The sequence below is a fragment of the Nelusetta ayraudi genome, unplaced genomic scaffold (assembly GCF_046127955.1).
Source record: "Nelusetta ayraudi isolate G7.1 ecotype Tasmania unplaced genomic scaffold, CSIRO-AGI_Nayr_v1 ptg000078l, whole genome shotgun sequence".
NCBI classification, from domain to species: Eukaryota; Metazoa; Chordata; class Actinopteri; order Tetraodontiformes; family Monacanthidae; genus Nelusetta; species Nelusetta ayraudi.
Window position 1 is genome coordinate 65,001 of NW_027466128.1, and position 235,000 is coordinate 300,000.

General features: G+C 47.3%; 2 protein-coding genes across 4 annotated transcripts in view; both read left to right on the forward strand.

Annotated features, from left to right (window-relative positions):
• Window positions 1–75,012, forward strand: part of kiaa0825 (KIAA0825 ortholog) — a 103,903-nt gene extending 28,891 nt beyond the window's left edge. The window contains exons 14-21 of the mRNA XM_076043854.1: window positions 2,314–2,493; window positions 4,966–5,196; window positions 5,294–5,598; window positions 5,835–5,941; window positions 8,656–8,800; window positions 11,011–11,166; window positions 12,731–12,825; window positions 74,138–75,012. Coding sequence (XP_075899969.1) covers window positions 2,314–2,493; window positions 4,966–5,196; window positions 5,294–5,598; window positions 5,835–5,941; window positions 8,656–8,800; window positions 11,011–11,166; window positions 12,731–12,825; window positions 74,138–74,294 — 1,376 coding nt within the window. The 3' untranslated portion in view covers window positions 74,295–75,012. The remainder of the gene's footprint in view (window positions 1–2,313; window positions 2,494–4,965; window positions 5,197–5,293; window positions 5,599–5,834; window positions 5,942–8,655; window positions 8,801–11,010; window positions 11,167–12,730; window positions 12,826–74,137) is intronic.
• A 1,831-nt stretch (window positions 75,013–76,843) lies between these two features.
• arb2a (ARB2 cotranscriptional regulator A) lies at window positions 76,844–215,165 on the forward strand. Of its 3 annotated transcripts, none has more exons than XM_076043864.1 (11): window positions 76,844–76,958; window positions 77,612–77,752; window positions 78,171–78,272; window positions 81,327–81,427; window positions 92,807–92,872; window positions 94,192–94,383; window positions 131,355–131,573; window positions 143,388–143,507; window positions 167,129–167,245; window positions 173,610–173,694; window positions 213,970–215,165. In XM_076043864.1, the coding sequence occupies exons 2-11, from the start codon at window positions 77,647–77,649 to the stop codon at window positions 214,128–214,130; spliced, it is 1,269 nt and encodes a 422-aa protein (XP_075899979.1). In that variant the 5' UTR covers window positions 76,844–76,958; window positions 77,612–77,646; the 3' UTR covers window positions 214,131–215,165. The 3 variants fall into 3 exon arrangements, with proteins under 3 accessions (XP_075899979.1, XP_075899978.1, XP_075899980.1); XM_076043863.1 differs by having other exon boundaries at window positions 76,877–76,971; XM_076043865.1 differs by lacking the exon at window positions 76,844–76,958 and adding an exon at window positions 77,082–77,103.
• The last annotated feature ends 19,835 nt before the right edge of the window (window positions 215,166–235,000 follow it).

Consider the following 235,000-nt stretch of genomic DNA (forward strand, 5'->3'; position numbering starts at 1 on the left):
TTTGAGCCATGTTATCCGCAGCTTAGATCAGCTCCGCCCATTTTATCAACTTACCATCAACATCTTTGCCTTCATCATTGTTTTCACCTTGGCCACCATCATCGCTAAATCAATGCGCAGCCGTAATAAACACTCAACAGACACAGGTGGAGCACACACGCTGACCTTTAAAGGTTTTCCCCCCACTTCCTCTTCACTTCACACTGGCAACTGGCAACAGTCTAACCTTTAAAGACTGTTGTGCACTTGCACATTAATTCACATTATAGCGACCTCATTAATAACAACTCTCAGCGTCTCCCGCTCTCACTCGGTCCAGGGCCTTGCTCATGGGCGACGCTGTGCTTCTGCCTTGCGCGTTACCGTAAATCAACGCTGGAAGCGCTGACTCTCCGGCGTTATCGCCATGATGGGCTAATTAACCGAGCAGCGGAGAGAAAGAGGCGGCACCCACACCGAACGCAGCCATAAGCCCTTCCTTTTTACATGTAAAAATCTATTAGGATGTTGCCATGGAATAAAAAGTGTGTGAGAAATTCACTCCAAATGAATATGTCAAATTGGTTTTACTTTGTAATTCAATTAACTGGTAATTTTAGCTTCACTTTCAAATTGTCGCGACACTTTTTTTCTTTTACATCAAAAAAAAGAAAAATTCCAAAAGCTGCAGTAACAAGGTTGCACATTGCATGAACCTTGTCAAAAGCACCCAGCCATTGCATAGAATTATCCAGCAACTTAATGCTGAAATAAAATATTTAAAATACATTTATCCTTATTTGCTCTTGATTTGAATACCAATACCCTTTTCTGCTTTTTGCACATCTTACCTCCAATCAGAGTGCATCAATTCTTGTAAATGTACTCAGACAATACAGGACACATGCAGAATAGAAAAAAAAACGGTGATGAAAACTGGATAAATCAATGGAGGAAATGCCATGTAAACACAAACACGCATACTGCAGCTGCAGCAGCGTCCATGGAGACGAGCAGGTACATGTCATGTTAGCACTCAAGTCATCTCTTGCTCCATAATGGGACCATTATTAAAAAGGCACCTAGTTAACCTGCCATTGTCTCCGGCAGCCGGAGTGGAAATTAACGTTAGTCAACCCTGTTCCCTTGGATGCTTGAAGCCACAGCGGCGATATCTAGAGCGCACTCTCCTTAAGGACCAATTACCAGACAGGCAGGGAACACGATGCCGGCATAACCCACATAATGCGGCCTAATAGACTGATTGTAGGTCAGGCTGGTTGACCACTATTAAGTTTCTGTGTCAGAAGCGTTACGGCGAGAGAGGAATATCAAGACGGAGACGGCGAGAGGGGAGGAGGACAGACCCGATTACGCATCCGGATGTTAAAAGAGGGCCAGCGAGTGACATCACCGCCGGCCTCGTAATGCAGCAGCTCATTTGGCTTAGGCCGGCATTAGTCAGCGTCACAGCGCCCCCTCATTGGCTGCGGCGCTGCGTGCACCCTCTAATCCAAACAGCCATCATCTCCAGCGTTTGCGGACTGACAGACCGCTGGATGTCTGCCACCTCCGCAGCGATGGGCCTTTCCTCAGTAACCCCTGTCAACCGAGCGTGCACACGCTTACGCACACAGGACTCATTTAGTATAGACATCCATATGGGTTGCACACGCATGCGCACGTACACACACACACACACACACACACACACACACACACACACACACAGAAACAGACGCACACCTCCATCCTCTAGCCCTGTGCTGAGACAGCTACCCCCACAAGGACACCCTGTCAAAACCTCTTCCTTTTCACTTCCTGTCTCCATGTGCTGTGGGGGCTTTGAAATCTGTTTCTTTTTCTGTTTTTTTTTCCCCCGTCCTGTTTTTTCCCCCCTCCATCTAACACAGATGTGGGTTTTTCTTCCATTCCACAATGCCTTTTGTTCACCCTTTCTGTTAACATGTGTCAGGTTGGGCAGCCTTGACATTTTCCTTTTTTTCTCCCCCCCCTTCCCTGTGTGTGCAAAGAAACCAAGATGCTGTTTCATTGGATATGGTTTTTATATCTTTTACTCCCAGCCGTTAATATTTTTGGACTTACAAATTCAAAAAAACAGCTATATTTCACGCTCGGATGTGCACACACCCTCCCTGAATGCATGCTTGCATGGGAGCATGAGGTTTTTATCCTCTCCGTATTTCTTGCTGTATGCATGCGATCGTATCAGGATTTCATAAATAAATGTACTGGCATTTTGAATACCCTCATGTTTTATTTTGCACTGTGCAGAGAACATTCTCACCAACTGAGACAGACTCTATTCCTCAGGCTTTGTCCAGGAGGGCCGCTCGGATATGTCTCCGGAGAGCCGGGAGGCTGGAGACGACTTCATAGTAGCATTGTTCAATCTCCTCAGCTGCCTGAACAATGTTCCTGAGGCCTTGACCCATGTCCTTCAACCGTACCTGGAAAGGGCACAGCTGTGGGGACATCTATACACGCTGGCAGGTGAAGTCGCAAACAGCTACTTTCTAATGTTATAGTTCAGGGGTCACCCCTTCAGACTGACAAAACACGCCACGGCTGAATTAGATTCCATTACGTGAGGCCGCGGTGATATTGTGGGACGCGGTTCTGTCACGGCTGACACTTGGTTTCAAAATGAATTTGTTGTGAAGTGTCGCGCAGTCAAAAGAAAGAGAAAACGGTTCATTCGACGAAAAGTTTGTCAAGACAAAAATGTGTTTTTTGCTGTTTGACACACGTCTGTACAGCACTGGTTTGTTTACACTGGACTACTTTAATATTATCCTGGTCTAGTTTTTTTTTTTTTTTTTTTTAAAGGGCTGTTCAACAGACTACACAGTTTTTCACTTTATGCAAACTGGCAAAAATGCATCTCTTCCGAAGCTACTGAGGTGCAGTGTTTTATACTTGCTACACAGGAATTTTCTCTTAAGAACAGATTTTGAAGGATGAAGACATTTTTTTAAAAGCATGTTGGATGTGTTTTTAAATGGGAAAGACGATTTCACTCCCCTTTGTTTTCGATGGTCAGAGCTGACAGTGCATTCTTACGAGCTAGAGCTTGCCTTTAATATGCTCTCCCAGTCTATTAGCTCCTCTCCAACTCTTTCTGGCCTTCCCTTTCCGCCTCTCTTTGGCTCAAGCTTTGATATGGGGCTTAATCAGAACTCCTGTGGAGTACGGAGCACTTTTTGGTCGTGATATTTATAACCCGGGTGAGTGGTAATTATTGTAGCATAAATTAGGGTGATTGGAAAAGCGTTTTTTGGTTGAAGAAGGGGGAGAGGGAGGGGTGGACGATTGAAAAAAAAAAGAGAAAGTCTCAATGTCATCCAATCATCATTTATCCTCAAAGGGTGATTAGTTTAATTATTGGACTGTGCCAAATTTTGGTTACAGGATACCCCCAGTGCCCCCATTTCTATTTAAAATGTTCACTGAGTTAACTTTCATAGATTAAACTGAGAGTTTCACTATTTCTCTATTTACAGTGATGTTTCATCACACAGTAGCAGGTTGTTTTGAATCAATGCAGCAGTCAATATGGTAGCAGGCGGTATAAACTCTGATATCCAGGTGACTTTGAAGAATTAGACTGGGTTTCACCTGCCACAGAGTGCTTCTCCTTCCAATAGCCCCATATTTTTCCCATTCCCCTCCTCCTCTCAACTCCACAGGTCTGAGGTCAGACATTTGTTAAAAGTCCCTGGGGGTTTCGACACTGCCAGCGCCGCACGCGGTACTTCATCTTTTTGATGCTGCCTTTGTTTTTTCTGGGGTTTTTTTCACAATGGATGCTGATGGAAGTTTATGGTTGCCATGCTGCAACTTTATAATGTACCTTCAATGCATCAGTGTTGGGCTAAGCATAAAAGCGGTGCACCTGGATAAGGAAGTAAGATTTCTTCTGTTCGGACCATCTGGATCTGATCCGGGAACATCTGAGTTTGACTTGACACGACTTGTTTTGAGTGCTGGTATTGCAACAGAATACTTTAGTGTGCTGTGGATGAGGGAGTTTTTCATGTCTTTGTATTTTACTTTGTTTTGTTATTTTTGTTTTTTTTACTCACAGTGGACATTACCTATTTTACCGTCAGGGGAGACTGAGGGCCCAGAAACAGATGCGCAGACAGAAACAGTTTTTTGGAGTTTTATCAGGTTGAGGGTGAAAGATGGGCTGAATGTTGAGCGCCTGAGTAGCCAAACAACATCTGCAATCAGGATCTCCAGAAAACTGAATTTTTCTGAGCTCTCTGTCTGGAGAACTCTGGCAAAAGGGCTGATTTCTAGATCTGTGTTCAGCTTCAATTTTATGAAATTGAAGCGGAGAAAGCAAAAAAAAAAAAAAAACTAAAGAATTCCTTTTCACTGACATGGTAGGGACTCATTATCCTGTTAGAAACCATTGGCAGTATGAATTGTGCAAGGAGATCTTTAACTTGCTGTGAATGGCCAAACTTTCTTACACAATGAAATGATCACATGTGGACAATGTAAGAGCAAGGTAAATGAGCTGTGGCCAATGAAGTCGTCGGCTGGAGGATCAGGTGTAGAGGAGGATGAAACCTTGCCTAGGATGAATCAAAGATATGGAGAAAGGATGGAGGAATGTGGCACAAACACAGAAAGAAAAAGTAACAAAAAGCTCAGATCGATATTGCAACCACGGCCAGCCCCAGGCGTCATTCTCCCCATCCTCATTCATGATGCGTGAGACTGGTGCAGCGGTATATTAAAGGACCACTTTCATGCAGCTTGCAGACTTCTTCTAACACACCAGCAACAAAGCATTTCCTCTTTTTTAAGAATAGAAACAAGTTCAGGATGGGCATGTCTGTGAATTTTCCCACTGTAAGTTAAGATCAGAAATGACTCATGTAATACACAGATACAACTACTCCTCCAAGCTGCACCCTTGTTTACCTGCCTTTCTGTCATTGTCTTTGTCAGAAGTGTCGCAGGCAGTACCCGTGGTCATCAGCTGTTTGCGGGCGACAGTCGCCAAGTCCGCTAACGGCCTCCTGGTCCACCTGGTCTCACTGGTGATCAGCTGGCAGGCCAAGGAAGAGCCCAGCGGTGCCTTGATGAAACGGACTGTGCCAGAGAGCGTCCTGGTGAAAATACCCAGGGAGTGGAACTACAAGCCGCCGGAGGCTCTAGGAAAGGAGGCAGCTGCTAAAGGTATGCAGGCTGATGAGAAGAGTTTTATTTTTATTTTTTTAAATTTTATTATTAAGGTAGATCCACGAGGAGAATTTCTTGTCATCCTCCTTCCCAGCTCTCACCGGCGTAACCGTTCAAGCGCTCTCCTTCATTTTCGCCAACCTGCTGGCGGTCTTGGCGTCCGTGCCTCCCCCCGTCCGCTACCTCTTCCTCGTGGCGGAGAAGCAGCTCTCCCAGCATTCACGGCAGCTTCGCCTCCTGGGTCTGTTGGTCTGGACCCTGCTGGGCTGCCTGATCCAGGGCCTCGAAGACCTGGATGCTCTGGAACAGACCAGCGGTCTGACCCTGGACAGGGGGGCGAGAGAGACCCTGTCCCTGCTGGCTGAGTGCCTCCAAGCTGCTGTTGGCATCCAGCAGAAGGTAATGCCTGAGGCTTAACTGACAAACAGGGTTTACATTTAGAATAGGACGGAGCTAACTGAAGCATGCTGGAGGGACTTGGATTTGCTTGCACATTAATTTACCGTATGTTAAAAAAAAAAAAAGAAAGACCTTTGTGCCATAATTTATGGTTGATTTAATGTGTGCCTTCAAATAAACTGTCAAGTGTATGACTTTTATCCACTCACCTTAATGGCCCGCTCCATGTCTGACAGGGTGTCCCCAAACCCATAATGCACAAGGTGCTGCAGACGTTGGAGGAAAAGCAACCCAAGTGGATCAGCATGCAGCTGCAGAAGGCGCGCAAGCTCTGCTCCGACAGGTCAGGGGTCGTCTCAATCTGTTTGATGTATCATGAGGATAGAATACTGCTAGTATATATATTTTTTTTCACTCCTTCAAAACAGAAAGGCATGGTTGCAGACGGCACTGATTATTCATGTGCACCAGCAGCCAGTGATTAGACGTTATTGTTTTATTCATGTTGTTTTAAACATAAATTCCCTTCTTTTAAAGTTTAATCTGCTAACTCACCGTTTTAGACATATATTGGTCTTGAGACCGAGGTTGAGGGTTAATAGCCGGTTAGACGGGGCAGGTCAGAGAGACTTGAAATCCAATACAGAGGCTGACTGAGAGGATGAAAAAGAACGCGTCCGATACACTTTTTTAGTTTTTAATTGAGCAACGCTGATGTATCGTATCATCAGGAACATTCCTCACATGAGGCCTTTCTGAGTAAGATCAACGACCCTCAGATGTGTTTGTTGTGGTAAGTGATGTGCGCGGCGTTTGACTGAGTGGCCTGATGGGAAAAGCAGCTTTCAATTTGGGCTGATCGGCGACCCCTGAGCTCGGGAGTTCTTGCGGCCTCCTTCCCAGAAATTGCACTTGTGCCCGCTTCACTCCATCATAACAAACTGTGGGAGCATCCATCCTCATGACAAAGGAGGAGGGTTGAGGAGGAGGAGGAGGCGGAGGGGATCCGGTGCAGCAACGCAACATGTCCAATTAAAAGTAAAAGAAACAAAGAAAAATGAATTGAGCAAAAAACAAAAAAACAAAAAACACAAAAACCAACAGTGAGTACATTTCGTCCGCGTCCAGGAAAAGCTGCCTTTTTTATTGTTTTCAGTGACAGGAAGAGTGTGAGTAGATAGACAGGACGGCGGGGCGGGCGGCAGAGGAGGGAGAGAGTGGAAGAAGAGTGATTATGTATCACCTGTCGAAGGCAGTCAGTGAGATCATTACTATTCATTAAACTAACCTTCACAGGGAAGTGACGCCTGGCTTGTAAACAATCAGAATACAGTGTCGGAAAGGAAGGAAGGGATAGAGAGAAAACAGAGCCGGGGAAAGAAGGGAGGTGGGGTGAAGGGAGGGTGCATGCCATAACTCCAAAAAGCCTGCCACTCCTCTCGCTGGCACCACACACACACACACACACACACACACACCGACCAACACAAAACAGCACTTGCCCCCTTCGATCCCCCTCCGCCTCTCCTTCCTTCCTCCCTTCCCTCCCTTCACCCCACAAACTGTAACCCTCCTCCCAACGCCACCAACCTTGTCTTTGCAAAGTAATTTGTAGAGGAGAAGATTATTGTTCTCCATCATGGTGACCCTGGCTGGGCTGACGGGATGCATACACAGATGAAGATGAATGCAGTTATTCCTTGGCGGAGGTCTGCCTCTTTCAGGGCACATTGGCCCTAATGACATGATTGATAGGCTGTCCCAAATCCGGAGGGGCCCTCATTAATCACCCCGCTGACTGAATCCAATCATCTGCTTCACCTGCACAGTGATGGACAGGAAAGGATACAGCGCAGGTGCTGACACGGGTGCATGGGCGCCGCCGCCGCCACCGACACCGCCGTCGGGCCGCCAGGCAAAAGAATTGAGGGGACGTTGCGAGGAGGAGGAGAGGGGACTCCTCTTCCTTTGCCACTCTCAATGTCAAGCGGCCAATCGTGGGCTGACAGGCGACGGAGCCTCGATGCCACCTTATAATTACAAAGGGGAAGCGAGCGAGAGGGAGAACAATGACAGGGAGTGTATGTGAAGGAGAGGGCTTGATGGACGGCGGCGTGATATCCATCCTCACAGAGAGGGCAGGGGAACGATGCAGGCTTCTGTCCAGGTTGCGAACTGTACACGTGGGAGGACCTTGACACACAATTACACACACACACACACACACATACATGCACATGCGGAGGCAACGGAACACGCGCACACCAATCATTTTTACAGCACAGGCATCCTTGGGTCAGAATCCTTGCAGGTATCTCATGAATTGTAATGGAAAGTGTTCAAAATTATTTCATGATCAAACCATTGATATTTTTTTGTTTTTTTCTTCTTGGTAAGCTGCAAGCTGCTGCACATTTTTAAGTCACTTTTGCTAAAAATTAATTTTAATCTCTGGTTAATTTTCCAAGTCCAACAAATTCTGTCATAGGCCCAGTTTGCAAGCTTTAGTTGCATGTTGTTGTGAAAAAAAGCAATATTGCTAACAGTCCATCCATCCATCCATCCATCCATCCATCCATTTGCGATCCCTTCCATTCTTGGGCTTGAGGTTGTGGAACCTATCTTTGGGTGGAGGTGGTGTACACCATGAATAAATCACTTGTTTTTTTGTTTTTTTGGACTCACACACAGAACTTCAGTGCATGTAAGAGTTCCATTGATGTTTAATGTTATTGGTAATGCCTGTTTTCCAATGTCCCCCTTGATCGAACAGCTGCCTTACCAGCTGTGTATGCATGGTGCTGCATGGTGATGCTTCTTCCTTATGTTCACACACATTTTACCGAATAGAATGACAACAGACACTATCATTATATCCATTTAAATGTCACTTACAGTGTCTTTAAAAAAAAAAATCGCAAATACCTTCTTAGCTGGAGTTTGTGTGAATGTAAGGTAGCAGCTTCCCACTCATCCTCTGTCTTTCTCTCTGCCTCACTGTACATTTTTATTCCCCCTCTACACCTCCACCTTCTCCCTTTTCTGTTCCTCTCTCAGTGCTTTTGAGCGAGGAGGGGAGAGCGCAGTGGCTGCGGCTGAACTGACTGAGCAGAAAATAGGCCTGATGCTGCTGGAGGTCTGCCACAGAGCAGGTGGCAGCGACTACCTGAGGCAGATCTATCACATCATCCAGGGCAATGAGGTAGGGAAGCACTCCCTCTCCCCAGCAATTAGGTGGCTGCTGGCCTGAGGCCGCAGGCTGTTCACCAGGAAGGGTGGGTGGCTGGGTGGGTGGGTGGGGAGGAGTGGGGGCTGCCGCTCCTGCGCAGTCTGTCTGCTCTGATCTGCCCGTCGCTCAGGTGACCTCAAGGGTGCGAGTCTACAGTGGTTTCCTGTGTTGTGCGCTCGCCTCACGCCGAGCAGAGGGGCACCACACAGAGTAAGCGCCGTCTATATCGGGGGTGGATGTATACAGTACATATCAGTTTTGAAAGGGCTAAAGGGAAATACTTTATGTGCTGCTATTGTAACTCCTCGTGTCAATTTTCTTCTTAAAGTCAAACCGAGACATCCTCCAGACACGGCTTCGCTGCCAGACACTAACATATGCTTCTCTATACACTGCGCCGCTGTGGACCCCAGCAGGATGAAATCTACCCACCATGGCTCATTCAGTACAAGAGATTAATATAATAGGATGATGCTGCCAATATGAGCATTGTGTTAATCTACTTCCCGGTACTTTTTGACTTACAAATATTCTCTGAAAACAATTAGATATTGCTGAGCTCATCAGTCCTATGAATAAGAAAAAAGAGGATTATCATATCAAAACTCACAATTTCATTGAAAAAAAACTGATAATTAATTTTGACTTGTGCCGGTGTAAATTAAGCATTTAGTAATGCGAGACAGTAAAAGCTCTCAGATTGATGCTCCTCCAAGAACATAGAAGAGAAGTAAGTACACTTATACTTATAAGTTTAAGTCTTGCATGAGTATAACATTGCACAAACTATTGGACCAGGAGGAGCTTCAGAACAACAGAGGAGAAACCAATGTCACCATTCTCCCCCTCTGGTGTCATTCAAAGGTCCTGCAGACACAGCTGTCCCACTTTGTCTCAGTGTGGTCACACTAACTCCAAAATAAGACTTGGTGACAAATTTGTGACTGTTCAGCTTGAGTTGTAGACTTGATTTTGATTCTTGTTACAGCTGCCTATGCTTACATGCTCCCCGTGAGTTTGCTGTGAGTGACTTAGGTGCTTGTGTCAAGTTATTTCAAACGCCATATATTATGGAGGAAATAAAAAAGAAATATGATTTCAGCGTAGAGGGGGAGCGCTCGCTAAGTCACCCATCCCTGGTAAACAAAGTGCACACAGCTCTGGCCAGCTGCCTTTTTTTTTATTTTGCTATTCCTCCCCTCTAAAACAACTTTATATAACTCCAGAATAGTTACGTGGATTGCCTGAAGTGGCAAGTAATGAGTGGGTGAAGTTATGTGCTGTCACTGCTTTTGCCAAAGCCAAGGGAAGCTACATGCGACTGTTGTTTGCAGCACCATTCTGGCTACCGACTCTGCACACGGCACAGTCCACACAAACAGACACAAGACATTACACGAAATAATGGGTTGTACTGCAGCCGTGCTTTGTGCTGAGGGATGAAGTTCATACAAAGCTATAAATCTGCATCACAGTTGGATAGAATGTGAGTGGGGTTTCCAGCAGGGACGTTCGGTGTTGCCGTCTTGGCAGCTCGAGTATCTCAAGCCCGCTGAGGTCGAGGCAAGAAAAAACATGCAGGTCAGGGACAGACTGAGCTGCCGGATTGGAGGTTCGGAGGCCATGTCAAGCTGACGGATGGCAATATACTCTCCTCTCGCCAGCGTGCCCACGTCTCCACACACCGACCCTATACCGACACTTCCTTAATACTGTACGTCGGGCAAAAGTGGAAGGCGATGGAAGGAAAAGTATGACGTGACTGTCCTTAATGCACTTATTCTGTGTTTTTCCTCTTGCGTTTCTGAGCAGCTCTGATACAGTTCACCCGTATGAGGCTAATCGGACGTGAATACGTGGACATTTAGTCCGCTCAATATACTCAGTTGAAATAAATGAATAAATAATCATCAGGCTTATTTGAAAGGGATTCGTTTGGCTTTTTGTCGAGCTAATCAAATTGGCTGTCAGCGTCAAACCCGTCTCTGTCACCCTCCTCTGCTGCTGTTCAAGGTCGGCCGATTCGCGAGCAACTCTGCGGCCTCTCCTTTTCATGTTAGCCGAACTTTCTCCCTGCGTGGCATTTTCCTTGTCAGCCCGCCAGAATATTGAGTTTCTCTCTGTGTCACTCTTGTGTTTTCAACACGCTCTCTCTCCCCACCCCGCTTCCATCTTGGCCACAGGAAGTATTGATGGTTAAACTCGGAGACAGCGCAGAACCGTCCACCGCTCCTGCCCCCTCAGCAAACTTTGACCTCTGGTCAAAGAAGCGTGTGGACGCCGTCGGCTTCAACCCACTCCTTCAGTTCGACCACGTCGGCAAGAGGAAGCTGGATCAGGTTTGTCCCATCAGCGTATGATTGAATTTTGGAAATCTCTGTTTACAACCCAGACGAGATGGCTTCTAGTTTTTAGCAATAACACGAAGCTTGTCTTTATCACATCACCGCAAAGTGTTCCGCGGGTGTTAACCTTGCAGGGGGGGGGGGGGGGGTTGGGGGGGGGGTGTCGTTCCTTAACTTTCTCCCAGGGCCAAAAGTTTCAGACTGAAGGTGAGGAATACTTTGATCTCCAAGTGAACGGGACACCGTGGCATCTCCAAAGTTCTAAAGGTCTTTCGAGGGCTCGGCTTTCCTATTCTCAATAGGTCACTGCCTTTTCCTAGCAGGAGTTAGGCTGGCGGGAAGAAAGGAACACCGAAAAGGTGAAAAGATAAGAGAAGTTTTCCGTTTCACAAAGGGGAATAAAAAAAAAAGAAGAGCCTGATGTCAACGGGGAGCGCAGTTCTTCGGGGGCTTTGAACCACATACCCTCTTACCCCTGAACCCATCCTCAAGGGTGCCACCCTGATGTGGAGCTAATTGTCAGATTTTCTTTTTCTTTCCCTTCCTGAAGGTGAAATCTTGAGTCACTGCCTGCCTGCAGTTTTACTGATTTACCATACAAACACTCAAGAAATCAAATGAAACTATTTTTATTTCAGCTCAAGGCTCAGGCTCATCTTTGACTTTTTACTTCTTGAAATAAACGGGAAAAGACACTTTTGGATTTGTGGACGTGCTTTGTAATGTGACTGCGAAGCTTTTGTTTTGTTTTGTTTTTTGTTTTTTTGTCGCACGTTTTTAATCCTAGGACCTGTTTCTCGGCTTATCGCACAAAGTCTGCATAGCTTTGCATAGAAACACCCTATTAAGGAAATGATTAAAATGCCTGCTCCGCTTTAGGTGCTTGTGTTGTTTGTCAAATAAAATGGAGGGAGGAGGAGGGATTGGTGGTGGGGGGTTTGGGGGGGTCCTTCCATCAATCACCTACGAGGGCAGAGCAGAGAGGGCAGAGTGGATGGATGGAGGGAATGAGTAGAGTTCTCCTCTTTTTTTGTCAATAAAACTCAGCCTGGAGTGAAGAGTGACATTTTGGCAATCAAAGCAATTGTTTTTGTTTGTTGTTTTTTTTTTTTCTTTCTCACTATGGCGCCGTGCGTTTTTTAATTTTTTTTTTGTGTATGCATATGTGCGTGTGTGTTTTGGGGCAAAAAAAGAATGGTTTGGGTGGTTGGGGGGTGGGGGTGGGGGGTTGGCGGATTGCCACCGAAGATGGTTTACAAAAAAGAGAAAAGGAAGAAAAGCTCTGCAGTCAGAAGAGTAACGACTCCCTCCCCAAAATTGATTTATCTTTCTATAAATGATGGCTACATCCCCCCCAAATGGATTTATAAATTAATTGCTGTCTTATTGGAATAAAAACCTTCTTGTGCGGACATGATTGATCGCCTGGTGTCGGCAACCCGTACAGGGGACCCCCCCCCCTCCTCCTTTGTTGGTGGGTCCCAGCTGGAGCGGTAATGCACTGATGATATTAACCCTGATTAATAACTAACAATACCCTCTCCTCGTACATCAACAGAGTGCCGTGGTCGAGTGGGCGTGGGACTGGCCGAGGCTGCTGCCAGCATACCAGGGCATGAGCCAGGTCACCTTCAAAACTCTGCTGGCCAACAGGTAGAACAGTCGTTTTTCGGTGTGCCGTCACGCTGGCAGCGGTGTGTACATGTGCGCATGCAGGCAAGCACAAGTGTGAGCGTATGTTTGTGTATTTGTACGTTTATTTGCTCATTTCATTGCCTTAATACTCAAAAGGTCCCATTTTGTGCATTTTCAGGTCCTATATTTTTGTGTATAATTCAAGATTGGGGTGCAATCTTACATCGTCAATTTTCGAATTGAAAAGGAAACTGTTACGTTAGCTGCGTTTCCATTACCCCTAGAATCGCAATGGAAACCTAAACTTTGAAAACCTCTCAAATATCGGTGAAAGGTTTTGACGCTCTCATGAAGTGGTTTTTCAGAGGTATCGATATAGAGGTATATTGCAATAGTGTCATGGAAACACTTTGTTGAAATTTTAGAAATATCGCTCTTATTTTTTTGCGAAAAACTGTAATGTAAACACAGCTAGTTCCCAGCCTCCTGCGTGGTTTTCAAACTGATCTGTATTTTTTGCCTACCACATATTCAGAAGGGGAACAAGAGAAAGTGGCCTCTGAGAGGCAGGTGTCTTGTCACACCTAGCAGGTAGGTGGCAGTGCTCTTTGTGACATCACAAAGCGACAGTTCCCAGAAACTCCTTGTTTTAGCAAAGTGGATCAAGGTACCAAGGACGCACTCTAATCCTTAAATCATTGTAATTTAATTAGTAGGCTGAAGATACAAATTGCATACATATATTACAAACATACATTGAGACCAATTATTACTTATTCTATTTGTTTGTGTTTTTGTTTGTTGTTTTTGTCACCACTTTTAAGGCCTGCACATAAATACTAAATTAGTTGTTTTACTTTTTCACCATCAGTACAAGGTAAGGAGGGAGCAGATACATATTTCCCTTTGACTGGGGCTCCAGCTGGGTCTCCATGCTGGGATCATATAGCATTTCTGTGGTTAATCAGAGGATCAGTCTTCTACGCTGTTCAAGAGCCACCGGCTCCCGCGGCTTTCACAGCAGTTGCCAAAGCTGTGAGAAGAACTCTGTGGCCAGTGCTACACCCCAGCAAACTGAAATAATAAATATCTGTATCTGACATATTTTTTTTCTGCCTCGCGCTCGTTCATTAGCAACTTCCGAGGCCTTGGAACGACTAGAGAGCCACCGGATGGACAAACGCGACGCTTGTTCCGATCCCGGTGCCATCTGATACATTTTTTTTTTATCACCTTAGCCCGCCACTCCCATCCCATCTCCTTGCCCCTCCTCTCCTGTTCTGCTCTTCAACAGGCATAAATATTTATGCAGGTATGTGACACATATTAGATGGCAATACTTCAGGCTGTTCCCTGCTCTCCATTCACAGCTGTCACGCTGCCAGCTATCAGGGAGCCATGGGGCTACTGCACCTTGTCTCCACGCCTACGCCCAATCCATTCTAAATCACCGCCATTGTAGCGTGCGCGCGCACGCACGGACACACACAGACACACAGACACACACACCTTTCTAACAAAGGGCAAGCTCTGCATCTGCCAAGGACACAGGTCTAATAAGGGTGAAGTGCGCGGCTCTGTGACAAGCTTTGTCGCCTTCATTCCTCTGCCCCCCCCACCCCCCACTTCACACACACACACACACACACACACATGCAGCATTCTTCCTCCCCTTATATGCCGCTTTGTTGCATGTTAATACAGATACTGTCATTGCTTGACTGAGGCAAATTAATGTTGGAGCGTTTATGAGTAGGAAGTGAACGAAGGGGATATGAAGCCAGATAGTAGGGGAGATCGGGGGGGGTTTCGGTCGAAGTTTGAAATTGGGAGTGACATGGAGACAGAGGCGAGTCAATAACTGACATGGCTCCAGCAAAGCAGGGGAGAGAGGGTGGGGAGCTGCGAGGGTTAAGGTTATATAATTCACCCTAATCTCTCGGTATCAAAGTGTCTGAGATGCTGCCATTTGCTTCATTAGCCTCTCTTTGTCGGGCCAGAGGAGCAGATTTCATGGAGGATTTGGAGAAGGGCTTTGGCTCCGCCGGAGACGCTTGCACAGAGCGGGAAGTTAGTTTCACGGCTAGCTACATGTAAGCTGTCAACGTTTTTTTTTTTCTGCCCCTTTCTCAGATCCGTCGCCGACTCAGAAATATCTCTCAAGCTGTAGAGGAGCGCGCGCGGGCGAGCACGCTGATCAGATCTTAAAATCCATTTGTTAGCGGAGATAAGGAAATGCAGAATGAAATGCCCTCGGCTGTTTTTTTTGTTTCTTTGTTTGTTTTTTTGTTTGTTTTTTCCCTCTCCCTACTTCAGTTTCCCAACAATTACTCTCCGGCTGCCTACAGTTTGTGGACAAAGCACATGATCGAATCTCACCCACTTGACAATATTAATAGCAATGACGCTGTGTCACACCTTATAAAAACAGGGATCGCTGTGACCTTGGAGGTGTTTTTGGTTTTGGTGAAGTTTTAGTGTCCTTGAATGACTTCCTCTCTATGTGTGCTCAGACCATATTTTATTCTCCCTGCACGGTCAGTGTGGGCTTGTTGCGTAGCCTGCTGGCCTTCTATATATTGTTGCAGTGGCAGGACGGTTATTGTGCCCGGGGTTTATATCACATTCTAATGGAGCAAGGCTATGAGTTAAGGGCGCTAGGCATTTACACCGCGGCTATTAAATCACTGTTCGAGATGACTTCATTAGCAGAGTAGGACACATGCAGAGATACTCGCACATAAATACACACATATACATATGCTTTCACCCTGTTACCTTGACGGTGTGGCATGGATTTATAAAGGCGCGCGTGTGTGTGTGTGTGTGTGTGTGTGTGTGTGTGTGTGTGTGTGTGTGTGTGTGTGTGCGTGTGTCCTTTTTTTGTCACCTGTCATTTGACTTCCCTGTGCAAGATGGCTCATCCATCATCCGCAGATTGAGCTTTTCAGCAGAACCCAGAGATTAATGCTGCCCCAGAACCTCCAGGGTTGACTGGCTGACCTGGTGGAGTGGCGCCTTTAAATAAGCAGATGGATCAATTTCAGGACAGAGGAACGTTTCAGCCCACCTGTTTTCCCGGGGCCGAATTCTGAACAAAGTGTCTCCCTGGGTTTATCGCGGACAAGTTAGTGCAGTGGAGGTAGGAATGAGCGAGTAGTGCGTTGGTTAAAGACTATTTGGTTGGTATTGACTGAAGGCCTGGGAAGCTACTCTGCCAGCTTGTTTGGCCTTGGTGATGAATGGAGGTTGCTTGAAATTAGATTATGCTGAAGAAAAGATGCGTTGACTGACTTGGGTGCGGAGTGGCCGACTGTTTTATATCATTCAGACTAAGACTTAGGTAGACATGGTTTCATCCATGTTTGCAACATTTGCTTACCATCTTTTATTCCTTGTAAATCTTTTATTGTCCACCTGATTTCCTCACTGTAACTATGACAGAACTATATGGCCATACAAGCATATTGCGTAATGAAATTGAAATGTGAGTGCAATGGTTATGTGCATGTTACACAATGCTATAACATGTTTTATATTACATACGTATATATCATATATATACATTATCATCATCTTAATGGAACGCATGACACACGTTCGGTTTTTACTTGCTTCCTTTTGCGCAATTCTTTACCAGGTCCCCATTTAATTGTAAAACCATCAACACTGGTTCAATACATACTTGACACGTCACCTTGAGAAAGTTGCGCTAAAAGTCTGCGTTGAAACTATGTTGGCGTGTTGATTGGAACGTCTCCACAGCTTTCTCATGTCTTTCACCTCAACCTGCGAGCCTCTCATTGTGGGCGACGAGTCAGAGTAGTAAAGGGTTCCGCTGATTGTTTTCCCTCAACAGCAGTGAATGATTCGCCGAGTTGTCCTTGGTCCATTGCCTTTTCTAATTCACCTCACTCAACAACCCCGTCGCAGCACACAATGGCGACACAATCTTTACGTAGCTTGGAATTCGCGGAGGCAATGGCAGCCCATCTATTCTTCTTCTTTTTTTTTTTTTATTCAGTCTTGCATTGTGTCACAAGGCCTGCGTGTTCCGCGGTCTTTCATTATTTTCTTTTGAAGAAAAAATAAAACAAATCTCCGACAAAAAAAAGAGGCGCTTCGCGCGCTCGAGAGCAAAGTCGCAGCTTTACTATCAGCCGCCAAGGTGACTTTTTGCGACACTTTACTTTTGCGTGTGGGTGTCGGGGAAGGTCCTGTGACCCGGATGATAAGGGCTCTTCGGCTATGAGAGATGGAGCTCGACGTGTCACAGGGCAGCGCCTTCACTCCATCACGAGGACCTCATATCACCCAAGGACATTCATGCCCGTCTGTGCTGAAGTGGTCGGCCTCGCTGCTCCCTTCGCCCTACGGCGGATCGTATACGCTTGTTTGTTCTTTGCGCTTGTTTGTTTGTCGCGACGCGGCGCTCGCTCCGACGTTCACTTCGCACAGCGGCAGGCAGTGAGCACTCGCAGCGGTGACCCACATCTTTGCGAGTCGCTTAATACGCCGATCTTGCACGGTAACTACTGAACACTAACGCATTTCTTTCCGCGTCGTCTCCGTGTTTTTCCGTCACCCCCAACCCCCACCGCCACCGCCGCCCCCCCCACCTCCCTCAAGTCCATAACAATAGCAGTTTGTGGAAAAATGCCTGTCTGTGGCATTCTCCTGCTTGAGTGGCTCCTTAAATTGCGGGGATAGACGCTTGTGCTTTCAGGAAGTGGGCAATCGCCATCTGTTCCCGGGCGCTGCCATATGGCGGGCCTTTTTCTCAGGGAATAAAATAAAAACAAATATGTCAGAATGTTCGTCTTACTCCACGGACGCTAATCAACCTGGGGAGAAGCTGGATCTCCGTGTTTCTGGATTAATGGTCTTACTTTATGCTTGAGGGAACGGGGAGGAGGGGGAGGGGGGTTTAATAGCGATTGGCAGGGCACAGTGTGTTCGTGTGCACGTGTGCGCGCGTGTGTGTGTCTTCGGAAGTGCACGCCTATGTAAGTAGTTTACGTACATTTACGGACCTGGAAGTATCTGTGGAATCATTTATCCACTCATTGGCTGACCCATCTACCCACCCAGCCAGCTCTGAGCAGTCTGTCCTCCCGTGTCTTGGAAGCATGAAAATGGCACCGCGGACGAGAGATTCAAGGTCAGTCCTAGTGCCCACCAGTGGTTGGAGGACTCGTCGTCAGACTATCATTTTTTTTATTTTATTTTTTTTGGTCGAGGCCAGATATTCAAAAGGCTTGACAGCTTGAGGGGAAAAAAAAAAACAAAAGAAAGAAAAATCAGGATAGTGTGATGTGTCATTGAGGAAGGGCTCCTTTCTTCTATCGTCGATCCCCTTGCGTACGAGTGTGTGTGTGTGTGTGTGTGTGTGTGTGTGTGTGTGTGTGTGTGTGTGTGTATGTGTGTGTGTGTGTCCGGCCGCTGACTGACAGCTCGGAATGGGAGATTGTGTTAGTGGAGACAGAACACATCTTTTTTTCTTCTTTTTTTTTTTTTGTCTTCGCTACCCCTTCACACCGCTGACACTGAGGTTTTCATTAGCTGTAAGCAGGTGGCGGAGGAGAAGGGGACGGGTCCCGCCCACTCGCCCGCCTGCCTGCCCGGTCTTTGCGCTCGGGCGGCGGTTACGTCGTGCCGCGGAGGGCGTTCACACGTCCGCCTGTGGTGCATGCGTGCGAGCGTTGGTTCGCTCCCACGTTTTAGGCGGCGCGCGTGATATTTGGAAGGTTCGCTCGGAAGGCGAATAAATCAGCGATGCCTGAGATAAGGCCGTGGCCTCTTCCTTCGAACTGCGCAGACAAGCTGAGAGGCTCATTAATCAAACGGCCAGTCACAGATGTGATGGCTTCCACACACAAACCGCCAGCAGACTGTGAAAGTCACATCCAACAGAGTCAACTGTCAGCCGGGGAGGCAGGGAGGCAGACGGGAAGGCAGGCCGCTCCTTCACTCTCGGTCCACCTTGCTACCCCCCCCCCCCTCCCCCCCTTGCATTTATCTCTACGTCTCCTTTTACTTTGTCTCACCTCCAGCGCGAGACCCCGGTGTGACACGTGCAGAATATTTGTCTGGCCTCTCTAAAAATGATCTGGAGGGTCGAGGCCAATCTATCTTCTCAGACAGCGGCTGTGCTCTAACCATCCAGGGGACACGAGGCTCCGGTCGTCACTGCACACTGCTCTGCACGAGCATTTTTTTTTTCCCCTGCAAGGACACTCTTGAAACTAATATATTTACTTTTGTTTTGAGTATTATGGGAGACACTTTGATAGGCCATTAAGTTGAGCCAGAGCTTTGGTGAATTGTTGTGTAAGAGTTAAACCTTGATACTTTTCTTCTAAATGATGCTTTAACTTTAATTTTTCATGGTGAACGTGATGCGATGCTCCATTAAAGATTTGTCAAGTCTTGTTGCTGGTTACCCCCCCTTACAGTTCATGCTTGTTACTCTGAAGTGCGACAGTCAGGTCGAGTGTCCCCTTGAGACTGGGGCTCCGTGGTTCCATCCCCAGCCAGCCGCAGTGTTGAGGAGGACGCCAGTGCAGTGGGAGCCTCACAAAGCTGCTTGCACGATCACTTTTTCTTTTTTTCTTTTTTTTTTTTTTTTTGGTCTACCCAGACCTTTAGAGTTATTTAAAGCAAGTGATTCAGCAACCCAGTGGCCTACTTAACTCTTTTTTTCACCAAACAGCATTAATACCGTTTTCAGTGTGGAAGGCAAACGCAAAATCCTGATGACAGCAGAGGGAGAAGAATGTGTAAAAGGCATTGATGTCACAGTAAAGTGAATTTGGATCTTTTTCTACCGTCTCTTTTATAGTCTCGATAAAAATTTTGCCTCGCCACTCTGCCGTTGAGTGTGGGCCACCATTGTAAAGCTGGCACAACCCTGATTGTATGACTCTTAGGCGTCGTGTTGACACACTGCCTTGAGGGATTTAAGGAATTTGTAGAAGTTTTGCCTCAAACACTGGGTATTTTTCCTGCTCTGTCGGGAAAAAAATACTCCAATATTTTGCCCCTGGAACCACTTTTCATGGACTGCAGCACAATTAAAGCCGCAATTGACTGTTTGTCGTGATTGCCCCCATTTTACGAGGTTGACTTGTTTTGGGCTGACTGCAGAAGTCCTTTGTCAAGAGCCAGATTTCAACTGACTTTCTACACAACTGTCTTACTATCGCGAATGATTCAACTTAACTGTGACTTGCATGCACTGAAGGTTTCACCGGTAAAGCTGAGCAAACGTATGATGAGAGGACAGAACAATGCGACAGTCAAGAAAGGTTGTACCCCACAGTCTGTTGTTTAGTAGATCCGTGGACGATTGTTAATGTATTTGACCTTGTACCTGAACATGAGTTGCAGCTCCTTAAATATCCCCTCAAAGTATTTCCTCCACACTATTTGCCTGAATATAACTCCTCTTTGTGTGTTTGGGGCTGCGTGACAGAGAGGGTTTGTTTTGGTGGAGGAATCACGAGGTTGCATCCTCTTGCCAGGCTCATTAGCCCGGCGGCGGCACCCAGGCAGCCCCAGCCAATCCCGGCTCTCCACACCGCTTTGCCATTTGCATGTGGTCCAGGAAGAGATAATTAGAGGGATCTCTGCCTGTCACTGTTAATCTGGGACTTAGTGAAGGGCTGTGACGCCGACGCGCTGATGGACTGACGCGCGTCTGCGCGCGCGGCCACGTTGGCAACGGATTCGGGCGTGCACGAATGCGACGAGAGCGCGGGAGCAGCCTACCTGCGCACGCATGCTAACACACGTGCACGCACGCCGTCAACACTTTTCAGCTGCTCGTGCCGCAGAGCTGAAATCTTCATTAACTCTTTGACCTCTGGCTAATGCTGGTGTCTGTTTGTCATGTCTTTATCCCTGACGCCTCCGAGTATCACACCGAAAATATATCAAATGCTCTTCTTCACGGGGATGCGAACGATAGCATGTTGACTCGGGGGCTGTTTACACCAGTTGTACTCTGCTGTTGACACTGGTTTTAGATCCCTGTTCAGATAGACTCTGTGCTTGTTGCTTCCCAAGCAGGCAGAATGCTCAGTAAGCCTTTTGAACGAACCCAGCTGTCAGCCTTGTATACTTTCTCTCACACACACACACGCACACACGCACCCGCACACGCACACACATCCTTCGACACGCACACATCTCAACAAACATGTACACGTGTTCAAGCGCTGGCACGTCCCCAGCCACACACACACACACACACACACACACACACACACACACACACACACACATGCTCGCCATAGAAAAATAAAATATTGAACTAAAAACACACAAACTCAGTCCCACACCGCTGATTGGCAGCCCTCCTGTTTTCGCATAATTTCGACTGATTTAATCCAATCAATCTCACTTGGAGAGCTGCTAAAGCGTCGACTAATATTAAGAGCAGAACATGCGACAATTAAAACATCCTTCAGGTAATTACAGAGCTGGTTTAGCAGCAAACAACTGAGGCATTTTATATATTCCGCTTGTTGCCCGCGCGTTTTATTTGTACCTGTTTGATAGTTAATCGGAGCAAATGAGTTACATCTGCGAGTGTTGCCGCGTCAGGCTGCGCGTGTCACACATTATGTAAAATACCGTTTCATTAGGCGAGCGTGCCCATGCAAATACCGACTCTTCCTTTGCCTAATGGAATACCGCGGGCAGGATTTCTTTTGTTAAAAGCCGCAGGGCTGTTCCTGTCGGCGCCGGGGTCCTTTCTCTGCCCAAATGACAGCTTGTCCTTTCTGGACACTGTGGGACTGTTTAATGGTGCATGTTGAGAGCGGGTGAGCACCGTCGCTGACCTCATCCCTCCCGCTCGGTGACCCTGTGTCACCGCTGATGACACATAATATTTGACACCTGACTTTAGGGGCCCTTTAAGTGACAAGAGTGCCCGTGGCCCTGGACTCTTATTCTAATGCGCTCATCTTTTGTCCTCTGCGCCTCCACCTTTTGTCCAGGAGTTCTCTCAACACTTGTTTCCGTTTTTTTTTTTTTGTTATATGCATTTTTCCAACAACGCCCATGGCTCAGTCTCTCCTGATACATGGCTCCACGCGTACAGTCGCACACGTTTAAACCCACTCAGTCAAACTTCTTCTGAGGGCTCCCTGCTCCTCTGCCATGGCAGGATGGTAGATTTTAAAGTTGTTTCAGAAAATATTGGCAAAACTCCCCATCAGAACTCCTCTCCTATCTCCTCCACCCTGGTCACCCTCAGATTTGAACGCGGATAATTAAACGACCTCTTGTCATTATGCATTTAAAAAAAAAAAAAATTCTACATTCTAACTTGGCCAACCCTTTGAAAGCAAGAGCAACATCACTCTCAGAGTGCTGAGCAGGTACTCTCCATCTGGCTCATGGTAAGTGTGCGCTTGCACTTTTCACTCCCCCTGCCTTCCCGCTCTCGGGTTTGCACCATATTTGTGGATTTCCTTTCAACTCCGTCCCCTTTTACCTGCTCTTGCTCCCTCCCCTCGCTCCTATCTTCTCCGAGAAACCATCACGGGTCATGTTTTTCTCGGTCTTTGATCACTGAGTAGTCTTTCAGTGTGTTGACTACAAGGCCTCTCACCTCCCCAGTGGTTGTTGCAAAAGAGAGGGCACACTTATCTGGCTTCTATGATGTTAATGGTTGAAAGCCTTCGCTGATGTTGAAAGAAATGCATGCGCGCGGGCACGTGTGTGTGTGCGCGTGTGTAAGTGTCTGTGCCGGCGCACGCACTCTGACACGATGAAAGACTTATGGCACTGGGTTGTGATCATGTTGCAGCTACATAATCACTACATCCAGAGGTTGCTTGTAAAAAAAAAAAGACATTCTCGTGCACTGTCCTATATGTCAGTGTATCTTCTTGGTTAAATCCCTGGTTAGACAGCCTTCAGGCTGATTATTTTTGTGTACTTTTTTTTTTTAAATTCTCGGACTCTTCAGGGAAGGGGTCAGATGTGGAAAAAAGTCTTTTACATGTGACAATTGATGGGATTTTAACCTCAGACCTTAAGACACAAACTATGGTAACCATATCTGTTGTCCTCAGTCTTAACACTCCTTGAGAGAGAGTAAATGCTAGTTGGACTATCCAGCTGCAAAATGTCCCCAGTTGTAAGATGCAATGGATGGCCTTGATGTGACAGCTTGCAATGTTAGCCCGAGTTGTTTTTGACAGAAGGCAAAGGAAAGAGGGAAAAGGGATGAGGGAGTGGTGGGGGGTGGGGAGGTGTATTGCGACGGTAAACTTTTGATTTTTTTGATTTTTTTCCCCTCTGAGAGGAAATGCCTTTGTGAAAATCAGTTCTTTATCTTGTTTCTCATATTCCAAAAGAAAAATCTAGCTTCCCCCCATGATCCTTAGCTTCTGTCAGGTCTGTTAAAAAAACGCCTGTTGGATTGAATTTGCCACCGGAGACATTTAGTGATCTTGATGGATCCTTTGGATGCAGGACCTCCGCCGGCTGGAAGCATCTTCTTTAGATGTTTCTCCGCCTTATGATATTATGGAACCGTGCCTACCCTTTACTGCAAGACTGAAGACTGAGCGGTACTCCTTGACATATTGCTCTGCCTCATGCCAGTCTATAAGAATGCCAATGACAATCATAGGGGAGGACATTTAGATTACTCTTGAGTCTCCCCGTCTTGTCTCTTCCTATTCGGCCTCCTATCACTCCATCTATTTCCTAATCCCTCCTCTCTTCATCTTGAGTTTTATCCTTAATGATGAAGGGCTGGTCAGAGGGGTGCGGAGCGTCCAAACACGTGCGCGGGCGTGTGCGGGCGAAGGCAAAGTTGGAATACCTTTGTGTGTGTGTGTCCAACGTTTCTGCCCTCGCTGAGTCTGAGTGTGACCCTTGGGCTGTACCTTGCAATCAGTCATCCTGCCCGGCCCTCCTGTCTGAGCGTTGCTCCTCCAGCCTTTTCAAAGAGCTCTTCTCATCGCAGTGTGCTAGACCTTCCCACTGCCCCTCACTGTTCTCAAGGTGAGCGTCCCTCCGCAGCCTTTATGTTTCCGCCGTCCTTCATGTGCGCCTTACTAGTATCTGTCCAGGCCCTCCTTCTCACATGGCCTCATGAAAGAGTTTGAATGTTATAGGCTTTACCGTCCCTTCAGCTCTCGCTCTCAAGGTGAGCCTCTCCCAGGGCTCTTCACGTAGCCTTCCACCAGCTCTCCAACAAGTACTTGGATACATCGGACAAAGGAGTGAAAATGTAAGGATGGCTGGGCCCCTTACTCACGCTCACCCCCACTTTTTTCCTTCAAGGTGAGTCACTTACTCCCTGTGTATTTTCAGACTGTCCTCCAAGATATTCCTGGATCCTTAAGAAAACAAAAACACACTTTGAGTGGAAGTGGGGCTTTGCTACTGTCTTGTTTCTTTCGCTGATGTGTTGTTCTGCCCTGGAAGGCCTTCCCACCTCATCTGTACGGTCTGTGGTTTTTGATGCCCACATGCCTGGTGGAGAGGTCAAGATGCCTGCGGTAATCGAAGAGTCTGCCAACAGGAAAGACATTTCAAGGAGGTCCGCCCTTATGTGCACCATATATCTGTGCATATGATAGATTCCGAGCATGAGGGAGAAAAAAAAAGATGCCAAAGAAAAATACAACTGTTGGAAAAATGAGTTGTTCTTTATGGATTCATGAAGTAAAGTTTAGCTGTGAGCTTGTGTGCCTTTCTTTAGCGTTGTTGCTATACTACTGCTACTACTATTCCTTTTCGTCTCCGATGGGACGTAAGGCTTCAATGTGTGATCTCCATTGCATTCGGTCCCTGGCAGCATGTTGCGCCTCTCCCAAAGACAGATGGAGGTTTTGGGCCTCCTACCTGGTGGTGTCCATCTTAAGGTCACCTTTGGGATTTAGTCCTATTGTTACAGAAACTACAATGAGTTAAATATAAAATAAATTTTGGTACTATTAAATGATCAAGGAAACAATATTGCTTTGAAAGCAAAAACCTGAGCACCGGAATGTAAATGCCACAGTGCATTTCATGCCGTGGTGAACATACAGGTTACAACTTTTTAGAGTTGTTATGTGTTTTGAGGGAATGAGACCTGTACACCTCACCTTTACCTTCAAAAATTGCACTTCTAATCTCATCTCTGATCTGAAACAATAAGCATCGATATTAGCGAAACATCTTCAAGTCACCAAAAACGAGCCCAGTCATCTTAACTTAACCTTCAAGACTGTGATGACCCACGGTAACGGTCTCAGACAGCCGGCCTTGATAATTCAAAGGAATGTACCTACTCATACCCTGCCTTCGCCCTATGACAGCTGGGATGGGTTCCAGCAGGCCCCTCGTGACCCTGAGCTCAGGAATAAGTGGATATTCAGAATGGATGGATGGATGGTACCTACTATCTCTTTAAGCACTGCAGTTGTGGCTCATCAATAACTGATTTATAAGATTTAAAAGATTTTTCATTTGTTCCCATGCCCAGTCACTTCATGATGCCTGCGAAAAGCCATTATTCTTTTATGTTTGTTACGTTTTCACTTTGCATTTCAAGTTTTGAAACCTCTTTTTCACAGCGTTGACATAGTTGTCACAGTTAAATCCAGGAGATGGAAATAATAAAAAAAAATACTTTTTTTCCCCCCACCTTGAAAAACTGGCTTTCTAATCAAGGCACACTGGCATGTCGGTTGACTTACTGCGCCGGAAAACTGTTGGCTCATCACTTTCTCTTGAGGTGGTAGCGTCCATGCAGTGGGAGGCCAGTGTGGGATGATATCTGTCTATCTGTATCTGTATCACGGAGAGCAGATATGGCTGATATCTGTCATCTCAGCATCTCAGGCTTGACAGCGCCGATCATAATCAGTCCCCCTCCGGCTCTCCCTCCCGCGATCTGTTTGTCTCCGCATCGGAACCTAACCCTCGCATTATGGCAGGTGTATCCGTCTGCTTGTTCAGTGTTGCGGCTCATTCTGTCTCCTTAACAACACATTTCGATCTTACTCCCTTTCATGCCGTAATGGTGCACTTTGGGAATATACACCATGAGCAAAGGGAGATACCGCAGGGAGTGATTCTGCTTTTATTTCCGCGCGGCGTTTCTGCTGTGTGTCTTTCTGTGTGCGCGCCCAGCATGTTTGTGTATATTTGTAGGTGTGCGCGGATGTGTCAGAGAGCATTTACAAAGGGATCAGCCCTGGGGGTGCTGATGCATCTCTGCAGTCGAGAAAGAGCAAAGGGGATGGAAGTGATTTAGCTCACAGCACATGTAGAAAACAGCCGGCTGGCTGCGAACGCCTCGCCTGGATCGTCTCCGCAGTGCACAGCTCCGTACTTATTTATTTATTTTGGTTGGGGGGCAAATGTATGTTCAGTGGCGTTGGATATCAGTGACAGGGAGGATCAAAGAGCGACACCACAAATGAAGCTGTCAAAGTGGCCCGACAGCTGGGTCCCGAGGCGAACATCCCTCGCTCGCACATTTTATTATGATCGCAGTGAAACCTCACAGCAAGAAAGGGAGAGAGGAAGGGGTGGGGAAAAAAATAGGAAACCATCATCCGCTTCGACCAGAGTGAAAGAAAAAGAGACAAAACGAGCGCCGCTGTATCATCGCCGTCCATGATGGAATGAATTATGAATGTGTGGAGGGGATTAGGAAACAATGGATCAAGTCACAAGGATCCTCGCCTAGTTTCCTCACCCTCAGCCCAGCAACTAATTAGCATTTTCAACACCAGCCTATGATCTCATTAGTGTGATTTCTGCTTATGTAACGTGCATACAGTCGCGCACGCTCGCATTCGAACACACACACACACAGACACACACATGCACGCGCGCATTCGGTCATAAGTTACAAACATGGCAAATGAAGTTGTGGGAAAAAATGTATTGTTTATTGCCCAATTAATGCAGCTAAGGTGATGATTCTGCAACACCCCCCCCTCCCCCCAACCCCCGTGTTTCTCCGATGTCGGGGGTTTTAGTCGACGCCGACGTTCAGCGTTTAGGGTGTTTTTACCAGCTTCCCCCATACTTCTAGCAATTATGCCAGCAATTTGATAATGTGTGATGAATATCATCAGTCATGGTATCATAGTGTTGATGGCTCCGCAACCAAGGCAGCCACAATTGAATGGAGCAGAATCGAGACAAAGCTCTTTTTCAGGTGTCCAGCTGCGTGGATGACGCGTGTATTATAAAGGCGTGCGCACAGAGACCAAATGACCTAAAATAAAATGTAAAAAAAAATGCAAAAAACTATAAACTATATTTAAATGAATGCACGTGGCCTAACAGGAGTTGGTTGGTTCCACATTGCTTCAGTGGGTTTTAGAAACAGTAAAGTTAGCACCACGGCCACAAATGTGTAATTTTGGAAGCCTGTAATATCGTTCCCCCCACTACACATACACACACACACACACACATAATGGCTCGGTCTATTTGTATGGTAGATATAATTCACATCAGCTAATTAGTATCCAGAACTGAGATATAGAGAGGGGGGAGAAAAAAAAAAAGAGGGGGAGGAAGCCGGGAGAGGGTGAGGGCAGATAATTAGACAGAATTAAGCCATCTCTTTTAATCTAGCTCCTGAAAGAAAGAGGGAGAGAAAGAAAGAGAGACAGGGGGTTGGCGGGAGGATGGGAGGGTGAGGACTCCACATTCAACCCCCCCACCCCCCCCACCTCTCGCTCCTCGCTCTTCCCTTCCCTCTCTCTCTCTGCCTCTCTGCCTCTCTCGCTCCCTCTCGCCCTGTCTGACAGAGAGTGTGAATGTGTGGGAAAAGTGGGGCCTGGTGCCTGAGCCTCAGCAGAATGCGTCAGCGAGTGTTCCCGAGGCTCTCGAAGTGTCCCATTGTCATGATGTCACTGCCACTGAAGACGGCTGACCTCTCACCCCTATGGATTCATGGCGGCCCACCTCAGCGCCACTTCAGCCAACCCCCCCCCCCAAAAAAAAAAAAAAAACCCTAAACCAACTCCCCCGCCTCCCCCCAAACAATCCCAGATGTCCACTGGGTGCCCACTAGGGGGTAGCCAAGCCTGTGTCTGTGGAATGTGGAGGTGCTGGCCGCCGCGTCTTTCGCCAAACGGAGCCGTTTGTCCACGAGCCCCGATTTTGGGGGTCCCCTATGCTTTACTCAGCCCCCCCTTCCTCTCCCCTTCTTTTTTTATGCCCTCTTTCCTAAAATCTCTCCACCGTCTCAGCCCCTGCTCACCGTCTCGTTCTAGCCCGCCCTCCCTCCGTCCCTCCCTCTCTCCCACCCGCCGGCGTTGCGCCTCTCTGTATCCATGAATATAGCGAGCGCCGCCAGATGTCGCAAATACATCATCTGAGGGATTGGCTGTGATGGGAGAAAGTCAGGGCACGTACAAGTGGGGGGATGTGAGCCGACTCCAGCTCTCCGAGCGTTTGTGTGTGTGTGTGTGTGTGTGTGTGTGTGTGTGTGTGTGTGTGTGTGTGTGTGTGTGTGTGTGACTGTATGCCAGCATTCGTCAGTGCACGAGCACGCGTCCCTGTTGTTTTTCACGGCGCGTGAGTGTGTGTGTGTGTGCGCGCGCTTGTGCATATATGTGTGTGTGTGTGTGTGTGTGTGTGTGTGTTTGGATGCGTCGGCGGGCAGCCGCCGGTCCCTTTTGTGTGCGTTGCGCATGTGTGGAGGTCACAGCAGGTCAGCATATTGTCCCTCAGATGTTTGATATTCCGCGTGTGAGAGGACGGCGAGAGCGAGAGGATGAGCACGTTTTCCCTTCCGACGGAGGCGCCGCAATCCGCCACCTCAGCAGCGCGGCGCCCCTGGAGAACCGATCAGCATCGGGGGAGGAGGAGGGGTGAGGCGCCCTCGCGCACCCCAAAAAAGAGGTTCTGGTGGAAAGGAGGGAACAAGGGATGGAAAAGAGGAAGTCGGAGCCCCTTGAAAACCAGCTGATGCCGTGGAAGCGCTAAACGCGCAAATGTTGTGTTTACACGTGCGTCGAGGACGGTTGCAAACACGCCTCGCTTGGGTGTGTGCGCGTGTGTGTGAGCGCGCGCGCTAGTCCGTGTTTGTCCGGGGCCAGCAGGGGCAGACCACCGAGCCGTGGCTCCTCTCTCAGATCAGCCCATCTCAGTTTGACGGAGGAGCTTCCCCCCAGAGCGGCGCTCTCCCAAACAGCGCTCCTCTCTTTCTCCTTCAGGGGGAAAAGTTTACCGCCGGCTGGCTTTTGTAGTTGGCCTCAAAAGAATTGCGGCAGTCAGCGTTTAAGAAGGCACAGATCTGAGGAGGCGCCTCCGACTGAAATACCTACAGAGAAAGGAGAGGAGAAGGGAAGGAGAAGGAGAAGAGCGAGGGAGGCGCTGGGGGTGGGTTGATGGGAACGTTAAAAGACGGACGTTAAGCGCTCCACTTCGTATTAGCTCTGCAGCCCAACAGCGGCAATAGCAGCGCCGTTCCACGCCGCCATCGCCTGCTCTCTCCGTTCCCCGTGTGCTTTTCTTTCAGCTTCGCGCTCTCCTTCTCCCCCTCTTGTTTGTTTTCAGTTTGTCGAAAGGTTGCTTCCTTTATTCCCGTCTGCCCTCAAACATGCGCACGTAGGCTGGTTACCAAGGCGATGATGTGGCAGATGACATCATGCCCCGACTGCCTTGTATAGCGGGTCGCGCTCTGGCAGGGTTCGCTGGATGGCGGCCGGGGGGCTGGCGCAGCTTCCCTCGCCGTGCTCCCCTCCATCTTTGCCTCTCTTTCTCCTCTCCCACTTCTCCACCGCCGCTCCCAGCGCCGGCTTGTCCGGGTTTTGCGCCGAGCGTTCCCTGGGAAAAAGATTAATTATTCAACACACAGCCTCAATTAAATTTAAATTCGGCAGTTCAAGTAACCTTTTAGCATGACACATTTATTATTAAGTCTGATGCTTTGGCCCTGTTTAGATTTAGAGCTTATCGGATTCTTCCAGCGCCTTATCAAATAGGCAATTTGCTTGTGATGACTGCGAGCCTCAGCCTTGGCTCGGCTGGAAATGCGGTGGGATGTATTTTCTCAAAACACCTCCTGGTAAACATCTCTCAGTGTAAATTTGTCCGTGCGGCAAAATGCGCTTGAAAGACGAGCGTGGTGATTTTACACGTAACTCAGGCGAGGGATGAAGAGAGGCTTTCATTTAATGCCGTCTCTGGCAAAGGCTCCGACGGTTGAAGTGACTATCAAATAAAACCAAATCCACAATAGGATGTCGATTGGACTCACAATTTCTTGAAAAAAAAGAAAAAGAAAAAATGAATATGTTGAAGCTTATCATTATATTATATTAATATCATTTCACCATTTTTCAATCCGTTTGCTTAATAGAGGGGTGACATAAGTTAAAAGGGGACATTGTCGTAAAGGGAAGATAGTAAGACTGGCAAACCATACATTTGGAATAAAAAGGATTAGGTTCCACCATAGATCAGACACGTTCAGTCTCACCCGATACATTGCGCGTGCTTAATCAGAAACAGCTGCACGTCAACGTCCGCATATGCACACAGAACCACTGTGGAACACAATGCAACCACCCCCCCCCCCCGCCGCCGCCAAACGAGACACGTCCCCTAACCCCTTTCCAATGCTCCTCCCTCGCCCCCTACTTCCTGTCTCCTCGCTTCTCTTTTCCTCCCTCCAAGAAGGTGGCGCCTTTGTCAGGAGAGAGCACAAAGAGCTCACAGACCAGGGGACGATGTCACAACAAACAAAAACAGCACAGTAGCCCTCCCGAAAATCTAATCAGGAGCCATTGATTCACGCTCTGAATGGAGGCTGAGTACCCCAAGATGGGCTCATCCAATAAGGCCACAGACAGCGAGACATGAGCCTTCACAATTAAGCCGTATACTTCCCTATCATTCTGTTGTCACCTTGAGACGGGGCTCCATCCACTCCAGGATGATACAGTTCATCATTGCACTTCAGCATTTAAGGGCTTTTTTTTTTTCACGTGGCTAATTCATTCGCGCGGCTCCCCAGTCAATGATTTTCGGCGGGGTTCGCACAATGCACTTGCATGGCGAGCACATGAATGACGTTTGAGTGCTCACCGTGTCGCTCGTTCAAACTGCACCTATATAAGGCCGCTTCCATTGAGCTCCATTCGAGGTGCATACAAGGTGAACAGCTGTTACCAAATTCAATTTAGATTTCTTTTTTTTTTTTTATCATGCAAAATGTCGATGTAAAAGGTCTGGTTTGTGCGCATCGACAAAGCTCTTCATTGTGATTGTGATTATATGTAATTGTCTATATATGTATATAAAGTTATATATGTACATATTATATATACATATGTGTATGTGTGTGTGTGTGTGTGTACATATATATATATATATATTTATATATTTATATATGTATATATATATATATATATATATATATATACATATATATATATATATATATATATATATATATACATACACACACACACACACACACACACACACACATATACATATATATATATATATATATATATATATATATACACATATATATACATATATATATATATATATATATATATACATATATTTATATATGCATATAAACTCACAATGTCCATAGTTTCAATGTGATTCTTACAGTTTTTAGACTTAGAAGGAAATTGTGCCACTGACACAGTGCACCTGGTAAACCAGATTATGTAACTATTCTATCCAGTCTGAATAAACCATACTGTTATGTATCCTGTACTAGGTCAAGTAGGCACTCTTTGTCGGCTACTTTCTCTTCTTTGCAAGTCTCTGAATCATACAAAATGTTTTTAATGCTATTATTTTGCTGTTGATAAACAACATCGCACTAGCCTGCCACTGCTTTACGCATTAGGCAAATTTACTTTGCAAATACTTTCGCTTTGCATTTGGGTCCGGTGTGGATCGCATTCACAGCGTGGTTTGCATGACTAAATGGACATGTATCTCTTGCAGGGCAGGCTTTAGGCATTGAGGCATAGGCTGCCAACCTCACCTGCTTCATTTCTCTGATTGCTTGTCTGTCCATCCAGTTGCGCGCAGAGGAGGTTTTCTCTGCATCTATCAGCAGCGGCTGCTGAAATGAAATGCCCACGCAGAGTCACCTGACCAATTCTCCATTCTGAATTGTGAATTAGTTTTGCTGTGTCGGGCGAACGCAGTATTGCGGCAATACAGATTTACCTTCACCATTTATTGACAACAAACACTGCCGGGGAAAAAAAAAAGTAACAATCAAATAACTCTATTAACTCTAATGGGAATCTGTGACATTTCCAATGAAATTATTTAATCTATAATGCTTGCATGCCCTTCTCAGCTTTTCCTTTTTTTAATGCTCAATGTAATGCAACAACTTTGTTCTTATTATTTGCAATGATACTTTGGCATTAGATGTGGGTAAGTATTGATTTTGAGACCCAAAGCATTTATTGTGGAGGTAAATGTTATTATTTCAATATTAGGCTCATGCTAATTTAATAGAGCGTAACGTGCACGTCAAGGTGTGAGCCGGGGGGGTCTCCCTCTGCCACCAAGTACTGTACAAAATGCAATCATCCGAGGTGACGACGAAGACCAGCCGTGGCCGATCGTGCGTAAGCTCAAGAGATGACTTTGAGTTTAACAACCTGTTGTGAGGTTTGTGGTTCTCCTCAATTTAGACAGTTTGAAATTCTGCCCCATCGCAGTTTTTTTTTTTTTTTTTTTTTTTTTTTGACAGCTTTTAATTCAAACATATTATTGTCAATCGATCTACCTGATACACCATACACGGCCTTTTTCTCCCCTGAAATCGCAGAGAAGCTTAGTTTATTTTTGGGATGCTATTCTCATGTAATCATGACAGAATTAGTTCTCCCAACAAGATTTTTTGTCTGAAAAGTGTGTCAGGTATCTTTTAAATGTCCCATGTGTGAAATCTGGCTTGATTAACGTTAAAAAGTGTATACTCATAGTCTAATAGAAGTACTTTTGATTTCCTACCCTTAGAACGGTTCTCATATATCGTTAGCCTCATAGCATAGTTGCCTCAGTCATATTTGAATGTTTTCAGAAAACAAGAAAAAACACATTTTTTAGCAAGCGCGTTGGTATTTTTTTTCAGATATCACAATTTGGCCATAAAATTTGCATTATGCTATGAGGCTAACGATATATAAGAATATACACTGAGCAAGGGTCTTGCTCCTAGTTAGCTGCCATCTTGCCCTACCATTTTTTAAGCAGGTAGCCCGGTGTTTAAGGAAGCCAACCTGACAGTGCCCTCAATACGAAACTCGCTTTTCCTTCAAAATTTTACACACTGGACCTTTAAAAGTGAATTTCAAATTGCATTTCTGAGACACTGAGACAGGGTAGGCGAGCCGTCCTCACTGATATACGCCTGTGTATATTTACCTCGCCGTGCGACCTGCCCGCCCTGCCTCCCCTTTGCATTCCAACTCGGCACGCCAGCCAGTCAAATGAGTGCTTGCGGGTGCAGAACCCCCCCCCCCCCTCAAACGGCGAACACACAAGAAGACTCTCGGGCGATCTATGGTTGCCATGGCAACTGACCTATTTGCCTGCCGCGTGAGGCGACGAGGTGCCAAGTGTGAGACGGGGTCAGACGGGCTGATAGAGGGACAGGTAGGGCTGCCGGAACAGAAGAAGGTCCTTGCGCCGGCCTCTCGGCTCTCCATCAGCACCTCTGTCTCCGTCTGTCTCTCTTTCAGCCGGCTGATCAGCTGTATTAACACGGGGGTACTTGCTGAGCGGGGTTAAAAAGGGCACCCATTCACTCGGCACAGACACCCTCCGGTGCTTACTCTCTCTCTCTCTCTCGCTCTCCCCCTCTCTCTATCTCTCTCTCTCTCTCTCAATCTCGCCGCATGTGTCTGCATGTGTGCGCACATTGTCGAGTGGGTGTGTAAAAACTTATTAGAGCAGCACGTAGGTGTGTGTGCGTGCGTCTCTCTCCCTCTATATATATGTGAATGTGTGCGCTTTGCCATGCTTGGACAAAGAGGTGGGGCCTTTTTTTTTTTAACACCCTGTCAAAGGCATAACCAGCAGGGTGGGGGATTTTGGGGTGCCCCCCACCACCTCCCCACACACACAAACACACCCTCAGTGCAACCCCCCACCCCCCAATCCTCCTCTTCCCCACCCAGCTCACAGATATGAAGCTGTCAAGGGAAGAATAGCGGCATTCACTGAATGACACTTATTTTCTCCCACTTTACACAAGTGCAGCGAACAAAACAGACAGGGGAGCAGCTGAGGAAGACATTTTCTCTGCCTTCGCCCGCGCTGACAGACATGCGGCAATTACTTTAAGTCTAAGCAGACACCAAGAAAACTAGCTCAGCTTTGTTACTCCATTCTATCAAGCTGCCTCGGGGTTTGTTTTTTGTGTGTTTTTGTGTGTGTTTTTTTTTTTTTTTTTTTTTTTGAAATGTTTACCGGATGCGATGCGGCCGCACTCTCCCGGTCGCTCGTCAGCACCGACGCCTCGTTCCTCTGGCTGCACTTGGATCTCGCCCCGAGCTCCGCATGTCACCGTTGTCCACAGCCTTGACGCATCAGCGATACGGACCCGACCTCTGGAGGTGGTCCCTCAGCGGACTAACAATCCCGACGGCCGGCTAATGACCAGGCTGCTAGCAGCGAGCCACCGGCTGCAGCTGCTTTCACAAAGGCCCTAATGTCGGTCAATTACATCTCGGGGAAGCAGGCGCCGGTTCTGCTCGCCGTTTCTTCATTCCTCGTTTGAATTCGGTGCCTCCGCATTGAAAAACAACAGCGCTATGTTTGTATCCCGAAGCGCAAAAGGGCGAACTTGGGTTGTTGTGTTGTGAACGCTGTGCACAGACAAAAAAAAAAAAATGCAAGCATTGGAATTGATTTGTATAATTTACTTCATGAAATGCGATTGACGGCTAAATTAATAATGACATATTTACAAAAATCCATAAGATGTACATAAACATGTATACTAAATAATGTATACAGTATTGATTGTTCCAGCTACCTAGAATTCAACATGATGGTTAACATGTACTTTACCGACTGATTGCCTTGCACACCCACAAGACTGTGTATTTATATCCAGGTGGTGTTCAGGGTTTATTAGCTTTATTATTGTCTACATTATATTTGTTCTTTTTGTCGGTTTGCCCACTTAAGCGTTGCACCTTGATGTGTGCCATGCTCCCCTGGTCCAGTGTATTTATAAACAAAATGAAAGGTCCTTTCAGGGTGCAGAAGTGGATGGCAGTGTCTCCCTGCATGCCTCCCCACCCCCCCATCCCCCCACCCCCCCACCCCAACGCCTGCTTGTCCCCGCCTCCCCTCACCTACTTGTCCTAGTGGCCCGCGGCCCACTTTCCCGCCATGACCAGGTGTCCCAGCACACTGACGAGGAGTGTGTCTTAATCAGCGCCGCAGACATGCACAGACACATACACACCGTAAGGGGCGCCCCGCTGTCACCCTGCCTTATGTCTGGGAGTGACACTTGGATGACACCGGCAGCAGGATTATAAGAGCATATTTATCATCCCTGGTGCTGGCCCCTTTGCAAGACCGCGTCGGAAAAATTGCATTCGCAGATACAAACATATCACAACGACTTGCCAAAATATATTCTTATGTGTCTGAAATTGCTGAAATACTCTCTATGATGATTTTTTTCTTCTTTTTTTTTGACAACAGGATCATTTTCTGCCTTCTTCAGTTTTTTAGGCGTCAAATTGGAATTTATCTGACAAAGAAGATATTCCCTTCTTGCGTCCCACACAAATATTATAGAAGTAAAGATTGTAAACTTTCAACTGAGGGAAGAAAAACAAACCCTTGTGTTAAAGGTTATGGAGGGCCTGTGTTTGGTTCCAAGCAATATCTGCGAACACCACATTGGATATTTAGAAAGTGGGAAATTACTGTTTTTGTCTTTTAGATTATAAGTTCTGCACTGCAACAAAACATTATGCGATTGTAGCGCAGAAGCGACCACTCACTTAAATAAAACAAATCACCTTTTTTTCTGCTTCCTCCAGATGAGACAGGTTTACCCTGCACAAACCTTGACACCCGCGGAACACCCTGCTATTGAGACGAGCCAGAGATAAGGATGAAAAGATTCCGGTATTTAAAGGAGAGAATCGTTAGCGATAGAAGAAACAAAGACGTGACTCACTGTTGCCGCTTCCCTCCTCCCTTGTCCCTATTATCCTGTTTTGATGCTTTAGGGAGACAAATGAACTTCAGGTGCCTCGAAATCCCGTAATGAACTCTCTCTTACCCCTCACTCTGTCCTGCTTCCACTAAGCTGGCACAGCAGCGGTTGCTTTATGTCCCTTTGGTGTGTGAGTGGTAACGCCGATCCAGGCAGACTCAGCCACTTAAGTGGAGGCCACACACTGTGTCGCTCTGCTCCACAGGGTGCAAAGGCATAGACACCCGCGCCTGCATTATAGCGCAGGTGTAAATAAGAAGCTGTCGAGTGTGAATAATCGCTCTTTCATTCACTCTGTCAATCTTTTGTCTCAGTCAAGCACCAAATAACATCAAAGAAAAGTCTGGGCATCCTTGAAAAATCTGTTAAGTCAAAGCTCTTCAGTTTTTAAGGCAATTGTGTGTCATTTACGCCATCTCTCTGCTGTGGACTCTGAACTTTGAAAGAGTAACTGCACTAAAAACTAAACAACAAAATCACTTTAGATCCTGCTTACAAATTAGCCTTTGGTGCACTTTAATGTGTCTGAGTTCTGTCAAAGTGCCGATGCGGAGACGTGGACAGGAAACTTTTATATCGGAGCAGATAGAATGAAAGTGCGACAAAAACCAGTGCAGATGCACGTGCGCACACACAGATTGCACAGGAACATATGTTAGGCACAGGGAGCACGGCTGTCCTCTCTGATTGCTCAAGCTCTTTACGCAGGCCATGGATGTATGCATAGAACTGGCTGGCTGGCTGGCTGGCTACGTGCCCCCTGGCACTGCGGGCCAATCAGTGGCCCTAAACCAAACCTATTTGAAAATTGTGGTGTGTTTTATTTAGGCTCGCTCGCCACTGCCGTTTACAGCCAGTGCCGAAGTGCTGTAAGAGCCAACTCCAATCTGCAGGGAGACCTTATGGGGAAAGGCACAAGCGTTCCCCTGACTCGTCTACAGCGGAACATTACTTCAGTAAGCAATCCGCAGTTCATCTGGAGAAGTGAAGGAACGGATTTGATTAAGACTGCGGCAGGACATTGAAACCTTTCTGTAATCAGAGTCGGAGTTCATATATTTAAAAAAAAAAACACGCAGAGAGAGATTTTTTTCTCATGTCTCACTATTTTATCTTTGTGTGCTTTGCATGTCGGTGTCATATCCCCTTATATGAACATTTCTGATTAACTAACCAGAAGTAAGTAGTAAGTTGATCAAGTAATTGGTTACATTTACCATTTTACTTGCACCACATTTGCCAAAAATCATACTCAGTTTTAAAATTCCTTTCCAATGATTAGATATGAACACATTTACCTCTGATTGGCACTCATACATGTTAAAACAAAGTACTACCTCTCCAATTCACTCACTCTGACATTCCCTCGCCCCCAGTGGAAAAGTAAAACTGTGATTTTACAATCGCTTCGAATCATCTCCTTTACGTTGCGAGTGTTGAGATTGTGTTTTTTTTTTCCCTGCTCACCGGCTTTTCGTGTCCCTTCAGTGCATGTTAGCGCGTTTCCGAGGAGGAGTGGTACGTGTTACGATGTAACAACGTTGCACGCGCGCACGCTCTGCATGTGTGTAGTCCACACTAGCAGATTGCCTGCGAGAGCGAAGATCCACAGTGTGTCTCTGAGGTTAGGTAGGGATCTGCGCAGTGTGTGCTGGAGGGGGAGGGGGAGCGGTGAGCGGGGGAGGGTGGGGCAGAGAGCAACTGAGCAAGGCAGGGCCCTTCTGTCTCCGTGTCACCGCTTAGTGCCATTGGGGGTTGAAGGTGCCAGAGTGTACGTGTGTGTGTGTGTGTGTGTGTGTGTGTGTGTGAGCGACGCGGTGATGCGGGTGGGCGCGCAGCCGAAAGCGGCACTTGACTGGCGCTGCGGCACTTAGCTAGTGCCTAGCTGCTGGCTTGGCGGCGCTCCAGGTAAAACTCGGCATGCTGTGAGGTTTTTTGTATCCGCGTGCGTCGGGCGATGTGGCACCAGATGCCACTCCATGTGCCCAAAATTCTGTTGACATTTGGAGCGTGGGCAAGCAAAGACACACAGGAAGAAGGAAGCGGAAAAGAGGAGGGAAATTTAATTAAGATGAAACGGCGGCCGCGGCCGGCGTTACGCTGCTCCGTGCTTTTGCGGAGACACAAAAAACAGGACCAAAAAAAAGCCACGCTACTATATATGTGTTGTGACAAAAAGTGTGGGTGGCTGGCAGCAGGAGGAATAGGTCCAAGGTTTTAAAGAGCGGGTGAAGAGGAAAAAAAGGGCAGGGGGCGGGCAAGAGTGGTAGAGAGAATTGATTGAGAAATGGGTTTTGCGTGTGCATGGTTGGTGGGTAGGGGATGGGGGGCGGCGGCGGTGGTGGTGGTGTAATTTGATTAAGCAGGCTGACAGAAGGAGGAAGCAAGAGTGGTGGGGTGACAGGTTGATGCCAACTCCTCCTGGCATGGCCCTCCTCCTCCTCCTCCTCCTCCTCCTCCTCCTCCTCCTCCTCTTTCTCCTCCTCCTCCTCCCTGACTGAGAGAAGATGGAGATGCACGGGTGCCTTATGGCATTTAGGGGCCAGATTGTGTCGAGGCTGAAGTGGGACGTGCCCCGATTCAGGTTACGGAGGGCAAGTAGGGGAGGTCAAGGTGTGGTCAAGGGGAAGGGTTGGCGGGACGATCCAACACTTGAGTGGGGGGGGGGGGGTGAAAGGGAGCAGTGGAAGATCGAAAGGTGGTGAGTAGGAGGTGACATGAGCAAATGGCAGAAGGTGAATGAGGGGGAGGTGTCGGGGGCAAACCTATGGCTCCGTGCTGGAAAAGTGCCACCTCAAGACGGCCATTTCTGTCTTTGCCGAGTGAAAAAAAAATGAAATGAATGAATGAATGAATAAAATGAAGAGCTTGGAAAGTCTTCATTGGACTAATAGCTACTGCAAATAAAGGAAACCCTCAAAATTCCTTTTAGACGTTCCCTTGTTACCACAGTGAATTGTCTTGTATGTTAAGTTTGACATTGGCTTTTACATCTGATGCCCTCCCTGACGTACTGTAGCCCTTAGCATTTGACTCTTTCCGCTTTGGGGTTGCATTTTTGGTGTGACCTGGCTGGGGATCACACCCAGGACCTCAGTCGCAAGGTGGACGTTCTACCAGTAGGCCAAATCAATCAATCAATCAACCAACCAACCAATCAATCAATCGATCAATCAATCAACCAGGCTTTGTATGATCAAAAAAATCCAGCAGTGCCAAGTCGTAGTATCGGTCTTTCCGGCATTCATTCTACAGGGGGAATTTGTTTTTGAATTGCCTGCCCCTCTCTCGGCGGTATACACGTCTGCTTATTATTATTATATTACTGTTGTTTGCTTGTGTTCGAGCGTTAATTATTTCTTTTATTTGTTGTTTAAATATCATTCATCTTTGACATAACAGCTGCACGAGATGTTCAGGAGACTTTAAGGGGCCATTCTGGGCTGTCCCCAGTTGCTAGCACTAACGCACAGGTGCACGCACGCGCACACACACACACACACACACACACACACACACACACACGCACACACACACACAGAGAGAGAGAGAGAGAGAGAGAGAGAGAGAGAGAGAGAGAGAGAGAGAGACAGCCTCATTTAGATGCAGTAGGCTGGGCTGAAGTCTAGCATCAGGTCTCACAATAATTATTTTAAATTGCTACGAGGAACACGGGTCCTGGTGGGATATATTACCTCTACTCTAACCAGAGATGAATTTCACCCCACACATACATTTACTACATGCTTCTGGCACCATATATATATTAATAAAAATATATATTAGCGCATGCACACAACTTGGCGTTACAAGCACACACCTTGTGTGCGTGTGTGTGTGTGTGTGTGTTCGAAGGCAGGCATGGCCAGTGGGTGGTCTTTCTCTCGGTGTCAGCGTAATGTATATATTTCAGGAGAGTCAAGCATTAATTTTTAACTTGTTGGGACAAGGTCGTATGGCTGCAGCTGCGTGTTTATTTATGTATGTATGTATGTACAAGCGGTGGAGATGCTGTGCTGAGTGGTTGCGCTGTGACTGCTCATCTATACAAGTTGTTATTGTGATCATGTGTCTTGAGTGTGGATCACACTTACTCCCCGTGGACTAGTGAACCCCCTCCCACGCAAACACACAGGAATACATTTTCAGAATGTTCACTATGAAGTGAGTGTTCTTGTGGCGAGGAGTGCGGAATGATGGAAACTCACAGGGATTTATCCATGTGCTTGACCATATCACAAGTTAAGTTAGTGGAATATTTAATATGCACATGTGCGACTGCGCAATTAAATTTTCCTCCGCCCTCCTCTTTGCCAATGTCACAGAAAAGCATTTATTTGCTATGTGTGTGTATTTGCAACTTCCTTAGCAGTCCACTGCAAAACAGTGTTGTATTAGAAAGTTTTTTTGTTTGTTTGTTTAGTTTTTTTTTTTTAATGTCTGAAGCCAAAGCAAGATGGGCAGTTTTAAGCTGGAGCTCTCGTGGTTACAGCAGGTTGTTTGCCGCCATGACATGTTGACAGGCGTTCAATTGCATCTTGCCGAAAAAAAGAGTTGCTGCTTTATTTAGTAGGCTGCAGTAAGTTGTAACATCCAACCAAATAAAAAAAAGTATGTGCTTTGTTTATCTTTACCACCTGTAAGAGTCATCGGCCTCTAATCAGTCATGCATTTTTCTTTTTTTTTTTTGCTTAAACAGGTACATCACGTCCAGTGACGCATAAATGGGTTTAAGTGTTTCCGTGACACTTTTGCGATATACCTCGATATCAATACGTCTGAAAAACCACCTCATGAGAGCGTAAAAAACCTTTTAGCGATATCTGAGAGGTTTTTCTGAAGTTTAGGGCGTTTCCATTACCAGTGTTCTATTGCGATATTTAGGTTTTGCGCAATTCTAGGGGTAATGGAAACGCAGCTAATGTGACCGTCATGGCCAACTTGAGACGAGACGCACGGCCTCGCTCAACTCAAAGGGGTGGCGGAGTTGGGCAGGGGGACAGCGGCGTGAGAGAAACCGGGGTGCGTCCCTTTTCCTCACCCTTTGGTCCGTCCCCTCTCTCTCTCTCTCTCTCTCTCTCTCTCTCTCTCTCTCTCTCTCTCTCTCTCTCTCTCTCTCTCTCTCTGCTGCTCTCCCTTCTTTAACCCAAGCCTGAACCTGTCAGCCTCCCTCGCGCTGTGGAGAATTTTCCAGCAGCTCTCCGACATCTCACTCTCACCCTGCCTGTCAAAGAGGGCAGAGGGAGAGAGAGAGAGAGAGGGAGAGAGAGAGGGTGGTGGTGGTGGTGGTGGTGGTGGGGGGGGGGGTTTAGGGGAGGGGGGGCACTGATGAATCCTCTCACAGAGCACAGAGTTCACCTCTCAGGTAATCCTATAAAAAGCCAAGGTGAGATGCTCCTCTGCCTCCTGCTCATTATAGCATCTTTACCCTGCACCACAGCCACTGCTCTCTCTCTCTCTCTCTCTCTCTCTCTCTCTCCCTCTCTCTCTCTCCCTCTCCCTCTCTCTCTCTCTCTCTCTCTCTCCCTCTCCCTATATATTGGGATAGCGGTGCGCAGGGGAGCAGGGAGAGAGTTAGGCAGGGCAGGTGGTGGGTGGGGGGGTTTGGTGTGTGGCAAAGAGTGAAGGGAGAGGGAGACCTTCTCACTGTGCACACAGTGCTCGCACGTTGTACCGCATGCGCCACATCTGTTAGACTTTTTTTTGTACCTCCCTCCCCTCTCTCCCTCTCTCCCTCTCTCTCTCTCTCTCTCTCTCTCGACGTCCCTCTCTCCCTCCCTCTCGCTCTCTCTCTCTCTCTCTCTCTCTCTCTCTCTCTCGACGTCCCTCTCTCCCTCTTCTTCTCCGCTCCCCTCTCAGTTCCTTTTTTTAATCTTTTATTCATAGCTTAGCAGGTGATGAAAAATTTATGCCCCGAGTCTGGCATTGAAATAAATGCAAAACGAAAACAGAAGCAGTTTATACTGACAGTCTGAATATCTCTATCTAGAACAAGGCCGCCCCGCCGCAAATCAGGAAGCCCGGCGCTCTCCCCGTTAGCTCCGCTGTGTAAATGATGCTCTGTGGCTTTCCCGGCGAAAGCCAGAAGATTAGTGTGTTTTGTTTTTCCCTCTCCTCCTCTCCTCTTTGTCATCTCACCGGAGGGGAGGGAAGGGAAGTGGGCACTCTTTTTTTTTTCCCCCCTTTCTTCTTTTCCTTCCTTCCCGGGCAGCACATCCCCAAATCTTTTCAGCAACTCTCCTCCCAGATCCACTGGAGCGCCGCTCCGCCGGCCCGGCCCCTTCCCGCCGATCAAAGTGGGCGAAAGTGTCGGATTTGTTGTTCTACACGGCGATTGTGTGTATTCTCAGGTGCATTCTGCAGAGTGCGCGCCGCGTGTTTGTTTGTGTGTGCGCGCGTGCATATGTTGCAGCTCGCTTTAGCGGGGGGGGGGGGCTCCAAAGTCCCAAGCGTTGCTTAAAAATATCCACCCACACTCTCGTGCACATGCGGATACACACACACACACACACGCACGCGCACACACACACACACACACCAGCCGGCCCTTAAGGCTTGTAAGAGGGACTATCCCTCTCTCTGGAAGTGCTACACGGAGGCTAACTCCTCCCGCCAGCCCTGGCATATTGCTGCATGTTGGTTTTGGAAGTGGTATCCCCCACCCCCCCTCCCACTCCCCAGCCCCGCCCCTCCCCTGGCTTCCACCATGTCTCTGTTTTATAAAAACCCATCAGACCATCCCGAATTAAAAAAAAAAAAAAGAAGGAAAAAAAACAAAAAAAAACAGCGCGTGCTGTAAAAGCAGGCGTATTAGTGAACATGCCAAACAAAAAAGTTGTGCAGTCTTTACTGCGGGACAAACTTTGCAATGACTGGCTGTTTTCTTTGCGGGCATCCGCCAGGGTGTGAGAGCGGCAGAGCTGATGGAGGCGCAACAGCGTTTGTGCACGCTCCTGCATGCCCGCGTGCGCGTACGGTGCATTTTGAAGCCCTGCTGTCAGCTGTAATGATGTGTTGTGGTGGAGTGCTGAGAGTAGCGCGGCCGGCTCGGCCTCGGCCATGGATCTAACTACTGATCTGATACTCCCTGACAGCCCGGGAGAGGGAGGAGGGGGGAGGGGGGAGATAAAGGAGGGAGATTGAGCCGGAGAAGGAGAAGGAGAAGGGGAGAGACCAGAGAGGAGGGATGGATGAAAGTTTTTAGGGCTTGGACAGAGCGGGAAAGTTTTCATTGGGAGGAGGAGGAGGAGGAGGAGGACGAGAGGATGAAGGATAAAGGACGAGTTGAGAGAGGAGGAAAGTGGCACCTCTGCGCGCCGCAAGTTCCTCGCGGTCGCATCTTTCGATTCGGGGTTAATGTATGTTGTCGCTGATATCAAAGCAAGAGAAAGGAACATACATCTTCCCCGCTGTGGCTCTTAAAAATAGTCCGGCTTACTCGCGAGTCCTGCGTCTCTCTGCGGGAATCGTCCCGCGTGTGCGCCTGAGCGGGTGTAAGTGTGCGTGTCGCCTCGCCGGCCTTGCCAGTCGCTGGCAGAGCGTGGCGGCGTGCAACCAGCGCGAGTCGCCCGGCAATTAAATAAAGATCTCTAATTGGCTGCTTCATATTAGGGTCAGCAGCTGGAAAAGAGAGACGAGAGGGTTTGTCGCGATGGCGCGCTCGCGGATGTGCTCACAAACGCACGCACGCACGCACGCTAACACACACACACACACACACACACACACACACACACACACACAATAAAAAATAGAAGAAAAAAAAACGTGCGCAGCTCCCGAACAAAATTCAATTATTAATGGACTGATTGCTCGAGTGGAGCTTCTCTGGGAATCTGAACCTGCCACACTGAATAAAATAAAACCACTGCTTTACATTTTCATTATACCAAACCGTGTTTTAAATTGCAAATGTGTCTCAGACACCCACCGTCGCTCCTCCCCCTCCCTCCCCCCTCTTCCCCCGCCCCTCCGTTCCCCCTGCGCCGACTCTCGGCGGCAGCCCCTCCCCCCCACCCCCTCCCTCCGCCCTCCCCTGCTTGTCCCCTCCCTCGCCAGTTACACGTGCGCGCACGCGCACGGACACTTCCCTGTTGTGGCATGTATGTACGGCCACCATTAGGCAGCCTTATTAAAGGGAGAGGTCGTGTGCGTGCCTGCGTGTGTGTGTGTGTGTATGCATGTGTGTGTGTGTGTGTTTGCAGTGGAGGAGTTGTGTGCATGAGGAAGTGCTTCTGGGCCGCGGCGCAGCTCCTTTGCTTATTTGCAATCAGGTCAGACAGACAGCTCAGCCACATCCACCACTGTCACCTCCCTCCAGACTCCCTCCTCCTCCCCCTCTTCCTCCTCCTCCTCTTCTCTGTCCTTCTCCTCATCCCTCCTTTCCTCCTCTCCTCCCATTCCCTGCTCCATGTGTTTGTGTTTTTTTTCCCCCTTCCCTTCCCTTTCCTTCCCTTGCCGGCTCCATTGAAATAGCATATTTTGTCAGGAGTTGGATATCTCAATTATCGCCTCCGTAATACGGAGGAAGCTCCTCTTTGTTTTCGCCTGCTCGCCGCCTCCACGCCCCCCTCCCCCCATGTATCCCCCTCCTCTCGCCGTTTTTTTTTATTTTTTTATTTCCATTCCGAATTTACCCGTGTATGCATCAGCCTCACCTTGGTTGCCCTCATTCTGTCGCAGGTTAACTCGGAGCCAAAACACTGAGGCCACTTGTGTCCTTGGCTTTTTCAATCCACATCCAAAAGCTTCCCTTCAACTTCTGTCCTGCGGAAGTTTTTATTTCTCTCAAACTTTTACACGAAAAATTGATTTTTTTTTTATCTCGGAATTTATTTTGGAAATCCACATAAAGCAAACCTGATGGTTGGATTACATCATGTTGCACTGTTTTTTTTTTTTTGTTTGTTTGTTTGTTTGTGTCAGTGGCAGTCAAATTTCTCCCGCTGCCGCAAGAAATGGGATCCCTCTAACGAAAGAGCCTTCTGACAGTCAATGTTTACCACGACCCAAAGTCAGCCCCATGCCGAATCGCCATTATGTTATGTTATGTTTGCAGTGAATTGTGGCTCGTGTGAAGCGGACTCGCTCTCGCTGCTTATAATGGCGGCAGGTCAGCACGGGAGGCAAAATAGCTTTAGTACACTTACAATGTGCGCGTCGAGCTGGCGAGCTTTATTATCCACCTGTGACCTCAAAAGCCGGAGTTCATGGTCTTCCTGCGCTGCGGAACGTCGTTTGTGAGGCTTTTTATTTCACTTTTATCACAGAATTTTGTCAATTCTGCCAGTCTGTTTGCATGCGTGTGTGTGTGTGTGGGGGAGAGAGAGAGAGAGAGAGAGAGAAAAGATGGAGGGGAAGAGTCTGATTTGGAGACTGATCGCAGTCATGGAGGGGCAGCGAGGCTCATGGGAGTTGTGCTAAGGGCCATAGTATCACTCCACTGTCTCTAAGGGCACATTGTTTATGCATGGGGCCACATATGCAGCAGGCACCGGCACTTACTGCATGCTCCCAGAGACACAGCGAGGCTGTTAGAGAGAGAGAGAGAGAGAGAATCGTTGTGGCTGCGTGCATATTGAAGCATGCATGCAAGTGCATACGGCAGCATGCATCGCGCTTTAGTATTTTTAACGTTGAGTGTGTGTGTGTGTGTGTGAGTGTGTGTGTGTGTGTGTGTGTGTGTCGGCAGGTCGTGGCGGGACAGCGACGGCGTCCTCCGGCCGTGATGTTCACCTTCACACCTTGTCACCGCTCCTCAGGAAGCTGTTCCGCGCCCTCTCTCGCGCATGTTGTCGTACTGTATAAGTGTGCGTGCGTGCGTGCGTGCGTGCGTGCGTGCGTGCGTGCGTGCGTGCGTGCGTGCGTGCGTGCGTGCTTGGTTTTTGGGTGTGAGTGAGTTTGCCACTCAGATAAGCGGAAGGTCAAGTGCTCATGGATGCAGTCGCACTCCCCACAGCCCCTCCCCCACCCGCCGCACCCCTCCCCACCCCGGCTCGTGCCAGATGTCCTGTTAACAATCATCCCTCGCTCCTTCCTGACACTCGCGCTCTCTTTCTCTGTCTCTTCATCCGGCGTTACGCGCGTTTAATTAACTCCCGCGTCCAGTGAAAACGCCGTGACAGGGACTCCGCCGCCCGCGTTCGGGCTTTTCACACATTAATGAACACATTACGGATCCGCCGCGCGCCCCCTTCCCTTCCCCCCCCCACCCTCTCCTATATGGAAGCATTTGCTTTGGTGTTTTTATTCTTAATGGACATGTTTGCACATTAACACGCTTTTCACCTTTATCATCCTGGACCGCTGTCCGTTTTTCACTGTGACAGCGCTTCACTGCAGCGACGCTGAGCCCCCTTCAATGTGGCTGCCCACAGCTGGATTTAACCAGAGTTGCACTCTATCAACTCTATTGACGGCAATGAATGGTATTTGAATTTTAACTGTAATTGATTTCCTCTTCTTTTTTTCCGTCCCCAGGCTTTGTTTTCCCTTCATTGATACATACATACTACATTTTAATTCCATTGTATCAGTTAGGTCATTGTTTTGTAAAAAAAAAAATAATAATAAGGTGTATTTTGAATCATACACAATCGTACAAAGAAATTACACCAATCTCACCTGATCGTGCACACACTTCCGTCATGCAAACAACAGGCATGTTCACTGGTTATTTGATGAAGTGAATTCAATCAATTTAAACCTTTCTAAAAACGAATTAATCAGGAAAATGTATTCACGCCTAAACAAACCCTTTTTAAAATCCAGCACGGCAACGGGAAATAAAAGATATTGGAGGGGAAGAGTCATTACAAGCCAGTTGTATGGCGACAGAAACAAGAAATGCCCTCACGAAACGATCAAGCTTTATTCATTCTTACTGATTCCTCATCAGAACACCTTGCTCACAGAGTGAACTTCATAGTGCAGTATTGAAAGAAAAAAAAAGAAGAAGAACAAACAAAACCAGGCTAAGAGGTTGGAGCTACACATGTCAGTGGTGCAGCGAGTGACACGAGAGGTCACGAGGTTGAACGCCGCCGCTCTCACCCGCCGCCTCCGTCCCTTTCGTGTTAATAGATGGAGACTCGCCGCGCGCTCCATCTGTGTCGCCTAGCCTTATGAAATGACATTTTCTCCTCTGTGAGGCTTGCGAGTGGCTTTAAAAGAAATGTGTCATTGCAGCCTTGGCAACAAGGTGGCACTCTGCGCTAAGACAAATCCCCCGAGGCCATTCAATCCCCTAGAGGACACCTTCACCCAGTGAGAGAGAGAGGGAGAGAGAGAGAGAGAGACGGAGGGGAACAAGGGAGAGGGAAAGGCACTTACACACACACACACACACACACACACACACACACACACACACACACACACACACACACTGAGAGAAAGAGACCTGTGCTCTCCACGTGTGTGTGTACTTTGTGGCGCAATAAAAATGTTGCTTTTCTAAAATGTTCCAGTTGGGATTCAGGTTGCTGACTTCTGTGCCATAATGTGCACATGTGCATGTAAAGAAGGAGGCTGCCATAAAATTGAGAACATCCACTTGCAATGGATGATGCGCGGCAGTAGCTTGCTTATTTATTAAAGACGTTTAGAAAAAAAAAAATAGTTTGAAAAAAAAAAAAAAAGGAAAGCTGGCGCCGTGCTGGATTCTCGCCTTAGCTATAAGTCTGTGCTTCAAGAGCTAGCGGTGTTAACTCCGCTGCTGCTGTGACATTGACTGAAAAACTGTGCGGTGTGAAATACGTAAAGAGGAAGAAGGAGATTTAAAAAGTGAAGGGTGAAACAAAAATAAAACAACCCAGCTTTTCTGTCTAGATGTCAAAGAAAACGCTTGATTATGTGTGTGTGTGTGTGTGTGTAGGGGAGGGGGGTGGGGGGTATGTAGAGGTGAATCTGTGTTAGCACTCGGTGTTAGCGCGTGTCCCTGATGGCGTGTGTGTGCGCGCTCGCGCAGCATGTCACTTCTGATCCTCTAAAGGGAGTCCAGGTAGCGATGTGTGATGGTGCCGTTCTCACTGGAAAGAGATCACTGGCAAGTACGCCCCGAGCCATCTGCACCAGACCTCCGACTGCAACATCTGTGATACAAACACAGCACGCGCGCACACACACACACACACACACACACACACACACACACACACACACACACACACACACACGGCATCCCAAGAGGAGTATTCACTTCTGTCACACTGCTGTCATATACCGAGCATATGGCAGCAGCAGCACCACCACCACCAACACCCCACCACCACCCCCACCCCCCACCCCCCCCCCCGCCAAAACCTTAAGGTCCAGCGTCAGATGTGACAAGCTATGTAGAATTAGTCTCAATTCTACTTCGTAATAAAGGCTAGTTACACACATTATGCCGAGGTCACTCTCATAACAACTGTCAAATTAGGGAGCATTTTCATTTGATTGCCCGGCTACGTGCGCGGAGAGTCAATGACGAGTGATTTTTCAGCCGGCGGTTCAATAAAGGCTGATTTGTAATGGCCACGTTGCGCTCGAGTCAATGCTCGAGGTCATCCGCGTCGTCGCCGCCGCCGCACGTCGGCGCGCGTCCGCCGATTTGCAGCGCTCGCTGCAATTTCTGTTTTTGTTTTGGCAGCCGCCGGGAGACGTGGCTTCACTCCAGAACCCAGCCGTCATACCTGGACCGCCTGTGAGGACAAAACGAAGGGAAATAAGAAGCAGACAATTCGTCTTCTCACATTGCTGCAGTTTAAAGGGTTTGTCTAATATTTCAAATGAAAAAAACATAATATTTGCATTAGTTGCCTTTACTGCATACCCACTAGGGTGTTACATTGCCTATTACTGTATAATCTGTTTACCCAATCATAACAACTCTCGGCCATTGTCGTCTGCATACATTTACGGCTGCCCCTCCCACTTCGACTCATTTCATACTAATATCTGCAAAGTCTCCAAATGACATTTAGAGTTTACGTAATCAAACTTTATGTTGCTCATTTAATCTTAAGTGGGGCTTGTATAGCGGACACGGTAAAAAATAGATCACTTTTGACAGCTGAGTGGGCTGACATTAGGAAAGTACAGGCGGCATCACAGCTTTTATTTTAATGGCAGCCTTCAGTGTTGCAGGACACCCATCCTCCTCGGAAGACGTTGCATAATGGCGTGACTCACTTTTGGCTTCACGTGATGGAACTTGGTCGTCGAGTGATCGGCGATGGGCTGTCGCTTTTTTTTGTGCTTAGGTGCAGCTTTTTTCATTGGCGCCGGGGGGGTAAAGGAATTAAAATGGCTTGATCCCGCCTCTGGTCTTAATGTATTAAGAACAAATTTGCACGCTCACCTTTTTTGAGAGGAAAATAAGACATCGGCTCATGTCGTCTTCTGCCAACACCTGTTTGCTGTTTGTGTGGAGGTAAAGGTCAGGGCTAGCTCCGCTTGTACAGTCGAACCAGACTTTTTGCAGGGCTGTGAAAGCAGAACACCTTGTCGGGTATTTTCCTCCTTCGTGTTTTTTGGTGCAGAGCCAGGGGCAATCGCCGCGTTGACACTCACTCCTGAGTCAAACTCGCCGTAGGCACTACCGGATTTGCTTCGACTCACATGACAGAGTGTTGTTCCCCCCCGCCCCCATTTCTGGCAATCTGCTGTCAATGCTCTTCATCATCCAGTTGAGCACAGGTGAGTTGGAGGTGTGGCTGAGGTGACTGACAGTACCTGTTGCCACTCATCTTCTTTTACTTTGTCACCTGAGAAGGGTGTACGCTCACAAAAACAATTGCTGGATGAATGAATGAATGAATGAATGAATGCTCATAGAACGTAACAAAAATATGATTATGTGCACACTGAACCATGTGTTTGTACAACAAACACATGTACAACAAACAAATACAACAACATTTTGGAGAAAGCTGCAACTCTACTTCGTCATCAGTCAGATTGCCAGCTAGCTTTAAGGCCATAAAATCCCTGTTGTTTAGACTTTATCAATTCTGTTTTAATCAGATTACATATCCCACTATATAATCCCAGTCTCACTCTACTGTTAACCAACCATTAAATCCCCCTCCAATGCTGAAGAAGGACAGTAGAGGGCCCAACTCACTTAAAGTCACCTCACTGGTTAACAGTTAAATTGGTGTTATGTTTTAATTTTTTTCCGTCTCACTATTATTCACGTTTGCTAACTTGAAAGCCCTCCAGTGGAGTTCCCTCTGGAGATGAAGACTTAGCATTCAGTGTGATATCTTCAGTTGAACTTTTGGTTTTTCATTCAGCGCCGACTGCCTCCAGAGGTCTGACTGTATTTCCTAGTTAAGCCAAGTTTTCATTATGGGCTCCCGATGGCTTTGCTAGTCTTCATAATTTTTATAATTTTCATAAGTGAAAATGTTTAACTATAATAGGATCAGGCCTGAACATTTCCTTCATTTGAAAGTTCACCACCCACACTGTCTGCTTTGAATAATTCTGGCCCGTGGACAAATATAGTTGATGACCCCTGCTCTGTGGCGTACCAGAGTGATTTATATATCTATTTATTTTCCCTTTTGCTGCAAATCTGTTGTTGCCGTGCGAAAGTTGGAATGTTTTCCAGAGGCTTGTCTCCGTCTTTAGCATAAATAAAATATTAAGGTGAATGTTTGGCGCCAACAGCAACAGCACAGAGATAAAGGCAAACTCAATAATTGGTTTAATTATATGTATAAATTATTTCACTCCTTTTTGTTTTAAGCAGAAGACAATTATGCATTTTGACAGCCGGTGCACCTGGCAATAAAGGTTTACAAAGCGGCCTTTCTGTGAAGACGGCACCAATCAATTGAAAACACAATCCCTAATTGGCCTCGTTACAAACCCTTCACATTAAACTGCGGGAATCGCTTGTCTCCGGTCCAATTTTTATTTTTTTTTATTTTTTTATTTTTTTTTAAACTTTTGCTGCTGCCCTACCTTCGGCTAGGGAGCGTCCAATCCTGACTCACTGTTTACCACTTCATCTCCCCCTTTTCCCTCCTTCTCCTTCTGCTCTTCGCCCTCCCTCTTCTTCGCACCCCGCCCGCCCGCCTGCCCGCCCGTCCCTTCCCCCGCCGCCGCCGCCGCAGCCCAACCCCGGCTCCTCCAAGAGTGAAAGCGCTGATTGCGATAAAAGACCATGCAGACACGTTTGCTGCCATTATCTGTAGTTAGAGAGGACCAAGTAGAGTGCCAGGCCTTTTATCCCGATGCCTCCCCCCCAGCCACACATACAAGGCACACACACACACACACATAGAGAGCACCACCCCACCCCTGCTGGTTTGTGTATGTCAATGCTGCGTAATTTGGTCCAACGTATGGCCCAGCGAGCTGCAGTTAATGAGGGGCTGTTTGAGAGTTAAACGCACATGAATAATCATCAGGGAGCTGCAGCCACGGAGAAAAAGCGAGAGGGGTGTCGGGGGGAGGATTTAGATATCAACACATGCAGAGCAGCCTGAGCGATCACAGGGAGGGGTGGGGAGGCACATGTGATGGTCAGAATGTTTAGTGGGCATCTTAATTACCGGCGATGATTAGCATGCTTCTTGATGTTCCAGTTCGCCGTGCGATTTTGTGTTTCGCTTTTGGAAATTTTTGAACCCCGGCCGCGCAAACGTTCAAAAAATCTGATGCGCACGGGACGTGTAACGCGGGGCCTCGAGACGATGCCGTTCCCAACTGAAAATATTAAAATAGGTTTGCACTCAACGGCGGTAGAATTTTTTTTTTTGTATCTTCCCCATGAGCTCAAAGTGGGCTGGAAGAAGCGGAAAACTAAATGAATGATATAAAGCCGATTTTTCGAGTGGCTCCCAGACGATACAAGAGTCCTCAGTGATGCTGCTAGCACCACTGAATATCAAGCAGTGCCGCTCTGCCCAGTGGCTTGCCGTGTGTTTTTTGCACTTGTCAGGTGTTTCATGTATGAAGCCATCGCTAAGATTCTGGTTGTTGTTTTTTTTTTTTATAATGTAACTGTAATTCTGACAGGTTTTGTTTCCAAACATGCCAGGTGAGCCACGAGCTAAAACATCAAGAGCCCCGACGTATTATCTCGCCGCCGCCGATTCAGCACGCTAATTAGACGGCGGTTTGGGGGCGGGGGCGAGGGGTGCGGGGGTGGACGAGGGCGGTGGGAGGGGTTAGGGAAGGGGGGCCGTTTGCACGCGCAGGCTTCCCTTTGTTTCCGCCGAGGTCTGGCTCCGGCTCTGCCCTGCGCCGACTACCGGGGGGGAGAAAAGGAGTGTAATGGTAAAAGTCAAAACAGGGCCATTCATTTGCGCTCGTTGAGCTGAGTGCATTCTTGGCTCGCAGTCGGGGGGCATCGCACCAGACTGCGCCCGCTAAGCCAGAGAGCCCATTTGTGGCGGCGAATGTCACCCGTGTCACACCACCCGGCGGCGTCTCCGTGTCTCCCCGGCCTCCGCCGCTAACCTGCGCTGCCCTTCAGCTCCGACTCTCTCCCCCTGTGTTTTTAACCGCTTTCCCACCCCACCTCTTCTTTTTTCTCCTCCTTTGAGGCCACGTCTCACTTATCATGTCCATCTAGCTGCCTCTCAAATCACACATACTGTACGGACTAGTCAAGGGCCCCCACAGCGCTGACTGGCGCGTTCTGTTTACTTCTTTCAGGTTCCTTTCACAGCGTTATTCCAGTTGTTTGTCAGCATTTGCCAAAACAAAAATATATATATATATAAATTATTTTCCCTCTTTGTGCCATTTGGTCCGTCTTCTCCTCAATTTGTTCCCAGTTCGGTTGCGTTTTCAGGCTGAAATTGACCAACGGCCAGTCATCTGGACAGAGATGGAAAATTGTTTTTGCCCCCCACCCCACCCGCCCCGTTAGCGTGTCGCAGAACACTGTTTCATCTTTGCCCGCTCGCCTGTTTGCATTGCAACCGGATCGCGGCCCGCCGTTTGCACGTTGCCACTCCATCACAAAACCAAACAGCGAGTGTGTGTGTGTGTGTGTGTGTGTGTGTGTGTGTGTGTGCGCGCGCGTTCCCAGCCCCGGCGAAATGTTTTATAAGGCAGTAACCGCGTGTGCTGAGCTGCCAAGATAATGAATAGGCGACGCAGCTCATGCATGCTAATGTTATGTTGTAAGCAGTTTTGTTGACAAGTGCTAATACTTCTTTCATACTATCATCAAAAGCAGCTAATACAACAGCCATTACTCCGCAGCACCCCATGCAAGACATGATGGATTGTGACCTTAATATAGGTTAGCTGAGTTTTGAAAGTTAAACAACCTGCAATAAATCACGGAATTATTACAATGCACTTTAATTGGTTAAGGACTGTTTATTTCCTAAAGAGGTAGGAAAAATTGGGTTTCTGCACTTTTTAATTTGCAAAGTGCATTTTCATTACAAATGGCAGTTTAATATTACCCTCCTTTGTCATGCAAAACACACAACACAGTGGCAATCTATTAATTGGACAAAAAACGCGGTGCCAGCGTAAATCCTCCTCCTCTCACTCTGTCTCTCTCTCCAGCTCTTGGGCGTTAAGAGCCGCTAACATCTATCAGAACCAGCGAGACAGAAGTCAAACAGGCACTCCCACTCTGTGCCACCTCCTATCTGCTGATAAAAATACCACCAAGCAAACAGAACATAAATACCAGCATTAAAAAAAAAGGACATTGTCATTGTCTGTGCAGTGCTGGTGGCTTATTAGAAGCTGTGGTAGATTTCTAGGGCAGTCCTGCTAATTAGCCTGCCCCCCTGTTGGTTCTGCTTTTCAGCTCCACTTCAAACCAGCCGCACATGATGCGTAGAGTGGAGGAGGAAGGTGTTGCCTATTCCCATCATGTAGGAATAATTGTCAATGCATATGCAGATAATTCACAATCATTTGGATTGTGTATTTGGAGCATCACAGCAGGAAGCCAACATAGAACTCAACTTGAAAAACAGCCTCACGTTTTCAGCGATGACACAACATGCTTGATGAACCAACCTAGCCAACAGCCTTTAAAATGAGAATTTAAATTATAATTGTGCGTCTTAACTTATTCAAGTCACGTGCAACTGATTTAAATAGTAATGGAGTTAAAATGCTTTCTTGTGTTTTTAATTCTTATCACAACGCTAAAATTTCCTTCGCCGATATTTTCTAACAGCATCCAGCATGCGTCTCCATCCTGTCAACAGAAATGTGAAAAGTCCTTTTACCTTTTGCTTGCAACACTTTATGGAAAGTGCAGGCTGAAATACACATTTCTAGAAAGCAGCCCCTTGTGACATTGCTAAAAGCACTGCTAGCTCAGGGAGTGTGATAACACTTGCCAGTCTGTCTCGCTGCTGCTCTTTTATTGTCCTACTTCTAAACACGTGGAAGATCCAGCAAAACTCTTTGTCACAAACATCAAATGTTTTTCAGGACTGTAACTAAGAGCTGAATGCGCTATTTTAATGTAGATTCAATGGACTTTGTTGGATTCGTCGTGCGAGGCTGCTACACTGTCAGAGAGTCTGAATCTGTGTATAATACGGGGCCTTTAAAATCCCATCACCACAAAGAAAGTGTTCTCTATTAAGTTAGAAATTGCGTTTGTGCTTTGCTTGAGGCGACAGAAACATTTAGCAACATTGAAATGAGGCCGCGAAACACTTGGAGAGTGAGACCGTAAGGTAAAATTCTGTCAAGCCAGGCTGAGGTCGGTGTCGTTGACAGTGTGGCATTGAGATGATGTTCGTGACTTCATTCATCTGCACACCGGTAGTTCTTCCGTCAGTGCTGTGATGCACGGAGGAGTTTCAGGGATGTCTTGCTCATCGATGCAAGCAGTTGAGTAATGTGGGCTGGGAAAACGGCTGTTTGGAAAGGGCCCTTCACGAAGCCAGTGGTTTTCATATTGTGGGCTGCCAGGGGGCGCTAGTGGGGCCACAGAAAATTGGAGAGAAGATAAGAAAAAAATGCCAATAAATACATAAATAATATAATTTAATAATATTTTTTAAATGTAATGTACTTACTGTTGAATCACTATTATTAAATATAATCTGAAATAATATATCATACGATTTCCTGCCAGTCAATAACATTGCTCATGGTGTCGAGTGTGCGAGTGTTGTTCCTCAAGTTAGCCCAGCTTGAATGGTTTGTGACAAAGATACAACATGTTAGTTGATAGTATCCTTATTCTAAACAAATGTAACGATTATTGAATAGCAAATAAAAGTGCAAAAAAAAAAACACTCTAAAAGTTGATCTTTCTTGACATATTTTGTAGCACTGTCTGTCGGTTTGCACTGGGGGTCCCCGGCCGGCCAGAACCTAATCATTCCTAATCAACCAAATCATTCAATCTAACAACAAGTAATTGTTGGAATATGAACATTGTTCTCCTTGCACCGCAGTGTGTGAAACAGATCCGCAACTGTTTACATTCTCTGTCTTTTTCTTTCTTTGTTTTGCAACGTCTCCAGTGCCTTCGCGTGGGATATTTCACCAAACACCTGCTCCTCAATTTGATCTGACACGCCTTCATTAGGCTGCGACTCCGCTCCAACAAATCGCAGCGTAAACAGTCGTTTGTCTTTTGAACCTGATTGACTTTTCCCTCTCTCACTCCGTCTCCTCCCTTTAATGGAGTTCACATATGGGACAAAACAATGTGAATGTTTAATAAAAAAAAAAAAGAAAAGAAAAGAAAAAAAAAAGCTGAGAGCGGAGCGGCGTACGACTCCCTGATGGCGGCTTTTTTACGACACGTTGCCAGCTGGCTCTGACAGGGTGCCACCCAGACATGTCACTGTGCTGTCCTGTGTCTCTAACCCCGTCCGGCACGCACACACACACACACACACACACACACACACACACACACACACACACACACACACACGTGTCTGCGCACCGCGCACACGCGCCACTCACACATATGCGCGGCCGTATCCCCCGGAGGCCGTCACTCACCTGTCATTCTCCGATGCCGGGTAGACCAATCAGGCGTCGTCTCATGAGACACAGTGTCACGCATTTAAGGATGCATGACAAAGTGCTTCTTGATTTCCCAGTGGCCACTATCTACCAGCCTGCTCTCGCCTCCAAACAGGCGCGGAAGGGTTTGCGAGCGCGCGCTCACGAGCGCGTCGCCACCCGGCGACACGCTTCCAACGTGTGATAGAGGAGCCGTGTCAAAGGCAATTAAGTCTTTGACACGGCTCTCACCTGCAGCAGCAGCAGCAGGTGAGAGTCTTGAGAGTTTTTAGCTTCAGGAGGCGTCGCCAGCCCGCCTGAAGACGTTTAACATGTTATTTGGCTAATTTTCAGTGGTAACGGCGCCAGTCACCAGGACAGAAAGGATGCAGAATCAATCTATTAGCTTCTTTCCGTGAAGTGTCTGACACACATCAAGGATGAAATTGCATTTTATTGATAGTTCGTAATTAGGAAAGAACTTCTTCTTGGTTTGCAACAAAGTTTTTGCACCAGCTTGACGGGAGTTTTTGGGATCAAAGCGAATGCTTCTTTCAGTAGCCACTTAGCGGCTACGTGGCTACTGTACACGTTGGAAACTCAGTGTTTAACTTTTCTTTTCACTTTAATAACACGTTTTCAACAGTTCGCCTTAAATTCGCTAGTTTATAAAATCGATATCTTTTATAGTATGGTAATCAGGGATCACCATGGTTGCTGCTTTTGCTTTAACTATAAATCCTGATCCCTTGCAATGCAAAGACACCATCCAGCACCCACTAGCAGGACATTGGTGACAACGAGAAGCTGCTTCTGGAATTGAACATTTTCGAAGAGGAAAATAAATCTGTGTTTGACCTTCTTGTGCTCTCCCACAGCAAGAGCCTCACTGCATGTGTTTTCTTTTTCTCTTCTGTGTACATTTTCTATCGAGCAAGATAAAAGGAAGGTGCTCCGGAATATATTTTCAAGAGTGGGTTTTAAAGAGCCAAACAGTAGGAGAGAAATCAGAGGTATTGCTAGTCTGGCAAAGTTGCTCAGGTCTCAAAGTTACTTCTACCTGAGACAAAAAAGCAGTCATTTTTGTTACGGTGGAAAAGGCATTTTTGAGTCCAATTACCCGAGCGGCGCTACGGTTGTGCACTCTTATGAAACAAGGTGCCGAGGTGAAAGGTGGGCGCCGAGGGAAGGCACAGCGCCGAGGGAAGGTACATCGCCGAAGCTCAGTTGCCGATTGTTGCTTTTATGCCGGATGAAAGCAGAACTTCAATTGGTGAGAGCTTTTAGGGTCGCGCGCACGGGCTGAGGAGAAGAAAAGCCGCGCGGCGACGGTACAAAGCCATTTGTGCCACACTCCCCACAATTACAGCCTCTCCTCTAAAAACACGTTGTTTATAATAAGTGACTGGCACAACAATTGCGGCGGAGTAGCTTTGAAGCCGGAGGCTCTGTCAAGAGTCGATACAATGCACAGGCATATGCGACAATGAAGAGCATAATCTTTCTAAACCTGCAAATCGCCGTTCAACTGCCGCCGTGCGCGCTGGAGTATCTCTGGGAAAAATAACGTATGTCTTCTTCATGCTTTGTGCTCACGGCAACCTCAGCATTCGACTTTTTTTTTCTCTCTCTCCTTCCAATTTAAGCACAAAAGTGCAGACAGACAAGTGGCCATCCTCCTGTAGATCAATTCCAACCTCTTCCTTTCCTTCCCTTTTTTTTTTCCAAAGTGACAGGAGCCAAAGTGTTCTGACACCAGCCGCGGCAAATCCACCATCTTTTTTTTCTTTTCTTCTTCTTCTTTCCAGCCTGCTTAGAAAATAACAGTGGCTGTTTGTGACACAGTGTCTGCGCTCATCCAAAAAAGCAACACTGTCTGGGGCTTATGTCAGATAAATCAGTCATAAATCAATTTGCCAAACCTTATATTCTAAGCTGGCTTTTCAAACCCAATCTGTTTTGGTAATGGAGTAATCCTTTTTAATAGAATATACACACACCCACCGTGTTCCTTTTTACGGAGTTTGATGGATTAGCTTTTCGGGCTGAATTCCATGGATGATATCCTGGAGTGAAAATCCAGGTGTGGCGGTCCTGTTTGGAGGCAGCTGGAAATTGAAAACATTTGTGTGTGTGTGTGTGTGTGTGTGTGTGTGTGTGTGTGTGTGTGTGTGTGTGTGTGTGTGTGTGTGTGTGTTCGTGTGTGTCTACACTCGCAATCAAATGATTAGACAGAAGGAAAGAACGGCTGGCCTGTTTTTGCATTGCGGTTGTTTTAAAAATATTTGCTACTTGAGTCGCGCTTTGCGCCTTGTGTGACTTCCAAGCTCGCTCCTTCAGGCTTCAGGAGGTGTCTCGACGCCCCCTTTTACAACTGTGTAGTGCTGTGTAATGGCAGTTTTCATCTTCTAAGTATACACACCAGTGTTCTCTTCTCTCTTTTTTTTCCGAAGCCCTCCACTCGCTAACCCTAATTTGAAGAACGCTGAATCATCCGCCGCAGCGCTACTTCTTCTCACGCGTCTGATCCTCCGCGTACCAATTAACCAGAGGGGTGAAGTTGAAGTGGTTCACGGCAACATCCTCCATCCTCCCTGCAGCAGCTTCATTCATCGCCTCCTGGAAATGTGTCTCTCATCCCACCGTCGCTCGGCTTCGCCTCGACAGCCCGTCCCACGCATCCGACAGCGTAGTTTTGGCTGGGGGCATCCGGTGCAGCTCAGGCGCGCCGTGGGACAAAGGCGGCGGACGTGCGGTTGAAGCCACTGTGACGACGCCCATTCATCCTGGAGCCGCCCAGAGGTTTAAACACTGGCTGCCGCCATTCAGCCGCTCCGCCGCTGTTTGCTTTAATCAGTGGCGAGGCATGACGGCGGGAGAAGCGAAAGTACCTGCAGTCACGTTCCGCCCTGCCTCGGCCGTGACTGACACCCCGTCCCCCAACGTGAAACACCTGCGTCTTACCGCTGTCTGAACCAGCTATTTGTTGTTATGTCTTTTCACTTTGGATTAGGGCCAGCAAAGAGCATCCGGGCGGCTGAACTCCACCGGTGGGTTCATCGTTCCTTTGCCACCTCCTGCATCCTGCAGCTCATTTATCAGCTGCGCACAGCTTTGGGGGGCCCCTGTCCGCTCCCCCGTAGCCGCTAACGCAGCGCCATCAGGTATTGTTTTCGGACCAGGCGCGCCCGACTCGGAGCGGGAAAAGGAAGGATGCAGCTGACAAACGAAGAAGATCAAACCCCCTCGCTGATTTATAGGTCGTAATAGTCGTTCCCCTGCAGTGTCCTGGATGGGCTGTCAGAATTGATGGCTGACAGACTTTTATTACCTGGTATGGTGTGTGTAATTAGGTTAAATAGATGGGGTTGGACACGCATGGTAAAGGCTACATTTCTCACCCCGGCTGGATTTATTGGCCACGCTCCGCTCCGCGAGGTCCCTCCTAATGCACTCATTTGCATGAGGGCGCATGTAGCTGATGTGTGTATTACCGTTACGTCAACCGCCGCTGACCCTCGGTAACGAGGCCCGGCTTATGAATAGCCGGGTTCGGTGGCTGGCAACGGCCCGGCCCGCCAACTGCCTTATTAGCCGCGATATGAAAGCTGCCCGGCGAGTGTTGGATTGATACTTGACACGTCGAACAAAGCTCATTGTCATTGTAATTACTATACGTTTGAGTCTTAATTTCATGGTCGTCCATATTGCCAGCGTGATAGGGGCTGTCTGTTACTTACATCTTCAGTAACAGCTGTCTATTCAGCCGGTGTATCCATCCGCCTTTCATATGTTCAACAGTCTCAGAAATAACGACTTCATAATGACTGTAATCACCTCAGATGTAATTATAACGCATTGGTACAATTAAAGTGTTTTTTTTTTTTTTTTTCCTGAAGAAACATACCACTCTTTTTTTTCTCCTCCAGATGTCCAATTAAGCGTAAATCACAGATAAACTAATAGCAGGGAACTATATGTGTTATGACCTGTTCATTGAGCGGACTTTAAAAGGAATCGCTTCATTCCAGTTACCCTGTCATTTGCTCGAGGGTCCGTCCCATCTGTCCGGTAAGGACATGCTGATAATGAAGTGTATTTGATGAAGTAAGTTGATAATGAGAGCGGGCCGGCCGGCGGTAATGACAGTGGAGGAGCAGAGGCGCCGGCAGTAGCCCTGCAGTGGTGGATGTTACTGTTCAGACTTTTGTGACCTTCACAGATTCCACTTTCCCCTCCAATACCCATCATCAGATTGAATCATTGAGGAGGTGTGTGCGTGCGCGTGAGTGCGTGTGAGTGCGTGTGTGTGCGTGTGTGTGTGTGTGTGTGTGTGTGTGTGTGTGTGTGTGTGTGTGTGTGTGTTCAAATATGCCAGGATGATCTCATTCACCAAGGTCTCCCCCTCCTAGTTGAGGGTGGGGGGGGGGCGGGGGGCGGGCGGGGGGTGAGTGTGTGGGGGAGGTTGAGGGAGGGCAGAACAAAAAATAATCTTGCAAAGAGGGACGCTCACATTCACATGCATTCATGCACACATGCCCGTATGTGACTCCAAGGCCAGGCAATTGGCTTGGAGCAGCTGAACCATGTAACTCTTCACATGTACACATACACACACATACACACACACACACATACATGCAAGCAGCCCCAGCTCCAATTTTCCTTGAACCTGGCTACTTGCCTGGTGCGCCGGGACGAAGAGTGCACGGCGAGGCAATTTGTCTAATATCGCCCACATCCACCTTCCTCTGTCTCCCTCCGTCCGTCCCTCCGTCTGTCTTCTTCCCATCTATTGCTTCCACACACACACACACACACACACACACACACACACACACACACACACACACACACACACACACACACTTCCTTTGCTAGTGCTGGTCCTCTTCCTCGCTCAGAGGGAACAGCTAACACGTTGGGGGGCTCTTTCTTCCTGCTCCGCTGTTCCTCCACACACACCCTCCCCGACCCTGCACCTCCCCCCAGGCTAGGAGGGAGACACCGCAGAGGGGTCTGCTGAAGACAGGGCCCATTGACAGGCTAGAGTGGCAGTAACTTATTGTCTATTGATGGAGTGTGACAAATCATGTGGGAACGCAGGGGTGCGTGGCAGTGAGAGCGCCCGGGTGTTGAGTACGTGAGCAAACGCTGTGCCTGTGTGTGTGTGTGTGTGTGTGTGTGTGTGTGTGTGTGTGTGTGTGTGTGTGTGTGTGTGTGCATGCGTGCGCGCTTGCATCTGTGATGTGCGAGCCCGCATGTGTTTTTTTTTTTTCCTTTTGCCTTTTTTCCATGTGTGTGTGTGTGTGTGTGTGCGGAACGTCTTAGTGTGGGGCAGGCGGGCATAGCTGAGGCTCTTCACAGCTCATTTAGCCCAAATAGGGCCACCTGGGTGGTGAGGCAGCTCAGCAGGGCGGCCCTGGCACTCCGGAGCCCCGCTGACAGCCACCAAATATAGGGGCGCCGTCAGCCTATTAATCAACACAGCCACTCTGACAAATCACCACAACTATGACCTAATGAGGGAGAGGGAAGCGGCGGAGGCATAATGGAGGGGGCGGAGGGTGGAGGTAGAGGGGTGGGGGGCACAAGGAGTAATACGGACAAAGGTGGAAAGGGCCACAAGCCTCAGAAGTGTCAGGGGGTGGAGGAGGAGGGTGGGGGGGTTTCGGGGGGGTTTGGGGGGCGTGGGGGGGCTAAGGGTGGAGGGTAGTGGAGGCTTAATGAAAAGGTAATGAAAGAAGGAGTAGCCTGACATCGCGACTGGCAAGCGCGGCCCGCGGGGGTACGGCGTGAGGTAATGAGAGGAGAAAGTTAACGCAGTTGTCACCCCCCCACCACCACCACCACCTCCTCCGCTTCCACTCCTCCAGCCAAACTCGCAAACCGACGGGCCGATCGATTTGTTATGAAAGCCTAAAATCATCAACTCCAAAATGTTAACGAGTGGATTAGCCAGAGCACCCGTTTGGGCCCCGTCACGTTCGCCTCTGCCGGAAAATAAATTAGACTACAAATGCTTTCTAGACATTTTTTTTTTTTTTTCACCCCCCTCAGATGCTTCAGAGCAAATTAGAGGCGAGAAGATGTTTGAGTTTGAAAGCAAACAACATTGATGTATGTCTCCTTCTCTGGTTCCCACCCTGAGGTGAGCTAGCATCTAATCTCTCCACTACCAATCTCAGGTCCAAATCACATTAGCAGGGATCAGAGGTGAAACTGGAGCTTTTCAACAGCAGCCTGTTCTCACTAATGAACCCCCCATGGCCATCCAGTGCATATTACAGCCACACTGAGTGAGGGGGTGAAACTTTTGCAATAATCATTATGTAATTGCACATTGCCTGGGTTTCCATTGCCCTGACATTTCAAAAGCTCGATAGCAATATCTTTATGTTTCTCTAAAGGGAATATGTTTAGAATGGCTCTACTGTATATGATTGATGGTTCTCCCAGGCAAGGCAATCTGCTTTAGTGTAATTACATATCGCAGTGTCCACCTGAAGTTTGTGCTCAGAAATATGAGTTTGTGTAGTTAGTTTAGTTTGCAGTGAATGTTATGTTGTAAAGTTGGAAAAAGAGAGTTTGCGTCACGCTGATTATGGTCATGTGAGTGACCCAGTTGTTCTCCCCGAGCACTCGCATCAAGCCGGTGCCACACACACGAGCACACTTCCAATACTACTTCTTCTTTTCTCGCTCAGTTTGTAAAATCTTTAGAACCCCCCCCACCGACCACTGCTCTGCCTTTCTGTGGGGGCAAATTATCATGCAGCCTGCCTCTGAACACTGGAGTGAATATTCAAAAGCAGCACCTTCCTATTGACTCGTATCTGTCTGCTGTGCTGTCCGGCTGTGGAATCTATGTGATAGACTAAGCCAGGCCTGTCCGCTCCATCGACTTGGTCAGGATGGAGGGCCCGTAGAGAGGATGCACAACTGCATGCTCCTCTCATCCATTACCTGGCAATGGTAGCGTTGCAGATTTCGCTTCCGAGCGACTGGAACAGAACGAGAGAAAAAAAGAAAAACAAACTCGTTAGCTATGCACACATAATCGGCTCCCAGTTCGCGGATAATGTGGCTCATTGGTGAAAGTTTTTTTTTTTTGTTTTCCCCAATTGTCTTCCTATGTGTCTATCATGAAAGGATCTTTTACCAGCTTAAACGAAAGGCACTTGTTTAACCAAGGTGACCGAACAGAGATGCTGTCTTGATAAGTCCACTCATATTTGAGGGGTGGTTCGCTTATTTTCTGTGTGTTTGCGAAAGATAATTTAAAAACACATTTAGTGCATCCTGCACATTTCTACAGAACCTTGACTTGTATACAAACACTGCTAGTGATCATAGGACGCAACTTTTAAACCCGCCCCTCCATTTTTGTGAAGCAATTCCTTGGCAGATGCCACCAAGAGGTCACATTTATCACTAGAGACAAAGTCAACTCTCTCAACTTCAAAATTCATTAGACAGGGTCAAGCCTCCCCGTGCAAGAAGCAGTCTTTAAAAAAAAAAGAAACTTTTTTGTAAAGAAAATACTATTTGTTGCCATAAAATGAATAAATAAAGAAAAGGTGGCTGACGCGGTGACATTTTGTGACATTTATAGCGGCATCAGTCAATTAGGCAGCGTATTTGTGGCCTACACCTTCCCCCATGACCTTGTGCATTAATGTCAATAACATGTTTAATTCTTCCTGGCACATTACCAGACAAAGAGAGGGAACTGGGCCTGCACAACAAGCATATGAAGCAGAGAAAACTCAGCATCACATAGACAAATGTTTTGTTGTTATTGTTTTTTTTTTCTTCGGGGGGAGTGGCAGTAGCTTCACTAAAGCTTGCGTTCTCAAGTTCTTTCAAGTGGTAGATGTGCTTGCAGTCAAATCGGGAATTATGATTTTACCCTCCCTGCTTCATAGGATTTGACAATATTTGTATTTTGTTTGTAAGGAACGCAACACTGCCAGAGGGATGTGTGTGTGTGTGTGTGTGTGTGTGTGTGTGCCTGTGTGTGTGTGTGTGCGCGTGCGTGTGTACGCTCTCCAGAGCTGACAATAGACTTTTACAGCATCAAATCCCTACAAGGTGAGGTAAAACTTAAAACACGTCTTTTCATCGGCACCCTTATCTCTTTCAGACTGCTGTTGGCAGCGAGAAGGAAGAGGGGAAACGGCAAGAGGGAGCATTATAATTTTATTATAAGGACAGAGGGGGTAAAATAGAGCATGGGTGATAAAAATCTGGAGATTAGGACCGAGCAGAACAATAAATTATGCAAAGTGTTTGAAAACACATACAGCTATAATTAAGTGGCATTTGATTTTAAATGAGGCGACAGCCAGGATTTATTTATCTTCCTGACACCCTGAAACTGCCATTTAACACGGTGGAAAATGACCTGTTTGAAATGGTAAGAGGAGAACAAGGACCTGATCTGATATACAATAACAGCATGGATTGGGTCTCTCTCTCTCTTGCTCTCTTACACACACACTCGTGGAGAAAGGTGAGATCAATGTCTGCATGGACTAATCAGCACTGTGCAGGCCCAAAGAACCCTGGGAGGCCATTGCTAATAATGTCATTATGACAGGAGCTTGAACGCTGCTGTACTGTTTGGTCGTCAATGTTTTTTTTTTCTTACGACAGGTCCACGCCCAAATACTTCTCTGACCCATGCAAGGATAACAGCTGCAGCGTGATTACAGCTTCAGTACACAGTCAATGTGTTAAACATTAACAGTTTTCAGTATAATTCACTCTATTATTTTTTTCCCGTGAGCACATAAATAGTTCATGCACCATTGTCCGGATTATTTCTAAGCATTCTTTGGAGATAAGTTAAAGTCATTTGGAAGATTTGCCTGGTCAGGTTATGGAATACGCTAGTGGGTCATAAATTAACCAATAAAATATTCGAGTCAGTGAGATACAAGACTAGTTTTGGGTTGTTGGTTAACACCTGAGCTGGCATTTGATATCCTGTACAGGACTGAGCCTCTACCAGGTTCTAATTATTGGAACGTGAAACCTTCATTTGTATTCGGAATGCATCCAAATCGAATGGATTTAGCCCTGAATTTCCATTAGACTTTGCATTCCCTTAAAATGTTCGTGGATGAAATGTGGCTGATTAGTTGGATAATTTCCTTGAAAATGAGCAAAACTTGATTGACTGCACTGCTGCAGGAAGCGTAAACGCAGAGTGCTGCTACTACACCTGACGAAGCCGGATTAGTTTCGCTATCCAAGAATATGTAAGTATATATTTAAATATATATTCCCCCCAAAATAATTAGTGTTACTTAAATCACCTCAGGTGGGCATCACTGTTGTCTACTTTAAATTTACATATATGTTGTTGTTCTGGGCCTTGACGAGACTTGTGACAGGTGCCTCAGTTTAATTCCAATGCACCTGCCAGTTCTTTGGCTCTGTCTCTCAGCGTGAAATGAGGCAGCTACCAGCAACTTAACCAGCTAAGCCCTCACAAAATCCACAAAGTCGAATATGCTGAAATATGCAATTTATTCATAGTGGCTATGGAGATGGAATGTCGCTTGGTTTGAATAGAAGTTTTGTCAGATCAGTGTCTTAGAGCGAGGCCTTTGTCTGAGAGTCAGTCGCAGTTTCCTCAACCCTCAGCGCTCCTCACAGTACATTTCACAGTTTATATATGCACAAATGACAAAGAGAAAGCACTGAATAAGTAATAGGCTATTTCCTGGTAGCAGATTGAGATGAAGACTTTTCCTCGCCCCTCTGTAGACTGTTCAGTGGGGAGATGGCACGAGTGAATTCTTGTTCTCTATGTTTGTGCGTATACGTGTGAGAGCGGGGAGGAATCTGAAGCTGCTGACTGTTCCTCTGAATCATCTTTGTTCATTAATTCATGGGTGATATTGTATGCATTTGGTGGCAAAGTTGAAAGGAGCAGACCCAAACGCAGACGGCGCACACAGAGGGGAGACGGTTTGATACTCCAGGTTTTAATGAATGCGAGGAAGGTGGGAGCCCGCGGATCGTCGGGTGGCAGAGAGCGTCGGGCTCCTGGGTTGGAGTCTCTGGTTGGGATTGAGCAGAGGAGGCAACAGGATGGTGTTTGTGTGTGAGCAAGGGTGATTGTGGTGGCAGGTTGAAAGGAATACAACCATTTGAAATCAAATCCATGAGTACACTCCCATGAAAACTTTAAATGCCCATGAAGAAGAAATCCCCATCAGGAATTTTATGGAAACAGCATTATTCAAAACTTACTTCCTCAAATGCGCAATAAAGTTTGCATGGTCTCTTGTGAGTCTTTTTTTGACTCAGAGCTATTTCTCAAATTGTTTTAAGGAAACAGACGTCTGTTGCTTAGCTCATTTCCAAAGCAAATGTAGCAGCCAGTCAAGATGGTATTTCTTCAAATACTCTCTTAATTGTTCTGCTGGTTTTGCTTTGTGTGACTGGAGTCAAATCACTTTGGAAACAAAGCATTAGCTTTTGTCCTTCATTTTAAAAGCAAATGCTTTTGAGGTTTTTATTAAATTCCTTATATTGTATGTACTCTCACAAAGAGACCTTGACCAGGAAAAATAAGAAGGTGAGGACCAGTCTTGGAGAAAAGAATTGACTTTGTCACATTATCAAGCCTTTCTCTGTGATTTTGTGCATGGTATCATGAGCACAGTGGCAAACTGTTTGGCTTCAGCTTTTCACTGTGTTGCAAATATATGTTTCTTATAATACAAATAATACAAGAAGCATGGGTAGCATTTTCTTGTTGTGAAGCACTTCAGTGTTGTGTTGGAATTTGTATTTGTGTTTATTTATATCTCTATCTTTATCTCTCTTTCTCCATCAGATCAGTTCAGCCCAGAGCGTTTCTCAGTCCAGCCCAGACTCCATCTCTGAATCCAACTGATCAAATTTAGTCAGGTTGTTTTAGTTTGCTTCTTCTGTTAATGCTTGCCATAGCCGTGCCAATGATAACACAGCAAGGAAATGTAGATTAATTCAATGTATTCTTTTTTTCCCGGTATAGTGTGCTCTTCTGTCCCACATGCCAATTATTTCCCTTGCTTGGCTCACCTGTTTAAGTGCTTTTTTTCAGGGACCTGCAGGTCCACTTGGAGCGTCTCCTATATGGCGAAAACCACAGTTTACCCTTGCTGAGAGTGTTATAAAACACACGCGATATGAAAACCTGTGTGTTGATTGGACGGAATAAAAATCTTTGAGTTTATGCGTACTCGGTGGAACCCAAACGGGCAGTCGTTACCCATGTCGGACTCTGGCTGAGATACACCAGTGTGATTGGCTGCCTTAACAAGGGGCCTAGCTGTAATGATTTACAGCCCCTCAACTGAAAGAGGTCACTCGCTCGAGCTCGCGCAGACGTTTCACCGTGCCACCGCTTCCTCTCGGGAGCCGTTTTCGTGAGAGGTGCCAACCGGCTGAGGCGAGCTCCTAACAAGAGCCGCACAGTTAGGAGAGGAGAGTGAAGGCGAGGGGGGCTAAGGAAGACAAGACAAGACGAGACGAGTCGAAAAGCCATCAGCCTCCCGGTACATGATCAGGACCGTCGTCTGTGCAGAGCAGCCACCTATGCGCCCACACTGACCAGGGGAAGTTAGGAGTGCACACTTTGGCAGGTGTGTTGTTATTTGCTGTAGCCTGCCTGTAATGATGCATTGAGACACAGTGAGACGTTCTAAATAGATCCCGCACCTTGTCAAACACAAACAAGGCCTCCTCACCCTTCTTTTCCCCAGGGCTGCATTCGATAGATCACCACCAGGGAAGCACAGTGAGCCTATTTAAAGACTGTAACCGACTGTGTCCAATGGTACCAGTACTCACAGTCACACTGCGGTGGACAAGCGGCCTAATGATGTCTGAAATACCGGTGCAACCGCTATGATATGCTGTGATAATTGCTATCCTCCTGTCTGCTGTACAAATAAATGTGGAATCGGTGGGCAAACACATTAATATGGAAATGTCTACATTAATTTGGAGCATGGTCTAAATTATTCAGTAATTAAGCCATGGCAAATTTACACAAACTTCCCCTGGACGACTGGAGAGACTGGCGAGTAGCAGGGAACAGTCATGCGGAGGATTCTGAAATATGCAGTCGCATGGTGTGAAAGCATCGTAATTTGCCTCTGAGTGAAATAAATTGGTGTCTTTCAAAATTGGCCCTCAAAACACAAAGAAAAAATGCGAGCCTCGACCCAGAGCCCACAGCACAACAAACAATATTTCTGCATTCCTGTGCACTATATTTAGAGGCCCCACTGCCCTTCCAGTCACACCACCACCACCACCACCACCACCAGCAACACACCTCAGACTGTTGTGAGACATTACATACCACTCTTCTTCTTCTATGATCTTGCAGCTGTCCAATCAAGCATTAAAATGGCAAGAGCACTGAAGCAAGCTAGATTTAGAACTTTGGAATGCTAAATGAATTTTGTCAACGATTATTTCAGCTACAGGTTAAGCACTAAAATTAAGTAAAAATATGGATATTTTCATATCCCCTGATGCCCCAGTTTTAGAGTGTTTGAAGGTCACTCTACTTTTTATCCACTTCTTGCTCTCCCCATCTGGTTTTGGAGTGTGCATTGGTGTGAATGGGCAATGGGACAGTGATTGTATGTGCCAAAACACAAACATATCTACTCAATGACTTTGGAGCCTTCACAGCTCTGTCCAAGGCACTGATTAAGCATTTTATGACATTTTATGTCCCCTGCTTGTCGACCATGAAGACAGACGGGTACGTGCCGGGTGGGAGACACAAGGCTTGTTGGACATGGATGGTACTGTGGATTTGACACACAGATTGTCACGCTCATACACAGGCCAGTCAAGTGCTGCTTTTTTTTTTGTCTCCTAATGTGATTCATTAGGACCTCAACCAAAAGGACAACGCGTTGGACAACACTGACGTTTTTGTCTGTCAAGGCATGTTATTGTGTGCTTGTGGTCAAAATACCATTGAAACCGTTTTGCTATTAGGTCATTGAGGCACTGACAACACAGCATTAAGGTTGTGGGTTTGGTTCCTACCCAGCTGTCCCTCTAAAAATATGTGGATGGCTGTTTTTGTCTCCCCTTGTTGGCCCTTGGTGTGTCCCACCTTCACCCTGACATAGCTGGGATATCTTCACCTGCCGAGAACATCTCACCTTGACTCAGAGTGTGGGTTAAGTAGTCACAGAAAATGGATGGCTGGAACTTTAGACATTAACCTCTTTGAAAATACATCATTCTCTGTGTTGTTGTTTTTTCCGGTCGCAAATAGTAAAGCTACCTGTAAAGGTTCACTTTGAGGAAGATTTGCTTTGATATCGCTTCTTTTTTTTCTGTCCTTGTTGTGATGCCGTGTTTCTCGTTGCTTTTGAGTGGACATCAGTTTGGATTGAGACGGAACTCAGGTAGGGCCTAATACAGAGTGGCATCATTGCACCGCACGGACATACTGTAGACCTGACACTGAGTTGATCTGACAATAGAATGGATCAGTGTAGCAGCTAGTGAATCAGAAGGTAGAACATAATCCCCTCTGTCAAGTCTCTGTCTCGTCAATATTCAAATCCAGCTGGCTGTCCAATGGCTGTCAGTTACAATCTCGCTCTGGCTCGTAGCCTGGCGCAGGCACATATCTAAATTGAATTGGATGTTTGCCTCTCAATGGAAATTGAGCCGAAAAGATGACCCCGCCACCGCCACCCCTCTCCTGTATTGTGAACTTGTCAGTTACCCAAACTGAGCCAGATTCTAATGTACAAAAATCCATCAAAACTAATGACTTATTTTTAGTCATTTCCTTTAATATACAGCTGCTGGTTTTTTTTATTATTATTTTTTTTTTTATCTGGTCGCACAGTGGCTGGCTCTTTCCCTTGACTAATCTTGGCGTTTGTGATTTGTCTGCTTATAAAACTGAAGATTTACACTGAACACTTTATAGAGAATATTTATTTATTTGTAAAGAGTGACTTTGCTTATTGAGCAATATACTTAATGTACTAAGAACGATATGCCCCCCAAACTATATTTAGGTTTTTTTTTTTACTTGCCAACTTGTGAAAATATAATCAATTCTGAAAAGAAAAAAAAGAAAGTTTACTTTAAAGATTGCCTCATAAAGAGGAACCAATCTATTGCACAATACTTGTTCTTACCGTCACTATTCACTCTTTTAAACATCAGTGTCACCTGCAACATACAGATTGTTTGTATATTTGGTCACATTTTAGCTTCACCAGTTGAAACAGTTTTCTCCATCATCAGCAAGTCCAGTTTCAACTTCGTGATTCTCAAGTTTTAAGACACAATTATTCAGTTTTGGATGAAATACAGTGGGTGTCTTCCTAATGTGGTGTCACTCTCCAAAAAGCTTTTGAGACAAGATGTCTTTCAAATGTGTTATTTATTTATTTTTTAACCCAGTCTCAACTGGAGCGATGTCATGTGATTAATTCTCCAAAATTCCACGTAGCTGCCTAAAACTGCATATTTAGCTCTTTTGTTTCTCGCTCGCTGTGGAAAAACAGTTTTATCTTGATCTTTGTCATTAAAATGGTGCTTTGTTGGAACTTCCACATGTTTCATAGCTGATGTAAACAGTAAACAGTGAGCTGCAAAACGGTTTTGTGGGGGCAGAACAAACAGCTGACTGCAATTGTCGTCACTGCCAGGGAAATATTGTCAATACTTTCTGTGGCATCACTCAGGGCCGATTTAAAGAACTCTGTGTCTTTGCACGCTCTCTGGAAAGATGATCAAGTACAGGGGGTGAAGGTTGAGCTTTTTCCTCATTTTCAGGGAGTTCATTGAAAAGATAAAGTCACATGTCCGAGCACATTGGTTCAAGTTAAGTTTGCATAATGTGGGATCTTCTGCAGGGATTTTTTTTTTTTTTTTCTAGCCCAAATGAGATGGAGAAAAGGATGAGCAGAACAGTCAACCTGATGGCTGTTTGGGTACCTGAACCCGTGTGTCCAAAACTAAGAGGCAGAGGAAAATGATATAGGACACTTAACCACACTCTGTCTCCCTCTCCATCTACCTCCCTGCTCGAGCCTCTCTCTCCCCTGGTCCTCTGACACATGTCGCCCTGGCATGCATGGAAAGGCCTGACCTTTGGAAAGTTTAGCACTTTAAATATTTAGGCTTGGGTTATGATGGATCCTCCAGGCCCTGCGGCAATGTGCGAAGCCTCTGATTAGGGCTGCTGTCAGAGTCATTTAGCTGAGTGTCTGGCCGTCGGTGGCGCTCTCTGTTTGACAGGCAAGCCTTTTAAACAAACAGCGGTCCCAGTGGCGAGCGGGCAGGGCACCCGGCGCAGTACAAACACCCCAGTGCTCTGAGAGAAACCACTCAGCCCACTGACAGCTGCAGAGGAAACCGCAGGCCACTGTCTCCTGTGATCCTTTGAGCGTTTTCTCCTCCTGTTTTTCGCATCGTCTGCACATGCACCTCTGCCTGTGCCCTTCACTCCAGCGTCCTTTTTTTTTTTTTCCGCTGTCCCCATTATTTTTCACACGCTTCAAACCTCCTTGTATTCTTTGACGCTGGCAGCTGTTGAAGTCTAGCGTCTAAGTTTCGTCTCGGAGGAGTTTCCAGAAAGATTTGGAAAGTGGGTAATGGCTGATGAACTCAGAGCGGGGGCTTACGCTCCCTAATTTGTCAAAAACCACGACTCATTATTGGAGGAAAATCGGGATGGACGCTCTCTGTCTCGTGCAAAGCGCCATCCCATGATTAGGACAGCTTACACTGATGCTCCGGTTGAAATACGTCTGAACCAGCCTTTTCATCTCACTCTGAGACAATCTCCCGTGGCATCAATCCTGTAAATATACGAGTCTTAATATGTGTGTCCTATTCTATATTCAGAGGAAGAGCCAAGTCAGCAGCTCCAGTATTAATGCATGAGAAATGAGCAGAGGCTGTAAGAATTAAAGGGTAAGACTTCCCTTATTAAGATGTAAATTCTGGGGAGGGAAACTTGGTGAAATGAGGATACACCGAAGTTATTGTCAACTTTAGCCTACTTATGCATTTCTAAGAGGCATTGTTGATTTTCAGTTGTTGAAATTAGATACACGCGGCAAAGCACCTTGCGCATTTTTCAGCTCATTTTCATCACAAGATCAGCCAATCTCGACAAATGTGCAACCCCATACTTCATGGAACAATTTACACTTTTGGCAACATTATCTCGTGACAGCGTACATGGTAACTGTCGCTGTAATTCATTCCATGTCTAGTTGCGCCCCCTTCCTCTTTCTCTCTCTCTCTCTCTCCCTCTCTCTGTGTGTCTCTCCCACTACCTCCGTCTCATTTCAAATTTGCACTTAACACCTTCCTGGGGAAAGGCTTCTCATTCATCAACGGTGTTTGTCCCGGTGACAAGCAGGGCGCCTCCTGCATATCAATATCAGCTAAGACAATGCTGAGCCTGTAACCTTCAGATAAATGTCATTCTGCTTAATCCTATTTGAAAATTAAACATTGAAAAACCTTTAGCATGCCTTCCTGTCTTCCTTCCTCTCCCGCACCCTCCCTTATTGGCCGCCGTTCCTCCACTGCATGGCTGCTCTCCTTTTGCCCACTGTGCATTGTTTTGTTTTTTTGTTTTTTTTTGACTAATTGTGAAAGTTTGATTAGTGGTGTTGGTTTTAAATTTGTGTGACTGAAAACCTAATCGACAACCTTCTTCATCAACATCCTTCCAATCTTCCAATCTTACTATCTTGTCATTCTTTCTGTCTTTTTGAAGAGAAGGCCAACGGCCCTTTCTGTAGAAAAAGTTAGAGAGAAACTAGGAAGTAAAAGCGGAGAAGCTTGTTTGTGCCGAGGACAATGCGCTCACATTTGAAGAAAAACACGCTGTCAGAGCAGCATACACCTTCCAAACTGATAGTAATTACCGTGCTGATGGTGGCTGGAAAGCAGAAAAAGGAGGATGTCTCACCGGACTCACTCGGTGACAGTAGCTGAAACTTCATCAAAGTGCTGCGCGTTCAGAGGGCTACTTTTTAGTATGCATGAAACGCGTGCATGATATACTTTATACCTCCGTCCTCTTCTCACGCATAATACACCTCACGCACACGTACGGGGAGCCCGACTATATGGTAAACCTTTGAAGATGCAGTGAGGAATTGGAAAAGAGGGGAGGACAGGATAAAAGGAGATGCAGAGATTGCAATGAAAATGCAATCATTTGCAGTTGGACAGATATAATTCTCCTTTGGAATTACGGACGATGCGGCGACTCAAAGGCAGCCTTCAGCCGACTCTCCATATGGATTTGATTGACCACAGACTCTCGTCGAGCGATTCCATTGAAATACTGGGTGTGAATTACGACACGACTACCCTTGATGTCTTTATATTGAAGCCCCCCTGTTCAACTCACCTACCTGGAGGAAATGCAGCCGGGGGACGTACAGAGAAAGCAGTTAAACAGGAGAAAAGCAACAACATACGAGGAGCAATTTCCTCCGTGCTTGAGATTAGTCACCCATTATACCGTGAACTAGCCACAGTGAGAACCAGATTGACAGCAGTGGAAAGAAAAACAGGCCTTAAGAGCAGCGATGGCCTCTATTCCCCTTTTTTCCCCTCTTTATAATGTTCTCAAAGATCTCCTATATGCCTTTGCTCCATCTGTGGATGCTTCCAGGTCTGCAAGTGTGCGAGGAAAAAAAGGTCTGATGGTGTATCAAGGCATCAGAGTCAGAGCTGTGAAACTGACCCACACAGCGTGAAAAAAGAAAGAGGGGAGGACTCCCAGATGAGAGCCTAAAGAGTGAAAGTGAGCCGTGTAGAGCCCCTGCGACTTATGTGTGTGTGAGGCAATGTGTTTTCCACCACAGGTGACTACTCAAACTGTGGTGAGTCCATGAGTTCCAGGCAGTGGGGCTACAATTTTTTTTTTCCCTGAGAGGCAAACAGAAGGGATATACCTGTGCACTCAGAATGCTATCAGCATTCTGTTCTGGCTCAGAGGTGTATTCTCGAGCCATTTTTCGAATTTTATCTGCTTTTATTGAAGTTAACCCACGGTGACACTTGTCCGCCCGTGTTGCAGCAGCTGATGTTCTGCCTCTCTGTGCTTTCCAGGTGGGAGATGCAGGAGGGCGCAGAGCTGGAAGAAGAACAGAAATCTATGGTGGAGGAACTTCAGAAAGCCTATTTTGTCAGCTGCTGTAGCCCGAGACTGCAAGACTGTCCTGAAAGTGATGAGACACCAGAAAAAGAGACCCAAGGGGAAACATAACCATCCAAATAAAAGCGCTGCCCAACAACAAACTTGGGATTTTTCTTTTTTTTTTTATATTGTAAATGTTTGCTTTTAATAGTCACTTGTAACTCTCAAGGTAGCAGCGTGTGTGGACGGGTGGGAGTGAGGGTTGTAATTTGAATTTGTGCATGTTGAGTTTGCATGTGTGCGCAGGAAAATGTTGAGAGCGGCCGAGGAGGAAGTGTGGAACTACAAAAGGAGCGAGGCAGACGCCGACGTTCTCTTTATGTACGCAGCTCAGACAAACTCTCTGAGCTTTTCCATGCTGCATTCGACACATTTCATCTTTTTGGAGCACATCTCTGGAAAATCAGTTCTGGGAAATGGAGAGCCTGGATTTTGTTTGCCTGGGACAAGATGGGACTGTGTGATCACAGTGGGTCGTTGAAGTGCCCCCCCCACCCACCACCCCACTTCTTATTGAGACAGTGAAAGTAAAGACATTGGCGTCAGCATACTTTCCTGAAAGCAAACATCAAATGTTACGGTTTGGAAGCAGGATGATGACAGTGTGTCCCAAAAATCTGCCCCGCTATGTAATATCAGTGAGTATTATGTGCAAACTGTGGAAAACATGTATTTCATGTGTGATGTGATTGCTCAGTATATTTTTCTAAGATTGCCCCTTGTTTTGTTATTTATGAGGTAAAATGTTTTAGAATTAAACATGAAAATAAAGTTGCATTAAACCTTCCCCACTGAATAATTTCTGTCTTCCTCTTGCGTCGTGTGATCGATTGTTTTGTGATCTCGTGCATTTAATAATTTAGAATGATTTAGGATTTTTTTAATACTTCATACGTGACATGTTCATCTCAGTTATTTTTGATTTCCAGATAAGGATTTAATAAATCAAATGACTCTTTTTTTTTATCAGCTAAAATACAATTTTCAGCTCGCCAGCGCACACCGCTCACAATGTGCAGTTTCCCCAAGAGAGGAGGAAAACTCTTTCTGCAAAAAAAAAGAGCTGCTCTTTCCCCCCTTAATTCAATGCAAATTCCAATGCAAATGTAGCATGACTGTGATCGTACTGCAAACAACGAAATATGTAAAAGGAAAAAAATATTCTGATGACGCCGGAGAAAAACTTAAACACCAACACAGCACCATTAGTCTTTATAAATGTAATGACCAAAACAGTCTTGCAGTATTAAAAACATTAATAAGTCGGTAGTGTGAGGTAGGTGTTTTTTCTCAAAGAAAAGTTTGCCCACTACACCCTGAGATGGTTAGAACCCACTGGTTATCTCTTTGTGTTGTGTAAGCTGATGAACTCAACTGACCCCAGCAGCAACACCGGATGTTCAGCCATTGGGTTTAGGTTAGCATATTAGGGGTCAGCATGCAGTTGGACTGCACAGTCCATGAGAAGTTTGCTGTTCCTGTGATCTTTTAAGTGATGCAGACATAGCATAAAGTATTACTACCTTACCGAAAAAGAAAAAAACAAACAAGCTGTGATTGTGAATGGGTCTTTCTGAGTGGAGTTGACAAGTTCTCCAGGATTTTTGCACCGTCTGGAGAAAAGCATGCATGGGAAATTAGTGAGGTAGTATTGTCTCTACCAAGTTGAGATTAATGCAAGAAAAGAGATTGCAGAGCGCAATATTTGATTGGTAGGCAACATGGATGATCAGCTTGGTTTGTTTCTATCTTTCAGAAACAAGAAATTATTAAATTCTGACTAACATGCATCCGAGTTGACTCACCATCCCTTAATCTTCTCTTACACAGCTGACATCACTGCTGCTTAATGTTATAACAGTTACCTATTTAGGCTTCATTTTCACAGCATTCATCGGTATTTGCTTGAGGAAACAGGGTATCAGCTCCCCTGAGAAAGACTTTCAGCTTCTACAGGCTGTCCAGAAGTAGGACATCCGGCTTTATTTTCATAAGGAGGTTATACAGTATATGTGAATACAAAGTCACGTGTCATTAAGTGAGGGCGTGTGCTAGGCTGAGTTGTAGTTTGAGGTCTTCTGTTCTTCTTGCAACACACGTTTAGACAACTTGTTGATTTATTTCAATTTCAAAAGGGTTATGCTATTCTCAGCTTGCTTATAGTGGCATCATTTTGTTTTTCATTTTTAGTGTTGGTTGTTAAATTTGTTAATTTGTCAAAATAATCATGTATTCAAAGGTTATTTTAATTTAGAACAATTAAAAATGTAATTTAATTTCGAGAATGTTTATAATATTTTTGTTAAAGTCACCCTTTTAATTTCTAAATATTTTCATACAAAATATACGCATATTAGCTACAAAATAATTTGAAAATATGAATCTTCAAAATAACATAATCATAAATACATAAATAATATGTACAATTTGCAATGACCAGAAAATCCCCAGATTTTTGTTGATTAAAAAGAGGAATATTTTCTTAACAAAAAATTCAAAGCTCATTCCACCAGTTAACATTACACATTAAGAAAGGAAAAAGAGAAAGAGAGAGAGGGGAGAAAAAAAAAAAAAAAAAACAAATCGACAAACGCAGGGTAGCACTGCGTCTTTAAATATCTCTTCCGGTCCGTTGCCCCGGTAACCCGGAAGCCTCTTGCGCTCCACGTTCAGCGTCACCGAATGTTCTTCCTGTTCCCGAATTATCAACGAGGCGACAGCAGCTGGACAGTGGTACGCACTCATGGTCCGTGAGTCGAACACAGAGGGGCATGCATGCGTCTCCTGTAAACAGCACACGCGCTCCGGACGCCCGTCTTGTTTCGTTTGAGAGTGCGCCATAGTAAAAGCGCGCGCTCTCCTCTGAACATTAGCGCCGGTCCGAGTGAAAACATTCAGTCATTTTCATGAGCATTAAACTTGGCACACATGTTTGCCGGGTGAAAAACTGACGAGTTAGTCTGAGGAAAGAGGCGGTGGAAGTTATTCCCCGCCACATCTCAGCGCCCCCAGCGCAGTTTAAGAGCATAGAGATAACTTCGCTGCGTTTGCATAATTAATGTGGTTACTGCACGTGTGCAAAGTTGAGCGCGCGCACAGCAGCTGCCTTGCTAACATTTACATGTTTAATAGCAATAATGGTGACAAATGGGTGCACTTGGCTGTTTATGCGGGGACTTTATTGCAGTGTTGATCATCGCCGCATCATTTTATCGCATTGTTTTCTGTAACTATACGTTTGCAGGTGGCAGAGTGACGCAACAACTACCACGACCTTACGTTTATGATATTTGCACATCAGGGTCCATTATTTCTGTTTTTGTGGTATGTTGTGAAGTGGTAGACGAGTTCTGCTTGTTTACATTGTACTTTCTTTGATACAACAGGGTGCTTCTCTGTGATCTCTGTGCTGCGAGGACTCATGATTTCAACCCCCTGTGCTGTGACACCAGCCCTCTACTTTCTCTGCATCATTATGGCCCAGGTCGCTGGCCAGGAAGACCCAGAGAAGAGCACCCCGCTCAAAGGTAGAAGAACATACACTGCTGTAACAAATGGCAATGATAATGAAAGTGAAATTATATGAAGATAATGATAAAAACAAACGCAGCTACATGAACTCAAACTGTCTTATGCACAAGTTAAAACATTGTTACAACATGTTGATGCATTTTATTGTAAACATCTCATATTAATTGGATTATTATAACTTTTTCCAACTACCACACATAATGAAAATATGACTTTGGGAACTAATGAGCACCACTATGGTCTTTGCCAACTGAGAAAGTGATGTAGTTGTCTTAGAATGTCAATGGCGTTGTGGTGAAGCTTTTTCAAATGATCCAATTGAGATCATGACTTGGAATTTAAACCAAGGCATTCTTAAATCTTGAGCAAGGATCCTGTTCAGTGTGTTTGCTTTCTCTTTCTCACTTCCCCCAGATTTGTTGTCAAGAATAGACTTGGATGAACTCATGAAGAAGGATGAGCCTCCCTTCATCTTCCCTAAAACGCTTGAGGAGTTTGAATATGCCTTCAATGAATGTAAGTGCGTCTTTTGGTCTTCAAATGTTTAGAGTACGCTCATCATTTTGTGAAATTAACATAATATTCTGGTCATAATGAATACAGTCTTGTCTCATTCAGAGTGAATTTGCCATCCATATGGTCGGTGGTAATGACATTAGTAGTGTAGGTAGTAGCGGTTCTGAATGAGGTAAGGTGCACTGTAGGGGATTTAAGTGAAGAATGCAATCTTGAAACAACTATGTTGGTGTTTGTTAGAACAGTTGTAAGCAGTGGGGGGGATATTTCCCCTAAATTTGGCTCCACCACCTTCCAACCTGTTGCTCTGTGCGCTGGTGCGCTTACTCTACATGCATCATTAGGGAACCTGGTGCCTATTAATGTGGCGGGTATTTGTATATTTTAGAAAATTTTGCAGAGCAAACCTATTCACTGTAATGTCAATGGGTAATTATTTGCATGGCCTAAACCCGTCCAGACTGGCACCCAAGTCAATTTAAGGTTAAATTTCTACGTTGGCCTCGTGGCCAGTGGCAGAAGAGAGTGTAGGTGGACCTCTGTGTGGGTATCTAAACGGCATCTCGAAATGATGCTGGCTCACATGCTTCCTACTGAGTGCAGTGGATGGTGGCTGGGATTGTAACTATGGCTCTCCGTAGCTCGCCTCCTCTCCCTCGTCTACCCTCTGTTCTCTGTCAGCTTCTCCGCTGGCTGGCTGGCTGGCTGGCTGGCTGGCTGAGTGGGGGACATGTTGTGTACTCTACGGCCCGTCAGTAACCTACTCAGCCTTGCCCTCCGTCTGACGGAGCATTTGCATAACCTCGCTGTGCCTAAGAGCTAAGACGCCGAGGCTCACCCGCCCCCTCTCCCTTCTCCCCGCACCCCACCTGCCACAGTGCCAACACTCATGCACCCACCCAACCAACCCCACCCCGAAGTCTACCATGCAAGAAGGAACATATCCGGTGACTGTGTTTCTTCTACCTCACCCTTAAGGTTTCTTTTTCTTTTTTTTTCCAATTTGCTTGTGTATCTCTCTATTTCTGCCCTCGTCCTCCTCCCAGTCCCCTGCAGAATGTGCCTCAGCCACACACACACACACACACACACGCACACACACACACACACACACACACACACACAACTCCTCCTTACTGTGTGTATGTCTCGTCAATTTTGTCAATTTCCACTTGGGCCTGTTTTTCAAGGATCGCATTTCACAGTCACTCTGGCTCGCGGGCTTCCGACAGCTACGTCTAGGCTACCTTTGCCCAAGACAGGTGGAACAAAAATGTTAATTTGACCATGTAATGATGTGAATACAGACGAGGCTGTGTACAATAGTTTGCAGGTATCTTAATCACTGAAGATGATGGCTTCATCTTGCTAGCCCTCCAGTTTCCATTACTGGAAATCCAAGGTTATGTACACCTAATTAAGCGGCCAAATTGAGAACAGAATGCTAATTATGACAGAAAAGAGGAGAAAAGTTGAGAAAGCGTTATTCCTCTGAGAGGACGTGTTGGGGGAGGCAGTGAAGCTGATCGCCCCCCCAGCTCGCGCTCCCTCACGCAGACACACACCTACCCTCGTGCACACACGCTCGCACCCCCTTTCATACAGTAGGATTTCATTATAGCTCCCCTCTTCCTTCTCTTAGGCAGTAGTGTTTGGATCCTCACCCCTCCATGAATGCATAATTGATTTTCTTCAAGGTACTTTTGGTGCACGCTGCTTTATCCTAACTTCTCACTTGCCGCCTGCTCTGTACCTCTCAGGCAAAAAGGCTGCTTTTAAATGCAACTTGATGATGAGCCTCGATACAGGGATACATGTTGTCTAACAACAAACCATGAAAGCAAGTGCCACAGTTCACAGCCTTTTAAGCTTTGTACGATTTATCACATTGAAAGAGGGGGGAAAATGTTAGCATTTGTAGGGGGTTGAGAAAAAAACAAAAGTAACTTTTGCATTTTTTTATCCGGCCGTGATATTTATTTTTTAGCTATGATGGGCTTCCTCACGTTGTGCGATAATTGAGAAAGTATGAGAGCCCCCTGGCTGTTTGGGTTAAACGTGTGCTTTTCAGTGGGTTAGTACTTAAAAAATTCTGCAGTCATAAAGGTCAAAATTAAATTTAACACTCTTTAGGCTTTTATTGTGTTGTGGTGTCAGCCTCAGGATCGATGGGCTCATTGCCAAGGAAAACATGGAGTTTTCGCCGTTGTACAAAGGTAATTGTTTATTAAGAAAAACGTAGTCCTTTTGTGTACACCTTTTTCCTGCCTTGTGACTATTTTATATGCTGTCTTAAAAGAAGCACTGCTCTACAACCTCAGAATTAAAACAAAACATTTAAACAAGCTCACCAGGGGAGTCTCTTACCGATTAGTCATAAAGACTCATACTTGAGCCAAGTAACGCTGATGGTATATTTAAAACAACTGTCCTCTCAGTGTGTGTGTCTGTGTGTGTGTGTGTGTGTGTTACGCATAGTTGTTGAGGTTTATGTGTGCCGTTCTTACCTTTCTTTCTTCACTTTCACACACATACAAAACATGCCTTGAAACTTTTTCTTTTAGTCTTTGCTCTCAGTGGTTTTCAGGTGTAGATGCCACAGGCAGTCCTGTGGCTTGTCGCCAGGGTGAGTGATGAAGGAGAGAGAAAAGGATTGACACGGTTAAAGAGGGACGAGAGAAGCTTTTAGGTGGAAGAAAGGAGTTTGGGAGAGTTTTTTATTTTTTTTACGCTGGCGTGCCAGCTGTCCAGCCTTGGACTTCCCAACTATCTGGAAGGCCACTGGAGTCGTGACTTCGATGATTGCGGCTGCCACAGCAGGCCTTGTACCTGCCAGATGTGGAAAGTGAATCAGGGTAACGAGGTGAAAGGACAAGAAGACAGCAGATTTAAATAAATGAGACAAAAATGTTTTGCATCGTCTATTAAATTTGAAAATGAACGTGCTTTTTCTTTCATAAATAGTCATCTCAATTATCCATGTTGGTTTTTATGTACTGTTTATTTTACCTATAATTTTTTCAGACTTCCACTTTTTTTATGCCTCTTCCACAGATGGCCAGCTCAGGCATACACAAACGGGAGAGCCATTTGTGTTTAATGAAAGGGAGGATCTCCACCGCTGGAACCAGAAACGCTACGAGGCTCTGGGAGAGGTAACTGAAAATGCGGGACCGCCATGTTCAGCTAATTTAGTCTCATCCACTGGGTTTATTGGGCTCATCTGTCCTTAACAGTTTTTGCAATCTAATAAAGATGTTGCAAAGGGAAGCTGTTCTTTAGAATGCACACATTCCTGCTTGGCACCGAGCCCTTCTCCCTCACCAATCACTTCGCTAGCTTGTTCTTAGTCAGAGTTGCTTGTTTTTAACATTTTAAAACACCACAACGGTGTCTCGATATATTATTTTTTTTCTCCATTTACTGTTTTAACATGGCCAAGCCACATATGGTGTTTCCCTTTTTCTTTTTGTCTTCTAGCAAAAGTATGTTTTGCCCAAGTTTCTGGGGCCTCAATTCAGTCAGTTGCACAAGTTGGATAAAGTTTATTAGACTGAGGTCTGATGTAGTCAATGAATGTTAAACTCCCTGAAAACTTTGGCCTGGAATGTTTGCAATTATTGAGAGCTCCCAATACATTCTGAGTAATATGAATTGCCAACTCACCACAGGACAGACACAGCCACTGGCTTCCTGTAGTTATACAAGTAGCACTTAACTGGCTAGTGGTTGCAGGCATGAGTCAGTGAATGAGTTAAAGATGATGAATCAAGAGTCAGTAAAAGCGCTCTAGACTTCTGAATGATTTGTTCAGAACCTGCAGCTCACTGCTGGGTTATCGCATTAGCATTCTGGTTTTAATACCGAAATGCTACCTGGGTGTTTGAGCAGCATGTCGTTGCCAGTTACTTTGAAAATGTTAAATATTAACAAGCATTTTAAAGGTCAAAAGTTGGTGTGACACAATGCGTTTCACCCTAATCATTTCCACGTCAGCTTACATTTACTTAGTGGTGTTATTTATGTCACAGTGCCGGCCAGTTGACAGAAATATGGAACTTGAACTGTACAGGGACATATTTCTGCTGACGCTAGGCAAGCATCGTGATGCATATTGCACACTCATTCATGAATATGGCTCTTATCAAGCCCTCTTAACACAGCATCAAAGGGCACGAAACCTGCGGTGCAAAGTACAGGCCTGCCCACTTTGCTCTAAGAGAAACTGCAAGACTGACGCAGAGTGCTCAAAAAACTGTTAACCTTTCTGTCTCCTTATTAATAGCGCAAACAACTCTGAGGGAAGTTTTGGCCTTCACATGGTGACCTTTAAAAAAAAAAAGCGGCGGGCGGCGGGGGGGCGCCACCAAATGTTTGAAAAATGTTTGATCGTCCCACCACATTTATGAAATTAAGCAGCAGCCTCATAAAGTTTTGTTTGCCACCGTTGGGCTGCTTCCACCATTTATGCCATCAAACGTTGCACTACGGCTTAGCACCGGTTCATTCCCACAGTGTTACCACATGCAGTATGCATTAAGATAATGAGACAAATGTTCTTTTGTAATCTGTGTGTTTTTTTTATTTGCATCCCCTGCTATGTTGCTTTTAATTGTGCAAACATTCTTTGAAGTTCAAAGCCAAGTGATAGAGAGCTGTTTGTGGGATTACCTGCGTGCTTTCTTTTTATTTTATTATTCCTAATGCAGGTATACAGTAACTCCTTTGAGAGGCGGTCTTCTGTGAAGACTTTCTCCCCCTCTCTTTTCTTGTTGCCTGCTGATGCTCTATCTCGCAGCATCTAAAGAGACGCTTGAAACAAACATTTGGTAGCACGCAAGCAAAGGCCCTGAAAGAACACAGAGGCATTTAAACCAACTGAACTCGGGCGTCCGACGGGGAGGGAGGCAAGCATTTGGGGGAAGCAATCATCAAGCAGAGCGTATGCAAATTTTATTCATTTAGTCATTAAAAATATTGACATAGGCATCTTATTCAGAGAAGAAAAGGGGGAAACCGTGTCAATCACCGCTGATAGAAGTTGTGTAAAAGGGAACAAACACTGTATGAATTGTGCTGCAGGAGATTAACTGCTTTATAAGAGCTGAACTTCACCTAAAAAAACAAAAAACAGCCTGTGTTCTGATGTCTTGTTGGGACACCAGTGTTAATTTTGACAGCAGAATTTGATTTAGTTTTAGTCATAGTATTCTGATCAAAATGTTATTTAGCTTTAGTCATAATTTAATCATCTAAATTGTTTTAGTTTTAGTCTAGTTTTAGTTGATGAAATATTAAAATAATTTTAGTTGACTAAAATGAGAGTAGATTTAGTCTATTCCTGATATCTTCGCGCCACAGTTTTTACAAAGTGTTTTATTTCCTTGCGTATTAAGTGTGAAGTGTGGCCAAATGTCCTGTTGCCTCTTCCTCCCCGATGTCTAGTCTGGACCAGATAATCGTACTCCGTAACTTCCTGACCACGTCGCTCTGATTGGTTTTCTTCCCAACTCCTCCTGCCACTTTCTAAATCATAATTTCCTTCCACAAACGAAATGAGCTCTGATTGGATCTCGTCTCTGGCAGACATTTTTATCTCGTTTTGATTCGTTGACAAAAAAAAAAAAAATGTCAATACACCTTGCCATCGTCTTAGTCCTTGTGAATGAATTTTTATTCAGTCATCGTCTTGTTTTAGTCAGAAAAAAGGTAGTTGACGATAACTATGACGAATGTCAACAAAATGAACTGTCCATCCTTCCGTCCGTCGCTCTCGTTCCTCGGCAGGATGAGAGACTTTGTCAGGCGCCAGCAGGAAAGACTAAGTTTCCGTGCGAGGCAGGCCAGTTTTGAACCAGTGCCGCCGCACAGAAAGAAACCACTGCCCTTTATCAACCTGCCACCTGGGACCGTCTCAGAGCGAGTCGGCGGTTCGCTGAGAGAGCTGTGTGAGATGGCACAAGGACGTGACTGGAAGCGCATCATCAATGCCCCCTAATATTCAATAGGCCGCCTTTCTCTCCCTCCCTTATATCTCTTGAGAACTGACGACTGCTTCCTGCTCTGCCTTCATGCAGATGCCCTTCTTTCTCACCAGCACGCTGCCAAGCTGTCAAGGTTTTTTTTTTTTTTTTTTTTTTTGCCACTCATTAGTTTTTCACTTTTATTTTCTTCAGTACATTTGATGCTTACAGACTAAAAATTGTAGCTGCATGCGTGTTCGAACATTTGGTAGTGTTTAATGAAAGGACAATAGTAGACGCATAGCTAATGTCGGTCCTTTTCTTATGCAAGCTGTAAAGAGCCACATTCTGGAGGAGTGATGGTGACACAACAGCTCTGCGTCGTTCCAAGTGACCTGCTCTTGATGCAAATATTGCTGCTTCTGTAAGAAAATGGAAACACAGCTTTTATTTTTGCTATTTTATGTAACTGAAAAAACAACGACAAACGTTTTCAATAGATCATAGTAAGTGTCACATCGAAAGTCTTAAAGTGTGTTAAAGAAAATGATGGAGCTATCATATATGGTATTGTAATACTTCATTTGCAATCCTCCCATATAAGCCTCTGTTCTACTGTCTCCCATATGCCAGTCTTATCGAAGTTATATTCCCCTTACTACTTCCTTTTTTGATTCCTTCCTTCCTTCCACCCTTTCTTTTATAACCTCGAGAGTCCGGCATTTTGTGCAGAGGCCCTGTGTGTGCGTGTGTGTGCGTGTGTGTTGGCTGGCTGCGCGTCTGCGGCTGTATTGTCACACACATCACAGCACCAGATGTCCAATTTGCACTTCAGCCTCGTCTGAATAGAGGGACAGATAGGCAGAGGGAGCAGGAGGACGTTGGTGCTGTGGCCTCTTGGCGAGAGAAAGAAGCCCGACATTTGGGTTGGGCACAAGAGCAGTGGACAGTTATTCAGTTCCTTAAAGAAAAATAATCTTTGTATCTTGTGATAATTTAGATAAGGCAGTGTGGTTGAGAGGTAGTACTGCATTTCGACACTGGGGCATTTCTGCACCTACATGAAAGGAAACTCTGTGCTGTGCACTTGGCCCGCTGTCCGAAACTTTAACGAACCTGTCAGGCATTTCAAACACACTTTATTTTGTAGGTTTATCTATAATTGCAAAGCAACACAGGCATGATAAAAATAGATAAATAAATAAAAAAAATCCCCCCTTAACTTCTTGAAAGGGACTTGTGAGGCTGCGGCACAATCTACTTCATTTATGTTCCGGTTTAGATTTTGTGACCAGAGCCTTTAAAAGTTTCTTTGCGGAACGTGATCATCCATACCTCCAACTTTACTCAAGTGAAAGCTGCTTGTTTTGTAATATAACTTCCCCCCCCCTCCAGAAACATCTTGTTTACAGATGTCTTCTTTTATATCCCTCCTTGTAGTCAGAATGCAGGCAATAGTAGAAGAAATGGCTTTGCTGCTTGTCTGCCTCTGAATAAGTAGGACAAATGAAAAGACTGCCCCTGAAATATCCCTTCATATTCTAAATGCACTCTATAAAGAGTTGAAGTGCTGACTGGGGATTTTTTTTCTTTTTTTACTCCCCCCTTTGAAACAGCTACGAATCTCACCGTGTTGTATCAGTAATATGCTCTTAATTGTGTTATTCCCCTTGTTTTGGTTGTGTAACACAATCCACTCAGTAAAAAAAAAAAAAAAATCAACAAAAAAATGCAATGACACAACCGTAAATAGCCCTCTCCCATCTGGGGCGAACGCAGCCATCAATGCAGCGTTTTTCAGCAGCATTACCGCGCACCCCGTGTGCGCACAGTGTGACTCGGTGTGGCGGGGTCACCTCTTCCTGTGCAGGTGTCAGTTGTCGGCTAATTCCTGTGATTCACTGATGACTCGCCCTGATGGAAGACGAGCAGAGGGTCTGGCCCATGGAGCTCTATTAAGCTGTTAATAAATGAGGATTCTTCCCCTGCTCTGCCTGCATCTGTGGAATGGAAAGCGCTCACAAATTTGTACACGCTCGCACACAGACAGACACACACTCACACACACACACAGAGTCAGAATATTGTAATGAAGTACAGCCAGCCAGATGGCTGAATTAGAGAGCCCTTCTCTCTCGCTCCCTCTCCCCTCTGTTTCTTACACTCTCTGCCGTCTCCCCGTTATCTTTTTATCTCTTCCCGACTCCCTCTGCTTCCACATTATGGATGCGGGTGTCGGGACAGCAGTGACCAGCTGGCCAAGGTTTAAGGTCCTGCTGAAGTGCCCTTGAGCAAAAAAACACACTTGGAAGGATGACGGAGGGAAATGGCTTTGTTAATGACAAATTGTGACAAGCCCACGATGACACGTTCAGCTGCTGCAGACGGGTTGATTGGTCGCAGTGTGTGTTGCTTCCCAAAAACGTTTCATTCTCGCACAGTGAAGAGTCTTTGCTGCAGCGACCACGCATGAGAAGAACCTCAACCTTTTTCTGATCCATCACCTGTACTTTTTTGAGCCTTTAAAAGTCCACCATTCAGGTTTATGTTTACTTTGTATGCTCAGTGAATCTTTTACCATTTTAATTTAAATGAAACTAAATGAAGGAATGTGTTGATTCGCCCTTAAAGCGACCTCTTATGCAGCAATGTTTTTGATTGGAGGTAGAATGCAACCTACCCTTCACCCTGCATTGTGGTATCAGAGGCCAAAGTGAATGGAGGCAGTTCAGAAACCGCCACTGGAATAATTAAGGAATAACAATACAGCAAAATAAGAAACATTGCTGTAGTTTTTAATGTCTCATGAATCAATTCTACTTCAAATGTGAGTTGTTTTTTTTTTTTTTACCCTTATTAATGGTCAAAACTACCCTCCAGATATTGGATTGAAATTCCTCGAAAGGTAAGCAGTCACAAAGAGATGTCTCAAGTTCGGAGCAGGAAGACAGGACTTATTTACTGCAACGAGAGCACCGGGAGGCCTTTCGCTGGGACACTAATGGGGGGTCCTTTCTAAAGAAGAGGGACTATAAATGTCTGTCTGACTGGATTCACTAACTGGCCTCGCAGTCCTGTCCCCCCCCCCCCCCCCTCCCGCGAGTGCTTCAGTGGTCCCTCCTCGGCTCCCGCTGAGAGCCTCAGAGAGAAGCGAAGCAGACGCAGTCAGACAAGGACGCTTTCAGGGTGTGGGTGAGGAGGAGCTCGCGGTGATGAAGGAGAGAAGGGAATCGGACGGCGTAGGAGAAAAAGGCGGGGAGGGCTGGCACCCTCTCTTTGAATTAGACCTCTGCAGGCTTCCCGGTTAACACCTGAGGAGGTCATAACGGCACCATTAGGATGAGCGGCGGAGAGAGGGCGGTGACAGAGTGAGGGGTGGAGGAGGAGGAGGAGGAGGAGGAGGGTGGTGGTGGTGGGGGGGGTATCGACGCTCGGTGTAAACAGTCTGTCAGTCTGTGGCTGAGAACTTTCCCTTTCCCTGGAGAGCCTTTCTCTTCTGACAGAAAACTGACAGAGACCTCATGGGAATTATACCCCTCTCACTCTCTCTCACTCTCTCTGTCTCTGTATCTCTCTCCGTCTTTGTTTCCCACGCCGACTGACAGATCCCATATTCACAGCAATGGGCTCTATTTTAATACCTCTGTCTGTTGCTACACCAGGCTGACTTAAAATAAACAACCTTTCTATCGCCTCGTGCTCCCTCATTTTGACTCCGTCTCTCCCTCTCGCTCACTCTCTCTCTCTTTCAGAGTGTGTTTTGCTGTTGTGACTGTTGTTATTGTTCTGCATTGTTGGTAGGGGGGATTTTCCTCTTCCATTCTTTTTTTCCCCCTCTCTCTCCCCCTATTCTCTGGAGAAGGAGGGATGCTTTCCTGGGTGCAGCCGGTGATACGGCACCGGGCAGCTCTCTGTTACATTATATAAACAGCTTTGATGCCTCTTCTTGCTCTGGTTTATATGGCTAAGTGGCTTTTGGAGGGTTTCTGGACTAGAGAGACAAGAGGTCCACGCGCCTTTGTGTGAGGGTTTTCGATGTAAGTGCACCCACAGTACGTTTTCTGTCTTAAGAATATTTGCAGCGGCTCACCGGGAGCTGGGTCATGTTTTCTTATCCAGCTTCACCTGCTCTTTTTTTTTTTCCCCTTCTTTTGCTTCAAGGCCTTAACACACCTGGATGGTTAACAAATAAGAAATGCGAAAATATTCAGCTCAAAACTGTTCATGCTGGCCATGATGAAATATGAACTCTGGAAAACAAATACTCAATAAAGTTTTAATGAGAGATTCCAAACACTTTAAAGTTTTAAATTGACTTTCACCTCCTCGTGGAGAGGAGGAGCTTCCTCGACTGGTTCCTGACACATTTTAGATTGCCAGTGCCACACTTTGAGACACTTTTTGGCGATTCTAGCACCTCATCTGAGAAGATGTTGCATCTATTCAACAAAGCCAACTGATTGATGATACTTGTTGTTTTGAAGACATTTTTGTCTGATTTTTCAAAAAGCTCTTGCTGAGAGACACAGCTAATGTTGACCATTGTCGTCCATGTGGATGGAGGCATGACATCCATTCTGCACATCATGGTTGTCTATTCCGTGTTCCCACCGCAACATTTCATCAATCAATTCACCATGCAAATGCTAATGTGAAGTAACAAAAGAAATGGCCAATTGTTGCTGCGCAATAGCTTATTTATATCTTTTTTCCCAAATTATCTTCATGTAATTGGTAAAATGCATAGACCTTTTCTCTCTCCCTTTCCTTCTGGTCACCATATTTTCTGATGTAACCTTTTCCTTTCTTCCATCTGTGTCCCAGTTTTCACATTTGCTTCTTGTACACACTCTAAAGATCATGTCATAATTGCATTAGTTTCATTTAGCCTGAGACAGACTGGCCTAGTATACAGCTTGATGCGCACACGTAACGTGTGGGAGGTCTCTGCAGAACACATTCAACTCTCAGCCACAGTGTTCCTCAATAGAATCTTGACTCTGTGTGCAATGGAGAGATGTTTGCGTTGATGACCAGAAGTTCGCAAGGAGCCTACGTACTGTTCTAACCCCCCAACCCCACCCGTGCCACCCCCCCCCCCCTCCCCCCACACCACCTTCTCAGCTGTTCGCAGCAGTGCAGGCTGGCACGAAGCTCTGACTCTGGGGGATTACCTCTCCTTTCTTCTATCCTCTCTTTCTTCCCACCGAGCTCTGCTCTAAGTCCCTTCCTTCCGCCCAGATCCTGCTCGTCTTGCGTCTTCGCCACAATGCTTCCTCTTCACTAACAAACCGCAGACTCTGAGGTGCCCTCAGAAGGTCTGTGTGTGTCAGACTCTCCCAAGAGTGCTTCCTGCAGCCAAGCATCAAGCTGGCCATGGTTGCACGTTACACTGTCAGCTGGCTGGCTGCCTGCCCTAGCAGTAAAACATTGTTGGCCTCTTTAGGATGGTGAAGGCAGGTGCTGTTTGGCCTGTAATGGATGTTTTGATGATTGTCTTCCATGGTTGTTGCTGTGTCCTTGAGTTGAGAAGATGCCTTCCACTTTAAAAATAGACAGAGAATCTAAAATTACATTGACATTTGTTATAATTTTATGCCCACAACTACAGAGTCCAATTGATGTTACACATTTGATGCAGATAAAACGATCATTGTAAGCACGTTCATGGTCGTGAAACCTATTGATTTGCATTGATTATGGTTGCGTTTTATCTCTCTAGTGCCCTTCTTTGTGTCTTAATGCTATTTGCCAAATCCAGTCCTCATGCCTCTCCTATCGTCTTATGTCGACAATGTAGGCGCTCAGCGCTGCTTCCTGCAGGCGTTTCATTAAAGCACTAATAACACATTGGTAATTAGGTGACAAAGAGGCTTTTCTTATTGGTCTGATCAGCTGCTGAGTCCTCCGAGGCCCACACAGAAGGAAGACAGCTCTGTGTGTGTGTGTGTGTGTGTGTGTGTGTGTGTGTGTGTGTGTGTGTGTGTGTGTGTGTGTGTGTGTGTGTGTGTGTGCGCGTGCGCGTGCGCACACAAGCATGCTTTGTGTGTGTTCTGGGACATATTTGTGGGTCTCTGAGTCCTATGCCTGCCCTTACATTCTTACTCTATAACAACATAATACTGATCAAAAAATTCCCCTAATGTCATTCTGAACTATTATTGGTTATATTGGATTGATTTGTGTGTTCATCTATTGCCATGCACTGTGACATTCCCACTGTTTGTGACATTCCCACATGCTGCTATCCCGGGAATCCTCCGAGTATTTACAATAGAGTTGTTAGCTGGACTAATCAAGGTTGTTGTTTCATTCTGAATTTCTTTTGAAACTGCGACACCAAAGAAACTCCTTGTTTAAAATATAGACGGGAAGAGAGGAAAGCAAAGCTTAGACAGTGCGAAGCATTCCGACGCCCCATTTATATGGATTCCAAACCGATCAAACAGGGTTTCACCACATCCTCCGATCTGATGGTTTTAATCAGGTTGGCGTTTAATTACAACAGTCTATGTAAAAGCACCCACCAATGGCCACACTTCTATTTAAAGTGTAAATACATTTTCACATTCAAACTTTTGCGTTCTCCCCCTTTCTCATTCCCTGTCCCTCGCTCCGCTCTTTCTATATCAGAGGCTTCTCGGGCCACCTGAGGCGCTGAACAAATAACATAGTGCAAATGAAATTTCCTGTGAGGCTTATTGATGTCATTAAACGCTAGCATACTGAGGCCCGAAATCATTTTAGTCTTCATCAGACCGGCTGACATTTTAGTGAATTAGCTGTTGGAGGCTCAGTGGGTTCAGGGTGGGCAGGGTGATTTTAGCTCTGCTAGATTTTCTTCCCTTTTACAGGGTCAAATGGTATAATCGATCATCTCATTGGTCTGCCTGGGCTTTGATTGGCTGCCATAAAGCTAATATGAGTCTGGTATGTAATGTTATTCTTGCATATTGTCCCCGAAGCAGTAAATTAGGTTAGCATCGAGCGTTGAGCCTGAAAAGCAAGGTAATGTTGTGATTATCATGAGAATTCCCATTTGGCTTAAAGACAAAGTCCTTCCTCTGTTTAGTACGCTTAAGTTGCTTTTGGCTTTTTTTGTCCTTTCCATTCTGCGTGAAAATGTCACTTCATCCATTCAAAGAGCTTTGACTTTACAATATGTAATTTGGGGATATGCATAATTCTATTGTACCGAGGTTGACATTTTCGACTGTTGTCTGGACTGCATTGTATTAGTACTACTTGTGATAAAGAATTTGTATTTTAATTACACATTGACATATTTGTTCTTTGGTAGTACAACTTGATCCCAGTGTTTTTCTGAATCAGTTTTTCATTGATTTAAACAAACAAAAAAAAAATTGGTAATAAAAAGTTGTGACGTGGGGCAGAAGATGGATAAAATAATTAAGTAGGCATCATGGTTGAATTTAGCATTGCAGTATTCCATGTATATTTATGGAGTAGCTGTTTCAGATGTATTCCTCTTTCGATTTGGAAATAAAACGTTTTAACATTCGTTTGACTCAACTTTACTTAGTTGCATGATTTTTTTGGACATATAAGATGCACTCTCAGGATGTTTTGCTCCTCCATTGTGACCCGATTCCGTGTTTTGTCCTCATTACCACACACTGATGAGGTCTCAGCGTTACGCCGCACGCTGTGTCATGGGATGTGACGGTCCCAGGTTCATCCTTGTTTGTCCTGAGGGTCACCCAGCTGGTGGGTCCCACTTTGCAGCTGTGGCCCTTCAGCTGGCCCTCGCTTTCCCTACTGGAGCAAGGCGAAAGCTGTTAGAGCAAGGCAAAGTCATCTCTCACAGCGGAGCTGTCCCTGCGGTCCCTCCAGCCTCTGTCGTTTTGTCGCGAGATGCACAAGATGGGGCTCCTGCCCATTGGGGAGACATCATCACAGCAGCCGCAGGTCACCGCCGGCGGTTGTGCGCCGTGACATCTTTTATCAGCGCCGTCTCTCTCTCTCAGAAAATGATCAGAAATCAAAATCTGTTCCGCAAAAAACCCTCCTCAGTTCACCGCTGAGGAGGACGTGCGGAGAAGAAAAGGAGGGGAGGGAAAAAAAGGAGGAAAATGGAAAAGAAAGTTGTTAATGTCACTGAACCATGAAAGGCTTGGCCTGGGGTTGGAATGATTCGGTATACAAGGTTCTTTAGTGCTGTGGCTGCGGGGATAAACATAACTTACATCAGCCCTTCGCTTGTACAGGAGATTTCCTCTCCTGGCACTTACAACCTCAACACTAACTGCACCGGGATACACACACGCACACACAAACACACTCACACACGGTACAATTCAGACCCTTTCAAGTACCTCATGTACACACACACACACACACTTACCAGAGGGCAAAAGCGGGTTTTGAATAGTATTTTCGCTATTCTGTTTGCCGGCATGACAGCAGTTGCTGTTACTTGTTCACACACACAGAGTTTAGTTGGCTTTTGTCGGATGGATTTGTATCAACAACAGCACATAAATATTCATTGCATTATGCTGTATTATCACGGTAATGTCTGACTGTGTGTGTGTTTTTTTTTTTTTAAAGATCATCACGCCGTATGTTTATGAGCTTTTGGAGAAGACGTGCAACATGACGAGAGCAATCCTACCAGTAAGTACCCCGAGTGAAAGGAGGCGTTTTCTTCTTTGATTTATGCCCTTGAAGATTAAAGGGAGTATTAAATTTGAAAATTGACGTAAATGCTCGGGCTTTCGGAGCGCGATGATGATATTGAGTGTAGTGTTTAACTGGAAAGAAAAGGGGATTGTGAAAAGTCATCTCTCCCCATTCTGCGCCGCTCTTTGTCTTTCTATCTCCCCGTTTCTCTCCCACTCCCTCGCTTTCTCTTTACCCCCTCGTCTGCCCACATCCTTTGTGAGAAAGTGTCTCCTCAACAAATTAACTGTATTGTGACGTGTCATTTCAAAGACGCAGAGGCGCAGCGTGCAGATGCCTAATCTGTTTTGCATTCACTTTGCGCTGAAGGGGACTTTCTAGTCTGCCATCACGGACGTATTCTTTGCCCAACTCTTCCATGCTCGCAGCGCGCACTTGATCCCTTTTGAGTTGTTGTCGGAAGCATCTTTGTTTCTTTTTCTTCCTCCCTCCACAGCCGCCCCGCCGCCCTCGCCCCTCCCTGCTTTATAAAAGTTGTGATCATTTTTCAGGCTGCCGTCAGAGGGGCGTTAGGCAGGGCCGGCGTTGGGGAGCAAAGGCGAGTGAGCCCCAGTGCTAAGAGCGTCTATAAATCACCTCGCCAGGCGCTCAGCGCCTTTCATTATCCCCTTTCTACTTCCACTGGTTTATCTGCTCGGCCTATTTATCTCATTATTTCTCTGGAAAATTGCACTGTTCTGCTTTTCCGGCTGCCCACCCGGTCTGCGACTCCATGGCATGCGTGCATTTTACGCTTTGGTGGCGGCTCCGTCCACCTGCGTGGCATTGAACTTGTGACCGCAGATTTTAAGAAGATTAACCGCAGCCAAGTATAGTGAGAGAGAATGAGGGGGCAAAGGAGAAAGAAAGGGTAAGATTTTCTCCCCCACTTGGCTTTCTTTGTCTGCTCGGATTAAGTTCTCGCAGCTGCCACCCAGTGCTTTTATGGACAGTGTTTGCCTCCTTTAGAGATCCTTCCAGGAGCGCCTGTGAGGGATGCATAGTGAGTTGTAGCCGTGGACCAGGCGCGCGCACACACACACACACACACACACTTTTGGTCTTCATAATACTTCTCTGATGTTTATTACTGATTTTGGGTCTGTTTTCTACTGAAGCAGCTGATTGAAATGCCCTTTTCTCCCTCATCTCATGTTACGTCTTGTTTTGAAGCCAAAAAAAGCCTCCTAGAACTTCTTTATTTATCTTGTTTTTAGTAAAATGTCTTCTTCACCCTGTGGCACAAGTCAACCTGTGTTTCCCTGAACCGCTAGGTTGACGCTACGGACGACGAGCCCACCAGTTTTATCTACCTGAGCCCAGATGCCTTGTCAAACCCCTCCAAGCTGCTCGTGCTGATCCAGGGCAATGGTGTAGTGCGGGCCGGCCAGTGGGCCCGCAGGCTCATCATCAACCAGGACCTGAAGTCAGGCACGCAGATCCCCTTCATCACCAGGGCCATGGAGGTAGGGGACACTACAAAAGAATGTGATTGGTTTCCATCCCATGGCCCTGATTTTCTGATCTTTGATCTCAAAGGGTCTATTTCACTGTTTCATTAAGAGGGTTGAGTGTTTTGAGTGCACAAAAGGAAAGAGCATGAAAGATATGAGAAAATGTAATTATTTTGAGGTTGGTTTGAGTTTGTTTTTTTTACCTTCCTCCATTTGTCTCAGAATGGAGGACAAACTGTGACACATCTTTGGTGTAGAGTGTGTTGTTTGTACGTATTTCAGTGGCTTAAAAAAAAACCATGCAACATACTCGTCATGTGGCTGGTTCTGCCACAGCGGTTAACCTGACAGGATGCTTGACCAGTGTTTGTTTTGAGAAGGAGGTTTTTTTTTTTGCCTTTGGTTTGGCAAACTGTGTGCTCATTATTTGCTATTGTGGTATCCCACTGGAGGTTTCAATAGGGTTGTGGGTAATCGTTTATTTTTGCAGTTTGCTCTCACAACTCTGGCTCCGGGTGCAGTGCTCAGATCCGCTTCATTCCAACTGCACTGTACGCAGGTTAAGTGCCGGATGAAGGAGACTGTCCCTTGACTGTCTGTGAGAAATGGTGTGAGGCTGAACAATTTCAGCACTCTACAGGGTCATGTAGTCACAGATGCAAAATAATGATGGGTAAATATGTTGCAGTAGTTTGAACTGATGAGATAACTCATGCACAAATTATAGATTTATGTTGCCCAATTAGTGAAATGAAGCATGTTTCTAAACATAAATAAATATTGATGTCTTAGTTCTTCTCTTTTTTTTTGTCAGTGAGCAAAAAGTGGCTCAGCGTGTCTTATTATTCTCATCACCATTACTGCGGTCATTTATCAGTCAGGCCTCAGAACCTGTGTAATTTCATCTGCCTGCTGTTCAAATTGACACCCTGTTCTCCTCTCCACCGTCTATTGCCTGTTTTTTTCAGTCTGAAAGCCTTAAAGACTCGCTGGCATGCTGCTGTGCACAGCAACAGGAGGCTTTTTTGGGGGGGGGGGGGGGCTGTGCAGACGTGTGCACCTGCGTCCGTGCGTGCGCTAATGGATGACCCGGCTACCTCAGGACTTTGATTTACAGTTAACCTGGCTGCTGCTGCGGTCGGATCGGCCAGCGTTGTGCTGCAGGAAGCTAAAGTGACAGCTTCTATATAGAGAACAGAGCGTAAAGCGCAAGTGTTGCTCATTCATCATAGTAAACAAGAAGGAGTGTTCTTACACGCTGACAAATCATCACCCCAGAATTTACCTCTCACTCTGTGTGTGTGTGTGTGTGTGTGTGTGTGTGTGTGTGTGTGTGTGTGCGCGCGCGCGTGCACAGGAAAGGCAGGCACTCAGATTCACAGTCAACTCTTGCTGTCTGTTCCTCCACTCTAGTATGTCACAGCACAAAATTCATGTCGGTGTATTTCTGTAAGTGCCGACATCACAGCGGCAGAGCGAGATGAAGAAAAATGGTTAGCTGTTGCTGTCTCACAACTGTACTCCTCTAAATATGGTGTGATATCACTTTGTGTTGATCAAACATGGCACAATGCATTATTAAGGAATTTACCATCCTACAATTAAAGGGGTTCCATTTACAGCTTAGCGTGACAGCACAACCCAAAAAACGGCCAAATGTTATTCTGCCGGTACACAGCCAAACTAGGCTAATCTCACGTACTTTGGCACAGTGACAATTACTCGATTTGGTAATTGCGCCTCGCATTTGCAACCTGGTAAAAGGCGCTGGTCACATTTTGCCAATTTAACCCTAGTGATTTTTTCTGTTTCGTTGTTTCGATTAGACAAAACAAAACAAAACAAAACAAAAAAAATGTTTTGTGCTGGGGATCTATCACACAGGGTGCAGCTCATGTGAAGTTACTCATGGGAAGTTGATTGAAAATTCAAAGCCTGCAGCAAAGGGTCAAATGGAGTGCATTCAGCAAATATGGGGAGTGCTTGTGGCTGCTAAACACATGAATGAGCGTGCGCACACACACACACACACACACACACACACACACACACACAATTGCACACGCACAGATAAAAACAAATGTGATGTGTGGTGCAGTGCGAATCCGGTGCGTAGGGCTTTACGCATTCCTGTGTCAAGGAACTACTCTGTAATTCTCAGCCGTGTCCCTTGAAAGTCCAAGTCAGCCTTTGCGCTCTTCCGATTGGAGGGGAGGAAAGAAGAAAATAGCTGATTAAGCTTCTTAATCGGGCCCTTCACACACAAACACGCAGGCAAGCTCCCGTGCACTCAGACAAAGAGTTGAAACTCGGGACAGCTTGTCTCCTACACTCTGTTTTCACCCCATCGCTCGTCTGTGTTCCACACAGTCTCCGCGCCCCTTCCCTCCGATTCATTAACGTCATTAGCACACTGCTTTTTTTTTTTTTTTCTCCTAATGCGGCGCCTTCAACTTATACATTTGCAAGCGTATCACTGCCAAATCTATGTGCCTGCTGTCGCAAACGCGTCACTTTGGGCGTACTTGCGGCTCGGCCACGGCGGTAACTTGCCGCGCTTGATGCGTTTCGCGTTATTTAGAGGACGGTCGTGGCCTTTAAGTGTGCGCGTCAGAAAGTGACGTCGTCCCCACTGGCTCAAGGTAAAATGACAGGTGCTAGGAGGTTGCCGCGCCAGTGAGGGGAGAGAGGTGGCAGAGAGGGAAACTGAGATGGCGAGAGAAGGCTGTTGGGGCTTGGCGGGGGGAAAGATAGGGAAGCAGGCCGATGATTGGTCCGCGCGGAACGGGGGGGGGGGGGGGGGGGGGGAGAGAAAAAAAAATGAAAAGGAGGAAGAGCGAAATGAGAGGAGGGCGAGGCAGCGACTGCAAATGGGGTGGGACTGGCAGAGGGAGAGAGATGGGAGTCTGGAGAGAAGGAGGGAGTCGGCAGCAGGGAGGCTTCTGACAGCTCCACTGCTGGGAGAGGGCCTCTTAATGACAGCTTATTCCTTCATGATTTCACTTCCTGACAGTCGACAGGTCTGCTGGTTGCGTCGCTGCAGCTGTATCATTACCTTCTGGCCCTGTCACTGCTCCGCATCCATGAGACCGAGGCGGTGAACGCGGAGGGGTTGGTACCACGGGGGCTTGGTAGGGGACGAGGGGGAGGAAGAGGGAAGCAGATTGGAGTGGGAGCGGTTGGCAGTGACGGTGGAAGGAGAAGGTCTCCAAACATGAATGCGATGGGAAGTTGTCAAGGACGGGCGCAGGACCTTCACCTTGTTGACGTTTGCGTTTGAAGCCAAAGAAATCACGAGTGGTGTTGGGAGGCCTTGGCTGTGTGTGTACGCCATCCACCATAAGTACGCTTGAGATGCAGCAACATCAACTTTTCCAATATATATATATTTTTTATTATTATTTTTTGGTTTCGTGAGTTATTTTCACTGTAAACAAGAACCAAACACTTAGGTTTGAAAAACCTAAGTGGTTGGTTTTTCCTTTTCAATGTCCTTTTCAAATCCTGAGAACAACTTTAATTTGAAATTACGAAAAAAACAAAAAAAACAACCTTTAAACACCTCTGGCACACCTTCTGCAAAGTCTCGCCGCCTGTCAGTTGCTTTTTTTGCCTGACAGGAAGTCAAGCTTGATGCTTGGAGACCCGCTGGCGAGAAGAGGAGGAGGGTTCGGGAGGGGGGGTTGTGCTTTATCTAAACTGTGTCAAAAGCCAAGGGCATTGCATCTGCACGGAATGTCCACAGCAGGCTGGAAGCAGCGGGAAGCCAAACGCAGAATTTCTCTGTTAATTTCGACCTCCTCGTCCCGATGAGAGAAATCATCCTCTCCTCGGCTTCGGACGTCGGCACGGCCGTCCTCCTGTGGCGTTCCAAGGCCATTTTCACATGTGAGGTGATGGCTCTCTGCCTCTCCAGTCACCTCCCTCTCTCACTCCCTCATTAGCTCGTGCAACTCCCCCAAGCTGCAAGTTAACCCACTTGTGTATGTGTGTGTGTGTCTGTGTGCGCGCACAGTCGATTACAGTGTGCAACCTATCTCGGGGCATCAGGTGGCTACAGAGATCAGACAGGTATGATTTTATGCAGCCAGCCAGATTTAGCCAGAGGACAGGTGTGTGTTTGTCTGTGTGTGTGTGTGTGTTTGTGAGCGCTCGCCAGTGTAAGGGTCAAAAGATGCGCCGCCCTATTATGGCCTTGTAATAGCAGCCCTGCGAGCAACACAAACACACACACACACACACACACACACACACACACACACACACACACACACACACACACACACACAGACACAGGTATAGACACACCTCCAGGTAGGAAGGTCCCAACACATCCCGCAGCTCAGATCAATGCACTTGACACCTTCAAAGGCGGGTGTGGGGCCCGGACTTGCTCTGGGGTTAAACCTCTTTTAAATAGCATCCCTGGGGAAGGCAGCTGTCAATAACCCACCATAATTACCGGGGCCTGGCCTGCCAAGGGCTCGGCTGCACTGGCCAAATTAAAAATTGATCAGAGGGAGCGAAAACATTATTTTGTGGTGGTATTCCCTGTCCTAACAGCACTGCTGCTGGATGCAAAATCTCATCATGTTTGGTCCAGGCGAGATACCTGGAGACCTGTTTATATCCTGCGATCTGCTCCCTGCCCCTCTCCGTCCCCATCCACAACGGACGCTCCGTGTGGTTAAAACGGGAGTAAAAGAGAAAAAAAAAAAATGCATTTGCATTTAATGTCATTCAGGGTGCCTCTGTGTGTGCATACTGTATGAGCATCAGCTAATTGTTCATTCGCTCCAAGTAATCGTACATTATTGCGTGCGTGCGTGTGTGCGTGCGCGTGTACACACCTTGTAGCAGCCTATTGATTGTGGCCTCATTGAGTTTCTCTTGGCACTTGGCCTTTATTTGTCCGTCTTGAGAATGATATGAAGAAGATATGTTCATCCTCGGGCTTCCTCCGGGTGGACACCCAGGCTATTGTTTGACGAGACGGTGATAACTGTAAACGACAGTTATCAATTCCATTAAAGGGTTTCATTAACACACAGTCTATGTAAAAGGTTGTAGCATGCTGTTTTTTTTTTTTTTATCTTTGTCCCTTTAGGACAGGTAGACATCCCACTGTTTTGAAGGTGTTTGAGTTAAGATAATTTAACCGCTTTTTCAATGTGTTACTATGATGTTTGAGTCTTTCTTTCTTCCTTCTTTTCCAATTTGCCTGACACATCTTTATTTATTTTTTTTAGGAGTATGCTGCAATTTAAAATTTCACATGAACATTATGTTTAGACATTCCAACCAAAGACTTTGGTTTTATGGCATGTGCAATTGTTGATGCGCTTCTCTCCATGCAAGACTGATATTCAGTTGTTTCTGCCTATTGGGCTTTGTATTGTCTTCAAGGACAAACACATACATCATACACAATGCTCAGTGTGATTGGACCTGATAGTTCTGGTGCCAACAGTGATACACATACAGTAGTTGGTGGTATTGCCTTTAAAATTTATAAATGTCTGACGTATGAATACGTATGTATACATAAATACAGTATATACAGTAAATATATGTATTTGTGGATGGATGGATGGATGGATGGATGGGTATATAGATAGATAATATAGGACCTGTTAGGTGTAAGTAAAGTGACTTTTTACAAGACATTTACTATGCCCTCTTTGCTTAGAGAAGCAAAATAATACCATGGAAATATTAGTGCGTACACGTATTTTAAATGAGAAATACCAGTTAGAGGCTAAAGAAGCCGTTGGAGCTCGTTCTATGAATCACGTTGTATGCTGTCCATGCCGCCATGTTGCTCGAGGGATAAAAGGGTTACAAAAAAAAAAAAGAGACAGACTTTGATCTAATTGTACAACATTGTTTTTGGAGGGTAGAATCCTTTGCTCACGTGTGATAATTGACTTTATTTTTTCTTCTCTTGAAATTAGCAAATTATATCATCAAAAGCCTTTTGTGTGTGGTTGTGTGTGTGAGTGTGTGTGTGAGGTGGGTAGTAGGTCATTTGCCGCTGCAGGCTGTGTGTGCGCGTCCCATTGGGAAGGTCTTGTTTAGTCTCTCTTCCAGAGGCCCCCGGGCAATGTGTGGTGGATACCTCTTCATTCTCTCACTGGGAACACTCCTCTATGGCCGTAGCACACGCTCTTGTACGCTCACACACAAAGACACGGGCACATTCGCGCACGAAAATCCTGCACAATGTTTTTGCACAATTCATCATCCTGTGAGGCAACGGGTTTGCTGTCTGACAGCTCGAACGCGGGAGCTTTTACTGCTTTTCTTCTTGTTGGATACAGGTGGGCGCACGTTCCATTTGTTTTTGATCCCGTTAATATTGCACGCAAACACACACACACACACACACACACACACACACACACACGTGCACGCGCACCGATGCGCATGCAAAAGGCCCTTTCATCTTCTTGTAAACTTTACGTGTATCCTTCGTCGCAGCGGGTTTGCAGAGGTTAAAAGGGCTCAGCGGCGGACGTTCCGGGAGGAAATTGAGTTTTGCGAGGGGGGCTCGGCGTGCGCAGATAAGTGACCCCGCCGCGAATTCACACCCCGCACACACGCGGCCACACGCGCGCGCACAAATCAGCCGCCGAGCATCTCCGAGGGGTCAGAGTTGAAACTTTCTTTAAGCTCTGCACCGCCATGTGTCACGCTCCCGGGCTGCGCGCGCCACACTTTGATCGATGAGAGGAAACTTAGTACTTAAATAGGGGTTACCGGGGTTCGGCGGGGCTCGCTGGGGTTAGAGGCAAACAACAACAAATTTTTCCCTGTTAATCGCTTTAGTGCTGACTCCGTTGTTTCAAAGAAAAATAAACGCGGCTCTGGCTTTCCTGTCTGAAACGCAGCACCCCCCCCGCTCATCCCTGTAGTTTCCTAATAACAACAAGGTACCTTGTAAGCATCTAAAACCGGCTTATCAATCACTGGGCCTACAGGATTACCATATATAGATGGATGGTAATATGGTGGCTTTGTCAGTGTTTACCTGTACGCCGCGCGGCTGTCTGCCTCTGTGATTTGTCACTCCGTATGCGGCCAGACATTATAGATGGAATCTTTATTTGAAGGCTTATCTGTCTTTGGAGACTGATATTGTCCCGCGTCCTGCGCCGATGCGAAATGTACATTTCGGTACAACCGGATGACGACGACGACGGGGACGCGGGTGCGTCTCCGCGTGTCTCCCCCGCTAAGAGAAAGGCAGACAGACAATGAGGAGAGATGACATCGGTGATCAGATTTGTCGGCTGCCCTTTTGTCCGCCGCGTGCCAGTGGACGCTCGTGTGCGCCTGCGGACGTGCATCACTCCGGTGTCAGACGAGAAAAATGAGTGAAACGTATAGACAGACGTGCATTTTGTCACATAAAAACCACAAAAAGGAGAAAACACTGAGAACGGCCCTTTGTTATTTCCCCTCCATACATTTTCTAAAACACTCTTGTTTTCTCACAGCTTATCCATCGCAACCTGCTTTGTTGCCTGTCGTCGCTCTCATTCAACACCAACCTGTGTATTTACCCCCCCCCCCAAAAAAAAAAAAACTCCCCTCTATCTGGTATTAAAGTGGCTGTGATAGGTGTTATTATCCAGCTCTATGCTGACAGCCTATCCCTTAACCCTCTTAGGAGCGCACTATGCCACGCTTGGCTGACTTGTTTGCGCTGATGTCAAGTTTTAGCGGTTAGCAGGCGGTTACCATATGCCACTGTGCTGCTGTCGCCCCTAATGTCAGTCAGATGATTGTCAGTCTGAGCGGAGGGGAGAGCACAGTGCGCCGCCGCGCACTCTCGGCGAGCGCCGTGACAGTCACACGCGCCATCCAGCGCTGTAAACACAGATAAAGTTGCCGCCGCGCAGCAGTGCCGCCGTTGAGTAACCACAAAGTTTTTTTTGGGGAGGGGAAGGGGAGAACAGAACGCCCCCCTCCTCCCTCCCCTAAATAAATAAAACATAAAAAATTGCTCAAATTAAAAATGATGTTACTGGAACATGTCGCGGATGTGTGCGGTAATCGGTTGAAATTTTCATAAATTGGTTTAAACTCTAATGTCGCCGCAATTTAGCTCACAAAGCAAGCATAAAAAGTTTAGAAAATTTCTTTAAAAATTCTGCCTCATGATTTAGTTTGATCTGAAATAGCAGCAATTGCACCTTCATGCGCTACTCATTGCCTCCCTTGTTTGAAAACCGCATTTTGTTTGTACCTGCCACCAAAGAAGAGGACCAAAAAAGACACACTTCTTGCACTTCTGAGGCATTTTGCCTCAGCTGGCTATGAAGTGTGTTTGTGCATGTGTGCGCGTGATGGATCGGCACCTTGTAAATGATCATTAATAATATAATAATTCCACCGCTCTACTTTCCATGTTCCTGAGGCAAAGCTTCAACCTCTTTTTTTCTTCAGCTCAACCTGATCATAAAATTTGGACATCATTGCAGATGTTTGTTTGTTTGTTCCTTTCCCTTACTTCCCTCCAGTTATGTTGTTTGTCATTGTTTTCTCCTGTGAAATGAGTTCTTCTTTGCAGCTCTCTGGTGCTCTCCTCACGTTGACCTTGTTCAAACTCGCCCTCTCTCCTCCCTTATGAGTTTCCCCTCCTCCTCCTCCTCTTCTCTTTCTCAGCTTCCCATTTGCCGCTCATCTCGCCGCCGTCCGCCGTGGCTGTTTTATTCAAAGTGTTGCGCTGCTATTGCCGTACTTTGCGCTTTATGCTTCTGCCCCACGTGTTCTACGACTGCCTTCTCTTGTTGCCTCTCGTTCCCTTCACACTGTGTCCAAATTAAACATTAGTTAAACTGCTGAGCCCCAGTTTTGATGGACGGCGATAACGAAATGACATTATAGTAACAGTAACATGACACGGTGCCGCACATCCCCGGGGAATGGCAGGAGAGAAAGGCACCATAATCCATTTTAATTTCACTGATATCAGACAGGGGGAGCGGGAGAGCGAGGCTGCTGGCAGAGGGGGAGAGACTTAGGAGGAGAGAGGAGTGAGGTGTCTCAGACCAGAGACTGTGCTCTGGCTGACTGCAGTGTCTTGCGGTGACCTAGTTGCAACCTCTTTGAAGTCCACAAGCTGATCTCTCTCTCTCTCTGTAGGCAGTGCAGGAAATCTGCTGCATACAGCTTTATTAGGCAGAGAGAGAGAGAGAGAGAGAGAGAGAGAGGGAATCAAACAAATCTGGTGGTCGTGAACTAGACCTCAACCCCCCCCGTACGCGGTTACACACGTGTTTGTTGCATGCTTCGCAGGAGTTAATTTAAGGTAGAAGCAGTAAGGACAACATGTGAAGGGAGTCCCAAATTAGGCTGATGGAGGTGAGGGAGGTGAGGGAGGTGAAGGCGAGGGGTGAAGCTAACGTGCGGCCGCCATCCGTGCCCCCGTGCCCCTCCTAGAGTCGTTGTTTGTTTATGTGTGTCTGTATTGAGCAGGTATTCCTCTCGGAGCGTGTTGCTGTAATGTCAGGCCAAACACAGCCTTTATCCTTTAGCCCTCTGCGCTAGGAGACAGTGGTGCATTGTCAGGAGGGCTGACCTAGAATAGTCCAATCACACTACATCCAGCCCCATGTCTGCCCTCTCCTGTGATCACCATAGTGCCAATGCCACAGTCTATACTGTGTGTGTGTGTGTGTGTGTGTGTGTGTGTGTGTGTGTGTGTGTGTGTGTGTGTGACCCAGATCAGTAGCTGGTGTCGCCAGGCTTGCCCCTGGTGAGGGTACGCGTGTTAGGGCACAAAACCCTCAGATGTGTGTGTTCGGTTCAAGGGCAGCTCTAAATCTCTTAAACCTTCTCAGGGTTTGGAGAATGTCAAACGCCAAGACATTTTTTTTTCCCCCGTCCGTGCAGAGAGCAGTGCAGCAACTACCTCCTTCCCCCATTCATTCTCATGATTAAAGCAAGCGTTAAGTGTAACACAGAATCCCATTCTTCATGTTTACTTTTGCCCACTCCCCTGCCATTTGCCCCTTGGGATTTAGTTGTTGGTGTTAGGTGGATAGATGGAACGATGTGCTGCTTGGATCCCAAATCGGGACGTTTATTAAGATGGTTTGAAATCTAAATGAACACATTGAGAAAACCTGTAAAGACTAGTTGTCACTAGTCTCAGATTTTTTTTTAACGTACAGAGAGACATCATACATAAAGGGAACAAATCAATCCACAAATCAGTAATGAAGGTGTATCCATTCGGCTGTAAACAGTATTTGAATGTTAATGCACAAAAATGTGATTAAAGCTGTAAGTTTACATTTACATTTATTCATTTCCATACAAAGATGTCCTTTATTGTAATTACTGCATCTTAATTAAAGGCTCACTGTGTAAGATTTGGTACCCTCTGGTGGCAAGAAAGCATACGCAAGTTAATAACTATCATCTACAACCCTCGGTGTGGTGATGGTGGGGGTCAGAGCGGATGGAGGAGGAAAGAAAAGGAGAAACTAGAAACTAGACCTACATTCAGTGTCAATACATCATCTGATGTGATGGGGGTTGGATAAAACTATGCTGCTGGAACAATTTTTATTTATTTATTGCCCGAATAGTCAAGTCACTTTCGAGTCACTTTACTCACTTTATTTGTTTTTTGTGACTTTACTTAACTATGTATGTATACATTTTCTAATGTGTTTTGCATCCAATAATTGCTCGTGGTAGTTATCACAAATTAGGCCTTGAACACCGAAGCCCTTCCACTTCATCCCACTCTTTGATCTCAGCAACAATTAGGACGCCCGACTCCTGCATGTCAGCCAAGCCTAAGTGGAAGGAACGTTGGTATACAAATTGGAATGAGCCCCTGTCTAGCAGAAGGTACAGTCAATTCCCACATGTGTCTGTGTGAATTTGCCATTGAGGTGCCGATAACTGATCAGCGCACGCCCAGGTGCATGTAGTTCGGTCCGGCCAACGAATGAACTTTGTCACCTGTCAGGAACCTGTTCTCTCGCTCTCCTCCACTTCATCGCAGCATCTTCCCCTCTGCACCCCACTGACTTACTGTGTCTGCTTATGGCCTGCTTAACCTTTCTTCCCTTTGCTTCACAAAACAAATAGACACAGGTGGACTTGCTTTTCTTCCAAGTTTGGTTTCAATTAAAAAAGACAAAACTCCTACTACTCCTGTTCTTTCCTCTCTCACACATTCTTTTCTTTTGACTTTCTTTCCCCTTTAAGTTAGCCCGCGGCCTTTGCGGAGCCTCATCAGCCCTTTGCCTCGGCTAGACTGCGTGCAGGTACCCTGTGTGTCTATTTCAAATGACTTAATTAGCTCCTGAGTGCAGCCGGTCGGCAGCAGCGGCTCTCACTGCCGCTCCTATGTCTCACCGTCTCTCTCTCTCTGCGGGCCCCCACTGTCTGTGTCTCTCGGTGAGTGGGAAAATGATTGAGCCCATGTGACACATTTAGTCTCTTGCCGTGTGTTTTCACTTTCTAGGTCATGCTCTGGCTGTGAAGCCGACTGCCTATTACCTCTCAGAATAAGACGGCCCACACACACACATGGAGAGACGGTGGCCAAGTGTGTGTATACATCTGCCCCATCAAAACCCCTGTGTATACACAGGCGCAGTCACTCTGTTTAGTTTGACTGCGGGCCTGCAGTCTTTAACTGTTAGCTTCAGGCTGCATCCGCTCACCTTCTTTTCTAAACAAACTGCACAAAATCAATACAACAGTTTTTAAATCCAGCCTATCTGAAAATTAGGTTCCTAGTTTTTGGGGTTTTTTTTGTTTTTTTTTTTGCTAGTGCATGTTTGTTTGTGTGGAGGCTCGAATTCACACTGACACAGTTTTGTTCTGCTAAGTCCCAGGGAGTGAATTCCCACACACACCACACGCACACACACCGGTGATCAAGGTGCGAGCTCGTGCTCAGGCTGTTGCCGCGCCTGTGTTTTCATCGGTGACAGCGACGTCAAGGGCATGCCCCGCCGCAGTACAGAAAAATTCCGCCATATCCATCTCGGCGCCGGCACCACACGCGCCGCACATGCATTACACAAGGGGTGCCGCGCAGACGCGCTAACAAGAAGTCGCGAGTCTCCTCTGCTCCCCTTCCGGGAGACGCGGAGGAAACACAATCATGTCAGATGTTGGCTTGAAAGCAGTCTGTCACACTGTAAACAGCAAGGTGAGTGTAGACAGCCTTTCCGAAATGTCACTTTCACAAACAATCAGGGAGCCGCGCCAGAAGTTTGTTCAATGACAGGCGAACGGGCCCCCCGTACCTGCCTTTTCTTTTTTGTGCCGCCGTCAACTGTCGAGGTCCTGAAAGTCAGAGGGGGTGGGGAAAGTTTTTGCTCCATAAAGCTTTATTGTAATGAAGTGCCCGACGGTAAGATTCGACACGAGGATGTGATCAGCGATGGTCATCAATGAATAAATGAGTTCTCTCACCCCCGGGGTGGGAACAGGATCTCGGGAGGGCGGGAGGAAGGGAGGGAGGGAGGGTGGTGGGTGGAGGTTTAGGGGGGAACAATGTGCCTGTTAACTTCTGGCTCCCCGGTCCATTCTGGAGCCTTTGCTGGCGCTGGCTCCAGGCCTCTGTTAAAAACCTGGGCCTGCTAAATTAAGTTGGGCCGCGTGAACAGCCTGTGGCGGCGCACGTACGGCGGAGCCGGTGCACTCGCAGCCACTCCAAGTCCGACATTGACTCATATTAGTGTGAATGAAAACACATGCGCGCGCGCACACACACACACACACACACACATATTCGCTCTCCCATTACCCAATCTTAATTGGCTGCCTCCCCCTCTTCCCCCTTCTCTCCCCCACTATCTCTCTCGGATAGGCCCACAGGCCCGTCGGTACCCTGGCGCACGGCAGCAGAGTTTGGGAGCGTTCGCTGCACTAGCGGCGTTGGGGGGAAAAAAAAAAAAAAAAAAACAGAGAGCGAAAATGATACCAACGGGATAATGTCTGGAGCGCCATCAGGAGATGAGAGAATGCAAATTATAACTTTTGACCTAACACGGGTTAATATTTTAAACGTGGTAGGCCATTAGTATTGCTAAGAAAGCTTCTTCTAATTTTTTTTGTTTTTTTGAAAGCCACTCCAGAAGCTGCAGCCAGGAGTGAGTGGAGGAGGCTCCGGTCTCCTCCTCCTCCTCCTCCACCTCCTCTTCCTCTCGCTGAGGAGTTGTCATGTGCCATCAGCCGGCAGTGTCTCCTCTGCGTGCCTGCCACCGCTCCGGCTCGCAGCATTATGCCAATTTGTGAACCTGTGTGTCTGTTGTGCGAGCGTGCACGTGTGTGTGTGTGTGTGCGTGCGCACATGCTGCCCCCGGAGCACTTTTGTTGATCCTGCCGCACAGCGCCGACGACATATTGAGCGGATTCTGTGGGAGTCCCCTGGTCCCCGTCCTCTCCCCCTCCCCCGCCATTCCCTCCGTGCTGTGTTTACTCCGTCTATTTACTCAACCCCCCCCCCCCCCAATAAAAAAAAAAAAAACACACATTCACACATACTCAAATCTATAGCATCTCTCTTTCTCTCTGCCTCTTTTCCTCAATTTTTCACTCTCTATACAGTATATACCACTTATTTACTCCTGGCTTCCATCGACTTGTCGCCTGGAATCACTTGCATGCGCGACAGTCAGGTGGTGTGTGACTGCCAGCACCCAGCGCTCATCTGTCCCTCAGTGGGGGATTGTGTGTTTCTCTCCCCAGCCACCAGGCAGCCCTCTATTCGCTCGCGCCATCGCAATATAGACCATCAGACTGGCGGCGTAGTCAGTCAGCGCTATGTTGTTGCCATGGTAATGGAGCTTAATAAGATGTGTAACCACCTTGGTGAAAACCAAAAATAAAAAAAAAATAAGAAAAATAAGAACTCAGGGTTGAACCTGGAGTTCCGCCGTTAAGTGAAAGTCCTGTTTTATCATACATGCCTCGGGGCAGTAGACGGTGTGTGTGCAGCCGGATTAGATCTCAGCACCGCCGGTGAACCTGGCGCAGAGAGTCGCAAACTGTGGCCGTCGGTGGAATGCGGGAGCGTCTCTGGCCTTAAGGTGCCAGAAACAATAAAAAAAAAAAAAACATTCACAAAACAAACCCAAAAAAAACAAACAAACAACTATCTCAGGATGGAACTCTGTCTCCAAAGGTAACCTTTGACGGCGCAACAAACAACATTTAAATTCACATGAGGTGAAACTCAGATGGTGGAATAATCATTGATTTTTCTTTTCTCGCACAACATCACTTTTGAAACAACTTTATTAAGCGGGTACTCATTATGCAACCTGTGCTATGATTTTATAATGCCAGCTCTGACTGTGTGTGCGTGTGTGCGTGCGCGCAGTGGTGTGAATTGATAGTTTACATACCCAATGCCAAGGGCACCACCAAGGGCTCATGAATGAGAGATGAAAAGAAGCCGAGAAGTGGAGCAGCGGAGGAAGAGAGAGCCCCCATCCACCCCTCCCCTCCCCAATCCCTCCCCCACCCGCCTCGTACCTGCAAACGGCTAATTAGCCCGCCACACTATCAAACCTCAGCTGCAGGGACAGGGTTCAATAGTTCACCTATCTACCACTGAGCTACAACGATGGTGAACCCGGATTACGTGCTCGTACCTGCTACCAAACGGCAGTTTTAACACGTTGCCTGCCTCGCTGAGCCGCCCGCAAATCAGATCAGCCCGGAGAGCCGGCCAAGACGGGTGGGTCCGACACCAAATCTGCTGTCCTGCGAGGAGTTTGCGGCGCCGCGACATAATCTCTCCGTGCCGCGGCGGCGAAAGTTCTTTGGACACGTGCGCGCTCGCCCTCCGCGAGGGACCAAAGATTTGTTTATGGAATCAGATTTACGACTACTGTCATTTAGAAAGGGGCTGCTGTAAATGCTTTGTCCCAGATGTGTCAGCGGTGGCTCCCGATGATTAAAGGCTATTGATGATATGGACTGTCACTCAGTTTTCTGTTGTGACACACTGAGGCGTCAGACGTGAGCTTTCATCTCCGCACTTGATTCTTCAACAACTAAGGGGAGGCATCATTCCGTCAGCCGCTGATTGGGAGCGCTGATATCGGATGATATTATTAGTGAGGCTTATTAATATGTTTGCGCTATATTCACATTCAAAGCCTTTCCTCCCGCTTAAAGTAAGACGACGGAGAGAAGAGGGACAATTACTTCTTTCGGCACTTTTACGCTTCTTTTAATATTTTTTTTTTTTAAATTTAGAGTGTTTTTGTAGTTGTCTCCCGACGGCGACGACACCAAATGTTTTATGTCCCTGCAGTGACTCATTTAGTGCAATTTAAGGTTCATTTAACATGTAGATTAATCTGGGTGTGAGAGACAGTGTTCTAAAAATGAAGATAGAGATTCTTAAGACGAGCAAGTAGGAAAAAACCAGACGGACAAGCAGGCTCGGGCAAACTTCGCACCTGTTTTCTTCCCTCTTCAACGTCTCTGGAAGGCTTTGCCGAGTTAACAATACTGACTCAGTTTATGAGTTTTGGCTTATTGTGTTTGTGTGAATGAGATGAGGAGAGACTGATTGACAGAGAGGAGGACGCCTTAATGTCTGAGCATATTAAAATTCCATTTGTCTCCCTCTCTCACTTATCTTTTCATATTAAAAAATATATAAAAAAATAAAATCATAGGTTATTAGCGTGATATTTTAAGGCTGTAATTTGGATGAATATGTGCTTCAACACATGAAAACATGTTTAAAAAAAGCTGATTATGAAAGTGATTTTTTTTTTTGCACCATTTTGAATGATGGTATTGTTGTATTTTTAGATTTTAAGTTTTGCAATCGGAAAGAAGAGACTTGCTTGGTCCTTTAACTTGCTGGGGTTTTTTTTGTGCCTGTGCGTCCTTTTCATTTCATTCTCTCTTTCTGCACGGCTCGCTAATGAAGCCAGTGCTGCGCGCGCCCCTCTAGCCGAGGAGCAGCCGCCGTCGCGGTGGCGCGCTAGCTCGCCGTTGCTGGCAGAGCGGAGTACAACAGAGGAGACTTGGACGGTGGAATCGGGCTAATGAAGTTGTCAGAGGCGTGCAGCCTTTGTGGCTGATGGGAGGGCCTGCCAGGCAGCCAATGGTGGGGCTGCGTCTGTGATCAGCCGAGCATGATGGGAGACCACCCCGCGCAGCGAGTGCCGGGGCCCGGCACAGCCCCCAGATCAAAGACCTGACCCTCTAATACTGCAGCAATTAGAAAGATGCCGCATCCCGACGCTCCCAACTCCCAGTGACAACTGTGTGTGTGTGTGCGTGTGCGCGCGCAAACATGAACGAATACACACGTTCGCTGATGCGTGCTTTTTGCTAAAAAAAAAAAAAAAAAGAAAGTGTGCACCCCGCAAAAAGAAATTCAAACATGGTGAGGACGACGTGAAAATGTGAAGGGGCGAAGAAAGGTGGGGTGGGGGGGAGAAAAAAGATCTCAGTTTTGTGCAGTTTTTCTTTCGCCTCTCATCCGACCCTCCGCTTCCTTTTGCGCTCCAGCAGCAGTTTAGCTGCTCTCCTGCAGGTACACCTCTCTCCTCTCATCCTCCGTCTCCTCTCCGGCGCCTTGTGTCTCTCCTTTAGTTAAGATATCTCATTACGGCCCTCTTCTCCCGCCTGCCTCCTGTTAGCCTCCAGTGTTAGCTTGCCATTGGCTCCCTCTCCTCTCCTCTCCTCTCCTCTCCTCTCCTCTGCTCTGCTCTGCTCTGCTCTCTGCTCTCTGCTCTGCTCTCTGCTCTGCCCATGGTTCTCGTTTGAAATTCAAGAGTGGTGCAGTGAGACTGCAATAACCTACATACGAATCTATCTTCCTCTGTTTTTTTTTTTATCCATTTCTTTCTCCCCCTCTTTTGCCCGTCCCCCCACCCCTCCCTTTTATTTCTCCGGCGTCCCTCCTTTTTCTTCTCCTCTCGAACCTCCGGTATCCTCTGCCGCCGCCGCCTGTCCTTAAAAATAAAACATATAATTGAATGTATAATATATGTACATGTATAATGATCCATCGGCTTTCTTTGCAAACATTGGTCTGATAGGACGCCGCCTTCGTTCATCCGCCTTTTCTTTTGCTCGCCACTACAAGAAGACATGAGGGCGGCTCCTTGATGTCGAGTTGGTCATTTTTTTTTTTTTTCTAAACCGCTTCATTTAAAATGCTGATGCGTCCAACCTCCACCTTACCTCATTCTTCATTCCACGCCGCTCTGCTCTGTCCCGTGTTCAAGCAAGTGTGTGTGTGTGTGTGTGTGTGTGCGTGCTTGCGTGTGCGCATGACACCGTAGGCGCAACTCCTGTGTGCCCCGCTGACTCCTGGGTGAACCCCTCTCCTGCAGATTAAAATGAAGGCGCAGAGAGGAGGAGGCCAGATGAGAAGAACAAAGTTTTTTTTTTGTGTGTGTGTGTGTGTGTGTGTGTGTGTGTGTGTGTGTGTGTGTGTGTGCATGCACAAATGTGGTGGTGGGGGGGGGGCTGTTGGAGGTGCCTCTCTGTGTTAATTAGAGAGATGGGTGTTGCTCGCGTGAATGCATATTCCGCACGTGAGTGCGTCTGCCTCCACTTTTTGTGTGCGTGCGTGCGCGTGCGCGCGCATCTTGGACCCCTAATTGTGTATGGAAGTGGCATATGTTGGCAGTGGGTGGCAGTGCAGGAAAGGGAAGCTGAGTCACAGTATCATGGACTGAAGCTCTGTCCCTCGGTTGCTGTGTGGAGAGGAGACGAGGACGACTGATGTTTCTTCCTCTCATATTCAAAAAAAAGTTTATTTTTAAACCCGCAAGGGCATTTTCTTTCTCTTCTCTCCAAGAAAATGCGTCAATGCTGAGAAGTCACCATTGAACACTCCGCTCCGGCGCTATATAATTATGCTTTATGATTATTAAAGCATAGAGCATGTGGTCTTTATATTGTTTTTATAAGGATATCAGTTTTCCCATTTTTTAAGTTCTAGGTCAATAAGTTCACATTTGATGTTCAGTAGACATCAATGTACAAAAAGAGAACAGGTTGCACTTTATAGTCACCAAAAATCATAACTGGAAAAATAATAAAGTGCTATGAATACACCAATGGAGTGTATATAAACTATTAAAAAATATATAAAAACACACCCTGCTAAAGCACAACGCCTGCGTTTTAGAAGTTATGCTTTTTTTAAAATACACAAATATAGAGAACAGCATAATTGATTATTTCACAGAATAATACAAAAGTAGTGAAATGTGACTGGTGGCTTTGCGCCTCATGGTTTGAAATAGCCCCAAGTTGATCGATTTAGTCGGTTAAGGTTCACAGCTATTTGCTGCCGCTGCAGAAGCGGAAGCGAAAAGGCCAACGCTTAGCTTGACACGACGGGTCAGAACGTAGGTGCTAATGCCGTGGCACTAATTCTCAAAGGGACTTTTTGTATGCGCGGATAACAAAAAAAAAAAAGAGAAGGGAGAGAGGGAGTTAGAAGGGCAGATGTTATATTGATGGCATGCCTCGCCTCCCTCCTCTGTCCTGAATAATCTTTATCCCGAGCTGATGGGATGCTGCTTCAAAAAGATGAGAGTATGCGTGAACTGCCGTTGAACTGGAACCTGTGTGTGAACCTAGGACGGTGGTAGGCCGGCCTCGGCAGCAGCGGCAGCAGCAACGGCAGCAGCAACGGCGGTCCCCTCCTCAAGCGGGGAGCGCCTGAACCGGATTGATGCTGAACAAGAAAAGAGGGAGAGTTGGGGGCGATTTAGAGCACTTTTATTTCTCCTTAGATGCCTGCGCATGTTCAGAAATAGCCGTTTTGATGTTAATTAAATGAAAAGTGATTATTCGCTTTTGTGCGCGCGCGTGTGTGTGTGTGTGTGTGTGTGTGTGTGTGTGTGTGTGTGTTGGCTGTTTTTCTCCCAACCCCTCCGCCCTCTCCCCCCCGCTTGTTTTCCTTGATGTGTGCGATGCAGATGAGAGAGTTAGCGAGCGCTTCGGTCAGGGGGCCTGGGCTGGCAGGTGAGCAGACGTTTGCTCCAGGCTTCTGTGCTACCTTTTGATACAGCAACGCTTTGTGGAACAGACATGGGTTGCCTCTTTTTTTTTTTTTCCCCCTCCCCTCTATCTGTCCACCCCACCCCACCCCTTTCTCTAAAACCGCCACTGTCTGCATGTAATCTCTTTAGGACTTTAATCATTTCCCCGCCTCAGATCTCGTCTTTCTTATGGTGCTTGTTGGGTTTTTTTTCTTCTTTTTTTTGTGAATAATATGAAACTTGAGCGACAGATCCTGGGACAGATGTGTGTTGTGCACAGGCTGTTGTACCAGAACAGACAGATGGGTGGCAGTATACTGTCAGGCTATAGAGCATCTCCTCCCTCTCTCTGCACCCCCTTCTCCCTCATGTCTATCTATCTATCTATCTATCTATCTATCTATCTTATCTGTAAAGATTTTGTACTTCATGATTTCCACCGTCACCGTCTTCTCCCTAACTCACCTTTTCATCATTTTTCTCCTCTCTTCTCCATCTCCCTCCAGGCTATTACTCCATCTTTTCAAACCCGCTCCCCTCCCGTCGCCGCCTGCAGCTAATGCCTGCTTAAATGTTAAAACGCGGTTTTAGGACTTGTTAACGCAGACGCGGCTCTTCATCGCCCCTGCGTCCAATGTATATACGCTCTATAAAATCAGCAGACGGATAAGAAATTGTGGTCCCGCTAGCAGCTGTGACTCGGCACCCATCAACTGAAAAATGATGGGAGAAAATAAATGCAGGCGCACACATACACAGTTACACACACACGTCCACGCAGTGTTTGCCCAGATCAAGGCCGTGGCTCTAAGGGACTTGAGGGAGATCAGGCAGCAGAGAGCCTATGGAAATAGACGGCTTTGTCATCGAAACACCCACCACTTCCCCCGGGAGACAAACTACTGTTGTTGCCGTCCTGCCTTCGCAGACTTTCTTCTTCTTCTGCTCCTTCTTCTTCTTTTCCAACCGTCTGCTCTATACCCTGCATCCAGTATTCTCAGACGTCCAACTCATCCACCTTTCCCCATCTTGCTGTTGTGTCCTTGTGGAAAAGCGGTGCTTGCTTACGTCTACATATTGTGTCAGGCACTTTGTTTAGAGAGCGTTTTGAAAGTAATCAGTCACAACAAAATGAGAATGAGGAAACGGTCTATTTGTGAGTTGTTTGCAGATTTGGGATTATAATTTTATTTTCCAACCAATTTATTTTTGAATGTCTCATCAAACTTTTAATCACTTTGTAAAAAGTGTAAGATCCAAACCTCCCTCAACTTCAAATAAATCAAAAGTCTGGATTCAGGTTTTCAGTTTGTCGGCCAGTTTATCACACAATAGATTTGTCAACAAAAAGTGAGGTTACTTTCTTAGAGTCATATTTACCTATTAAAAAGTTTTGTTGATGTGTTTTAAATGTGTTTTACACCGTTTTACAAAGCGGTTGTGACTGTCAGCTCCTGTCCTTCATTCCCTAAATCTTTTCGATTGAACGATTTTTGTTTTCTGTCACCTCCAGCTTTATTTGCTGCAAACCTTGTCCTTGTATGAGGTGGAATTTTTTTTCTCTTTTTTTCATTCATTCTTTCTTTTCTTTTCTTTTTTTTTGAAAAAGGGCACGATTACAGTTGGCATTCATAAAGAGAGGTGTATTTGTGCCACTTGCTCCCGCCTTCACCCGCTCTTGTAACATTTTTCGCTGTGGGGATTTTCACTAACCTACCTTTGCGGGAATTATTGGCACATTGTAAGTAAATGCGTTTATTTTTTGTTGTTTTTTTTTTTTTTGGAGGAGGAGGAGGAGGCTAATGCGACTGTGAATTGAGTGTTTGTGCCTCACTGTGGAGTGGCCCTGCGTGCCCAGAGCCCTGCTGAGCTCTGGGGTTCCAGTCTGGTCACGCCATGTTTTACGGAGATCAAATGAAATCTCGCCTTTTCTTTTTTTTTTGCTTTCTATCGCTCCCTCCCAGTGCCGCCGCCGACGAGTGGACGAGCGCTGCGGCTTGACTCAACTCCTTAATTTTCCTTTACGCGTCGGCAAAGTCGGGAAACGTCTCCTCCGTCTCCCTCTGCTCTTCTGTCCACGCGTTCCTGCCCCCTCACACCTGAGCGAGGCGAGCGTCTCGCCTTGCCCAAGTTGGCCACATGTTCGCAGGGTCAGCCAGAGTGCCTGGGTGCGAGCCAGCCCGCTGAGAGGCGGAGCCAGGGCAGGCCGCGGTCTGATTTGACCGGTAGCGAGACCCGGAGTGCGGGCAGAGCTCGGGGGTGGAGGCGGGTCCGCAGCTCTTGTATCCTGCAGATTAGAGCAAAGCGGCGCCTGCAGACACAGGATGGACTTCTCATTGTGCCTGGCCATGACTGCCTGAACAGGGGAAGTGGGAGTGTCTGCATGGGTGTGTGTGTGTGTGTGTGTGTGCGGTACGAGTGTGGTGAGTCTTTGAGAGATGACGTCAGAAATAAGTCTTTTTTTTTTTCCCCCGGTGGGTAATTGCGGCATAAACTTTTCACCCCTCTTTCTCATGTGATCTGACTAAAACGGGCTTCTGCAGAGAACGCATGCGCTCTGTGAGAGAGTGTGTGTGTGTGTGTGTGTGTGTGTGTGTGTGTGTGTGTGTGTGTGTGTGTGTGTGTGTGTGTGTGTGTGTGTGTGTGAGCTAATAGCAATAAGAGCGGTGGACTGTGGATTACCCCTAGTTCAGACAGTTATCTTCCTCTCAGTCAATTCAAGGTCAGTTTTGCAAATCCGTTTACTTCCGGCCAAATGCACTTTAGCCAAGTAGGTTTGAATTAAAAGAAAATGCATACATCACTTTATTTGTTTTTGTTTTTATTTTCTCCTCCTTCGTTCCCTTTACCTGCGCACCTGCGGTAATGGTTTTACGTCGCATACGTTCTGTCAATGGGTAATGAGTTTCCCCCTCATGCCAGCCGCCGCCGTCACGTAGTCTCCTCACATGTGTGTGTGTGTGCGCGCGTCGTCTTTGAGTTTGTTGCTCCGCCTAATAGCCCTGGCAAGTGAATGAGCCCTGATGTTTGGAGCTTTTCTTTAATAGGCAGTGCGTGTGCGCGTCCCTGCGCCTATGCGCGCTCGGTCTTTAGCGGTGCGCCGCGTCTCGAGTCCCTTACTCCTGGATAATTGTACTGCAAGCCCTCAGCCTCCCCTTTAGCCTGAAAACCAAGCTCATTGCACACCCCCCACCCCCCACGCCCCCCCAAAAAAAGCCCTCTGACAAGGTGGCAGAAAAAAAGGAGACCAAGGAAGAAAAAAAACCCAAGTTGTCCTTGTGCATAAAAGTAGATTCTGCTCTCCAACACCTTTTCAAATTAATATTTGTGATGGCCGCCATTCTGCCGAGCCCAGTTTCTGTTCCCCGCCTTTGTTCCTGCGTTTGATGTAATGGAGGCAAGGACAAAGAGGAGAGCAGGCAGAGTGTGTGAAAATGGTAGTTAAGTGGGCTTAAGGGCTCCTTCAGTACCTTGTGAAAGGCCCGGACCCTGAATAGGACCCTCGCACTGCTAAGCTGTAGTGCAGTAAACAAGACAGGTCCAGCACAAAGGTGCGTCTCAAATGAGCACAGACACCCTCCTCCTCCTCCTCCTCACTCTGCCTCAGCCCGTCTCACCCCGACCTCCCACCCATATCTGACATCTGGCCAATCCCAAGATCAGCCCGAGTCCTCGCTCACTCTCCCTCTCTCTCACTCTCCCGCTCTCTTTTTTTTTTTTTATTATTATTTCACCTCCATTTTCCCCCCACTTTCCATCATATCTTTTCTGTTGCTCTTCAGCGTTCGCTCCGCTGATGTGTTTGTGTTTTGTTGTCTCGGTCCCGGCTGGACGCCCCCCCTACACACACCCCACCCCTTGCCAGTCTTGTCCCCAGCGCTTGGGCGGTTCGGCTCTTTTGTTTAGTTAATTGCAATGAGTATAATGTACTAGTCTCTCAGAGGTCCAAGAAAGACAATTAGACTATCCCAAGAATTTAATGAGACACCACCGGCCCCAATCCCCCATACTCTCCTTTGAGAAACACCCTGCTCTCTGTTGGCACCGAGCGCCATGTAGTGAGGAGGGGGTTTTGATGCAGGTCGCCTGTCTGTGTCTGTTTGTGTGTTTACCAGATTGTTGGTCTGCCCATCAGAGAAATCACTGCGGAGAAAAGACCCGGAGAGATGAAACAGAAAGAGTTGGGGAGGGGGGAAAAAAAAAACAAACAAAATAAAGTATTCTGTCTAGATCTTTTATCAGCATTTATGTGGCACGATTCCAGGCCTGGGTACACTGCGGGATTCTCATTTGAAGAAGTGCTTTAGTGGACAGGACAGGCTTCCTGGGAATGTCCGTGTAATTATTGGGAGCGTTTATCCTGTTCCCTCCCCAGCGAGGGGACGGACACTTGACAGTGTCATCCCCGAAAGGAAGAGGGATGGTCAGGGGGGGGTTTGCAGAGTGATGGACCAAACCCTGGGTGGCCCTTTAAGAACTTTTCCCCACTCTGTCTCTTTTTATTCTCGGCCTATTATGTCTTCTGCGGCGTTCCCTTTCTCTGACGCTGTTCCTGTCATACATTCCATCACCGGCCCTTTCAGAGACCTCCTCTCCGGATCATGCCGAGATAAAGCCAACCTGTAAAAATAAAGGAAATATCCTTAAGTGATTCATTATATCAGTCCGCACCTCACATGGAGATTAATTAGTAATATCAGACCGCCTTTGTCGAGTACCTCCGGGTGACAGCCGTAAAAACCTACACTTGCGCCCTGCCCTGAGTTTTTCTTTCCCTGAAACCCTTTGTTTTCCTTTTCACTCGTCCATTTCTGTCATTCTGTGATTCCTGTGTTTTAAAAAAAAAGAAAAAAAAAGAAAAACAAAACTCTTTTTCTCCCTAGCTAATCACAGTGTTACAACAAAAGACGGGGCTCCATTATTGGATGTGCGCGTCCCAGAAGAAAGGAAATGAGAACGAGACAGAGGGTGGCCGCGGCCTGACACCGCACTATTAATCTTCCAGTAAAGTCTTGTCAGGCAGAAACGGACACAAATGGATCACTCCCATTAACTGGGAGAGTGTAGGTAAGGGCTTTAACAAGCGTTTACCAGAGTCCATTTTCTCACTAATGAAGAGGGGGAATACGCGACCTCCCAGCCAAACCTGCCAGTGCCGCCCTTTAAGGTCCGGGCGGTAAGAGGAAGGACGGCAGAGGAGGGCGAGCCGAAGGAGAAGGCGGAGGAGGAGGAAGAAGAGGAGGAGGAGGGAAAGCGTGACCGTGGATAAAGAGCTCTGCTCTCGGTAGCTGACATGTTGCATCAGGCATGGTGAGAGGTTAAGGCTTGGGCCACCTCGCCGTTCGAAGCCCGTCAGCGTCGACAAAAGAGAGGCCTCCGCCACGAGGGTGCAACTTTTTCTTCCTGTTTTTTTTTGCCATCAGTACCTATAGAAGCGCATGTGAAAAATGAACAAAAGTCTGTAACGTTACATCATGGATATAACAACAGCCCCGTGTTGTAAGTGGACATTCATACTCGGTATATCCACTTTTCTATTGTGGACCGTTTTTTTTTGTGTAAGTGTGTGTGTGTGTGTGTGTGTGTGTGTGTGTGTGTGTGTGTGTGTGTGTGTGTGTGTGTGTGTGGCACATATCCTCGCACAATTACACACAGCGGTTGGATTTACTTCGGTCATCTAGTGTGTGGGGGGGAGGGGGGTTCTGCTAGGTGTGATCTCACGAGGGGGGTTTTGCATTTATGCGGCATTATTTTAAACATGTCCCCGCCGTCTCCAGAGCCGCCACGGCGGCAGCGGCGGCGGCGGCGACCGCACTCGTGTCCTCGCAGCTTTGAAACCTGCTCTCGACCGTCGCCGCTGAACTCCCGCTAGGGCGTGTCTGCGGCGTGCCAGCGACTTTGCAGCAGCTTTGGACTCCCGAATTTCCAACTGCTCGTCCTTCGACATGAGCCGGACGGGGGCAGGTGGCGTTTGATTGATTTATTTTTTTTTCTGTTTTGTTTTGTTTTTTCTTTAGCAAAATCGGTGCGATAAGAGGCCTGGTATCAAGATGAAAGCCGGCGCCGCGTATCGCCGCATCTCCGCCAGTGCAATTCAAGGTGGCGGGGGATGAGGAGGAGGAGGAGGAGGAGGAGGAGAAGGGCAGAGAGTCGCCCACACAGCTCCCAGACGTCGGTCCCGTGTCGGCCTGTGATAAGGAAGGTGGTATCGCCGGATGGACGCACGCGTCCCTTGTTTTCCTCCGTGTCGAGGGGCAGTTGACAGCGAGGCTGGCATCCCGGCTCGTGCCATTCGGAGAGATAGTGGCGCACGCTGACCCCGGCCGATACCAGCCAGGCGAGCAGAGAGAGAGAGAGAGAGAGAGAGAGAGAGAGAGAGGGAGAGAGAGAGAGAGAGAGAGAGAGGGGTGGAGGAAGAGGGGTGCGGCCCGGCTCGGCCCGGCCCGGCCCGTTTGTCTGTTATCGCCGCCGCTGCCATTCCAGAGGCTCCCAGGAGGGGAAGTTGGAGGTGGGAGGAAGACTTCACCTTCCTCCTCCCAGACACCACCACTCCCCACCCCATCCCACCCCCCCAAACCCCCCAGCACCCTCGGGGCCCCGCCCCATCTTTCCTAGTGCCTCCACTCACTCCTGAGCAGCAGCAGCAGCAGCAGCAGTAGCAGCAGCCCTCCCCTCACACCACCACCACCCACCCACCCACCCAAACCCCCACCTCCCCTTCCCCGCCACCCCCAACCCCCACCCCCACGCCCCAAACATTTTTAATTATATCTTCTCCCAAGTACTGCGGCTCAGTAACCAAGGAGCTGACATTGATGCATGTGCTGATAAATCCGCAAACACTGGAAACAAGATTAACAAAGATTTTGAGGAAAGGGTGACAGCTAATTTTGCGCAATGGTCGGCGCCTCATTCAAGAGTGAGCTTTTTGATAGAGCGAGCCACGCCTGAGAATTCATGCTCTGCTCCGCAGAAGGGGGGTGGGGGTGGGAGGGGGGAGTGGGGGGGTTAGCAGAAGGAGTTGTGCGGCATTTGCACTTTCTAAATTGTAACCCCCCCCCCAATCCTCTCCTCTCCATCATTTCTGCTCTCCGCCTGCGCCTGGGTTGAGCATGTTCCCTTCTTTTTTCTTTTTTTTTTTAAATCTTGAAACATGTTCGTGCTCAACATGATGAGATAATTCACTTTGCTAGACTGTCAACACATTTTGCCACAAACGCGGCGCTTGAAATTACTTAATTGAACCGGTAGGAAGGAAAAACAATTACGCTCCATATCAACCGGAGCTCTTATCAGCCTCGGATGATTCTTTTAAATTCCTATGGACAAAGAAATAACTTGAGGATAATGGTGCTTTTATCCAACTGTGTCGCTTGGTTGTTAGGCCGTGTATTTGTGTGTGTGTGTGTGTGAGAGAGGGAGGGAGTCTAATCTCTACGATCTAATCAGCAGTGTGTTTGGTGGATTCAGTGACATGCCACTCCAGGCCTGTGGTCCTGTGTCTGAACCGACTCTCAACCCACTGAGACACCGATACACACTCCTCTGAGAGAGATATCAGTCCGCCTCATCACACACACACACACACACACACACACACACACACACACACACACACAAGGCGAAAGAAAGATAACAATCATACTTCCACAGCTGATTCCCTATTTTCTCATCGACGAAGCCACACCGCCGCGGCCCTTTCTTTCTTTTCTTTCTCCCCACTGCAGCCAATTTCAGGTCTATACAGTAGAAACATCTTGCGGATTTCTTTTGTTCTCATTTCTTGCCAGTTCGTCTCGTCCCCCCCTCCCCGTCTTCTCTTTCCCCCCCCTTCACCTCCTTACGTGATGGCTCCCTTTTCAGAATCACCGCCCTGTCTGTAGGCAGCTGACAGCTTCTTTCACTTTTCTTTGTCAATTTCTCCTTCTCCCTCTCTCCCTCCGTCTCTCCAGCCCTCTTTTTCATCTGCTCCCCCCCTCCACCCCTCCATCTGCTTTCGCTTTTGTTTGCCCGGCCCCTCTCCCATCCCAACTTGATAATGAGGAATGCGGTGTGACCCTGACCTCCATCGGCCCTGTAACCACCTCCGACCCCTCCAGGTGACCCCCGGTCTCTGTTTTGACAGCTTGATTAATTACAGAGTGTTATGATTTATGAGAAAAGCAGTATGTAAAAATAATAGACAACAGGTGGTCTTTAAAGGAAAAAAAAAGTAGTGGATTTGAAAGAACTTCGGGTGAGGTGGCAGCAGTGTTGAAGTCGCGCGCGTGTGTGTGTGTGTGTGTGTGTGTGTGTGTGTGTGTGTGTGTGTGTGTGTGTGTGTGTGTGTGTGTGTGTGTGTGTGTGTGTGTGTGTGTGCGCGCGCGCTATAGAGACTGGGATGCATTTTGCAGCTGCTTTCCATGGTAAATTGCCTATAACCATTTCTGAAAGCAACTGCGGGTTAATAGGAAAATGTCCACGCTGAGCTGCGCAGCTCTTTTTGGGGGTGGTCTGCCGCAGCGCGGATTTCTCCGCGGCGCGTATTTAGCCGTACGGCAGGGGGATGAAGGGGATTCCAACATACATGCGTAGCGCCATGTGTGTGCTGTGATGCATAAACCCGGCCATGTGGTAATGACACTATGGAAAATGTGCAGGAACACAAAGACACAAAGGGAGACAGAGAGAAGGAGACACACACACACACACACACACACACACACACACACCGATACACTTTATTCTCTGGCACCACTTTTCTAGGTTACATCCTGTGAAAATAAGCAGAGTAAATGGCAGGGCAGAGCAGCCATAGTGTTTACCCTTCACACTGCAAACACAGCTCGTGATTGGCTGCGGCGACCTCCCCTGACTCGCCGACCTGCGGTGCAGCTCCTCTCGGAGAGAGGTTGCACTCTCTAGCTGATATCCTGTGTGTGTGTGTGTGTGTGTCTGTCGTCAGGGCTGTTATGACTGTATGCGCCGCCACCACCGGACTGTCAGTTCGCTGCCCTGCCGACGTGATAAAACGAGGGTTCCATCGGATTTGATGACTTGAAAGGTTACAATTAACGCAAATATACACACACACACACACACACACACACACACACACACACACTCACGCACATACACACCTTAGACGGCAACAATCGGTGACAGTGACGGCACCGCCGATTGTCTCCCTGGCCCTCCCTCCCTAGGTCACAATAACAGGGCAGGGGTGAAGGGAGTCCTTTTTGACCTTTGACCCGCTGGGGTCACAGTGGAACTGTGATGTTCTGTAAGATTAATACCCAGGGTGCAACAGCCTGGTCTCATTATTCTCCGGCACAGTGCTCTTTACTGGTAGATGACATGTAGAACACTGACATTTTGTTTTAGATGTTTACGTATATATTTTTTTATCCATGGGTAAAATTGTGAGGTTTGTTTTTTTTCTTCATCATCAGATGACTCATCATCTCTTTCCATTGAAAATATAATGTAATATGTACATCAACTGTAAAAGAAAATGTTGACTATAAAGGTCTAATCATCACATTTGTAACAAAACAGTAATATTTCCAATTAGAAACGTCAACATATACAAAATACATATCAACATGCGACAGCGATGCACACGCCTGTATTTGCCGTGTCCTGCCCATGACCCCGACTGGCCCAGTCTGTTTATATGGCCCGCTGTCTGACACCCTGCACTCGTGTGTTAACGCACTAACCACCTGTCCAGATGGTGAAGTAGAAACATTCGGGGACAGTGCTCCTCAAGACTTTACAACCTTGCAGGATTTCTCTGCTTCAGTGGAAAACCCCCCTCTTTTTTTTGGTCTCACCGGGTGCCTTTCTTGTCATCGCAGCGGTCGAATCCCCAGATTCTGTCAGCTCTCGTTTCCAAAATGAGACATTTGAATAATGGCCAGACATTTTATAGCCATATTTTTTATCATTGCCTTTCTCTTTGCATTAAGCTCTCCTCTGCTGCTATAAGGAGTGTCGTATTGTGCAAAACCGCAACGTTTACCAATGTTGTGTGGCATTAATCTTCAGTGCGTCATTGAACTTCCCAGGTTAGAGTAAAGTCAATGCTCTGCTTCTCTTGCTTGGCCCGCTTTTCAGAAAGTGTGTCAAAATGTGGCTCTGCACATTGTGATTTGTTAAAGGGCGCCGCTACCTCCGTTCTGACTCTCAGGCCTCAGCTATCTCGTCGTTGTCCCCACCCCCAATGTGTTGAAGGTACACCATCAGATCCGTTTGAGTGTCAACCTGAGACAAAATGAGCCCATTTTTTTTCTTTCTTTGATAGTTATTTTTGTGATGAGGCTCCGCACTGGAATCTGAAAATGAAGTCCCATTAAAGAAATGGGAACTTCCTGACTCGTCTGTCACCTTTCCGTCAGTGTTTGTGTTACTCGTGCCCCTCCGTCCGGGCGGTGCTGCTCTGAGGACTCCCTTCCACTTCTCCTGTCCTCCCTTAGTTTGTGTCTTTTTTCCCCTCCCCCCTCTACTCACACTTCCCCTGATTTATACATTAAATAGTTTGGCAGGAGAGCAGGGAGGCACCTATCATTCCATGATCTATATCTCTCTGTGCCCTCATTAAAAATACATGTGTTTGCTTAGGGGAGACAATATGGAATATATAAATCAAAATGCTAACGGCGTCAGAATGAGCCTCCTGTATTTATTTCCCCATAGCTTTGCCTCTGCGGGGACGAGCGCTCGCCCCGCTCAGTGCATTTCCTGTTTTGTGGCAAGCAGCATGTTTGATACTCCAATATTAAACTATATTGAAAATATTTTTCACACCTTGCGCGCTATTGATTCAATAATCTGCTAAGGACGTTCTTTGCAGGTGGGTGGGTGGGGGGAGGGGCTGATTTCCCCAACGACGGTGCATCTCGGCGAGCCTCGAAATACCGCGGACGCTGCCTTCACGTTCACAGCTTCATCTTTGCGATTGGCACGCTGCTCTTCCGTCTAAGCAAAAAAAAAAAAAAAAAACAGAAATGACAAATGGCTTGTGTAACATTTACTTGCACGATCAATACCTGTGACAATTTCCACCTGGACGGTGATTAATGCTCCATCCACCCCCATGTCTAGCAGCCCTGCCCGCCCCCCGCCAAACCCCCCCCTCGCCTTCCGTGCTGTGAGCAGATGAAGCGGGTTCTGGTGCGAGCGGGGTGCCTCGCCCCGCCGCCCGCGTGCACGGCTCAACAGCCGGCTCCTGAACCGGCCTCGTCAGCGTCGGAAAGAGAGTTACACAACGCGTCTCGGTGCCTGTCCCGCCGCCGAGAGGCGCTGAAAATAGACGGGTCGGGAGGAGCGAGACGGGAGAGGAAGAAATGTAAATGAGCGCTTGAAAAGAAGCGGAGGCATCGGGGATCAGAAGCTGTGCTATTCTCTTCACTTCCTCCACCCCGCCGCTCCCACTTTGAACTTATTTATAAATATTCAGCGCCACGTATAAACAGTATCCAAATGAGGCCCGACAATCCATGCCAAGGTTAAGAACGCCGCCGCTTATTACCCACGCAGCTACTTGACTAGCTCCAAAGGTTAGCCCTCCCGCTCTGACCCAAACTATTTTGGCGCTCATTAAGATCAAGCGGGAGACAATCGTTAACCGCACACAAGCCTTCTTCCCTTTGACCGAATTAGCACGCGGCCACGTCGGCGGGAAAGCGGTCGGCCCGACGCCGTCTTTGAACTCGACGTGAAAAGTCAGGGTTTTTTTTTCCATTTGGTAAAACTTAATTAACCGTGCTTGCATGTGTTAGATATTTAAGGCATGCGGTGGGTGATTTGTTTAAAATTACCCCGGGAAGGGCAGGCGGGAGGTAATGCGACGCTTGGTCCTACTTGACGTAGTTAAACATTTGTGCCGGCCCCTCGATTGATCGCTTAAACAGAGTGGCAGCGGAGGGTTAAACAGGGGATAATAGAAGATAGTTGAACACGTATTTTCATTGACTGTGGCGGATCTTCAGTCGTATTGTGTAATCACGTTGGCTCCTTCTTTTGGGCTTCCCCCTGCCGTTCCGCCCCGGCCGCACTGTCGCCTGTTATCGGGCGGTGCGATTGATTTTTCGTGCTGACAGGCCGACGACAGCCTCGTCTCGTCGGCCCCCGAGATCCCCGCACGTCTTTTCCTAAAGACTCTCCCCTCGCTTCTTGCTCCAAGAGAAACGTGGCCTCGTGTTTGACTAGCACCTGGGTGGCTGGTGGCGGTGGCGGCGGCTGCTCTGTGTTAAAATGGAAAAAAAAAAAAAAAAAAAAAAAGGAGGCTTGGGGGGCACCGTGACTTAATCTGACATTACTGTGCGATCTGTGTGGTATCTCAGCCTCGGGGAGAGTGGGAAAGAAGGCGAGAGACGGAGAAAAGATGGGGATCGGATGGATAAAGGGGCCCTGCGAGCCGGGCGGGAGGGGCGAGGGGGGGGTGTCGGGTTGGGTAGTCGGGGTGGGGGCGGGGGGTGCGCTCACGTAGCGACGGAGACAGACAAGGTCACGAGGAGCAGGGTGGCCCTGACAGAGAGGCAGAACAACAGTGTTATTACAGCGTTAGCTTCCCCCCGCCAGCTGCCTCCGAGCCCCACGCACGTCACACGTTCGCTTCCCTCCCCGCCTTCCCCATTATTTATTTACTCTGGTTTTGTCGTGGTTTCTCAGCCACAGGTAACTGTAAACCGCTAACTAACTAACTAACGCCGCCGCCGCCGCCGCTCGCACCCTCGCGGCGCCTTTCACCAGTCGGCCATTGTGCCTCCCTCAGAACCCGACTGTAGCCTGCAGACATCCCTCCCCTTCCCCTCCTCTCATTGGGCGTGCCACGCTGAGTGACCCGTCCTCCCCTCTGTCCCCCCCCTTGTCAGTCAAGCCCGAGCAGCGAATGGCGCGCTGAGGAAGCGCGGCAGAGAGAGGGAGCGCTTTTTCACTCCATCTTAATAGGTGCCAAACAGAGGGAGAGAAAAGAAATCGTAAAAAAACTAACAATGCCGGCCGCCTGGGATGCGGGCGCAGGGAAAACGTCACCCGACGCTTAAAGGACGCGGCCGCACGTAACGCTTTAAGATTTTTTATTTTTTTATTTTATTTTTTCAAACGAGGCGGTCCGGCTCCGTCCGCTCTCCCGGCTCCGTGCACCGGTGACCCCTATCAGCCGCGCTTTGTACCTGTCAAGTGCCGTCCCTTTTCCCCCGTGCCCAGAGCCCCGCTCGCCACATGAGAGCCCCTCACATCAAAGCTTCCCCCGAGCTCCGCACGCACAGATGAAACACCCTCTCACTCCGGGCCGCCTCGCTCCCCGCCACCCACCCCCGCCACTCCTGCACATTAGACACATTTCATTTCATTACAACGCCACTAAGAAGAAGAAAAAGAAAGAGAAAGAGAGGCGCCGGCGCCGTCTTAAAGGAGGACATCTTATTTACTCTTCTTTGCACTCTACGCGTCTGTAAAGCGAGCGAACGCGCCGGGCCTTTATCCGCTTTCCCTTCAAACAATGGGAGTTGGAAGGGGAAATAATCATCCGATAGCATCAAAGTTCTGCTGGACAAACGGCGGCTAATTCAGTTGCGGAGTGAGTCGTCGTTATCAAGGGCTGTTGGCAGTCACACCGCAATAAATGCTTCATTTTCACCCACATCAGGGGACTGAAAACGAAGTGTCCCACTCGGTTTTCGTCATTAAACGTTTTTCGTCAGCGAGCTGCAAACAGACGGACGGACAGACAAACGGACCGCTGACGTCTTTAAAGGAGCTTGCTGCCGCCGCCGCCGCCGCTCCATCGCGGTGACGAGACGGCCCCGGCGGTTTCCGTAGCAGCGGCAGCCTTTGTTGCGCTATCTGGCGCGGGACAGGCCGACAAAAGATTGCTAAGGAGCGTCCGAGGCGGGGTGATGGGGGTCGGGATGCCCCCCCACCGCCACCCGAAAGGGGTCGGGGCGACCCTCTTGACCGCTGAGCCCCGGGGCAGGGACTCAGTGTGGCGGTGGCACAGGGGGCACACACAGGGCATGGGAAGAGACTTAGCCTGTGTGCTGCCGCAGAAAGACCAGACTGACCCAACGCTAGCACTCCGAGTGTGTGTGTGCGTGCGCGTGCGTTCCATTTGAGGCGCTGTGTGTGTGTGTGTGTGTGTGTGTGTGTGTGTGTGTGTGTGTGTGTGTGTGTGTGTGTGTGTGTGTGTGTGTATAGAACAAAGGCAACGTGACCCAATGTTAGCAGTGTGTGTGAGAGAGATTTAGCAGCATAAAAAGCACGCTGACCCCAGGTTTGCAACGCGCATTTGTGTAAGATTCACACTTTGACAGCACATCAAGACACAAAGATCAGATTTAGCAGGTGTACGCGCTGTGTCGAGACGTGGGGGAGACTTAACTGTTAGCTGGGGACACAAAGACCGAGTGACCTGACTCAACAAGGCTCTCTGGCAGGATGTATGGAGAGATTTAGCAGCGAGAAACCAAACTGTGATTTTCAACAATAGCACCGTGGGAGAAATTTGTGCTGTGGGATCCCAGGATAGCGTTTATATTGCCGGGTTTTAGTTTCAATATCGTCTCTTTAATTTAAAGCTCCATCTTCCTCTTTTTTCTTTCTTTTTGGTCTTTTTTTTTTTTTTTTTGCTATTGCACAATGACTTTAACACAAAAGTTTTTTGCAGGATATATTATTGGCTCAGCTCAAACTATTTTTCGTGTCCCGTTTGCTTAAACTGTTTTCCTTCGCAAAGCGATAAGACCACAGAGCCGTGCTGTCGCGACCAGGCCCGGGCCGCTTATTGTTATACACTCGGCCGAGGGCGAGAAGAATAAGGGGAGGAAGTGTCTGGTCAGGGAGAGCGATGTCTTCCTGACACCGACACGGACCTCCGCGTGTTCAAGTAAGTGACGGTTTCCGACGTGGAGGTGAACTCTGCAGCCCCGCTCCTCCAGACTAAGCACGCCGACAACACGGCTTCCCTTTACAGCGATGTCCTTCTGGGTGACTGGGCAGCTGAAAGGGTTAGCGCTGCCGGCCCGGGGTTAGGTGTGTTAGCGCCTCCAGAAGGAAACACCATAGGCTACAGGCCGCTCCGGGGGCGTTAGCGTGCGGTGGTAAAGGCTAAGAAAAGGGCCACTCGAGGTTACCAATAGTGTGTTTAAGGCCGGGAAGGGTGAGTGACCGCTAAGGGGTTAGGGCTAAGAGCACTGAAGACCAAACATGATTCCAAGCCACTCAGGGTTAGCGTCACAAGCCACCAGTGTTGGTAAACCATTAACTCTTGGCCTCATGAACCTGGATTAAGGAGAAGGAGGAAGACGCACAAGGACTCGACGTCCTTTTTTCTTTTCTAAATTCTGCCTTCTTTAGTGTAAAACACGCTGTACATTTTTATTAGACTCTTGTTTGTATTTATTTTTTTTACCGAAGCATTATTGCCCACCGATATTTATCTGTTTGAAGCCTTATTTTTGATGGAGCCTGAAGTCGTGGCGTCAGCTGTTTTCTCAGGCTGCCACCAGTGGGCAGTGGCACAAAGCTGGTGTGGATCTGCGGAGACCAAACCTCACTGTCTCTCCTTCTCCTCTTGCTGCCACTTTCCTTTTTTTCTTCTGTTTATATAAACCCTGATACCTCTCTCCTCTCTCTCGCTTCTTACACCGCGGGCCCTGCCTCTCTCCCACTCTCTCTCTCCCCGCTTGCGTGGACACGCTGTTGCCTTTTTCAACCCGTTCGCCGCCGCGTTGGAGTGATGAATTAAATCTCACTAACAGATCCTCTTCCACGGTTTCACATCTTTACCGGCACATACCTACACACACAGGGAGACTCATTAAATCGCTGTGCAGAGACAGATTATGTTAAAAAAAAAAAAAAATTTCCATACAGACTATAGTGTGGACAGTTTTTTTTTTTTTTTCTTAAGTCATAAATCACCTGTAATTACGCCCAAAGCCTTGTAGTAAAATATAAAACTTCAGTTCCTCATCATGCAGATGCTATTAGGAAGCAGAAAATTGTTTTAAGGTGAAATTGGACTTTTAAAATAAATTTGTTGAGTCTTGCGTGACATTTAAAGGCTAATTTCATAGTAATTCTGCCACAATAAAAAAAAGGCCTAACTATGCTCTCCAGTCATTATTTTTCAGTCAATTTAATATTTTAAAAGCGTTGCGTTTTGAATTGCAGAGATTTCCGTTGGAAGGAGGAAAGACCTTGACTGGGGAGTTGGAGTTGGACAATGAAAAAAAATGAAAATCCGAATGAGTGGAAAAGTGTCATTTTGTGGTTGTCAACACATGGCAGGTGCGAAGGGAAGGGGTGTGTGGCAGGTTTGATCAGGATGGGCACGGGAGGGACACACACCCACGCACTGTGTCAACAGCAGACAGGCACACTGTGTTAACACTTATTAAGACGGTGGAGACATGCTGTCGTGTGTGTGTGTGTGTGTGTGTGTGTGTGTGTGTGTGTGTGTGTGTGTGTGTGTGTGTGTGTGTGTGTGTGTGTGTGTGTGTGTGTGTGTGTGTGTGATGCTGATCTTTGCATGGGAAGCTGAGAGATACATCCTTTCTCTCATACGTCCCAAAAGGTCTTGTGTCAACTCTGATGACTTTTGTCCGTTTTAGTGCGCGTGCGTGCGTGTGTGTGTGTGTGTGTGTGTGTGTGTGTGTGTGTGTGTGTGTGTGTGTGTGTGTGCGCGCGTGCATATTTTTGTGTGTGATGAAATTAAATGGGGGGAAGGGGGTGGGGGGGGGGGCAAAATGAAACAGGACTCTCCCAATTTCCTGCTTTAGTCTCCGAGTGTTTGGAATAACAAACAAAATGAAATAATGAGAGAAAAAAAATCCTTCCAAGTTGAAGAAGTTCCTCAGGGCTGGAAGTTAACCTCCTCCTCCTCACAATACTCTCCCTCTCCAGCAGCATTATTGATTAAAACCAACTTTCTTTCTGTTTTTTTCCACCTCATATTCTGAACGCTCCTGCCGTTGTTATATTTCCATGTTACTCAACTGCTGTCTGAGGGTGTTTCGAGTCACACACTCTTGAGAAGATAAATCGTGTGTGTGTACTCTTGATACTGACTCTCTTTTTTTTTTTTTTTTTTGAGTGATGGTACGATCGATTTGCTTTGATATTAAGTGACACGTGGCCTTTGGAGTCACTTGATGCTCCTCACCGACTGAAACCACCGGCACTGAATTCCTGTCCCTCCACTTACTTGTCGTTCCCTCAGCAGCAACTCTCTCCTCACTGCCTCCTCCTGTCATTTCTTTTGTTGAGATTTGAATTTTTCCCAATAAACATGCTAGTGTATAAAAGAAGGTTTAGATTTTTTGGCCATATATATATATATGTATATATATATATATATATATATATATATATATGTATATATATATATATATATATATATATATATATATATATATATATATATATATATATACATATAATGTGTGTGTGTGTGTGTGTGTGTGTATATATATACATATATATATGTGTATATATATATATATATATATATACATATATATATATAGATTATGATATGTACTGTATATATATTATGTACTTTTTTTTTAATTTGAAGGTCATGAAAAACTGTTTTTCTACAAATTTCTAATACAGTTCCTAAATAATTAATTTGATTAAAATATCTCTGTATGTCTGTCTCTCACACACACACACACACACACAAAGTTGGTGTATTTTCTTGCGGTGTCTTTTATTTATTTATTAGCAAAATAGCTCCATTACTTTTTCTTGAGCATGGCTAATTTTATAAAACATTATTTTTTTGTGTTTAATAATTGCTTGCACAAATATGTTGAGTTGATTTTTATCATGCACAGGAGTTGATCTTTGCTTTTTTTTTTAATTATTTTTCTAAGCATTGACTGTGTGACTGTGGAACACGATGGTCCCCTGAAGTGCCTTTTAAAGACAATGCCGGTGCCTCAGCTTCACATGGCTCTCGTCTGTTTGCAGGAGGGCTACGGTGTCATGGTGCTCAACCCCAACGAGAACTATCGGGAGGTGGAGAAGCCAGCCAAGTCCTTTCCCAAGCCCTCTCCCACCGAACCCTTGGATGAACCCGCTGAAAAGAGGGAGCGCAGAGATGAGAAAGAGGGCAAACGGAGGAGGGAAGTTTACGAGAAGTACCGTAACCCGCAGAAGGAGACGGAGACCGAGCGGATCCCCGTACGGGTGAGTCGCGGATTGACGGGCGGCGGGAAGGAAGCGTTCAGAGGGACGTGGCGAGAAAAACAGAAGGCTAGATGTTTGTCAGAGGGGGGGGGGGAGAGAACGGAAGGAAAAAAAAAAAACAGACACGGGGGTGGACGGGAGTGACAGCTCAGGGTCGCGCGAGGAGGTAGGAGACGGGGCACGGGTGAGAAATGTGGGAGGGAGGAATTTGGGTTTGCGAAGGACGCAGAAGAAAAAAAAAGGCAAGAAGGTGCGGGAGGAAGACGGGAGGCGGCCGGAGTCGGAGGGAAGGGAAGGAAATGTTAGGTAAGAAGGGATGAAGGGAGGATGGGAAGGCAGAGGGAGAAAGAGAGGCTCTTGTGTGGTCAGCCTGTATGTGAAGAGGTTGGCCGTGCTCCAGTCGCCTCTCAGTGAGCAAGTGTTAACCACATGGCTCCCTCCCTCCCTCCCTCAGTCCCTCTTCCTCTCCCTCTCTGCCTCTCGCTCGCCCCCACCCCCTCCCCCACCCCTCCGTCCCTCCTCTCTCAGATGGAAGGCTGGTCACCGCTGCTCCGGCCCTTCACTCTTGTTGACCGCTGGGATTATTATCTCCCCGACGCACACTCTGCAAACACGCGGCAACATTCTTATCAAGCCGCACTGACCGCATACCGCCCAATTGCGCACGCACACACACACACACACACACACACACACACACACACACACACATGCATACTTCAGACCCCAACACACACACAAACACACACACACAAACATACATACATTTATCGTGCTGGAAGCACCGAGCTCAGCCAATTTACCTCGCGGTCAAACAAAGGAATGCCCCCCCTCCTCTGCATGCGTTTACCATTTCATGTCGGATCAGAAGTCAACATTTGTCTTTCTCTTCATATTTTGCCGTAAGCCTCAGAACACATTTTACTCTTTAGCGTTATTTATTGTCGCTCTTCTGTAGCAAAACAAAAGGGCCACTGACGGCCAAACCAAACCAAACCAACCCTCCTCTTGTTGCGGACGGTCAGCAGCGTCCGAACAGTGAATGTGAATGTACCTTAGCGTGTGTGGGTAGTTGCTGCTTCTGTGTTCATGTGTGCGTATGTCCGTGTGTGTGTGTGTGTGTGTGTGTGTGAAATCCGTCAGTCTCTGGTGTCTTGACAAGAGTTCGGGCTGCTGTGGGACTGGTGGGTGGCGTGCGAGCTGTCAACGCTGTGTTTTTGTGTGTGTGTGTGTGTGTGTGTGTGTGTGTGTGTGTGTGTGTGCGCGTGTGTTTTTTCCTTTTCTCACTCCCCCCGTCAGCAGTACCTTTACACACACACACACACACACACACACACACTAATAAGGGATAATTAGCCGCAGTTCTGTCCTGCTCTGTCACACTTCTTTACGTGCGCGCCTCTCTCAATCAGCGCAATCTGTTCCGTTCGCTTGACACAATGACACGGACGTCTTGAAAAGATGCATAAATATATTTTCTTTTCATTAAGCAGTTTTGATATATATTTGTTTAGTTGTTTTTTTTATCTCATGTTAAGTTGCAGCTGTATGAATGCTGTTTTACGTGTGAGTTTTTTTTATTTATTTTTTTTATAAATGACTAAGATTATTTAATTCTACTTGTCTAGTTTCAGTGTGTGTTTGTGTGCATCTGTGTGTGTGCGTGCAGTCGTTCAGATGGAGCCGTCTAGTTCTGTGTCACATAGTTAAAAAAAAATGCAGCAACTGAAATATCTGCTTCGACAAAGTGTAATTTGAGTTGGTTTAACTTCGAGGAGCGAAAGGCAACAAAAAAACATTAAATTGTAGTGGAGCAAAAGCCCACCAATAGGTGGAAACTTTAAGAAATACTTGTAGAAATGACCTTTGCAAGCACACTTAAACTATTTCACTCATGTAAACAGTTTTTACTGAAACCATGTAGTTGTGGTGCTTTTTCAGTAGTTAAAATTTCTGGATTTTTGTTTTGTTTTGTTTTGTTTTTTGCATTTCCAGATAGTTTCCAGATGTCTTATAACTTACTGCATTCTTTTAAAGCCTTCTTTTAAAGGAGTCTGTGGCAACAACCTATTTACCTTGAAATTGTAGTGCTTTCATATATTTTAATATGTTGTCTGTATATTGTCTTTATATATATATATATTTTTTTTTTTCTCTCTCTCTCTCTCTCTCTCTTTTTCCCCTCCTGACCTCATATTTTCAAAGTGCTAAAGTACAGTAGCCAAGCCAGGCGGCCCTTATATGAGAGCATATTTCACGTACAATTCAGGCTGGGCTTGTTTTGCCCATGCCTGCATAATACATGGTGGAAGAGGTCAGACTCAGTGAGACAAGGCCACCGTGCACCACCAGTGTGTCTCTTTAGGAATGTGCTGTCTCAGAAACGCCGTGCACTTTAACAGCCTTGCCTTTCAGTTCCTCAGTGTGCTGGACGCCGGGGTGGACAACATAATGACTAATGGTGGAAATTACCTCAGAAGCCCGTGCCATATTTAGGCCCTTTTCTGTATGCTAGCATATTAAGAATTGATTTAGCAGCAGCGGCCGACTGAGTGAAGTGTCATTTTACAGCAGAGGGCTGGACGACGATTTTGCTTACTGGCTCTTTATTTTCTTTTAATAGAAAACCGCCAAAACGGTTCCTGCTCTGAGCTCGCCTTTTCCAGCTGCACACACACACTCCTGCTTAGATGCAGGGCTGTCGAACTTGGAATAAAGATTAATGGGTTGGTGGGTCCGCCTGGTGTTGGTGCCCCTTGAATTTTGACCTTTGACCCGTAAGTCGGCAGGACAATGGTGTGCGTGACCTCGCCTGTCGTCCACGCCTCCTTCAGCGCCGCTCTGCTTCCTAGGGTCTCTGCCTCTGTCTGCACCAGAGTAAGCTGTCACACAGCACGCACGCACGCACACACACACACACACACACACACACACACACACACACACACCTGCATTCAAAAGAGCAATAAAAAGGGAACCGTGGTGGACATTTGTATATGTGTGTGTGTGTGTGTGTGTGTGTGTGTGTGTGTGTGTGTGTGTGTGTGTGTGTGTGTGTGTGTGTGAGAGCGTCTTGCTCCTCACCTCTGTTAGTCGGTGTGGGTGGTAGATCAAATCAAACTGCTTTAACAGGGCTGTTTTTTTTTTTCTTTTTTACAGAACCAATCTTTTTCATTCACTACACCTCGCACTCAAACTCCCACTGAGCTGCCAGACCACCTGCACACAGCCATTCAGACACACACACACACACACACACACACACACACACACACACACACATACACACGTAATGTAGTTTCTCTTCTTCTTGCAGTAAGATAAAAATAAAATGCAGAGCTCCTCTATTATTTTCTTTATTCCTTGAAGACTCACAAAAGTGTTTTCACTGTTTTTTTGAGCAGTCGCATCCAAAAACTCACCACAAGTAACCAACTACACACACACACATGCACGCGTGCACAAACGCACGCACGCGCACACAATCAAAGACACACCAGGCCCCTGATAGAGTTGAGTTGATTAATACGCTTCCTTACACACATTAATAAGCTCTTAACTGCTTTTAGGAATCTTACTTTTTAGCCCCGGGTTCATAGTGTGCAACCTCTCAACCTTATCTAATCCCTCTCCTCTCCTCCGGATCACACACCACTGGGCCATGTTTGGGGGGGCGATGCCGGTGGTGGAGGAGGGACGGACGGACGGAGGGAGGGACGGAAGGGTAGCGAGTGCGGCCGGAGGGATGCTGATGAGGACAGTGGAGGGAGGGGAGGTGGCGCCCTCTTAGCACTTTGCCATATAGAAGTTTGGGAGTTCACTTTACTTTGAATTTTAGCAGTAATCCAGTTAGCTATTTTCTGTCAGCCAAGCGGAGGAATGGCAGGAACAAAAGGCACATTCATGGGCTTAAGAAGCTTCCAAAGAGTTCACCCAAGGCTGGCTGGCTGGGATTAGGCCAGCAGGGCCTGGAAAGAAGAAGGGGGAAAAAAAGAGCAAATGGGACAAAAAACAGAGCTTCGCCTTTCATTAAGCACCACTTATTTTTATAAATTACTGGTACACTTTTCTCCCTTTTTCTTTTTCTTTTTTTGAGGGACTTTTAGACTTGTGTGATGCGTCGCACACTCATCCAATGGCAAGTCAACGAGATAGTCAACGAAACTTTCCCCCTGGCTGTAAAGCAGTTTATTGGAACAGCTTTTCTCAGCTCTTTCCACCCAGGAAGCAGTTTGATGAGGAATGACATGCTGCTGAACGGGTGTGCTAGTCTATTCCAGTTAGACTCCTTTACGTTTAACTGTTTATCTCCCTGTCTTTGTTTTGCACTCAGCACCTGTGGCCGTGCACAGCAATCTTGAAATGATCATCTTCTCCCGTCTCTCGACATTGGCTTTGCGGCACAGACGCTGGAGTTATTTACCGTCGCGTGCAGATCCGATCGCTGTCGACGGAGCAGCGGGCGGCCGCTAAAAGGAGGAGCATCTATTATTTAGGCCCTGGACGTTTTTTTTTTTTGTTTTTTTTCCCAGCTGCAGTCTGTCCACGGGGGCCCACTGAGATCCTTGTCCTTGCTGTGTTTAGTAGATGACGTCCTGTTTCCCCCCGTGTTCGCGCTGTAATACAAAACGTCCTGCAGGATTCGCCCACCAACAGACACACACACACACGCACGCACGCACACACCCGGGCACTCGCCGACTTGATTATAAACATCAAGACATGGACGTACGCGCGCACACCACACAGCGGTAATTGCATTCGACGTGGCGCTGCGGTGCTTCTCTATTGAACTGGGCTCCTGCTCCTTGGTCACCTTCACCCCTTCGCCCCAGCCTGTGGCCCGCGAGCAATTATACAGACAGGCTTTATCTGACCTGTGGCCTGTGGCGCTGCCAAGGAGTGAGGCTCAGCATATCCAAGGACAGGTAGGGACTTGATTAACCTCTGCACTTGGTCATCCAGGGGTCAATGAAGGGGGCCAAAGGGCAGCTCACCTGCTTGCTGTGCCGAGCAAATTGGCCGGATGCCATCTTTGTGTTTCAGTGAGCGCCTCTGTCCTCAAGTCCCCTCCGTCTTTGAGCCACTTTTGTTGTGTGTTTTTTTTTTTTTTTTTTTTTTTTCTCTCACAATGTTGTGCTCCAGAGCAAGCTCACTTTGGTGTTCTGAATGCTTGACCTCTGTTTTCATGTCCATTTTATGGTCAAGGTATGAAAGTTTGTCGGAGGTCCCAGATCGTCCCCATTTTCAGATCTTTGTTTTTCTAGCTAGCTTTTTTTCTGCTTTGTTTGAACCCTCTACAAAAACAGTGGAGGCTTCAGACTGCAGGATAAACACACCTCTCGGTTGCCACTGACCCGGAAGACATAGCGGTGCCCTTTGTGACATCACAAGTGCGGAGATTTCCAAAATCGTGTCATCTATACACTGATAAGTGGAGCAAGTGGACGAAGTTAAGAATGGCCATTTTCAATTTCCGTGGAATTCCCAGGAGATGACACTCGACAGCAGACCGGCGCCTGAAGGCGTTGCTCATGTCGGCGTCGCCCGACGCGGGAGCTCTTCAAAACTTCTTCCGCCGGATTTCGCGCTTGTCGCACGTGAGCGCTTTCCAACGTGCAACCCGTGGCCCGTAACGTCTGCGCGCGCACGTGTTACTTGTGTGCCCGCGTGTGCGTTTGTGTGTGTGTGCTTGTGTGTTTGCTCAGGGCAGAACCAGTGTAGTCGGTCTCAGATCCCTGCTCCCAATCTTCTAGTCAGGTCAACCATCAAACACATCCATCCTGCCCTCCTTCAACCCCCCCCCCCCCCCCCCCCACCCCCATCCTCCCACCTCCTGCTCCTCTCTCTCGCTCTTCCTCCATCCCTCTCTTTCTCTCTCCCTCCCTCTCTCTCTCTCCCTGTCCCTCTCTCTCTCCCTCTCTGTGTGTGTGTGTGCACACAAGCCCGTTGTGGATACAGGCTGACCCGAATAAAGACACAGAGCCTCTCTCTCTCTCTCTCCCTCGCTCTCTCTCTCTCACACACACACCAACACACGTACGCACATACGCAGCACCTCAGGGTCATCCCGGAACAAACACAGCCTTGTCTGCCTGCCCGCTCTCCTTTGCCTTATGTCAATTAATGGCTCGCAGTAATTTCACCTGACAGTCCAGGCGGCAGCGCCGGGCCGGCCGAGATGTCACAGCGATGACCTTTCTGGCCCGCAGCCGCGCTCTTCTAATAAAGAATCTCACAAACCCGCAGCAACTTCCTTTGTACTTTGTTAATGAGTTATTGATTTGAAACAATGCCTTGGCAAATATTGTCAGAGCAGACTGACCCCCATCAAGGTCACGCCGTTTTATTGTATACAGTCCGAGCACACTAATCTGCTCTGCACGCCGGGCGGCAAAGACGCTCCAGTGTTTCCCTCCGTCTCTCCCTCGCCGCCTCCTCTGTCCCTTTAAATTCTACATCCACACTTGGCAAAAGATAAATTGTGCTTCTTCGCTCGCGTTTTCCCATCACTTACTTGAGATAATGTACATACACACACACACGCACGCACGCACCCCTCTTGTTAGTCTCGCACACGTTTTTCACCTCATTCTCCCTTTTCTCTGTCTTCTCACATCATTATATTCCCAACTCTCCATAGGTACTATACCTGCTAATTACCCACAATGCCACAGTCATTATTTTCCCATCTCTACTGCTAATTTGCTCCATACCTTCCGTTCTCCCCCTCCCCCCTCCGCACCCCAGCAGGACCCGTCAGCTCCCAGACAGCTCCTAGCAAACTTCAGCTCTCCGTCAGCTAAAGAGGATAAAGATAAAAATACAGGGGGGGAGGGAGAAAGCCAAGGACACTGATCAGAGTAAAATTGCAAGCAGATTTCGCAAAGGTCGCCTTTCTAATTACACCCACACATGGACACAGTATGGACACAGTTTAAATGACTCTTTAAACATTTCCGGCAATGCTTTGTTTTAATATTTCATTTCAAATGAAAAATCATCAAGTCGCGAATCTTAGGCTTCTGATCAGGGGACATTAAAGGAATGCTTGCCGACCCCCTCAGTGGGTTTACCCAGTACGTGACAGCCTTGAGAAAGCAGGAAATGCCTCTGTTTAATTTGATTGTGTTTGGAGTGTTTGTGTTGATTTTATCTCTTTACATGCCTGAATTTACTCCCGGGAAGCATTTCATTTGATTTATGGTATTACAGTTTGTCAGCATTTATTCTCGGGCTCTCCAAACGTTGATTGAAACCAGCGCTGCCCACAAAAAAGAAAGGGGGGTGGGGAAAGAGAGGCTGAACCCAATAAAGTTGTTTAGTTATCCCGTGACACTGTCCTGACACTTCTGGCTGCCGCTGAACAGTTAGAGTGTGTAAAAAGTACAATGGCTCTTCTCCCCTGGATTCCTTCCGGTCCATACTGCTCAACATCTCCTGACTTTACGTCCCTGCTGCTGCTGCTGCTGTCCCGTCTGTTTTGGGTGACTGGAGCAGGGAGGTCTCGGAGTAGTTGTTTGTCAGAGTGTGTTGATGTTGTTAGATTCATTGTTTCCTGCGCTGGTCAGATACTGGGTTTATGTTGGCGTTGGGGCTGTTATTCTGGCTGCGGTGCACTCCTCTGCCTGCTTCTCATTACAGCGAATAAACACAGCGCGAGCGTGTGAGCGTGCGTGCGTGCGTGTTTTCTCAATGTGTCTTGTGTGGCTTTGAAAACAGTTGTTGTCATTTATCCAATGGAAGGTGGTTAATAGAGTGACATTTCTAAAACTCGAATTGGAAAAGAACAACGGCAGCTGCGACCGTTTATATGTTAGGTAATATTGCTCACTGATGCACTGCAGGCTGGATCTGGCGTCTGAGAAGTTTGCATAGTGGGATGTTTGGTTTGTTGTGCCGTTAAGAAAAAAGTACCAGTGTTCCTGTCATACTTCTTTTTGAAAAAGTTTGCCACACTATGAATGTGAATTTTCGCACAGAACTCAGTGTTTTGTTTTGTTTGTTTTTTTTACTTCAAATAATTTGTTGAAACAAAATCTGATAACACAACATTTGTGGTTATAACATCATAAAAACAAAAACCTCAGTGACTTGTCAGACAAATTTGTTTGGTAGCTATTTTAGTCTCATGATGTCAAAATGAGTTTAACTACAAACTGCTGTTGAATCAAAACATTCTGTGTGTTTCTCAGTCTGTTAATCGCCTCGCTAGGAAATGTGCGAAGCATGTGAAGCAATACAATGCAATACAATACAAAAGTTTCGGAAAGGTCAAATTAAGGTCATCTTTAAAGAGACATTGAGGTGAATTCTGAAATTTCATCCTATATCCCTGTGTCCCCCAACTTGTTGCATGCCTTGTTTAAACTAAAGCCACTCATTGAATTTGTCCCCTGAAGACCTGATACCAACCACATGGACTAGATTAAAGGTCCTGTGTGTAAAATTTGGCTTGATTTATGATTTTTATTTTGGTAAAAGCTTAATATAAATACATGCATAAAAGTGTATACTCACATAGAATAAAAGTAATTTGGTTTTGTATATGAGAACCTTTGAAAGGTTCTCATATACATATATATATATATATGTATATATATATATATATATATATATATATATATATGTATATATATATATGTATATATATATATATATATATATATATATATATATGTATATATATATGTATATATGTATAAAATATACATAGAGCAAGGGTCTTGCTCCTAGCATGCTTTCATCTTGCACCGCCTATTTTTGGGAGCCCGCCTGACAGTGCCATAAATACGAAACGCACTGTCAGGCAGGCTTTCTTAAACATTTTGCACACTGGGCCTTTAATATTAATTCAGCCAAAGGCGGAAACAGAGATTTTAGTTCACATTGGCATGACAGCAAATTAACGATGCCAATCTTGGACCAGTCTGTCCAGCGATGGTCCTCTGCATACCCTGGTTGTAACCATTTGAGTTTGTGTTGCCCTCCTCTCATCGCCTATTCGCCTATATGTGTATGTGTCTTTCAATTGGTTCTGTTTCTTTCTGACAACAGTCGACACACACACACACACACACACACTCCCTCAAATGTCCCTTGATAGTCTGGGCTGACGAATGTTGGCAACAGGTGTGCGATTGGGACACTTTCCTGACAGCGCTGGCAGATGTGGGCACACAAAAAAACACAAAGGCACGCTCCACAAAAAAAAAAAAAAAAAGAAATTGTGCAGGGAAACTGTGCAAAATACATAAATAGGCTGAAATACTTGGTGGAAGCTGGTGACAGGAAGCAGTGAGGAGTCTCACCGGGGCGGCACGCTCCACCGCAACTAATTAACCCCTGGAAATAATTGCAACAGTATGCAAATGCTGTTTAGATAATTCATCACAGTGCCGAAACAGGTAGTCAGTCACTCTGCCGTCGGAGAGCCCACGATGCAGACAGAGAGTAAGCGTTATTGTCGGTGACATTTGACGATGATGACACAGCCCGCGATTCTTCCCCTGCTTTGCTTCGTGGCTCCAGTTGCCTGTTGTTGGGATGGAGCGATCAGACAGAAGGCAGAGGCTTGAAGACAGACAAGGGCTGGGGTTGGTAACAGGTGGCCCCAGCGAGGGGAGGAAAAAAACAAACAAAAGGGGTGTAAGGAAGGAAGAAGCAGTGGTTGAAGGCAGCAGCCAATGAAATGAGCTTCACAGAGAGAGAGAGGGGGGGGGGGGGGGGGGAGAGACAGACCTAAGAGTGAATGGGGAGACTTCAAAAGATTTTAATGTCACAGCCTTTCATGTATAGACAGCTCTGCCTCAGTTACACACACACACACACACACACACTCACACACATGGGCGAGCGTGTGAGCGCATGCGCAGCGCTGATGGCAGCAGGACAGGAGGGCAGCGCAGGGTTGCCTGCTCTTGCATCACACTCTGTGAATGGAGGGTGCTGACACCCGGCCTGCTCCTCCCCCACCAAACCCTCCTCCACCACCACCACGCTAATCTAGCGGTAAACACAAACACTCTGACAGCTTCATTTACCTCTAGACAAACACGGCCACCCGCAACACACACACGCACCGGCGACACACACCTGCACATGAGCGGAAGCGCCGCTGCCGACCTTTCTTCCCTTCTCAAAAAGTTAAAGCCGCGTTTTGTTTTGTTTTTCCTTTCACCTCGTTCCTTCGGAATGCAAGGACGCAGAATGCTGTTTTTTTTTTTTTTTTTTTTTTTTTTTAATTATTCGCCTGCAATCTTCAATGTTTAAAAGTTCAATGTGTAAAATTTTGAAGGAAGCCCGGTATGAAGGACACTGTCAAGGGGCTTCCTTTAATACCAGGAGCGAGACCGTTGTTCGATGTATATACTTGGTGTAGGGTACTGTTAGGGTAGGAAAACCAAATTACTTTTATTGTACTGCGAGTGTACACGATGTATTTATCGACAATATGTTTAGATTTTATCAAGATAAAAATCATAAATCAAGCCAACGTTTTACACACTGGACCTTTAAGAAAAACCTTTAAGAGTTTTGCATTGGCCGTGACTTCCTTGATGGTCCCTGAAGAGGCCTGGGTTGTCCTTTTACCTCCGAGTGGTTAACGCTTTGTTTTGGGGCGACGCGCAAAAGTTTGACTCTCAATTAACACGCAGGCCGCCGCTCTGTGCGGGCCGCGTGTTTGTTTATTTCGAGGTGCTCCTCTATTTCTATACCTCTCCATGCTAATTAAGATTAGCACGCGTGATGACTACGTTGGCGCCCGGTGCTGTTTATTACCACAGCAGGGATAGAATTTTGCCGCCAGCGTGTTCATTATTTTGCCGCTGTAACGTGGCGAATCTTTATTTTACGTGACAAAACATTAATAGTCTTGCGTTTTGGAATACTTTCCAAAGTAAACACAAAAGCAAGGGAGATTAGTGTCCATTTGCATACCGTCGACAAAGCTCCCTTGCGGTTTAAGCTTCTGTACAAATGTTTTGTGGAGCGCTCGTGTGAAGAGGACAGTTTGATAGGAAATCAAAGTCCATAATCAATGTCACAAGTTCATTAACGGATGCCCTTTTCCCTCACCTGCACTTTTACTATTGTTCTTTTCATCCCTGGATTAGTATTTACATCTGGGCTTAATTAAACTGTCTGCACACGTGTGTGTGTGTGTGTGTGTGTGTGTGTGTGTGTGTGTGTGTGTGTGTGTGTGTGTGTGTGTGTGTGTGTGTGTTGTGTGTTCCCGCAACTCGTGTGACCATGCACGAGACATTATGTAAAGGCATTATTGTGTAATTGTTGTGTAAGGCTGACTGATTGGTTGTGCGTGTGTGTTTTTCCGCTGCTGTTGTTGTTTTTTTTCTTTTCTTTGACCTTCCCCGTGTTTCTTCCCATTATGCTTCTGCTGGTGTATAGATGGGCCATCGATTGAGCAACAGGGTACAAATTAAGATTTAAACGTTAAGTCACCCAGCCTATTGAGTTTTACATTTAGGGCATTTGCAATATGCAAGACTTATTGATCAGGCGAATTGTGGTGCTTTATAGAAATCACCTCAGGCCACCGCTGTGTTTTTTTCCTCTCGTTTTGTTTCTCTTCATGCCTCTCGTTTGCAGGCCCTGGGGTGCAGGTTTGGTGCCGTTTGATAACTCTATTGACGCTTTATTCTCACGGATATCTATCTTAAGTGTCTTGCAGTTGTGCTTTTTTTGGTTGTTTTTTTTTCAAAGCCACATTCGCCTGTTTAGGGTTCGTACGGCTTCTGTCCTCCTCCTTTTTCAATGGATCTAACGTTCCGCTGGTTTTTGCGTGTCTTTCAGGACAATGCATCCTCCGAGGAGCACGTTCTCTACGTGTGGGACCACTTTGTGTCCCGAGCGGAGGCCAAGAATGTCTTCATCATGGCCCACAGCTACGGAGGGCTGTCTTTCGTTGAGCTGGTGAGTGTTTTCCGTTTTCCGTTTTCCGTTCTTCCTGCCTCCCTTCCGCTCCCTGTCACGCCGCAGAAAGACACAGCGTGTTCATGGCTCTGCCGTCACTAAAACCTTCAGGTGCCAATGTTCTGCGCGCCCGCGTTTGAAATGTTGGTGCGTACAACCTTGCTTGCACGCGTAGTCACACTGAGAGAAGCAGCACGTGATGACATTGGGTATATTGATGTCCTTTAGGGAAGGAAAAAGAAATGCATCTAGTTTTGATGAAAGTGTTCAGTGTCTGTAAACAATCAGCCACATCCTTGTCTGTGGGCACTCAGCCTCCACGCAGGAAGTGGAGGGATGAGCGTGCAGACCATGCCAGACCGTTGACGGAATTAACGGCTCTCACGGGAGGTTGAAAATAAAAGTTTAGGCAGCCTCTTGGCTTTACGGCCGCACCTTTCGGCTAAATTAGCCAACAGTGTGTCTTTAGTCGGTAACGTGACGTTAATGCCTTTCTTTCCAGTCTGTGGTTTACTGTGCGGTCCTAGCGGGCTTTGGGCATCACACACCTGTCATCATGTTATTTTCGCCCTAATGACAAGTCCAAAAGAAGAATTTAAAACCTTTTTCTTTTGTTGCTTATTCTACCCTGTTAGTTTATCACATATTAGTTGATTCCTCATAATTGCATTGCTGGCTTTCTTTAGCTAATGTCACCTCGACTGAAAAAGACACCTGCCGTGAATATTTTCAGATTTTCCTTCTACATTTCAAAACGTATAAAGAGGTTCTTTGCAACGCGGTGTAAAAACACAGCTTAAGACCAATTCATCTCCAGCCTTACACCGCTTTATTTCATTCTTCTAACATTCTCGCAACCACTTGTGTCCTACTAGCTTGGCTCACTGCCAGGAACACACCGTGCTAGCTGAGGTGGTGTTCAATAATGATGCAGGGTTAGGCTGTGCTCTATTCAGCTCTGCCGGCTAACACACCCTGCTAGCCGCGCTCTGAAGCCCCACTATGATCTGAGGTGCGTTGTGCTGTCAGTCTGCTGTTTTCTTGATCTAAAGGATTTACCGCTACACTCACCACATCCCATATTATTCAGGACATATCGCTCCTCTTTTCTCTGGAAAGGGAGGAGGAGGAGGATGAGGATATGGCTAGTGGGGGATTAAAGGTGGGCACTTGTCCCACTGGTGTTTTCAGGAATATTTTATTTTCTTCCTCTCTCTTTCAGCTACTTTTTTTTTTGTTTGGTATTTTGTAATTTTAATTTGGCTGCTAAATATTCATGCAGTGTTTTGTCCATGACAGCCTCACCATCTCTTGGGCTTTCTCCCCGTGTGACGAAGACTAGCTATTCTCTCTGTTTGTCTCTTTCTGTCTCCCCGCGTTTGCCTCAGTCAGACTTTCTCTCTTACACTCTGTCTGTTTGTGTGTGTGTGTGTGTGTATGTATATATAAAGACTCCGATCAATTCCCAGCTGCTTTGTTTTATGCGATATCCTTGTCATGTGGAAAGCCCCAGAAAAAAGAAAAATGCTCATATTGAGTATGTGCATGTATAAATACCCAGCATATATATATTTATAAGAGACAATATGGGGAAAATAGCTTCAAAAGAGAGACCTGAAAGATCTTTATGCTCACTTGAGATGACAAGCTGTTCAAGTGCACCATTGTCTGGTTTTCCTCTAGGCCTTTTTAGCTTCTTCTGTCTTGCGAGAAATCCCTCACCTCTTGTAACCCGACCCTCACTGAAACAAATACTTGCACATACTGTGTGTGCATCATCCACTCAAAGTTTCCCTTTTTGCATTATTGTTACAGGTGGAATTTGGCAAACACATATTTCTGACTGGTTGTTACAATGTTTGCTGATTTCTTGCTCCAAAGAATTCACACACGCACATTCTCTCTCTCTTTCTCCCTCTCTCTCTCTCTCTCTCTCTCTCTCTCACACACACACCATCTACTTAATTGAGGAGAAAGTGGTCCAGCGGGACCGGGAGCGGGGACGTATGTGCGCATGAGCGGACGGGTGGAGGGTAGAGCCTTGCGGGATGAACCGTTTGACATATGAGAAGACCCAGAGAAAACAAGCTGTCTGCGGGTTAATTACCGCTCCCCCTTTTGCAGTTAATAAATACATTTCTGATCAAGCACATCAGAAAGGCCCGCCGCTGACGTCTGCGGCCCCGCTCCCCTTGCTCCGGAGCATGTTAGCCCCTGTTTGGAGCGCTCAAGTGTTTCATTGCAATTTGAGTTCTTCTAAAACACTTCACAGTGCGTGCTGACTAATTATAGATACATCAAAGAGGAGCTAACTGCCTTTGAATGTGAGCGTGTGCGGAAGGGGGGGATGGGGACCCGCTCGTTGCAAGGGGAAAGCTGCACTGCTTCAGCTGCACCACTTCTTCGTCGAGTTACCAGTTCTTCACCAACGCAGCATGGTCATCCCGTCCACCTCCGTCCATTTGTTGCCTCTTCTTGCCCTTCAACTTGGTCTTCAAGTGACCCTTGCTGGTCTTTGCTTGGCCACATCCTGCTCGCTCCCTCCTCCCTTGATGAGCCTACGTCACCCGACTGTCGCGCGTAAACACAGACTGGCAATGTTCCCACAGTCACACCAACTACTCTTTAGTTTGGAGCCAAGTATTTTTATCCACCTTCAACGTTGGAGAGCCTGCCGAGAGGTGATCGCAGACGAGCTCCTACCCCGCATTGCCAGGATGCTGTTCACACTACAGGTCTGCATTAATCACATGTGGACACATCTGGAGAATCGTGGTGGGCGTATCGATCCAAATATCGCTAACGTCAATGCCAATGTTGGTATCAATATTGATCTACATCTAAATCTTTATTCAGATTGGAATCTAAATTTTGCATCTGTATATGTTGATTAGTATGTTTAACCTACTACAGGGTTGCCCATTAAGTTTTAACAAAATGCTTGTTTCTTTTTTTACTCCTAGCAAAAAAAAATTTAAAAAAAATGAATGGAGGGGAGATAAGCAGTTCTTCATGAAGACTTGTGCGCATTAAATGCTGGAAACCTGGAAAGGTCATGGAATTCGCAAATGTAATTTTCCAGGCCCGAAAAAGTCATAGAATTTGGAAAAATCACTAAAAGTTTGAAAAAAGTCATGGACTTTGATCTTGGCCATTACAAACTAGTTTGATGCTCTAACCTAACGTAGGATATGTGCCACCCCCACATCTTGTGTCTCCAACAAAGCTACAACCATGTGAAGTTCCGTTTTTGTTTTTGTTAAACTGAAGACCCAAACAGCAAACGGTAATTTGGCAAATGTTCACGTCTTAGTATAAAAATGCTACATTTATAGCTTGCAGGAAGGTCATAGAAAAGTCATGGAAAAGTTTTGAGATTGTGTCAGTGAAAATGGGTGGGAACCCTGTGAATGCCCAAATTCTGTCCTGGGTGTTAACTAATTAATATTCCTTAAACACTTTAAAGCAGTTAAAAATCATTCATATAACCCAATTTGATTATACGTTCGCCTTAATTAAAAAGTATCAACATTGTTGTGGTATTGGCGATACTGACCCTGTATCTACTCAGTATGGGATTGATTACAAATGTTGCAGTACTGCACACCACTGCTGGAGAATCCCTGCGGTCGCCACATCCATCTTTTTCGCCGGGGGTTATGGGAAAACGCACTTAAGTATCTGGTAGCGGTCGGTCGGTTGTCTCACCCGCACCATAACCTCCTCACTCACACAGTGAAGAAGGAGCCCTCTTATTGGGTAGGACGGGGCAACATTATATAAGGTCTTATGTAAGAATGCATCTGTCTCCCGGTACACAAAATGTGTGGGTGCCAGGCCACAGCAGCCCCTCAAAAGGCACCGGCGGCTGCCACATACGTACAGTTGCTCGCTGAGCGTCTCTCTGTGTAGCGCCATCTGTTTCAATCTATGATGAAGCGCTGCTGGTGTTCTCCGAGACATCCCGCGTTTGTTGTGCGCGCTTGTGTGTGTGTGTGTGTGTGTACACAGTGGCAAGGTGTCAGATGTGGGAAGAAGTGCTTTAGGTGAAGATGTAGGATTTCTGCTCCTTCACTCCCCACGGACCTCGCCACTATACGTTGCGCGGGGGAAGAGGAGGAGCAAACACGAGCAGGTGAAACAGTCCAAACCCCCTCCCCAACCCCTCCACTCCCCCGCCTCCTCCACGGGTCTGAGTTTGCAAGGCGATATTTTCCTCCCCTGCAATGTCATCACATCCTGTGATGACAAGACGACTGACTCATTTGTGGGTTTTTTTTTTTAAACATTCAGTTTGCAACTTGAGTTCCTGAGTTTCTTTAACACAACTTCCTAGTATTCCTCAAATTATTTCTCACTTGGTGCCCCGTCTCGCGTCCGGATTTTTTTTTTTTTTTCCATCCTTGCTCCCTCAACAGTCGCGGTAACCGTCAGAGGACAGCGACGGTGCCAACTCTGCCCTCTGTGCCCGACTGTTGATCTGGCAGTGGACCGGACAGCTCCATGACTGGCATGGTAACAGCCTGCCAGACACATGGCGCTGCGCTCACCCTCTTAAAGCATTGCTCTAAAAGCAATGATTATAAATAAAATCATAATGAGTGGAATAGTACGTTAATCAAATATTCTTTTAGTTGCATTTTACACTTTCACTCTTAAGTTGAACACATTAGAACTGCTTTGTGTTTTTTTGTTGTTGCATGTATTGAATATTTATAGATTGTGAAGTTTGTTTTTCTCAACCGTGTCCTCCCACCATGGGTTTTTTTTCATGTCTCGTTTCAAAAAAGTGAAACCAAAATCTACTGCTCAAAATCTACAATTTTGAAAATTGATTCTTCCTCTTTTGCTTCAAACTTCTATGTTTAATTCAGCTAAACGTTTCCAAATAACCTGGAGTTTTGTTGCAAAGTTATTGATGTGGACATTCCTGGTTATCCGCACAAAATGTACAAAATTTTGAATTCTTTAAAAATACATTGTAATTCGAAAAAAATGGGGTGCCTAAAGAACTTGAAAAAGTAAGTAGTTTTTTTTTGGCTGAGACATCAGAGTGGTGATCGGATGGCGGCACTTGTTTCCGTCGAGGTGTAACTTTCAAGAGTCCGAAGTCCCATCGCCGTGTCTGTCTCGATGACTCACCGAGAAGCAACGCAGCCTTCACCTGAGTTCATCGCAGAAGAAAGCGAGAGCAGCGCTTTAATTTGTTGACAACGCCGCTCCAGCAGCGAAGACGTCCAACGCGGGGTCCTGAAAATTCCCCCGTCTAATGTTGTATGCGCCGCCTCGGCCGTCTCGGTAGCTCTCAGTGTGGCCTGTGCGCCGCTTCTGGAGGGGATGAAGAGGTTTGTTTTTATCTCAAGGTTCTCCATCGCTGCTGGGCTCACAGGCGCTGTTGTAGCTGTGCACTTTTTTTTCAAAATGTCTGTGTCTGTCTCCTCATGCTGACATGCACCGTGTCTCTGTCTGTCTGTATATGTAAATAGGTGCACACGTTACAGTTGGACTGTGTGTGTGTGTGTGTGTGTGTGTGTGTGTGTGTGTGTGTGTGTGTCACCCCTCTGCCTGCAGAAGCCTTGTATCATCCTGAGCAGAGGCGAGCTCAGCTATCAGAGAAGGAAGAGAGGCAGTGATAAACGACTGGGGCGCACAGGCAGAAATTAGCGGTGCCGTATGCAAAAAGCTGTGGCGTTTTCTTTTTTTTCTGCATGTGTGTGTCTGTGATGTGAGACAAAGGGACCACCGGGACAAAAGTGCCCGCCAGCCCGCACAGCGGGGCGGCAACCCTCAGGACACGCTGTGTGCCGACGGCGCCCCGGAAAAAAAGCGCCTCTGTGGGTTTTTTTGTTTTTATGTTGTTGTTTTTTTTGCCCCAGCGAAAGTGTGTTGATACGTCCATGCATTTATGTCAATGTGAAGCATATCGTGAATGGCCGTCGTTTTCCGAACCCCCCCACCACCACCACCACCCCCACCGGTCCATATCGCGTGCATTATCCCTCCCAGTGTTTCTGTGCGGCGCTCGTGACGACAGACAATGGCCGGCCCCTTTTGTGCGCCGTGAAAAGACACGACTCCTTCCTCGCCGCAGCCGCAGCATATTTGCTCTATTAAGCGGCTGAAATATAGACGTCTAATTTCTCTGTGAATGAATAGGCATCTTAGAGAGCGGCTCTCCTCTTAACATAAGGATGTAAATTGAACTGTTTAAATGTCACGGCTAGCGGGCTGATTTGATTTGAATTGATTTGCTTGTTTCTGGGTAGAAGAAGAAGAAGGAGAAGAAGAAGAAGAAGAGAAGGGAGAGAGAGGGACGGGGGGGGGGGAGAGAGCTCCTCGCCAAACCTTAGATGCGCTGGCTGCCGCAGATAGACCAAGGTCTTTCTTTCCACCTCAACAACACATTGTGGGGCTTTCTGAATTCTTCTATCTGCTGTGATTATGTACAAATGGCCTTCATTTGCCATCCATTTCAAAGCTGTAGTGTTGCATTGTGACTAGAGGCAGATGACGCGGACCAAATTACAGCGGGTTTGCCCGCCTGAAAAGGATACTCTCACAATGGGCTTTGTGAAGTATTCCCCCTCAATACGTTGTCATTATTCTCACCTTTGTTGGTGTTTCTCTCTCTGTTTCTGGAGCATCTTTGGCTTCTAGATTACATTTGTGCCGCGAGAGAGGATTGGAAGGGGGGCTGGAAAGACTCGCGTCTTGTCGGGCTCTTGTCGTATCTTCCCCAAATACTGAGTTTAGCCCCATGATGATGCGCTTTTTGGTTTGCAGACTTTGGATAGATCAAGTATCATTCAGATAATGCTAAGCATTGATTGGAGATAAATTTGAATTGTTTGTTTTGAGTAGGTTAGCATTTTATTGTTTTGCTCCTTTGACTCATATAGACAGGCTGTTTTATGCTACATCAGCCTTCACGTAAGGCAGTAAATAAATAAATAGAAAAAGTTCTTCTCACCTTCCATGACTTTTGTTCTCATGAAAGGTCCACGGTGAGAAAGGTTAGGAGGCCTAGACAGCCGCCGAGGGCATCGCTTTTAATTTCTCACTATTTAAGATCGTGGCCATATACGATGTGTCTCGGTGTGATCAAACTCTGCGGGAGTGTGCTGCCCAGAGGCGCACATGCTCCGGCTGCTGCTGCTGCTGCTGCTGCTCTCACCTTAAAGTAAGTTTCAGCGCACAAGAACGGTCGATACGCTTCAGGATCATCGTCGCAAGTTCAAGAATGCCGCCTTCTTGCTGGGCATGCATGTGCATACGTGTGTGCGTGCGTGTGTTTCGCTTCTTTTGCATCACTTCTCCTCAGCAGTCGTCGATAGTTTGAGTACTTAGTTGTCTGCCACAAGTTCACTTAGTTTCTCTCGCCGAAGCCCAAAGTTCAACTTCGGGAGACGTGGAGAGAACTACCTCTAAATGATCTGGTAGGTTTGAAGTGACACCAGCTGTGACGGTATGACAGCAACAATCCGCCTGTTTATTCACGTTTGGACTCATTTCTGGCATCATTACATTATTGATCAACCCTTCCAGCAGGTCATCACCTGCTTTTTCTCCAATCTTCAACACACGTGTTGCCGTGGTGATGTCATTGAGAATCATTGCAAGTATTACTAAGGCGGCCATAAGTTTTCTGCTTGCTCATTTTCTCTCTCGTATAAGGGAAGTGAAAAATCTGCCTCTCCTTGGCGAGTCCATGTTATTTTTATTTATTTATTTATTTTTTTTTTTTTTTGCTCCTTCCTTTCACCACCTCCTCAACACGGGGTCTTGCCACTTAGTGATATAAGAAGCCGGGCGAGTTGAAGTTCATTTGAGTTCAGTTGCGTCTTGAGGGATTCATCATTACATATTTACTGGCTGCGGCTGATCTTGCTGTAAGGTTCTACCCTCGCCCCATTGATCTAGTGCGCATGTTCACTCCCGAGGTTACAGGACGTGCTTCCATTTGCATAAGGCCCTGGGCAAGGTTCTTTCCACCATTGATTGGCCTGTCCATGAGCGCCCTGTGCCTCCTCGCATTGATCACTTTGTATTTTTTTTTTTTTTTTTTATCCCGGAGACAGTGCTACGTAGAGTTCAGCCGTAGCTGACGATAGAGAGAAGGAGGGAGAGAAGGAGGGAGAAGACAGGACAAGGGAGGGAGGAGTGCGAGTCGAAAGGTGCGGCTTGGAAACTTTGCAGCCAGTGTCTTAATCATTTTAAAGATTTTCTCAATTCTCGCAGCTATTTCCCCTCTTGCACTGCTCACCTTTGCTTATGCTGAGTGTTTTTTCCAAGCTAAATCCCCTGGTAGGTAAATTCTTAACCTGAAGATTCTTACTGGCGTGCTTGAATGAAAAATCAAAAAACACAGACAAAAAGCAGCAACTCTCACTCAAGACGCTCCACTCTGCTCTTCCCTCCACATTTTTTCCCAGATCACTGCCATGTTTTTAGGTTTATTTTCGGTCATGATTATATCCTAACTCCCCTTTTATCCTGAGTTAAGTCTTATTTATCACATACCTGGCACGCCGTGCTGCCGTGGGTCTTTAATATCACTGCGTTTGAGTGATGTTGTATATCTTTTGGAGGCGTAGCAAAATTAATTTCTTTTGAAGAAAAATAACGATGGACCCTTCGCAGCAATTAAACATCACCGGGCTGCACTTCGCGTCGTGGCGACTCGCCTTTTTTTTTTTTCTTCGCTGTTCCATCCACGTACATGTGCCATTGTGTGCTCATCCGGCGCGGCGGCGGTGGCGGCGGCGCAAGCCTCAGATTCCCATGATGCACCTCGCCTCTTTGTTCTGCCATGTGGGAGCAGCGCGCGTCTTTGTCTGGCTCCCCCGTCCCTCTCGGCTCGTTGCCTCAGAGGCAAGGTCTCGCTCCCTGCGCCTGCCTCTTCTCCAGACCTCGCTCGCTGCTCTCTCATTCCTCGCGAACAGCCATCGGGTGCCACCGTTTATTTTTTTCACCCCGCCCCCGTCTCCCCTCCTTACTCTGCCGGCCATTAGCTCCACAGTCCATTCGTCCGTCCGTCCGTCCGTCCGTCCGTCCGTCCGTCCGTCCGTCCGTCCGTCCATCCTTTGCTGACGCGGTCCTCCCGGACGCCTCTTTCAGTTTTTGAAAGTGCAGGGTGCTTCGTGTTATCAGTGCGATGCCACTTTCCCTCTCCTCCGTATTCCATCTGCATGTCCGTCATTCTTGACATCCAGCTCTTTGACTCACTTTCGCCATCTCAAGCCAAAGCCGTTGGGGCAGATCTCTTTTTCCAAAGCTCACAATGTGTCGTTTTTTTATTTTGTCTACTTGGTATTTCTCTTTCTTAAAATTCAATCCCCACTGTATGAAAACACAACATTTAAAATTGTTACACGTTAATAAATGATCCTCCGAAGGCTTATTTTCCTCCCTGAAAATTCAAGATTCAATCACTTGAGATCTTTCCCCTTTTTAACCGTCTGTCCGTCCGTCTTTTGCTCTTTGTCGCCTTTTGTACCTGCCAATCAGCAGTGTTTGCCGCTGTGACTGTGGTCCTCGCGCCATTCACCTGCTGTGTCTGGGTGTGTTAGCTGGTTACGACCCGGGTCACCTTCACTAGGGAGGGAATACAAATGGGTGACACGAGGTTTGAATGTGCTGGCGATGACACGTTGACAGCTCAAATGACTCGCTTGTCACATGTCATTTTTTTTTAACCCCCTTTCCCTCCTCCCTGGTTAATACTTCAATGAGAATGCGTAGGATATACAAGAGGGAGTCGCGAGGACCATACGGGGTTGCAAATTGTCACGCAGGCGTCGCCTGTCCGAGTTCGGCGCATTCAATTCACTTTGCTTGTCTGTGTTTTCTCTTCCCTTTTTTTTCTCCCCTTCGCCTGCCCTCAAGAATGGCTTCATTCTGTGGCAGATGCAGCAGGAAGAATAAGTCTCAGGGACTGAATGGAGGGAAAGTGTTGTTTCTGAAAAGCAGTGCGAAACAGCGAGGCGGGTCCCGGTGCAAATGTCAGTGAACCCGGTGACTTTGGGGTTGAAGTTTAAACTCTGGCGCTCTTCCACGTCCCTTTGCCTCCGTCCTCTTTCTCCCTTTCTGCTTTATCCTTCAATTTCATTTTATTTTGCCCTCCCCATGCAGACCATCCTCCTTCACACTTTGCTGGATGCCTTTAAAGTTTGTTGAATGCAATGTTGATATTCTGAGATTTTTCTAAGTATTTTATTTTTTTATTTTTGCCCAACTGAAACCCTCCACATCCGGGTCACAGCTTTCCTGGATTTTGATTGTAAAGAATTTTCAGTGCTTATGCACAAATCTCCTTTGTGAAAGCAAAAAAAAACAGCAACATACCAAAAATGTTCGTGGCAAAATGAGGAATTGAACAATTTCTCTGTCACTTCACACGTTCCTCCTCACGGCTCATCTGGGCCGATCCACACCCACCTCCGTATCCTTCAAAGCGCCGATTGAGTCCTTTACGGCGATTCCAGGCCGCCGGTGTGTTTTACTTATGTACCTGCAGTAAAACACATTTAATTTTTTAAGCCCGGGAAGCTGACAGTGAAAAGAGATGAACTGTTTTATGTGCCGTTTTAAGGCTTTATGTGCTGTGAAATACGATGGGGGTTATGAGAGAGCAAAAAAAAAAAAAGGAAAAAGAAAAGGGGAGCGAGAGAGCGAGCGAGCGCGAGGAAAAGAGAGAGCGCCAGCACGAGATTCCTGGTGTTGAGCAGCCTTTGATGTCTTTGCTGGCTCCGAGCTGAATGTGCAACTCACTGAAGGGAAGGCCTTGTTTCATGGTGGGAATATGAAGGTGGATGTGCAGTCCGAGTTCAGTGGGAGGAAAAGGGGAAAAAAATAAAGAGAGGACACGCATTTGCAGGGATCTGTTTTTATCTTTAACCATGATGGTGCAGTTTGTTCCAAAATGGCTGCTTTGTTGCAAATAAGGTTGCCTTCTTTTTTCTTTTTACCCCCCCTCCCCGTCCTCCCGTCACACCACTCGTTAGTTTTGTGCTTTATGTTCAGATCGGCTTGCTGGCTGGCTGGCTGGCTGGCTGGCTGGCTGGCTGGCTAATTCGCAGCCCCGGCGTGCATGTCCCTGCCTCATACGTATTCCTCTTTCCCATTAGATGGCTTCACACTTGGCGATTCCTCTGGACTTCTGACATCAGCTTTCATGCGTGGCCTGCCGCCCCCTCCGCCCTCCAACACCCCACCCCCCCACCCACCCGCACCCTCGCCGCGTTCCTCGGCCTCAGACATTAAAAACATCTTGGTCGTGTCAAGACGTCTTTTAACCTCCTCCCGCCGCCGACCAGCTATCGCGCACGGAGCACCACATCCCCCGTACTCGACTTCTAACGGCCCTTTATCCCTCAATCCTGCTCCTTCCCCACCTCCCCCCAGTGTCGTGCCCCCTCAACCGCCTCCACACCCCCCGCGCCTTCCACATGTGATACCACTCCTCCAATGAATCCCATATCCCAAAGTCCCCCCCCCTTTCCTGCTTAATCTGTTTTTTTGCGGCTTTGTGAAGGGTGATGGTTAGTTGATTTCAGCCTGATTTTGCTTTGATGAAAACACTAGGGGGCACTGCCTGTCCTTTGTTACCCCTCTCTCTTTCCCTTTTGCAGATTTTGATGTATGTGTGTATGCATGCGTGTGCGTGTCTGGGCCTGTATGCATCTGCTCCTGGTTGTGTTGGTATTTATTTTTTATTTTTTATTTATTTTTTTCCCAAAGAAAAATGAATAAATAAAAAAAGCAATTCCCCTGTCTGTAATGGATGACACGGATCTGCATACAGAGAGAAGAGCAGGCAGGCTGGCAGGTCTCTGGTGGTCAGCAGGGCTCGGGCTATGAACCCCCCTCCCACCCCCCCGAGTCCCCACGGCCTCCCCTTGTTTCTGTTTGGGCGAGCCCAGGGGTGTAGGTTAATGAAAAGGGGCTTATACCACCGAGATCGGCGACAGTCATCTCACAGACACCTCTGCTCACCTGCGGCCCTCTGAGAGCCCCCCCCCTCCCCTGGCCCCAACCCTCTCTCCCTGACAGACCCCCCTCCCCATCCTCTCTCGTCCCCTCACCCCCCCACGTCGGCCCTCCTTCCCCTGGGTCACGCCAAATCGCCCGGCTTGCCCCGTGGCCGCCGAACACAGCTCAGCCAGCGTGGCATCGAGAAAGAGAGAGAGACAAACGGAGAGAGCGATCGCGGCGCTTACTGTGGAAGAAGAGGAGGCACGATCGGGAACGTCCCCTTGAGAAGGGTCAGGGATTTAGGCACCGCACACAAAACGGCCTCCAAACTGAGGATTTAGCCAGACACAAGTGCACAGAAACGGATGCAAACCTTTGTTTTCTCGACCTGATCAAGAGGCTCCACGTCTCCTTAAAAATAAGCAAATATGCCCTTCATGCTTTTTTTTTTAAGTCTGGTGGTTTCCCTGATTGTTTTTGATGGATTAAAAGAGTTATTGATTTGCTTTTTTTTTTTTTGTTTGTTTTGAGGTTTTGTGTGTGTGTGTGTGTGTGTGTGTGTGTGTGTGTGTGTGTGTGTGTGCTTAGCAGACAGCTGATGAGGGGTGTTTGATAGTGCTAATTGGCAGCTCCCGTCCGTGCAGCGAGCGAGCGCTCGCTGGTGGGTTGGGGCTGGACGAAGTGAAGTGCCGCTATTGTTTAGAGGTGTCAAACCCGACGCAGAACAAAGAGGACGGGAGGAATGCACCGCGCGCGCCTATCAGCGCGCGCCCAAAGCATCTCAGGCGCAACACAAAAAAGGCACGCACGCAAATATACAGCCGTATATGCAAGTGTATGTCTGGCCGCATACATACGCACACGCACGCGCATCAGCCCATTATACCTGCCAACATATACGCGGAATTCACCCACAGTGACGCACGCACAGAGTCCCAGACACACACACACACACACACACACACATACAGGCGCACACTCGGAGACAAACAGGCTGAAACTGACAAGATAATCACCACATTCAAACTTACCTTCAGTTCTGGATAAATGCCTTTCTCTGCCATAAACTAATAAATATACTGTTTTCTTTCTCAAACGTTCTCCACCGAAGGGCCTAATTACCATCCCATGACAAAGACCTGACAGAGGTGTAATAGTTAAAAAGGTAATTTGAGTACAAGCTGGAGTTTGGGTGTGGAAAAGGGTCAGTGTGCGCTCAGCACCCCCCACCACCCCTCCACCACTGCACCCCCCCCCCTCCCCCACCCGCTCCCCGCACAATCCGCCTCTCTCTTTAATGGTTTATTCACGCTTTTCGAGGACTTTTTGCATGATTGACTGACAAGGTCTTTTCCGAAATAGCATCTTCAGTAATGAGAAATAATTGACTCCCTAATCAAAAAAGGGTTCACGGAATCCACAAACCCAACTGTAATCTTCTGTGGCATTTCCAGCAGAATTGACAGTCATCATAGCTTCAGGCTCTATACCACTTTGATTTAATTGCTTTTTTTCTAAGATTAATAATATACTACACTGTGTGTGTGTGTGTGTGTGTGTGTGTGTGTGTGTGTGTGTGTGTGTGTGTCTGTCTGTCTGTGTGTGTGTACAAGTGAGTACACGTGTTACACACGCTCCTCATGGCTGCATTGTTTCTAATCAATATCACTTGAAAAGTATTTCAGCTCGTGCTACTTTTCATACATTGTTATGAACAGAAATGCATTTATTGCATTGCTGGAATTGCAGATTTTTTGGATGATTTTATTTGTAAGGTTTTTTTTATTTAGACTTCATTTCTGTTTGGCACAAAAGATAATGATAACAAAAAAATTAAGAATAATGCATTGTTTTGTTCTATGTCTAGTGATTTTTGTTTTCTCTTGGGACAAAAGCCTGATGTTTTTATTTTACTGTATTTTTTAAAATAAATTATTTAGTCAACTATTTGTGGAAGATTAATTTTAAACCTCGAAGGCAAACACGGTTTCCCCTTTAATTCACTTCCAACTGAACATTTTGATAAAATGTACTTAAAATTGGTTTGTTTTCTCTCCTCTTTTCACCTGCTTCGTCGGCTAATTGAATTGTTTTGTATTTTCTTATGCCCTAAATTAGTTATTTCGCCTTAATCTTTCGAGGCTTAATTTCCTTGTTAATTAATGGACTTTAAAAAAAATAATAATAACCAATTCAAGCGAGTTTGCCTGAGAACCTCAAAGTTTTTGCATGATGGAGCAAATTGAGTTGTAACTTCCTGCAGACTGTCCAATTTGTGGCGCGCCTCCACCCGCTCTCTCTTCCCGTCTCTTCTGACTCATCTTTACTCTCATTAAAAAGCACTTTTAAATCATAGCTAGTGGCCATAAGAAGTTAATTTCAGATTGTTATATATTTCCATTAATCTCATTTGGTCTTCTGTAGTTCTCCCTCCATCACTCTTCCTTCCTTTGAGCGCCAAGGCATCACAAGGCTTTATATTTTTTTTTCATTTCCTTTTTCCTCTCTTTCCCCCACAGCACAGGATCCAAGCAAATATAAGAAGTAGAAAACGATACCTGAAGGGCTGAAAGCTGTTCTAGTGGCTTTCATTAGCGCTGTCATACACCCCCCCCTCCACCCCCTTTGCCTTTCGCTTAATTTTTTTTTTTCCTTGTCACTCAATACGCTGGTATTGGTCAAGCGGCATTGTAAATTTTAACAAAACACCCACAAAAATGTAACTTCTGCAGCCTTTCAGGACATACACATAGCGCACACGCACACTCGCACACACCTGATGTGCCAGTAATGTGCAAAACAGCAGGAGCCTCCAGATTTCTTGTTTTTGTTTTGCTTGTCTCCCTTTCCTCCTCCTCCTCCTCCTTCCCCTTCCCTGTTCACAGCTAAGGTGAAAAACAGTCCGGCTAGATTTTGTCTTTAACAGGCTCCACCTTTCCAAAACACTTGCAGAGGTTGATTTGAATGTGATCTGATTGAGGATTTTTGAAGTTGTGGCGCCACGAAAAGTAGCGGCACGAGCGACAGGCGGTCAGTTGCACAATGGTTCAAATTTAGCAATGCCTCAACCTCATTGGTGCAAATTTAGGGGAAGTGATTGTGGGGGGGAGGTGGGTGGGTGAGGGAGGACACGATATCATAGCTTGTTGAAATTTTCTCAGTGCATCCCAATTTAGAAATTTTGGCCCAGATACAAACTGTGGGCTCAGTTAGCACAAGGAATCAGTGTTTATCGGCCCCATAGGCTGTGTGTGTGTGTGTGTGTGTGTCTCTCTCTCTCTCTCTAAAATGGACAGCAGTACCCGATGGATATTTAACACATTAGCTTTGGCAGAGCGGAGAGTGGTGTGAAAACACACTGATTTCCTAAGTGGCAATCATATCAGCCTCACCATCAGAGAGGCAGCAGAGAGCAAACATCTGTGTGTGTGTGTGTGTGTGTGTGTGTGTGTGTGTGTGTGTGTGTGTGTGTGTGTGTGTGTGTGTGTGTGTGTGTGTGTGTGTGTGTGTGTTCGTGCCTCTGTTTGTGTGTGTGTGCGTGTCACTTAAACACTGCTTTGAATGTGTGCAGTCCACTAATCCTGGCAGCTGTTAAAATTGTGATCTTTAAGACAAAAGTAGCCTATAATATTTATCTTAATTCATGAACAATATTGATTTATTTTAGATTTCCTCCTCGTTACTTGAAGCTACAACAGTGTGAGGTCTTCTGCTGCCTCGTCCCAGCCGTGCTTTTCTCTAGGTTTTTTTTTTTGTTTCATTCTGTCTGTCAGGTTTTTTTAGCCTCTGACTCTCTCTGGCCTCCTCCCTGACAGAGTTCAGGGAGCCCCTGGTTCTCCTCCATGTCAGTATCACCCCGTATTCTGACACACACAAAAAAAAAAAGGTCCCAGCCTCCTCCTTCCGTGACCCTCTCCCTCTCCCGCGTTTGGACCCTCCCGTTCACTCCCGGCCTCCCTGTCAGTCCCGCTGCCCCTCACCCGATCCGTCCTCGTCTCCAGCTGTGACTCACCCATCCGAAGCGATGCTAAAACAGGGTCATCCCCCGGTGTGCACTTAAAGGCTGTCCCTTTAACCTGCTCTCAAATACTTACGGCTATTATTATAGCTTATAAATCATTAAGAAAGTTTAATTATACGAGAATTTCATGGTGGAAATGTGCGAGCTGACACATGGGAAGGGGAATTTAATGGGCCAGCGAGTCCCAGCACCGTGAGGGAAAATATTGAGGTTAGGTTTCTATTTTACAGCGTAGCCGCAGGGTTGGGAGACGGGCAGGAAGACAAGGAAGAAGCACTTTTGAAGCGTCGGAGCGGAGAAGCGCAGACACGCCGGGCCCGGGCTGCGTTCGAATGCCCAAAAGTTTCTCATTACGCCGCAGCCGCTAATATGGCCAGTTGATCTGGGAGTGATGAAGACGTTGCCCACCGCACTTTGTGCTGGTTTTCTTAACTAACATATATTCTAATTAACTCAAGACTTTAATTAGTCGCCATACCGTAATTTCGCTTTGTTACAGAACACCTCCTAATTAGAAATTGCCACGCGGTGAATTTCTTTAATTGATGTCACTAAACAATAAGTGGCTATCCTTAACTACTAGTTTTAGAAAAGTTTGCCCACTTTCTTAACTGTGTCAATATCACTTCAATGTGACGCTCCTTGCTGGTATTGTTTGTAGCGCCCGAGTCGCAACCGCTGCTCATGGATATGTAAATTGATCAGACTGCAGGGAGTTGATATCATTAACACTTAGCACTGCGCAGATGTTAATTAGAAAGTAATTTGATTTGATTTTTGTAACTCTGAAGTACTGGTATAGATCTGAGCGTGTGCTTGATTCCTTCTTTTCTGCACACAAATTAACAGGACTTAATGCACATGTAAGTACTGGTGCAGATTTATGCTATGCTGGTGTAAAAAAAAACAAAAAAAAAACTTTTTGGACACCCATGTACGTGTGATATTTTGTGTTAAGAAACACTCATGAGTCTCCAAATGCAAATTGTTGTCGTACAGTCAGCGACAACCCACATGCTCCCTTCTGCACGTGCACATGTTCCGTCCAGGTCAGAATTGGATGTTTCAGCAAGATAATAACACAGCTCCAGTACTTGGGGAAGCACAAGAATTCAGTTCAGTTGTTTATTTATTTTTTGGTAACAAAAAGAAAAAGAAAAAAAAAAAAGATCAATTGTAATGTGTTTTTGTCTGATGCAGCCACATCTTTTGAAACGTGACAAAAAATGTTTTTGTTCTGCATCTGTTTAATTCAACATTTGTCTGAAAAAAAAAATCCATTACTGTTAAAATTAGAGATTTAAAACAAATTTTAAATAGACACATTGATGCATGTGTTGATATATTTATGTATTTAAGTTGAGTTTTTGCGCCGGGCGGCTGCTATTGTTCACGAGGACTCCCTCCAGATACCAACCCCCTTTTCGTCCCTCTCGTCTTCCCTCCGTTCTCCCTTCCTCCTCTCTCCCCTCCCTTCACTCCTCCTCCCCTCACCGCCATCCTCTTGTTTTCCACGCGGGCACAGGCCTGCAGCCGGCAGGTTTCCTGGCACGCCGCTCCTCATCCTCTGCCTTTTGTTTCCACCAGTGGACGGCCGCGCTCCACTTCTGCTGTGTCAGTAAATATTTATTGGCCTTCCTTTTCCTCGCCGACTCCCAATTGATGTCGGGTGTGTTTCTGTCAACTGCGTGTGCGTGCGCGCGTGCACATGCTTCTCATAGAATGGCACGGGGAGACATGTACACCACCTCTGCTGCTGCCCTGCGTCCGGTGCTATCACAATTCAGCAATATCCCCCTCAAATTCCCAAACACACGCACCGTCCTCCCTTTCCGTCCATTTCCCTCATCTTCGCTCTGCCGCGAGAGGAAACAGAGGAGGAAGTCGTTGCTCCTCCTGCCCCCTGACCGCGATCAGAGTTCACGTGCGGGAGGGAGAGTCAGAGTGGGGGGGGGGGGGGGAGTAAATGCATGTGACCTCGAGCGGCGAACAAAACCTCCGGCCACACGGCGGCGAGGAGACCACGCACGGACAAACATGCACACCCCCACCACCACCACCACCCGTCCCCCACCCGCCTCCCCCCCGGTGGCTCCCCCGGGCCCCGTGGCTTCGTCGTGCTGCAAGAGGGCTTCCTTCCTGCGGTGGAGACAAAGGAAGCCGGGGGGACCGACTGGGGGACCCAGGACCGTCGCTTCAAAGCCGCAGGAAGCGCCGCTGTTGTCTCTTCCTGTGGAGGGTGTCGGAGCGTGTTGGGGACAGGGAGGGATGGGGGTGGGGGGGTGCATGTGTTTTCGCAAGCGCGGACGCACGCCTGTGACCGACTGCAGAGCAGGTCGGGAGGGAGGAGAGTGCGACCGAGGAGGCTCGTCAAACGGAGAGTCAAATCGATGCCAGGAGGATTAAATCCGTCCGTCCGTCCGTCCATGTTAGCTTCCCGGCGCTGTCTTGTGCAGGCGCTACACATGCTTTGCGGTGTGTACATTCCCCACCCGACCCCCACACACTCCCCACACACACACACACACACACCGTGTTTGTGTTTGCGCTCCTGTTCCAATGTTGGCTTGCCGGCCTCGAGGTGGGTGTATGTGTTAGCGCGTCGGCGCCATGTGTTCCCCGACCTTCCGCCGTGCGCGAGTGTGCATTTGTTTGTTTGTTTGTTTGTTTGTTTGTTTTGTTTTGTTTTTGTTTTTTTGTTTTTCTTTGCTCCCCCAACCCCTACCGCAGCCCAACTCCACCCCTACCCTCCGCCCTCCCTGCTACGTCTCTCTGTTGGCCTTGGCGGTTTCCAGCGCTCTCCTCTTTTACTCCCTGGCAGCCACGGGACAGTTAATCAATCAAATATTTAAGCAGTGCTTCAGTGCTCAGTGGGAAGTCCTAGATTATCTGTGGCTGTTGGCAGTGCCCGGCGCAGCCACACATTACCAGCCTCCTCCTCTCCGACTGCCATCCTCCCCGCTTGCGCGCGCGCACACACACACACACACTCACTCACTCACTCACTCACTCACTCACTCACTGTCTGTTTGGCCTCTGCGCCGTCTTTCCGAAGTCATTTTCTCACATTCTCCACTCCATCCCTTGTTTTACCCCCCCCCCACACCGGCAGCAGCCGCCCCGTCCCTAAATTGTCGCTCGCCGCACTTTGTCGTTGTATAATTGTAGCTTTTCACGTCGACTCCCTGACAGCGCGGCGAGGCCCCTTAAAGAGCTCTCATCTCTCCCGTCTTTTTTTTTATTTTATTTTTTTTGCCTCTTTCTCCCCTTTTCCTCCCGCTCCGCGTTGCTCCCAGGGACGAGGTCGCCCATCGCCCCCACGGGGATCACCGTCGCCAACGGATTACCATTCAGTTTCTGCCCAATTATCTTGCGGCCCTCCGCTGCCTTTGACACATAATTATCAAAAGGCCGAAATAATTGTCTTTATTATTGCCCGTGTTTAGACGTGCCGTCGGCAGGGCGGTCGGCGGCGAGGGAAGTGTCACGGCGAGAGGCAAGAAACAAAGTGTTTATCTAGACCGGAGATTAGCCTAGCATGCTGTTAAATGATGCGCCGGCGCTTGTTTCGGGCTTTGTCCGGATAAATAAACGCGATTAAAGCTCGCCTCTCCCTCGCAGCAGGAGCGCACGCGCTATCCGCACGTCTCGGCTCTACGTCGGCGCCGAAAATACAAGGCTGCGGCGCGGCAGAAAAGTCTCGTCATTAGCAACTGGCTTTGTAGCGGGAAGCCGCCGCGAGCGCCAGCGTTCTGCTTTAGCTGAGGGCGGTGTGAGAGGTCAGGTACAAGACGAGGGGTGGGGAGGAGTGGGTTGAGGGGTTTGACTGTCTCATGTATCTTTTGAGATGCCAAGCAGGGGTCAGATCTCCGCGCGTGGCCATGGCAACCGGGCTGTCAGTCACTTCACTTGAAAAGAAGTGAAGGGCGGAAGTGAGAGGAAAATGCGCTTTGGTGTTTCCAGAGTTTAGTTGCGGGCGGGCGGGTGGGCGGGAGCCCAATTCAAGCGTCGTCGACTGATGAAGGACAAAGGAGGCAGATGAGCAAATGATACGAAAATTGGATGAGAAATTCGGCCGAAAATGTGGCGTTTGTTGTGTTTCGCGACAAGACAAATGACATCAAATGATGTATCGGCCTGATATTTGAGCTTCAGAAGTTGAAATTTCCATTGAAACTTCAGCTGCCGCCTCCCTTGTAGCAAAGACGACCCCGCGGTCTGTTCACCCTCTCATGGGGATCAATAAGCCATTCATAAATATTCTTTGCTGTCCGTCCGTCTGTCTCTCCGTCTGTCTGTCTGTCACGCAGTGATCTTACCTCTTCTTTTCATCTCTTCCACCCCCCACCACACACACACACACACACACACACACACACACTATTTTTGATATACATGCTGCTTCCCCTTCTTGCCTTCGCATCCTCCCTCATTTTCCTCCATTATTTTATAGGTGAGCCCCCGCCCTGCCTCCCCCGCCTCACCCGACGCCCCTGCCGACTCGGCGCGGCCAGCTGCTGCACCGTTGCAGCAGGGGCCAGCGGAGAGGCGGCGAATGTCTTCACATCTGTGTTGTTGGTTTTCAACGCAACAAGTACTTCCACATGTCTCCCTCCCTTATTCCCCCTCCGTCCGATACCAGACCCATCACAACAGCTGGCCGCGCTTCCTCGTTAAAGCGGCAGGCTTGCGGTTACATCGTGGATTAGCGCGTCAGACTTTTTATTTTATTTTTTTTTTTGGATGGGGCCGACTGACACTAACTCACGGCTCGAACACGCTGTAAAAAATAACAACATTGCGAGTAATATGATAAGATGACCACGATCGCCGCCCTCCCGGGAGCAATTTGCCGTAATGGTTTCAACCGGTCCTGTAAATCAACCTTCGCGATCGTTGTCATCGTCGAGCGAGCGAGGGGAACCCCGGCGACGTCGTCGGCGTCGACGTGCAACTCACCGCAGTTGTCGTTGTGGCTCGTAAAAAAAAAAAAAAAGGGACTGACTGGTGTCAGAGCAACTGCGGTTTAGGGCCCCGCGTCGCATCTCGCGACTCTCCTGGAGTCATTATTTGTCAACCTATTATCCCAACTGTTACCACAGCCGACCATATGTTTATAGGCATTGCCGCAGCGAGAGCTGTCAGGGGGAGTGATTGATACGGCCGGCGTTGGAAGACGGAGGCCTGCGGTCTTTAATCTTCAGCCGAGGCGTCATCAAGGAAACAGACTTTGTTTGGCGAGAGTTTCTGATTTATTGTCTCTCATCGTTTCAGCAGAAATGCTACACTGTCTGCGTCCTTCTCTCTTTTTTTTTCTCTTTCTTTTCGCAAATGAGCGTCAGCGCAGAAGTTGCTCCGAGACGGGGAAAGCATTCCCTTAATAATTCACAAAAAAAAAAAAAAAATGAGATAATGTGTTTTAAACTTCCACAACAAAACAAATAGAACTCGTGAGAATCGTCACAAGTGTCAGGTAGCTGTTTATGAATCCGTTCAATTTAGATTTTTTTTTTTAGGACCTTCGTAAATATTTAAGTCTTGCCTTTGTGTCCTTTGTCCATTCGTCTAATTGCCACAAATGCTTTTTTTCTATACCACAAACCGAACCCCTGTTGAGGAGTGCTGATGGAACTGCTCACGTTGAAATCTTTATACATGCGCATCCCTCCTGTGTACCGTATAAATGGAGGCATATCAATGTTCTCACCAGTTGCCCTTCTATTAGTATCGTTTTTCTTTTTCCTTTCATCTCTCCATAGTCATTGTCATCTATTCAGCTGTGTGCAGGAAAAGAGGAATGGCAAACATTTGTGAGAAAAAAAATAGAAAAATTATAATTTCGCAGCACTTACCAAGAGTATAATAGCTGAGGTACAGTTTTAATATCCAAATTACACCCGGTGAACCGTGTCCCTTTTAAGAAAAATTTCCTTCTTAGAAAAAAAAAAAAAAAAAGAATGTTGGACACAGAAGGTCTGTCCATTACAAGCAAGCAGAGAGCAATTTATCCATCAGGAAGACGGAAAGGGAAAAAAGCAATGTTTTCTGCCCGTGACTTGGGATGTTTTTGACCGGTTTGGAGTCATGTGCTTAGCATTTTCCATGGTCAGTCAGTTCACTGCCTCCTGTTTCCTGGCCTCTGCCAGCAGCCCATATACTCGGGGAACAGCCCGTTTGGCGAGCACCAGAAAACAGGACCTTGACTGACACCTCCAGTTTTAAAAGGTTGGCTTTGCTGCTCCCGAGAGCCCAGTTCTGCCAGAGGAAAGCTTTTCAACCATGCGTGGATGAGGGTGGAGTAGCGCGTGCATCTGTGTGTGAGTGTGTGCGCGCGCGAGTGCGTCTGCGTGTGTCTGTGCGAGCCAGCCAATGTGTCTCTGCTTAGGCTACCCGTCTGTGTCTGTCTCCCTTTGTTGTCTTTACAGTTGTGCCCTTTTTATGTTTATGCTTGTACCTCCCCTCGCCGTCTGCCGAGGACGATCCTGTGGAAAACCTTATCAGCTGTACGACGCGCGAGTCCTCAGAGCTTTAATAGATTCCATTTATCGCTGTGCTCCCGCACTTTAATTCGACTGGGCGGGGAAGGAGGCATTCAAATGTTGGCTGTCATTGAGATTTACAGCCAGCAGGGCGGAGCTGGGCTGCCAGAGATGGCCGCTTTTACATAAATATGAACAAAATCTTATATATATATATTTTATACAATTTTTGGCTCATTTCTAATGTCACAATTAAAGAAACCCTCAAAACATGGCTGAAGACGACTAGACCTAATGTTATCACATTAAATTAGCTTTTATAAAATTCTCAGGTCACCGAAAACCCATTAAAAAAAAAAAAAAAAAAATCCAAAACGTTTCCAAATTTTTCCCGGTGACACTGAAAGCCGTTACAAATCTCCAAAAGGAAGGCACCATGGAATTATGTGTCATTCTCCAGCGCAGCGCCCCACCACCCCCGAACCACGATCCACGATCCCAACCTTCCCGTCTCCGTAAACGTGCTGTAAGTGATTGTTAACCTATTCTTGCGGGCACTGTTTCCCTCCTCTAAGCGTTTTATCGGCGCGGCGGTCCAATCCCAAGGCCTGTGGCTGCGGCAGTCCTTTGGGTGGGCCCGGCGGTGTGGGAACTCTATTGTAGTGCGGTAACAACCTCTTTGTGTGACATTTTCTTTTGCCGCTGACATTCAGAGGGGAATAAGAAGAAGGTTCCGTGGACGCCTCCGTCTGTGTGACATGTGAAGGGAAAGGGTATTAAGGATGAGGGCCGAGGTATTTGAACGTGCCCGGGGAAGGACATTTGCACAGAACGTGACAAGGACACGCTGTGGCGAAGCGGCTCTTTCATATTTCACTTCATAACATTATGCTTTACATCAGGCTGGGTCTGTATGGCCGGGTCCACTGGGCCATCGCTGTCCAGGGCTGATGGTGTGTGACTGACGGGTGGGATTTTTATTGGTGGCGTTTTTAAACAGTGAATATTTACCTAATGACTTCATCGCATCAGAACATTTTATACAAATCTTACTGTTACTGGTTTTTCACTGAAGAACACAACAATCTCCCTAAATGACAGTAACAGTTTGGCTAACGCACATGCTTATTCCCCTCCCTATGTGGCAGATGAACCAGAGGGAGGCGGAGGTGAAGAACAAGGTGTGCTCCGTGGCTCTGACCGACTCGGCTCACAACATCTGGCTGCAGGAGACCACCAAGAGCACCCAGGAGTGGATGCTGCAGGTAAAGAACCAAGCAAATGTTCCTCTCTTTCTTTCTCTCCTGAGCAGCCTCCCCTTTGTCTTTGTGGCCGACTGACACGGACCCACAAAGACAGCCAACCCCAACCGTCCACCGTGTAACTCGCGGGCATTTGTTGTTTGTGCATTTTGCTCCGGCAACGCTCGGAACAGGACCCACGTGCACGTGTGCTTTTTGCGTTAGCTTCATTTTAGCGCTTGCCCTTTCCGGTGTGACCTCTGCGCCGTTCGCGGCACCTGGGCTCACTCAGTATGCACATAAAGATGAGGACCATCCACGGCCAGACCTGCTTCGGAGCCAGGGATGCAAATGTCATTCGCGCGCGCGCGCTCACACACACACACACACACACACACACACACACACACACACGCATACACACACACACACACCTCCTACCTTTATGTGTATGACATCCTCTTTTATATCCCTTGCTTTTTGTTCTGGCTATTTCCATCTTCTGTTTCACGCCTGTGTGTGTGTGTGTTCGGTTTGCAAGGTGGTGCAGTCGTGCTATATGTGTGTGTGTGTGTGTGTGTGTGTGTGGACACTAGTTTGAGTGGTGGGGATTCAAGGTTGCAATGGCCCCCTTCTCCTTGTCTGGCATTTCCTATTTTTGATTTATCAAAGGGAGGCCTGCGACACAGCATAATTGGAATGTTAAGTGATTTTCTATTTGTGATGATTACCCAAAACAATAAATCAGAAATAACCGTCTTTGTCCAGCGGGACGAAGGGGACGGCCAAGGATTCACTCTCGCTTGTACTCATTAACCTCAGGTCCTTTTTTTGGCTGCACGCGAAGCAGAGTCTGCCTAATTGAAGGATTTTTTGGGAGGTTTTCGTTTTTTTGTTTTTTTTTAATGAAGCAATGGCTCCAAAACTACACTCCTCTTTAGTATAAAATAAATCAAAAAGCAGGTGTGGCATAAGAAGTACTCACTGTTTTTTCTACTAGCCAACGCAGCACTGAGACTGGTTACCTTAGTGTAGAAGTCAACATATCCATGCTTTATTAACAGCAGAGTGAAGAAATAATGCTATTTTATCCTCTGAACTAAATTAAACTAGAATCCATGTGGCAGTGGCTGCTTCGTGCTGTTCCAACTGCCTTAATTAAACAAAGGACACGTGCAGCGTTGCGACCTTTATTGTCTCCGATGATTTATTGAAGTTTAAGATGACGAAAACCAAAATTAATGATCTGTGCCGTCCCTCAGAGCTTTGTTGCGTCCCTTGTTTTTGGTCCTACATCCCATTGGTGGCTGACCCTGTTTCAATCTGCACTGGGGCACTTTCACTGCTTAAACGTTGCCAGCCGTGCAGATTATGAAGCGCTGCTGCAAGTGTGCAGCAGCTCCGCCGAAAGGTCAGACTTTCTTTGGTGTTCCACCCAATATGCTAATCACGTGGCTCTCTGCTTAAGGCTTCCGTCAGCGGCCGACTCTCTATACGTTTGGCTTTGAACGGCGACCCGAGCCGCTCTGGCGAGGTGCATACGATTCCACTTTTGAAGCGAAGAAAGCACAGAAAACACACACATAAAGCTTGATATTGAGCATAAACAAGGTTTTTGTTGTGTTGTGTTGTTTGGTTTTGTTTGATGCTATTCTACAGGTGTACGCTAAGCCAAGCAGAATATGCTACAAAAGAAGTTGCGAGCGGCGAACCCGGACGGTGCTGCGGGTGGCCGCATAAGTACGGGTGCCCACATGAGTGGGGTGCATGTGAGGTCGGCGCAACCCCAGCGGCGCGCCGCTCTGTTCTCCTCGGACAGGGATAATTCCCTCCCTCCGGGGTTCAGGAGGTCGCCGGATGGTGGGATGAGCGGAGGAGAGCAAAAGAGCGGAGATGGGATTTGGAGATCAGCGCCTGCTGTGCCAGGTTATACGGACCGAATGGGTCAGACAAGGGCCTGCTGACGTCGCTGCCCATGAGGCAAAATAAGACGCAAAGATGAAGGTGGGCGGGGGGGTATTTAAAAAAAGTCCCGTCTGTTGATTGAAAAGGGAAAAGAAACAGGCGAGGAAACGCAGTACGAGAAGCGCTCAATTATTTAAATCCCGCCGACTGCTGCCGAGGAAGGGACGAGGCCGAGAAGGGAGAGGAGGAAAAACAGAGAGACAGGTAGGATGTGAATGGAGTGAATACAGATGGAGGAGTCGTACGTGGAGAAAAGATGAGGAGCTTAGCGAAGGGACGCAAGAGGGGGGGAGAGAGAGAGAGAGAGAAATGCGAATGATGGTGTACAGCTGGCAGCCTGTCACAGTCTCCAAGGTGTCTCCTGTCACCGCGCTGGCCTGCTGTCACACTCTAGTGGCCTGCCCAGAGCCGCACTCCTCCGACGTACAGGCATACACGCACGCACGCGCACACACAAAATAAGAGAGTACGCTTCGGTCATGAATAAACCATCCTAATCCGTGGAGATTATACGGCAACCGCAGGAGGAGGAGGAGGAGGGGGAGGAGGTGGCGGCGGCGGCGCAGGGAGACTGAGGCGGATACTCGGGGCTACTTTCTGAGAAGTTAACTTGCCGCCTGTCGCTTGTGCCGCGCACGGGGAGAAGCTGCGGCGACGCTCGGAGTTTCAGAGAGAGAGAGAAGGGGGTTTGGAAACATTCGACCGCGAGAAGACAAACTTCCCGCTGCTGCCGTTCGCCGCTTACGTCCACGTCCCCGTAAAGCAGTTTGGAAAGTTAATTTGTCTCCATCAAGTTGTTTCACGCAGGCCTCGGAAAAGTAAACTTCAAAAAACACACACGCCGTGGTCGCAATGCAGACTTTGAAGGTGGCAGGGCCTACACATCCCCGCGTTAAAAGCACCTATGCAGTCGCATCCTCGCCGCATGTGGCGGTAGATATGGACACCAATGAGGGACCTATTTGGCCCCCGTGCAGGTTCCATTAGATCAGGCCGCCATCAGCCGAGTGCAGTGATTTGTGTCCATTACCCTGCAAGTGTGTGAGTGTGTGTGTTTTGTTTTTTTTTCGGGAGGCGCACGGCTGGCTTTACACCCTGACTTGCAGTAGGCAGCAGGTGCTGTGTCTCTCCCCTACCCCGTCCCCTCCTCCCCCGCCCGTGCGCACCCTCACGCGTGCGCGCTCGTGGAAAAAAATGCAAAGACGCGGCGGCGAACAAAGAGGGCTGGGAAGAATCGCTCCGAGGTAGAGGAGCGGCGCCGACACCTGCTCGTCATTTACTCCCTCAAAAGGCACCGTTAGCTCGGCGGTTAGCGTCGCCGCGCGGCGTTAGCAGCTAGCTCGTATTTTTAGAGCTGCCTCCCCCGGAGCGTTTGACGCTCGTGGCACTACAAAAAAAAAAAAAAAATGCGGGTTTGTGTGCACATGCAAACACATGGAGAGGCTCACATACATGAGCAGTGCGGCGGTGATGGTGGTTGGGGGGCGGGGGGGTGGAAGAGTCAAATCTGTTTACATGTTTGTTTCTCTGTCTGCCTCGAGTTCAATGGCACCATTGATCGGCGGACGAGCAGCTTGAAGTGATGATGCGATGCGTCAGAGGCAGCCGATGTGATGTGCCATCCTTTTGTCACGTCGCCCCTCTCTAATCCCAGCCAGCAGGCCCTGCCTTTATGTGACTGCTGCTATGCCTGCGGTCTCCCACAGAACTGGGACTGTGTGTGTGTGTGTGTGTGTGTGTGTGTGTGTATTAACGCAAGAGTTTGTGTGCACATGTGTGTAGTTGCCTTGACAAATCTATTCAAGTCGCGGCCTCCCCCCCCTCCCTCCTCGCCTCCATTGGCGGTGATGGCGGAGGTGAAAGGGGTGTTGGGTCGGGGGAGGGGGTGAGTTTTTTTTTTTTTTTTTTCCCGGGGGGGGGGGGGGCCCTTTGAAAGGCTCCCCTCCTTCGCCTCTATCCAGCCGTCTTCAGCCGACCGCTCCACAGCCCAGCTGACATCTTCCTCCAGACGAGCTGAATGAATTAGAGGAGACACAATGAGACACTTGATGTCGCAGTCAAGGAGCCCCGCCGCTCCCTGTGCCACCGCTCTGCCCTCGAACCCCAGGCTCGGAGGAGAGCGGTCCAGGGCGACACCGGAGGATCTAAGATAAATAAATAAATAAATAAATAAATAAATAGATAAAAAATACGGGATCCGCCACTGTTTACCGAGATGACTTGTCACCACCACCACAGCCGCCCTGCTTCCCTCTGCAGCCCCGATGTGTCGTCAACCTCTCCGGCTCTTCTCCCCGCCCTCTCCCTCTCCAGACCCGGTAGCCCGGTTGATTGACAGGGCTGCAGAAATTACTTGTAAAGGAAGTCAGTAAAAAGGGCATTTTATTCAGTTGGGACCTCCCTCCCTCCCACCACCCTTCCCCCTACCTCCCCCTCCCCCACCCTGCTCCTTTGGCTGTGATTGGACACGACTGGGGCTTAACTTTGGTAACCGCATTTTAAGTGGAAATTTCCCAGCTGAATTTTGTTTACCCGCAACATGTCATTGCTATTGACTCGCACGGTAATATTTTTTAAGGATGTGGCCCAGATGTTGCACTTTCCAGTCACAAACACGTGTCCGCGAGTCGGGCTGTAATCCCCGTCTGCGGCCGACGTTCGTTCGTTCGGAAGTTCATCAGCATGTCTGGGATGAAATGTGTGTGACTTGGTGGATGAAAGTCTGAAGCCCTGTAGTGTTAAGTATGAAATGGCCCCAGATGCACTCACATGCAAAATGCTGTTTGGATTTGTGTTGAGTGTTAAGGTCTCATATTGTGCAATAGACAATATGTTAGACAAGAAAATTACAAACAAAATATCTGTATTATGTAGGTGATTTATCCCAGTATGAGAAAAAAACACCCTGTACTTCTTATTACTCTTGTCATGCTACTTCTGCACCTCTATGAACCTTTCCAAACACATAGAAGGCTCAACAAAGCATCAGTTTAACTAAAAGCATCAGCCACCAACCATTGTTTGCTGGATTCTGCAGTTTTGTGGAGGTCTGAATATACTGTTTTCTGGAGATCTATGGAACCATATGGTTAATTAGTCATGTGCAGCTGATCAACTGGAGTCAGGAAGATGTGGAGGGAAGAATATGGCACCTCTGGTAGCTTTTTCTCTCCCCAGCATTATTTCATGACCAGGGATTTGAAGTCTCGGAAGCCATAGATGGAAACGTGTGTTCTATAGAGCTCTTTTTTAATTTAATTTCATTAGAGTCCCCAGATTCACAGTGCCACACATCTTTGTCGAATGAGACCTCCCGCCACACAGTCACTGACCTCACACACACACACCAGCACGCACAACCACGGACCACACTGTAATGACTGTCAGGGGGCCAGGGTGAAAGTAAACAAGGGCAGATAAGCGGTGATTCAGAATGACGCCAGCCGCACATTCTAATCTCGACATTTTCTCTTTCTTCTATTGAACTTTTTATCTTATCTGCAGAAGGTCTTCTCCAAGCGTATCTTCTCCGCCTTCCCTCCCCGGCCCTTCCCAGAATTTCTGTACCGACCCGCGCGAGTTTGTTGCATACCAATCAACACCACATAGTCAAAGGGGGGTTGGAGGCAGTGGCGGGGGGGGGGGGGGAAACACACTTTGATCTGTTTCCATTCTGTGACCCTGACAACGAAACCTGAAAGCGGGAGGAAGAGAACGCGGCTCTGTGTGGCGCAGTTAATTAATTTAGCCGCCGCTGAAGCCCTAAACTTTGTTTGACAAGTCCCGCTCGGCGGAGAGGGAGGGAAGGCCACACAGACGGGGAGATGAAGACGGGGGAGGGGAGGGGACGGGAGGGGAGGGGAGGATGGTTGGATAGAAAAAAAAAAAACAGATGAAGAGGTCTTCTCCCCTTTCTGACAGTAGAGTTGTCAACCGCTGGGGGGGTTTGAGAGGACGAGGGGGTGTTTGCAGGGGGTTATGGGTCAGCGGGCTGGGCAGACGCCCTTCCCCAGGGCACACGCTGATCCACGGCGGTAGGAAGAAGAAGGCCTCGGCTCTTCCCCACAACGGGAGAAAAAAAAACAAAAAAACAAACGCCAAACTGTCTGAGCAGCGTGTCACAGCGCTTTTAATTGCTTGTTCCCGTCTCCCTCGCCTGCACACACCCACGCACCTCGCTCAGCCGCACTCAGGCCTCTACCCCGACTTGACTGCACCACCCACCCACCCACCCCCACCTCCCACTTGTCCAACGCACCTGTACCCGTTTCCTTCGTGTCTTGTTTACGACCGCTCCTTCAACTTTGGCTAAACTTGATGAGAGAGTAAATACGCCTTGAAAGAAAAATGAAAAAGTTTCTTTAAGTGCTCCAAGATTCATTGACGTATTTGTTTTTATTTTTTGCTCTCCTTTCTCCTGCAGCACTGTCGTAACTGGGTGTCGAGTCCAGAGCCAGTGGACACGCCGCTGGAGCCCATGCTGCCCGACTGTCCCCGAGTCTCTGCAGGTACTGAACTAACTGCTGTGTAAAGTTTTTATGGCAACATCTACTTCACACCGCTCCATAGTTTCAAGTCTAAGTTTAAGTTTTATTTACATTAGCTCAGCAAAGTTTACGCATGTTAACTATTATTATACTGTTATTTTATTTACGGCAAAACCAGCTAATCTTCACGGGGTCACTTTCACTTTACCCCGTAAAAAAATATTTCGTTATTTTGCTTGATTTAAGAAAATTGGAATGCAAAGCAGGCAACACGGTGGTGCAGTGGTAGCAGTAGCAGCACTACTGCCTCACAGCAGGGTATTGAAATGACTGTTCTATTGCAGGCTTCCTGCTCTTTGTCAATATCAACTGAGATTTTGGTCTGCAAACCATTCTGCAACACTGTGTCACCTCCTTTAATAGTGTCCCCTATGTTGAAATGCCCACATGTGCGTCGACGAGTTAAAAGTGCTCTGCAGCGTTTCTCCACCTTAACAGTAGCTGGATGAAGAGGATTCAGCCTTGTGTTGTGCAGGACAGCCGTGTGTGTGTGTTTGCGCGTTACCCTGTCTGTGACACTGTGCACTCCAGTGTGGCCATGGAGGTTGCTTTTGCGGGAAAACTGACGCGGCAAAGTGGATTAACTTGTCTAAATGCAGAAGGAGCGACCATCTCACGCACACAATCAAGAAATGCTCTTTAATTTTTTAAGATTTTTTTGGGAGGTTTTTTTTTTTTTTTTGCTTCAGTTCTATTTTGGTCATCTTTGTCGCGCCGTCTCCACCTTTTCATGGCGTGCTCTGCCTCCAATATTCATTAATCCTCTCCTGTGGTGTTTGGCTTCCCGTTCCTGTGCCCTCTCTGTGGCTGACTGGCCTTGATGATGTCGAGGCCATCATGAGAATGTGTCCTTAATGTAGGATTAGGGATGAAAGCTGTAATCCTCGACACGACCGTTGATAAGAGTCTATGATTGCGGCGTTGTTTGAAGAGTGACACACATTCAGGCTCTCTTTCTCACTCGCTCTCTCTCTCTCTCTGAACACATGCACACAAACAAAAGTCGAGCCTTCGGTAGCAACCGCCTTGAATATTAAATACGCCTGCTTTTGCTCTGTTTGTATGCCTGAGCGCCGATTGTTCCGCGCTCGTCCGTCCTCGTCTCATCGCTCATTTCCGCCACCGCCGGCCAGCGGACGTCCAGCTTTGTCGCTCAGCTCTTTTCAAAAGCTCCCCCCCGCCACCGCCGCCGCCGCCATCCCTGATAGATGGATAGGTCATCTTACACATGCTCGCCGTGTCAGTGAATGCATCTCCGGCGCCGCTATCTCATCGCGACCGCTAAAACAGCGTGTTCCGACACGGCGGCCGCGTGGGCGGCTGGCCTTAACATCGACGCGCGAATCGGCTCCTTGAAATGTCATCTGGCCTCCAGTACAAAACCGCCAACACTGTATTTCATGTCCAAATGTCACTCCCCCTACCTTGATGTTTCATGTCTCTTCTCCGGTCAAAAGGCAGCAACCTTTGGGGGTGGTCGAGATACGGAGCCCTACTTTTTCGCCCGACATTGTCCCACGGCAGCAGAGCTGTTTGACACGGCGTCCATCTGTATGTTTGCACTATTGACTCGCAGCCTATTGACTTTTCTTTCTTTTTTTTTTTTTTTTGCTACTTAGCCGAGCTGAATGGACGGGAGTCTCCGGCCTGTTAGCGGAGCTGCCAACCGCGCTTGTCTCTGGTCTTTTCGGTGGCAGCTCCCCGTGTCAAAGGTCGCCCCAGTCATCTTTGTGTCCTTGGCAGCCTGGCAGGTTCGCAGGCAGCCGCCATTGTGGCCCGAGTCGCGGCAGAGCCGCCGAGGTGACGAGGTTGAGAAGAAGGTTGAGGGAAGGCTGTCAGGGGGGGATCGCGGCCCCGCCACTTCAATCACACAGGCACGCACGCACGCACGCACGCACCCGCACGCACGCACGTGCATATCTCCCAGTGGACACCTCTGATATCATGACTGCTGTTGTCTGGGGTTTGAGTTGCCATGGTAAGAGTATTTGCATGTTCCTGTGTGTGTGTGTGTGTGTGTGCGTGTGTGTGTGTGTGTGTGTGTGTGTGTGTGTGTGTGTGTGTGTGAGAGAATGAACCAGTTACACTTGCACACATGTGATCGCACATCACAGTGTGAGTCACGGCTTCTGTGCAGAGCCAGACTGAGCAGGGCCCAGGGCGACTGGGCTGCTGTGCATGTAGCATGGCATGCCATCAGAAACGCACTTGCACACACAACACACACACATGCACACACACACATTGAACTGGGGCTCAGATGCAGGTTGAACACTGACCAATCTTGTCGTTGATTTTTCTTTTTTTAAATCGATTTTTTTTCTTAATCTTTTTTTATTTGTGAATTTTTGCAGACCTGTTTATCTTCCTGCTTCCTCTTGGCCTCCCTCTTTTGCCCGCTTGTAGACTCTTGCCAAAGGGAAGTCGTGAAAAGTGAAGGCAGTGGTTTCTGCTACTGCTGAAGCAACAATGCTCCACAGGCGTGGCACTGCGTCAGGGCTGCGAGGACCCAGAGAGGGAGGCTAAACGACGGGCCCGTCTGCTAATATCACTTTATTGTGGAGCCATTCCCTCCTTATGTGACTGCTTTGCTGCCCTTTTATTTATTTTTTTCTCTTACTTACTCTGTTTTGTTTCCATCTCGCCCAACAAATGTTGTTCCACCACGGAGGTTATTGCCCCGGTGGCCTGGCAGGCGAGCAGCATTTTATCAGTCCGGAGCATGCCAAACACAAGCCCGCGTGCAGATAAAGTGGAACCAATCTCCTGTTTGTGGGGGGGGGGGAGGAAAATCTCCCCTTGGAGAGATTTGGTGTGTGGGTGTGTGGAGTAAGTTTGACAGAGAAATAAGTTGGGAGTGGGTTGCTCGCTCGGATTGGGTTGGTCAAGCCCTCCCAAGATGCGATACAGGCCTTCATTGTGTTTTTTTTGCCAGATGCCAACAGAAGGATAAACTTGGAGGCAGCGGCGGCCAAACGTTTAGAGAAGTGGGCTCGTAATTTGGAACCTCCGAGTAAATTTTTCCCAGAACTGCGCAAGTAAACCTGGGCGGAGAAAGTCCTCCTCCTCCTCCTCCTCGTCCTCCACGTCCACCGCCAAGGTGCATTTAAGGCTCCGACCCAGGCAGCTCAGTGGAACTTCAGATGGGGCTGTGCTGTTTACACTGGGCAGAGTCCAGACGTAGGTGTGTGATTGTCATCATCACCGTTCAGCAGGGAGGCGGCTCAATCTGACTGTGACATCGCTAGATGAATGGAGGGTCAATCAAACAAAATCAACAGTAGATTAATGATTAGGTTAAAAAGTAGGTTGGGGCGGAGGACTTGTTAAGTTTCACATCAGTGCTCTCTCTCTCGCTCTCTCTCTCTCTCTCTCCCTCTGTCTCTGTCTCTCACTCTCTGTCTCTCATTTGTTTTTCTGCACCTGTTCTAGACTTTTCTCTCTTTTGTCAGACATGATAATCAGTTGTTTTGATCAGTACAGATTGATGTTTGATGATTTCACATGGACACACACACACACACACACACACACACACACACACACAAAAGCCCATCCACGAACACACGCCCGCATGCGTGCGCGCAACTTCCTTGTGGGTGATTATTCATTGTCCAGGCTGATTATTAATTACAAAGGGGCAGCTCCATGAAGGTAAACACTGATTAATGGCTAACAAAAAGTAAGTTAATGTCTTACCTGTACTTTAATTGCCCACCCGGCTCCGTTACAAGCGCCCTAACACAAAGCTGTAATTAACTCTAATGGATTCCAGGAAGAGGCTCAGTCTCATTTACCCACGTGGCATAAATGCACCTCTCCTTGTGCTTTGGTTCTGAGCCCGCCCTCTTTGACTCTCCTGCCGCCCTTCCCAAACCCACCCTCCGCCACTCCCATGCCCTCTTCTAAGGCTCAATGTAGCTGAAAGTGTGAAGGTCTCGTCAAAGATTCACCCTGTTTCTTTTTGTCTTGAATAGAAACACCAAAAAGTCGGTCCCAGGGTGATGCAATCTTTGCACAGAAAAGTGAAATTGTTTTTTCATGCACAGACACAAAATGTTACTTTGCACCCCCACCCAAACCACCACCACCACCACGCACTCCCTCCCATTCTCCTCAAAACGCCGGTGCTCCAGGTTTGATATCGCTTTTCGCTGCCGCCAGTGAGCCACCTCTAGCTGTCTGCACCTCTTCACCAGCCACACCCACACACACACACACACACGCACACACACACACTCACCACCTGATTGATGTTTGTGTGACTTAACTCTTTAAGAGGAAACTCTGGCCCACTCAAATTAGCCCCCCCGCCTCCACTCCCCTCTCGCCACTGTTTTTTCAGCTTGCTAAGGTGGAAGTCCGCTGCCTCGGTGGAAGATCCCCCGAACGCCTTTGCGCCTGTGCTTTCACGTGTGCCGCCGTGTTTTCTTACCCGGACTGGCACACGTTGCACTAGTATTGCAGGAAATGGATGAGCAAACTTTGCTGAACTGGACTCCGACCTCTGAACTGGATCCGCTGAGGTTGGGTCAGGCTATTGTCTGGGTCACATTTCTGACAGATCATATCATGGTCGTGTGGAAAATGCTGACAGCGCCGACTGCTCACGTCCGGGTTCGGTTTGTCCGTCAGAATCATAATGAGGTTTGAGACGGAGGACCAGTTTGGGTGTGATTGATGATTTTTCCATAAGAAGCGGTTACATACTGTCGTGTATTGTTGTTCATATGCTCCAGATGGAAGTCGTTTGTATACTGAAGGTGACCATCGCTTCAAGTGCGATTAAACTGCAGCGGTCGCACACAGACCAAGTTTCCTTTTGTCAAGTTTCTGCTGTTGAGCGAAGGAGAGACTTGACCTCTACAAATGCTATGATTTGTGTTTTGGAGACTCGAGATGCGTTCGAAGAACCTTTTGACATTTCCACTCAAAACTTTGGATTGGGTTTAATAGCTATTCACACGAAGCCAGGTCAGTATTTTGCCCTCATCTGACACCAGTAGCGTAAACCTTTAAATTCCCCAAAAATCAAACTCGCCACGGTTTCCACAAAGATTTAATCCTACACTGACAGACACAGAGGTGAGGTGTGCAATCAGGAAATCTCAATCTGAACTGGACAGCATTTTCTTAGTAGAATTATAGTAAATAACCGCAATGACTAAAAGTTCAGATGAATTCACAATTATCCAAAATCACTGGAGTCTAATAGCTGAATTTTGAGTATTGATTAAAAGATGTGGTGTCATGGCAAGTTGTCAGTGTCCAGTTAAAATGCAGTTAGTTTTTTCAAGTGTATTATAGAGTCTATTTTGTGTTAGTGGACCTATTAAAATTATTCTTCAGTCTTCACAATATAAGTTTTCAAAGACGAGTCTTAGTTTTTAGTTTCTTTCATATTTTTGCTGGCAAATTTTGAGTTGTCATTTATCTTAACAGCTATATTTAATTAATAAACGGGCTATTAAAAAAAACTGTTGTAATATTTATAACTGCTCTGTCTTTAAATTATCATAATTACTTTGAAGAATATACTTTTTTTTGCAAGAAAGAATTGCATCTGGTGTTAAATTCCTGAGTCCTTCACAGGGCCATCAGTTCAGTTCCATGAGAAATCCACAAATGTTACAAAATATTACATTTGAACAAAGGCTAAAGCACGGTAAAATAAAAACAACAACGTTTCTACCAATTTGATAACGCGTGCCTTATGTTTATAAGCAGGCATGAAGGTATGTTTAAGCTTTATCGGAGAGCACATTCTACGTGAATTGTATATCTGCATGGCACCAACTTGAACTGCTGAGTCTATTCTGATTACGACAACCAGAGGGGAGTCTGAAAAGCCTCGTCTGCGGTCTTTAGTTCACCCCTGCATTAGGTAAACGGCATCCAGGGGGCATTTTATCCTCTCCTCCTTTCTCCTGCTCCACCCATCCTCCAGTGGAAGAAGAAGAAGGAGAAGAAAGGGGGAGAGGAAAGGGAAAAGAGCTTGGCATGCATAAATGAAAGTTCAACAAGGTTCAGTGTAACACTTATACAATTTGCTGCAATATAGTGGGGTTTTATAATCTCATTATCATCTTAGTGCCAGATTTGCCCATGAGGCCTGTTCCGTATTCACTCTTATTAGCTCCTCAGATTTGTCCATTTGTCCTTCTGTTAGCCGCCTCACAGCCAATCAAAATATCTCAAAATCCCCACCCCCCACCCTGTTTTATCTTCATTCATTCATTTATTTAATTATTTGTTTGTTTGTTTCAAGCCATACCTCCAACTGCTTTATTTATGATTACTTTAACTTGCTGCAGGGCAAATAAGAAGCCTTTATACTGAAAATGAACCTTTTTTTTTTTTTTTTTCAATACCAAAGATCTAATTCTCTTTTAACTGCATTTGCCACACTTGTGGCAAACACTATATAATCTATTAGATTTTATATCATTTGTCTGGAGTCCTTCTCACGTTTGACTAAAGGTCACGTTCAGCTGCCGTTCTTCTGAAATCAAATAAATAAACCTTTTCCATTGTGGAAATGTCCATTTTAGATGAGCGACAGCGAAACAGTTGCTCGCTACACTGTATTTGTTTGCCCCCATTGTGTTTTTAATCATCTTTCATGTTCGGGGCCAAGCTCTTTACTCTCTAAGTATGCAGGGTCAGATGGGGGAGCTAACGTACAGGGTACACCAGAGTAGGTCACACGCTGCTTTCGAATCCACCAAGCCTCTGAGCTGATGTGGGCACTGTCCATCCCTGGTCACTGGGAGGGCATTGGCAGATTAGTGCTTCGCAGAAATGGATCTCATTTGCCCATATGGCCTCTTGTCATTGACTCGATATAGGCGGTAATCCGCACAGCATTTACCCCTGACCTCGACATGTGGCAAACCACTTAGTTAAGAAAAAAAAAAAAAAAAAAAACACACACATCGGCATATAGCACAGCCGACGGCTGAATCACCGTCAGGAACAGAATGTAAGGATGGAAGTCTTTAATTTGTTGTGCTGAATCTGATTCTCTCCTAGTGGAGTTTGTCGTCTTGTGAAAATGCAGGGCCCACCGTGCCGTGGTAACTGCGACTGAAAACTGCTCTGAGATTCATTCAGCCTGGTTGGGGATAATCCAATAAGCTCCAGCAGCACAAAGCAAATCTTAGCCACCGCTACCACGTCAACTAGTAGTAACCCGCCTTTATTGCATAACCAACAGTTTGCCTCGCACACCTGAACGTGGCGCAAGTTGCCATGCAGGAAATGTGGCAGTGATCTTTTGTGCATATGAGCAACGCCCTGATGATGCTTATTATCATTATTGACCTCGTCTGCGATAAGATGAAAAGGTAATGAAAGCCAAACAGGAAAATCCCACACACTGGAAGTGCCACACTGGCTCTTGCCACCTGGAGGAGAAGTTTTTACTATTCGTCACTGCATCACAGATTGATATGTTCAGCATATCAGCATTTTGGGAGTAACTTTTTTGTGTTTTACCACCAACTTTGATTTGTACAAAGGATAAAGTTCCTGAAAGCATTTTTACAGTTAAAATAATACTGTGCACCTTCCATAAAAAAGGATAAGGTCAAGCATGAATGAAAAAACAGTTGATACGTTCATTATGCTATGCTTTATTTGTAGCATCATATTTGTAGCAACATTGAAACACTCTCTTTCACTAGTTTGCCTTTAACGTAATTGAAACAAGCTAACTTCAGTTACTTTGCATGGAACACAAATAGTCAATAGTCTCCAAAAACACTTTGGTTGTTGCTTTCTGATTGGAGAAATTTAACCACAAATTATTTTTTCTCCATCGGTGGAGTCTCACTGTTTTTCTGTTATCCTTATGGATTCATTAGGCCGTTTATTGGGCTTGTTGTGATTGTGAGTTAAGCGATTGACGCAAACACACATGGACACACCCAAAAATACACACATACATACGTATGAACACACTTAAATTACACATGCTGAGGTCTTAAATCTGCCAAAGCCAATCATTTGAATGTCTCGCTATAGTTGTTCACAGAAAATTATTTTTCAACTTGTGTTTTTTTACCAACAAAGGCACCTCTGCTAAGCTCATCCCTTTTCTTTTGCACAATTAGATTATAATTGCGCACACCTTTCTTGTGATTGCCATTAAATAAAGGCGAGAGCAAACTGTATTTGGAAGAGACATCTGGGGGGGGGGGAGCGCACTCACAAGTCCTTGCATCATAATTAGACTCAAATTGTGATGCATATTTATGTAATTATGTAAACAAAAGTGATGATAGATTGTGCCACCAGCCAAGTTTTAAATCTGCAGCAGTGACCTTGGACCCTTCACGGGGCTCCGTGCTGACATATAATACTTTATTAAGCAGCCATCTCCAGGACAGGAGACAAACCGCCCATGAAACCAACGCACGCTAACGTAGAGGCAACATGGCAATTAGAGAATGATTTTGTTTTATTATCATTATTTATTTATTTTCTTTTTAAACGAAAGCAATGCGGAGTAGGAAGGGATAATAAACACAGCTTGTTTGTAGCCGAGGAAGCAGCAATTATAAAGTGCTTGGAGAGTTGTTGTGCTTATTGTGCCTGTGGAGTAATGAGATAGGCTGCAGCGATCCTTCACTGATGCTGCGCCTCCTAATCCTTAACCCTCTTTTCCTGCTTCTCGTGTTTATCCGCCAACATCCGCTGACCGTCACTGGCCTGTCACTGCTCTGGGCCGAGTCCTCTGACCTTTGACCTTGTGTGTCAGCTGACTGTTTAGCTCTGAAAATGGCCGGGGCGCTGGGTGGAACCAACAGTGAGATAAAAGTGTCATATAGTGCAGTTTGTGCAGCCGGACAGGATTGTACACCAAACTAGTTCAGTAAACAACTGTTTTTTTTTCTCGTTTTGTTTTGTTGGCTTTTTTTTAGATATGATCTGACTACTGGCAGTGTTGTTCTCTTGAGAATTTCAACTTGAAATGGATAAAATTTTGCGCGTCGTAAAAGACATCATTCAAGGCTCCACATGGGGAGCTAAAAACGACAGCACCAGCGCACACAGCGATAACCAAGTGTTGCCGTGTCATTTTTATGTACTACTTGTGTCGTCCTGACTCACCTTTTATACGTTGTTGACATACGAGCACATGCCTTCCTGCCGTTCCGCGGTTGATACACTCGTGTGAACATCACTCCGAGAAGAAGGTGTTTGTGTGCACTGGTGTGTTATCAGGGTGACCTAGAGACAAACTGGTTATCGCTCCTGTGAGCCTCTCAGGGCCAGTCTGTCCACCTACTGCAGGGCTCACCTATCTAATCGACAATAGACAGGCCACTTGCACACACACACACACACGAGCGCGCATGTACGGCCACAGATCCAAATCCACATAACACAGAGATAGCCGTGGTCACTGGACACAGCGGCATTGCGATACTCCAGACAACCCTCCTAAAGACGTGAACATATACACACACACGCTGCGATATTCCTGGGATCTAACCGGGCGTCACTTTGACGCGTGGGAGCCGTCCAGAAAGAGGACTGGGTCCAGGCCAAGTGGTAGACATGCAGATTTAGTGGAGGGCGCCACCATTTTGGCCGTGGAGGGGCGGAGGGGGCGGTGGGTGTATGAGGCCCCTCTACTTTCTTTCAGAGTTTCTTTCCCCATCCTGGAGCCCGAGTCACCTGACCGGTGTGTGACTCTTGCAGCCACCTCCGCCATGAATCCCCTCCTGGACGAGACAGTTTTCCTGCACCCACCCTTTTGATGGGTGGGTGCAATGGGTGGGGTTGTGGTTTTTTTTTCTGAATTCCAAATCCATCTTTGGCGGCATTTTAATCCCCTTTTGTTAGCCCTTTTTTCTCCCCCCCATTGAGAGAGAGCGCATGCCCAGTAGCATAGTGCACCTCCCCTCTGCCCTGCAGTCTCTGCCCTCTGAACGACATGAGGCCAGATAACCAGCCTTAAACAAAAAGAGGAGACTGCCAGAGCGGAATCAAGGTGGGGGCATGCACTTTGTATTTGAAACACTTCATGAGCACTAAGTGAGGTTGGCACCAGCTGTTGAAGCAGAATGGAAAGGGGAACGGGCTGGGGAAGTGGATTGCGTTTGGCACCAGGCAACTATCAGCCAGTAATTAGTATAGCTAACATCCCAGATGAAGGAGTCAAGTCTAGGTCAGGGTAAGAAACTTCAAGGGTCTTAACGGGTAAGGGTTGGAGGCCAGCACCCCCCTCCTCTCCACGAATATAAGCTCATGCCAAGCCCGCTCAGATTTGCTGAAATCTGAGGTGACCTTTGACCCCGAGGTGTCGCAGCCAGTCACATGTCAGGCCGGTGCTTCTGTGGGCCGCGCTCGACGCGCTTCACCTTAGATTGTCTCCGCGGTCTTCGGCTCGAGAGCCGCCCAGGCAGAGATGTAATCTTACACACGACGAGGCCTTTGACATAGATGCTGCTTTACAGCTTAAACTCATGCTTGGCATTCCTGCCCAGCTCCGGCCCACCGGATCAACCTCTTCCTGTCACACAGACGGGCACCGGGCCCAATCCGCGGAGAAATGACCGCGTGTATGGACGAGAGGGTAGATTGTATGAAGATTGATTGTTTTTGTACCGCAATTTTAGAAAATCACCTCGTAATCTCCTGCGTACGGGCGAGGCCGCCGCTGGAGTGATGTTTTTTTTCTTCCTCCTGCATGTGTGTGTGCGGGCGTGGGGGTCACCGTGCATTAATTCCTACTTTCTTAAAAGACCTCTAATCCTCTAACGCAACCATAATCTCTTTTAATACATTCAATATTAGTCAGAAAATCACATGATAATAAAGTGATATGAAAATGTTTATTTCGAATGACATGGTATGCCGGGGGTTTAACCCCGGTTCCTAATCATGGCTGACATTCACTGTGCTTGTCATGTTGACCATGTCAGAAGGTTCCTGTCCGATTATGTTGCCCGGTAACCTTCGCGCAGCAGGGGGGGCCAAACCTCACCAGATATGTCAATATTGCCAAGTAACCTTTGGACGGATAAACTGAATTCATCTCCGCCAAACAGTTTGTTTATTTTGAAACGTAAGCCCTGTTGATATATAACAGCAAATCAGAGTGCAAAAAATACATATGCATGTGCTCTCCATTTTAATCAGGGATTTCTATACATTATTATCCATCCCAAAAAAAATCTTTCCCTCTGAATAGCAGGTCTCCCAGGAGTCCCGAGGTTCTGCTTTTGAACTATGTGAACTTTGGTGCATTTCATTTATCCGCCCGTGCTATTTGTGGCGCTTTTCATCTCGTGAATCCTGGCCTAGTTTCCGCGTCTTGTTTTTGGACAACATGAGCTAAGCTCAGCAGTGCACCGACCAGACAGCCATTAGATCGCTGCACTGTAAGGCCTGACCTCTGACCATCTAAGCCCGCGCCCCGCCCCCTGGTAAGCCCCTCACCCCGGCACGACCCTTCTTGGAAATGATATTATGGTGTTTGGATCATCCTCCTCCTCTTCCTCCATACTGTAATCCTATTTGCTCCGTCATGTGTTGGTGTTTGCAGATGGTGCGTGTCTGTGTGTGTGTGTACGTGCATGTGCATTTGCGTGCGTGTGTGTGTGTGTGTGTGTCTGTATGCAAGGGGTAATGACATCCAGCTCACTCACAGCTGTTTAGTATAGCTCACTGGCCCCATTGTCTCTGCCACACCTCCCTGGGAGGGCGGCCCTGCCCCTGAACACAAACCGGCCCATAACCACCCAATCGCCCAGAGGGGTGTTGAAATATATATGAGTGTAATATTTTGGGTAACGTGCCTGCGAGAGCTCTGAAGTTAACCCCCCACTCTCATTAATTCCCCCTTCCTCCTCCTCCTCCTCCTCCTCCTCCTCCACGCGATCGTCCTTGCGCGCAGCCGTGCCCGCGCTCGCTGTAATGAACACGTTAAGCCCAATGACAGAATGAGTGCGGAGCAGGGCAGGGGGATGTTGGCGGGCGGGCGGACGGGCGGGCGGGGAGTTGGGGAGTGCCGGTGGAGTGGGGAGGGAGGGCGGGGTTCCCACTCATTGTTGAGTTTTGGGCAAAAGGAGAGAAAGCGCTGCGGGGTGAGAGGTGCTTGGCGGCGCTCCAAGAGTCGGCGTCTCGGCGTCCGCATTGCGTTCCAGCTGAGTGGCCACAGTAGGCATGGCCGCGCTGCCTTCACTTTGACCTCTCAACTGAGAGCCACCGCTCGCCTCTTTCCACCAGCCCCTTTGATTTAGCCCTTTCTTCTGCTTTTAACCCCCCACCCACCCACCCCTCCACTAACTCGCCCCTTCCCTCTTTTTTTTCTTCTTTGTGTTTTGCGAATGTCTTCATAAGAGCCCAACCGGAGATGTTGCAGAATTGATTTGTCAAAGCGCCGGGATCAGTTTGTGATCAGACGAGCAGCGGGAGGCCTGTTGTGCGGGGCTTTGTTTTTGTTTTGTTTTTTTGTTTTTTTGTTTTTAATGACTGTGCAACCTATCATTCACCTTTTGATCAAAACCGAAAAATCTTAAAACAATCGTTTTGGTCTCATTTGCTCAGAAGAGCACAAGTGGAACTCTTCATTAATTTGCTCCTGTCAAATATCCAAGTGTCAGCGATTAACAAAGAAATTGATAGATTTGTTTTGCTCGCTCATTAAGACTTCTCGCCAGTTTCCTCTCAGAAAGCAGGTTTTGCACAATTACACGCATAATTATGTCTGCTGTCTCAATATTGTTTTATAATATTCAACAACCAAATGCCAAAATATATCTTTTGATGTGACTTGTTCAACTTACAATATTAAAACATTTACACAGTGTTTGAACAAGGAGACTGTAAAAGTTTCTAGATCAGCTGTGCTAAAATGAAGGTTACCTGACGCTTCAGAAAAGACAAATGTACCTGTCAAGTCGACGTTTACTAATTAAAGTTCTTTTTTTGTTTTGTCTAGTAAAAGTGTATGCATCACTTTGATTCATTTTTTTCCTGCGGTTGTGCAAGAATCGCAACAGAATTCATTTAAAAACTGTCGTCGAGTTTGAATTGCATTAAAGCCAGAAAGGATTAGTGGGTCATGTGACTACGTCTTCAGCATTTCGTGTTGATTTAACAAACACAAATGCCTTTGTGAGAGGCTGCATCATGGCCCGTATGAAGGATTCCGACGAAATCAATCATTTTAATTTCAGAAAGTTTGTTTCTGCGTCTGGAGCTCACCTGCTGCTCCGCAGACGTGGAGCGGAGCGGGCGCCGGGCCAAGCCAGAAGGAGTCGATAGTTGTTATACGGGCAAACGCTCGCAGACAAGCAGATTTTGGGCGACCTAATGAATTGCGCCTGTATTGATCTCCCTGGGAAATGCTTGTATGATACAGGAATAATTTATAGCGGGGGGGTGAAAAAAAAACAACACTGGGTTGGAGGGGATGAAGGAGGTGGAGGTGAGTGCGCTGGCAGGTGGGGGTGGGGCTGGCAGGCATCCAGGCAGGCAGGCAGGCAGGCAGGCAGGCAGGCAGGCAGGCGTGTTTGTGTAGACTTTGTCAGGATGCAGATAGCGGGATCAAGATTGGGTATTGACGAGATAGGGAGCCGGGAGACTGAGCCACAGAAGCTTGAAATAAACTGTCGGAGGCACAAGGCCAGTCATTATGGTGCAGCCGCCTGGCCCTGCTCAACCTTGAGCCAGTCGATAAGCTATTATAACCATGCAAATTGTGGCCAAATCAGAGGCCTGACATATTGGTATTATATTCCTGTGCAGCCACTGTGTTATATATCATTATTGGAAGCCGGCAACTGTACGTAATATGTTCCCCGGCTGTGTACTCCCATCAAGGGGAAACAATGCCACAGACAACAGGCGCAATATTGCCACAGAAATAATTAGCAAAATGGCTTCTCGCCCTTTTTTTTATGTTTTTATTCGATTTAAACCCATGAATCCCAACTTCCTTCTTTTCTTTTTTTTATACTCCCCCGTTCCCCTCCTTCTCCTCCTCCAGCAAGAGGGCAGCCTGCCAGGTCATTTACTCTCAGCGACAGTGCGCTGCATCCAGCAGGCCGGAGTCGGTATGATGTAATTTGGGCTAAAGGCTGTGTAAACACGGCGCTGACCTTGGGTATGGATTTGTCAGGAGGGGCTGGGCGGGAGAACAGAGAGAGGGATTGTGCGGGGATTGAAAGTAACATGCGGCGGCTGTGATAGCTGGAAGTCTTGCGGCTGTCTGAGTGATGAGATAACCTGAGATACCCCGGCCTTACCTCTGACCCCGCGCCTCACTCCCGTTAGCCGTCCTCCCCGCTCCCGCTCGTCGTCAAATCTCCCCGCTCACCTCTGATCCACTTCTCCGTCTTTGATACCGCATCGCTTTGTTTCTCTTGAACTCCCGAGACGTGGCCCTCTCCTCTCGTTGCCTCCTCTTCCCCCCGACCCCGCTCCTTTCTTCTCGGAGCGCCGCGTCTCCGCCCTCCTCCTGCAAACCTCGTCCGCCGTCTGCCCCCGTCTTCGTTGGCCGCCGTGATGCTTTACTCCATCTCTGCTGTCACCCACGCGGCGTTTGCTCCATCAGCTCCAGAGGTCAGCGCGAGCAGACACCGGCCGACTGCCCCAGACGAGACGGAGTTATTGATCAGGGTCGGCTGGGGAGGGGATGGGTCTCCGGCTGTGTCTCGAGGAGGGTTACGACCTCCGGGTTTCCACTGGACCATCCTGGCTCTTTCAGTTTTGGGGAGATTAGGGAGAAAATTGGGTATCGGGCCAGCGGCCGCTTAATCTTCATCACTGAGAATGCCGGAGGTTCTGCGTGAGCGGCAGGTGTACAGCTGCAATATTTGGTCAGTGAAAGGGGCGATCAATACTATCAGCTGTTGGAGGCGGTGGAGGTTCACGATTTCATGGACACCGCTTTGGTTTAAACTTGAACCCTGAGGAAATGCTACAGCCAGGATTTTATCCCTGCATGTTTTTATAACTCACAAGCAGACTGCAAGTATTAAAGGACTATCCACTTATCTTATTAGCACTGGATTTCCATCCATTGACAAATGTTGTTACTGGAATTAAAAGAAGAAGACTTTAGCATATTACACATGCTTAAACAGTGTCATTTATTATCATTATTATTATTATTATCATTATTATTATTATTATTATTATTATTATTATTATTATCATTATTATTATTATTATTATTATTATTATTACCATTATTATTATTATTATTATTATTATTATTACCATTATTATTATTATTATTATTATTATTATTATTACCATTATTATTATTATTATTATTACCATTATTATTATTATTATTATTATTATTATGTACCTTGTCAAAGAATGACAGTGTTTGCTAATAGACAAAGTTGCCCTTTGTGATGTCACAGAAGGCTCCATCTCCCACTCAGATTAAGCAACACTCTCAGCTGGTTGATTTCCCTCAAGTCCAATACTGAATGTCGTGTATGGCTCATTTAATGCACCGCTGGCCAGAGGCATTTTGTTTCAGAATTGTTTTGTTTAAATATTGTAATCAAACAGGAGCTTCTTCAGTAATTCTTTGGATTCCACTAAAGAGTCACAAAGAATCACTAGTTATGAAGTAAACACGTTTTATTTATTCCTGTCTAACTTCAGGTGATTGCTGCACAATGGCCGACAGTCATGTAAACTTTGACAGGAGTTGACATTACTTAATTCATGTTTTTTATTTCTATTTGCTTAATATGTTTCTTTTCCATGCCATATTCATTGCATTAGTGCCTTACATGTATATTTCTTAATGCTTACAATGATCTCCCATGTGCTGGATCATTGTGCCACTGAGATTTTATTGCTGTTTCCTGCCTTTTGTCTCATTGTGACACTAACACGCTGCTTCCCATGGTATCAAATGGTGTGAAATCAACAACGACCGTCTACTCTGCCGTCTCATTTTCAGTCTTTGCCTCTTGATTTCATCCACTTTTTTTTTCTTTTTTTTTTTCGTATAACCTTGATTCTGATACCGTACCTGGAGATCTCCATATCACACCAGTCCTTTAGCTTCAGGTCAGAAAAATAAGTCGTTCAGTTTAGACAATTTCTTTTATTGCTCCACAATGAATTTGAATTTCTTTGCTGTCTTTTTCATGACGAGCCTCTGGGTTTTAGGCAGTTGGCTCTCATCTATATTTGTTTTTCAGTATCAGAGTGTGTTCACTTCTTCAACCATATCATAACTTGGCTGCTTAGCCATGAACCATCAACAACCTTATTGACCAGACATTTCCAGTTCCACTCAATAATGTCCAGAATTGGGTGTGGAGTATGGGGGGGAGGGGGGGCAGCGGCAGACTCATCGATTAAATGAATGTTTTACTCGTGCGCTAAAGCAAATGTGTCTCAAATATACATTTCATTTAACTTTATATTGATAACTTAGGAGTGTGATCTGTCGATTTGAACGCAAGAAAAATGGCATTCAGACTGAGGTGACAACAAACCAACAAATCTTCCTGGCACAGCCTGATAGATAACTAGTTTAATAATAAGTAAAAACCCCAGCACAGTGGCTAAAGCCGTTCTAGCCAATTGCAGCCAAGTATGCCGTGTGGGTTTGGCTTTAGGCATCGCTGGGCTGGTGGCTCGGCCAAGAATCGGCCTATAAATGTTCAGCAACAGGGACTGAGGCGTCACTCACTTTATTTTTTTTTTCTCACTTTGCCACTTTGTCGCGGAAGTATTCAACAACTCCGGGTGGTGCAGTTGGTATTTGAGAATACACAAATTTGTTCCACCAAGTTCTGTGTGCAATGGCTCGCAGATGGGCAGCGATTAATCAGAGAGGTAACTGTGAAGTAGTTTGCAATTAGACCGAAAAGCTCTGAGGCATGCTAATTGAATCAGAAAATTAGCGACAGCTCCGCACCGAGCTGTAATAGGCTAGCCGCCGCTCGCAGCAGGTGCTAGCCCACTCAGCTGTGGAACAAGGTATTTAAGTCACATTAGCAGCAGAAGAAATATTCCTTGATATGGAACAGTTTGATTTTCTGCTCGTTTTCGCTGCCCACGGCAGCACTGCGGGCAAACGGAGAGGCGGTCTGCTCAGCCCGTTTGTGACATTAGCGCAGGAGCAGCCACCGCCCAGACTAAATCTCCACTGGGGGAAATGTGTGAGGGCTGTTTTTCTGTGTTATGCAAAGCGCTATAGATGACTTTAGAAAACCCTGTTTTTCCATCACAAAACCGTCAAAAATGTTATTTCTCCTCGCTTGAGTTGCGAGCGCCGGTGGCCCCCCCTCGGTTCACCTCCGCTCCTCGTCCTCTGTCACCCCTCCGCCCCCCTCCTCCTGCCTCCAGCCCCCCTGGAGCTCCCGTTTGCCGACATCCTTCTGTGACGCCGCTCTCTCGCTCACGACGCGGCGAGAAATTAAAAATTGATCATCTGCGAGCACCGGGGTTGCCTTCTCTGCTGCTTGCCGGCTGAGGGGAGGAAGCGGCAGCGTGAGAGGAGGGCATCGCAGCCGCCGCCGCGGAGAGAACGCTTGCGCAAGCACTTCTGGCGGGGTTTCCGTGGAGTCACACCGAGGGGAAGAGTGTGTGGGAGCGGAGATGTTAGGCAGGGGGGGAAGATGTGCAAAGAAGGAGGGAGCGGCGCAGAGGTAGAGAGATGAATTCCCCTGGTAGATGCCTCGTAGTCGCAGCTTCCAAGCTGCGTGCCACACATACAGTAAGAGCAGAGGCCATGACAGACAGGGGGGGGAGTGTGTGCGCGCGTGCAAGTGTGTGTTTGTGTGTTTGCAATTCAGTGCAGACAGCAGCCTCTTTTTTTTTTTTTTTCCTGCCTGCTGAGTCCTCCTCAACATTCCGATCCTGCACCGGCTCTTCTGTTTCTGATAACTTCATCCACACACAAACACGCAGAGGAGTTCAGATATCTAGGAGGACCAAACACACACACACACACACACACACACACACACACACAGATTAGGACAATCTCTGCGATGTATGTCTCCTCAATGCACACTCTGCCTTGTAGATCTACAGTAGTTGTTTTGTTGTTGAAGATGGACGTTTGTGTTGAAATCCCCACGCACTAAATTCTTATTAAGTTGTGATGTTTCTTTAAAAAGGAGTCAGCATCTTTCCAGGCCGTTCCGATGCAGTTTTTTGCAAAGATGTATCACGTTTCTAAAAAAAAAATACATTTTTAGCAGCCAATTAACGGTTGCAACCTGAATCAGGCTTAAATTCCTGATGATATTGCCGAGGGGCCGGTGTAAACTTTGAGCGAATTTGTGTTCTGGCACGAATCCAAACTCTGGACTGTTCACCCGCTTCCAAAATTAGCGGGGAAAGCTTTACTTTCCTAAAGACCGTTTCTTTATCTCCACAGCCCTCTCACTTTTCCTTGACTTGGTTCCCTCTCCCGCTGGGAGGATAAGGGCACCCCCTCCCCCCCGATCCCCTCCCCACACTCTTAGTCAACCGAGTAGCATTCACACTGAGGTAACTGTGAGGTGAGCTTGATCAGCTTTTAGCAAAGACTGCAGAATTGGCCCCCAGGCACTTTGGCTAACTACGTCGAACTTTTTCTTCTTTCTTTTTTTCAACTCTCTTTTACCTCAACTGCTTTGCCATTTTGCATATGACTTTGTAGCCTTTTTTTTAATGTATGCAACATTAAAGTGTAATTAGAGTGTAATTCTTTAACTTACCTGCTACCATTACTTGATACTGTTTTTGTTGTTGTTTGGTTGTGTTTTTTGGGGGAGGAAATTGTTCGTTTGGCACACAGAACCAAACAGCGTAGCAACGATCATCCACACAACTCTACAACCGTTTCAGTCGAGAGTGAATAGAAATTCCCTCCAGCTTTTTTTGTTTTTTTCTCCCACATACAGCTGCAGTTCAGTCGGCTCTGCCCCTGGCAGCACATCCCGGCACCAGTTGTTGTAAAACAATTTCAAATCTGAACGCCAACTCCAGCCTATTCATACAGTTACACCACTGGTGCGCCTCCCTCCATTCGTCCATCTCTCCCCCTTTCCCCCGTCGCTCCTCTGATCCCATTTCACAGTGGACCCATCAGAAGCTTATCCCAATCTCAGCCTTGGACGGGGGCCCACAGCAGTGCGCGGCCCGCCTGAACTCAGCTGTGAACTCTCAACCTTTCCCTCAGCGCCCTGCCCACTCCAGCGTGCTGCCCACCCCCACTTTACCCAGACTCCACCGCTGCCTATTTTAGAAGGGTTTTTGGATGAGGGCCTTTATATGGAGTAGGTGCTCTTGTGCACAGTTTACAGGGCACGTCTAAACACACTCAGGGTGTCGAGTAGAGCTGAACAATAACATAAAGTCTCTGCTATTATCCAGACAGCGGCTAGCGCACCAACAAGCCACCCGGCCAGCCAGCCAGCCAGCCAGCCAGCCAGCTAGCAGCGCGGGGAGCTACGCTAGCTGCTGCGGGGGCAGTCACTCAAACAAACAACCAAGGTTTTTACCTCAGCAGTCAGCCATACAGCAGTCATGAAGTATACATTGCTGGCTGGCTATGACTGATGTGATTATAGGTCCCCAGTTTCTGAAAAAAAATGCTTAGGTTAATTTTCTCTTTTTCACTTTGTTTCAAAAACCGCTAAGGGTACTAGCTCACACCAGGCATGAGCTAATGATGGAAGTCAGAGCCAAGAAACTGCAAGGCTCTGTTTCAGTCATCAGCGGCGCAGACTAGCAGCTCTCAGGCTCCCGAGGACCTCCGCTTTGGATGTTGCCCTCGGCTTGTTTTGGCTCTCCCTCGACTTCCTACCCCCCCGACCCCTCCCAGACAGTGTGTTTCCACAGTATCAGGAATTAAAATGAGATACGGGTTTACAACAACACACTCTATACTGGCTACTGACTTCCCTCGACTTAGCCCTGCACTGTGTCGGTTGTCTCTCGGAAGGCGAGACTGCCTGAATGAAAATGATTCTTACGTAATTTTTAACCGTCAAGAGTTCGTAACTTTCTGCGAAATTTGTCGGAGGTGGCGCTAGCAGACAACGTGATTTGCGAGACCGAAAAAGTGTTCCCCCTCTACAACTGGCCGCCTTGATGCCGGTGCGGAGGCGGCGGGTGAGGTTGGATCACATGGCCGGCGCTGCCTGGCAGAGCAGCGTGCAGTCGAGGTGTTGACAGGAGAGCGAGGGGCTCCGCGGCTTCCGAGCCCTTACCTTTGGCCGAGCGGCTGAATGTCAGCCCCGCGGAGGGAGGGTGTGCCATCGAGTCGGCTCTCCGCCGTCCTCTCATGGGGGAGGAGGGGGAGGGGAGGGGTGACAGGAGGGTGGGAGGGCTCGGCTCTATGGGAACAAACTGGCAAGGAGTTTATGACACTCTTGGCTTTTCATAGATGTATTTGTGCGTGTGTGTGCGTGTGTGTGTGTGCGTGTGTGAAGAGATTTGACCGCGCCTGTGTGTGAGTGTGTCTCTCCCTCTGTGGGAATGTGACTTTATCCTCTGTGTGTGTCTCTGTGTGCGCTCCCCCCCACCCCTACCCCCACCCCCCCCACACACACACACACACACGCACGCTCCCCTTTATGAGAGGCACATCACACTAGCGATGACCCTGCTGGATGGCGATGGCCCTTTTAACTACGGCACCCTGATGCAATCCGCTGTAAATACATTAAACCAAGCTGCAGAGGAGGAAGCTGCTTATCCGTCCTCTCCGCCTCTCCGCCTCTCCGCCTCGCGCTCCCTCGCTATTTCCCTCCTCTTGCTCATGCCCGCTGCCCTCTACCCCAACCCCCGCCCCCACCTCCCCCAACCGCTTTTCTTGGTCCTGTTCCCGTCTGTTTTTGCTTCGTTCCCTCATTCTTTTATCCACTACTCCCCCCTCCACCACCCCCCCCCCCCCCCCCGCCGGCTCTATCTGGAAGCACCGCTTGCAGGCGTCGACTCCACTCCAACTCCGGCCCCTCCCTGCGCGCCCCCCCCCCCCCCCCCCCCCCCCCAACCTGCTGACCAATCTTCACCACCAACCCGGAGCGGCCATAAGTCTCAGACCGAACCTGCCTCGGGGGTGGAGGTGGGCTTGGGGTGGGTGGGAGTGGAGGGGGGGGGGGTCACAGGGAGTGCCAAAAGGTGTGATGAGTGACGTGGCACTCTGGCTGACCCCTGGCAGCTTGGCAGGGCTGCCTCCCTAATGAGATTAGCCGGGTAATGCCGACTCTGTGTCTGTTTCTCCTGCCGCCCAGTCCGGCCCACCCCGGGGCCCTTTATTTAGCCAACAGCAGGACGGGGCGTGCCAGCGTTCACAGGTCGAGGGCAGGACAGGACCCACAAGCCCAGTGCCCTTCCCTCGTCCCATCTCCCTTCCCCCGCTGCCGCCGCCCATCCATGTCTGCATTGTTTCGGGCCGAGTGTGAACCTCCCCGAGCCGCCGCCGCCTCCGTCCGACGGACGTCGCGCGTCTCGGCGAGACCTTCGTCACACGCGGAGGTTAAAAAAAAAAAAATAAAAAAGACATTTCGTGGACAATACCAGGCAGTGATCAAACAATAGACTGGTCCCACCAAACGCACGCCACGCACACACAGACACACACACACACTCACTCAGTCACTCTGCCTCAAGCCAGGCGACGGAGCAAGAAAACCCGGGGAACCTCAGCTTCCCACGCGTACGTGCGACTGGCTTTGATGATTGCTCACAGCAGCGTAAAGTGCAAAGCTGCTCACTGTACCGCCCTGCGAAGACACACAGACTCAGACAGTATTACTGAAGCTGCGGCCACCAGCCTGGCACCAGTTAGGTGGTCAGCCAGCCAGCCAGCCAGCAAATAAGGGACAAAACCGTCGCTGATTTTATTCGTTTTTTCCATTTTATTTATTATTATTATTATTGTTATATTTCTGAAACCCTTTTGCCTCTTCAGTCTCCTCTGTCATTTTGTTCAGGTCACTCTGAGAGACGTTGTTGGCGCCGCTATTAGCAGGCGGTGCCGGTTCGAGTGCCAATTTGACGCCTACAACTCTGTCACAGCGGCGGCGAGTGTTTCATGTGAGGGTTCTCGACAGGCAGCGGTGGGAGGAGGTGGGGTTTGTGAGGGGGGGGCCTCCCACAGCACAGGTGTACCCCCCCCTCGCCCCCCCTCCCTCAGCTCAAGGGTCACTTTCATTCTGGAGTGTGCGTGCGTGTCCGACAGCGCAGCGCGGCCCAGGTGTCCAGTTGTTCGTATGTGACGTGCGCGCCCGCTCTCCCACCCACACCTGCTCGTCTGCGGCCGCGGGGCACAGACAGGTTCGAGTTCCACCCAAACAAACGGCCAGCGCCGCCCACCCGCCCGCCCGCCCGCCAGAGAGCACAATGCGCATCCGTCAGGAGGGAGCGCCGCGCGTAACCGACGTGCCGTGCGCCCTCCCGCGCTCCTCATTCACACCGAGGGGATTGCGTTACCCGGACGCGTCAACGTCGGCGATCGCTCTCCATCACACCTCAAGAGCCCCACAGAGCAGGAGCACCGCATTTTCCGCAGGTCGCTCCGCTTTTAACCACCCCCCCCCCCCCGCCGAATCCCTGCTCCTTTGTTTCTGACACCTCCCGGATGTCACAGCGAGGACTCTCGTCTCTCGTCTTTGTCTGTCTTTTTTTTTCGGCGACAAGTCAGAAAATAGTCGGACCCCTCGGCCCCCCCTCCACCGCCCCGTATCTCGTCACCGATATCGAGGGAGAAAAGAGAGGGAGGAAATCCTGTGGAATGAAATGAAATAGCGGCGTGGATTTCGAGGTCTCCCATGTTAATCTGCAAAGGGGAGCCGCAAACACAGCGGCCGTGCGGCTGGACGTCGAGGGAACTCAATTAACCGGAGGCCTCGTGCATAAACGGCAGGTCATGGTGGGGGGAGAGAGGGTGGGGGGCGCCGCACGCCGTCTCGTCCTCGGCCGGCGGCGGCGCTGCGTTTTGTGTAAGCTGCTGCTACACCCCCCCCCCCCACCCACCCACCCAGCCCCTCTCTACCCTCCTCCAATCACGTCTCCATCCATCTGCATCACATACAGCGCTTCGCCCTATACGCCTGTACGTCCTGGCACCGCCGCGCGAGGGCCTTTGCCAACTGTGCTCCCATCTGCAGCTCTCGCTCGGAGCTGCCAATTCCAAATTTTATCAAACGTGTCGACGCGCTCGCTTTTACAAGAAGACGCGGCGACGCGGCCGACCGAGGCTGTCGGGAGAGTTTCTGGAGTTCCGCGCGACACGTCGCGACGGCCCTCGAGCCGCGCTGCCACCTCCTTTCCTCTGGCGTTTAGAGTTCGAGCTGCGAAAGCGCCGCTCCACGTGCGCCGCGTTTCCTCCGACGTACTTTCCCTCCACAAAAAAAGGGGAATAAGGGAAAATGTATTTAACATGCGGCCGCCTGGCAATAAATATGTGCATAGCATTAACATGAGAGTCCCGGCGGGAGTTTCCCGTTCAGCCGGAGTTTAAGAAGTCACGCTTACGCGCACCTCAGATACGTTTCCCATCGCATGAAATAGAAATGGGATGTGCTTGGGAGCTGTATAGCGAGCCATTTATGCCTTCCTGGCTCGGTAACAGGCCCCACGAGTTTGTAACGGATACCTTTTGTGAATGTCAGCCTCTTTGTTAGCACGTACGCACATCTGCAGCGCATGTCCCGCGGCTGGAGGCTCCGCTCGAGGTTTCCATTTTTTTTTATTTTTTTTTTATCCCCTCCTCAACCACTTACAGCGCGTCACCGGGGCACGCTGCCCGGCTTCAGGAGCCCAGGGAGGTGCGCAGTCATAGTGTGCGTCTGCAGGGACGGCTGAGCGGGACAGCCTCCAGCCATATGGCCCAGCTCCCCGCTCTGTTGGCTGACCACTTATTCGGGGCAGTACACACACGCTGACACAGACACGCACAACAAATCCTCCTCTGACGAGACTGAAGATAGAGTCTGCACCCACTTTAAAAGCAGAAGTGTGCTTCCTAAAGTGGTAAATTCCACCAGGTTTGAAGGAAGGCGTGATGATGAATCACAGCACAAGGAAATACTCATTTATATGTTTAATTCCTTCCATGTTTGTTTTGTTTTTTTCTTGGAGTCCAGCGGTTTTGCCGTCAAACATGAAATTCAGTTCTAAAAAAGAACACAGGAAAACAGAGAGCCAAACAGGAAGGAGGAATCATTTGCAGTTTGCTGCTGTGGCTGGGGTAAGGGGCGGATGCATAAAGTGGAAAGTGGCAGAGGTGGAAGAGTCAGATAAACAGATTAAGAAAGTAAGTGAGGGAGAAGGGGATGAGGCAGACGGAGGCGGAAAGGAAAACAAGGGCATAAAAGTCTCGTGGAAGAAGAGAGAAAAGAGCAGCCAAGGAGAGAAAGAGAGAAGGAGAGAAGGGGGGAGATGGAAGGAGGATCCCTGTGGACGGGGAGATTGTAACATCACACTGCGGGGTCCCTTATGGGACAGCCGCAGACGGGAGCACGCTCCCCGCTGCATGCAGGAAGAGGAAGCTTTGCCAGCGCAGAAAACACACACGAGAAGAAGGAGAGACGAGCGGAGCGGAGAAAAAGAAAAACTCCCCAAGAGACTAAGATGGGAATTCTGCGCTCGCACAAACACTGTGTAGACAGGGAGCCGAGGAGGTGGGGGAGGAGGAGGAGGAGGAACAGGAGGAGGGGTTGGCAGAGAATAACTAGAGAGAAGATGCTGCAGCAAGCAAGCCACGCATTGATGAAATGGTGGAACGCAAAAAAAAAAAAAGAAAAACGGACAGCTCCATTTGTTACATCATTGCTGCGTGAAAATAGTGTCATTAAGACAGTGTCGTCTTTTGGTTGGTGAAAAGCCTTTTAAAGTTTTTACATTTGTTCCAAAACTGCGACGTCTGTTCTTGGAAGTACTTGGAGTCAGAGCGTCCCCGCCCACCGCGGATGAGTCGCGAAAACCAAACTGGCCACCACCTCGTCGACGTTGATCCTCGCTTTCACTCCCTCGACGGTGCCGTGTCTGCCGGCCGTAAACCCCTTGAGCCCGGCTAATGGTGTCAACGGGATAATCTCACCTGTGGCATCCCGGGTGAAGTGTCGGCGCACCTCCTGACCCTCCCAGGGTTCACACGAGAGGCAGTAAATACAGGAAGAAACTTTAGCGGCTGTAAAATACAAGGCGGCTGTGTGTGTGTGTGTGTGTGTGTGTGTGTGTGTGTGTGTGTGTTGCTTAAAGGGGAGTAGGAGGTGGGCTTAGGGAGGGGTTTAGTATGTTACTTTATCCCTCGGGGGCGGTCGTACAGTTGAAAGTCAGTGCAAAGAAAGAAAATCACACCAGCCTGTATTAAAAGAGGAAGAGGAGGAAGAGGAGACGGGGGGGTGAGGGGTAGCTGCAGTAAAAAAGAAGGTGAAATCATATCACTTAGCCGCTGAGTGCAGATAAAGCTATGTTTGAACTGGGAGGCATGAATTATACATTGTAAACAGAGAGTCGCCCATCCCCTCCTCCCCCATCTTCCTGAGGCTTCTTTACCTCCTTTTTTTCCACCGTTCGCTTTTCACCTCACAGTCACTCACGTTTTCAAGGACCCGCGTGAACCCCGCTTCTCGATTGTGGGTGTCGTGAAGGAGGGCGTGGCATTAGCGGGTGTGAGAGAAACAATGCAGTTGGAGACCACCTGATGGCAATCAGCCCAAAGGTAGAAGACGCATCCCTTATTGGAGGGTCAAAGGTCATCCAGTCGCTACCCTCGTTAGCCCTCTGTTTGCAGCCTCACTCGCTTGTAGCTGTCTGCTAAAAACTCTCTGCCGGCCCTCAAACCCATTTGGAAGGAGCCTCAGCATGAGGAGGTGAGGAATTACCGAGATACCACCATCCTTAGTGACATCACAAAGGGCTGGTGCTGCATTCATGCTTTTTTTTTTCTGAAAAGAGGAACAATCAAGCAAGAAAATTATGCAGTTCTCTCAGTTTTGGGGAGATCAGATCAGATGTGAGACACTTTTTCAAGTGAATCTTGACATTGTCCTCCACAGAAACATTCACTTTCAACGTGGGCGTCGCCTGAACTAAAGTTTCTCCTTGCGCTTCCTCTCTGCCCCTCGGCGTTATTGAGAAGCGGCACTCGGCACACGTGCGTGCGTGCATGCGTGCATGTGCCCGCCCTGACAGAAGGCCAGGCGTGGGCCCGTCGCGCCGCTTGATTAACGATCACTCCGGCGCAGTTCAAGTCGGCCCGCCGTGTTTTTCTTTCAAAGGTGCCTGCGTCCCTCCTGACAAGTGCGAGCTTATTGATCAGTTTATTCAATTTGCCGTTGACCGCCCGCCGCCGTCTCTCCGCTCGCCAGTCAATAGCGGAGGATTGAGAGGGTGAGCGCCTCCCCTGACCTCCCCTCCCTCAATCTCTGACTCGTCTCGGGCCGCCCGACAGCACGCAGACGCACCCACGCATGCACGCACAACACGCACGCACACACACACACATACAAGCGTCTATTTAAAAAAAAAAACTCTTGGCGCACAAAACGAATGACTCTGTCTGCCTGTTGTAGCCACACCTCTGATCCCGGCTACACTTTTGATTAGTCCTGGAGTGCGGCGAGGTCGAGGCTGCTGTGTGTGTCTGCGTGTGTGTGTGTGTGTGTGTGTGTGTGTGTGTGTGTGTGTGTGTGTGTGTGTGTGTGTGGTGTTGGCTGATGCTGTCAGATAAAGGTCTTAAGCTCTGCTGGGGCCGCTGTAAGGCTGTGTGTGTGTGACTGTGCCAGCTCGGTGTGTGTTTGTGTGTGTGTATTCTGGAGGTGACGCTGGTCATTCCGAACCAGGGGGTCAGTAACCCCGCCTTGTTTGGCAGCCCTCCCACTTGACTTGTGTGTGTCTGTTTGTGTGTTTCTGCTCGGGTGTTTGTTGGGGAGCAGATTAGGGGAGCGCCCGCCGCTCCGTGTCCAGGCCAACGGCAACAACGTCCGACCGTCGAAGGAAAATTAAAAGGCCGGCGTCTGGTTTGCCTCACCCAGCAAAGGGTTCAGTGTGGAATCGAAGCTGGATGTGTTTCCCTGATGGCTTCAGGGGACCTTGAGCTGGCTGTTTTTTTTTTGTTGAGAAACAACTCAACAAGTCACTTTTGCGAAGACCAAATTATCTTGGCGGCATAGAAAGCAAAAAAAAAGTGGATTCATGGAACAGAATTTGTTCTATTTTCAAAGAAAATGGCAAATCTCGCTTCGCAAGTCAGCCGTTTCCGTTTGTTCCCCCAAAAAACAGTTGGGACACGTGAAATGAGCGTTTCTTTATTTTCACAGTTAAAGCAGCGTCTATGCAATAATTGCCGTTAATCCGGAGTGGAAACGAGGAGTTGTAGAATGTCGGGAGAAAGCGTATCATTATAATCGTTGCGGAATCCAACGCAAACTCATTTGCAATGTAAATAGAGTCGTCGGCGCAAAGTTTGCAATCACGCTCCGCCGGGCTCTTTGTGCTCCGCTCGCCTCCAGACAACGGACGACAACAAAGCGCTGATCTCGCTGTCAACACGAGCGTAGCCCCGTGTTTGCCGGAGGCGGCGGCGGCGGCGGCGTCTCCATCGCGATGCTCCACTTGGCCGGGCGAGAACGCCTCTCAGCTGGAGGGAACGCCTGGCTGCGTAAGCAGAGTTTCACATTTCCTTTGTTTTCAGGGTTGCAAATCAGTTCGGCTCGTCGGCGCCCCCTGGTTCGAGGACGTCGTTTATATTTGAAGACCAGACCTTGTGGTGGTGATGATGGGGGGGCTGCAACCCTTTTGCCTCGGCACGGAGTCGGAGGAGATAATTATTCTCTTTCTGGCTGAAAAACGCAGCGTTCAGCCGGGACTCGATGCGTCTTATCAGAAGGTTCCAAAGGTTCCGTCTCGTCTGACGACAGCGGCGACGCCGCAGCGCTTCCTCGGCTGTTTCGCAGCATCGCCGCTGGCCCGCCGCTTTGTTTACCCAAAGTTGACTCTCAATCAGGAAACACGCCAGCTGTTGTTTGCGCTGTGTTCCGTGTATCTCTTTTTTTGAGGAGGCATCTGAGTCCGCTTTCACAGGAAAATGTCGTGCATATGTACAGGCAGCAAACTGTACTTCGCTTTGCCAGCACACGGAAACAAACAGACATGCTACTCGCCCTTTTATTTCATGCTTTTACTTTTTTTTTCTTATCAGTGCAATTATTAATTTCCAACCGTCGTGACGTCGGGAAGGCTGTTTTTTTTCTCCGCGCAGTCAGATCATTAACCGGATCCTCCGCTCACGTCGCCGTGCTCGACGGCTCTTTAGAACGTCTCATTAAGACTTAAAATTCCTTCTCCATCACTTCACCTTCACGCGCGGTATTCCCACGTTCACGCCGCTGTCACTCATCCCGCGCCCAAGTTAGCGCTCGCACACTCGAGGCCTCGGCGCGGCGCGAGCGCTGCCTGGGAAAGTGATAGCAGGAGAAAAGAAGCTCTGGAGATGCCAGTTATCTCCGTAGATGTCATTGAGGCGCCTCTTTTTGCTCCCCTCTCCTTCCCTCTATCATCCCCCTCTTTCTTTCCCACTCTCTTGTTCCCACTTGCTCTCTCTCTCTCTCTCCCTCTCTCTCAAATCGTGCGCACGCCTCCAGTGGTATTCAGACAGTCCAAGGACACAGTAGAGATATGCGGGGTGCAATGGACTGTCCGTCAGTGTGTGTGTGTGTGTGTGTGTGTGTGTGTGTGTGTGTGTGTGTGTGTGTGTGAGAGAGAGAGAGAGAGAGAGAGAGAGAAGCTGATATTGAGTCTTAGAATGGGCTCTGGGTTCGTCCTGACAGATGGGACTTTCGTCCCTCTGCGTTTAACCTCCTCAAACTGCATCACATGCTCGCAACAACACAAAAACACACACACAATAAGGCAACCCGTGATTTGCTGCTGCCAAGGTCACGACCTTGTGTTCTAGGGCTGTTCCGCTCGCTCTAACTTGAGATTCATCGACTCGTCAAGGTGGCTCCAGCAAGTCAGAGTTGGTCATTATCATATTTGCTTGTTGTTGTTCTTGTAAAAGAAGCACTCAAACATCTGCATGTGTAAATAATCCTGGAGGTTTAATATAAGGACGCCTCAGTTAGTGCGTTTTCAACTCATTTAAAACAAACTTTTGAGAATTTTCTTTAAAAATGAAAACATTTCAATTAAAACCTCAGTGCCACTTTTCCATTAAAGTCGTTTGGATGTGAATTAACCAGACTGTGTGAAGCAAGGTGAGGTCATGGGACGGCACTACGTGTCAATGCGACGAAGCAGAGAGTAAACAAAACCAGCAGAACAATGGAGAGGATTTCAGCAGTTACCGTCAAGAATGACCAACTTTGTGTGTGTGTGTGTGTGTGTGTGTGTGTGTGTGTGTGTGTGTGTGTGTGTGTGTGTGTGTGTTTGTGTGTGTGTGTGTGTGTGTGTGTGTGTGTGTGTGAGAGAGAGAGAGAGAGAGAGAGAATGAGTTTGACTTTGATCCCCTCGTCCACCCAGTCAGGTCTGTCGGCTCTCACCGCCATATTTCCCCAGCCACGGAGATTTTCAGGAGGACACAAACAGCACAGGTCGCCCTTGCCGAGTTCATACGGCAACATCACGAGCCTCAGCTGTGATTGGCTGAAGACTAACCGCACCCAGCAGCAGCCAGCGGTCTGACTTCACTGTGAATTACAGCCGCCTCTTTCCAAATTACAACATTTGTAATGCAGATTTCCTGTTAATGCGCGTTGAAAGGTTTTATGGCAGCGCGCTGGGTGCGGCCATGGCTTGTCGCACTGAGCCAGGCTGATGCAGACGGCCTGGAGAGACACACAGACACACAACTACCCAGATACCTGACCTGCTCCCCCAGTGCCACACATGAAATCCATCCTGCCAACTGAGTGTGTGTTTGCACATGTGCGTGTGTGTGTGTGTGTGTGTGTGTGTGTGTGTGTGTGTGTGTGTGTGTGTGTGTGACGTGGTGGCTACACTCTCAGACAAACGGGGGAAATCCTCCCAGTCCTGCCTTGTCAATCACAAGCCATCTCAGTGTCCCCAGCACACATGCAGGCCATGAGACGTAACTAACACACACACACACACACACACACACACACACACACACGCACAGGTCCACACGTTGAGCCGCCCCCTCCCTGCTTGGCTCCAGCCAGGTTCCCCTGACGCAGGGACAAACGCAGGCAGGAAGTTTTCGGAGAGCTTTGTGTCAGTTTGCTTCTCTTAGAACACTTCAGGTCTGACCTTCTCTCCGCCAGGCCACTTCCTCCACCTCCTCCTCCGCCACCTCCTCCTTCGCCTCGTCTCTCCGTAAACAGCCACATCCCCGCGACTGAAGGCGTGCCGGCGCGCCGACTGCGACAACACGGCCGATGTTTTGATGTGCAGCGGAACGTCTACGTGAGCCGGCGAGGCACGTCCACGTTGCTTGAGGGCGCCGCGCAGTGCGCGTGCAGCTAAAGAACCTCTGCTGTCGAGTGTGTGTGTGTGTGTGTGTGTGTGTGTTTTCCTGGATTTTCTCTGATTGCAGGCCTGGCAGGTCTTCGTCATAGAGGAAATCATGTTAACCTGTCACCTTAGCAGTCTCCTCCTCCTCCCCCACCCCCCATTATTTTTTTATTTTTTTTCAACCCGAGTCCTCAAACACGCACGCACACACACACACACACACACACACACACACACACACACACACACACACAAGTTTTAGCCTCCCACTGATCTTGTTGAGTGTGTGTCAACTCCATTAGCACATTCCCAGATAGGGCCAGAGCCCTCTTATCTGTGGCGACCCATTAATTACACTTTGTTCCCTTAAGTGATCTATTTCAGACCTGCTCCACCCTCGACACCCACTCTGCGCTATCTCCACCCCTGGCCTCCTTCTTCCCCATCTGACCTCCTCCTCTCCCCTCTGCCCCTCTCCTCTCCGCTGCTCCACCTCCGTCTCTCCTCCCTCTTCCCCGCCATCCACACGTTCCACCCGGCGGAACGGCGGAGATCACGGGGTCATGTGACAAGTAGCCGCACTTATTTGTAGCAGGTGTGTCTCTCTGAGGAAAAAATGAATAATGAGACCGATTGGGGTTCTCAGGTTTCAGCTACAGTCGGCTTTATTCACTAATCACGCATCAGCAGAGAGCAAAATCAGAAATGTTAAAAAGAATAACTACAACTCGGAAAGAGAAATAAACAAATAATAAATAAATAAGCAACGCATAACCACCGTAACAAGATGCAGGTACAACAGTGATGCAGCCTCAGTTTCCCATCAGGTGTGAATTTAGTTCCTTTGTGCAGTTTGGCGTCCAGCTGTGCTCCAGGCGTCCAGAGTCAGTCGGTGCAGTTTTAGCATTTCAAAGTGGTGACCACCTGATTGTCAATGGGCCTTGAACTGTGAAAACACACACACACATACACACACAGACACAGAATAAGGTCAGTTTTAGCCATGTTGTCACCGCTCTTAACATTGACACACTGAAGAACAACAATGAGAAATGTTTCAAAGAGTTGGGATTCAAAGAAAAATAGACAAAAAAAAACCTTCCAATACTTTGCAGTTTTATCCATGGTCCAAAAACAATGCTCGTGTCCACTTGTGTTCGGGCCAACCTGGTAAGTGGTGGAGGGTTGTGTGCAAGGTGTGTCACCGTGGCCTTGTGTAAATGGGGGAGGGAGGAGGAGGAGGAGGTAGAGGGGGGGGAGGAGGAGGAGGAGGAGTAGTGTCTTTTCTGTGACCGCTGGTTCGAATGCAGCCCGTCATTCTTACAGGTGCAAAGGGGGGCTCGCTCTCCCTCCCTCTCTCTCTCTCTCTCTCCTCCCTCCCTCCGTCACTCCCCTTCTTCTCCTCCCACACCTCCTTTGTGACTGATGTGTGTCTGATGTTGTAGATGTGTGTGTGTGTGCACACTTTCTGTGCTCCGTATTTTCCTGAAGGTGCTTTAGGGGGAGGTGTGTGTGTGTCTGTGTGTAATACCTCATCGCATTGTGTAGAAGGGAAGCGGGGAGTCAGGGCAGTGTGGTGAAGTTGAGTCGCCAGCGTGCGGCCTGGCGCGGACTCGGTTGTCCACACTGTGCATATTGTGTGTCTTTGCACGCAGGCCTGTGCGCGCGGTTTCTCCCTCTTTAGCATTATCTTGAGCAAGGTCCTCTCTGCTGGCCCTTGCCCAGTCTCCATGATTTCCTGTGTGTGCGTGCGTGGAGGGGGGTTTGGAGGCGGGGGAGGTGTGTATTTGGTGGGTGCATGTGCTTTAAAAAAGTGCACGTACACGCATGCATGCGGCGCCTTCACTAATGGACAGTCTTTGTGGGGGCCTCTCCTTTCAGCCATTCTGCTTTTGAGACACATTGTGCCCGGGCATAGAAACAGAAGCTCTCCATTGCCCCTCAATAGGCCAAAAACAAAACCGTGTCAGGCGAGCTAGCAGCCCCTGAGTGTTTGCCATTTAAGTCCTGACCAATGGCGGCGCAGATGGAACAAAGGCCCTGGACGGGGAAGGAGGCCTGCACTGTTTACAGTGCTAATGTCTGGGTGGCACTCCCAACAAGGCACGCACACTCGGCCAATCCATGTGTCCACAAATCCCACCATGGCTTTGCGTCTACCAATCAACAGGTGTGTGGTCAGAGTGGGAATTACGCATGATGTGCTTGTCGCAAAAAGTTTGGATTATTGGACTTTATTGGACTTATTTATGGAAGATAAAAAAAACACAAAAAAAACACGTCCATGCTACTTTGACATTATCACGAAAGTAGGGCATTAAAGTAGAAGCATGGCAAGGTATTGATTTCATCTTAAGTCATTTATTGAAAGACAAACGGACGCATCAGGGGCGACACCCCGACCAACAATGTCTCAATCACTTGTCATGTGACCTTTTGTCCAGCGCCGTCAGTCTCGCGGTGTCAACATGTGAACAGCACAGGGAAGACGACGGCTCTAATGCAAACTGTCGTTGCGCGGGAACAGTTAGTGGTGCATGCAGGGAACAGACACTGGTGAGTTTTGTGGCTAATCTCCTCAGTAGAGAACAGCAGGTTATGCAGGAAGCACTGAAACACTCATCCAACAGTGTAGAAACAGTCAAGTCAGGTTCAACTGTTCAGCTTGTAGTGCGTTTAGCTGCATTTCATCCAAAACACCATTATCCCAAACTTTTGCTATGGATGCGCACCAGTTACTTTTGTGTATCTCATGAGTTGTTATTTTGTATCGAACAAAAATTACTCGAAAGAAAATCCTCATAACTTATTTCCATGATGCTAAAAAACGTTTTTAATAGTAAATAAAATCTCCTTAAAGTCGTTGCAATTTTTCGCTAAGCAGTGAGAAAGATACGCAGCTGTGCGTTCTCTTCTCCCCAAGTGCCCCGTCACAGCGGAGCGGAGTCTTAGAGCTGACATTCAGCCATGCCGTCGGTGGCGAGGGCATGTTTGGACTTCTTTTTTTTTTTTTTTTTTTTTTGCTCGAAGGAGAGGGGAGAGTCTGACACTGGTATCAAATAGCTCGGGCCGTCCTTGGACCGGGGGTTATCTTGTAAATACCCCGCTCGGCGCCCATAAAGGCGAGGGTCCTTTATAGCGGCCAAGGCCACTCGTTCGCGCTAAAATAAAAAAGCACTCAGCGCGGGTCCCGTCGTCTGGCCGGGGGAAGGAGGGAAGATGATGAAGGGAGGAGAAAAGACGCAGGGGAGCAGAGCAGCGCCATCTTTTTGTCGCTAGCACCTTGTCACGGCTGTGCCGCTCTCTCAAATCGCGATGCACGATGGGAAATAGCCAACCCTGGCTGACGATTCCAACAAGTGAATGTGACACCGCTGCATTGTAAACCTCGCCGCCGCTCCTCTGTTTGTGTATTTCACTCCCAGTAAATGCTGCAGCCCCCTCGGCGGGCCCCGTAGCTACTGATTCAGGTTCCTCATTTCTGAGTGTGTAATGAGTTCTGCCTTGTTTTTTTGTTGTTTTTTTTTGGTCTAACAACAACACACAGTAATAAGCAAAGTAATTAAAAGCAGTGTGAGGCAGACGAGGGCGGGAGGGAGGGGGAGGTTGGGGAGGAAGGGAGGGCCACACACCCAGCCATCTGACGAGCGGAGAAAAGGAATTGCGCTGGAGAAGCAGCAGTCGCGTTAGCGGTTTGATGAAATGAGCTCTGTTTTGAATAGTTTCCCTCTTTTTTCTTTTTTTTTTTTGGTGGGTGGGTGGGCATCTCTCCCGGTAGTTGACGTGCGAGAGCTCAGTACCATGTTGATTTTATTAAAAATTAAGACACATAGCGTAGCGTAAACAAAAGTCTAATTACACCTGTTCCGCTGACGTGGACGTCTTCACCCCGGGTGGAAATTGAGCGGCGGCGGCGGGGATGTAGATTTAGATTTAATTAGTTTTTTTTCCTTGTTGTTTTTGTTTAGTTTTTTCGCACCCCCTCACCCAACCGAAGGACAACTTCTCCCGCACTTCGTTTCACCCCCCCGGCTGTCACCTCCGCCGCCTCCTCTTTGACCCCTCCCCCCCGACCCAGCCGCTGCCTCCGATGGAAGCACATCTCAGCACCTTTCAGCCAGACACCTGTGACCTTTATGCATGTCGGGCCGTAATTGACTTGGAGCGTGCGTGTCGCGTGCAGTTGTCGTTCACAGGTTCTCTCCATCACACACACACACACACACACACACACACACACAGAGAGACACGCGCACACACAGCAGAAGATCATCTAATATCAGGGAGCGTCAGGAGCGGAAATCCAATCGTCTGACAAGCAGGATCCAGATAGCGATTCCCCGCCGCCGATCCATGCAACAGATAGTTTCCACCGGCAGCGCGCCTGCTCAGGTTACAGCCAACCAGGGCCCTCGCAGCAGCCCGGCCTCGCCTCCCTTCGCATCGCCTCGCGTCGCCTCGAGATAAAACAAAAGCTTAGGTTACCGGCGATGGCGATTCGATAAGGAAAAATGCGCTGTTTGTGTTTGAGTTTCTGATGATAATGTAGGGGGGGAAAAAAGGGGGGGGGGAAACTTTGACAAGAGGAAATGAGAAAATGTGTTTGCCTCTTGCGCGCAATAAAGCGTGCGTCACTCCGGTCGAGGGCTCTGTTTTTGTAAATCGCTTTTTTTTTTTTCCCCTCTCGCTCGCCGATCGCAATCGCTGCTCATCTCCCTTTTTAATTGAATCTCATTAAACGCTTAACCCAAATGTCAGCGCGTCTGACACGTGCGCCCGCTTCCCTTCGCTCTTTGAGGAAATGTAGCCAGTGCGACAAGTAGCGTCACTCTGCTCCCTCACCTCTCCCTCGCAACCCACTTAAAAATCTCAATCTGTATTTTTTGTTTTGTAGACGAAGTGAAGACATGCCGACCCCCCCCCACATACACACACACACCTCCCCCACCCGCCGTCACATCAGTGTAATTACGAATCACAAAAAAAAAAAAAAAGTTTTGAATCAAATAAAATAGGCCATTTGTACACAAGCAATTAACTGCTGCGGCTTTAAATAACGTCGCCCAGATGGAACCTAATTATAGTCGGCGCGCTTTGATTCGGGGTTTCTGCTGGAGTATCACTCGGGGCGTCACTTTGGCTTTTCAGTCACCTAGCGTTTGTTTTTGAAATTTGTGACAATCACAGCCGATTGCCGCTTGTAGCAGCGTTGCTGCGTTTTGTTGGGGGGGGGCATTGCCCACAGCGATGGAGGAGTTTCCTTGTTTCCTTTTACACAGGCTCAAAACTCTCCTCCCCTTCCCTGCACACAAATGATAACACTGTGTGTGTGTGTGTGTGTGTGTGTGTGTGTGTGTGTGTGTGTGTGTGTGTGTGCGGTGGGGAGGGTTCCTTTCCTGGGAGGATACAGCAGTGGGATATGTGCAACACGTGCGCCTATTGCGTGCCACCCGTGAGCAAACGCTCGCAAGTGAGGGCGAAAAAAAAGCACGTGTGTGCGTGTGTGTGTGTGTGTGTGTGTGTGCTTGTGTGGGTGTTGCCGTGTCGGTGGGACAGTGTCTTGTGCCGGCATCAGAGGGAGATCAAACAGTCAGTCAATTACCTTGAGAGGGCTCCAGTGGCTGTGACAGAGTGGAGGAGGCTAAATATCCAGGATCAAATAGTCTCCTCTGCCGGTCACATAATGAGGCAGCCAAACACACACACACACACACACACACACACACACACACACACAGAAAATGTTCAGACGCAAGGCACTCGTGGGGATGAAACTTTGCCATGACCTGCGGAGGCAGCGCACAAGAGGAGTGTTCACCCCAGACCTCATCTTGATACCTGCCCTTTCTGGTGTGACAGTGAAATATCATCACACGCACGTCTGGCTGTCCGTCTGTCTGTCTGTCCGTCTGTGCGCGCTTCCCCACCCCAAGGTTGCTGCCGCCGCCGCTCCGCTCGCAGAAACGCTCTCCGTCGAGCCTGTCGTCGCGTTAATTACCAACACGTTGTGAAAAGTAAAGAATTTTTTTTCACTTCTTTCTTTCACTTCTCCTTTCTCTCCACTATTTCCCATGACAGTAGCCGCTCGCAGTAACATCATTATTGTATTTATGATGAACGAGGGTGTTATTGCGTTTACCATGAACTTTATTAGATTAATGCAATTACAATGATCTTGTTAAAATTAGCACAAGCAACCTAATTGATTTACAGTTAATGCAGGCCGGCGCGCTGGCGCTCACGCGCACAAAGGAAAGAGAGGAAGAAAAAAAACACAGCTTTTATTTTCAAAGTCCAATCAATTAAACTCAAGGCGCAAGTTATAATTAAACAGATTAAAATGGAAAGAGCTTCTTTTTTTTTGTCGGCTATATCTTGTTAAAACGATACATGAAATCAATTGCTCATGGGAAGGAAGGGGGGGAAAAAAGAGGAGGAGAAATCCGCTCATCAGCTGGAAAACTTTTTCATTAGGGGCGGCGGGAACTGAGGATAAAGTGGCGGAGTGTCGGCAGCGGCGGCGGCTGTTTATGGGATCACTTTCCACGCAGGACGCGGCCAGATGACACCTCATCGATCGCGGCATCTTTTAAAGATATTACTGTGATTTGTGGAGGGGCTGAGGTAATACTCACCACCCCCCCACCCCCACCTCACTCCCCGCCCTGAGTGGCTGGCGCGGGCCGGTCACCGGGGTTCCTCCCACTAAATCAGCGGTCACATCTCGCCTTTGACAACATCCATTAGGTTCGACACACTTTGGCTATTAAGGGGAGAGTGGACGTCGGCTGTTAAAGGCCTATTTAAGCCAGTGTGAGAGCCAGTTTATGTCTGAGCTTTCTTTTTGTGAGGGGGAGGGAGGTGCGCGCGCGCGCGTGTGTGTGCGCGTGTGTGTGTGTGTGTGTGTGTCTGGGTTGGGGGCGGGGGGTGCACTCCGCCGTATGGGGGGCTGTGTGGGGGTGGAGCTTCGTGCCAGAGTCATTGGAGGGGCACAGGCTCATCTGCATATTGGCACAGAAACGCCCCCCCGGTGACCCCCGAACTGCGATGGGATAGGGTGGAGAGGCTGGCGGCGTTCCGGAGGAGTTCATCGCCAGTTCAGGGTGAATGAGAGAGCACTGCGGCATTGATCGCTTCTGTAGGCGCAAAAAAAAAAAAACGGGGGTGGGGAGGGGGGGGCGACAAAACACGAGTAAAAACAGCAGCGACGGGGGGGAAAGAGGAGGAAATAAAGATTGCGAAACCTCAAATTGGATATAAATGATAGATTAGAGGAGGTGCTTTTGTTTTCCCCTGGATGGATGGATGGATGGATGGATGGATGGATGCTGTGTGGAGCTCTTGCACCGGTCAAGTCGCAGGGCTTATTGACTCCCATCATTGCCAGGCTGGTGAATTTGACCCGAGGCGGCCTAATGGGGGTCCGCTGGGGGGGGCATCCAGCCTTGTCCCCTTATCTCCCAGCCATCGAGGGTCTCTCTCTATCAACAGGCACCCGAACCCACCCTCGGACCACAACCCCCCCCCCCCCCCACCACCACCACCACCACCACCACCACCCAGCCAGGTGTTCATGCACACATATGACCGCGCACTCGCACGCGCTCTGTCCATTAGTGCCTCCAGGCAAGGTGGTGTTGGGGGTGGTGTTGGGGGTGGGGGGTCAATCTAATAAACACGGGGTCAGCGCAGTGGTCGTCAGAGGCCCTGTCTGCGGTGCCAGAGCCTTTAAGGTGCTTCCTAATTGTATCCCCGCAGCCTTCCATTCCGGCTTTTTATAGCCGTTTACATGTTCACCAAGGAGAAGGGAGGAAGTCAGGAATGAGAGAGAGAGAGAGAGAGAGAGGGAGGAGAGACGGAAGAAGAGCAAAGGAATTCTTAACGCACGGCTGATTCGGCTCATCCGCGTCGGTTGCGAATCGCAAAAAAACGAAGAAAAAAAAACAACCCTGGTCTCTTCTGGGGCCGCTTGTTTTCATACTGCCCTAACTGATTCCAGATTGTAAAGCTTATCCTTTTTTTATATTTTAATCCCCCCGGAGGAAATTGCAGGGCGCAATTTTTAATTTTTCCCCTATCTCGAAAACAAAGGCGGGTCCCGACAGCAACAAAGGAGCGCGGCCGTAAGTGCGCAAATAAGGATTCAAAAAAAAAAAAAAAACCTAAACTCATTACTCGGCTGCGCCGTCCCCTCTGCCTGTAAGCACATGTAAATTTTCTCTCAGATCCATCTATCAAGGGATGAAACTCTCACTATCGTCTCGCTGTGAACCCTGTTTTCTCCCTCTGGGGGGGGGAAAAAAGACGGCGGCCACCTCAATATGGCTTCTCATGTCCGGTTACAGTTGCGTTGCTAAGCAGCTGAGCAGCTAGCCGGCGGCGGCTGCGGTGGCGATGGCGGTGGCGGTGGTGGGCGAGGCCATTATCCACGCGCACGCCCTCTCGCCGGAACGACCGGCAGCTGCGAGCCGCGAGCTGTCGGCGCGGTCGGCGCTCAGACGGAGGGTGTTCAGGAGCGGCGGTGGGGGGGGGCTGGCAACGGCCGGACACAGGAAGTGCCATTTAGCTTGTGAGCCGTCCAAGTGAAAAAGCTGCCCAGCGATAACCTGAACCCACCGCCACCACCGCCCCCTCCGAGGCCAACAGGAACCTAAAGCACATGTACCAGATTTCAAGCTCCGGTGTGACCCCTCCCCCCCCCCCAATACCCCCTCTGCCCAACTTGGGAACTGGCTAACCCGGAGGAGGTCAGAGGGAAACCCAGCACGCCCACCGCCGGACCACCCGATACGCCCGCCGCTCTCTGCGCCCTGTGTCCTGTGCCATTCATCCTGCGGGGCTTAATCAGCCCCGCAGGATGAATGGCCGCCGCTCCACTGGTTTCGCTCACTGCGTCCATTGTAGCAGCGGCCCGAGACGGAAAGACGGGGACGCGCAGCGGCGTTATCGGGTATCCGCTTTGGGTAACGTACTGAAGGCGGTCGGACGGGGAAGGGGGTCACAGGTTGTCATGGCTCACATGCACCAAGTGCCTTGGGTTTATGTGAAGCGGACGTCGTCTTCCGCTGCGGTTACCTCTGGCAAAGTGGTTTGATTGGGCGGGAGATTCAGAAGCGCTGATGCGGGACCGCGGTTGCGTTTTTTTTCACTGACATCGCATCTCGAAGAAGAGCCGAGAAAAGTTTATGGAATCTGGCAGCGGTTCAAGTGAACTCGACCGATGACAGCGCTGCCGGGCAAGCGCTGACCGAGCGAACCACGTCGCGTGTGTGCGTACTGGGCCCGTCCCGGTTGGAGCAACGCTCGCGTTGGGACTGTTGCGTTTCCACGTCTTCCCCCGGATGGCTGTAAACATCCTCAACCGCTGAGTCGCCAAGACGAGGATGTAAAATCTAGCCTTCTGGTTTCAGCAATTTTTTCATTGACCAGTAACGTCAGTGCATCACTTACCGCTAGCACCGGCCAATCACACCGGCTTTACATGCAAAGACTTATCACGTTGCAATAATTTGTTATAGCGCCTGGCCACAACGTCACATCATATCACTCAACTTCACGTCATCGGTTTTCTTAATGGTCGCAATCACGCATTGTGGAAATTGCAAAAGTGATTGCACGCTGCTGCTTAGAATTACAGGCCAGTTCTTTTTTGATAATAGTATAAATAAAAGTTGAGCCAGTTTTTACTGATTTTACTGATAGCTCGTCACACTTGTGGCGGTCCCTTGTGCTCCGTTCCAACACAGTGTGGTGTCTTCAACCCTTCTCATCCCATTCTGCTTGCTGTCTCTGTCTCCATTGTTTGACGCGCAGGCACGGAGCGACACGAGCTGACCTCCTGGAACAGTTTCGACTCCATCTTCCGCTTCTTCGCCGAGGCCCTGGAGTCAAGAGCGGGTGAAGAGGCGGAGGAGACCTCCAGCGCTGTCACCACACGCAGCGGTTCCCTCAAAAGCAAACACCAGGAATTATAGGAGTCAACAAAAACTGATTTGGCAGCGGAAGGGAGGTGGTGGGGGTGGCGGCAGGGGTTCAAAGAGGGGCAAGTTAAAAAAGGAAAAGAAAAAAACAAAAGAAAGGCAAGGGTTACGGATCTATTTTCTCCCCGCGCAACCTTCCTCCGTCTTTCCCCGAGTGCGGCTGCTCTCCCTCGGCTCCTCCTCTTCCTCCTCCCCTCCCCCAGCCGCTCGCTCGCTCGCTCGCGCCCACCCGTATCCTCGCTGTTGACAGAGACAAGACTAAAGGGTCACCGCGTGTACGTACGATAACGTTTTGCATTACTTCTGGACGAGTGCAACTGTCAAAGCAATATGGGCCCGGAGTGTTAGGCGCTGCTTCCCCTGCGCACCGCCGCGGCCCGGCTGCGGGTCCGGGCGGCGGCGGTGGCGGTGGAGATTAGGGCTGACAGGCGCTGTGCACAATGCGCCTTGGTGCACCTCTAATTGTCCTGACATCAGCCCGAACTGAGCTAATGCCCCGCCTGGCCTCCAGTCTGCACTGCTGTCTCCCCCACTCACCCGCCACTCCCGCGCTCCACCCCCAGGTCCTAAAGCCTGAGCCGCTCTCGCTGCCAAAAGGTTCCCATCTCTTCTCTCATTCGCGGCCCCCTTTTTTTTATTTCTTCCTTTTTTGAAAAAAAAAAGAGAGAAATCGTTTTAAGGTTTTCGTTTGTAAGCCAGAGAGTTGCAGATTGCTCCTCAACTAGCGGCCGTTTACTTTGTTTGAAGAGAGGCTGTTGTTGTTTAATGACTTCTTCCTTCCTACACACAGTCGTTTTTTTATAAACTCTTTCATCTCTGCGCCGTGCATTTATGGGCTTGCTCACACTTTTCCTAGAAAAAAAAGTGTTTTTTATATTCTCAACTTTGAGCTCGAGTCGAAGGCAGCGTCTCATCTTCGCCGCTATTTGATTTTTAATATGAAGCCAATACTTCTCAGAGCTTACAGTATCTACAACAGGGTCTGCAGTCCGTCTCTGTATATTATAAACAACTGCTCTTTTTTTTTTTTTAATACAATTTGATATCCTTGAAATTGATGCCTCCGGCTGATTGAATGTGATGAAACAAATAAAACAAGGACAACCTGTGCTGAATATGGGAAAATTCGGGGACAGTGAGCATATTTAAAATTACTTAAAGTCACGCATCAGAACGGGTTTGAGGGATATCTCATTTTAACAGGAGCCACAAGTCGGCTCGCAACACTCATAAAGCCCCAATATATCGCCTTACACATGTCAGGAAATCCCAGATTTCAATATTATTCTAAGCCTGAATGATGTTTCCTTAGATGTTGGAGCACTGTAACGTACCTACACCACCACCACCACCACCTTTTTTTTTTCCTGCAGCCCACCAAAGTACTTTTCTTGTATACTTTAAAGTGACAAAATCGGCTCCCTGCTCAGCTACACATAATCTGACTACGTGACAAAAACACAACTTTTTTTTTTTTTTCCACAAGGCTGCCGTGTTTTATAAACCACTCGAGGCTTAATGGAATACATTTCCAACTCACAGCGAATAGAAAATCTTCCCCAAAGCTCAAGAGACATTCTTGAACATTTACCTTTACTTTTTTTTTTTCTTAAGTCGGATGCTGACCATTGTTTAACTTTTACACTATTAAACCTGCCTCCTCTGCCTCCCGCTGTGTTATGGTTTAAGGCTTTGTGGATTATCTGTCTGCTGTAATGAGACAACTGTGGCTGATGGCTGCAGGCTTAATTTGCTTTTGATTCACATCTCCTCTGGTTTTTGGCAGAGAAAGTCGGCTTATTATTTTATTTGATGAATTTCATTTTCAGATACCGTTGCTCATCTTGCTGCTTTTCAGCTCCAATCAGCTGCCTTTTCACTACATAAATTTGCGTATTGTTGCTTTAGGAATAAACAAGGCTTTGTCCTCTTTTCTTGATAATATCCAGAAAAGCCATATGTGGACGGAGCTACGGATTTAAGAGATTCCAAAGCAGAGTCTGCGAATAAAAGGGATGTTTGTTTTGTTTGTTTCTTTGTTTCTTTGGCTGTTTCTCTTGGCTGCGCTTTTTTTCAGATGTTTTATAGGTTTTCACAGTTAAATACAAGAAGACCGCGCATCCTGCCAACTTCAATATTTTCTCTAATATTTCTGTCGTTCTGATATGATTCATTAAGAAAGTGCAACTCATATTCCTTTTGGTCTATTTTGTAATTAAACTATCAAATCTGTGTGGAACAAAAAATGTTCTCAATTCTTTTTTTGTCTCATTATTTCTTATTACTGTTGTTGTGTTTACACTGAATTTCACTGATGTTGTTGAACATTTAAAATGTTATACAAATAGGATCAGAGTCATGGGGAAACATGAAGCAAAAGGTGAAAAAAAAAAGACCTCACTCTTCAGACCACACGACAATTCAGGCAAAGTAATCCGACTGGAGGAGGAAAAACTTCCAGTCGCTGTTACTCGACTTTTGTCGATTCCCCTCTCGGGTTAGACTCTATTTCAACCCGTTTTACATCTGCCAGTTAAAAAAGAAAAAGAAAGAAAGAAAAGAAAAGTTTGGCGGGCGAAAAGTGTTTATGCCCAACGGGTCGGCACCTCCGCAAGAGAGTCACATCTTTAAACGGATTATATCGCCGGGGAGGAAAACAGACTTAACAGTCGTTCCCTCCTTTTTAGTCATTAATTTTGGCAACGTGTGCCCCACGCCATCCTCCTCACCCCCGCTCCTGCGACTCAGCGAGGTTTTACGGCATCATTTGTTTTCACACGGTGAAACCGATCAGGTCATTAAACGCCCCCTCAATAAATCTTTAGAAATCTTTTCCATTAACCCCTGAACAACAAGTGGAACCAGGCGAGTCCCCCCTCACACCGTGTCAGGCCGCTGATTAAGGAGAGGCATTCACTCTCTCACTCTCTCTCTATCTCGCTCTCACGCGCACACGCGCACACACACACACACGGCAATGAATCGGACGAACATTTTTGCATAAGTCGTTGTCGATTTAAAATTCTTGGGCGTTTTTATGTATTTATTTACTTATTATTGATATTTTTCATTTTGCTTTTATTTGGGTGGTCTTGTGTCTAAAGTCTTGATGTGGCCGCCTTGTAGATTGTTCATAGACCCAGTTTGTCGAAACACGCACTCACTTTCTAGCATCATTTCTTACTTCTATCTCCATAAGGGACATGAGGACATAACAGCAACTTCCGGTGAACTGACTTTCTTTCAGTAAAAAAATAATAATAATAAAAAAAAAGAGTTTTTCTGTTCATCAGCTCCGGGTTGTACGGGGCCTAAATTCTATCCCGTTAAGAGCTTCTGGCCGTAGGATTGATCACTCATGCGTGACTCTGTCTCATGTTCCTTCTACTTCTTGATCGCCGCGTCTGTGCGGGTGGTGTGGGGGGTCTAGTTTTGGGCTTCCCCACCACCAGCAGCACCGGGGCACACGCACGCACCCCGAACCAGCATCCCCGTCCGATTTTGTTTATCTTTCCGGCCGCTTAAGTTTGGCGCAGCGTGCGGGATTTCTCCCAGGTATGACCGATTTGATTATGCTCTCGCGCTCCCCTCCAGCTCCTTTGTTGACGGCTCCGCGCTAAATTATATCTTCGACTTTCACAGAGAGAGAGAAATAAAACATCATCTGCGGAGCTTAACCACAAAGTCCTGCCAAATGGGTGGGTGGGTGGGGGCGGGGTGCTATAATGGAAGAGTTGGGTGGGATATTTGACGTGATGGTGGTGTTAGTGGTAGTGGGGATAAAAAAAAAAAAAAAGTTGGGGGGGGGGGGGGGGTAGACCCCCTGCACTGCCGAGGCCTGATATTTCAATTTTTGCTAAGAGAGTTGTTGTCACGCTTGCGTGCTCAGGCTTCACTCTGATGTGCGCGCCGTCCCATGCAGAAGATGAACTCCCCTGTTTCTCTCCCCCTCCTAAAGCAACCAGGCATTAGGCAAAGTTGGAATGTCACCCCTCTGACAGCCCCCCACCACCACTACCTCACACACACACACACACACACACACACACACACACACACACACACACACACACACACACCCTCTCTCTCTCTCTCTCTCTCCTTCAGCACTCCTCCAGCGGATCACTGTCAGATCACTATTTGCATAATTATATGCTCAGCTCAGAGGAGAAAACTAACCCCCAAATTTTACGGGTCAACTAACTGCAACAATCAATGTTTTATCGGCTGTACTAAGGGAAAAATGTCTCGAACAATCATGCCGGAGGAACTCTCTTTCTGTCCGTCTCGCCCCTTCTCTATCAATTCCATTCTATTACTTTATTGGCATGACTGCTTATCAGAAACAATATTTCCATAGAAGTTTAAAAAAAAAAATGTAAATTCACCCTCCCAGCTAGCCTGGCCTCAATAATATACAAAAAAAAAAAAAAAAAAAGCCTCCACCAGCAAGTAGCCCCTCTCTGTCTCCCTGGTCTCTTAGTACGTGAGCAAATACTTTTTCATCTATTGACTGGGGGAGAATGTGTGGCTTAAGCTGGGCGCTGCATTCAAGATTGTATCCCTTCTTCCCTCTCCTCTCCCCCCTATTCTGCCCCTCTTTTCTCCGCCCGGATTCTATACTGTGTTTTTTTCCCCCCCAGCAGAAGAGCCCTTTAATATCACCAGAGCACAGAACTCAGTGGCGATTTCGTTAGACGTCATTACATATTCATTGACTTGCAGAGAAACCATTTAATCCAGTGGAAACAACTCCTCTTCAATCGCCTCTCTCCTCTATTCTAATGCGGACTGAGACAACACTGGGGCCGCAGACGTCATATTAAGGGTGGGCGAGTAGTGATGGTGGGGGTGGACTGGGCTCCCAATTCCCTCTCGGGGGTGAAGAAGGTGAAGTTCTGCTGAAAGACGCGGCTCTGCCCGGGCACAGGTGTTGCACCGAGTGGAGGCCCCCGACGACCCCGAGCTTGGCCTCCTATAGGGGTCCCTTCTTAGGCGATGCAAATCTAACATCCAAGCCTGTTTAATGATGCAAATCATACGTTGTGTCAGATATCATTCGCTCTAGATACATAAAGGGCGGACATCGAGCTGGAGCCATTAAAAACAAAACTTGATATGCCTTCTTCTTTTCTATTTAGACGCACAGGAACAGATAGTTTCCCCTTTTACCCCACAGCCTCTATTTCTCACCTGCTTTAGTCGTCTTTTTTTTATTATTTTTTTTTAAATAAAAAATAAAAACCCGGACTGTCATAACAGTGATGTGTGCAAATAAGCAGGCAAATCGGCTGCCCCAGCGAAAATGCAATTCCCCTGGTTATTATAAGCAGCGCGGAGCTCGTATAGAGAATGAAAAATGCCTTGAGATGACCGGGGAACGTAGGCAGGCTGCGGTCCCAACAGGAATATAACACTGATATTAGCGGCGTGTTCTTATATTCGTTGCTGTTTTCTTTTCCCTCGCCTCGCTGTCTAATACTTCTAAGTAGCCACTACATCAGCCAGCGCGGCCTGTAATGCGTGTGGTGGTTGCGCCCGCGGATGCTGGCATATAATAGCCGGACTGTGGGACAGCTGTTGGCAGGGCCGTTTTACGGTGTTCAGTCCATTTGGCTTTAATAGCAGCTTTCAGGCGGACCGCTACTCTACCCCCCTCCCCACCACCTCACCGCCCCCTCAATTACACCTCCTCTGATACTCCACTGGCCTTAAAGACTCCTGCTGTAAGAAAAAAAAAAGGAGGGGAAGAAAAACTCCCTCTGAAATGCAATACATTTGAAGAATGGGCTCTGACTTTTAAGATTTGGAGGCTGCGCTCGGAGGACTGGAGGGGAAGCGGTGTTCAGTGATGGAGGAGGGAGGAGAGGAAGTCGAGCACCGCTCATTGGCCTAGTTTAACAGGCCACCGACGATTTACTGGGGAAAATTGGCCGTTTTGTCTTGATGAATGTTAGTGGAGACTCGGTGGGGCTGCGCGGTGCCGCGGTCCGGCCCTTTCTCCACCTCTAAAACATATTTGACGACTTGAGGCCGTTCATGTGCCCCCGTTTAACATCGCGGCATTTGTCAGCCGTCCAAAAAAAACAACAAAAGCTTAAGTTGTATAGACACGCACACGTTTTTGTGTTTGCTTTTTTAACAACATATTATTAAACACTATATTATTTTTCAACAATAGATAAAAATATTTTTTAGATTGAAAAACGTAAATGCAAAATAAAGTTTTTAAAAAAGTTAAAAAAAAAAAAAAAAAACTAAAATGAATCGTCAAAAATCCCCCTTTTGATGAATTGTGACATCATAACATTTTTTCTCCGTTTAAATTGACTTTGTTTAAACTTTTGTCAACGACAAAATGCCTTTTTTAATAATGCCATATTTGCAATCATTACATACTAAAATATAGCTCAGAAACATTGTGCATTAATGCGATTTATATATTTTTGAAATCATATATATATATTAAAATCTAGAATTTTGACTAGTCAGCATATTTGTAGGGAATCGTATGACTTTTATGTATTAACTAAATAAGTAAAACAAAATAAAATGATTACTCTTCGTGTCTTTAGGATGCGAGAAAAAATATAACCATATTTAAAACGGCATTTAAAGAAAAAAATGATAATCTAAAAGAGAGAGTTATAGGTAAGTGGTAAAAATATGTTTTTGAAATATTGTAAATAAAATAAATAAATAACATACATCCATTACTGGTATTTTTAAGTTGCTGTATAATTTTATGTTGACTATTACTGTAGATAAAAATATTTATCTTTTTATCTTTATCTTATTTTCTATTCACTGCCATAAATGGGAGATTTTAATGTAAAAATAAATAAATAAATAAATAAATGTGGTAATGTGCTCCCAACAGCTCCGCTACATGTTCCTCACGAGCAAAACTCACTTCTACACTGCGCATATAATAAATCAAATTTGAAAAAAAAAAAACCATTATATTTTGCACTTACAGCAACGAAATAATGAGGTATTTCCTGAAATCCTTCAGGTATAATCCTCCCAAAAAAAAAAAAAAATCAATATGACGTTGGAGCCTTGAGATATCGATTAGTTGATGGTTGGAGGAGAGGCCTTCAAATTGGTCTGCTGAACAATAAAGCATTTCAACGAATTTTTTTTTTGTAACTGTGCCCTTAGAGAAAAACGAAATTATTTTTACAGCATCAAATATCCGTTATGAAAAATTATTTTTATCTGATCATACGTGTATTTACTATTCTTGTTATTATTGGATACTAATTATTTAAATATAAAATTCCAGTATTAAATAGAGAATTAAAAAATAAATATCACAACTCTTTTGAATAACTGCTTTAAAGTGAAATGATCCCCTCAGTGTTTGTCTTTGCGCAATAGAACACACACACATCATAACCAAAAAGTGTAATAAAAAGTTCAGACTGAGTGAAAACATCAAGTTTTTGAAATCACTTCGAAAACACATCGACTTTTTCTTTCGAGTTACAAAATTCTTCGCTTTGAAAAAAAATAAAAAAATAAAAAACAGACCGAACGCGATATTAAATCACACATTATAGATGAGTTTCATCATGTGGACGCAGCCCTCCGAGGATAAACACGGCGCCGTGCGTGCGTGCGAGAGCTCCAAGTTATTAATGCTTAGGTGTGGCGGTCTCTCACTCTCTCACTGGCAGGCAGGCAGGCAGGCAGGCAGGCAGGCAGGCAGGCAGCAGCAGCAGCAGCCTGCATCCTCATTACACACACTAACCCCCAAACTGAGATGAAGCTCTAAATGAAGTTATTGCCATCCAATGAACTCAAATTAGCCCTGGCCGTAGCATGACAGACAGCTCGGTGTGTGTGTGTGTGTGTGTGTGTGCTGCTTGGAGGAATATAGGTGGTGGTGGTGGTGGGATTGGCAGGTGTATGTTTTGATGTGCATTTCACGGTTTGCGGGGCCCCTTAAGTGAAGTTGGGCTTCATTTCGAATCTCCGTGGTTAAGCGAGTTAATATACTTGTGTTATTAAAGGGCCTGCAGTCACCTTGCAGCCGCCTCCCTCCTTCCTCCCTCTCTTCTTCCCTCCCTCCCTCCCATCCCGACGGCTTAGACTCGCCAGCCATCTCCTCCACTCCTTTATCAGCCATTCAAATGTAGCGTTTCTCCACCCGTCCACCCTCCCTCCCTCTTCCCCTCCACTCTCTCGTCCACAATCTCTCCATCCGGTTGAATAGCTCTCTTTCTTGTTGCTGAGGTCCTCATTGTGCGCGCTACCTGAGTCAGCAGGGAGGATGAAAAGAGTTTGACTGAGGAGGGGGTGGGGTGGGGGGGTGGGGGGGTGGGGGAGGAAGGACGGGAGGAAAAGGCTGCGGGTTGACACGCGGGGAGCGAGAGACGGAGGGAGGCGATGACGAGCGAGCGGGGGCCTCCACTGCGAGGAGTTGAGTGAATTTACCTGCTCCTCCGGTGGCGCGCGCGCGCGCGCGCGCGTGTGTGTGTGTGTGCGCGTGTGAGGCTAACGACACAGCGGCCAGCCCTACGTTATTGCTGTTTATCCCCGAAGCAAAAGCTGTCAGGTAGTGACAGATTGGCAGCATCTCTAATCATCGGCCTCTCTCGCCTTCTTCTTCTTCTCTCCGAGGCTCCTGCCACACACACACACACACACACACACACACACACACACACACACACACACACACACACACACACACACACCACTCACATCTGATCTTTCACAAACGGATCGCTCCTAATGGCGTTTATTCTATTGGTGACACCTATATAATAACAACAGCGCATTTAGATAAAGTGGAAAACTTTTCCTCTTTTGAAGAGAAATAATACCCACTGCACTTGCTGAGTTATTCCAGCACTTCTACTAGTTTTTCTTTTAAAGGTTTTAATTAAAGTGCGTTTATTGCGGAAACTTATCAGCGCAAGCCCGGCCAGGAGCATGTGTTTATTCAGGAACGGTCAATTCAATTGATATATAAATGTATTTTTTTTTAAATAACCGATCCAATTAAAGCTGGAGTACTTTTCTGCACTCTGAATAATCTCTTGTAAATTGAACGCGGACCCTTTCGGGCAACCGGAGCGCAGCAGGGAAATAAGTTCATAACGACGCCGTGTTTGATGTGGAAATGACATTAAAAATAGGGCTATTGTTTGCTTATCATGGAAGGGGGGGCGAGATTCAGAAAACTCCAACACTCTTTGATCGTTTCCCAGATGAAAAGCGCGCCGCTGGTCCCGGTTCCTGACCGCGCAACCTTTTGCTCCGCTCTATATCAAATATACAAATACTTGTAGAATTCTAATGAAACCGTAATAAATCAAAGAGGCTTTCTTTTCTAAACTTTTCACCCGCCTCAACTCCATGTCCGTGGAGTTTTATTGTAGGCGCGGTAACGGCGCGTGTATAGCAGAGAGGTCTTGATATTTCTTAGGCAGCGATGAAGAAAGGCTCGAATGAAGAGAAGCACAAGAGTTGGTTGTGTAAAAAAAAAAAAGAAAAGAAAAGAAAAGAAAAAAAAATCCTCACAAAAGCCCCGGCATCGAATCGACTGGCGGAGACTCACGCAGCTCCCGCAGAATAACCGCCAAGCTGAAGCTACATTTCAACTCGGTGCCTTCAATGGAACCGGCGCTTATCTCGCCAACACAGCGCCGCTGACCTGCGAGGCTGCGGCATCAGAGGTGTGTGTTTGTGCCGAGGTGTTGACCTGTCAGGGGGGACTTGTTAGGACTTTAACTCCGACCGCTGGCGGTCTCCAAGACATCCGGGGGTGGCATCGATTTGAAACTTGTCCTGTCTAATTTGATGATAACATCCAGGCCGGGCCGCCGCAGCACCATGGACAGCGCACTGTCTTGACCTTGCCTTGCTATCAAATTACCCCCGTCTGGGCCACGGCGGGAGCCCGGCTACACCAAGTTTAGGATGGGGAGGGCGGAGGCAGAGAGAGAGAGAGAGAGAGAGAGAGACAGAGGCAGAGAGAGGAAGGGAGGAGAAATTTTTGCTCCCCTGTCCACAGACACATCTCTCATAGCAGGAAGAGGATGGCGTGTGCATTGTCCGTGGGCTTCTTATAAAGAATTCCTACTTTCATTGTCCCTCTACTTCTAAACAATGGCACTTATTCGAAGCATCATTTCATTCCATTTTATTTATTCATTCCCTTCATGAAGGTGGACAACAGCATTTGTACATACGCACTTTACACCTTCAAACCAACACCTCCATGATTGGAAAGGAGCAGCAAGAAGAAAACATTTCTTATATTTGTCTGCCCCCTATTCAAACAATTAAAACAACAACAACAACAACAAAGGAACCAAAAGATGGTCTGATATCCCATACAGTTGATTTTCAGTAGCCTACTGAAGATTTGTGCCAAAGGAAACCTTTGGCACCTTGTGTCGATTCAAACTGCAAGCATCACAAGGGAAAAAAAAACATATTGCCATGGAAAAGTACAACAATATCTCACATCCCTCTCGTTCCATTACAGCCCTGCCACTTTGTTTTGACGAAAAAGTGAGACTTTTTGCAACAACAAAAAAAAAAGATGCTCGAGGCGCAATCCGGAAGGTGTCTTTTGCGGGTTAAACGTGGGGAGGCAGAATGATTGAATGAATCCACCCCCGCGTGTCACCTCTCCGTCACACGGAGATGCAGCAGCAGAAGCAACAGTTTCCTCGGGGCCTGACGTCGAAGCCAGACGGAAGCCAGTGACCGTGTGCGGACGTCTGCTGCGCACGACGGTGCATGTAAATATGTGGAGGATGGATAGACGTGCGATCTGTTCTGTGCAGAAATATATATATATATATATATGTATATATCCAAGTGGCCAGGCGCTATCAGCTGCTGCATTTTCTGCGGTAAGAACTTGATTTTGGGGAAGCAGGATGATGTCCAAACTGACTTGGGGAGAGGCTGTTGAGGAGGGATAGTGAAAGCCCACGGCAGTGACGGGAGGAGGATTTAGCGGTGGGGAAGGGGAGAGGGGAGGCTGTTTGATGGAGCTCTACAGCTTTGAGACAGCTTGTTAATTAAAACCCCAAGAGATGAGGCTCTGCAGCCACCGTCCATATCAGAGCACTGCTAACTATACTGACAGCAAGTTACTTAACAAGCGAGCGCCTCAATCCTGCGCCGGGTTTTTTTTTTTTCCTTCCTCTTTTTTTTTTTTTTTTTATCACAGGCGAGCATGTGAGATATTTTAATTCGTTAAAATCCCACTGTGCCGGTGAAATATCTTGTTTTCTACTTTAGGAAATTATGACAAACCTTCGTATTCTCTGTCACTCCTCGCAGGGGATGGGAGCCCAAATGGCTGCTTATGCCCCCACGAAAATCCACGCGCCAGCTTAAATGTGGCAAATTCGATTAAGGCAGGAGAGAAAGAAATGTCAGAAAAATTGAGTGAATTAGTCTAGACATAGGTTGGCTGGTATTAAATTCTTAGCTTTATATTCCGACACTGGGATTATTCCCGGAATCAAAGTGGCTTTGGATCCTAAAGAGGCAGATAGGCCTCGGTGCGGATACAAAGAGGCAGCCGTCGAGTCGAAAAAAAAAACACACACGAGGCTGCTGTGCGGTTTGTTTCCCTCTCTTTCCATTCTTTTTTCACTCTTTTTTCCCAGCCGAATGCGTTTTCTGATCACTTTCAATCGAGGTCATCGCGCGCTTTGTCCCCATGCATTATTCCACCTTAATTGAACCCGCAACCCGCCCTTTTTTGCCTGCAGGATCTCCGAGCAATTTCAATTCCATATATGCATGCGCGATATGATGGCTTGTTAAGTCGAGGAAAACAAATACCGAGAGAGCCTCACTCAAACACTCACAATGGGCCCGTGGCCATTGTTTAAAAAGACAAAAAAAACAATCATAATTGAAACGCTGCCTTCTCTCTCTCTCTCTCTCTCTCTCTCTCTCTCTGTCTCTCTCTCTCTCTCTCTCTCTCTCTCTCTCTCTCTCTCTCTCTCTCTCTCTTAACGTGTTAAACCTCGTGCAGGCCGATCCGTTGATCAGACAGCAGCGGGAGGAGACGCAGCATTTCCGGGGGAGGAGGTGATACCTGACCGGGGGCTGCAGGTGCAGAAACCCCGCATCAAGTACACGTGAACCCGCTGTGCCACACCGCACCACCTGCAATCCAACCTGGGGAGGAGGACTGTGTGTGTGTGTGTGTGTGTGTGTGTGTGTGTGTGTGTGTGTGTGTCACTTGCTATTACGATCTCAGGAATCCCATCCACATGCAGCTTTGATGTGCTCCCTTTTTTATTTATTTTTTTATTTGCGGTAGTTAAAGAGGCTCCTTAGTGTCAGTCAGGCGCAAAAAGTGACGTGGCACCTCCGCTCTGTTCGTACCGTGATTTACTGTCCACTGGAGTTGAATCTTGGAACTTCTGATGCTTTCACGTAAGAATAGAGGGGGAGATAAAGCCAAAGGCGCCATTTACAGTGCACATGGGCTGCACTGCACAGGAGAGGAAGTTAAAAAGTCCAGTCATCTGCTGGGAAAAATTAATATAAATATGGGGGGGAAATACGAATAAACAATGCCATGAATAATAACAGAATAAAAATATTTTAACTATTTTGCTATCTTGGGAAAAAAATTTTTTTTGAATCCTGTTGTGTTTTTTGTGTTGTTTTGTGTGCACCTGTGACAAGTGCGAGTGTCTCCCCTGCACCTGATCTGTCTGTGGCCGGTCTGCAAGGGGCCACGGGCGGCTTTTTTCAGACAGCTGGGGGGCGGGGGGAAGCCTCTTCAAGTCACCGACACATTCATCAAAGTCAGACAGCGACGAGCCGCTATTTAGTGAAAGTGTAACTGCAGCACTATATCCTGGAGCAGAGTGGGCCACTCAGCAAACACAACAATGGACTTTTTCCTCCAGGCACGTAGGCGCTTTGAGGCACATTATCAAGTCGGTCAGATGACAGACGGATTTTAAAATATTCAATAATAAATATATATTTTTAATAAAAAATATTGTAACTATTAAGCGGGGAAATGTCCTTTGTTTTAAAAGCACTTTTTAAAATCCGCCTCTCTCGGTGCTCACAACTTAACACAGAGGAGATTTTCTGAAAAGGCGACGATGTTGCCAAATATTTCTGCTGTGTACATTTTTCGGCAGGAATTAAATTTTCCTCCTCGTCGTCAGATTAAGTGCTCGGCTTTACTTTAATTGATAAGACAACATTTATTTGCAAATGGATAATTACAGTCCCTTTATTCCTTCCAGCGCGGTTTAATACTGCCTTACTTTATACCATCCGCGACGTCACGTTGCTTAAACCAACAATTAATTATGCGGCGCTCAAATATTGGGCGACGCTCTTTGTTGCCCATCGGTTTACATTAAAACTGAACGCGTTGCTGATCGCTGCCTTCAATCGATGTGATTCCGCGGCTTAACAAAACAAACCGGGGGAGGGAGGGGGTAGGGGAGGTAAAGTCGGTCGGTCGACGCAGGGTAATGCAATTATAACGACCCCCCCCCCTCCGCAACCGAGGAGTTGCGTCGGAATCGTTCGCAGCTGCGGAAGAATTCCTGGTGAAAAGTGGCTTTACAAAAGCTGCTCCGCGCGTCGCAGCGCGGCGCGGCGCGGCGCGGCGGACTGTGGAGCCGAGAGCACAGCTCGAGGAGAGAGGTGGCTGCCTTTGTGTGTGTGTGTGTGTGTGTGTGTGTGTGTGTGTGTGTGTGTGTGTGTGAGTGTGTGTGTGTGTGTGGCAGCAGCTCTTGTGTCAGCAGAGGGTCCCTCAACGCAGAGCGCCATCTAGCAAACAAAGGTAGAAACAATGAGAGCGCGGAGGGTCTGAGAGAGAGAGAGAGAGAGAGAGAGAGTGACAGAGAGAGAGTGCACACCACACAGGGGCGCGGAGGGGGCTCTCTGATACCTTCAAACTAGTGTGCGTGACACACACGCGGCAACAGGGCCCGCGAGTTTTCCAGCACTAGTTCACAACCCTTGCCTGATCGATTCCTAACAGCTTAGAATTGGTTTGTTTTAATTTTAATTTTATTATTTTTTTGGTCTACCGAAACGGATCAAATTGGAAAGAAAGTGCGAAGAGGATGAAGATGAACATGCTGGAGAACCCTTTTTCAAAGTAGCTGTAGGTGAGTGGGGGTGGGGGGGCCGTTAAAAGGGGAGGGGTGTTAAGGTGCCCCCCCCCCCACCCTCACCTCCTACCACCACTTGACAAAATCAATCGATGCGATCGTCGCTGAGCTCGATCACGGCGTTCTTATTTCCTTCTCCTCCTCCTCCTCCTCCTCCTCCTCCTCCTCCTCTCTCCCTCTCCCTCAGAAGCAAACAACAATGCGTCTTCTGTTGCGCGCGCCGGTTGATTCTTCCCATATAAATACAGATGTCTGATGCTCCGCTGCTGCCGACCGAAGTGAAGAGCTGCAGGTTTTGACCAAACGCGGGGAGGGGAGAGAAGAAGAAGAAGAAGAAAAAAAAAAAAGAAAAAAAAAAGAAAACCCGGAACCTTGTGTGCAAAATGGTCAGCAATCTGTCTCCAACACTTCCATTCTCACCCACTCGCAGCAAACCCTCCCTCTCCCCGACAACGCAGCCATTATTTCATTCCGGCTTCAAACACAACTCACTGATGGTCGTTCTCATCCTCCTCCTCTTCCTCCTCCTCCACGTAGCGGCGTTTGCAAGTAATGACGGTGCAATAACAGCAGTGGCAGTTATGGACATGTACGGTCCAAAGTAGTAGTAATAATGATGAGTAATAATGACAGCGGTGCTAAGAGCCGGACCGCGGCGGGGTTCACAGGCACCATTAGAACAGCGATCAATAGGCTGCTAATATATGTGAAATGATCGAGTTCTTATTCAACCATCCAGATCTCCTTGTTACTGGGCGTCTTGGTCTTTTTTTTTTTTGGTCACCTAAATCATGCAAATACACGTTCAGGCTAATTTAGTGGGTCAAAAAACAAAAAAAACAAAACAAAACAAATGAAAACTGAGGTAATTTAAATCATTTCCGGATCAGGATCAGTGTTATTTAGTTAATATTTTTCAGAGTTAGAAATAATAATCAAAAATACACGTCACCTATCCGAGATATTAAATTCCAGTTACACCAAAGGCAAGGTGGAAGAAAGAGACAGTTGAATTTTGCAGTGATGTATGAACCGAGGTGTCGGGGCAAAATTTTCTCATATTTGCTATCTTGTCATTCGCCCCCTCGACGAACAATTTGTGACAATTTTCTGCAAGAAAGACGCCCAGTGATCCCCCACAGCGCCCGCACTGGGAAATAAAGTTTACTCTGCATGGACAAACTTCTAACTAGGGCGTTAATACCGTTTTTTAAAACAATTATAATGGAATTGTGGCTCATTTCACCGCAATGTAGCCCTCACCTAATTTTATATATACACATAATGATGAAGAGTGGTGTGTGTGTGTGTGTGTGTGTGTGTGTGTGTGTGTGTGTGTGTGTGTGTGTGTGTGTGTGTGTGTGTGTGTGTGTGGAAGCAGAAGCGCAGGCACGGCACGACACGCGGGGTGACTGTGCCCTCGCAGTAAATGAGGCTATATTCACGGCAGGAGAGTGCATTAATTGATTTATTAATTAAAGTGAAAATACATTTGCGGTTCCATCACGTGTTCTGCCACTATATGTGAAACTGTTTACATGCTCTACTTCAGTGCAGCGAGGAGCTCGTCCTGAATATAGTTCACACCCTGGAAACAAAAAAACTGGAATTAAAATTGTGGCTAGAAAATGTCAGAGGCAGATGGAATTAGATCATTATCGAAACACAAAATGTGAGATATTGCAATTGATCCAATATACACCACGTTTACCTTCATTTTTTTTTCAGTGGGTAAATACTATTCACCAGTGGAGCAGGCAGCAACCGTTAAAGCCTCATTATGAATCAGACATTATTCCGGTGCTTTGAATTTTGTAATTAGATGTAAAGCGTTGAACAAAATAGTGAATAATAAAATATGCCCCCCAAAAATACAGTATAATCAGGGGGAATAAAAAAAAATTCTAATCTTGTTTCGCGCTTAAACCTGATTTTCGTGCTGTAAAGAATCCTTTCGGAAAGATTTTCTACCTCCTTGGCATTATGGTGCCTTGAACTCACCCCTCGAGATTACATGAAAAGCTCGACATTAGCGGCGTAAAAAAGGAACTTTGTGTCAGCCACACTGGCCCTCTCTCTCTCTCTTGAATTAACCGCTGCTTTATATGCATAAATTACGCTGAACCGTTGGAAGGACCGTGGTGAGCCCCCCACAGACCCCCAGCTTTCTTGTCTTTTATACATATTCGCCCAAACCTTTATGGTTTGCATTCGTGTCTATACGTTTTACCCCTCTGTGTGTGTGTGTCCTGCGGGCCGTGGCCAAGTCCTCACATACCCACTCGGACCAGGGCAGAGTGAAGATGTGACGGGGCGTATTTGAAGTATGAGGAGCTTTGTGCTCCGCTCCTTTTCAACGCCTGCTTTCAAATAAGCCTCTTTTTTTTTTTTTGGCAATCGTCGACCCCACCTTCCCCACACTCGCACGCACGCACGGCCCCTGCCACCTTCACATGAATGGGCCGCTGACCTTTAGGGCCATGTCCACTCTGTGGTCCAGTCACCCCCTCCATCACCGCCCCCAATCCAAATAAACCCTCTCTCCTCTCCTCTCCTTTCCCCTCCGCCCACCCACCCACCCTGCTTCCTACGGGTGCCAGCAGTTCTTTGCTGATATCATCAGCGGATGCAAATGAATTTGTGTGTGTGTTGGGGGTGTTGGAGAAGGGTGGTGGAGTGCAGTCATGGACAGAATACCACACGGCACCGAATGGTCGAGCATGGACACAGAAAGAGAGAAGCGGATATATAGAATACCATTGTGCCTAGGAGTAGTTTCCGATTTTTATTTCTGGCTCTTGAATGATAAAGACAGCGTATAGATGCTGTGTTCTTTCCTCCAATTTCTTGGTAAACTATCAAAGAACTGCTCTGAGACTTACATTTTTTTGGGCCTGTCCCCCCCCCCCCAAAAAACCCAACACAGTGTCTTTGACTTTTTATCCAATTTTCAGACACGTTGGAATTTTCCACACTGCCATCTAGTTTCATGCTACACTACCATATGACAGTCATCTGGGTGAGTTTCGGGCTGATCTGCAACTTTTCATTTTTTTTGTCCCCTGAGAAAATGACAGTGTATAGCAGGATAGCAGGACCCCCCCCATCCCATGAGATCTTGTGTTCTTTCGTTCTTTTTCACACCACACTGTCATAGAACATCCTTCTCTGGGTGTTTTGGGCTGATCTGGGACTTTTCTTTTCTTTCTTTTTTTAATCTCCAAAATAAACAACAGTGTATAGTCTGATTTTTTCCAATTTTCAAACATCAGCTCGTTTCATGCGAAACTACCATATAACAGTCATCTGAGTGAGTTTTGTGCTGAACTGGAACTTTTAATTTCTTGGCCCCTGAAAAAAATGACAGTGTATTATTTGACTTTTTCCAACCTTTGGACATGTTGAGATGTTATTCTCTTTCCTCCTATTTCATGCTAAGCTATCATTGAACAGTCTTCCCTGCCTGGAACTTTTAATTTCTTGGCCCCCCCGAACAAACCTCACTGGGAGTTAGTGTTGTTCACCATTGACAGGTGAAGAAGGGGAAAAGTCTCAGAGCTTCACCTCTTAAGGTTATTTTTGAGATCGATGAAGAACGGTTGGCGGAATTTCTGTTTTGATTCCTCATTGTGGAAAAGGGAATTTACCCAAGATTTTGTAGCTATTATACACATGACTGAGGTACTTACATACCTCTGCAGTCCTCAATTAAGAGGAGTGTGCAGCTCAGTGGGCTAAACCATTGATTGTGTTGTGGGTGACCTGGGTTAACCTTACTTTGAAATAGAAAATCCAATGTGTTTCTGCATATAGATACTTCTGTATTTCTATCCCCATCACTTTGCAGCTGACTGTACAGCATCTCCTACACCCCAGGCTGCTGCCTGTGCTGTGGGACACATGGCTTCAATTCCTGCTTTAAGCAACTGGTTGACATTTTTTTGCTATACCCACGATTGAGGTACTAATGTACCTCGGTAGCCCAATAGCAAGAGGGGTGCATAGCTCAGTTGGTTACACCACAGACTGTCATGTGGGGGACCCATGTTCAAATATTCCTCCAGGGGACTCAACTTCTCCTAAAAAAATAAAATAAAAAATAAAATGGAAATGTCTGAAAATATTCCATTGTGTTATTTTTCAGAAGTACCTTCTAAACCCTCCGTATTGACCCTGGCAGGATTGCTCTATGGGTTGTACTGCTGACTGTGGTGCTCAAGACTTGGATTCAATTCCTATTTGAGGGAACTGAAATCTACTCAAGATTTCATTCCCATCACCTGCAATCCAATGTTAAGAGGGTTGGATAGCTCAGTGAATTGAACCACACACTGTTATGCAGGACACCCATTTTGCTTTCGGCTCTAAGTGACTCAACTGCTCCTAAGAAAAAAAAAACAAAAGAAAAAAAAAACTTTTTTTTTTCTTTTGCATTGAACCAGCCAGGATAGCTCATTGGGTCAGGCTGCTGGTTGAGGTACAGGAGACCTGGGTGTAGTTCCTGGATTGAGGAAACTGAAATGTACCCAAGATTTTATTCCCCTCTACGTGTCCTTGAGGTACTTGTATACTTCTGCTGTCCATGTTTGAGAGGGGTGGTTAGCTCATTGGGTTAAACCACTGACTGGCATGTGGGAGATCCCGGTTTGATTCCTACTACAGGTGTGCTCCTTTGTGTTCATATAGCATTTTTTGCACCATCATCCAGTTTCAAACAGACCTTCCATATGACAGTCATCCCTGTGTGTTTTTGGGACTTTTCATTCTTTGTCTTCTCCCCAGAAGCAACAGCGAGACTTTTTTTTTTTTTTTTTTACATTTTCGGACATGTAAAGATTTTGCACTCTGCCACTTTTTCATGCCAAACTATCATAGAACATTGTTCCTTTCGCACTGACCTGGGACTTCCAGGTAGAAAAAAACGACAGTGTACAGTATGTTATATATTGGACAGTGAACCTAGTGAATGTGGGGCTGGTCAACAATTAAACAAACAAACTATAAAAGCCAAAAGTGTACAGTACAACTTTTTTTTTTTCTTTCAATTTTCGTGCTCATTCCTAACTCAGAAATATTAGCTGGGAAATACCACCAAGTAGGAGAGGGAGAAGAAGAGGAGGTGGGGGAGAAAATCGCCATTCAAATGAGATGCGTTTATTTCTGCATGGCCTTTGAAGAGAGGAGAGGGGTCGTGTCACTCAAAAGAAGGAAAGGGCCACTCCGCTACAGCCCCCCACCCCCACCCCTCTTCTTCTGCTCTCCCACCCTTCTCTTCGTCTCCAGCTCCGAACGACCCCCCCACCCCCTCCCCAACCACCCACCCACACACAACCACCAACCCCTCTGCACGTGCACGCACGCAAATTTTCTGCTATAGCACACTGCTTTTTTTTTTTTTTTTTTTCCTGTTTTTTTTTTTTTTTTTTTTTTTAGTGGTGGTGGTGGAGGGGGCGATTCGGGGGTGACGGGGGGAGGGGTTGGGGTGCGCAGATTAGAGCCTTTGCTCCTTTAACAAGGGAGAGGACTCACTTTTATAATCACAGCGGCGGCGGCATGTGGGGGCCCACAAAGAGTTTGCAACCGCAGGGCGACTGGGTCTTCAGTAGAACGGTCCAAGCCGTGGGCAGGCGAGCCAGAGGAACGTGTTCGACTGGGATCAAAACGCGGCGGTTATAGAGCGCGTGAAGAGGTTCTTAACTCGCGGAGCGCCGCCAAAAACACCACCGACGCCCCCCAAAGAAAGACAGAAAGAAAAAAACCTGTGCCGAGTGTCCTGACGCAAGACGAGCAGGCGCGCGAGCGTGACGCAGAAACTTGCAGATTTGACGAATGGCGCCGCGTAAAATGGAGGAAAAAAAAAATATATATAAAAAAAAATAAAAAAAAAATATATATATATATGCGTGTATTTGTCAACGCACTGTGTGCCCCTCCGAGGTGGACGGGACAGGGGAGAGAGTGCATTGTGGGGAAACAAACCTCACTCACTGCTGCGCCGACGCGGTTCCCGTGTCACAGATGAAAAATATCCTCCAACTCATCGTTTCGGTCAATCATAAGCGTGGATTCCCGACGGGGGAAACGTGAATGATGCAGGTACAGAGAGACCGCGTGCTGATAGATAGATAGATAGATAGATAGAGTTCTCAAAATATTTATGGTTCTCTATGTGCCATTAAATCAAATCTAAGCAGGTGCACCCCCCCTCACATTAAGACTTTTATCGTGTCACAGTAAAGCTCATCTGAAGGGAATTAGTCTATTAACCAAATCCTTGGCCAATGGTATTCATCCGTGTTTAGCGGGGAGGTTGGATACCTGCTGAAAAGCTTGCCAATCCATTGTGACTGGATAATATTGCAAAGGACTACAGAGGCTGTAGGCCCAGTGGATTATATCTTTACAGGAATTATTCTGCCTGAGTGACTGCCTGAAAAAAAAAAAAGCACACTGCAGAAGCTACAACAAAGGCTGGTCAGGCATGAATGCGGCCTGTGTGTTTTTGTCTTTCTAACGTATTAATCCATGAAACCACCAAGTGGAGACCATTTGAGACATAAAGATTTAGGCTTCTCCATAAAAAACTAAAAACCAAAAAAAAAAAAAAAAAAAAAAAAAAAAAAAACCCGAGTGTTTCACTTAAAAAAAAATAATACTCACATGCAATTAAAGCTGAACTTTGGCTACTGTTCGTCATACATGGCCCATTTGTATTTAAGGTCT

Coding starts and splice junctions, on each gene's coding strand:
- arb2a (XM_076043863.1), top strand. CDS start 76,908: ATGTTCTTCCTGTTCCCGAATTATCAACGAGGCGACAGCAGCTGGACA. Junction 143,508..167,128: donor GGCTGTCTTTCGTTGAGCTG/GTGAGTGTTTTC, acceptor CCTATGTGGCAG/ATGAACCAGAGGGAGGCGGA. Junction 173,695..213,969: donor CTGTCCCCGAGTCTCTGCAG/GTACTGAACTAA, acceptor TTTGACGCGCAG/GCACGGAGCGACACGAGCTG.